The sequence below is a fragment of the Cervus elaphus genome, chromosome X (genome assembly GCF_910594005.1).
Source record: "Cervus elaphus chromosome X, mCerEla1.1, whole genome shotgun sequence".
Taxonomy (NCBI): domain Eukaryota; kingdom Metazoa; phylum Chordata; class Mammalia; order Artiodactyla; family Cervidae; genus Cervus; species Cervus elaphus.
The window spans coordinates 80,625,289-80,911,157 of NC_057848.1; the positions used below are offsets into that span (position 1 = coordinate 80,625,289).

Genomic DNA, 285,869 nt, shown 5'->3' on the forward strand with positions numbered 1-285,869 from the left:
ATGGATCAGTGATATGGAAGACAAAATAGTGAAAATCACCCAACTGGAACAGCAAAGAGAAAAAGAAAATGCTTAAAAATGAAGATAGTCTCATGCATCCAGCCTGGGCTGGTGATCTGTTTCACCCTAGAAAATATACATGTTTTGATGCTGTTCTCTCGAAACATCCCACCCTCGCCTTCTCCCACAGAGTCCAAAAGTCTGTTCTGTACATCTGTGTCTCTTTTTCTGTTTTGCATATAGGGTTATCGTTACCATCTTTCTAAATTCCATATATATGTGTTAGTATACTGTATTGGTCTTTATCTTTCTGGCTTACTTCACTCTGTATAATGGGCTCCAGTTTCATCCATCTCATTAGAACTGATTCAAATGAATTCTTTTTAATGGCTGAGTAATTGTCCATGGTGTATATGTACCACAGCTTCCTTATCCATTTGTCTGCTGATGGGCATCTAGGTTGCTTCCATGTCCTCGCTATTATAAACAGTGCTGCGATGAACATTGGGGTGCACGTGTCTCTTTCAGATCTGGTTTCCTTGGTGTGTATGCCCAGGAGTGGGATTGCTGGGTCATATGGCAGTTCTATTTCCAGTTTTTTGAGAAATCTCCACACTGTTTTCCATAGTGGCTGTACTAGTTTGCATTCCCACCAACAGTGTAAGAGGGTTCCCTTTTCTCCACACCCTCTCCAGCATTTATTGCTTGTAGACTTGGGCCTGGTGCACTGGGAAGACCCAGAGTAATCGGGTGGAGAGGGAGGTGGGAGGGGGGATCGGGATGGGGAATACATGTAAATCCATGGCTGATTCATGTCAATGTATGACAAAAACCACTACAATATTGTAAAGTAATTAGCCTCCAACTAATAAAACAAAAACAAAAAAAAATTCCCAGCCATTCCTATTCTCTAATATAAAATAAAAAGTTTAAATCAATAAATAAAATTCCAGCCATTTTGGTGGATGTGAAAAAAATATGAATATAGTTAAAGAGACCTCTAGAACAATATTGAGCATGCTAACATTCACATGGGATTCCATGGTGACTCAGGAGCAAAGAATCCGCCTGCCAATGCAGGAAATGCTTGTTCAATCCCTGGGTCAGGAAGATCCCCTGGAGGAGGAAATGGCAACCCAGACACAACTGAGCACACACAGACATATACACAATATTCACTAGTAAGGGTCCAGAAAGAAAAAGAGAGAAAAGGACAAAAAACTATTTGAAGAAGTAATGGCTGAAAGCTTCCCTAACATGGTGAAGGAAACAGACATCTAAGTCTAGGAAGCACAGAGAGTCCCAAACAAGATTAACTCAAAGAGACCCACATCAAGAAAAATTATAATTAAAATGTCAAAAGTTAAATATAATTATAGAATCTTAAAAACAGCAAGAGAAAAACAACTGGTTATATACAATGGAAGTAATAGAAGCTTGCCAGCTGATTTTTCAGCAGAAACTTTAGAGACAAGAAGGGACTGGCATGGTATATTCAAAGTGCTGAACATATACACAATGGAATATTACTCAGCCATTAAAAAGAATGCATTTGAATCAGTTCTAATGAGGTGGATGAAACTGGAGCCTATTATACAGAGTGAAGTAAGTCAGAAAGAAAAACACCAATACAGTATATTAACACATATATATGGAATTTAGAAAGATGGTAACGATGACCCTATATGCAAGACAGCAAGAGAGACAAAGATGTAAAGAACAGACTTCTGGACTCTGTGGGGGAAGGCAAGGGTGGGATGATTTGAGAGAATAGCATTGAAACATGTATATTATCATATGTGAAATAGATCACCAGTCCAGGTTCCATGCATGAGGCAGGGTGCTCAGGGCTGGTGCACTGGGATGACCCTGAGGGATGGGAAGGGGAGGGAGGTGGCAGGGAGGGTCAGGATGGGGAACACATGTACACCTATGGCTGATTCATGTGAATGTATGGAAAAAACCACCACAATATTGTAAAGTAATTAACCTCCAATTAAAACAAAAAATAAATAAATAAGTAAAAATAAAATGAAAATTTATGATAAAAAATACTCTACTCAGCAAAATTGTTCAGAATTGAAGGAGAGATCAGGGTTTTCCCAGATAAAGAAAAGCTAAAGGAGTTCATCACCACTAAACCGACCTTACAAAAAAACATTATAGGGACTTCTTTAAACAGAAAAAAAAAGAAAAGGCCATATCTAGAAATAAGAAATTATGAAAGAAAAACACTCACTGGTAAAGACAAATATATAATAAAAGTAGTGGATCAAATACATATAAAGCTAGCATGAAAGTTGAAACACAAAAAATAGTAAAAATCATATATATCTAAAATAGTTAATATATAGCATTAAAATATGCAAAGTATAATGTTTAAAACTTAAAACTTGAGGGGGAGAGGAAAAATGTAGTGCTTTTAAAGTGTTCTAGAATTTAAGCAACCATAAAATTATACTGCTATGTACATAGGTTTTTATATATAAAGCTCATGGCAACCACAAATCAAAAAAATTGTAACAGATACACAAACAATAAAAAGAAAGGAATACACATGTAACACTAAAGATAGTCATCAAATCACAGGGGAAAACATGAAAGAAGAAAAGACAGAACAGATTCACAGGCATAGAGAATGAACTTATGGTTGCCATGGGGGAAAATGGGGGAAAGAGATACTGAAGGAGTTTGGCATGGATATGTACACACTGCTGTGTTTGAAATGGATAGCCAACAAGGATTTGCTGTATAGCACAGGGAGCTCTGCTCAAGGTTATATGGCAGCCTGGTTGGGAGGGGAGTTTGGGGAGAATTAATACATGTGTATGTATAGTTGAGTCACTTTGCTGTCCATACAAAACTATCACAACATTACTAATTGGCTATATTCTAATACAAAATAAAAAGTGTTTAAAAATTGCAAAAAAATAAATAAGAAGAACTACTATATATATATATATATATATATATATACATATACATATATATATATATACATACATATAAACAAATAGGAAACAGTTAACGGCAATAAGTACCTAGGTATCAATGATCACTTTAAATGTAAATGGACTAAATGCTCCAATTAAAAGACATTAGGTGGCTTGAATGGACAAAAAATAACACTTATGTATATGCTGCCAACAAGAGACTCACTTCAGAGCTAGACACCATAGACTGAAAATGAGGGAATGGAGAAAGATATTCCATGCAAATAGAAACAAACAAAAAAGCTGGAGTAGTAATACTTATATCAGAAACAATAATGTTTGAAACAAAGACTACAACAAGAGACAAAGCCATTACATAATGATAACGGTATTAATGTAACAAGAGGCTATATCACTTGTAAATGTCTATAAACTCAACATAGGTGCACTGAAATACATAAGGCAAATATGTAAAGAGAGATATAGATAGTGATACAATCAGGCAATTTTAACACCTTACTTAAAAAAAATCAAGTCATGTCCAAGTCTTTGGGACCCCATGAACTGTAGCCCACCAGGCTCCTGTGTCCATGGGGATTTTCCAGGCAAAAATACTGGAGTGGATTTCCATGCCCATCTCCAGGAGATCTTCCCAAACCAGGGATCGAACCCAAATCTCCCACATTACAGGTGGATTCTTTACCATTTGAGCCACCAGGGAAGCCCAAGCATACTGGAGTGTGTAGCCTATCTCTTCTCCAGGGGATCTTCTCAACCCGAGAATCGAACCAGTGTCTCCTGCATTGCAGGGGGATTTTTTATCAACTGAGCTACCAGGGAAGCCCATAGGTTGTCCAGACCAAAAACATCAACAAGGAAACATTGGCCTTAAATGATATATTAGACTTGATAAACTTAATAGATACATATACAATGTTTCACACAAAAATGGAAGAGTACACATTTTGTTTCATGTGTACATGGAACATTCTTCAGGATAGATCACATGTGAAGCCATAAAACAAGTCTCAACAAGTTTGAGAAGACTGAATTCAAATCAACCATTTTTCTGATCAGAACAGTGTAAGATTAGAAATCAATCACAAGAAAAAAAAAACACTGCAAACAAACAAACAAACACTTGGAGTCTAAATAGCATGCTACTAAATGACCATTGTGTCATTGAAAAGATCAAAGAGGAAACCAATAAATATCTACAGACAAATGAAAATAGAAATGTTCCAAAAGCTATGAGACAGAGCAAAAGCAATTCTAAGAGGTAAGTTTACAGTGATACAGGCCTACCTCAGGAAAAATCTCAAATAAACAATCTAAGTTTACATTTAAAGGAACTAGAAAAAGAAGAACAAACAAAGCCCACAGTTCGTAGAAGGAAGGAAATGACAAAGATCATATTGTAAATAAAATAGTGTATTTTAAAAAGCAATAGAAAATTTAGGGCTGCTTCTTCAAAAAGGTAAGGAAATTTGATAAACCTTTAGCTGGACTTATTAAGAGAAAAAGAGAAACAGCCCAAGTAAATGAAATAAAAAATGAAAAAGGAGAAGTTACTACATATACCACAGGAAAACCAAGTGTCATAAGATAACTACAAACAACTATGCACCAACAAATTAACAAAGAATAAATGGATAAAGCCCTATAATCATAAAATCTTCCAAGACTGAATCAGGAAGAAGTAGAACATATGAATAAATAGATTACTCATAATGCAATTGAATCAGTAATCAAAAAATTCCTAACAAGCAGAAGTCCGGGGCCAGAAGGCATTACAGGTGAATTCTACCGGATATTTAAAGAGTTAATACCTGTCTTCAAATTATTTCAAAAAAATAAACAGGAATAAATGTTTCCAAACATATTCCATGAGGCTAGGATTACCCTGAAACAAAAGCCAGATAAAGACATTACAAAGAAGAAAATTACAGGCCAGTATCCCTGATGAACATAAATGCAAAAGTTCTCAACAAATTATTAGCAAACCAAATTTAACAATACATTAAAAGGATCACATACCAGTGGGATTTATTTTAGGGATACAAGAATGTTTCAACATTCGTAAATCAGTGAACATGATACACTATGTTAACACTGTGTAAAAATCATATGATTTTCTTAATAGATGTAGAAAAAGCATTTGACAAAATTCAACGTCCATTTATGTTCAAAAACTTCCAACAAAATGAGTATAGAGGGAACATCTCTCAGCATAATAAAGGCCATATATGGAAAATCCACAGTTCACATAATTCTCAACCATGAAAAGCTGAAAATTTTTCCTCTAAAATCAGCAAAAAGTCAAGGATTCACATTTTTGCCACTTTTATTCAATATTGTATAGGATGCCCTAATCACAGTAATCAGACAAGAAAAAGATATACGGCCATCCAAATCGGAAATGAAGAAGTAAAACTGTCATTACTTGTACAGACAAATACTATATAAGAAAACTCTAAAGACTCCACCAAAAACTATTAGATCCTATAAATAAATTCAGTAAAGTTGTAGTTACAGAGTCAATACACAGAAATCTTTTGCATTTCTATACACTAACAGCAAATTATTAGAAAAAAAGTAATAAAATAATCCCATTTACAATTGAATCAAAAAGAATAAAATACTTAGGAATAAATTTAATCTAGGAAGTGAAAGACCTGTACTCAGGAAACTATAAGGTACTGATGAAAGGAATAGAAGATGATACAAATAAACGGAAATATACACCATGTATGGGGCTCCTTCCCTGGTGTCTCAGACGGTAAAGCACCTGCCTGCAATGCAGGAGACCCGGGTTCAATCCCTGGGTCAGGAAGATCCCCTGGAGAAGGAAATGGCACCCCACTCCAGTACTCTTTCCTGGAAAATCCCATGGTTGGAGGATCCTGGTAGGCTACAGTCCATGGGGTTGCAAAGAGTCAGACACGACTGAGTGACTTCACTTTCTTTCTATACCCTGTGCTCATGGATTTTAAGAATTAATATTGTTTAAAATGTTCATACTATGCAAAGCAATCCACAGATTCAATGAAATCTCTATAAAAATCCCAGTGACAATTTTTTACAGAACTAGAACAGACAATCTTAAAATGTGTATGGAGCCATGGGGTGGGGGTGGACAAATAGTCAGTGCAACCTTAAAAAGAAGAACAAAGCTGGAGGTTTTACATTCCCTTATTTAAAACTTTACTACAAAGGTATAGTTATCAAAACTGTATGGTACTGGCATGAAAACAAAATCAAAAACACAAATCTATGGAACAGAATAGAGAGCCCAGAAACAAACCTATGCTTACATGGCCAATTAATTTATTATAAAGTGGCTATGAATATACAGTGGGGAAAAGAGAGTCTCTTCAATAAATGATGCTAGGAAAACTGGACATCTACATGCAGAAGAATGAAAATGGACCACTTTTTCAGGGGTGGGGGGACCACTTTCTTATTCCCTAAACAAGCAAGCAAAGAAAAAGCACCCAAAAAATGGATTAAAGATAAATATAAGACCTGAAACTGGACACATGTACACCCATGGCTGATTCATGTCAATATATGACAAAAACCACTACAATATTGTAAAGTAACTAGCCTCCAATTAAAATAAATAATTTTTTGTAAACTCCATAAATAAAACATAGGCAATATGCTCTTTGACATCCATCTTAGCAATAATTTTTTGAATCTGTCTCCTCAGACAAGGGAACAAAAACAAAAATAAAGAAACGGGGCTATATAAAACTAAAAATGGGACTAAATAAAACTACTTTGCATGGCAAAGTAAACAATCAACAAAATTTAAAGGCAACCTATGGCATGGGAGAAAATATTTGCAAATCATTTATCTGGTAAGGTGATAATATTCCAAATATATAAAGAACTCATACAACTCAATATAGAAAATTTGATTGAAAATTGGCAGAAGATCTATATTTTTCCAGAGAAGACATACAAATGGCCACCAGGTACATGAAAAGATGTTGAATATCACAAATCACTAGGAAAACACAAATCAAAACCACCATGAAATATCTATTACCTCACACCTGTCAGAATGGCTATTATCAAAAAGGCTAGAACTAACAAGTGTTGCTAAGAACGGGGGAATCCATGTGCACTCTTGGTAAGAATGAAAACTGGTGCAACCACTATGGAAAAGAGTATGAAGCTTCCTTGTAAAATTAAAAATATAACTACCAGCAATTCCACTTCTGGACAATTATCAGAAGAAAATGAAAATGCTAATTAGAAAATATATATATACACACCCCATGTTCATTTCAGCATTAATTACAATAGTCAAGATATGGTAGCAACTTAAATGACAATCAACAGATGAAAGGATAAAGAATATCTGATATATATGTGTACATATGTATATATATATATATTATATAGTGAAATATTTTTCAGCCATAAAGAGGATGAAATTGTGCCATTTACATACAACATGGATAGGACTAGAGAATGTTATGCTAAGTTAAATAAGTCAGTGAGAAAAGGAAAATACTAAAATGCTTCACTTATATGTGGAATCTAAAAAACAAATCAAATGAACAAACCAGAAATAGATCCATTGAAATAGAGGGAAAAACTGATGGTCCTTGAGGGGTTGGGTGAAATAGATGAAAAGATTAATAAGTACAAACTTCCAGTTATAAAATAAATAAGTCTCTGGGATGTAATGTACATCCCAGGAAATATAGTCAATAATATTGTAATAACTTTGTGTGGTGACAGTTATTAGACATTGTGGTGATCATTTTGTATTGTATATAAATGTCTAATTTCTATGTTGTACACATGAAACTGAAATAATATTTAGGTCAATTATTTAAAAAGTAAGGAAAAATAATGTAAAAGAATATCCTTTGTTATGGGTTTGCTTAGGCTTGTAAGAGCATGGTGAATTGTGTCGTAAATATAAATACTCTTAACTCATGGAAAGTGAGACTGCAAAGGTGAAGATGGAACTATTATGCTTTGCTCTTCAGTTCAGTTCAGTCACTCACTCATGTCCTACTCTTTTTGTGACCCCATGGACTGCAGCACACCAGGCTTCCCTGTCCATCACCAACCCCCAGAGCTTGCTCAAACTCATGTCCATCGAGTTGGTGATGCCATCCAACCATCTCTTACTCTGTTGTCCGATTCTCCTCCTGCCCTCAATCTTTCCCAGCATCAGGGTCTTTTCAAATGAGTCAGCTCTTCGCATCAGGTGGCCAAAGTATTGGAGTTTCAGCTTCAACATCAGTCCCTCCAATGAACACCCAGGACTGATCTCCTTTAGGATGGGCTTGTTGGATCTCCTTGCAGTCCAAGGGACTCTCAAGAGTCTTCTCCAACACCACAGTTCAAAAGCATCAATTCTTTGGTGCTCAGCTTTCTTTATAGTCTAACTCTCACATCCATACATGACTACTGGAAAAATCATAGCTTTGACTAAATGGACCATTTTCGGCAAGGTAATGTCTCTGCCTTTTAATATGCTGTCTAGGTTGGTCATAGATTTTCTTCCAAGGAGCAAGCATCTTTTTTTAATTTCACAGCTGCAGTCACCATGTGCAATGATTTAGAGCCCCCAAAATAAAGTTTCTCACTGTTTCCACTGTTTCCCCATCTATTTGCCATGAAGTGATGAGACCAGATGCCATGATCTTAGTATTCTGAATGTTGAATTTTAAGCCAACTTTTTCACTCTCCTCTTTCAATTTCATCAAGAGGCTCTTTAGTTCTTCTTCACTTTCTGCCATAAGGGTGGTGTTATCTACATATCAGAGGCCATTGATATTTCTCCTGGCAATCTTGATTCCAGCTTGTGTTTCATCCAGCCTGGCATTTCGCATGATGTACTCTGCAATATAAGTTAAATAAGCAGGGTGACAATATACAGCCTTGACGTATTCCTTTTCCTATTTGGAACCAGTCTGTTGTTCCATGTCCAGTTCTAATTGTTGCTTCTTGACCTGAATACAGATTTCTCAGGAGGCAGGTCAGGTGGTCTGGTATTCCCATCTCTTTAAGAATTTTCCAGAGTTTGTTGTGATCCACACAGCCAAAGGCTTTGGCGTAGTTAATAAAGTAGAAATAGATGTTTTTCTGGAACTCTCTTGCTTTTTTGATGATCCAATGGATGTTGGCAATGCTTTACTCTGTATACCACTATTTCATAGTTTTACTGTTACCCTCTTTTCACAATAAAGCTTTTAGTTTCATAATTTTAATGAAATATGTTTTTCTTCTAGATTTACATTTTACTGACTTCTATGAAGTTGAGCAAGTTTTTAAATATTTATTGGTTATTTATATTTCTTCTTCTGTGAATTGCCTATTCCTAACTTCTTCCCATTTTTCCATATGGGAGATTTTTTTCCTCTGTCAATTCTCAGTAGCTTCTTGTCTATTAGTGAAGTTAAGAATTTGTTGGTCATATATATTGCAAACATTTTTCCAGGTCCATTGACTTATTTTAGTTTTTATGTGGTCAAAGCTTTAAGTATTTTCCTGAAGCTCTTGAGATGGTAAGTTAGAACTATAAGCTTTGATGTATATAAAATATTAAGTGAAATAAAGCAAGGGGCTGAGTGATATGTACAGTATAATCTTCCCTTCTCATTTAAAAAACAAAGGAAAATATATTATGTTTGCATATACTTTTATGAGCAAAGATGAAAGCATGGAAATATAAAACCCAGACTGTTAACACTGCTTATCTCAGTGGTGTGAGATGGGAGGAGAAGTGATTATTAACTTCTCCTTTACATATTTCTATATGACTTGACTTGTTACAGCAAGTATGTATGGTTGTTGAAAAGGAAAAAAATACTAAAGAATACTATCATTGTGCTTTCAGTCCTTCTTGGATGAGAATGTATATCATGTAGGTCATGTACACTCTCACAGATTCCTCTTTGAAGCTCTACAAGAGGAATACTTGGTTGGATTTGTTCCCTAAATTATGGTTGGGAAAGTAGCATAGTCACAGATTTCCAAAGGTAACACATTACCCCTCCAAGACACACACACACATGCACACACACACACACACACACACACACACACACACCCTGACCTTAAAGACTCTCCTTGATGTTTGAACACCACAAAGAGAAAAACAGAAGAAATGGAAATAGATATTTGCAGATTGTGATGAGAGTGCACTTGGTGTGGTATCCCCTAGGATCAGAAGGATGCTAAAGGGAGAGGGAAGGAGTGGTGGCAATGTTTGCATTGCTTGGCACGTGTTCCACATATAAAAATAGCTAGTTATGTCTTTGCATTCTAACCAAGTGTAGCATTTGTTCTGGGACTTTATATAAAATGTAGTTTCATGGGTGTGACTTAAGGATAGTACATGTCCCTAAGTTGGAAACAGAATAGCAATGTCTTCTGAGTGAATAGCCAGAGACCACAACATATAGAGGAAAAGAACTGTAGTTGCAGTTTCTCCGAATTGAAAAGGATTCAGAGTTGCTTTAGTTCAATCTATCTTCTAATCCATGAGTTCTTTGTACAAATCCAGGGCCGATGATCATGTAGTCTCCACTTAAAATATTTCCAGTTAGAGAGATTACTTTCCTTTATAAAGCAGCTAATTCTTTACAGTGATAACTATTAGAATGTTCTTCTTTAAACTGCTATATGTTTTACCTTTTGGAACATATCCATTGATTCTCCTTTATTATGACTTCGCATTAAAAATATGTAAAGTTAGCTACTCCATCTCCCTGAGTCTTCTCAAAAGGCTGTACATCACCAGTCCCTCAACCTTTCCAAATGTCATAATTTCTAAATTATTCACCATTATTCACTTTCCCTAGCTTGGAGACTATTTAATTTGCTTAAATGTAATATTCTGAAATAATCAGCCTCCATCAAGTGCATTTACCTGGGTACAGTTAAGAAAACTGTCCTTGCTTTGGTTCTTACTGGTCTTTCTGGTATCACTGCAATACTAGATTAACAATACCTTTTAAAGTTTAGTTGCATTCATTCTTCTTATGGAATTATTTGCTTTTCAAACCAAGATATAAAAATTCACACTTATATCTGTAAAATGTCATCTTGTTGGTTTAGATTAATTCTAGACTCTTGAACAGTCTGATTCTCTTAAGAATTGATATGATGCTCTATCCCATGCCCAGAGGGAATGCCATAAGGAAAATCAAGAGAAACAAGGCAGCCAAAAGCCTGCAGGAACTGGCCTTCATTTGAGTGTATTCTTCGCTCCACTTCAGTTTACCCCCTGCCTCCCTTTCCTAACCCCCTGCTCATTCATCATTTTAGCTTCCTGGCAGCTCCAGTCTCATCTTTAGTTTTATCTTCTCAGCTTGTCTGCTTCATTGCCTCCCAAACCTATGCCCAATTTATTGCTTGTCTTCTCTACCCTGTTCTGGCCTTGGAACCCTTTCCTTTGAACTAAACCCAAAGACTACCTTATGTCTCAGCCCAGTCACGGCTTTACTCCCTCCTTACTCGACCTTGGAGTGGCAGGCCTAAGAAAAATGCTATCAACCTATAGATTAATAATTCTTTACAGTTTGGGTTCATCAACAAAAGTTACATGCATGTCTTTCATGTTGTCACCTACAGCATTGATAAATGAGTTGAGCACAAAGACAAGGACAGAAAATCTGTATCACATTCTTTTCAGAGTTTCTGTCCTTAAGATTCTATTTATTTTTCCACTAAATTTTAACAAACCTTATATCATAGACAGCTGCACTGTCCAGTATAGTGGCCTTTAGCAACTGTATGATTTTAGCTTATTCACTGTATAAATTATGCACTGTATAAACAAATTTAAAGTTACCTTAATTAAAACTAAGTAAAATTAAGAATCCCATTCCTAAGTTGTAACAGCCACATTTCAAGTAATTGGCCACACGTTTCTAGAAGCTATCATACTTAACAGTGCAAATATAGAACATTTTACCACCACAGAAGTTCTATGGGATAGTGCTACTCTGGAATGTATATTTCATTATGCTCAGCATAACCTTATATCAGTATCACAAGTTATCATTAGTTTGCTATTGATTCATCAGTCAACTGTTTTGTTCATCTAATCATGCCTTTCTGTGCTTTTTCCAGCCCACATTTGTCTATCTTGTGTAAGAGGATATTATAAGATTCTTTGCTGACATAAAGACACACTGACTGTAGGAGTAACCTTGTCTACTTGGTGAGCAACTCATTTGATCAGTTATTTACTGCTTTACAATAATTCATCCCCAAATTTAGTGGTGTAAAAATATAACCTTTTCTTATCTCTCATGTTTTCTATGGGTCATGAATTTAGGAGTGGCTTAGCTCAGGGTCTGTCATGAATTTGCAATCAGATGTTACCCATTTAGTGCTATCATCTTAAGGCTTGAATGGGGCTACAAAATTCACTTCCAAAGACACAAGTGGCAATATGGTATCAAATGTCGTCCTCAGTGTTTCTCCATGTAGGTCTCACCACAGAGCTGCTTCAATGTCTAAACCCTGGCAAATGGCTTCCACCAGAGCAAGAAATCTGAGAGACCTAGATAGAAGCTTCAATGTATATTATGACCTAGCTTTATAAAGCATATATTATCACCTCATCCATATTCTATTGGCCACACAGGCCAGCCCTCATCAACTGTGAGAGAACACCATATAAAGTCATGTCATGAATGACGAGGTGCCTGGTTCACTGAGGGGTACCTAGAAGGTTGATGTCACAGAATAGAATATGTTCAAAATAGAAAATGAGCTGGTTTGTCATGGAGGCTTATCAACATATCCCTGCTCCTGGGGACTACCTCTTAGGAGCCATTTATATAATATTCTGTGAGTATTCCCCTAGAACCAACATCAAGTTTTCTTGCCTGGGAAATCCCATGGACAGAGGAGCCTGGCAGGCTACAATCCATAAGGTCAAAAAGAGTTGGACACAACTTAGCGACTAAACAACAACAACAATTGTCTCTAAAACCTATTTTTTTGTTCTGTTTTTAAAATTGGAATTTTGCCTGTTTTCAAATTTGCAACACTTCTTTTATATTCCAAAGATCACCACAACCACATATGCAGGGTTTTTAAATTTTTTTTTTTAGTTTTTCATTTTTCTGAGCCTAGAGCTTTGTCCCTAAGTGCAACAGGTCAGTGCTTTCCATCAATTTTCTCTCTTATCCTACACTATTGTGTAGGGTATCACAATATTTTTTTGTTGAAGTAATATTCTCTCAGAACATTCTTGATTCTGTGTGTATTTGTACATGTATGTGTTGCTCTCTACAAGACAGAACCATGAACAAGAATCCCACTTCTCGAGATATAAATTAAAAAATAAAAGAACAAAAGAATAAGGAGAGAGAACCATGTATGCAAGTGTTTTCTTAAAGCTTATCATTATAGAAAATGGTGTACATCAAATTGTTAACAACTAGAGGGAGGGGATTGTGGTGGTAGAATGTGATGCGATAGAGAAGGTAGAGACTGTTATCTTTTTCTGCATTCAACTTTGAGTTGTTTGACATTCCAATGTGTTGATATTTTCTAATACAATACTATAAAACATTAAACATATGCTCACTATCATTATTATTTCTTTCCCTAGTGGCAGTGCTATGATCTAGATTCAGGAAAATAGTGCCCATTTATTTCCAGTCATTAGTTTGCAGCATATTCTCATAATGATACCATTTCCGCTTTCTCTTTTCTTTTAATCTTCAATCAAAAGGATATCCATTCTACTTAAATAATGTATTCCTTTTTATGTAGATGTTTAAATTCTTAAACTTCAGTATTATTTCTCTTTTCTTTCATTTTTCTCTTTTCAAAACACACACTCTGCTTGTTGACTGCTAGTTGCAACAACTCATCTTGTAAGTCTCAGTAATATTATGGAGATTTTCACACACACACACACACACACACACACACACATACACACGCATGAATATACTTCAGCTTTACTGTGCTCTCTATACATTATGCATTCAGGGCCAAATCCAAGTTCTGTTGGATCTGAAGCTTTTATAATTTGGGCGCCTACTTCAAAACAGAATATAAAATTGCCAATACAGAATTACTAGCACCACTCCCAGGTCCTTAGAAGTGCAAGTGAGGTGTCTTGAAGCATAAGCCTCACTACCATCACAGTAAATGTGTTCCTCTGTGTTTCTGCTGAGTGAGGCAAGCTGGCTAGCCTGAAGCTGCTGGGTTGGGAATTCCAAGACTAGAATGGTATGGCCTTCAAAGAGCAAAAAGAATGGGGGAAAAGGAAGCCCCATGGCTAACTTCAGAAATTCATCTGACTTTTGGTTTTAATTTCCCTGTTTTAGTTCTCTTTATAAAACAATTGTCTTTTTTTAGAGTAGCATTCCAGTTTTCAATAGCGACAAGACCCATGTTCAGCCAGGATCAGATTTCCAGGGCCCCATTTTAGAAACAAGCATAGCTCAAATCATGCCGAGCTTAAGAGCATTCCACGACAAGTAACAGAAGCTTTGCAAACTATGGTCAGAAGGCACATTTCATGACCTTTAGCCTGAGAAACATCAGGTTTGTGTGTGTTTTTTTTTTTTTTTTTTCTTTGTCCTCAGAGGAGTGAGACATAGGAAAAATCCAAAGAATCAGTGGCAAGATTGTTGAGGACTATAGCAGAAATCCTACAGTTTCAAAATTGTCTCCAAAGAAAAGAAAACCTTAAGCAGGTTCTTTAGCCCGATGGTTCCCAAAGGAGGTTCCTCCTTCAGAAAGGAATCCCTTAGAGTCTTAAAAGGTAGTCTGCCCCAGCTGGCTCACAGTATCCTGGGAAATATTGGACCTTGAGTATTTACAATCATAAATGTACAAAGTATCTTTTCAAGAAGATTGCTAGGTAACCTTATTTGTAAGCAGCAAACTTGTCCTAACAGAAGTTTATAAGATATATGTTTCCATACCCAAGGTGTCAAAGTAGAAGAAAAATAATAAATGGCAGACTGTTTTGTGTGCGTAAATGCTTAATAAATTTCATTTTTAAAGTGCCTATTAAGATATATATTGCCAATTATAAATGTATAAATGAAAAAAAAAAGAAGGAAAAGCAGCCTAGACTCTTTTGGATCTGTATTTTTCATAACACACACATGCACACATATGCTTGTCAGTATAATTTCTCCAGCTTATGGTAGTTAACAATTTACATGAAAAAAATGAATATGTGATTCTTTGTATACAAAGGTGAAAGCAATGACATTGGAGTTTTCTTTTTTTTCTAAAAAGGCATCGCTGGCTGCCCGGAAGTGAGGTGCTATCAAGGGACAAAGAGTAGAGAGGCCCTCTGGAGGATCAAACCCATACACTTGGCACCATGTCTGCAGTACTCTACCGAGCTAACTGGCTGTAACCTTGCCATTTAGCATCTCAGGTCAGCTAAGTATGATTGCTCACAAACACAGCCTCCTACAAGTCTCCACTGAATAAGGTTTGTTCTTGGCCAAAAAATCTCTCTGGAAGGAATAAGAATGGATTTTAATATTTTGCAAGCATTGAAAATTGCTGGATTTTTTTCCCTCTGGAAGTTTCTTAAGCTTGAAATCCATGGTTTTTCCCTATGAGGTGATCCACTTGGTAATCTCTGCTCAGGCAGGTCACTTGGGCTATAGCTGGGCTCCATTTCTTTTTATAAAGCCCTTGTTATTTCTGTTAGGAGGGCTTGAAGGCTGAAAAGGGGGAAAGGGGAACTGGATAGCTCAGGGGCCTAACTAATGTCATCTGATCTCACTTACCCTGAAGCTTTTTTGAATTTGGCTCCTCTTCACACAGTCTCAAAATATGCACTGACCCTTCAACAGTCATTGACAAGTGGGTTCTGGAGTCAGACGGCCTGAATTGGAAGCCAGATTCCTCCAATTACTAGCTGTGAGGCTTTAGGAAGTTACTCCATCTCTCTGTGCCTCAACTTCCCTGCCTATGAGACAGAGATGACTTAAAAGCTGGAAGAATTTTTGACAAAATTAAATGAGATAACATACACAAGACACTTATTCCAGAACACTTATTCCAGAACATTCCAGAATACTTATTCTAAAACACTTATTCCAGTATATAACATATACTCAATAAATTTTAGCTATTAAAAATCAACAACCAAAAGTTACAAAATGCACAGGGTTTTAAGATAACAGAATGGATTGGAGGAGAAAAGGATGGAATATATACAGGAAATAATGTATTGGCAGTGAAATTATTTCTGGGTAGAGGACAATCTGACAAGTTTCTAGACTCTGGATTGACGGAGGTTATTTTTATGCTGTTTGAGGTCAGGAAAGAAAGAGAGAGAAAAAAAAAAAACACTTTGGAAGGGGGAAGGGGCAGTGATGGTTGTGGGTGAGGGGAAAAGAAACCCTGAAGGTGGAAAACAAGTGCCCTATTTCAGGGTTTGTCTCAGCCTCATGCTCAGGGGCCATCTATTTGCCTTCTGGTCAGCTAGCCAGGCTGACCTTCCCCAAGCTGGCCACAAAAATCCCCATAATGCCAGCTTACAAGGCAAAGTTTCCAAGGTCTACCATGATTCCTTTTTCCTTGAAAATAATAATAACTTTAAAAAATGTGTAGATTCTCTGTCAAGTTCTGGTCAAACACCTAGCTTCCCCTCCCCCCACCACAGGGGTCCCACCAGGAGATGTGGCTAATCCCTATGGAGTCATGAAGCCGCTAGCCTCCCACGGAGCCCTGCAACTAGACAGCCCAATGATCTAGCCTGGATTCTTTTGCCTGGTCTGGACTTGTCCCCATAGACAGGCTAAAACAGTCTCTGCCATCAGGGGCTACAGGGCATTTCCCCACACCCTACCCTCAGCAAACCACGTTGTTAAAAAAAATTTAAAATGTCTCAACACTTTTTCCCTTTAGCAAAGATTCTCTTTAGATATCCTTTAAATGTTGTATTTCTGGACTCTGTGTCTTGATTTCTAAAAACTAGGTATGTATTAAAAAGTGTAACTTTCTATTAACTAGCTCACTTGCCCAGCTCTAGTTATGAAAGGTTATTTTCAGATTAATATTCAGAGAGATCTAGAAGAGTTTTACCGATCATACAGGAATACTAAAACTGTTAAAAAAGAGCAAGAGTTTGTGCGGCGGAGTTGTCAAGATTTGAATTCTTGGAAAATATAATTTGCTTGGTTTACATCATATTTGAATTAACACGAAAATTCGATCCAGAACAACCGAATCTCTTTTGGGGGGAAGGCAGTAGTTGGTTTTCCCCGTTCACAGAGAATTTTCTTTATTTAGCGAGACCGGGTTCCTCAGATAGACTGGCGATTACAGAACTCACTGAGGCTCGGAGGTTAAGGAATGTAAAGAGGTCAAACTTGGAAATTGAAACAGACACGAAATAAACAAAATCCACCAACATATAAAGAAAATAATAACAAAAGTGAAAGGCGTGAGTCAGAAATAGTGAGCTCCAGGTCTATGGGAAAAATCATTCCTTAAATCCTTCTAGAGGAGGTAGAATTTTTTCTTTCTTTCTTTCTTTCTTTTTTTTTTTTTTTTTTTTTTGCTTAAAAAAGAAACAAACCGGAAACAAACCCCCTACAATACGTTCGGAGCGAGGGTTCTCAACGTGGTCGATGAGCTCCAGGGGAAGTAAGCAGCTTTGGGACGTTTTCTAAAGTGTTCTTTGCAGTGCAAGAGCTTAGAATGCAGTTAGTTTTAGACACCGACTCCCTTTTCCCATAAACTCTTCAAGAGGTGTCTTCCTTCTCCAAGTTAAAGCGCCTTTGTCAGATTCTCTTAAACCGTGTATTGGACCTCCTGCGCTTTCTGGGGAAACGGAGGCGAACAGCCTGAGCGCCCGGAAATGTTTTGCAGAGAAGGAGCGAATGAATGAAACCCGGCCAAAGAGCTGAAGACAGGGAAGGACGCAGGAACTTTCTCTGAGCTTTGCGAACGCGGCGAACTGCAAACTTAAGACCCGGGTTAACCAAAGCTTCAGAGACTCAGACTCGTTTAACTCCCAGCACCTGTGAACAGGTGCGGTTCCAACTGAGCAGCCCGGGCCTGGTACCAAGTAGCCCAGGGCTAAAAGAGATGTAATCCTCCTCGAGGGGACTTCGCAGCGGCCAGTCCACGTTGCACTGCCTTCGGCTACTGGCCTCGAAGGCCAAGCTGCGGTAGCCCTGCGGCGCACTTGATGTTCTCTACCGGCCCCGCCCGCACCGGGGACTCGCCTAGGTCGGATCCTTAACCCAGTGGTAAGTTATTTCCTTATCTCGCTTGATGGGTCTTTGCAACAAAATGGAGCAATAGAATCAGAGCAGAAAGAGAAGGCAGACAACTAGAAAAGTCACAAGTGTTTCGTGGAGAGTTGAGGGCGCGGGCTGTTTGGACTGTGGTAGGGCGGTGGGGCCCAGACTGGGAGCGGCGCGGAGCGGGACCAGTTTTCCGGGGCTGGCAGCTGCCTCGAAAAAGTTTCCTGTGGAACACCCGCCGGCGGGGGCGGCGGGCGCAGCGGCGGACTTAGGAGAGGGTGGGAGGGGGCTGCAGGGCAGGGGACGGGCGCCGGGGCCGGCTAGCAAACCGTTAGTCCTTCAGCACCTCCCTCGGTCACTGGCCCCCTCGCCCGCCTCCCCGGCGCTCGGTTGCCCACCTGGCGACGTGACGCTGCACCAATCCCCTTCGAGCTGCTCCCCGGCCCCCTCCCTTTGCACCGCCCCCCTCCCCACCCTGAAAGAGGCGCACCCTGCCCCGGGCAGACGCTGCGCTCTCGCCGGCGGAGCACCCTTCTCGCTCCTTGGTCTCCGGGACGGACGCTCGGACTCTTCTCTCGCCTTAGCCAGACTCACTTTCCCGCCTCTCAAACTCTAGCTTCCCTCCACTCCTCGCTCTGTTCCCTCCACTTTCCCCTCCTCTCTCTCCCACGCCGCCAACCCTGATTCCCCGTTCCTTTCCCCGGCCCTCTCCCTTCCCCTCTCCTCGTTGGACTTCTGTACGCTTCCACCTCGGACTCCCGCGAGGGTGCCTGACCGAGTCGCCTGCTCTGGTTCCCCTTCGAAGCCATGGCGGGACCTGGCGGTTGGAGGGACAAGGAAGTCACGGATCTAGGCCACTTGCCGGTGAGTAGAGGACGCCCGTCGACCCCCTCCCCGCCAAGGGCTGTCTTCTGAGAGTTCTGAGCATCCAGGAAGGGGACCGATGTCCCGGAGCCTGGCTTGGCGAGAACTTCCAGGAGACCGCGAGTGCGGGTGGGAACCCCCAAGAACGGGCTTTGGGAAGGGCGTCCCTTTGGGCACCCGAGTCGCTCCAAACTCACGGAAAGGCGAAGGACCAGGCTTAGAGGGGGGTGGTGGAGAGAGGTGGCAGTGGGATGGTGCGAACCACAAACAGCGGGACCTTTTCCCATTGTGGCCTCTTTGGTTTAGAGGTGCTCGGGTACTTGTCCTAGCAGGGGCCCAAGGAGAGCGACGACGCGTGGCTTCCTGAGAGCACTCCTCTGTCACCTCGCTGCCCCGTCGTTTGCTGCTGCTTTTGCCAGAAGGGATGCCCACTCTCGGCTTGACCTTTCCTTCTGGGTGACAGCGGGCCAGAAAATCAAACCGTTGCCATCTCGCTTTCGAATAGCACTTTCCAAAACCTTATTCTGCCAGGGCACTAATTCCGTTTTAGTATTGCGGGAGCTAAAGAACTCGACGGCTTGGGGAAGAAGTGAATTCTTCACACCCCAATTTGTGTTTAAATGGTATTGCGCTCAGTTTCTAATCACTTGCTAACTTTTTCTCATAGTTTTCGTTTGTGGATTCTCCTTTTCCCAAATTGCCCAGCTTTCCTCCGGAGTTGTAATTGATTGGTGAGCCATTATCACTGTCGTTATTAGTAGACTTAATTTTTTTTTAGCAGCGCCGTTTATTTCATTGGCATCTGGTTTCTGGCAGATGTTGGATCCCACCCAAATCCGTTTTTCAAGTTCCTTTTTAGACTGGCATTTCACTCGCACCCTCTCTTGAATGTAAAGGGTCTCTGGACTCTCTGAAAGGGAATAAGCATGCACCCATGTTGGAAAGATGGCCAAGCAACTGTATAGTTCAGGGCAGTGGCCTGCTTGCTTTGGGAAAAGCTAAATATTAACCTTGAGGTTATAGGACTATTCCAAGTATCAGTGCCTTAATCGTATACATATTTACATTTAAATATTGTCTTATTGATGATGGCAGACTCCCATTCCCCTCAAACACTGGGCATTCACCAAGCCTCACCTATACAATTTGACACAAAAACAATGTGGAGGAGGAGATGATGCACATGGGTAACATTTTAGCAAATTGTTCTTAGCCTTTTTTAAAGGGAACCTCAATATAAATATGTGGAATTACAGGTAATCAGCATTGTGGTTATTGATGCAGCTTCATAAAATAAACTCACAGAATTTTTAAAAGTATTCTCCCACTTGGTGTATACATGAGATTTCTGGAATATGGAGGCCTCAATTGGTGGTTTCCTTTCTGAACAGCACTTTCATATTCTGACTAGATTTTCCCCCAAGTGTAAAACCAACAAATGAAACATTACCGTCCTCCAACATTATCTGTGTATTGTGGGGGAAAGCGGGGAAAAAAAGCGAACTAGGGTAAATAAGGAAACCACCCATAGATAGGCAAGCTGAAATAAACTCTTTTGAAAATTGACTAAAGGCAGGAATGGGAAAGACCTCCTGGAAATGACAGAGCAAGGAATCCCAAAAGCAAGGAGGAAAAGAAGGGGTTTGATTGCCGCAAAGAATGGGGGGAAATGGCTCAGACTAACTGACCCAGTTAGGGCCTGGGACATAAGAACTTGGTGAGAGCCAAGATGATAAAGGGAAAGGCTGCAGTTCAGTGAAATATTAGTTTTCTGGGTGTTGATGGAGTGGAGAAAGATGAGGGTAGTTTTTAATGCAGGAGTAGGGAGAAGATACAAAACCTCAGGACATCGATGTTTGGCTCATTTTACAGACTTTATGAAAATCTCATTAAGTCCTCAACTTCTAACAGTTTCTAAATTTCTGTTATGTAGGAGCCATTTTATATCATGGAGATCTTCACCATGTGAGCAAATTATGCCTAAATCTCCCTCTGAATATCCATCCAGGTCTAAACCCTAAGAAATCAAGTGGAAGAAGAGCACCCCCGTTAGAATTTCTTTTTTTTTTTTACATCAAATTTTTAGAGATGTCAAAAGTTCACTGTTGCTGTATAGATTAGTACAGTGCTGTAATCACTGTATAGATTAGTGATTTCTTTGCATTTGATTTATGTCCTAAAGTTGGTGAAGAAATAAGAGTAAATAAAGAGGTCAAGAGATACCTAAGTTACCTGTTTGGAAGTTTGCGTTTTGGTGCAAAATAGACATGATAAAGCAAGCAAAGAAACCTGCGTACACTGAGATCCCTTGTGATAATTATCCTCGATAGGATGTATATGAGATCAAAAAGTTGGCATTTGTCAACAGCCATTTAAATACAGCTGTAGTTTAAAATTGATATATTATGTCCATTTCATGGCTGGCCAGCTAAATGACCACAAGACAAGGACCTTTGAGAGAAGTCAGGCTCGCTGTGCAAATTGTGATTTAAAGAAAGTGGTAGAAGGTTATTTGACACTTTTGCTATTAGGTATTTTTTAAAACCTAAAATAGTAAGCAACAATGAAAGCTGTGGAAACAGGGAGAGAGGAGGGGAACTGTACATTTTTTGCATAATTCCCTAAAATGAGAGAGTGAACATAATAATCAGAGAACGAGAGGTGGGTAAACTACGTCTTCTTTGTTAATTAATGGGTTACTATCATTTTTCCATTTTCGCTGACTAACTGTTGAATAATTATTTCCTACAGGTGAAAAACAGAAAAGAAAATACAGAGACTTGTGGTTTATGCTTCGTTTTTTGAAAAAAGAATTGCGAAAGTCTTATGTTTTATATATATAAAACATTATACATAGGTGTGAGTTGTGTGTGTGTGTGTGTATATATATATGTGTGTGTGTGTGTGTGTGTGTGTAATCTGTGTGTTTCACATTGCCTGCAAACAGCAATACCTGGGGATATACATATATATATATATAAAAGCTTTTTCCCTAGTATACATATGTCACTCCATCCTTGGAACTGGAAACTATTTCTTCATCTCCAAATCTGGCATGTCTTTCACTATGATAGCCCCTTTGCCTTCTGTGCCCAGTATGGTAATGACATTCCTCACGACTGTGGCCTTGGTATTTGACACTACCATGTGTAGTCCTAATCTATATTGGGGTCAGGATTAGACAGGCCTGGAGGACAGTAGTGGCAGAGGTGATCTGAAATAGTACATGATCCAAAAATCTATATTTGAATTACATTAGGTTTATATTTAAATATAAACTGCCACCTCTCCCAGTCTTCCACCACCCTGGGTGGAAGACCAAGCCTACCTTCCACACTCAGTCATGAGAACCTTTCACTTTCTCAAATCCCTTACTTAGCCTCCTATTTGGAATCAGTTTTACCTTCTAGTCCACAAGGATTGAAATATTCAGCTTATCTTCTATTAGGTATTCTAGAACATCACCTCAACACAGCGTTGTACTTCAGCCAGTTTTCTCAGTCCCCTGCCCCAATATCAAGAGCAGTAGGTTTTGTGTTAGTGCACCAGAACAGTTCTCAAGAATGAGCTTGGGGCCCATCCACAGAAACGTTGTTTTCATATTTCCGTGGTTGGGACAAGGAATCTGTATTTGAAACAAGAATCCCCAGATGAGTCTCATGTTGGGAGAGTGTGCCGTCCACAGTTTGAGAAACACTGGTGTAGAGGAAGAGATGGTCCTTTTTAAATTTCCACACGAATTGTGAAGCCCACTCGTCCAAATATCTCTGAAACTTACTGACACTTATTTTGTTATATCTGCCATTTTAAGCTTCTCTATCCATAAACTATTTTCATAAAGTCACTACTTCTAATATTTGAAACAAAAGAACAATAGCCTCTGCTGTTCCTTCTAGGTATTTGCAATTTCTTTTCTTTCTTTAGCTAACTACTAGGATAATTTCTGTGATATTCTTTTACTGCCCTGAATCTGAAATGTATTGCTACCTATGTTGACCATTTATCATTTCCCCTTTGTTCTTAATTTCTGCTGTATTTGGTTCTGTAGATCTGTCTCTGCGTCTCTCCCATGACCAGCAAACACTGCCTTCTAGTGGTTCTTTTTCTTCCTGTTACCCTTAACCCCAGCCCTTAATAAAAGTATCCATCAATGTGATCATTTTCTTACCTCTTCTTGAATTCAGAAGACAGAAATATCTCCCTAAAATTCTAGAATTCAGGGGGCAAACAGACTAGGACTTTTAAATTGCAGGAGATTTTTAGACACATAGAAAAATATAACAGAGTATTTGCCCATCATTTTACGATTCAAAATGTTTTAAAAATTAGACTTTCAGTACTATCTTTTGAGGAAAACTTTCACAAATTAAGGTTTCTTGTTAACTTTTTTTAACCAAATGGAACACCGAAGTATGTACTGAACCATCAAATATTCTCTAAATTAATATAACAGTCATAAAGATCTTTCCTCTTCTAGTTTTCTTATCTGTAAATAGCAGGGCAGAGGAGAGGACCAAGTAATCATAAAGACCCTGCTAGTGAGAATCTTTGAATTTCACAGTCACCAAAAAAAATAAAATAAAATAAAGTTGACTTCTCAGTACTTCCTCCCTTGGGAGCCTGGAATAAACTTTCTCTGACTATAATTCAGTGGAAAATTTGATATAAGAAATTGTGTAATGTTATCCTAGTCATTAGCATAGACCCCTCCTCTTTTTGCCCAGTTTGACAGTCATTTAGTTTTGAAAGATTAATGTGGAGACAGAAATAAAAAATCTTGTATAAAACTAATGAAAAAAATACTCTTAGAATAAATGAATACTAGATTTAGCTGCCATTAAGAACAGAAGAAAAAGTTTTTAAAACCTTCTTTAATTAAGTATGAGCATGAGGAGAATGAACTTAAGATGTTTCAGTCATTTGTGAGCAGGAAGAAATTCCTAAACAATATGAATATAGATAAAATAAAGCCTCCAAGAATTGCACAGGCATTTTATTCTCCCGTTTGTTTCCTTGGTGTCTTTTTCGAGTAAATAGATACTTGAATTCAAGTATGAGTATGGTACTTACATTATTGAGGGCTAGAAAAGGAATTAAAAACTGTGTTCAAAGATTTGGAAATAAACATGTTCAGATAATGCAGTAATTATCTGATATATGGTATCTTTTCATTTTTTTAAGCTAAAATGCAGCCTCAACTATAAAAAGAATGGTTTACCAATAAGAACCAGCTAACATAGTTGATTCTTTTGACCAATGACTAGGAGGCTATTTCTCCAGAATTAATAATGTCTCATATAAATTCCACAAAGATCTCCTTTAAACAAATATGTTAAATTGATAAGCTCTTCAAGCCGAACCTTAGGAAATTCTTTGTTGGCTAACTTTTTCCCATAATTTTTTCAATGAATTATAACAACAATGATATGGTTATTATCAAAACCCACTATACCTCTCTTTTTACTTTTATTATATTCTCAAAATTATAATTTAAAAAACTTTGTATTTTCATTGGGAGTATTTCCCAGAACTGTTTTCCTACAATGATATTGTGCATATTGTGGCACTGATTTTAATGAAAATTTTAAGAAAGTAGCCTGCTAGCAATTGTCATATCAGTGCATTGGAAGCATCTGGATTTTCAAATGTCAGAATCTGATTTTTCCAAAGAATTTTAGAGCTAGGAAGTCACCTAACACAGCGCCTTTATTTTATATATGTGAAAACTGAGTCCCAGAGAGAGTAAGTAACTTACACAAAATCATATAGTTAATTAAAGGCAGAACTGGGACTAAACTTTCAGTCTCCTGACTCTGTCCAGGTGAATATTTGTTGATTAAAGTAATCCCAGAGCTGTGTCATTTTCCTATGACAGTTTTGCTAGGTTACACACATATCACACCAGTTTAAAGGAGTCTATAATTTCAGTCATATACATTGCATTTGCTCAGTAGTTTTTCTGTTTAGCTCATATTTGTCACAGTGATAAAAATATTTTCAAACAAGGTTACATGAAGTTTGTGAATATAAAATGTGCTTTCTATAAGGCATGTGAATTTCCAAGAATTTGCCAATGCTCCCATTGCTTTGTGTGTAAACCAGCATCTACTCATACCTCATACATGTTTTGCCAAAGTAGCATAATAAGCTGCAAGGATAAAAGTTTAAGTAGTGATAAAATTCAAGAAACCATGTTTTGTGGTGAACCGGAAATTAATATCAATATTTTAAGGTAAGAAAATAATGTTTAAGGATGAATGTGGAAACCTCAGGAATCTGTTGATAAACATGTTGTATTTTGTCTTCTATGATGTCACATTTAAGGTTAAGACACAGACTGTATCACCAGTGAATTTGTGCCATGAAAACATATTCAGCTGATGTAAAGATTAACTAAAAACAAACAAAAGCAACTCTTTCTTTTTTTTAAATGATACTCTTTTATTGCCATGATCTTGTTTCGTTATTCATATTTAGAAGCAATGTTCTTCTTAAGAGTTGTGTGTGTGTGTGTGTTAGTTGCCCACTCATGTCCATCTCTTTGCAACCCCATGAACTGTAGCCTGCCAGGCTCCTATGTCCATAGGAGTGGGTTGCCATTTTCTTTTCCAAGGGATCTTCCCGACCCAGGGGTCCAACCCAGGTCTTCTGCATTGCAGATAGATTCTTTACTGACTGAGTCACCAGGGAAATTGCTATTATATAAATAAACAACTTAGACTTTATAGCCAATATCTACTTATCGTTATATATCTATTCAATATTATCATTACTGTATGGTAAACTTTCTGCCTTTCTGGTTAGCACTCAAAAGATGGATATGAAAAAAGTTTTTCATTGCAAGTAAATGAATTTCTTTCTACTTCTAATAGTGTTTCAAATTAAATTATGAATATGCCTCACCTAGACATGATTGTACCAATTTCACAGTTTTATGATAATTAATTGTACAACTATTTAATGTTCACACAATTGCATTTTTTAAAAAATAGTACACCCAGTCCAGGGAGATTATGATAATTGTTTTCTTTTGGTAAATAACACTTAGGTTCTTCCCACGGAAATTCTAAGGGAACAAGGCAGACTGAAAATATCATTCTATATAGTTTAATGCTTAGCTGTTTTTCCAAGAAAATTCAGAAATTTTATTGTACATTTTTGTAGGATCCAACTGGAATATTCTCACTGGATAAAACCATTGGCCTTGGTACTTATGGCAGAATCTATTTGGTAAGTGGAGTTACATTATGTTTTCATTCTGCATTTTCTAATAACAACAATGATTTCAAGTCAAAACCCTACACTGCAAATCAAATAATGCCAAAGCATATTTCACTTTGAGAGAACAATCAAATTAAGATAGCTCAGTGACAACTGTGAGAATTATTATGAAAGGAATGGATTAGAAAGCTATAGTGAGCCAACCAACAAAACCTAAGATCTAAACATTATTAGCAGAAAGTTAATAAAATTGCCAAAGGAAAAGGGAACTAATTCAAATAATATGTACCCAAATAAAAATATCACTTGTCTTATATTGTATATCCATACTGTTCTAGCTACTCGCACTCAGCTTTTAAGCTGAATGTTGCAAAAGTTTCCATAGCATTCTATATCATCCTATGTACTTGAACGTGCACATGTATGTGATAGTTTCCCAAATAATCTAACAAGAAAATCTATGCATTTGTTCAATGATTTTTATATACCACAAAGTATATGACAGACACTGTGATAGACTTTGGAGATAAACTGGTGAACAAAGCAGATAGTTCCTGCTCTTCTAGAGTTTATAGACTAGAAATGTATAAGTGACTAAATGTGTGTATGTGTGTGTCTGGGGGGGCGGTTGGAGGAGGCAAATATATAAAAGTAAACACATAAATAATTATATAATTGCAATTGTAATATATCTCTGTAAGAAAATTCCTAGTGATATAAAAGTAAAGAAGAAGGGGGCTTATTTTAGATTGAAGGGTCAGCCTTCCTGGGGAAATCACTGGTAAACTGACAGCAGGAGAACAAATATAAGGTAACCAAGCAAATGTATGATTGTAGAGGATGATGCTGATTCATTCCAGGTAGAGCAGGAGCAGTGTAAAGGGCTGTATTGGAGATAACGGTGCTTTAGTGGCCCTATCATTTATCAGGTTCCCTTCCCCGACTCTAATATGGTGAATAGACATTTTCTCAATCCTGTATAATGATATGTACAAATGCAGGATTCCTCTTCCTTAGGCATATCCCTCAAATACCAAATCACTATCCCTGGACTGATCCTTACTGTCAGCTGATCACAGGTCCTCTCCTTATGGGTTGTGTAGAAGTATCCTGAAATGGGTCCAGTGAAAGGGGCTTCCTTCTAATTCAGACAAAGGTGCCCTTTGCTTGCCAGGCCTTGTACCCTTAGGGCTGCATCTGCCCAGGAGTTTGTTTTTAAAATTCATCTACCCAGGTAGGGTGGGGAGATCTTTAAAATTTGTACAAAGGTACTTATAGCACAGACACTGAGTAGTAGAAATAGAATTGTGGAGGAGTCCTAAAAGTAGAAAGAAACTTGGTGAGTATAAGGAACAGAGAATGTCAATATTCATGGTAAAAGTTTTCTTAAGTTATTTTGACCTAACCTATTAACAGAAACAATAAGCTTTAGACAGTGATGTGATACAGATGCAAATGTATTGTTTATGTTATCCCAGTTGCATCCAGACTGAATGATTAGTTAACATTTGTGTGATCTAAGCAAATTTTGCCACCTTGTGCATAGATTCCTATACCTTATGCATACAAGTTTCTCTTCTTTATGGCACGTTTGTCATATCCATGGCTCTACACATGTTTTAATTCCTCAGGGGTGTGTATTTAAGTGTGTGTGTATTTGGGTATTTTCTTTCATTTGAAGGTATATAGCTCTCTTCACCATCAGATATTAGGAATAAAACCCTCAGTTTTATAAGGCAAAACGCAAAGGTAAGGCTAGATAACACAAAAAGATGGTTTTTCATCAGCATTCATCAGAATTGTGATGCCATAAGAAGAAGAAAAGTCAAGAGGGTTAAAGGTGAGTTGTGCATAATAATTCTTTCTTTTAAACTAGGGTTTATTGAGGTATAGTTTACACTTGGAAAAATTCATCCTTGTAAGTGAACAATTTCATGAGTTTGGACAAATATGTCCAATCATGTAACTACTACCATAATCAAGATTTTTCAATATCCATCTTAAATTACACAGTATGCCTTCAAGTAATATTTTACCACTTCCCTGTGTGGTATCCCAGCTTGTATACTATGCTTATAGTTATTATATATTTTGTTCTTATATATGATATAAACCCATACTACTACTACTCTGTTCCCTCTACTCAATACTACTACTTTTTATTTAGTCAGTTGTCTTTTAGAGCAATTTAAAAGGAAGAAAAATTATATTTATACTCATTTGAGCTATTTCTGGTATCATCATTTATTTGGTTAAATCGAAGTTTCTGTGTATGATATCCTTAAGCCTGAAGAACTTCCTCTAACATTTCTTATAGTGCAGGGCTTCTGGTAATTAAGTCTCTGCCTTTATGTGAAAAGTCTCTCCATTTTCAAAAGATATTTACATTGGATATAGAATTTGGGGTTGACAGTTACTGTTTTTCCTTTCAGCACTTTAATGATAATACTCTATTGTCTTCTGGCTTGCATGTTTTCTGAAGTCTGCTGTCATTCTTGTCTTTGTTCCTTTGTGTTTTTCTTCCAGCTGCCTTTTAAAATTTTTCTTCTTTGTTTTTCAGCAGTTTAAATATGAAATGTATAGGGGGTTTGTTTTTATTTTTGTTTTGTGTGCACATGCATGTGCCTCTGTGTGTGTGTGTATTTTGTGGGGGTATTTACCATCTCAGGGGACTCTGAGTTTCTGGGATATGAGCTTTAGTTTTTCTTTGTGCTATGTTCTTCAAAGATACTCACTCAGTGCTCTCCTGCCTCCCCCAGAGGTATGTATATTGCTATCCCTTCTTACTAGGGTCAGGAAGATCCCCTGGAGAAGGGAATGGCAACCCACTCCAATATTCTTACCTGGAAAATCCCATGGATTGGCAAACTACTGTCCATGGGGTAGCAAAAAATCAGACATGACTGAGCAACTAAGCATCTAGTAGGGCAGGGAAGAGTTCTCTGTTTTCCTGATTCAACCCCTGTCTTAGGCAGATCCTGTGCCTCTAGGTCATGAGAGTGGGACCTTCTTACTTAACCTGCTCTTCTATTACTAGTAAGACACCTCTAAATGGCTTGGATCCAGGAATGATTCCTGTGCTTCCCCCAGAAGCAGAGGACTGGATATGTTTTTACATTTCCCCCAGCTATATCAGGTCTTCACCTGTACCCTGGAAGGAACAGCATTTGGTGCGCTTCCCCTAAAGCTTAGGGCTTTTACTGAATGGGTGAGAGGGAGAGAAATTGGATATGGTTTCACATTTTTCCTACTGCAAGGGCTTCTCTATACCAGGTCAGGACCATAAATGTGTGGAGAAAAGCTTTTGACTGTTTTAAGAGTACTGCTCTCTAAGGCTAGCCCATACTTGGCATTTAGCAGTTCATTAAAAATCTTTTTAAAAAATTTTTATTTTGTATTGGAGCACAGTTGATCAACATTGTTGTGTTTCAGATATACAACAAAATGACTCAGTTATACATATATCTATTCTTTTTCAAATTCTTTCCCATTTTGGTTGTTACATAATACTGAGCATAGTTCCCTGTGCTATACAGTAGGTCCTTGTTGTTTATCCATTTTAAATATAGCAGTGTGTACATGTCAATCTCAAATTCTCAATCTATCTCCCCGACCCTTTGTTGACCATTTATCATTTCCCCTTTGTAAATTATCTTAACTTAGTTAATATCTCATTGCTCTGAAAAGCAATGTTTATGAAGCTATCTAGCAGCACAGAACTATGTTTACAGTGTTACATATTGCATATTATTTTTATATTCTGATTACAGTTATGTTAAAAATTTGCACATTAAAATAGTGAATTAAATATTATTAATAGAGTAGTGAGATAGTGGATGTACTTTTCTATATTTTAAATTGCATATTTCTAATGATTGTAATGTTATTTGTTTTTTACCTAAATAATATATATGTGCATATGTATATATATGTGAATATATATATGTATATAAAATGATGTATAAATACCTTGTATAACAAAATGGAAGCATGATAACATTCGAAATTAATGTTGGAGTGACTCATAGAGTCCTTTGCTTTTTCAACTCTGCCAACCACATCCCCTGCTGGTGTTTGTTTTGGTTAAAGTCTCTCCAATGTCTTCCAGCTTGTTTCCAAGGCCTCGTTCTCTGGCAGGTTTCCAGCTGTCTGCTGAGGTCTGTGCATGTTGAAATGAAGGCTGAGTTGCACACTCCACATTGTAACCCTTTTCCTTTCCTTCTTTTTCTTCTAATTAAATACCTGTCTTTCTACCCTCTCCTGCCGCCTGCCAGTATAAACCTCATTTAAAATCGTGGGTTTTACTTTTCTCTTTTTAGGAGACAGTGCAGTTCTTTCTTTCTTTTACTCTGCTAGAGTTATAAAATGTAGTTTCCTTTTCACCTTTAGATTCTCATCTCATAGCTTAAGAATTGTCATTCAAATTGGAAGAATACTTAGAATTTGCCCATGTGAGACCATATTAACAAAAATTAATTACTTTGAAACTTTTTTTTAATGGTACTATTAAAAAATGAACAGTTTCCCAAAGATCATTATACCCAGAGAGGCTGTAGTTATTCTATGGAATATGGAATATTAAGAGAGAGACCAAGGCCTTTTAGGATAGCTCAGTGGGTGGCAACCTGACCCTGCTGTTGACTGACACAATATTTGTAGATTGACTTTTCTGGGCCTATTTCCTCAAGTATAAAATAAATCTATTTGACTAGATAACCTCCAGCAGTTTTTTTTTTTTTTTTTTTTTTTGGCTCTTCAACAATACACCTAGCACAGTGCCTGGAACTCAATAAAATGTAAACTTATTCTTAGTGTTATGAGCATAGTAAAAACTATCCTATAGTTCTTTCACCACCTTGCAAAACAGAAGCTGATTATTGGCTGTTAGGTGGAGAAGTTACTCATTGCACCAAATAAAATGATTATCATCATGTGCTTCCATTCTTTCCTCCACCTTACTACCTGATAGCAAGACCTAATATTTAGCTCAGTAACTACTATGATACCCAATGTATTCAGTCAGTTCAGTCACTCAGTTGTGTCTGACTCTTTGCGAACCCATGGACTGTAGCATGCCAGGTTTCCCTGTCCATCATCAACTCCTGGAGCTTACTCAAACTCATATCCATCGAGTTGGTGATGCCATCCAACTATCTCATCCTCTGTCATCCCTTTCTCCTCCCACTTTCAACTTTCCCAGCATCAGGGTCTTTTCCAGTGAGTCAGTTATTCTCATCAGGTGGCCAAAGTATTGGAGTTTCAGCTTCAACATCAGTCCTTCCAATGAACACCCAGGACTGATCTCCTTTAGGATGAACTGGTTGGATCTCCTTGCAGTCCAAGGGACTCTCAAGAGTCTTCTCCACCACCACAGTTCAAAAGCATCAATTCTTCAGTGCTCAGCTTTCTTTATAGTCCAACTCTCACACCCATACATGACTACTGGAAAAACCATCGCTTTGATTAGATGGACCTTTGTCAGCAAAGTAATGTCTCTGTTTTCTAATATGCTGTCTAGGTTGGTCATAACTTTTCTTCCAAGAAGCAAGTGTCTTTTAATTTCATAGCTGCTGTCACCATCTGCAATGATTTTGGAGCCCCCCCCCAAAATAAAGTCTGTCACTGTTTCCGTTGTTTCCCCAACTATTTGCCATGAAGTGATGGGACTGGATGCCGTGTTCTTCGTTTTTTGAATGTTGAGTTTTAAGACAGCTTTTTCACTCCCTTCTTTCACTTTCATCAAGAGGCTCTTTAGTTCTGTGTTACTGTTACCCAACAGCATTTTGTTACACAGAATACAGTTGGGGTAAGACAATGAACTGCATCGCCAGAGTGAACCAGTTTGCCTTGATCTTCATGAAGTCTTGACTATACTTCTAACCTTAATCATCTGTTCCCACATTGCCATTTGCAGGTGATGAGGGCAGGAAAAGGAGTGGGAATAGGTTTAAGGTAGTTATTTCAGGCAAAGGAATAATTCAGCTGAGATAGGGTGAAACTTTACAGTTCATTCTAAAGCGCTTAATTTTCACTTGTCCCTGATGCCTAGTTAGAACTCAGTTACTGTTGGTGGAAGGAATAGACTGTATCAAATATCTTATTGTTCTAAAACTTAAAAACATAATGGGCATAAGTAAGCATCTGTCCTTGAGAGATCTTACAGCAGTCACCTGTTCCTTGGTACTCAGTGGATTAAGTCAGATATAGAAGGTGTGGGTGGCATTACAGTGATGAGCAAATTCCCAAATCGCTTGCTCTCTGGAAGTGCACTGTTGAATATGGCAATTTCTTTTTAAAACACTGTCCAAGACATCCCTGTCAAATTTGATTTCTTAAAATCACTGCTTGACACAATGCTTTTACTTGGAAATATCACCAGACAGGTAATATTTAGGTTTACTAGTTACATTTTCTGGATGTGAAGTTGGGACAGGGAGTGGGAACAGAAAGGCAGGAAAGAAATGTCCTCAAAGTGGATGACATACAATTTATCATATTTTAAATTAAGTTTCAGAAACATGGTGCTGACATTTGGGTTGCCTTGCCACTAGACCTATTGGATAGGGGATTGAGTATTTTTCCTTTTAGGCTGAAATTATACTGTTTATTTGCCTACCAAATGTCTAGCACTGTGAATGCTTTCTTTTTAGGTAGGAAAGTTTTCTCACATCCTTGCCATTTTGCAAATATAGCTCAATTAAGTCAGCCAACAAATATTGCTTGAGCGGCCATAAAGTGCATAACACTGTGCATTTCATTATACATTGCAAGACTCATAAGCAGAAGCTGAAGCTGAGTTGAGGCTACAGGCTTACTAGACTGTTGTGCCTTCCTGGTGCAGTATCTTAAGTCCAGAGCCTTCTCTTTGTTCCTCCTTCTTCCTATGACATTGCCCCCTGGTGATTATACACCTCAAAAGTAGGGATTGGTCTTTAAGTAACCCTCAGGCTTCTCTCACATAGGAAACATAAATGTATCCATTAAATAAGTACATTGTTTTGAATGTTTAATTTTCCATAATACAATTAAAAATACTTATCGAATGTTCACTGTGTCCCAAGCACTGTGTTAGGTACTAGGTGCTGGTTAGAATTATCAGAAGAAAAAAAAATTATCAGAAGACATTTGGTGGGGAGAGATGGTCATTTTTATTGATTTAGTTTTAATGGACCTAAAGAAGGAGGTTATTTTCCCTATGATTGTAGCTCTATATTAAGGAGGGAGTCATGAAATAAAATAAGGAAAGGGAGTGCAAGTGTGAAAGTGGGCAAAAGGAGGAAGAAAATAGGGATCTCCATTTTTTTTTTCCTGGATGTGAAAAGTCTAATGAACCTTCTAACTCAGACTCCGGGACTACGTTTTTCCTCAATAAGAGAACTGAGGTTGAGTATTTGCAATGAGGGTGAATGAACCAACATACACTAAATAAATGGAGACTCAAGGGACCAAATTAGTGGAGAGTGCTGAGGCCTGAAGGCCTTGGAAAACATGGAGTATTTCTGTGTTGGCCAGGACATTTCTCCAACTGTGGAATATAACTCAGTCCCTGAGTTTTAGGTTTGTCTTTTTTCCTTTTGTGTTATACCTAAATTTACTCCTGCCTCCTGATAAAATTTGAGGGAGGAAAAAGCAATAGCATGAAAGGTGATAATAAAAGTCCCTAAAGAGACCACAATTAAAATTTTTGTGCCCTAAAGAGACCACAATTAAAAATTTTCACAACTGCTCCTAACTATTTAATGAGTTCATAGATATGTATGGAGAGAAAATGAAATTCTGTGTTTGGTGTGTTGGGGTAATGCCGAAAAGCATGGTCTCATGTCTTCATATACTTAATTCAGTTGATTTTCTAAATGAGTTCTACAAGCAGAGAAGACAAATTGAAATGAATGGAGACAAATATATATTTTTAAACAAAAGCTGAGACTAATAAACTATAGCATAGTGATTTTGTTCAATCAGATAAAAACATCCCAATTATAAAATGTAAATAAAATATAAATCTCTGTGTGCAGGGGGAAAATAGTACAGTTACTTAGAAACTGATGTACAAAATTTCATGACTGGTGGGAGTACTGCTAAAAACATTAATGTACTCTTCGTCAAATATATTGACAACCAAGTTTATTTTCCATATGTATGCATATATATTTATATATACTATAAATGTACATATATTTATAGGACTATACATTTAAACATATACATTTGTATATACATACATACATGAAATGCATATATATGAATATACATAGCATATGTTTATATATAATTATATAATTATATTTATATATTTATATATATATATAGGGGCTTCCCTTGTGGCTCAACTGGTAGAGAATCCGCCTGCAATGCGGGAGACCTGGGTTCAGTCCCTGAGTTGGGAAGATCCCTTGGAGAAGGGAAAGGCTACCCACTCCAGTATTCTGGCCTAGAGAATTCCATGGACTGTATAGTCCATGGGATTTCAAAGAGTTGGACACAACTGAGCGACTTTCACACACACACATGCTATATAGAATATTTTATATATATATGACATAGTGGTCAGATTCTCAGTAAATTCAGTGAAGGTGATTGAAGTATCAACAGTTCTTTCTTTTGTCATTGATCCTCTAACAGTTGGCCACTAGAAACTAGTTAACCAGGTCCTCACCACACTTCATGAAACAGATACTTTGGAAGATAGCATTTAGGCAGTTCTAACTCTTGAAAATAACAATGAACCCTAACTTGCTTTTAGGGCTTTTCAACATTCATGCCACATTTGTGTATCTGTAATTAAGGTAGTTTTGTGGGTGATGCAAAAGTAGCATTTAGAAATTAATGTGCCACTGTAGCTCTCTGGAGGTGACAAAGCAAAAGCTATTTAGTGACTCAGTTGTGTCCGACTCTTTAGTGACCCTATGGGGTCTACAGTCTATGGACTGTAGTCCTCCAGGGTCCTCTGTGCATGGGATTTCCCAGGCAAAAATACTGGAATGAGTTGCTATTTCCTTCTCCAGATGATCTTCCTGACCCAGGGATTGAACCCACATTGCTTGCATTGTAGGAGAATGCTGAGCTACCAGCAAAGCCCTCAAACTAAAAGTGGAAGCTCTCAAACTTTTACATTCCTGGGGCTACATTAAAAGCAGTCTCTTATAAAGAGGCCTGTGAGTAAAATAATACTAAAATATCAAAGAATGTCAGAATATTAAGTAGTTATTTAACCTGTACTCTTATTTTCTCTGCTCAGCTACACTCAGGAATTTGTATTCCTCCTCTACCAGAGCATGGAGAAAGAGAGGAACAATGAGGCATAAATTGTGTCTTTTCAATTGGAGAAATAATAACATTGAGGTGGTTTATGTGTAATTCATGCTGAAAAAATAATAAAGCTCCTTTTAGGTATGTTATTTGTAGACAGAGTTGCATTATCACTAGGAAAAGGAGTTTGGATTATTCAGGTTCCCCTAAGGGAAAAGAAGATTGATTATATTCTAAGTACTGCCACTAACGTTTTATATAAATCATTAACTCTGAAAAGAAACAAAAACACCACCTCAATCAAAAAGGGCACGTTTGAGAGTCCTTATAGAAGGACAGCTTTTCCTAACCCTGAAAAAAAATAAAATTAAAAAAAAATATTTGGTACACAAATTGAGTGAGTAAAAAAGATGGAGAATAAAATGTTAGTCAATTTAGAGATAGTGAGCTTGGTGTCCTAAAAATTGGTACCATTAAAAAAAGGTTACATTCACTGTGTTACATTGTGCCTAGTATTTAATTTACACTGTATTATTTATATCTCATAAGAGTGCTTTGAAGTAGGTACAATTGTTATCTTTAACCTCCCCCATCTCATAAAGAAGAAATTAAGGATCCAAAATTTGAGTTACTGAACAAAGCTAGTAAATTCAAAGCCAGCAGTCAACCCAAAATTTGCCTGGCCACTAAGTCTGTGTTCTTTACTATATTCTGTTCAGCTCAACAGGTACAAGCCAGAGTAAAAAGTAAAGTGGATCAGCCAATTGAAAAAAATATCTGCCCAAATATAAAAGTTTACAGGAAATTTGTGAGCTGAGGTCAGTAATGAAGATTATTTATGATACATCCCTCCAACATACCTGTTTGCATCATGATGGGCACTAAGGCATACTCTAGTCTGAGTGACTTAGTAGAATTCTGGAAGTAGACTGGGACAAGCAGATGGGATTTATAGGACACTTGAAGCTCGTGACTAAATCCCTACTCAAACCCTTAGAAGCCCTAGGAAGGCAAATAAGTGCTTGCTAATGCTTTACTCTCGTCCAGTGAGCAAGGCCAGAGGTATTTTGCTTCAGTTACTGCTCCTATTGGGAGCCTCAAGGAAGAGGGAGGCAGCAAATGATCATTTAAAATTAGTGTCTCCCAAAGATGAAACAGAACCTCAGGATCTCCTTTATGGATGATTGGTTTCTGATTGGTGGGGATTTTTTAAATAAAATAAATAAATAAATAAAAATTTATGTATTTTCTAATATATTAATTTCTAGGAATATTGATGAAATTATATATATGTATATATATGTGTGTATGTGTGTGTGTGTGTATGTGTGTATATATATATATATATATATATATATATATTTATGCTTCCCTGGTGGCTTAGTGATAAAGAATCCACCTGCAACACAGGAGCTGCAAGAAATAGAAGGGCATGGCAACCCACTCAAGTATTCTTGCCTGGAGAAACCCATGGACAGAGGAACTTGGCAGGCATGGCAACCCACTCAAGTATTCTTGCCTGGAGAAACCCATGGACAGAGGAACTTGGCAGGCATGGCAACCCACTCAAGTATTCTTGCCTGGAGAAACCCATGGACAGAGGAGCTTGGTAGGCTATAGTCCATAGGGTTTAAAAGTCAGACACAATTGAAGCGACTTAGGAGATATATATATATATATATATATATATATATATATATATATATATATATATATATATATAATTTGTTTCCTGCTCAAGAACACAACTTCTCCCAATCTGGCCTGGAATAAATTTCATGTAGTGGCTAAGTGGCTACAGCTTGGAAGGTTAGAGGCTGGCAGAGGAAGACAGTTGAACAGGTAGATGGAGTCAGATTTGGCATTGAGATGAGGTGAATACCAAGTGTACTGCTTAAGTAAAATTCTTACAATATCCCTTCAGATGGAGATGTGGGTTTCAATAGAACTTACAACTTGAGGCTTTCCTGGTGGTTGATTTCTACAAGAATTGTGCAGGCAGCCAATTCCTCCTTGTTCCTCCAAGTTCCACCTTGTCACAAAATAATGTGTTGTAATGACAGTGGAAAACCAGCTACGAAAGCTTGGAGTGGATGCCTAGGAATTCATTAGTCTTTAAAACTAGTTCACAGATTTCTTCAGGGGCAGAGACCAGGACATTTTCATTTTGGCTATACTTCCAGAGCACCTCGTAAAGTGCCTTGCAGATATTAGGCACAAAGAGCATCAGGGATATATGCCAAGCAAAAAATCCAATGTAAATGTCTCAGTATGTTTTCTATTGCCTACATTCATTTTCTCCTTTTATTATCATTGTTGTCATTCTACAAGTAGGTACTATGAGACAATTAGGTGTGTCCAGAAAATCTTTTTGAATCACCTTTATAATCTCTTTGAGACTAGCAGAATACCTTCTATACGTGGGTACTTGCCATGATTTTTTTGTGGGACTAAAAAGATGCATACAAAGTGACCCATTTTCAAATAACACGTTTTAATGGGGGCTCTCTGCAGATGTGCCTTGATGGAAAGGATTGTCTAATGACACCCTGTTAAGCCAGTGCTGGAGACAGGTTGGCCTTTAAAAATTATGCCACCTAAGTAACTTTCTACTCTGACTATACATATATTAAAAAAAAAAAGGTGACACTGTGTAGAGATAAATATTTCCAAAGGATGGAAATATTAACCTTACTTATTTTTTATTACTCTAGGCTGAATGAGTCATTTAGGAAGCCTGAAAGAGTATTTTTTTTCTTGGGGTACTGTAGTTTGCTGTAGTGTTTTTGGCACAGCCAAGTGTAAGGATGGTTTCAAGAGAGCCTCATACCTTCAGGAAGATGTCTAGAACATGTGCAAATATTTCCTGACTTGGAAGATTGGCAGCCATTAGAAAGAAAAACACATAAATAAGAGCTTACAAATGTCTTTGCTTCTCTCAGCCTTCTACCCATGCTTGCCAGTTGCTGTAATGGGGTTTTAAACTACCTTAAATTTTAGTGAGTTTCAAAAAATTACATGCCCCCAAAATATTAAACTCTAAAAATTTTAGTAATGTGGATTTTGCAAGGCCCTACACTGATATATGGGCTTTCCTGGTGGCTCAGTGGTAAAGAATCTGCCTTCCAATGCCGGAGACACGAGTTCAATCCCTGGATGGGGAAGATCTCCTGGAGAAGGAAATACAACCCACTCCAGTAGTTATGCCTGGGAAATCCCATGAACAGAGGAGCTTGGTGTGCTACAGTCCATAGGCTCACAAAAGAGTCGGACACAACTGAGTGAGCACACACACGCACACTGATATATGTGTATATGTATATATATACACATATACCTTTGTTGTTGGGTTATATTTCTAGTCCCTAGTCCCATGCCTTGGGAAGCTCCCATAAGTCAGGGACACCATACATATATGCTGAATTTATTCCTTTTTAACTTGAGCAACATATGGTACCAAATAAGAGGTAGTTGTATCCTCCCCTCAGTTGTACTCAGGGCAGAACTAACAAATGGGAATAGAAAGGTGCAAAGTAGTTTCAAAGAAGTGAAAAACAGAGTGGCGATATTTTTAGGGAGCAGAGTCTATGTTTACCCCAGCCAGCACAATGTGAAAATTGGTATGACTGATTTCTTCACCACCACCACCATTCCCCTCCAAAAATACACTGACAGAATTAGTTGACTGATTATTTAACAGAAATTACCAAAATGTTGTTGGCATCTAGTATGCATAACCTTACTAAAATTGAAAATAGATGTTTTACATTTTTTCCAAAATGGTGTTTAGAAGGGACTTCTCAGACAGATCTTGATGCTTGGACATCAAGGGACGTAAGTTGGAGAAGCATAACTTACTGTCAACCTACCTCCCTGAGGTCCTTCAGATAAGATGTTCCCATATGAGACCAGAACTTTCCAAATTAACCTCTCCCTGTTTCCTTTACTTTCTTGGATCTGGCAGTGGCATGAAAGGTGAGTTGGGTTGGGACAGGGTTTACATAAATAAATTAGAATATGACCAATTTATTTATAAAGGATAATTCATTTAAAGAAATAAATATCAAAGTAACCATTTACATGATTCCATTGAAATTGAATTGTAAAGCCTTCCTCACTCTCTACAAATCAAGAGAGTTTGTATTTTTTAAAAAAAGGCAAATGATCCGCCTTTCAACAATATTTGTAAATATAGTAATGTGCTCTCAACTCCTTTATACTTATTTCTTCTATATTTTCTGGTTTTCTTTATTCAAAGGTTATATTCCAGTGCCCTGGTGATCAGATAGGGGGCTGTGGGAAATGGAGAATAAAAATTAACATATACACAGTACTATATATAAAATATATAAAATCAACTAAAATATATAATCAACAGGGACCTGCTGTATAGCACAGGGAACTCAACTCAATACTCTGTAATAACCTACATGGGAAAAGAATCTGAAAAAGAATAGAAATATGTAGATGTATAACTAAATCACTTTGTTGTACGCCTGAAATAATATAGTAAATCAACTATACTCCAATATAAAATTTTTAAACATTATTAAAAATAGAAGGGTAAGACAGAACTTAGAATAAGGGCTGCCAGATTTTATGAATAAAAATATAGGATGCCCAGTTAAATTTGAACTTTGATAAGGAACAATTTTTTTTTTAGTGTCAATGTATCCCAAAAGTATATACTTATGCTAAAAATATTTATTTATTTGAAGGTCAAATTTTACTGGGCCTAACCTATAGTTTTATCTGCTAACCCTATCTAGAACAGCTTTTCCCTGGGTCACAGATTTACCACCCACCAACCCTGTGTTAAGAAATAAAAGAGAGATTGTCTTGCCCACCTGCTGTAGTATGGCAAAGAATGCCAGTTCAGCCTACCTAAGAAGCTGCCAAAGGTTGGATAGGAGTGGTCTTCTGGTCCCAAAACAGCTGCTAGTTCTCCCTGCTTCTTCTAGCAAATGTTGTTTGGTGCTGCCTTCAAGCTCCATAGCAAAGCTGCTTTGCTGGTTGCTGTAGGGGCTACAGAGTGCAAGTGTGTAATTTTCTCTTTACTGAGGGTCTGAGTAGAGGAAAGAAGAGATTTCTCTTTGACGTGCCGAGGAGAACATTTTGCCTGCTCAGTCCCCTGAGCTGGAAAAGAGAGTCAATATAACTTTTTTTTTTCCTTACTCTAAAAGTGGAAGGGCACCGGGCTGGTAACTTGATCAGTCACTCTCGAGTTTTATTGTGCCTAATATGGACCCAAGCACCTAGTGTTATTGCAGCCAATATCGGTCAGTGTTTGTTTTGTTTTTAGGTGAACAATCTTATGTTATTCTGTTTCACAGGCCAAGGTATTGCTGGCTCCAATTCAGAGTTGTTTCTTCATAGAAGGACCATTTGTGTTGTTTAGAGCCGCATTGCATCTGGTCCATTTCTTTTTAGAGTTGTGAGTTAAATCAAGGAGCCAAGATGGCGGAGGAGTAAATCATTTTGCCTGTGTAGTGAGAGGTTGACCTGAAAGAAGGATACATAGGGCATGACTGATTTACAGTGCAAAATAGAGAGAGATTGCCAGCAGAACTGTTTAAATCCAACCATCATATCTTGCTGTCCCTAATTCCCTCAGGATGGCCCAGAGAATGTTCTCAAGGACAACTGATACTTGCAAAGGAAGAATCTTTCTGTAGATCTTTTAAGATTCCAAAAGGGGCAGTGATATATGGGAAGTCTCTAGTTCATGTGGCATTGTTAATGATGCCCTCTCTGGATTTGCTGAGAGTTCACAGTAGACAGAGAAATAGAGCCTGAAGCAATGGCATCATCTCCCAGCTCTCTCAGTGACTTCATTTGTTGGAACTTCTGCCATCATCAACTTTTTCTAGTGCTTCAGGAAGATGTAGTTCCTAAATAGTAAGTGGGGAGTGCCATGCAGTGTAATGTATAGATATAGAGTAAAATCCATCTTGAACCCTAGCCCCAAACAGTTCAAGTTACCATTAAGTGCATAATGTATACCAGACACCATCCTATATTCCTTATAGACATTAACTGATTTGAGCTTTAGAGAAATCACATGAGGTAGATTTTATGAATCTTATTTTGCATGTGAAACTGAGGCATAGAGAAGTTAAATAACCTATCTAAAGTCATACAGTAAGTAGACAAGTCATGTTTGAAACCAGATCACTCTGGCCTGCAAAGCCCTCACTTTTAACTATGCTGTTGAAAACTACAAGAGAATTGGTAAGTACAAAAGTAACACCTTTCTACATGATGTAGTTGGATCAATGAGAACTTGGAAGGTGGTTCCACCAAGCCCTGAAGGAGTGTATAAGATGAGGTTCCAGTGACTCTAGTGTATACAGTTCTCCGTTTCAGGCATTATTGTTTTCCTCCATTCAATCTCAGAGAGACTTTCTAATAAAAACAGAGTCAATTAGAGAATAATCTTTTCAGTCAATTGACAAAGTCAAATTGCATGGTATATTTTATGGGGAATATTAGAAGCTACATGAGAAATTAATTAGCCATTCATGAAGTGCCTGTTCTGAATAGTAAATATTTAAGAAGGATTCAATTAAATTTTATCACTGAGAACTGGCTTTTATTTTTAAGGATAAATTTTATGTAAAATCTTTCAATAGCAAAGTATCTGGTGCACAATATAGATTTTGGAATCAACCAGAACAGAGACATTCTATCAATATTGTGCTATACCATTTCAAGAGGAAAAGCTCTTCGCTCAAAAAAAAAAAAAAAAAATCTAGACAGTAGACACATATTCCTTAAAAGGAGTACTCTTTAAAAGGAGTACACATACTCCTTTGATGAGAGCCCTGGTCAGAAAGGTTTCAGTATAGGTTCATAGAATAGATTCTAAGTAGTCAGCTAAAAATTCATGTAGGGGCTTATTTTGACACAAGCTTGAAGTATGCAGCTTCTATCCTTGGATAATCAAGTCTGTCTACTCCCCTGCCATGCCACAGTGGGAGCATGTGTTTTCATGTCACACAGATCTGAATTTAACTCCATGAGGTGAGTGACCAGGAGGTGGGTCACTTATCATCTCTAAGCTGCAGTTTCACAAAAATAATGGGGATAATAAACCCATTATGCAGTGCATCTGCTATTATCCCCAGGAAAGAATAGGCAAAAAGCCTTTCATCAAGACTGAAAGCTTTATAAAAATGGTATCATCACTGAGAATGCAGAAGTTAATGGAGGAATGCCTTTCTCATATAAAAGTTATTTTAATATTCTCTGGTTAGAAAGCAGAGGCAAGTGGGGAAGAATCAAACCTAACTGCAGGGACAGAGCTGGAAGGACTCCCTAGAGATCAGATTATTTACAGATGACAAAACTCAAGCCCTGAGAGGAGATGTGACTTGCTTAAGGTCAAATATCTAATGTGTAAAGCCTTGCTTTATTTTAGAAATACCATGTTCTATCCCTTGCTAACTTGTACTCAGTTGTTCAAGGCTTCTCAAATATTAGTTAATGCTCTAAGTCCCAGATGGTCATCCCCTGAGTATGCTACTTCTTCATAGGGAGCTGAGATGAAATGTCTCATTTTCTCTCATAGCAGATTATGACTAAAACTGTGATAATTCCACATTTTTAGTTATAACTCTTGTCCTATTATACCAGTGAAACTATAGTTTTTGAAATCAGAATGATTATTCAAATGTTCAAATGTATTCCTTCATACTCTTCTGAGTGACAGCTAGGAGTAAAGGATATTATTCAATTTACATTAAGGAGGCCCTTTGGTGTTTATCAAAATGCAAGGATAAAAAATATTTTTTAAATCAGGCTTTAGTTACTTAAGCCTCTGAAAAATGAATCCTCTACTCACACTAGCCCCACATTACATTTCTTTGTCTTGACGGGTTCTTTTATTTATTTTTTATATCCCCTCTTATTTTTTCTTTAGTTACTGACAATTCAAAGTGTGGTAAATAACCTTGACTGCTACAAGTCTCTTTAATTTTTATGGACAGAATCTGGAGGAATATAAAAGTAACTTATTAGTTGACTTTCCAGAGTCAATTTGCACCATGTTTATCTCCATATGGTTTGTATTATTATGTAAAATTTTGAGTAGTTTGTCCCAGATACATTTGATGGCAGTGAACACTTGAAAGCAGTGAATTCAAGTGAAGTCCTGGCCTGCCTCATCTTTAAAATGTCTCTGTGCTATTCCTTATGGCCCTGTAGCCAGTTGAATAACCACTGATAATAAATAATAGGGGTGAGAGGCAATGAGGGAAAGGGAATGAATGATTTCATGGATTTGTGTCACATTATTTCAAAAGCAATCCATAATTTGACATGAATTGAGAAATTCTGTTTAAGCAGCATTGTGAGCAAAGACAATATCAGGCCTGGGTTTGATGCCTTCTGATGGAGCAGAATGCCCTGACTTCTGTATTTCCATGGTTCTTAAGCAGTAGTGCATATTAAAATCCTTGTGAGGAATCACTTAAAAATGTGAATGTTCAAGACCCACTCTAAGAGATTCTGATTGGGAACCACTGCCTAGAGGAACTTGAGATTCTATGCGTAAACTAGAAATCTCAAGAGAGGGTTTATTATTTTTTTTCATAAGTATAAAAAATTAAGCATATGTGCTAGGAGGGCAAAGATTTAACTCAGTATGGTACGAGTTTCAGGAAAGCTATCCCAAACCAAATATATATCCCAAAGACAAACCTACCACATTCCTTGAAATCACCATTATTAAAAAGTCATTTCTTTAGACATCTTACCAGAAATGACCTGTGTACACACATATTCTAAATTAAGTAATGCATTAAACTACTAATTAACACTTTAGCGCAGATGAGATTAGCTCTCACCCTAATCCCAAGGGAAATGAGGCACAAGGCAGGTAAATTATTTCTGATGTCTGTGAGAGAGGGGAGAGGGAAAGTTTTGTAACATGGGGAGTTGTTCCCAAGGAAAGCAAAGCCAGATGTAGCACCTGTGTAAGAGAAAGCCTTAGAGCCACGTGGGAGGAGTCAGTGAATGGAGGGGGCTGGGGATGTTGGCAAAATACACTTTGCCAGAGGTTATCCATTTGCCCTTAATGGAGGGAGCCTGTTTCTCTCACTCTCACAAGCTCAAGTCTTCTTTGCTTAGAATGACCCTCCACTGACCCTTATTTAATGCAAAGGGTTCATTTAAATGCAAAGCCAGGAAAGGAGAAAGACTGGAGGGACTTAACCCTACCATTTAGCTTACATAGTATTTAACAGCTGGCTGATTTGGCCTGTTCAGTGAAGAGAAACACACACACACAGAGGCATGCATGCACACAGGCACACGCAGATGCATATTCGAAGCAACTTTAAGTTTGTCAGTTCAGGGAAATTAGTTAAACTACGTTAGATCAATGGAAAAACAACTTTCTCAATCATTTTGAAATGCCATTTTCTTCTTGCTCATATGAACCGCAGTCAGAGTTGTGGGTCCTACTACGTCCTCTGGCATAGAGGAGAACTGACTTGGGTGAAAAACCTTTCAGAAGACGTGTCAGAACCTTTTAGTATGCTAAAAATGCAAGCACAGGGGTCCTGGCTGAAGGCTAGATAGAAAGGATGGGGAAAATGGTCATGCAGATTTGACTGTTTTAAGTTGAATAAAAAAATAGTGAATTGGTGAAAGTTCTGGCTTGATTAAAAAGCAGTTCAGGCACATTGGTAATCTTGAATTCTACTATGATTTTATCTTTCTTTCCAGATACCAGTAAAGCCCATTTGTCCAGATGTCCTGAGCAGCATATAGTTAAAAGACTATGTTCCCTTAAAAATGTGGTTTTGATTCATCTGCTCTTGGATCATCCCTTTGCTCTTTGGTCAGATGACTTGAGACTTGGACTTTTTATTATTTTTTTTTCTTTTTAATATTTGGCCATGTAAAAGAGGGATTAAAGCACATATCAAATCTAAGCAGCAGGATTTAAACCAAGCCAAACACATGAACTCTTTTTTACTTCCCCTGCTCCCAAGTTAGCATCTATTCCCTAAAGCAGCACCAATGTTTTTAATTAAGGAAGCCAGCTGAAGTGGCATGATTGGGGACCACTTTCTAAAGAGGAGCCCAGAATCTGGTCCTAAAGTCTTGGCAGATCATATAGTGGAATTAAAATCTAGTCAATATGGATTTACTGGAAATATGCTCAACTGCTCCAAACCCTCAAGACCTTAACAGTCTTAGTAGCAAAGGAAGGTGGGATATAGTGTTTAAAATAATTTTTTGAATACCCTGTTACACCCTGATATTCACATCTATCAGTTGAGTAATGAAATTTTTTTTATTTTCCTCCTCTGGTTTACCAATTTCTTCCTGTAAGGTTCAGTGCAGTGTCTCAATGGTCCTTGGAATGACTCTTTAGTTGTTTTTTTTTATTTTATTTTTATGACATTTTAGAGCAGTTAATGCACTGATTCTACCCTTATACATGTTACGTGTATACACATGTTAATACCCTTATACAGTGGTTCCTAAAGTTTGGCATCTGGACTGGAAGCATTATTATCACTCAGGAACTTGTTAGAGGTACAAATTCTTGGTTGCCACAGACCATGAAGGTGCTCTTTTGTCCCTCTATGGCACATGCTATGATATATATCCCCATGTCAGGCACATGCATATATATAGGTTATCCTTCAGATTAGGTTCTCAGAGGATATAGGCTTGAGAAAGGTAATTAAGACTCTCTTCCACAGTAAAAATAAACTATAAACTATGAAAGCATGTCCTTGGGCATTGATAAAAGGAAATCTCCTGACTCCTCTACTCCCACACCACAAATCCCTAAAAGTTTAGAAATACATGTAGCCCTGGTTTTGATTATAGAATTAGTTACTTTTCCTTGCTTTGGGCATATGTATCCTGTTAGTGAATTGGAAACTTAAGCAATTTGTTCCTTACATCTTAATACACAGTCGAGTAGCATCTGTGGGCTGTCTTCGCAAAGTTCTTTCTTGGCAAGTCAGGTGTGGCAGCTTAGTGCCATGGTTTGGAGTACTATAACAGCATACTGCAGTAAATTTTCCTGTGATGATGGGCTAGAATTCACTAAATGTTTCTGCAGAACTTTCAGATCTGGAAACCTGGGCAAGATTCCTCAGAAAGGGCAGAAGTTAAGGATGGTAATGGAGAGAGCTGTATGATCCCCTCTCCTGGTAAGATTTATAGAATGAGCTACTTTGAAGGTGATTTTAGGACTTTTTTTTGTTTTGTTTTGCCACCAAAAGATTGTTCTATCCCAGCCTACTTAGTCAATCAATTTAATAATAAAAAAGAAACATTGTCAAACCAGTTGTTTGACCAAATTAATTCCTGATTAACTGTATGGCTGGCTATTTCATTCAAGACATAATAACCTCAAGACACAGCCTAAGTTTGGTACATTCCCAGAAATAAACTGAGGAAACACTAACATCTGCAAGCTACATGAATATAATTTTATATTTCATTAATGGGCTTCCCATGAAACTTAATCATTTGAGTCACAGGAAGCACCAAACCTTTTATGGTCAAGTACACTTCACCTGTGTTTGTTTTAACCTGCACCCAAGTTTACTAAACCCGGGTTCACTATGGTCTTGTACATAACATCCTAAGTGCACATGTCAGATGATAAATGTTCTTCTGCTCTCTCTGAGGTTGCGTTTCAGTATGCACAAGGGAATTCTCAGTTGTATCAGCTGTCTTCAGTCTTATTTTAAATAAATAAAACGTGGATTGCCTTCGGGAGCTGCTTAAGGTATTGCAGAAAGCATGTACTTTGAAGTCACTCGGACCTGGGTTTTAACCATAACTCTGCCACTTTCTGTGTGATCTTAGGAAAATTCCTTAACCTATCTGAGCCTCCTCATCTGTAAAATTAAGGATTATTATACTTACTTTACAGGATACAGTGCCTGATACTTAAAAAGTACTCAGTAAAGGTTAGTTACCACCATTCAGGACAAACGAGTCTACAAAACTAATCTTAATTAAGAGATATACACTGAGATGTCCTAGTGACCTGAAGGGAATATACCGTTTGTCTTCCTGACAGAATCATTCATGAACTGTGCACATTTTAATATATAAGCTATTGCACAGAGGGGAAAAGAAGAAGAAAGGGATTGAGGTTGGCACTGCTGTGCTTTGATTCAGTAACAAGGGTAAAAGATGAGTTTTGATTCCGTGGAAGAAGCAATATCAAATGGTAAAATGGAAGCACGGAATTCTCTGGAAAGAAGGAAAACCTAGAATTAGGGGAAGGGGGGAAAGTAATATCTTCATAATTGAATTAGGAGAAAATTCAGAAATAATTGTAATGCAGTGTTTATTGTAGTAAGTACTATAAAGGGAGCTATGAATGAGTGGGGGGTTGTGGGAGAGAAGGAAAAGACACTGAAAGTATTCTCATTGAGACTGTTGAAGGTGGGTCGAGTTTCTGGAAGCTTTCTCCTGAAGCCCCCTCACCTCCTCTAACTGAAAGACAAGTCTGCATTTGCAGCATACATAATTGTCTCCTCTGGTGACTGTCTCCTAAATTATGATCTTTATCTTATAAAACAAAAGAATGAAAGGAAAATTATTGGCAGTAGAGACCTTTAGATATTCATGCCTCACTTTTTATTGAGACAGTAATATTTTTTAATTGTGTTCTGATTCTGACAGAAGATAATATGAAATCCTGCTAAACCATGTTTTTTTGTGGAAGATAAAATGTATAATTAAGATATTAACTCAGGTCTCATATCTTTCTTCATGCCTCATTTTTTAACACCTCTGTAATGTACCTAACACTAAGGGAACAACAAATTTAATAAAAAAACTAAAGCATATTAGTATGAATAGTCATTCTATAACAGTCAATCAGCAGTCATTATTGCTTTTGATTATAGCCATTTGATTCATGAAAATAATTACTGTTTTTTTTTTTTTTACCATTTTTCTTCAAGTTTCATGTTTATCAACCGCACTCAAAAGGATAATTTGGGATAGTAACTTTTTTGTTGCTTCTATTGATCTATCTCCTGTAATCATTCCACCTTTAAAAAGGACTCTCTGGGGACAGCCTTGAATTTATATCTTAGGAGATATAGCTAGTTATTTTATGTTGATACATTAATAGTTGCTTACAAAATATTGAAAATCAATAAATTTATGAGGAAACTTTGCTGAGAAGATAACCTAGGTATCTAACAACTCTGCTCGAATTCTAGTTCTTAAAGGAATTCCAAATTCTATGACTCTGTTTATTTTCCATTTTTGCCATTTGATCTTCGATGGTATGTAAACAATCTGTAATAAAGTAACACTAATGCTCCTGGAATGCCATGAGAAATCCCATTGTAGTCCACTGTGTTACAGGGTTAGTGCTCATGTACATAAGATGCTAAACATCTGGATGTTTGATACAGCATCACATCAATATTGCCTATCTGCGTGCTCCTTATTTAAGACTCTTCATGGATGCAACAGCAGTAGAAGACAACATCAGTGCTTATTATGCTTGTAGGCAAATTGCAAGTAGAGAAAAATGATATAACAAACTAAGGATACTACCACCACAGGGTCACTGATTATTTAGGGACAGAAATAGGTACCTCAGGATAAAAGGGCCAGGTTTTCTTAGCTACATGTGTGCATGCTAATTCGCTTCAGTTGTGTCCAACTCTTTGCAACCCTATGGACTGTAGCCTGCCAGGGTCCTCTGTCCATGGGGATTTTCCAGGCAAGAATACTGGAGTGAGTTGCCATGACCTCCTCCAGGGGATCTTTCAGACCCAGGATCGAACCCAGGTCTCATGTCTCCTGCATTGGTGGGTGGTTTCTTTACCACTAGCTCTACCTGGGAAGCCCTTCTTAGCTACAGCAGTATCTAAACTATCCCTGCATGTGAAGCTGTTTCAAATAGATGCTGAATCAAGTAAGTTTGATCAGTAAGTGGGTTGTTGGGTTCAGTTAAGAAAATTATATGACTCAACAAATAGTGAAAGCAGTAGTGTACAATCATTCAAAACATAGGATCTGGATTTTTGAATTTGTGTCTTGGCTCTGCCACTTAAGTACCTATGTGATTTTGGGCATGTGACCTCTTAATTTTCTCATCTGCACAGTGGGTATAATACTACTACTTATCCCAGAAGGTAGTAGTAAATTAATTGAGTTTATGTATGTAACAATTGTTAGAACAGAACCTGGTACATAGAAAGCCATCTAAAATTTTATCATTGTCATTAGTTATTTGAGTCTAATGGTTCTTTGTCCTGCAGTAGTAGTGAAACAATAACCATCATACTGAAGGAATTGAGATTGATTTATTTCCTTTTAAAGCAATCCTTATTTTTTATTGCTCTAATCTACTACTAAGAAAATAGTACTGCTTTGTAATCTTTGATAGAATCACACTCCTCATAAAATATGGGCTATCAGTTAAGAAGCAAAAGGTTGGTACTGATTCAGATTCCTTATTACTCTTTTTAGCCAGTTACCAAGCAACTAGATGTAAATAATTTATAAATTAAACCTTGACTTTTTCAGATAATTTGAGGTAATATATAATATTAATATGCATTTGTTAAGATCAAGGTGAGAGATCAGAAACCAATTTGGAAAAAAATAAAGATAATTATCCTGGTAATCTAACATAAGATAATGCATACAGATGAATAATAAAGATCTAAATTTCTGGACATAGGAGGCACAAAGGGGGGAAAAATCCTTATGGCATTTATATCAATTTGTTGGAAAACTATATTTTTTAAAAGAAATAAAACTAATTTTTCTTAAAGTCCTTTGTTGATTGGTTAAATCCAACCTAAGGGAGCATTAATTTATTGGGGTTTTTTTACATAAATAACTTGTAGGACAAGGAGGAAAATAACAAGCATAAAAAGCTATTTCCAGGCATTTGCTGGCAAGCGAGCACAAATTCCCCAGAGTTTTACAAATCTTCTGTCCATATCAACCTTCAAGACTGACTGTCTGCAAAATATATTAAGCAAAATTTCCTTTGCCATCTCACCTTCCTCTTTTGTTGTTCCTTCCTTCCCTCTTGCCTTCCTCCCTTCCTCCCTTCCTTCCTCCCTCCCATTTGGTAGAATTCCTCCCAGGCTTGTCACCTGAGGAACCCTACTTGATCGAGTAAACTGGTCTATATCTCCTGCCTTTTCTCTTTTTACTTAATAAGGCAGCAAATTGACCCTGGCATTTTAGAAAGCTTTTCAGCAAAAGTGGAACCAAACACGTTTTTGATTACCTCACAGTTAAGCTAAACATTTAGTCAAACAGAACTTTCCAGTAACTGCTAAGTTCATTACCAGCACTGTCAATATATTAATAGTAAGAATAAAGTGCTCCCCACAAGGGAATTTTCCAGGATAGTGAGACTATTCTATATCTTGATTGTGATAATAGTTACATGACTGTGTTTGTCAAAACACATAGAAATATACTCCAAAACAGGTAAAGTTTACTAATATAAATTATACCTTGATAAACCCGACCTCCCAAAATGTGCTCCATCTCTAATTTTGTTTTGCTTCTTGAAATTTGAAAGGGAGGGATTTAAAAGATATGTGGCTGGATGAATGGATAGATTTCCAAAATGCTATAGAGATAAAATTATGTAGCTATAGAAGAGCATTGAGACTGAAACCCCAGAGGCATTATTTCAGGCTCAGTCACACCACTGGCTACACCCCTCCTCCAAGTGACACCACTGTTTACTTACACTTTCTGAAGGTTGTTTATGCCTCTTATAAGTTTGAGAGGTTGGACTAGAACCTCATTAAGTTCAGGCAGTTCTCTGTTGAGGTGACCTGATTTGGGGGGGATGGTGGGAGGAGGAGTTAGGAGATTTGTTTAAGTGTCAGAAAGTAAATCATCTGTCACAGAAACAGGTGGAATGGATAATGTCATGTGAAATTTGAGAAACATCTGTTAGCCTATAGCAGTGTCTGGGTCAAGATGGAGCCACCTGGGTCGAAGTGATGTATTAATATCGGGTTGCCGAAATCAGAATCTGGTTGACTCAAGACATTTTGGTCAGTGTGAAAAAAAGACTATTATCAGTTTAATAGTTTTTAGGATTGTTTTCACTTTCATTGGGAATTTTTTTTTTTTTTTGAGCTAGTGGCAGAAGAGGGGAAAGTGAATTAATGAACAGTTATTTTCAGTGTAAGAGAATTATACTCATCTTAGAAGAGTAAAGATTGCCTCTAAGAGGAGTGGGTATTATTTTAAGAATGTTTTACTGTCTTGCTTTCCTGTGATTGCTCGCTCAAAAAGACCTCTTTCAGTTAGAGAAATGAGAAAAACCTGTATCATTGATTGTATCAGTATTAAATGTGAAAGAGCAATACATTGAGCAGTATTGATATATGCTTTTAATATAACCTGATTATGTTTAGGAGGCATGATTTCTATTTCCAGGCACAAATAGATCCGTTAAAATAATAAACTTGATAAGATGATGATTTTGAAAAAGGCCAGGGCAAACTATGTTCTCTGGTTGAACTTGGTTATCTTCAACCTATAAAGAGCATCTATAAATGAAACCTGCCGGATAAGATTCTCTAGTGATAAATTAGAGTATTTTTATGTCAGTGACTTTTCAAACAATTATATATAGCCAGCATCAGCATGATTTTAGCTACTCATAACCCAGCAAGGGTGTGGTTAAGATAAAATGTGGCTTGAACTTAGAGAACAGCAGCAACTGAGAAGTCTTTATATATCTCAGAAACACACTGGAATGTGTTCCTCAACAGAGTGCATGAAAGTCAGGCTTCAATTAATTGTAAAATACTTAAAAACATATAATATAGATATCCCCAGTGAGAAGTAACTGCTTTATAGTGTTCACTTAATAACAACATGCACAAGGAGAATTCTTCACACTAGCTTACTTGATGTTTCCATAATCATATGTGTAATAGTGCGAGGGTACAGAAATCTTCTGAGGGGATAAGTGGGTAGCTGAGTTGCCCTTGCTACACAGAAAGCTTGGAAAGAATAACAAACCTGGTTAATGGTCATTTTTAATAGCCTAGTTGACCCTGAACTTCTTGAAGGTGAAGTCCTTGACTTAATTTGTTTTTAAAGCTCAAGCCCAGCACCTTGCATTGAATGAATTCGTTCTCTTTGGTTTCTTTCTTTCTTTCTTTTTTTTTTGGGGGGGTGCTTTCTTTGTGTCAGGAACTGTGCTACTTCTTCTATGTATGTTATTTCTTTTGATCTCCAAAACATTCCTGTGGGAAAGATATCATCATTCCAGCTTCACAGATGAGGAAACTGAGATTCAGAGTGGTCAAGTAGCTTGCCTAATAATTGGTCACATAATTATGTTATGGTAAACATCTGAGATTCAAAGACCAACGTACTCTATCATACCAGAGCTTGCTTCACTGTCCAACGAGATTAAACATATACGTGTGTGTACTCTAATATATTAGTGATTACTATTATTAAGCTGTTTCTTTTGACAAATTATTCTGTTAAGACTAGAGGAGATTCAAGGGACTTCACTGGTGGTCCAGTGGCTAAGACTACACGCTCCCAATGCAGGGGGCCTGGGTTCAATCCCTCATCAGGGAACTAGATCCCACATACTACAACTAGGGAGTTCATATGCTACAATTAAAAGATCACACATGCTGCAACTAAGACCTAGCACAGCCAAATAAAGAGTAGAGGAGATTCATGCTTAATGTTCCCACTGTCATTATTTAACTTTCATTTTTAAATAACAGCTTTATTGAGGTAAAGTTAACATAATTTTCACCTCTTAAAAGTATGTAATTCAGTGTTTTTTTTTTTTTTTTGTATATTCACCAATTGGTACAACCATGACTTTTATCTGATTTCACAATCTTTTCATCACCCACAAAAGAAACCCTGTACCCATTATGCAATTATTCCTTATTCCCTGTTTTCTCAGCCACTGGCAGTCACTAATATACTGTCTCAAAACATTTGTATATTCTAGAAATTTAACATAAATAGAATCCTACAATATGTGACCCTTTGTGACCAGATAACTTTCACTTAGCATACTATTTTCAGGGTTCATTATGTTATAGTGTGAATTAGTGCATCATTCTTTTTAAATAGCTGAATAATATTTTATTGTATGAATATAGCACACTTTATCCATTCTTCAGTTTTTATGGAGACTTGGGATGTTTCAACGTTTTTGACTATTATGATAATGTTGCTATGATGATTCATGTACAAGTTTTTGCATGGTTGTATGCCTTCTATCCTATTGGGTATACACCTTGGGATGGAATTGCTGAATCACATGATAAGAATGTGACTTTTTGAAGACCCATAAGAGTTTTCCACAATGCCTGGACCATTTTACATTCTCACTGAAAGTATATGAAATTTCTGACTTTTTCTATTCTCACCAACACTCTTTTTCATTAAAAAATTATAACCTTCCTTGTGGCTATAATATGGAGTGCTATATGGAGTGGTATCTCATTGTGGCTTTGATTTGCATTACCATAATAACTATTGGACTTCTCTGGTAGCTCAGATGGTAAAGTGTCTGCCTACAATGCAGAAGACCTGGGTTCAGTCCCTCGGTCGGGAAGATCCTCTGGAGAAGGAAATGGCAACCCACTCCAGTATTCTTGCCTGGAAAATCCCATGGACAGAGGAGCGTGGTAGGCTACAGTCCATGGGGTTGCAAAGAGTCAGATACGACTGAGCGACATCACAATAACTATTGGTGTTGAATATATTTTAATGTACTTATTGACTGCTTGTGCTTCTTCCTTGGGTAAATGTCTACTCAAATCTTTTGCTAATTTAAGTCCCTAATCAGGTATATGATTTGCAAATATTTTCTCCCATTCTTTGGGTTTTCTTTTCAATTTTCATGAAATCCAATTTATTTGTATTTTCTTTAGTTATTCTATGAAACCATTACCAGATTCATTGTCCCAAAGATTTACTCCCATGTTTTCTTCTAAGGGTTTTTTAGTTTTGACTCTTATATGTAGGTAACTGATCCATTTCAAGTTAATTTTTGTGTATAGTATAAGGGAAGGGCACAACTTTATTCATTTGCAGGTTATCCAAATACCATTTGTTGAAGAAAACTTATTCTCCACAAATGTCTTAACACTCTTGTCAACATCCATTTGATCATAAATGTAGATGTGAGTTTATTTAATTTGTTTTAATATTAATATATTATCAATTTTATGATGTCTGATATGAATTTAATTTAGGTATTTGAGCTTCACACAAAAAAGTCATAAGATACAAACTTACTTACTTTAAAGTAGTTATTAAAAGAATTTTGTCATCAAGGAAGAAAAAGTGAATGATTTCTAATTTTGAAAATAATTATATTTGGGTCTTTGTTATAGTAAATTATTCTCTACTGTAGTTTTGCCTTAACTGTGAAATGGATTACCTAAGAGCTAGTTTTGAATACAGATATATATATATTATTGACTGCCTTCTAGTCATTATTGACTGCCTTCTAGTAAATACAAAGAGAACATTTACTGGTTAGCCACTAAAATTACAAAGGTGATAAAAAAAAAAACAGCCAGATAATTATCCTATACAAATGAAATATAATCACAAGACACTAAATATGTCAGAATAAAAGGAAACTTGTTACACATCTCCAAAATGAAGAAATATATTTTATAGTTTCCAAATTGCTTTCCTTAGAACTTTCTTTGGCTGAGATTATTCATAGATTTATTTTAGAGAATAACAATGGATGACGGAATATTTTGGTATTATGATATGGATCATTTGCTGTACAAGCAAACTATACAGAGAAAAAGTTAGTTTTTTTAAAATGAGTCTGTTTCTGGCTATAGCTTTCCTAAGTCAGCATTTATGATGGATACAGTTAGTGGCAGATGCTAAAACCAGGGTAGAGGAGCTTGTGCTTTTTGTGCTTTTAATGTATTGCAGCAAATTGATTAAGTTTGTTTCCAGTGGCAATACATTTGTGTGAGAGAGGCCCTACATAGTACTAAACAAATTCATACTTTACCTGTCCTTAAACCTTCTAAATAGTTAGTGACTGATTTGAGAATTAAGAATTGTAATCACTAAAAAATTAGAAAGTAGCAGGAGAGTTTATATTCCATTTATCCTACATGATAGACCTGTAAAAAACAAAAGCAATAATGTATAAATGGAAGACAAGGAATAATAGTTAAGCTATGGGATGGTATGATACATGATTTTTATGAAACCTTAGTCCACTCTTGTGTGCTACATTGGTGATGTTTCCTGAAAGGCAAGAAGGAAGGTCACTATGAAAACACTAGGAATAATTCAAAGGATCCTGGAGTCACAAAAGGTAAGAAAGCAGTGTATTATTGAATACTATTAATATCAGGGAATAGTTAGTTTTGTTCCAACACTAACACTCTCCATTTAGACTGGCCATACTTCAAACTTTCAAGATAGTTACACACACACACACAGTTTTTAAAAGGCTCTGTGAGAAACAAGTAACGCATTCCCATTTGTTATCCTTATAATTGTCAAAGAATTCTTGCTGCTGTTTAGTCAAAATCTTTCCTGCTTTAATTAAAGCCTATTTCCTTTTTATCACTTTTCTGTAGTCACAGGATATGTGTGTGTGTGTGTGTGTGTGTCTGTATTTGAAGACAGTCTTCCAGCTTACCATTGAAACTTTTCTGTCAGCTTTACAACCTTAATACCTCTAAACTTTCCTGGAAAGATTCAGTTACCTTCACATCGGTGATTTCTGTTATTCTTTCTAAAAGAGTATCCTCCTTAAAAAATGATAATGCTCAAATTGGCTTAAGTAGAGTCTCTTTGTGGAAGTGGGGGGGGTCTATACTTTTTGTACCTTTTCAAATGAAAAAGGGAGCCTAATAATCTAAGAATTCTATTTAGAAGAGTTTCATTTCTCATCTTGACATTCTCAAACTGTTGTTTCTCACCAAAACATCTCTCAAAAGCTTCTGCTGCCATTGGAGTCAATTTGGTCATTAATGCAGGAGGAAAATGTGTTTAAACCAAATTGAGTCATTTTTTTGCAAAAGGATGATCTTCTAAGCTTTCCTTTTATCTATGGTCATTCAGTGTCATGCATAGCAATATAAAGTGGTAATTTGAACGGAAAGTTTTAAAAAGGGGTTTTGAAAGTTTTTCTCTGTTATTATAACTATATTTAGAATGTATACTGCAAGGACATGCTGAGTTTATATATCTGAAGTTGCAGTGCATGGAGTTATAAATCCCTATAGGAAAGATCCCATAGTTCTCAGCTCTGCTTAATTTCAAAAATCAAATTGGGACACAGACAAAAGACAGATATTTAGTCTGTAATATTATATAGTACATCTCATTACCTTGTAAGTATAGGGGAGATCCTAAAATATCTATGGGCCACTGCCCAGTTATACTTATTCAATGTTGCAAATTTATTCACCCTAAAAAAAAATCTCTCCATATTGTTTGAGCTGAAAGTTTCTGAAAACCTTTAAAGTTAAAAGGAATGAAATAAGTATTAGTTGAAAAACTCTGAAACCATCAAATGTCCCAGGTAGAGGAATATATCTGATTTTTATAGAAAATTATCATTTATTTTAACTGGTGGCAAATGTACCAAACCATCCAAATTTTAATGGATATATATCTATTAAGTGAAACACATATGCACATGCACCCATATGTATGTGTTCTCAATACCTAAATAATCTTATTGATATAATTTGGTAGTTAAACCTATCAGGGTAGGAAAAGTAGTTTCCATTTGACTTTCTATAAGGCAAGACTTGTTTGAAAGTGAAAGTTGCTCAGTCGTGTCTGACTCTTTGTGACCCCATGGGCTATACAGTCCATGGAATTCTCTAGGCCAAAATGCTAAGGTGGGTAGCCTTTCCCTGCTCCAGGGGATCTTCCCAACCCAGGGATCAAACCAAGGTCTCCTGCATTGCAGGCAGATTCTTTACCAGCTGAGCCACAAGGGAAGCCCAAGAACACTGGAGTGGGTAGCCTATCCCTTCTCCAGGGGATCTTCCCAACCCAGGAATCAAGTTGGGGGCTCCTGCATTGCAGGTGAATTCTTTACCAACTGAACTATCAGGGAAGACTTGGTTAGGGCAGAGTTAATTTGGGAGAATAAACCTAGCTCATTTAGAGTGTCTGAATTTTGTTGTGAGACTAGTAAACTTTACAGACACTAAGCAGAAAGGACTAGTAAAATGAATTGCTTTGGGTGCACACTTTGCCCACTCTCATAAAGTCAGTCTTTCTCATCCTCTTCCCTCTTTTCCTTACCCTCCCCTCCTCTTCCTCCTGCTTCAGAGGAGTCTTTCTCCTTCTGCACCTCTTTCTCTTCCTTCTTTCATCTTCTTCCTCCCCTCTTCCTCCTCCTCCCCCTCTCCTTCCCCCTTTCCTCCTCCTCCTGCTGCTGCTTCTCTCCTTCCTTCCTTCCTTCCTTCCTTCCCTTCCTCCCCTTCCTTGCTTCTCCCAGTCTCCAACTTCACCCAGTCAAAGTAGATTGGTCTACTCCATTCTACTACACAGCTCTTAACTTCAGGGTCATTTTCAGGAATGTTTTCCCCCTTCATGATTGCCTCTGATGTTTGTTTTAATTTGTGAATGTCCCCTGAACTTCAGTGTTGTTGCACTCCTTAACAGCTGCTGAAGCATATTACAAGGATTCCATTTCAGCCAGACAATTATAAAACAAACTCACTATTTTTCTAAGCTTATGCCTAGACTGGTAGGTTGGGGAGGATAGGAGGAGAGGTAGTGGAAGATAGCAATTTATTCCTTGGAGGGAACTTTCAGTTTTCACAAGTACAGTATCCTCCCTGAGGGGGCCCCTGAGTTCACATTTTTTCAGGTACTGCCCCACAAAGATAAGGAATTTTCTGACTTCTCATAGTTCACAGTCGAATAAATTGTAGTATAGGATAAATAAGAACAATAACTTCTGTATTACCTCCTGACAGTGACTCATGACCATACCACTATCAAAGACCCTTGAAACCAGAATACTTTGGCTTTGTGAAATCCTAGTTGTGGACATAGAGAGATAGTGGAATCTTTTGTTAAATAATTGTCTTGTGGAAACCCTGCAATATTTCAGCCTCTGTTGTGAGGTACAGCAAACATTTAAACCCACACAAGTGCTGAAGGCTATTGAGCTACTAGTTATGTAAATACTGTAATTTGGACCTGAAAGGAATTGGATTTGTGTATTCATAAAATTGGAATAAAGAAAAAAATCTGCCTTTGCTCCCTTTCTTTGCACTTATCTAATTCTATTTCTGTATCTGTTAAACACTTGTTTAGGAAAAAGATATTTATTTGTCTTACAGCTTTTTAGGCATTACTATGGCTAGATAATCTTTTCTTCTTTTAGATTCTGTCAACAGAGCCATTTGTATGTCAATTCAGGGGAAAACCAGTCAGTCAGTTATTTTGCTTTCAAAGTTTGGCCCAAGGAACACTGCTTAACCTGGGGAGTACTCTAGGTGGCATAGCTCTCAAAAAGTGTAAGTCAAGTGCTTAAAACAAAGGAAAACAAAAAGTAATAAAGAGAAGTTCATTCATGATAGGCTTTAATATGTGTTATGAACTCTAATAAATTTTTTCCTGGCTTATGTGTATTTTTATTAAAAGAAGCTTGTTGTATAATTATGAAATTTTAAATATATTGGTAAAATATTGAAGTATCAGAAGTGAAGAAAAACTGATAGAATAACAAGGTTAAATTGGTCTGTTCCCAATTACAATGGAAGACTTTGACACCTGTCTCAGAATTTTAAAGACCAAGTTGACAAAAATAAAATTAATGAAAATATAATTAGCAAGCTTGATTTCTTAGAAATGTAGAATTCTGCAACCAGCTATTATTAGGGAACAAACATTGTTTCCCAGCACATAAGTGACATTTTGAAAAATTGATTATGTTTGTCTATGAAGAAAATCTTAAAATATATCTTACAGAACATAGTCTCTGACCAAAATTCAGTACGATTTAGAAAGCAACAACAAAACGGTAACAAAACCTCATATATTTAAAAATAAAAAACTTACATATATAAATTAATTCCTAGAGAAATTGCTATTTTAATATACATTCAAAAATATTTATGCACTCAGATATTATCCAGTCCAGCAATAATTTTGATTAAATAGGAAAGGGCTGTTTTGAACTTTCCATGCTTATCAAATAATAGTAGTAAACACATAGCATAATAATTCTTTATACTTGGTTGATTGGGGAAGAGTGTTAAGCAAATTATAGATACTTACAAGATTATATAATCTGTTTAGAATAACAATTTTTTCAAATCCTTTGATAGCACTAGATTTTCACATACTTCCTAGAAAGATGCTTTGGAAACAGGCAGTCTGATCATTTTTGTTGGATTGTATGCAGTAAAAAATAGTGAAAAACTATCCTTGGTATAGTCTTTATGAGCTAATTAAAAATCATTCTTACCCAGTCATTAAAGTAGATTCACTAAGGTTGTCTATTTGACAACCTGGATCAATATTATGAAGTTAGATTTTGGAATAATTCAGATGGGCTTTTCTGAGTATTCTAAATTAATGAATCATAATATACATATTTAATCTCTTGAAAAGGCAAAATGACAACCAAAGCTACATCATACAGATAGATGCTCTTTTGCCCAAGACAGGTATGAGTGAAGTGTCTTCTCTGGAATCCATACTCTGATCGTAAGCCAGGTATGATATATACTTTTGAAAGATCTGATGATTAGCCAAACTGAGCTTGCTACGGTTATAGATAGACCAGCTAAACATAGTGGCCTAATTCCAGAATTAGGCCACAGTCCCTGAGTTACACAAGCCCACCCTGAAAATAAATTTCATCAAATGTATTTCTATTACTTAATAAGTCTCAGCATTGTCAGAGAAACACTTAGCTGGTTAAAATAATATTTAAGCAGCACATTTGTGCCTGCATTTGAATTCACAGAGCTGTTTACATATGAAACCCTTTCTTCCATTGTAAATAAAAATGGAAACATTAAAAGTCAAATAGTCTGTGATATTGGCTGTTTTCCTTATATGCTCTAAATATTAGCAGTTTACCTCATTGGATTTTATAATGAATCCATCCTGAAGCTTATAACAAAAATATGCGGAATTGCCATCAATATGAGACCACATAGAACCTATGGCCTAAGAAAATGTAACTGTTATGTAGGATTTCAGTTATATTCTAGGAATTTGAAAGAAGTCAGACACATAAGATCTAACAGATTTAGAGGAATGCTGGTCTGGATTTGTGAAATATTTTCAATAGGAAAATCTTAAATATAATTCTGATAGTATCAATGACTCATCTGCACCCTTATAATAGTTGCCACCTTGTCTCCTGCATTTTGGTAGTTTATGTACCTTTATTACTATTTATAAAATTCCTTAAAAGTAGAAACTGTAACTTATTTTTATGTCATGCCTGGTGTCCAGGATATAGGTAAGATTTAATAAATACTTCTTAAATATGGAGGTTGTGTGAAAGAAACACTAGATTGAGAAGGGAATCTAGGGCTTAATTGTGGCTCTGCTGCTAATGCTAGTGGTGGAGAAAAATAGCAGGGAAAAAGTGGCAAAAGTATTTGAAGGAGAAAAGAAAAAAGTTGAAAATGTGAAGAAGGCAAAGTTGATTTCCACATGCCCTCATGGTCCTTTGGATTTCACTTGTTTTTTCCTCCAAATCTGGAAACTGTCATTGATACATACACACACATCATCCCCCTACTAATGCTCCTCCCTCATATGTATGTGTGTGAACAAGCACAGAGATTTTATTGAAATAGCAAGGTATTTGATATAAATCTATGTTTTTAGCCTTATTATTGCCTTAGTCTCTTAGTCTTCCATTGCCTCCTTGCTAGATTTGACTTGCCTCAGTGACTTCCCTCTTTTGATTAGCTGTAACTAAGATCTTCCTGTACTTTTATTTCCCTGTGTACTAGCATCATTCTCCTTTTATCATGTTACAGTTTTCAACTTAGCAGTTTTGGGAGGCTATATCCCACTATCATTTCTCCCCACCCACTTCTGTCTGCTACGCAACTGTGAGGGATACACTGAGGGGTTTAACTTTGAGCCTTTTAGTTAATTTCACACTCTTCAGATTTCATTTCTGCAGACTTGATGTAAACAGCATGTTATTGGCAAATCCAGCACTATAGTTGCCAAGATGTGCTGAAATTCCCTTTACCTAGATAATTCCTTAGAATTTTTTTTTTTTTTAAATCCCTCCAATAAGCAGACAGCTCTAGTTAAAATGCATATGTAGTTCCTTGATGAGAAAGAAGTTCACTAAACAAGACCTTCCCAATACATCAGTAAGAGAAGATTAGCTATTGCTTTGACTTTGAAAAGGCCAGAGCAGGATCATGAAGGAATGCGGTAGCAGAGTGGAGTGTTAAGGGAGTAAACATTTAGGGCATGGGGCATTGCCCACAAAGGTCAATTCAAGGTCAGTTTAAGGGTTTAAGTCATCTTAGTCATTCTTAAGAATGAAGACTCCCAAAATTTTAAGGTTGGCAGAGACTGGGAGTTAGTGGTAAATTACCAAATTAATATTGGTGGAAAATGTCCTTTAATTTCTTCACACTTATACTTTGGAGCATTGATTAGACTCTGAAGGTTATTTCTTGGCCTCTCTTCTGTGGAAGCCAGTTTTTTCTCTCTTCATCTCCTTTCTCAATCTTTCCTATGCCCTGCCTGTCCTCTCACTTCCCCCATTACTCCTTCTTTTTCCACTTTCCCTTCTCCTTGGCATTTCCCTAAGCATTAGTGCCCATCCCGGTCAAATAGAGGTGCCTCAAAGGTGCCTTTGAGAACTGCTAATCACGCTGTATACCATGTATACCATGGAGACAATTTAGTTTTTTTTTTTTTTTTGTAAATCCATGGCTGATTCATGTCAATGTATGACAAAAACCACTACAATATTGTAAAGTAATTAGCCTCCAACTAATAAAAATAAATGGAAAAAAAAAGAAAAAGACAATTTAGTTTTTAAGGACTTTTCTCTTTAAGCCATCAACATCCTCTCCACCTTAGCTTCATACTGAAGGTGTTGTGTTTGTACCTCTGCCGACAAACCTGGGAAAGTTGAGGATTCTGTTTTGATTGGGTAGATTTTGAGCCAAAGCTGCTGTTTTTGGTTGAGTCTCTTTCCTTACCCATCTGTCTTTTTCTTTCAACTAGTTGTGCTATTTGATAGAATTGAAAACACTGCAGCTTACATCTGTCTGGGCAGATGGAATGCATTTTGCATGAGTGTTAACTGATTCATGCGTTGCATAAAGAAAGCAGTCTGTGTGTATGCTGAAGACTATTGGCTTATAGAGGGTTTGATTCTTTGCCTTTGCCCATGCCCTCACCAACTACCCCATGGTCAAGCCCAGACAAACCTTAAAGAAAAAGAAAAAAAAAGGATACTATCAATGACAATGGAAGAAAGTGGGAACTTAGAGGGAAAAAAGTCTGAGCACAAAAGTGTCTTTTGGTAGCTGAGTTCCTTTTTTATTTTTCTAGTATATGGACCTTCAGAGGGAGAAAACTCATTGTGGAGAAGCTTCACACATGAAGAAGTAATTCGTCATCTCTCACTTGATCATTATTTCACCATATATTATAGACAAAGCTGTTTGGGAATGTTTTCAGAGCATTTGGCATAGTGTGGTCCCTAGTCCCACAGAGTTCCTACACAGTTTCCTCAGCATGAACATAGTTACAGACTGTGACTTTAAACCTGAGTTTGTGATCAGCATCAAAGTTTTTTTGATGCCACCCATTTGTAGCACAAATACTCAATGGCTTTGTACTTTTGTCCCCTGTGGATGCTGATGTGCTTGTCACATAGCAGTGTGATGGAATCTCCCCTTAGTTGACTACTAGTAGCTATCCATGTATTTCCAGCAAATGTTGTGTGTATTCTGAAGCCAAGAACATTGAACTTTATTGTCCATTTTGTGCAGTTTGCTCTTTGAATGCTGTAGCGTGATAGGGAGCAGCTTCATTTGCAAATGATGTTACTACATATTTTGACCTAATTTTCCCGGCAGGAGTAATAACAAGGGTAATAAAACTCAGTTGAAGCTGCTGTATAAGCACACATAACTGCCTCAAATTACAGGGCAGTTTCTAAGCTACATAGCCACTGAAACCACGAAGGCCCTCTTCCGACTCTTTTCACAGTTCTAATAAGCATGACCATGACTGTCCCAAATTTCTGGATGAGGAAAAACATTATTCTGTTGGATTATGCTGGTGGTTAGAAGGTTTTTAGCTACAAAATGTGTGTTTCAGTGTATATTCTTTGGCTCCATCTAGCCAGGGTTTGGGTAATTTGGGGGTTTGCTAGGAAAAAAAAAAGAGGTGAGGAACTTGGAGTGCTCATCATCTCTTGTACTTGTAGTAGATATAACCACAAGAGGTGTAAATAGCATATCTTTAATGAAGAAACTTTGGAAGTAGTAGCCATGGGTTAAGGAAAGCAAGGCTAAGAATTAGGCAAATCAAATGTACCAACTGGGCAAGAGCCTTGGCACTTCCATGCCCTCTGAGTAGCACGTATTGTCTCCTGGATGGTCTCTGACTGAAGAGGATTTTGAGGAACTTCGAGTGGCTTCAGAATGGAACCCAAAAATGATTATAGAGTCAAAAATGAAATTCACCTATGGACAAATAATGATCTTTGAGTTCCTGGAGTACCATAGTGCAGTGCAGCATTTCAGTCTTTGTCAGAAAGCCCCAGTATATCATAGGCACATTGGACACTGAACTCCCTCCAAATCTTCCCACACATAACTTGGCATAAAAATTATCTTTGTACACCACCCTTCCACCATTACGTATGCACCTTTGCCCATGCATGTCCTCCCTTATTTAGAGCTCCATATGGAGATTGACTTGGTTTAGTTTAATGCATACTTGCAGAGTGATGGTGACATGCCAGGCTTTGTGCTAGACTATAAAGATATACAGAGAGGAAATCTGCCTTTAAAGAACTGCCAGTCTAATAGCAGAGATGGACAAGTAAATAGATTAATTAAGTAAAAGGAATTTATGAAGCCTCAGGAATATAAAGTACCAACTTAAAATATATTTCATTTATGTTGCTGAAATAACATGAATGCCACTTATATCTCCTAATATATTTATAAAGATATGATACTTCTTCAAAGGGACCTAAATGTGACAACTGTGTCATTAAAAAATATAAATCCAAGCAACAATCTCTTTGTTACTGTTCTTGAAGGAAGTGTAGCTCCTGTTTCTGCCCAATTGCAATTTCTGAAAGTTGTATCAACTTGATTGTAGAAGCCTGCAATCCTAAGGCGTCAAGGTTAAAATAGTATTTATTCAACTCCAAGCTCCATCTTCTCAAAGCCAGAAATACCTGATCCTGCTTATTCTGAATTCACTCCAAAAGGAGAAAGTCACACCCAAAAAGAATTTTTCAACTTTGGTACATTTTGTGGTGATGGGATGCTCATGTAAATATAAAATTAGAGACTCTCATTAGTGCCTCTTGTGAGTTATTCCCCTCAATAAATTTAATGAACACAATTTTTGTGGCCCTGTACTGTATATACTAGACTTTGAGGGAGTTATAAAAATTGTGTCTTAATAATCTTAATTATCAAATAACACTTATCAAACATGTACACATCTGTGAGTTCCTTACAGCATTTAAAAGCAAATCTAAAGTCTATGGAATTCCTTTAAGGAGCTCCCGAAACAGGCTGCATCTCTTCCTTGGGCAATTTTTAGAATAAATAAATCTTCCTGATGGATAACTGGTGGGGCGTAGAGTGGTTGACACGTTCCCTTATACGTTCCCCAACTCGGCCCATTCATCATCTGTGCTAGATCTTCTCCAGTCTTGGCCACACCTCTAAACTCTGACTGCTCCAAATTCATCTGTCCCTTTGGGGTTCTTGAGCTTGTTGGTAGTGATGAAGACTAAAAGGGGAAGCAAAGGAAAAGACTTTCAAATAACCAAACCACCATTACTTCCCATCTCAAACACTGGTTAAGGAAAGTCCCTGCATGGAAGCAAGATTATGGGCGTGCTAACCTTTGAAAGTTTTCTTGAACCCCATGTCCGTGTTTTTCTGCATAGACACAATCATGATGAAAATTATCCTGTTAGCCACGTTATCCAGAGCACAGCATGAAGTACGTGGTCGATGCCATTTAGGGCTGCACTCTTGGTGACCTTGAAGCATCACTTGGTTTGTTTGCTAGAAGAAAGCTGGAATACAAACAAATGACTAGAAGGACAAAACTGTGTGAATGAAAAGCAAGGTTACCAAATGGATATGAGTGCAGTGAGTACCTTGTGGCCTTCTGCCACCACAAAACCAAATGAAAAGAAAGAAAGAATGCCCTGGGGATTATGTGGTTTAGATTTGCCAACAGAAAGCAAAGCAAATAACTAGAAGGACTATGTAGGAGTTGCTGAATAGTTGGCAGTCTTTCCACAGCAGTTTCCTTTAACTGCATTATTAAAAATAAAGTTTTAAGCCTAATCAAAATTACAAGGCCATCAAGGACTGTCTTGTGTTCTTTCTGGGGAAAAAACATGGTAATTAACTGCTGCAAGATGATGGATTTTTCCAACACAGCTGTCACAACTGCTATTTTAAATCATTTGTTATGGTTTAAAATGTGTAATCCCCAAGAAATTGATCATTACTGCGATTCAGTGCTGGTGTTTCAGTGCCTTAACCACCCTGAGCTTTACATTAGACCGTTAACTAACAAAAGCCAGTCATGAAGTGCTAACTACTAATGACTGATTTCTCAATGATTACTTCTGTCTTCTTTTAAACAAGATTTTATTTTTTAAAAAAATTTACACCGAAATTTCTGGCAAGACAAAAACAGGTGCACTCTCATATTCTTTTTTTCTTTCCTCTCTGTATGGCCACTGCCACTTTTTTCTTTTCTTCTTCTCTGGCTGTGCCTTCCTAATCAGCATTACTTCATAGCCTTTGTTCATGGTGTGTCACTCACTGGGTCCACCCTGCCCTTCAGAATCTGTTCAAATGCTATGACATCTTCATGGTGCAATTGATATTGTACCTCTTCCAGGAAGCCTTCCCAGTTGCTGTATTCATCATTCCCTCAATTAGTATTCATTAAAAGGGTACCAGCCATGCTACTAGGTATTAGAGATACCAAAATGAAAGACATATATTCCCAAATTTCAAGAACTTTTTATATTTTCATCCAAGTTTATTGTTGGAGTGACTAAAGCCTTGATCTGATTATATGCTTGAGACCTAGACTTTATTGCCTTTATTTTTCCATTGTAATTGTCTGCATGTAATTAATTTACCCATATATCTTGCTTATCATCATCAAGACTCTTTGTGACACCATGGACGGTAGCCTACCAGTCTCCTCCGTCCATGAAATTTTCCAGGTAAGAATACTGGAGTGGGTAGCCATTCTCTTCTCCATGGGATCTTCCCAACCCAGAGATTGAATTCGGGTTTCCTGCATTGCAGGCAGATTCTTTACTGTCTCTGCTACCAGGGAAGCCCCAATGTGGTTCTGTATACTTATAAAGGATTTGAGAATATTGGGCCCTGCCTGGGGACATCACCTCTTCCCTGTTCTACTACTATCCTTCTCCCTACACTTCCTTCCACTTCTATATTAATATACTAGATTTCCTAACAGAAATCACAATGAGTAACTAGAATAGCTATTTATCTCCATCTGAATAGGTCCAAAGGCAGAGGACAGTCTATCAAACAAAAATGGAAATCTTGAGATGCTGTGACCAAAAGGAAATATGATGGACTGGCTGAAAAAAAGCCCAATGGACTGGCTGGTCCACTAGAAATAAGTAAGGCTAAGTTTCAAGTGACCAGGATACTGACAATTTGTAATTTGTTGTTGTTTAGTTGCTCAGTCATTCCCAGCTCTTTGTGACCCCATGGACTGTAGCCCCCCCAGCTCCTCTGTCCATGGGATTTCCCAGGCAAGAATACTGGAGTGGGTTGCCATTCCCTTCTCCAGGGATCTTCCCGACCCAGGGTTCAAACCCAGGTCTCTTGCATTGCAGATGGATTCTTAACCATCTGAGCCACAAGTGAAGCCACCAATTAACTTTTGTAATCATTGGCTAATCTGTAGTTTGATTCTGGATTACCAATCTGCAAATTGACCTTGCTTTATTACTCCTGATATATTTCCTCAATTTGGAAGTAATCTGAAATGTGGTAATTCCACTTTCCGAAAATAAATTTGAAAAGTTTGGTGCTTAATGAAAGCTAGTGTAAGTCGATTTGTAAACCAGAGTTCTTTCATGGTCATCCCTTCATTTATTTTGTTATGTATGTAAAGATTGTCCTGCAATTTTTGTTTGTTTGAAGCAGACACGTATACCTTTTAACAGTGGTTTATATGTAACTAGTGTCCTAAATTCAGAGACGTATCACACTTTCTGTTCAAAGGACAGATTCACAATGTTTAAATTCAGCTTGGAGCCATTGACGAGCAATAGTACAGTAGTAAAGTTTTGTTTTTCCTGTGAAGAAGACTAACACTGCTTATTTGATTATCTAAATTAATTAATAAGAACATGAATCATTGCCAAATTGAAATCAACACATTGAGGAATTTATGTTCTTTCCTGGATAATTTCAAATGGTCCTGGAAAAAGAATACATTTGTCCTAATTACTATATTTTAGAGTACAATCCTAGAAAATAGTTGTGAGATCATAAATTAGAGAAATTTCTTAGGACTTTATTTAAGACCTTCACGTGGTATCATATGTTTATTCTCTCAAACTCTTTAAACTGTATTTAGACTATATTTGGGACCTAAGAATTCATCTTATTAAGTAGTCTTTGTATTTGGTTTCATTCTGTAATTGTTTCAGATATATACATCTTAAACACTGTAAATTCCTTCAGTGAAATTGTGACTTGGCACATTTTATCTCTTTACCTCTCCACTCCACCCCCTCTTTTTTTTTCTCCCTCCATACTTTTAGAGTCTCTTCTCAGACACCTTTACCTTGCTCCCCATTCTAGACACTTGCTACCTTCATTATGGTTGAGGAGCAATCTCTCCTGGAACTCCTCAGACTCTAGCACTTTCCTTCCTCCGTCAACACTTAACTGTTTATTACCATTCCTGCAGTTATCTAAACTGATCCTCTAACTCATGCTAAAGTGTTAATGAAAATGAAGAATGATAAATCAGTTTTTTTCAGCTAACATTTGAATAGTATGAGAGTTTCATTTCTTTAATAAAATTGAGGCCATAATACTGATTTTTATACTTTGAAGTGAATTGTAGGGTGGAGTGGAAGGGAGATTTTTTGAGTAGTTGACCTTCTTTTGCCCCTAAAATTTGTATCATATGAGCTGCATCTATAAATAATGAAATTTAAGTTAAATGAGCTTGGTTACAAGACAGACAGTTGCCTAAGGTGAAAATATAGGTGATTTGACTCCAGATGTTAATAGGCCTGAGCTTAGAGTTGGGAAATTGCTACAAAACATTGTTACTACATATCTTCTATTACTCAAATATGAGAGGGCCTGTGAATGTATGCAAAAGATTTAAGCAGGAATTTCTTTTCTTATGGTAGGAATGAAAGCTAGTGGAATTTTCTTCTTCTTGCACTGTGATGCTTGAGAATGAAAAATTCTTAGTTTGCAAATCCTATTTAAGGGAGCATTGTACTCTAATGCAGTTAGTAGCTCCTATATGATAGTATTGAAATTACTGATGGTAGGAAACTCAGACCAAAAAACCCCACATTTATAATTTAAGGTTTTCTTTGTGATTTTCCTGTGTAATATTCACTAAGACCAGTGGGAAATGTGAGATTATTTAACGTTCAAACTAGAATTAAAAAACAAACTCCTTTCTTAGCATTCTCTATGTGTGTTTTCAACAAATGGTGTTTTAAATTAATTTTTCATAAAGCATATATTGTAACTGAAAAAAGGCACATCCTAGAAATAGAATTTGCTGGTCCTAGTTCAACATCTTATTTGATAGGCAATCTGCTTATGACAACATGACCTTCAGCTAAAATCAAGATCATATAACAACTTCAATAAACCACAAGATGGCACCACTAAACAAATAGTTTATCTCAAGATGACATCTAAGTTCTCTAGATAAATGCTCAAGAATAGTGTTATCCCTCTTCGAAACCAACATCAATCACTTCTGATTGATAGAATGAGTAGAATATGAGAGGGGGAAATAGGGAAAAAAGAAACCTAGCAGATATCACTTAAACCAAGTGATCTAGGTTAATATCACCAATGATCAGTTATGGTCATACCATGTACTTGTGACATGATGTGATGAGAAGGGCACTTCACTCCCATGGTGTTCTTTCCTCAAACCCGTGACCTCAGTCTAGTCATGAGAAAACATCAGACAAACCCAAAGTGAGGGACATTCTATAGAACACTTGACCAGTACTTCTGAAAAGTGTCAAGCTCATGAAAAACAGAAAAGACTGAGCACTATCACAGATTACAAAAGCCTAAGGAGACATGACAACTAAATAGAAGGCAGGATCCCATTTTGGGTCTGACAAAAAGGACGTTAGTGGGGAGACTGAGGAAATCCTAATAAGGATTATAATGTTGTTAAGAGTATTAGACCAATATTAATTTCTTAGTTTTGACAGTTGTGCCATGGTCATTAAGATGTTAACATTTAAAAGAAACAGTGTAAAGGATATAGAGAAGCACTCTGTACTATCTTTAAAACTTTTCTCTAAGTCTGAAATTACTATTTAAAATAAAAAAATATTTTAAAAGTCAAGATACAGAAAGTAGTCTCTGATATACTAAGTTAACAGGCAGCAATTTTCCATTTATTGCCTGGATATTCTAGACTTCTACAAAAACTTGCATAATGGTTAGGCATGTTAACCCTGGGCTTGGTTCCACAATCTGGGGTTTAATTCCTCTATAGACATAGTGAGCATGGTTTTTTAAGACTCCACATTAGCATACCTTGTCTCATCAGAAAAATAATTGTAGTTTTCAGTTGAGAGAATAAAACCCAGATAATAAAGATGGAGCCAAGTTGATTTTCTCTGTTCTATGGCAATTGGTGGCACTTTTTAAAGATGCTATCTCACTAATATATGCCATGAATATGGTGGCTGTGTGTTCCATATGTTTAAAAATTTTGTGGTTTATTCACTGTAGATCTTGCCACATGCCAGGATTCCCTGTCCTTCACTTTGCTAACAAGCCAAATATTTGTGTTGCACAGGATAGTAGTTTGGCTCACAAAAACCTCTTAGAATCAAGGGGTAAACATTTTAACTCCTCTAAAGGCTGTGTGAGAACCAGTTTCCAGCATGTTATATTTGTGCATACAGATGTGAGTAAACTTTGACTAGAAAGTGTTTATGTGAATAATTAGAAAAACAGTACTTTCTATGTCATGATAAGGGCTGCATAGATAAAAGTTTTAATATATATTTTTCCCAGATCTATAAATTAATGTGGGAGTTTCCAACATATTTAAATTTCCACATGCAAGAGATTAAAATTGGACCCTTATCTTACCCCAGTTCGAAAGTTAACACAAAATGGGTTAAAGACTTAACCTGAAGTTGTAAAGCTCCTGAGAAGAGAACATAGTGGGAAAAACTTCTTGACGTCGGTCTTCAAAAGGATTTTTTGGATATGACACCAAAAGCACAAGCAGCAAAAGCAAAAATAATTAAGTGGGACTACATCAAGGAAAAAACTTTCTGCATAGCGAAAGAAACCATCAGCACAATGAAAAGGCAACCTACAGAATGGGGGAACATATTTGCAAATCATCTATCTGATAAGGCATTAATATCTAAAATATTAATTACTTTTCTCTGATCAATCAATAACTTACAATATTTTCATTTCCTTTAAAAATTCTAGTCTTTGGTAGCTGTCATGTTCCACCCAAAACTGCTCACCTGATCCTAGATATTTCCTTATACTTTGATCATTAATTTCTGAACACTATCCCAAGTCCAGCCCCATTACCTTGCTTAGTTTCCATCAGGCTAGCCTTGTGTACTAGTTTTCAAGGTCTGCTATAACAAATTAACCACAAACTTGATGGCTTAAAAGAAAGGGAATTTATTCCCTCGCAATTCTAGAGGCTAGAATTCCAGAATCAAAGTGACTATAGGGCCATTCTCCCTCTGGAGGGACTAGGAAGGAAGATTCCTTGCCTCTTCTAGCTTTGGGTGATTGCCAACAATCCTTGTAGACATACCAGTCGAATCTCTGCCTCTGTCGTCATATGGCATTCTCCCTGGGTATCTGTGTCCAAAATTTCCCCTTATTATAAGGTCACTAGTTATTGGTTTCAGGGACATCCCTAAAGTTATGACCAACCTAGATAGCATATTAAAAAGCAGAGACATTACTTTGCCAACAAAGTCTGGTCAAGGCTATGGTTTTTCCAGTGGTCATGTATGGATGTGAGAGTTGGACTGTGAGGAAAGCTGAGCACTGAAAAATTGATGCTTTTGAACTGTGGTGTTGGAGAAAACTCTTTTTTATTTTTCACTTATTTTTTTTAGTTGAAAGCTAATTACCTTACAATATTGTAGTGGTTTTTGCCATACATTGACATGCATGGCTGATTTATGTCAATGGAGAAGACTCTTGAGAGTCCCTTGGACTGCAAGGAGATCCAACCAGTCCATCCTAAAGGAGATCAGTCCTGGGTGTTCATTGGAAGGACTGATGTTGAAGCTGAAACTCCAGTACTATGGCCACCTCATGTGAAGAGTTGACTCATTGGAAAAGACCCTGATGCTGGGAGGGATTGGGGGGCAGGAGGAGAAGGGGACGACAGAGGATGAGATGGCTGGATGGCATCACCAACTCGATGGGCATGAGTTTGAGTAAACTCTGGGAGTTGGTGATGGACAGGGAGGCCTGGCGTGCTGCAATTCATGGGGTCGCAAAGAGTCAGACACGACTGAGCAACTGAACTGAACTGAACTGAACTAATTCAGTATGACATTATCTTAAGTTGCTTATATCTGCAAAGGCCCTGTTTCCAAAAAAAAAAAAAAAGGTCATATTCAGAGGTACCAATAGTTAGTAACTTTAGCATTTTTTTTTGAGAACACAGTTGAATAAAAACCGCCTTGACCCAACTCACAGGCCTGACTCCATAAACTGAAACCAACAATCCATGCCACTTCTCATCAGTGCTTCAACCATTTAACCAGTATAGCTGCTTAATGCCTAGTTCAATTCAAAGTGCTGGTATTTCTAGTTACTTTATTTCTTTGAAAGCCTACTGATCTGTTTGTGACACGTCTTCATTTACAAACCTTCATTTACAAACAGTGGCTTGTTCAATAGAACTGAAGTAACCTTGAATGTACAGGATTAAATCCTATCAATCATATCATGGAAAAAACAGTTTTGACACTCATGGAACATTGATGGTAATGGTAGAGTGGGGTTCTTTTCTTTCAAGCTTCTTTGATCAGTTGGCTTTATTTTGATGAGAAAACTTGTAGGAGTCATCTAAAGTATATGAAAACTTCTACTTTGTTTTCATATACTTCAAAGCACATATTTTTATTAGAGAGGTGTGACAACAGATAAGCAATATATTTAAGGATCACTGTCCTGAATTCAAGGAATCTTGATCTCTTGCATAGCTACTCACTTGGCACATTACCCAAGATATTAAAAATACTGTCCAGAAACACCACACCCCCTCATCTGATCATTCTGTTACATTTAAAAATGTGGCTGTATTTCACCTGAGATCTGTGACTACTAACAGTTCTTTGTTTTGCCCCCATATTATTTTACTACATTTGCAGTGACAAATCCACAAATTAGGTGGCTTTAAACATCAGAAATTTATTCTTTCATAGTTCTCGAGGCTATAAGTCTGCAGAGCCATTCTCGCTTTAAAGGCTCTAGGGAAGAATACTTCCTTCCCTCTTCCTAGCTTCTAGTGGTTGCCAGCAATCCTTGACATCCTTTGGCTTATAGCTGCGTCACTCCACTTTCTTCCTGTCTTCATATGGCCATGTTCTGTTTCTGTGTGTGTCCAAATATCCCTCACCTTTCTCTTATAAACATACCAGTCATTGACCATGGTAATCTCATACAACCTCGTTTAACTTGATTACGTCTGCAAAGACCCTGTTTTTGAGAAAAGTCACAATCTGAAGTTATGGGTGAACCTCAATTCTGGGGAGATATTGTCTAACCCAGTCCAGCCAAAGAATGCAGTCTCCTAGGGGAAAAAAATCTGTTTCAAGTTCAAGCCTTACTCATGTCAATATCAGACTGATTTTTCTCTATGATTTCAGCTTGAAATATTTTAAAAGGCATTAGTTACAAAATAAGAAGTCTTATTCCCAACCTCTGTGCTCATTTTTGAAAATTATAAATCTGTAACTTGTACTTGCATTTTGTATAAATGCAAGTTCTTAGAACTCAGAGGGTTTTCAATAAGAAAGAATCTTTCAGAACTTCTGTTCATAAATATCTATGGTTCATATGATTGAGACATACTAAATGGTTTATAGGCCATTGAATTAATTATGTGTCACTCTTATCTGTGATAATTATGGAAAAAACTTTTTTTAGTATATGAAGAGGAGTTTGATAGAAATATCTGTCTGCATAGTACCACATAATCAGTTGAAAAATGTTCAGTAAAACATTTCCTTTTTCCCTATCTCCAGTCTGAAATTTTTACTTTTCATCAGGATGCTTTGGTTTATATAATACATTATAGTTCATCTCTCTATAATACTTTATATTTCTGTGTTGCTGGAGAATTTGCGTGGTATGTCTTGCTCTAAAACTTACTGGCTCTTGGGTGGTGGTTGGTTTCAGTGTAGGCATGGAGGCTTTTGGACGGTCACTTATTGCTTAAAGTTCCATGTAGTCAGGAGTTTTCTGGTGTTCTCAGGTTTTGGGCTTAAGTTTCCTGCCTCTGGATTTCAGTTTTATTCTTCCTGTAGTCTCAGGACTTCTCCAACTATACAGCACTGATAATAAAACTTCTAGGTTAATGGCGAAAAGATTCTCCCCTGTTAGGGACACCCAGAGAGGTTCACAGAGTTACATGAACAGGAGAAAAGGGAGGAGGGAGATAGAGATGAGCAGGAGGAGAAAAAGGGGGACTCAAGAGGAGAGAGACAGATCTACGCAGCTGTCTGTTCCCAGAGTGTTCTCCGTATCTCAGACACCTACAAGGATTCACAGAATTGGATTGGGAAGAGAAGGGGAAAGGAGGAAATAGAGGTGTTCTGAGGTAGAAAACAGAGAGTCAAGATTGGGAGAGAATAATCTTCGGTTTAAAGATAGGGCTTCTCTTTTTTTTTTTTGGTAAGGTTATAGTGTAGTGAAAATGAAAATGAAGAGTAGTAGAGGAGTACTAGAGGACTTTAAAAGAAATAAGAGAAAAAGAAAAATAGAAAATAAAAGAGAAAACGGAAAGGAAAAAAAAGAAGAAAAAAGAAAAAAAAGAAAAAAAAACAAAAAAAAAAAAAGAAAGAAAGAAAAAAAAAAAAATTTTTTTTCCCCTAATTAAAAAAATCGTAAAAATCTATGTAAATGAAAGTTAAGGAGTAATGGGGGAGTAATAGGGAATTTTAAAGGAAAATAAAAGAGAAAAAATAAAAAAGAAAAAATATAAAAAGAAAAATTTTTTTTCTTTTTATATTTTTTCTTTTTTATTTTTTCTCTTTTATTTAGACTACAGTGTTTAACCTTATTTAATTTTAATATTTTTTTACTTTGCTTCTTGATTGCTGGATTATATAGCCAGTATTCAATGTTTATTACTATCTTATGTTTCAGGGACTCCATGAAAAGACTGGTGCCTTTACAGCTGTGAAAGTGATGAATGCTCGTAAGGTAATATTACATCCTGTCTGTATTCTGTTGCTTAGTGGACTGTGGTCTTGGGATAAACAGCTCAGAAAATATTGTATTTGTTTTCTGCATCATTGTTATATATAATTATCTTAATTTGCATTTATTTGTAATTTAATATTATTTCTATCACTAGCATATTATTTTTATTATTGATTTATTACATTTACACATAAAATTGTAATCACAGCGAAAGTCCTATGTATTCTTGTATTTTATAAAAATGAAAAATCCATCTTCCTGTCTATTTCTGGTTGATTATCTATTCCCAGGCATAGTAAACAGTAAATTTCCTCTAATATTTCATTACTCCTCTGTTTTATCATATTTCTTTCCCTCCCCAATAATTCCTTTTGAAAACTCAGTCCGTTAGGTTTTCAGTAGAAGGAAAAGAACTTGTCTGAGATGTACTTTTTTTTCATGTATTTTTTTAACAGATGCACAAGAGAGAGTTTAATTGGCAGTGTTCTGACTAACATTCATAAAGCTGTGTCATGGGTCATAATATATTGTCATAGATTATGCTAAGCCCTGATTTCTGTCCTCTTTCTTTAGCATGAGTACCTCACTTTCTCAAGATAATATTAGCATGGGCATAACAAAGGTCAAAATATTTTCACTTCACTATAACCTAAAAGAAAATTCTAAAATATCATATTTGAAAAAGTGTACATAGTCACTGAATTGTTATCAACGCCATAAACCGTTCTTTTCCAATTTGTGCAGGAAATGAATTGCTGAAACTATTTAAAGAGTTGCATGTTTTTTGTTTCATCAGTAAATGTCAAATGAATTTTGAGGTTTTATGAATTTATTTTACCCTGTAAACTACAACTTCCAAATAATCAGCTTGGTACTCCTTGAGTGAGACCCTCTAAAATACATATTCCCTTTTTTTCATCTTAATAGACTTTGACCTACATTTAATCTATGTTTTAGATACTCTGACTTGAAACAGTTAAAAATTATGTTCAGCCCATAGATAGTGTCAATTACCTCGTTTGTTAGAAGAAATAGCACTTTACAATCATCAAATTGTACTATTCCATAAATGGCAGTTAAATCTGTTACTATGAATTTTTTGCCAAGTTTCTGTGTATATAAGAATCTGATTTTTTAAATTAAAACTATTAGTGAAAATTGAGAGAGGAATTATGTTACTCTTTCATTTAGTATTTAAGCACAAAGTACTCAAGAATAAATCATTTTCAGAGTGTACCAGTGCATTTAATAAAGTTTTGTTCTTGGCTTTGCAGACCCCTTTACCTGAAATAGGAAGGCGAGTGAGAGTGAATAAATATCAAAAGTCTGTCGGCTGGAGATACAGTGTGAGTACTGAAAGTCTTCATTAGCGTCCAAAGCCATCTTTCCTTTAATTTTCAACTTTAAACTAATCCCTTTGTATTATATCATTATCTGTAGAAGGCCACCACTGAACTCTTCTTGCCTGAAAGTGATATTTATGTTTTTAATGTACTGACACAGATTCATTCATCATATTTGAACACTAGCATCTTTTGGAAAGTAGGGCCTAGAAGAAATGGTACCCTGAACAGGTAAGTGTTGACTGCAGGTGAAGGACTAAGTAAATTCACAGCACATATAGCTCGCTAGCTGAAGAATAACAAAAGAGATGATGGGAACAAGAGTGAATTTTGTCTAAAATTGGCCTTATGTGCTTAGTCACTCCGTCGTGTCTGACTCTTTGCAACCCCATGGACTGTAGCCCACCAGGTTCCTCTGTCCCTGAGATTCTCCAGACAAGAATACTGGAGTGGGTTGCCATGCCATTCTCCAGGGGTTCTTCCTGACCGGGGGACCAAACCCAGGTCTCCTACATTATAGGCAGATTCCTTACCGACTGAGCCACCAGGGAAGTCTAAAATTGGCCTTGGCAAGATTCTTTTCATACCTTTTACATGATATTCTGGACTGACTGGCTTTTCCCCCATCAAGACTCTTAGAGACATTGCCATCATGTATGAGCCCAATGAAGACTACTCTCTTCATGTGTGAGAGAACAGTCATAGACAGAAAACCAACAGGCTGCCCAGCCTGAGTGTTCAGACATCTGACACAGTACTTGAATACATGAAGGAACGGGAAGGTGATTTCTACCTGAAGCTTTTTAACTGCCTTACAAAGCAGTCTCTATTACTCTGATAATTTGCTGGCTCTAGAATAAGCTCTGGCAAAGGATATTCTTTTTCAGTAGATCTTGATAATCTAGATGTTAGTGATCTATCAAAATATTCTGGGGGCCTAAATATAGAATTTTGTTCTAACAATATAACTGACATTTTTTCTTGATTTTCTCCCCTGCAGTTAGCTATCTAGTATTCAAATATTTTCAACCTTTTGTATCTTAATAAATATGCTTCCAGACTCATTTAAAAATAAGCTTTTCCATTAATAATCAGATCCAGAAGAACTTTCTAGTTATATTAAGACTGTATCGGTAAACAGTTTCATGATTAGTTTAAAAGTACCGGGCTCCTGTTTTGTTTACAGTGTCTCTTGGGAGACAAAGCATATCTAAATGTAAGAGGTAATGCTTATGTTAATCAAAAAGCTGTAAAAGGTAAGGTATGAAAATTATAATTTTTTCACTAATTCTGGTTTTATCAAATATTTGGGTTAATTCATTTGAAGATCATCTCCAAACTCTCTCTGAAGTCTTTCTATAGGGTAAAATACTTAGATTTTAGAATTGGGTGAAATTGCAATGCAAGTTTTGGCATCCTTGAGCTGCCTCTTCTTGACAAAAAGCAGGATATTCAGGCCACTTGGGATCAACTGGCCTTGAGCCAGGAAATGCTATAGCATCATATTACCGGGATATGTGTGAGAGTTTTAAATTACCCACTTGGCCTGATGGATATAATGTACTTATGTGTTTCTCACAAGCTCAACTTCCTGTTAATTGAGAATGGCAAACATACTAATGCTTTCCAAACATGTCTGATCTTGGTTTATTGGTTTTGGAGGAGTTTACATTTATGTGGGAGACCCACTCTTAGAAATTTTTCTAGTTGGGAGCTTTGAGTTCTCTGATTATATATTTTAGTAAGAAAAATAATTGATCAGCCAGTTAGCATCTCTAAATCATCCTGAATCCTTTGGGGTAAGAAGTTTGTGACTTGCACACACATCTCATTAATCAGGGGTTTACGAAAATAGCAGTAGTGTGGAAGTCAAGAAACATGAGTTCCAATGCCAAGTCTACTGCTAAATAGCTAAGAAGTACTTGGAAAAATGGTCTTACCTCTCTAGTCGTCAGGTTTCTCATAGGTAAAATGGCACCAGAATATTTAGCCTACCTATAACAAGAATAAAAGTATAGTTAAATACAACTACATAGTTGCCAGGAGCCCAGCTGTTCTCTTCCTGCTCAAGGACATGAGATTTCTAGCTCAGAAAGAAAAGTAAGTTCTTTGATATCAAACTACCAAACAAGTTGAAGGACTCAATCTGGGCTGCGCTTCTCTTTAACCTGTTCTTTGTGTTCTTATTCTCACATTATCATCTCATTCTTATTTATTGCAGTCTTTATGAGTACATATTTCTCTCAGCAGAACCTTGGTGCCTTGCTAGAAACTGAGAGTACCCCTCTATATTTAGAATTGCTAGTTTCTAAGGTTTATTTCTATATGATGGCAGATATTGTTATCATTTCAAAGGATAACAACATCACAAAGGAAGCAGAAAGTTTAAGGGTCCTATATGGCAAGAATGAAAGCCATGAGGATTAGCCTTTAACTAAACAGGTTAAGGGAATGTGAAGGCAACTTATCAACCAAGCTTCCTTGGGAGGCTAGGGTGAAACTGGAACCTGAACTTCTATATAATTCTCCTGCTACAGGTGATTGTTTTAATTTTCATGCTTTTATTACACAATAAATGCAAATCCTGATGTTAGAGCTTCCAAGTGAAGAAATAAGGCTCCATCCCCTCCCCCAAAGACATTCAGGTATCTAGATTTGTTTTATAATTGTTGAATGTTTATGAATAAATCCACTGGAAAATACTAGGGAAATGCTAAAAAATGTTCTACAGATGTATTTTCCACTACCTTAAGGTTGTCAAGTCAAGTTAATTGAGGGAAATGCTGGGGATAACTAAAGATAGTTAGAGGTTCACCCATTAATTACTTTTAATGCCAGTGGGCCATGTTCTAATTCATTGCCCAGAATAAGTCAAAGGTATCCTTTTTCACTGGATTTCAGAACAGGAGTTTAACTTTATCTTTAAAAGTCTTCTTTTCTTCACATACTACAAATATATCTCACTCTGTACAGTGAGAGTATTCCTGAAAAGGTTATATAAATTGAACTTTTATAGATGCTGTAGGAGAGCTTTTTATATTTGCAATGAAATGAAATTTAGAGCTACTAGGAATTCAGACCACTGGATTGATAGATAGCTTTTTAACATATTTACCACTGTAGTGATTAGGAAAATAATGAATTTAAGCATATCTTTTAAAATTATAGGACAAATCAAACTAGAAACTTTAAAATTCAATTAAGGTAACGTGATACAAGCATAAGGATAGACATATAGATCAGTTCAGTTCAGTTCAGTAGCTCAGTCGTGTCCGACTCTTTGCGACCCCATGAACTGCAGCACACCAGGCCTCCCTGTCCATCACCAACCCCGGGAGCCTACCCAAACTCATGTCCATTGAGTCGGTGATGCCATCCAACCATCTCATCCTCTGTCATCCCCTTCTCCTCCTGCTCTCAATCCCAGCATCAGGGTCTTTTCAGATGAGTCAGCTCTTCATATTAGGTGGCCAAAGTACTGGAGTTTCAGCTTCAACATCAGTCCTTCGAATGAACACCCAGGACTGGTCTCCTTTAGGATGGATCTCCTTGCAGTCCAAGGGACTCTCAAGAGTTTTCTCCAATACCACAGTTCAAAAGCATCAATTGTTCGGCACTCAGCTTTCTTTATAGTCCAATTCTCACATCCATACATGACTACTGAAAAAGCCATAGCCTTGACTAGACGGACCTTTGTTGACAAAGTAATGTCTCTGCTTTTTAATATGCTGTCTAGGTTGGTCATAACTTTCCTTCCAAGGAGTAAGCGTCTTTTAATTTCATGGCTGCAATCACCATCTGCAGTGATTTTGGAGCCCAAAATAATAAAGTCTGTCACTGTTTCCCCATCTATTTGCCATGAAGTGATGGGACCAGATGCCATGATCTTAGTTTTCTGAATGTTGAACTTTAAGCCAACTTTTTCACTCTCCTCTTTCACTTTCATCAAGAAGCTCTTCAGTTCTCTTCACTTTCTGCCGTAAGGGTGGTGTCATCTGCATATCTGAGGTTATTGACATTTCTCCTGGCAATCTTGATTCCAGCTTGTGCTTCTTCCAGCCCAGTGTTTCTCATGATGTACTTTGCATATAAGTTAAATAAGCAGGGTGACAATATACAGCCTTGACATACTCCTTTTCCTATTTGGAACCAGTCTGTTGTTCCATGTCCAGTTCTGACTGTTGCTTCCTGACCTGCAAACAAGTTTCTCAAAAGGCAGGTCAGGTGGTCTAGTATTCCCATCTCTTTCAGAATTTTCTACAGTTTATTGTGATCCACACAGTCAAAGGCTTTAGCATAGTCAATAAAGCAGAAATAGATGTTTTTCTGGAACTCTTTTGCTTTTTTGATATAGATCAGTTAAATAGAATTATTTCCATTTATCTGTGGTCAACTAATTTTCAACATGAATGAAAACACGATTTATAGGGAAAGACTAGACTTTTCAACAAATAATGCTGAGGTAACTAGATATCCACAGGTAAAAGAATGAAATTGGTTCCCTGCTTTCTATGAAAATTAACTCAAAATGTATAAAAAACCTAAATGTAAGATCTAAAACTATAAAATGTTTGGAAGAAAAGATTGGAGTTCATTTGGTGACCTTGGATTTGATAAGAGATCGTTAGATATGACACCAAAAGTACAAACAACAAAACAAGAAATCGATAAATTGGACTTCATCAAAATTTAAAATTTTGTGCCTCAAAAGACACTATCATGAAAGTAAAATGACTGCCCACAGAATGGGAGAAAATAATTGCAAATCATATATCTTATGAAGTACTTATATATAGAATATATAAATAAATCTTACAATTCAATCATAAAAAGACAAGTGACCCAACTTTAAAATAGGGGCAAAGATATTTTATTAGACACGCCTCTGATGATCATAAAATGGCTCATAAGTCCATGAAAAGATCCTTAACTCCATCAGTCTTCAGGGAGTTGCAAATCAAAACAATGAGATAATCACTTTACACCCACTATGGTGTTATAATAATTAAACAGAAAATAATGAGTGTGAAGTGAGGGTATAGAGAAATGAGAACCATCATTCATTTGGGAATGTAAAATTGTATAGCCACTATGGAAAACAGTTTGACATTTCATCAAAATGTTAAATATAGCATTACCATTTGACCCAACAATTTTACTCCTAGGTATATACCAAAGGGAAATGAAAATATATATCTACATTAAAGTTGAAATGAATGTTCATAGCAGCATTATTCATACTAGATAAAAGGTAGAAATAACTCATTCAGTTGATGAATGGTAAATAAAAAAGAATGAAATACTGATATGTATTACAACATGGATGAACCCTGGGGGGAAAACAAACTAGTCATAAAAGTTTATATACTATATTATTTTCATTTATATAAAATGTTAAGGATAGATAAACCTATAGAGATAGAAAAAATATTTGTGGTTGCTTGAAGCTGGGATGTGGTGGCAGAATTTGGGGGTGATAGCTAAAGAGTATGGGATTTCCTTTTGGGGCGATAAAAATGTTCAATGGTTGAATAATTTTTTTAATATACTAAAACCATTGACTTTTGCAGTTTAATTGTGTTATTCCATTTAGTGCAAACTTCATACAGTGGTCACTGCTGGTCCAGGGGTCATACTTTAAGAACCATTGAATTAAAAGATACTCAATTGACCTTTATTTTCTCCCAAATTCCCAGTTAACCCCACATCTCCATTCTGAGAGTTCCTGTTGAGATTTTATTATACATTGTTGTGGGGTATTTGATTCTCCTTCTTTGATCTACTATAGCTTAGGATACCATAGTCATTGAGTGGCATAGCTTAGGAATTTTACTATCCTTATTCTGTAGGATGAAGAAGAGGATCTCAGGACTGAACTCAACCTTTTGAAGAAGTACTCTTTCCACAAGAACATTGTGTCCTTCTATGGTGCATTTTTCAAGCTGAGTCCCCCTGGCCAGAGGCATCAACTTTGGGTGTGTATTTAGTTACCTTGATCTTATTGCATAAGACTGTCTCACTTCAGAACATATGCTTTCATAAATTGAGATGTCATTTTTGTGCACCTACAGAAGAACTTAAGCATGCAGCTGCTCAAAGTAGTATGAAAAAAATGTGCTCTAATTCCTGGAAATGAGAGTGATAAAATATGGAAAAGTAAATTAAGTAACTGGCAAGGGGTTCGGGGGTAGGATGTGAGAAGACTCAAATCAATACTGGAAATATCTAACATATTTCTTTTCAAATAGAGTTTTGCTGCTTTTAACTTTATGTAGCTAATACATTTGCTTATAAATTAAAGGTATAGCTAAGGAGATTACCTGATGGATTTGGGCCCAATGACTGAATAATAAATATCTATTCTAAGTCACACTTGGAATGAGTATATGAGTACAATTTAAGTGTTTGCTAAGTGCAATTATATTTAAACATAATTTCTAGAAACTGTTTTTCTAAATGGTTAGTTGACTTATCCTTTTCTTAGGCTTCATGCCTATAGTATCATGAATTACAAATCAATGAGCTATAAATTTTAAAAGCTAACTGAAACCCATGCTACAGTTACCAGAATTGTTGCTGCCCTCTCCTATAGGAGACATAATCAAACCATAAGAAAGTGAGCTTCAATCAAATATATCTTTATTTAAAAAGGAATATTTAGAACATCATCTGGGGTCTGTGAACATTCTCTTGCCTTTCTAGTCCACGTTAAGAGTGGTATCTTTTAAATAATACCTGAGACTTTTCAGAATTTTTAAGAGTCAGAGAAAGATTCTGTTACATTTTATATGTGAACTTTAAGAAGCAGGATAGTGGGCAATATAGGAAGGTTTCAACAAGGGATTGAATTGAAGCTGTGGTTCTCAAACTTTAGCCTGCAACAGAATTTCATGGAGATCCTAATAAAAACAGATTGCTGGCCCCACCCATGGAGTTATTAATTCAGTTAGTCTGGGGTAGGGAGTCCACAAATTTGCACTTTTTAATAAGTTTACAAGTTATGTTGATGATACTCATCTGGGTACCACATTTTGAGAACCCTCTAATTTAGAGATCTTCAGTTTAAACCTATTTTCTCCCAAATGTCCAGTTAACTAAATCCTCTATTCTCTGACAATGCCAGTTAAAATTTTGTTAAATACCACTGTGCATTTTTCATGGCTACTGTTTTTTTTTTTCCTTTTGGAGGGGCATACAACATTTGTCTTTAAATATATTTTTACAAGTTTTTTTTCTCTTGACAGTATGGCAGTCTACTTATTAGATATGTTTCTCAGTGCTCAATTAATTCAGTCATATAACATCTATTCATTCGAAAGCTATCTGCTTCCAGGCTTTCTCCTAGATGCTGAGGATACAATCGTAAGCTGAATTTCCATGGATCTGGCCCACTGGAGCTTATAGTCTATTTGTGAAGACAAATATCAATCAAATAATCACACAAATAAATGTATAATTGGTCAGAAGGGAAGTAACATGCTTTTTTTGTGGGCAAATAACAAAGGAATCTAAGTTAGGGAAAGGAAAACTCTTCCATGAGAAACTTTTTCTTACACTGATATCTGAAGGATAAATAGGCACTGCATGCAAAAGTTATTTGTTGAGGTAAGAGTTTTCCTGGGACCATTCACACTTTCTTAGCTATGTAAATCTGAACACCTAGGAAGCAAATAACAAAATAATTACCATTTATAAAGTATAGTCAGGCACTGTGCATACAAATTCGGGAAAAATGAGAACGTCTTGCATTCTTTTCATAGTAGAACTCCTCTGAGTCGGGTAATACTGGCAAAATTTTCCAGTGTTCACCTTAGTGAATGACTTTAATTCATGTTTGTCATGGTTCAAAATGAGCCCCTTTCTTCCAATACCACAGTGTATATGTTGTAACCATTCGATATAGTAGACATGAAAATTAACCTTTTTGTGCTTTATCTGTAGTATCTGGTTTGCTTTTCTTATCTTCGTTTATTGAAATAGTGTACTCAGGTAAAAGACTGTGTTATATCAGTTGTGAACAAATATAAAATAAGGAAGTAATTTTCTGAAAGGACAATCTTAGCATTCCAAAAGGAAATAAGGTATACCTTTTAAATATTCATGATTTGGGGCCTGTCCTTTTACTTCCTTTCATCTATGGCAATAATTAACTTACCTATAGTTTTTTTTAAAAAGGCATGTCTTGTTCTACTGACAAAGTAGTATTGACATTTGACATTGGCACTAGTGCAAAACCTGTACTTAAAGAAAAGTTTGTGAAATTGATTGTAATAGTCAGATTCTCCTTCACATTGGTCAGTCCTCTAGTTAGCTAATATATGAAAGCAAATTTACTAGTTGGGCACCTGATTCATTAGTGGCAAAATCAAATTTCCTGAGAAATTGCATTTGTTAATAAAGTAAAATCTGAATGAGACACTGTCAGAATATTAGCCTTAAAATAGACTTTCCTTAGTGGTTTATTTGGAAAAAATTTCCCTACAGTAGTGGAACTGACAGTTTCCCCCTTCAGGTTGTATTTTGCCAGTATCTTGGGGAAAATATTCTAAAACTTGAAAATAAACACATGTAAACCCATGGCTGATTCATATCAATGTATGGCAAAAACCACTACAATATTGTAAAGTAATTAGCCTCCAACTAATATAAATAAATGAAAAAAAAACAAACAAAAAAAAGAAAAGAAAACAGCAATAAAAACTAATCTAGTCAATGTTTAAGTGTAAATTGTTTTGAGATTCCCCTCCATATCCTGTTTTTCCACCCGCAAACTATTCCCTCAACTGTCTTTTTTGTTCTACTCCAGTCATCACTCAGGCTTAGCCCTGTGCAAGCTTTTTTCTAAAGGCATGTGCTCATTCTGTTCTCAATAAGCTGAATGTTCTTCTTTCTCAGCATATCCAAACAGAACCTATCCTTCAAGGCTTAGCTCAGATCCTACCTACTGGTTTAAAAATCCCTGGTGCGGTACCTCCTTTCTCTCCCTCCAGAGATCTTTGGATTTTTTTTTCAGTTCTTTCTCATTCTACTAGTTTCCTACCAGACAATTAAGCCAGTCTTTGCGCAGTATCTTAATGTCTAAACATAACATATACATGTAAGCCATATGAACTAAAACTCTCCAGATATTTTCAGAGAACTACTTTCTAAATCTTGATACTTTCTTTGCTGGCTTCCCTGCAGATGGTGATGGAGTTATGTGCAGCAGGCTCAGTCACTGATGTAGTGAGAATGACCAGAAATCAGAGTTTGAAGGAAGATTGGATTGCTTATATTTGCCGAGAAATCCTCCAGGTGAGCATTCATATAGTCATTTGCCCCTGACCTTGAAAAAACCTGGGGGTAATATATTCAGTGTGTCTTATACTTGCTCATATAGGATGGTTTAAAAATTCTAAACTTCTGGATCAGGATACTGAAAAAGACCAAAAGGCTTTAGAGAAAGCAGCTTTCACGTAATGTGAAATGCCAAATCATGGCTTTTTTTTTTTCCGTTTATTTTTATTAGTTGATTCATGTCAATGTATGACAAAAATCACTACAATATTGTAAAGTAATTAGCCTCCAACTAATAAAATCATGGCTTTCAATGGCCCTTTCAGAGTTAGACTACAGTGTTTGGTGGATCATGGGTATAATAACTTAGAGTGTTAAGTTGTTGTGATTTTTAGAGTTTTTTTTTTTTTTTTAAAGCATAGCACTGTCATTGGAGATTAAGATGGGTTGAGAAATCCGTGTTTTACTCAATGGCTTCAAATCATCTACAACTCTTTTGCAGACAGATATCCTCTCTGAATAATGTCTTAACTTAAAACATTCCTTATTTTGAACACCAAATTGGATGAAAATGACAGTGTTCTTGATCTACCAAAATCAGATTTTTCTTTGTGTCTTAAGTGCTTAGAGTCATCCAAGAAGGATGTTAACAGAACTGAACAGCATCACTGATAAAAATATTAGAATGCTGTCTTAACTGTATTCACTCATAATAATAGTGTACGTAGTTAAGAGTGCAAACTCTACCCCAATGTTCATCGCAGCACTTTTTATAATAGCCAGGACATGGAAGCAACCTAGATGCCCATCAGCAGACAAATGGATAAAGAAACTGTGGTACATATACACTATGGAATATTACTCAGCCATTAAAAAGAATTCATTCGAATCAGTTCTAATGAGATGGATGAAACTGGAGCCCATTATACAGAGTGAAGTAAGCCAGAAAGATAAAGACCAATACAGTATACTAACGCATAGACTGAGTTTAAATTCTGGTTCATCATGTATTAGCTGTGTGTCCCTGAGTCAATTACTTAATTTCTCCAAATCTCATTTTCATCACCTGTAATTTGGGGTGGAATTAGCATCTTCCTTAAAAGATTGCTGTAAGGATTTAAGAGTTGACTTCATGTAAAGTGCTTAGTGTAGTGCTTGGCAAAGAATAAGGACTCAATTGATATTAGCTGTTTTCACTGTTATTTCTATTATTAATCTCCTGTTAGTAAGTAGAGCAATCTCACTGAAGTCAGGGCATGGGTTAGTTTTAGTGGTGAATGGTCTGGAGACAGCATGGTAAACCAATACAAATGGCAAGTACTTTAAAGTGAATTTCCATATTCCTTCAAATTCTCAGCCTACAAGGTTGACTTGAAAATATTTTGGACTAAACAAATGGTTGGATAAGTAGAGTAAAACAATGGCTGAGCTACAATAGTTCAGATATCCAGGTCTTTACTCAAGTGGTTAGTTGGAAAAATGGAGACTAGAAAGGAAGGTAAATGGCCCAATATATACAAGTATTAATTTTTGGTGTTGTTTCTCTCTTTCATGGGTGTCCTCATTTATTTTCCTTTCCTTATAGCTGAAAGTACTATTTCTGGGAACTGGTTGTAGTAGTTCCAGCCTAAAGAAGAATTTTGTCTGAAAAATGCAAATCTGGGCCATTTTTCTTACCAAAAGTCTTTCCAAAAATGCTAAGAACAGTACCAGAAAAAGAGAAAAACTATGTATTGATCTTGCTTTTTTATATAAATGTATATATGTATGCATATGCAGGGCTTAGCGCATCTTCATTCACACCGTGTAATTCACCGGGACATCAAAGGTCAGAATGTGCTACTCACTCATAATGCTGAAGTAAAACTAGGTAAGTTTATTCTTGTAATACTTTAAATGAACCCCAAAATATCTTAACAGAGAAAAATCCTTCAAGATTACTGTTTTCTCTCATCATGTCACTAATATCCCCCTCTACTTGTTTAGGCTATGTCATCCCTGCCTGCAAAATAAATCAAAATTTGAAAATTTGTTTGGGAAGGGATGTGGGACAAGAGAAAGATGCACCTAACTGTTTCTCAGAAATCATTTTGGGAACAACAACTTTGAAATGGGAGTTTTACGTTTTGGTCATTGCTTTACCTTCTATTGGGCTTACCAGGCGGCTCAGTGGTAAAGATTCCGCCTGCCAATGCAGGAGATACAGGTGATGCGAGTTTGATCCCTGGGGTCAGGAAAATCCCCTGGAGGAGGGCATAGCAACCCACTCCAGTACTCTTGGTGGGATCTGCTATTGTATTTATTTCAACAATTTAATTGAGTGTTTACCATGTGCAAGTTTCTGTGTCATGGATAAGGATTAAACAAAAAGACAATTCTTCCACATCACAGAGCCATATTTTCCAAAGAATATCTAAGAACTTTTAAATTTACTTAAGCACAAATTGCTTCATTGGAATTTTCCCTCAAATATTTAAAGAACTGATATAAGTTAGAAATGATGCTCCAGTAATATCCAAATCAAATTCAGAATTAGAAATCTAAAATCCAGAGTTTCTAGCTTTCAGTTCCAGGGTTCAGAATGGCATACTTTATTGAAAATAATTGTTATATTGTCTCACAGGCACACAGGGAACAATATGTTGTGCTCTTTAATGTTTAAAATAAATATTGTTGGTTGATTTCTAAATAATATCATATAAATAATGTCAGTACTATGTAATGGCAGATGACCTCATTGATACAGAACATAAAATCATTGGCGTCAAATCCTGTATTTAGTCATATCAATTCTTGCCTACCATATCTGTGTGTGAGTATGTGTGTGTGTGTGTGTGTGTGTGTGTATTAGTCACTCAGCTGTGTCCAACTCTTTGCAACCCCATGGGGTGTAGCCCACCAAGTTCCTCTGTCCTTGGGGTTCTCTAGGCAAGAATACTGGAACAGGTTGCCATTTCCTTCTCCAGGGGGTTTGCCTGACCCAAGGATCAAAGCCGGGTCTTCTGCATTGCAGGCAGACTCTTTACCGTCTGAGCCACCAGGGGCTTCCCTACCATATCTCTAGCATGATCTTAAGATCATTCCCATTTTTCCTGCCAAATAAATATAACCAGAATAGAGATTTTGTTCATTCACTAAGAATGCTTTTCACTGAATATTTGTGGAAGAAGCATGTGGTAATAATTGTTCCTGCAGTAAGTTAAAAGTAATTTCAAGAAAATGTATTGTTCTTTTGTGTCTAAAAGCTACAAAGCTAGAAACAGAATTTTAAGACACTGTGTTAAAATACACAAGGGTCATTTGGATCTCACAGTGAAATGTGCAGCATGGATATAGTATGTCACATGGCTACACTCTGTGTTCACATGTGGCAGTGCTCCCATATATTTGGGTCAAGTTGCTAGCCAACCCTATCATCTGCATCACAGAAGAGAAATTGTAAGTAAGTGAAAAGCCTCTGAAAAATCTGTCACAAAGTCCCCACACTAGAGATCATGTACTTGACTCTGTAGGAGAGACCTTTTAGCACTGGATTAAAATTTATCCAGGCTTCTTATCTATATATAATCCTTATACATTGGTTTTTAGATTTCTTAGATCCCACAATATTTTTAAATGACAAGTTATAAGGAGAAGGTTGAAGAAGCCAACCCAAAGGGAGTAATAGAAAGGAGAGAGACTAGACAATGACTATATTGCAATTGCAACTGATCAATAATCCTCATATTCTGGTCCCTAAGTCAGTAAGGAAAAGGTGAATGATGCCACTGTTGGGATCTCATCCCTACTTTTAATTTCAGCTTTTCTTTTTTTCCTTTTTCTTCCATTTATCACTCTTTTCTTCCAGTCTTTTCTCATTTTCTTTTCTTCTTTGAATGTCATATATAAGCTTATGGCCTTCATAGATATTTCTTGGCCCTTAAAGTTGGCCCTCAGGGATAGTGAGAATGCTGAACTCTGATGTAACCTATTCTCAGAAAAAAGCATCTAGATAATGAAATTGTGCAACACCCAATGATTATTTTTCATGTATTATGGACATTGTGTTGATATTGTTCTTATTAGTCCTTCCTTTAACACTGCCTTAAGCTCTTAACTTTTTAATTTTTCTTTTCTTTTCCTAAGTTCTTTAAACTACTTTTCAGTGAAGGTTGCTAGCCATCCTCTAGATTCCTGGAAACCATTCTAAATTAGAAAATCTACTTCATTTTTCATCCATGTCTTATTTTTTCTGGACCAAATAACCCCAGTCTACTTTAGCCTTTTTTCTGTCTGTTTCTGAGGATACCATACTAAATATTTTCATATAATATATCCCACAGATGAATAGAAGACTGAACTTTAATAGTCTAAGCTGAGATATGGATACCACACTAAATATTTGCATCTGATTCAGAAGATCTGTAGAAGAACTTAAACTAAATTTTAGCATAAATTTATTTTTCTTTATTAGTGTAGTAGAACTTTCTAACATCATGAGTGAGACTTCCTAATAAAGTACTAATAAGTTTTTGATTTCTTAGATGTTGCTTATAGTGCTGGTCTTTTTCCAGCTTGGTGGCAGGTCCAAACACTACATATGTTATCACTTCAGAGGTTTAGAGTATACTGATTGAACTTTATTTTTAATATTCATGGTAAACATTCAGCCAAACCTACTGTAGATTTATAATAGCACTGCTGAATCTCTTTCCAACATAAATAGCAGCAAAAGCCTATTTCCCAGTGTTACGGGAGTAGACTTCATGGTAAAGTTTGCTGGGCTGGAATGAAAATCTGTTATCCATTGTGGCTTTTGTATTGGCTTTCCAAGTTAAAGCAATAACTTATTGAGCTTTTTGTTACTCATTAATTATTTTGACAAATGAATTTTGCAGTGGATTTTGGAGTGAGTGCCCAGGTGAGCAGAATTAATGGGAGGAGAAATAGCTTCATTGGGACACCATACTGGATGGCACCTGAGGTGATTGACTGTGATGAGGACCCCAGACGCTCCTATGATTACAGAGTAAGTGTAAGGATTCAAATAGTAGGAAACAAAATTTGTAAAGCACTTTTGACTTTTTATTTTAAATTATGAAATAAAAGAATAAAAACCACTACTTGAATAAGAAGTACTAGCCACTATTTCTATATGTGGTTTGATGATGTGTGTAAAAATAATATTTTCTAAGAATGTAGGCAAAGTAGACCATTGGGAGTTATCCATATTTGAGGAAGAATGTCTAGTTCATCTTGCTTACAACTTCTTGGTAAAGAATATTATATTATGTGGCTTTATATGGAAATTTAACTTCCAGGGACAGAGTGCTTTATAAACTTAAAACTGAATAAATGTAAAGCCAATTATTAATCCCCACAGTAACTTAGCTCCAAAGAGAAAAAAAAAATAATTTGATTACTCAGGGTAATGGAGAAAGTCCTTGGCATGGTTCAGCTCCAAACCACAGAAAATCAGTGGAATAGACAAATTAAGTAACAATTTATGCTATTTATTAAAATTTCCACTGAAGCTACAATTTGGACAATATACATCTATGTACACATTTCAAAAAGCTGATATGGAAAGAAAACACTCCATTTGCTATAGACTGGAAAAACCACACTCACTCTCCACATCATAACTCATCCAAACAATTCATTGTGGTTTCGTTGTGTGGAACCTAGGACTCAATACTCAAAGTTGATTAATTCAAATTTCATCTCTTTTCCTTTTCCCTTAAATGCCCTCTGCTTGATTTGCAAGCAGATCTGTTGAGAGCCAATACTATTAGGAGCTATGGAGACAATGGAAGCATAATGTTCTTTAAGTGACTTGCTGTAACAATAATGCTTTATAGTTGTAAGTTTTTGGCAGTCTTCCAAGGACTTTCACCCATATTAATTACACATTTTTAATTTTCAGTCCCACATAACTTAAAGAAAGCTTAAACTTATATCATTACAACAACTCTTTGAAGCTAAGACATCTATAATCAGGTATTTTAAGAATTCAGTTAACTTGTCTAGGAGTCATTAAGCCAAACAGTGCACTTCTAGCCCTGTGCCATTTCTACATTCTAAAAAACAAAGTACAGTTAACAGTAGTGAAGGTCATTTCCTAGAGCCTCCTAAAATGTATAATTTCCTAGAATTATAATAATTCTGTCCTCAGTTTCCTGTATTCAAGAAACTCCTGAAAGTGCTTATGTATATAGTATTTCATTTAATATTTATGCTACTTCTATAACATGGATCCTATTATTATCATCTCTATTTTGAAAGTGAAAAAAAGAAAGTGTTAGTCACTCAGTCATGTCTGACTCTTTGCGACCCCATGTACTGTAGCCCTCTAGGCTCCTCTGTCCATGGAATTCTCCAGGTAAGAATACTTGAGTAAGTAGCCATTCCCTTCTCCAGGGTATCTTCCTGACCCTGAGATCAAACCCATGTCACCTGTGTTTCCTGTATTGCAGGCAGATTCTTTACCGTTTGAGCCACCAGGGAAGCCCTAATTTACATAGAGTAAAATTGAGGTACAGAGTGTTAAATCATTTGCCTAAGATCTGACTTCTTTAGAACTAGTAGTATGTGATTGGACTTCTTTACAGCAAATTCCTTTTGGTATTCCAGTTAAGGTAACAATAGCAATACATCCAAGATGAATTTTCCTTTCACTGAATCCCCACCCATATCAACTTGTGTAGTACAATACTGGCTGGTCACAAGGCCAGATAACATCTCCCTCTAACATCAGTCAATAATGAAGAAAACCCATAAAATGGCTGTGGCATTGGTACCTCTCCTCAGTGAAAGATTGTTTAGAGATTCTAAATACTATCTGTTTCCCACTTGTAAGTGACATTTTTTTTTTTTTTGGTCTTTTCCCTTGCAGAGTGATGTGTGGTCCGTGGGAATCACTGCTATCGAAATGGCCGAAGGGGCTCCTCGTGAGTAATGATATTTGATGTTGGTTAAAAGTTATGGAAACATGCTGTAGAAGTCTGCACTTGTACCAGTCAGCTTGTACTGATCACACAGGTGCCATACCACATGCCAAACTATAAATGATGGTCTTTCCCAAATTATGAAATGCCGTAGTCAGAATGGCCAGACATGTCTGTAAGAAGAATTTGTATTTTTCTCTGTTAAGATATCTTATTTTAGGCTGATTGAGTATTGACTCAATTTAGCCTCAATAACATTTGGTCATGATAGTAATAACCAAACAGAATCTAAAGGTGTTCCAGTACATATTCACTGATGGCATATTTAGGTTTCTGAACACTTACACACTTCAGACTGTGCCAGTTAAGAAAATCCTCCAGTAGTTCCTTTTAATTGAGCCAATCCTCAGCAGTATTGAGAAGGAAGCTTTTTCCCCCCCTTTGGAGTCAGTCCAGCTATCATTGGTGCCTTCCGTGCTCCTGTCAGCCATTCCATTGCCCCTCATTGTTCAGTAGGCTCCATTTTCTCTTGTTTCCCCCTCCTCTTCATTGAAGTAACCTGTCAGCAGTCTATTCTCTCAGGTTACTGCTTTCTGGTAGGAAAGTAAAAGTGGAATGTGAACTTGAGTATAAATGATTAATAACCAGCAAATGTATAATCCCATAAACAGGGCATATTTGCTGTTCTCAATACCTAAATCCAAGAATATAAATGATAAACACATTCATAGTATTGATGAGAAGTGAGAGAAACGCCTGAAGTGTGTATTTCAGGGGGCAGGGCTTGCAACTGCTTTGCTTTTCCCTCTCCGAGCAGATCCTGTAGGTTCCCATGTTCCTACGTGCTTCATCTGTACAATGTCTACTGTTTTAGCACTGTGTTTCATGGCTAATGGGAGTAATTTCAAGGAGTAGAAATAATGGTAACATAATTGTTAAGAGTCTCAGGTGTCCCTTGGAATATCAAGAATTTCTGGTGTCCCTTGGAATATCACATATCACAGAATGGGCATGGATTAAAGCTGGGTCAGATATGGAGATCAGGCCACTGCACCTTCTATTAATTTATATAAAGCTTGATTTTTGAACAATTGCCTTTATATTACTCTAATGAAATTACCCTGGGGACTTTCTTTATACTACTATGAGAGGCCAATTTGGCACTGGAGTTTTTTGTGTTTTTTTTTTTTTTTTTGAGATGTATTTTGGGAGAGGAAAGATTCCTCTAAAGAGTTATTAATATCAAATTGTCCTCACATGAATGACACACTTTTAGTATTAGGTGAAATTTACACCATGGCTCTCCTTTGGGGAATTATTGCACTGCCAGTTTTCTTTAATCAAAACACAAGAGGAAATAAGTAAAGTGAGACACATATTTAAACACTTATTGAAAAGCCCAGAATTCCCAAGCCAATGAGGTAATGAATTTATATACCAAATATTGGAGTAGGCTTTTCTTTGTATGGTTGTGTTTCTGAAAAAGAGAATGAAAGTCTAGTAATTTTGCACAGAATTGAGGTGCCAGATAGTTAAAATCTTTCTTGTAATATCAATAGCTAATATTTATTAAGTGCTTACTCTGTGCCAGACAGTTTTATAGGTACGTTGCCATTTAATCCAAATAACAACTCTTTGAAGGAATTCTTGATGTATTTCCTGTTTTTAAGATGAATTAACCAAAGCACAGAGAGATAAGTAATATGCCCAAGGTCACAAAGGTAGAATTAGGATTTGAACACAGATGATCTTATCTAAAGGGTGTGTTCTTAATAGTTGTGCGTGTGTGCTAAGTTGCTTCAGTCATGTCCGACTCTGCAATGCTATGGACTGTAGCCCAATATGGTCCTCTGTCCGTGAGAATTCTCTAGGCAAGAATACTTGAGTGGGTTGCCATGCCCTCATCTAGGAGATGTTCCAGACCCAGGGATTGAACCCATGTCTCTTATGTCTCCTGCATTGGCAGACGGGTTCTTTACCACTAGTGCCACCTAGGAAGCCCCTTCTTAATAGTTACATTGTATCTACTTCTTTTCCTAGGACTGTTAGCTTCCAAAACAGATTATTCTCATCTTTTTAGACTACTAAATCATTGTTTGCATATTATTGTGCATAGTTACTAGTATGGTTGACTTTTCAGCCTATAATTACATATTCCAGCTTTACAACTGTGGAGGATAGTGTCAGTACACAAACACACAGAAGAGTACATGTCTCCACCTGTATTTTTGACTTCTCTAGATATAAACCATCAATCACACATTTCAAAAATTTGACCTAGTGTAATTTATTATTATTTGTCATACTTGGAAATAGTGAAGCTTTAGTATCTTATATAATGGACAGCTTGTATTAAAGTCAGCTTTTCCTCTAACTACCTTCTTTCATATCTGTTCTTCAGTGTCTATTCAACATGATACGTGGAAGAACACTGAGAATCCCCTCTGGAATTAGGAGTTTGTTCTGTAGTTACCTTTCTTACTCATTCTAAACTTATCTATTTTCCTTTGCAGCCCTGTGTAACCTTCAACCTTTGGAAGCCTTATTCGTTATTTTGCGAGAATCTGCTCCCAAAGTCAAATCCAGTGGATGGTAAAGATGAATGACTTAATCTTTTAAACACAGTAACTTGATATTTTTATATAGCAAAGAAGTTTTAATTCATTTGATCAGTCCTGTTTCAACATCCTTGTTGGACAATATTTCCTAAAAACAGATACCTTAAGGGGTCTAAATGAGTACTGTTCATTAAGAGCTAGCTAGCCAATTAGAAGTAATACTCTCCATGGTATATTATGATGACAATACTTCCCTGGCATTAGTGACATAGTCAGTTGTGTCTCCTGTAATGGGCTGGACCAATGGAAGTCATTTGTGAAGTTTCTCATTGAGCTTACATAGGCAGTCAGTGATTGACCCATAAAACTAAACATCCACAGAACCTAAAGAGGACTTGTACTCTCAGAGTGCTATAGCCCAACTAAACTTGGGAATCTTTTTTCCTGAAGTTTTTGGAATTAGTACATGAAGTTCTTTCTTATTCTCAGTATATATTACTTGCCCTGGTAAAAGTGGTTACTATGATTCAGTTGCTGACATTCTTCCTTGTGATTAAATTTAACCCTTCCCACAGATTCAGGCTTTCTGGTCACATCTGTTTCCATGGGCCATTTTATAAGATTAATCAGTCCTGGTGCTATTAACACCCTTTTCTGGATCATTACATTGACAGCTTTAGAGTTCAAAGTGCATATAGTCAAGCAAAACACTCAGGCTTCAAAATATGACTACTGTGGGATGACCAGTCTGGTCTCATGGTCTGCATAAATCACATCAACCACTTAATTGCCATCCCACCACTTGTCTATTTTACCACATACATTCTTCTGAACTCACTGAAGTTTCTACTATTATTTGGGTAGAAAGTATCATTGACTGTAGTCTCTTCTGAGGCTTCAATGGCATTGCTGTGTAATGTACATTGTCAAGCTATAGGATATCTGGTTATTGAAAAGACTATTACAGCTAAGACAACTCTCTCCAAAAATGTGACCTTCAGAGTGGCATGTGGGTGGAGGTGGGAGGTGTGGCATACCTGAGAATGCTCTTTTACCTCTTTGATTCATTTCTTTTAGGTCCCGCAAGTTCCATGATTTCATGGAAAAGTGCATGATAAAAAACTTCCTATTTCGTCCTACTTCTGCAAACATGCTTCATCACCCATTTGTTCAGAATATAAAAAATGAAGGACATGTTGTTGAGTCATTAAAGAAGCATCTTACTGGAATCATTAAAAAGAGACAGAAAAAAGGTAGGATATGTAAATCTCCATTTTACTGGAATAAATATTCAAATGAGAGAAAATTTTATTTTTTTTTAGGAAAAATAATGTTTAAGAATTAAGTTGAAATTAAAGTCTGAGGCCTTTTGACATTTAGCTTTTAATTCATTATCTCTTACTTGATCATATATATATATATATATACACACACACACATAGACACATAAGATTATAAATTTTTGCCAGTTCAATTAGCATGTGTTCATATTTACAAAGGCCTTTGAAAGCCTCAATAATAATTTTATGATGTGCTAATTTTATTTTAAGAAAACTAACTGGAGAAATAAACAGAAGATAACAAAATCTATATCTTATTGTTCTTTCTCATCTAATATGTTAACTCCAATTAGATAAATGGATTTATAATTAATCACTTATTGACTGCTACTTTTGATGTAGTATCAGTGAACTGCACATAGATGATTTTATGTATGAATCTCCAACTTTAAGATGTAATTAACAAAGCACATTTATGCAAATAAAATTAAGCTTCTAGATATTAATGCCAAAAATGACAGGATGGTTATTCATCAAATCCAGAGGAAACTACTTAGGAAATTCCGACTTTATAGGTTATATGCCATATTTTGTGTTTAATTTAGGGCACCATATGCAGAGTTGAGTGATAGAGGAATGGGAAGTGGGGAGCCTGAAAAAGATAGCAGGCATTCTCAGATGCACTATAGGATTGATTGCAGCCTATCTTCTTCTATCTGCATAACTATACATATCTTATTTTGGAGTGAGAAGCAGAAGGAATTATTGTATTTAACCATGGTAGAGAATTTATTGGGCAAACATCATCATAAAAGTTGACCAATCTCAAATGGGCACAGAAAGATACCACATCTAGTTGAGAATTCACTAACTTCCAGAGTTGCAAAATTTCCAAAATGTAATCTGCAGGAAAAGTCACATTTATATAGAAATTGATGGAAGATGTCAATATAGTTGTCCTAAACTTTCTAATGTAGGAAATTCAAAAGAAAACTCTTTTGTCTGTAAGTGTCTGTATTTCAGTACAGCACAGGTGATAGGAAAGATACCAAACATTTTCAGTGTGTTAGTTGTAAAAACCAGAATTTAGAGTTTTGCCTTCTCATTGAAAGGACCGAAGATCCTGATCCTCATTTTCAAGATCCTCATTGAAAGGACCAAAGATAGGTGTGGGCCCAAACCAAAAAGTCCTTCCATCCATAGTACACACCTGTAAGCCATGCTCACCAACCATCTAGAGTTTCTCTTTGTCCCTTTGTCCCTTTACGTTTTTCAATTTTTTTCTCTTTAGAATTGCAGCAATCAGATTGCTATTTTTTTTCCTATGCAGAGAGAAATTAGTATCTGTGGAATAACTGTGCTGCAAAAGGAGGCCTAGGAATAAGGATATTGTCTACACCACCAGTAGATGTGATGTGAAGGGTTACAGCCCTCTTGTCCTTGTAAATTCACTCAGCATCCTGAGCAGTAAAGGGTGCAAATTGACTAAGGTGGATTTATTAATCTCTGTTGATTATTATGCATTATTCTTTTCTATTTCATAAAAGGAATACCTCTGATCTTTGAAAGAGAAGAAGCTATTAAGGAGCAGTATACCATGAGAAGATTCAGGTGCGTTAGATAACTTACATATATAATTTGATGTTAGCAATTCATGTAAGACAGTTGATTCCATATTGTGCTTAACTCAAAGAAACTTAATCCTCTGATCAAATAAAACAGATCTCTATTTTCAAGAGATATTTGAATGGAAATGTTGAGGAAAAAATTTTATTACTACTCAAAGAGTCCTTAATTTCTGACAATAGAATGATCAAGTAGATTATCAGACCATTAATATTGACTATATTGCTAATGTAAAAACTTTCAGACATTACAGGAATGATTTAAGAAAGATGTAGTGGAAGTATCTTTATTGCAGAAAAATGTTCATCTTTAAAAATAAAAGCATCTCCCCTGAATGACATCACTCTACTGACAACACTAATTGTATGGCAACCATTTGTACATTTATTTCTAGGGGACCTTCTTGTACTCATGAACTTCTGAGACTGCCTACCAGCAGTAGATGCAGACCACTTAGAGTCCTGCATGGAGAACCCTCGCAACCAAGGTGGCTACCTGACCGAGAAGAGCCACAGGTTCAGGCCCTTCAGCATCTCCAGGGAGCTGCCAGGGTGTTCATGCCACTACAGGCTCAGAACGGTACACCTAGGCCTCTACAGGGGCAAGTCCAGGCACCTCAGCGACTACAAGGGGCTGCACGGATGTTCATGCCACTACAGGCTCAGGTGAAGGCTAAGGCATCTATGCCCCTTCAGATGCAGATGAAGGCACCTCCACAACCACAGAGGACAGCCTGTATGTTTATGCCACCACAGGCTCAGGTGAAGGCCCCTAGGCCTCAACAGGTACAGGCCCAGGTATCCAAAAAGCAGCAGGCTCAGGGCCAACCCCAGGCATCAGGAGAGCCCCAGGATCTGGATCAGGTACCAGAGGAATTTCAGAGGCAAGATCAGGTACCTGAACAACAGCAAAGACATGGCCGGGTCCCTGAACAACAGCAGAGGCAGAACTACATACCTGAACAGCCACTGCAGCAGAATGGGGCACCCGAACAGCCAGAGGTACAGGAAGAGGCTGCAGAGCCTACACAGGCAGAGGTGGAGGCAGAGGAACCTGAGTCATTACGAGTCCATGCCCAGGTATTCCTGCCCCTATTGTCCCAGAACCACCACGTGCTGTTGCCACTCCATTTGGATACTCAGGTGCTCGTTCCGGTAGAGGGGCAAACCGAAGGGTCACCTCAAGCACAAGCCTGGGCACTAGATCTTACACAGGCAGTTGGCTCGGTTCAAGCAGTCATAGAGGGACTATCAAGAGACTTACTTCGAGCACCAAACGCACATAACTCAAAGCCGCTTGGTCCACTGCAAACCCTGATGGAAAACCTGGCATCAGACGTGTTTTTCTCTCAACCAGAACAAGCACGGAAGAAAAAATCAAAAGTTTCTAGTCTAAGGCAGGCATTGGCAAAAAGACTGTCACCAAAGAGGTTTCGGGCAAAGTTGTCACGGAGACCTGAAGTGTTTGAGCTCTCAGATTTAGAAGCCCATAGGCAAAGGCGCCAATGCAGATGGGAGGATATCTTTAATCAGCATGAGGAAGAACTGAGACAAGTTGCAAAAGTAAGAGTTTCTGATATTTTTCCTAAGTCAAATATGCAGAGAAAATATGCTAGTTCATACTCAGGTGTTCCCTCTATAAAAACAAATGAAATAAATGTTCAGTGTGTCTCAGAGAAGATTAAATAATTTGGGCTTCAAGTAAATTATCCTGAAATTTCCAATTAATTGTGACTAAATTTAAGAAAGAAAGATTTGTTTGAATGATCCAGTTATTTGCTTAATATATCTTTATATATTAATGATATAGCTTTCATTATTAGTTAATTTTCTACCTATTATTTCCTTAACCAACATCATATGCACAATTAAAGTTACTATTTTGGATCTTTAAAGATTGCTTTCATAGGTCAAAATTAAAAATATATCTCATTAAAATAAGCACAAAAGTTAAGTTTTATTCTTCTAATCTCTAAGTTTATTTTGCTCTTTCCTCCCATAGAATGCTGAACATACTATTTAAGAGAATTGCGCTAGTTTTGTACTTTAGGATGTTAAAGGTTAAACTGAGAAGGGAAAACGTTTTCTAAAATATTTTGTACATGCTTACCATAAGTATGACTTGTCTCACTTATTTTCCACCCATTTTGCATCAATGAAGTACCTGCATAGAACATGGCACAAGTTACAAATTCAAGTTAATAAAACATCATTCTTCAAAATTCCCTAATATAAATAGATATGTAGATAATTTGACTGGAGTTGGTGGATTCAATCTGGCAAATCTAATCTGATACTGAAGGGTTTATGGGCTTCATAAGCAAATTAAAGAGGTCAAAAAGACCAGGAGAGCAGTCGTTTTCTAATACTTCACAGCATCTGTTTATATAGAAGGAATCATTGTGAAGATCCTAAATTAAACCCTGCTATCAACATCCATTTGTCTAATAATAATTAATGTAGTTATTACAAATCAACCTTGTCTGAATGTCTCAATAAGGGAGTGTTTGGTTTGTGGCCATTGAGTTAATTGAGCAAATGCTGTTTCCCAGACATGTTTAACATGAGAAAAGGTAAAAGCAACAAGAGAAGCAAGACCCAAAAGGGGAAATGATTGTCTAGTCCCCCAAATCTAACAGATAAGAAGCAAAATAAACCAAATAGAGAAGGAATTGCAAGAGTGCAAAGTGCTATATTTGCCAGACATTAAGCGATCTAAAATGCTAATGACTATTCCCAATGAACCCTAGTAACAATTGGATCTAATGCATTTTTTTTGCATTTTTTAAAAAGACTTTTATGCATTCCTGCAAGACTCATGGTATTAGTAGCATAACACATTACTTATTGTCTTTCAGTGTTTTAAATATTTATGTAAGAAGCCATTCTAAAATGGAAGAAAAAGTCACTAAATAATAGCTACTAATCCCATGAACCTAGGATCTTGTATAGGCATTCCTGCCTTTATGTGTAACTGTCAAGGGAAATACAAAGAAAAAGAAAATTCTTGATGTTGTAATCAAGTCATAGGTCTTTCAAAATACCTGAAAATTCATTAGAACTTAAAGATGTATGTGTGTATTTCAACTCACTAGAAAGAAAGAAAACACATTTCCATTATTCCCTTTGTGTTGAAGAAATGCCGATTGGCTTAAATGGGAAAACATAAACTTGCCTAAACTCCTAGGACTCAAAGAGAAATATTTGCACTGCTGTATTGTAGATCTTCCATTGCTCAGGAGGGCCAAACTTTGTAATTATAACCACTCATTAAATGTTAGAGTTTTGGGGTCATGAGTTAATCTTTAGACCAGAGATTTTTAACCTGGGTCTAATAAGTGAGCTGCACATGGTCAATGACCCCCTAAAATATATGAAGAGACATGTGTCTTTCTACATGCATTTTTCTACAGAGAATCTGTAGCATTACTTAAGGGATGCAGAACCAAAAACAACTAGAAACTACACTTAAATCAGTTTGAATATTGAATAGTTGTTTTTTAATTGAACAGTAAGATGAGTATAATTGCTTCTATAATTTACAGTTTAACAGCAAGTAAGATATTTATTTACCTTTTTGTTTCAAGGACAAAGAAGATGAATCATCAGATAATGATGAAGCATTTCATTCGATTCAGGCTGAAGTCCAAATAGAACCATTGCAGCCATACATTCCAGATCCTAAAGAAAATGAGGTAAGTCTCTCAATATGAGTTACTGTGACACTAATAAGTGCATGGGACAATGGTTCTTAACTTTTTTGTCTCAAAATCTCTTTATACTCTTAAATACTGAAGACCTAAAAAGCTTTTGTTTAGTCAGATCATGTCATTGAATATATAATGTATTATAAATTAAAACCAAATTTAAAATATCTATCACTTTATTTAAAAAGTAATAAAACTATTAAATGCTAATATAAGAAGCAAATTTTAGTGAAATAACAATTCCCCATCTTGCTTAATAGAAGACAGCTGGGTTCTCATATCTGCTTCTGCATTCAATCTGTTACCATATGTTGTTTGAAAAGAAAATGTGAAAGTGTTAGTCACTCAGTTGTGTCTGACTCTGCGGCTCCATGGACTGTAGCCTGCCAGGGATTCCCATGCTCTGTCCATGGGATTCTTCAGGCAAGAATGCTGGAGTGGGTAGCCGTTCCCTTCTCCAGGGGATCTTCCCAACCCAGGGATCAAACCCAGGTCTGCCACACTGCAGGCAGATTTTTTACATTCTGGGCCACCAGGGAAGCCCAAAAGATAGACTAACACCTGAATGAGGACATGAACCCTGGACCATCAGATTAAATGTCTGATGCTCTACTGACTTAGCCATCCAGGCCAACTGTTGAAGTATATGAGTAAAAGCTAGCTTCTCGCATATTTGTGGTTGAACAGGGAGAATTTCCATAGATTTTTCAGATAATTGTGGATATTCTTTGATAATACACCCCAGCTAGAGAAATGGAGTCTAAAACCATATCAGTGAGATTTTGGATATTCAGTAATATTAAAATCCATCTAATCAGCTATGAATAGATGTTTTGCTCATACACAATTTTATATCTTCATGCATTGATCAGTTGAAAAATATTGGTTCACTGTGTATGTGGATCTTTCCAAATATACATTTTATTTCACAACACCAAAAATGGCATTAGTTAATATCATCAATTTCATCATAAAATTGTTGAGTATTGATAAGCTGTCAAGTACACAGTGATAGATGAGTCTAAAATTTTGTTTTATCATTGTTTTATCAGTTTTATCATTGTTAACAAACAACATCAATTGTTTTTTCCTTGATTTGACAGGCTTACTTCATTGATTTTAAATAAACTGCCTGCCAGATACCCAAGTTGAATCAGTTTGTCTCCTCAGTCATTCTTTTAAGTAAAAATATTGCCCATGAAAAATTCAGTAGTTCAGCTTATATCTTTTCCTGAGATGTAGATTATGACAGGGTCTGGCTCATTTTAACCTATCATTTATTTTCTTAGATTTATGGGAATAATCATGTCAGTCCTGGTGTCCAGGTTGACCTTTGTTTTCACAAGTTTTTTTTTTTTTCATTTATTTTTATTAGTTGGAGGCTAATTACTTTATTAATAGCTATCTAAAACTTTTTTGGTCACTAAGTGCAGATAGGTGGATTGGTGAAGAACTCAGACATTCTTGTTTTATTAATAGTGAGTCATTGCTACTCTTAATCAGGACAAGCATCCAAGATCACTATCTACTTCTTTCAAGATACTTCACAGTAGTCTATTATGATGTATGCCATGGACAGTTATCCTTTTTAAATATGTTCTTTCTAGGACACTACATGATGAATGATAATAACAGTCTCTTGAAATGAATAACAGAGCACTGCTTTATCAATATTAGTTAGTGGCAAAAAGAACATATGCTGGATTGTATTATTTAATTACAAGAGACAATATGTCCCCCTCTCTGCCTTATTAAATGATGACTTTACTCTTACCCCAGATGATAATTATTACATAAGCATGATACATTAAGCCCAAAATATAACGAGCTGTATCTGATTGGCTTGGAATACATCATTTGCCTTAATATATGCTATTGTTACTAATCATTTTCTTCTCCCCAGTTTTCAGAAAAAATACAGTCTATTCATATTAGTCATTAACCTTTCTTATTATTGACCTTTATCTCTAATTTTGGCCTCTGGTTAACTAGTTTCAATAAACTTTCAAAGATTAGCTTCATGAACCAAGAGGCCTGGACTGAGTCAATATGATGCCAGTTATCTGAATCAAAAGTGGAAACAGTCAGTCAGATGCTTATCCTGCATACTGCCAAACATCTGGTTGTATTGGAAAACATTCATTAGCAAAACATGTGAACAATTGACAACATTTTTCATTTCTAATCTATCTGTTGGAGTATAAAGAAAACCTCGATAGGTCGCTACATAAAAGGAAAAAAATAGCATAGTAAGGTTAATATAGTTTCTAGAAACTAATGATTTTATCAGCATGAAAATACTAAATTTATTTTTCATTGTAACATTGAATTTTCCTTTCTAAAGAATCTAGTGTGACTGCCTTGTTGAATGTCACAATGACCTATTTGGGGGGGTAGTTAAAAACTATTTTGAGTAGAAACCTAGAGATATAAAATTAAATAAGGCAAGGCAACACTTCATGGCCCTATATACCAATGTTGGCAGAAAGTAAATCCGTACCACAGATGGAACGGATTATATGTGCTCTTTCTCAAGTCTTTTGCTGTGTTAGATGAATGAATAATTGATAAAATAAAATTAATTTATTTAGAATTGAAAAGTGTTTCAAACACTGATTATAATATGATAAAAGGACATACTTCCTTAAGGATTAAATACTTTAGACTCTTGAGACATTTGAATAGTGTATGTGCGTATGTTACAACTTTTGAAAATTTAGTATTAGCTTAGAAGGGTAAGTGAGTGCAAAGTTTGAATTTCAATTCTGGGCAAGAAGTTTGAACTTGATATAAAAAGTAATATGATAACATAAAGGGAACATTAAATTATCAGGCAGGAGGCCTACAGTCTAATTAAAGATATTCTTTGACTTTATGTAAATACTTAGAAAAGTCATTTTCCATCTCCAGGATATAGATTCCTCAATAATAAAATGAGGGTGTTTGATTATATGATCTCCAGAATCTGTTATTATACAAAAATTCAAGGCTATATTCAAAGATTTTGGTTAAGCAGTTCTAGTGTCATACTATAAGTAATTAGGAAAATATGATTTATTTATGAAAATCAGATTTTATAAGTTGGGTTTTTAAGAAAATATCTCTATGTGAAGAATGACAATTTCCCATAAATTAGTAACTCAAAAATTTATGATTGAGAATTCTACTGAAGTTTTGCATTTTATCTCAAGGTTCAAGAGAGATCTGCTTCTATGCCTTACAACCAGGATCGTGTACATCGTGTCAAGTTCTCCTCAAGGTATGTATTTCTGATTTCTATATTCAGATTACTCTGATTTACTATCATATGGAATTTTAATGCTTATTTATTTGACACTAAGTTCTATGTAAATTCAAAATTAAAATATTAGCGACAACATAGTCATCAATGATATCACTGGCCCAAAACTGCAACAATCCATTAACTAGATATTTCATATTTGGACATACTGCAATCTCAGTGTTATTTAGTTTGATGATTAGCTGGTAAGATTCACAATTTAACAGAATTCTTGAAAAGCTTTCAATTAGTAATTTACAATAAAAAGGCAATATTTTAGTGTATAAGGTATACTTCAATTACATATTTTATCATGTAGTACATCATGAACATCATGTACTACATGATAAAACACACATACAGTTGATAACCTCAGCAGCTAATGCCACAGAATGGGCAAACCTGAAATGAACTATAAAGAAAATCAAATCTAAAACTCAATATTATATCATTATTTTATACCAATCACTGTAATTTTTAACTCTATACAATTGATAATAATCACTAATTTTCAAAGATCTTGTCTCATATTTTAGATGTTGTATGCCATGTATTATGTTTGACTGCTAAATTTTAATATAGGTGTTTCTTGAAAATCATACCCCCTCCAACTCCCAACTCATACTAGAGAGAACTTAGCCTATATTCATTCACTCATCATTCAGTGAATACTTACTGTATTCAAGAATCTGCACAGTATGGTCAGATGGCATAGAGCTGATAGTATTTAGTATGTATATTCCTATCTTATTATTTTTTAAAACACCCATGAATTTATGTCATTTAGATTTAACTGATAGGCAGAAATCTTGGAAAATTTTAAAGCAAAATTGGGAACTTTCCCTTACTATGCATTCAGTGAATGAGTTGTCATGATCCTTCTGACAACAAAGGAGGAGAGATCAGTTTAGTTTTTGTGTATCTGTTTTGGTATCATGGGTATAATATAAAATCAGTATGACTATTAAATTGTTAAACATGGGGTATATAAAAATTCAATATTGCTTTTAAACTGGATTTGGTTGGTTTTTATCACAAAAAGGTTTTTGAATTTATTTATAGCAAATATATTTACTTTAGATATGGTTACATTTATGAAACAAATTTAACTGAACCTTGAGTCTTTTCTGAAATTCAAGGTCATAGAAAAGACTCTTGTCTGTTCCAGGCCTAAATCAGTAATCAAAGTATTTCCTATATAGAAATTTCAAAGCAACTGTAAAATTTAGCAGTTCTTGTCCAAAGAAACTTTCTAAATATTCCCTGATTTTGAATCCTGAAAACCAAAGTGTCCTATCTATTTATTCATGTATCTAATGCAGGATGACATTAAAAATCACAAATTCCAAGCATTTGAAATAAGAACGGTAATAGTAGAATATTTAAAATAACAATAACTTTGCTTTTTATCATGTTAAAATCCTCACATACACTATAAATGTATGATTATTGCTGTTTTACCTAGCTAATAATAATGTCTGAATATTAGTTTAAAGAAACTTTATAGAAATTTTTAGAAATAAACATGATATGTGAAGGAAACATATACTTGTATGGAGACAGTTTTTTTTATATTTTAGAAATTGTTTCTCTTTTCTAGATAAAATAATAGATTTGGAGAAATTGGAAAATATTACTTAAGCTCTACTTCTTTCAGTTTGATATATACCCATATACTTAAAACTTTGTTGGTCTTGATGTTGAGTTATACATTCCCTTTTTGAATGTTAGGACATGGCACATGTTTTTCTGTCTTTTCATTAGTGTTCCTCAGCGGTCTCTTTTGGAACAAGCTCAGAAGCCAATTGACATCAGACAAAGGAGTTCGCAAAATCCTCAAAATTGCCCAGCAGCATCAGGTGATTCAAAGCACAAAGTTTAAACAGTCAAAACGGAGTTAATGTTTAACAGTTTATTTTGCAGAAGTCAAGAAAGAATTTCAAGAAGGAATGAATCAATAGTGTCAGGGAGGACAAGTAGGATTAAGAACAGGAGGTCATTGGATTTGGCAGTCAGTGATGACCTTTGAGAAATGGAGAGTAATTTTTCTGAAGTTTCTTTTTTCAGTTGGGTAGTAGTTAAGAATGTGTCTAGGGAGGTGGAGGGTTGGAATTCAGCTTTAGTTTCTATACCATGTGCGAAAAATATGGGAAAGGAACTTGAGGGAGGCCTCTCCAACGGGCTAAAATTTATAGACAATCTTTAGAATATTGAAATATTAGATGGACTAGTTGTGGGCATGTGTTTTATTTATCAGTTTGTTATTTTACCTCCTCAAAGTAAAACATATACAGTATATCATAAATGTTAAAAATTAATATAGTTACTCAAAAAGAAAAAAAATTAACAAAATCATAGCAAATAGCTTCACAAACTGTGATATGAATTTCAAATAAGTATTTTATTTTATGGTGTACTTTTGAGAAAGTTTAAATGAATTATAGATTTATGAAATATCAGGATAAACAAAGTCAAAATTATGCCTTGGAACATAAAATCTGGCACTATCTACTTTTAAGCAATTCAACTATGTTAAGCATGGGGAAAATGCCTGACCGAGTTCCCAGGTCACCTGTAAAAATATAGCATATAGATTTTATTAAAATGTTAATACTTAAATGAAGATATAGGTGTACTGTATGAAAATCAGATACTCGAATACCTGAATTTTTAAAGGTCATTCTTCTTAGGAAACTCAGATAGTGATGTACTTCCTTTAAATAAGAGTGTCCCCTCGTGTAGAAATATTATCTTGTGAGAAATAAGGCAAGCCTATGTGAAGAGACAATTTAGCAATTTTTTCCCTCAGAATATTTCTGGTTTGACCAGGGTTAATTTGCTAATACTACAGAAGCAACTAAAAATTGAAGATTTATTCATATTGTATATTTTAAAATAAGGAAATTTTGGACTAGGCCCCAAAGCAGTTATGAACAGTGGTGGGAGAGAGAAAGGGAGAGTATCTATGTAGATAATAGCTAAAGTTCTTTTCAGCTCTAAAGTTCTATTATTTTATTATGTGTGCTACATAGATGATTTGAAGTTCCTATGATATTACATACCTCATGATATAGGAAATCAGAAAACCTTACTACAAATTTGCCTCCAAACCTCAAACATTCACCCAAACTTCTTACTTAGCCTAATGACATACCAAAACACTTGCAAGAAAATAGTTTTCTGCAGAAAGGTAATAAACTGCAAAGGTACAACAGTGTCAGAAGGCATGAACACAAATTGTAAGATGTGTTCATCTTGTGTTCATCATCGTTCAAGATGTGTTCATTGTGTAAGATGTGTTCTTCAAAAGATAGTAATATTTTCAAACACATGCTTTTTGGAGTTGTAGTGTCAATATTTTGGCTATATAAATATCAAGGCTGCAAAAAAAGAGAGAGAATACTATTTATCTTCAAAATCCAAGCACCCAAAAACAATAAATAGGGACTTGAAGGTCTCCTTAGTGAAGCTTTTTCTAAGTAAACTCACCCAGATCTACTGATCTTTGAACCTAAATATTCTCACCCTGTTTTAAGCACGGATGTTATTTACTATACCACAAACCTTAATATAAAAAATCCAGACTTCTAATCTGGACAGATTTGCATTTTAAATGGAAATATTTACACTATAAAATTGAACTCTGTCCTGTGATACAGCTAGCAAAATATGGCTGTTAAAACTAAAGTGAAAATGAAGTTAAATTTAAAATTCAACCCCCCAGATATACTGGCCATATTTCAAATGCTCAAAAGCTATGTGTGGATAGTGGCTAATGTATTGGACAGTGCAGATACTGAACATTTCTGTTACTGCAGAAAGTTGTATTGCAGAGTGCCTCTATAGAAAGGCTCACAGCTTTATAAAAAGGGCTAAGATTTGTCACTTTTCAGTTGTTCATGTCTCAACTGTATTGCAGTACTTGAGGATATTGGGGGATTAAGATTGAAGAGTCAACTCTCCTCTTGAAAATTTTGTTTAAACTATCATCTTCTATACACTGTTGGGCTCTTTTTCTACTGGTTATTAGGGGAGGCTAGAAATACCACCCAGCCCTTACTGTTCTTGATGTTCTTTTTCTCATGGGACTATCTGCATACCAGTCTTACTATGTACCTCTTTACACAAAAATATTCAGCAAGTATATATTTAATATTAAAAATAAAAAAGCCATGTAGATCTAACAGAACAAACTTTGAGTCTCTCTCTACCTGTGAAAATAGAACATAGGATCTTGGCCCCATAAGAATTTATCAAGTGATCTCTCCTGAATGGAAAGAGGCTACAAGAAAAATACCAAGAGATTTAAGTGGTTTGCTATAAAAATGAAGATAATGGCTGTGATTACCACTGTTACTAATGTCTTTTTGGCATTCTACAGAATCTTCTTCTGAGGAAGCAAGTCCTGTGATCAGGAGGAGGTCCCAGTCATCACCACCTTATTCTACCATTGATCAGAGTTTGCTGGTTGATATTCATGTAGGTTTCCATCTTAATGCCTAACATATTTATATTTGTTCTCTTTAATCTTCAATTTCTTTTGACTTACATATTTTCATCTTCATTTGAGGGAAAAGCTAAAGCATTCAGTTTTTAAATTAATCTTTCAAATATAGGTTTCTATTGTTATGTCAGCATGCAGAATATGAAATCTAGAAATGACATTTGACATATAAAGACATTTAATTGATCATAAAATATTTCATTTTCACATTCTAGTATCAGAATACACTTGAGAGAGGAGAGATAAAAAGCTGCTTGTAGAAGCATTAGCTCAAATTAAGAAGTACAGTTTAAATACTCATTTTTTGTCTAATCATTTCTTTGAAGATGAGGCAATGCATAAAGGTTAAAAAATAGTGAAAAATGAAGTGCCTTCTAATTTCATAAATAAAAAGACATTCTAATTATTTTATGCTTTAATGCTTTCAGATCATTCTGTTTTACTTTTGCAATTACCTCTACCCTACTATACATACACCCCTTTCAGATTGCTCAGAGATTGCTTACAAGACATTGTGTGTGTGTGTGTGTGTGTGTGTGTGTGTGTGTGTGTGTGTGTGTGTGTGTTAGTCGCTCAGCTGTGTCCAACTCTTTGTGACCACGTGGACTGTAGTCCATGGGATTTTACAGGCAAGAATATTGGAGTAGGTTGCCATTTCCTTCTCCAGAGGATCTTCCCAACCCAGGGATTGAACCTGGGTCTTCTTCATTGCAGGTAGTTTTTTTTTTAAGGTGAATTTATGTTGGTTTGCTTCTTAGAAGTGTTTGCATTACTTTAAGATAATCTATGTTGTATAAAACTAGAGTGGGGAAATTAACACATCAATTTTAAGAGCTGTGTGTTAATCCCAATATCAAAGGATAAAACAAAAGGAAAATAGTGACACTCTTCTGTAGAGTGTCAAATCATCTGTCTTCTTCTCCAACACCAAAACACTCTTCTCCAAAACAAAACTAGAATGTCTAGTTCTCAGCAGATAGTAGAGCTAATTAAAAACAAAGTGAGTGAATTTTGTCCTGTGTGATCTAGAAAGGCCATTAAGGATCACAGCCTGAGGTTTGGGTTTTGGCGGCTCATCCTTACAAAAATGTTGGCTCTACCTAATGAGTGAACATCTTCATTTCAGTTGAAAATATATTTTAAAATATTGTCAGCTTGGAATCTTTCCAATCTAGAAGAAAATGAAAGGCTACTAGAGGCTACATTAACCTTTCTTGTGCACACAGGTTCCAGATGGATTTAAAGTAGGAAAAATATCACCCCCTGTTTACTTGACAAATGAATGGGTAGGCTATAATGCACTATCTGAAATCTTCCGGAATGACTGGTTAACTCCTGCACCTGTTGTTCAACCACCTGAAGAGGATGGTGATTATGTTGAACTCTATACTGATGGTGATGATGATTCTAATGACACTTATGAAGATAGTTATGACCATGACAATGGCAGTGATGAATTGGATGACCAGGTTGATCAGGCTAATGATGTTGGTGAAGACCATGATGATGATGACAATGATGAGGTTATTGATGACAAAGGCAATAATCCTGATGATGCTCCTAGCTGGCCAAGGTTTGTTTTCTTGGATTACTTGTGTTGTCCACGTTTCATAATTTCAGAACAATTTCTATCTTTGGTTTACCTTTAAAATTTATCACCAGGAGGGTGACTGAATTACATTTGCATATTGGTAAGTGGTTGATTTTCAATAATAGATTTTTTAATTATTTTATTAAAATTATTTTAATGCAAAACACTTAATTTTGCATTTCTTGTAATATTATATTTTATTAGCATTCAACTCTTTATTAGGTTCTTTATAACTGGGATTGTCTGAGTGTTTCTCTTAAAATTAATGCTACTGAATCATTCTGCCCTGTAAAATACAATGAGTGTGATAAATGGGGTGACAAATTAAGTAGTGTGCTTCTTAATAATTTTAAGCTGAAGCCCTGATGTTTAGGGCTTTAGAGAACAAAATCTCTAAATTTACTGAGAAAAATGAAGTGCAAATATGATACTCACTTGATAGTTTTAAGCTCCAACTTACTAACATCCTTGAGACTCTGAAAACTGCTGTAACTAAATTCAATGCTCTTTCAGTTTTATCTTCTTATAGAGTAGCTACTCAAAGTGATAATATTTAGTGAAGTATTGTTTTTGGCATACCACCAGTTCTTTGCTGTATATATAGTTACTTGGTCCTGCTTTATAAACAGCCAGTGTGTTCTTATTTCACATTTGCTTATGGTTTGTATTTAAACTGCTCTTAAAGATGATTCATTAACATAGTATATTTTTGCATTTTTAGAAAAATAACAGTGGGAAAATTGCTTTATAATATTGAAATTCATATTTTGTTTTGTTAATTTTCAACTGTTACTGGGGCTTTATATGACAGAACAGACTACAGATTATTCAACATTTTTTCTTTTTTTGCCAACTAAGAAAACTACCAGGAATTCTGATCTCAAATTCATTCGCTTTTAGAATTATCATAGTTACTTATTTATGTTGTCTCTTATGCGAAAGTTTATTGAGACATTTTGCTAAGCTTGGTGGTCCTAGCAAGTAATTAAGTGACTATATTAACTAAATGAGATCTATATTACTGAACTTCCTGGTGATAGTAATAGAACAATCAATGAAAATCTGTTGCATAATGCATGATACACATGTTAGAAGATCAAGGCATGTGTTTAAATTAACATAAATAAATATAAGAAATATTCAAATATGTTGTGGTTGAGCCCAAAATATGGGCTTGATCATTCTTGTGGCTGTGAAGTTGCTAATGTATGAAATAATCTATGATTTAAGGAAAAAAAACATATTATTGCTGCTAACCTAATACATGTTCCTAATACAATATACAAGTCCTTTTCCATCTGTCATGCAAATGTAGCCAGGGAGTTGATGGTGACTATGATGTTAATTCAGTATTAAGATTGACAGGACATAGGGGTATTTTTCATATCTATATCATACCAGTAGTGTTCACATAGAGCAAAAACATTCCTGGAGATGATACATATGTGTTAGTCAACCTAATTTTGTTTCATTTGTTGACATTTATTTTCATTGGGTGACTATCATTAATTGAATCTTGTTATCAGGCCAAGCTGTGGCAGAGGCAGAAGCTACAAGCAAGATGGTAAAGATGGAAGTGATAGAGGAGAAGGATCTTTCAGCAGCTATGGAAGTCAGAGAGTTAATAGAAGCCATGGAGGAAGTGCAGCCCGTGGGGCCAGTGCAGCCATTGGAGACCATGAAGAACACAGCGTGAATGTAGGCAGTGGAAGAAGAGGCAAGGAGAGTAATGAAAATGAGGGAGTCAGTGGAACCAATGAAGAGAGTGAAGCCCAAGAACTAAATGGAAGAGAAAATTGCTCAGAGACAGATGATCCAATATTGGAGGAACCAGCATTCCAAGAATTTGAACATCAACTAGAGGTAATATACCATTTGAAAATGAGAATGAATTCATCTCCTTGTAAATGCATTTCTTCATGATATGTCATATTTCCAGCCATTACAAATATATTTTAAACTTCTATTCCAAAGTCTCTTAAACATTTTAAATTATATCTGTAGATACATCTTTATTTCTTCTAATTTGTATGCTTCCTATTTTCTTCCAAGAACAAAAATATCTTCTTTGTCCACCTTTATTACTTAGATCATATGCTCGGGATCAGTTCAGTTCAGTCATTCAGTCATGTCCAACTCTTTGTGACCCCATGGACTGTAGCACACCAGGCTTCCCTGTCCATTACCAACTCTCAGAGCTTACTCAAACTCTTATCCATTGAGTCGGTAATGCCATGCAACCTTTTCATCCTCTGTTGTTCCCTCCTCCTCTTGCCTTCAATCTTTCCTAGCATCAGGGTCTTTTCAAATGAGTCAATTCTTCACATCAGGTGACCAAAGTATTGGAGTTTCAGCTTCAGCATCAGTCCTTCCAATCAATATTCAGGACTGATTCCTTTAGGATTGACTGGTTTGAACTCATTGCAGTCCAAGGGACTCTCAAGAGTCTTCTCCAACAGCACAGTTCAAAACTATCAATTCTTCAGCATTCAGCTTTCTTTTGATCCAACTCTCATATCCATACATGACTACTGGTAAAACCATAACTTTGACTAGATGGACTTTTGTCAGCAAAGTAATGTCTGCTTTTCAATATGCTGTCTAGGTTGGTCATAGTTTTTCTTCCAAGGAGCAAGCATCTTTTAATTTCATTGCTGCAGTCACCATCTGCAGTGATTTTGGAGCCCAAGAAAATGGTCTGTCACTGTTTCCATTATTTCCCCATCTATTTGCCATGAAGTGATGGGACCAGATGCCATGATCTTAGTTTTTTGAATGTTGAGTTTTAAGCCAGATTTTTCACCCGACTCCTTCACTTTCATCAAGAGGAAATGGAAAATGGAGAAGGGAATGAGAAGGAAAAATGGAGAACCCCATGAACAGTATGCTTGGGATAGTGTCTCTTAATACATAGATTTTTTCTGGGAGATTTTTATTGTGATAGCATACATGTAACAGAAAGTTTCACAGTTTAACTATTTTTAAGTGTACAGTTCAATGGAGTTAAGTACATTCACAATGTTGTACATACTATTAATTTCTGGAGATTTTTTATCACCTCAAGCAATTAACTCCCCATTATCCTCCCAAGTTCCCAATAACCTCCATTCTACTTTTGTATAGGTACCTTATATGAGCAGAATCATACAATATTTGTCTTTTTCTGTCTGTCTCAGCATAATATTTTCAAGACTCATCCATTTAACATCATGTATCAGAATTTCCTTCCTTTTTAAGACTTAATAAATAGTATGAATATATCACATTTTGTTTATCCATTCATCTTTTGGTAGACACATGAGTCATTTTCATCTTTGGCTGCTGTGAACATTGCTGTACAAGTATCTGTTGTTGGACCTGCAGTTTTTAGTTATTTGATCTGTATACCTAGGAATGGAATTATTAGCTTGTATTTTAACTTTCTGAGGAACTGTTAACACAGACAATTTAAACAGAAGTACTGTGTTTAGACAATGATTTTGACATTCAAAAAACATTTACTGACTTTATAGATAAGCTTAAAAATACCCAAGTAGCTTCACAGATGGTAGATAAATAGGAATTATCACAGAGAAGATTTCTTGAAACAAGTGCTATTTGAAATAGTTCTTGACAAATGTGGAGTATTGGTTATCTGAAAACAGAGCTGAGATTCCAGACAGAAGAATTATCATTCCAATTTACTTCCCCAGCCCATTGTCCTATCATACAAACTAACTTAGAAGATGTCTTGCGCTTTCATGAATTAATGACCCTATGCCTGCAATTTCCTCTGTCTATATGGCTTCCCCTTACCTCCTCTCTGCTTTTGCACTACTCATCCTTCATGACTCAACTCATACTATGTTTAATCCACCCTTGACAACTGTTCTTCACCTACTCATCCAGTCCCAGGGTCCAACCTCAGGCTTGGTTTATAGTAGGCATACAATAATTATGGTAAGAAATCAAGGAAGAATCAACAAAACTAGAAATGAAAATGGAGAAATCACAACAGACAGCACAGAAATACAAAGGATAATAAAAGACTACTATCAGCAACTATATGACAATAAAATGAACAACTTGGAAGAAATGGATGAATTCTTAGAAAAGTATAACCTTCAAAAACTGAACCAGGAAAAATAGAAAATCTTAACAAACCCATCACAAGCACAGAAATTGAAACTATAATCAAAAATCTTCCAACAAACAAAAGCACAGGACCAGATGGCTTCACTCAAACTCTTCCAGAAAATTGCAGAGGAAGGTAAACTACCAAACTCATTCTATGAGGCCACCATCACCCTAATACCAAAACCAGACAAAGATGCCAAAAAAAGAAAACTACAGGCCAATATCACTGAAGTACAGAGATGCAAAAATCCTCAACAAAATTCTGGCAGACAAAATCCAACAACATATTAAAAAAATCATGCATCATGACCAAGTGGGCTTTATCCCAGGGATGCAAGGATTCTTCAATATTTGCAAATCAATCAATGTAATACACCACATTAACAAATTAAAAGATAAAAACCATATGATGGTCTCAATAGATGCAGAAAAAGCCTTTGACAAAATTCAACATCCATTTATGATTAAAAAAAAACACCCTTCAGAAAGCAGACACAGAAGGAACATACCTCAACATAATAAAAGCCATATATGATAAACCTACAGCAAACATTGTCCTCAGTGGTGAAAAATTGAAAACATTTCCTCTAAAGTCTGGAACAAAACAAGTGTGCCCACTCTCACCACTACCGTTGAACATAGTTTTGGAAGTTTTAGCCACAGCAATCAGAGAAAAAAAGAAATAAAAGGAATCCAGATTATAAAAGAAGAAGTAAAACTCTCACTGTTTGCAGATGACATGATCCTCTACATAGAAAACCCTAAAGACACCACCAGAAAATTACTAGAGCTAATCAATGAATATAGTAATGTTGTGGAATATAAAATTAACACACAGAAATCCCTTGCATTCCTATACACTAACAATGAGAAAACAGAAAGAGAAATTAAGGAATCAATTCCATTCACCATTGCAACGAAAAGAATAAAATACTTAGGAATAAATCTACCAAAAGAAACAAAAGACCTATATATAGAAAACTATAAAACACTGATGAAACAAATCAAAGAGGACACAAATAGATGGGGAAATATACCATCTTGATTGGTATATACCAGTATACCATCTCTTCTTGATTGGAAGAATCAATAAAGTGAAAATGAGTATACTATCCAAAGCAATCTATAGATTCAATACAATCCCTATCAAGCTACCAACGGTATTTTTCAGAGAACGAGAACAAATAATTTCACAATTTGTATGGAAATGCAAAAAACATCAAATAGCCAAAGCAATCTTGAGAAAGAAGAATGGAACTGGAGGACTCAACCTGCCTGACTTCAGGCTATACTACAAAGCTACAGTCATCAAGACAGTATGGTACTGGCACAAGGAAACATAGATCAATGGAACAAAATAGAAAGCCCAGAGATAAACCCACGCACCTATGGACACCTTATCTTTGACAAAGGAGGGAAGAATATACACTGGAAAAAAGACAATCTCTTTAACAAGTGGTGCTGGGAAAACTGGTCAACCACCTGTAAAAGAAAAAAACTAGAACACTTTCTAACACCATACACAAAAATAAACTCAAAATGGATTAAAGATCTAAATGTAAGGCCATAAACTATAAAACTCATAGAGTAAAATATAGGCAAAAAACTCTCTGACAAATCACAGCAGGATCCTCTAAGACCCACCTCCCAGAGTAATGGAAATAAAAGCAAAAATAAACAAATGGGACCCAATTAAACTTAAAAGCTTTTGCACAAAGAAGGGAACTATAAGCAAGATGAAAAGACAGCCTTCATAATGGGAGAAAATAATAGCAAATGAATCAAATGACAAAGAATTAATCTCCAAACTATACAAACAGCTCATGTAGAGCTCATTGAGCTCATGTAGCTCAATACCAGAAAAACGAACAACCCAATCCAAAAGTGGGCCAAATAACTAAACAGACATTTCTCCAAAGAAGATATACAGATGGCTAACAAACACATGAAAAGATGCTCAGCATCACTCATTATCAGAGAAATGGAAATCAAAACTGCAATGAATTACCATCTCATACCGGTCAGAATGGCTGCTATCAAAGTCTACAAACAATAAATGTTGGAGAGGGTACAGAGAAAAGGGAACCCTCTTACACTGTTGGTGGGAATGCAAATTAGTACAGCCACTATGGAGAACAGTGTGGAGATTCCTTAAAAAACTGGAAATAGAACTGCCATACAACCCAGCAATCCCACAGCTGGGCATACACACAGAGGAAACCAGAATTGAAAGCGACACGTGTACCCCAATGTTCATCACTGCACTGTTTAGCTTGGACAGGGAAGCAACCTAGATGTCCATCAGCCAACAAATGGATAAGAAAGCTGTGGTACATATACACAATGGAATTTTACTCAGCTATTAAAAACAGTGCATTTGAATCAGTTCTAATGAGGTGAATGAAACCATAGCCTATTATACAGAGTGATGTATGTAAGAAAGAAAAAACACCAATACAGTATACTAATGCATATATATGGAATTTAGAAAAGTGATAATGATGACCCTATATGTGAGACAGCAAAAGAGACACAGATATGAAGAACAGACTTTTGGACTCTGTGAGAGAAGGCAAGGGTGGGATGATTTGAGAGAATAGCATTGAAACATGTATATTACCATATGTGGAATAAATCACCAGTCCAAGTTTGCTGCATGAAACAGGGCACTCAAAGCCGGTGCACTGAGACAACACTGAGGGATGGTATGGGGAGGGAGATGGGAGGGGTTTCAGCATGGGGGACACATGTATACCCATGGCTTATTCATGTCAATGTATGTCAAAACCACCACAATATTGTAAAGTAGTTAGCCTCCAATTAAAATAAATTAATTAATTTAAAAAAGAAATCAAGGAAGGAAGGAAACGAACAAAACAAAACAAAAAAACAAGGAAGGAAGAAACTCCCTAGATGGTTTCCAATGGGAAAGAAATATCAGTAGAAAGGAACCTATGTCGGCCTGCCTGTCTGTCAGTCTATCTACTTGTCTTTCTATTCACCCATCTGTTCATCCATCCTAGAAGGTATGTATTACCTACCTACCTACCTACCTGCCTACCTGCCTACCTACTTATCTTAATTAAAGACATTAAAACAAGATATCCCAGCATGGTTTTAATAGCACCCCTGGGTATCTCCAGTTATCTTAAGAAATGTTTTAAACATTTGCAGAGAGAATGGATCTTCCTTTCATTTTCATTTTAAAAGGACATGTTGCCATATAACACTTTTGTGGTAGGAAAGGTCATAAAAACAAGTTTATGACAGGACAGGATAACTGTATCAATGCCAAGAATCACTGCTTACATAAATGCTTATTGGCAAACAGGATAACCAAAAAGAATTACTGTTTTTCCACCGGATATGGCATCCCACATAAATTCTGTCACATTTTGTGACTTTATCCTTGAATTTCTTGTCTGTAAGTTAATAGACTCTAACTAGATCTTCACTGAAGCATTTTCGCACTCTTGAAATTGTGTTGGTTGATTTTCTATCATTAGCTTTGTCCTTTGACAAAATGAACTTGAATCCAGCACAACAGTACTTTTTATTTTTTCATGAAGCTGTTTGACATAACGTAACTGAAAGCATAAGCTTTGGAATCAGACAGACTTTGGCTTCAAACTTTAATCCCCCTAATTATTTACATGACTTTGAATAGATTGTTTAACTTCAATAAGCTTTAGTTTCCTTATAAGTAAAAGGGAGATAATCAAACTTACTTTTGGTGTTGTTGCAAGGATTCACAACAATCTGTAAATAAGATGCCTAACAGGATATCTGATGCATAGTAAAAATTCCACACATTTTAAGTCCTCAAATTATATATCTGAGGATTTCATGCTCCATGAATTTCTGTTCTGACATCAGTTGTCTCAATATAAGTTAGTTCTTTCTTTTCTGCTAACATTATTGAGTTCTACTGGTAAATGTAGGTTTTATAAGGATCAAGAATTACAGATGTTACAAAATTTGCATTCCCTCTTTCAAGTAACCCCTAGGCATCTTACATTTCTCTCACTGTTAATTTCCTAATAAAGTCAAAATCAATTTTTGATCATCTTTTAGGAGTCAGGCAGTAGAAGTGAGGCCTCAAATGCCATTGCCCCAGGTGCTGCACCTGCAGTACTTGATGCTGAGAATGACACTGTGGATATATCAGAAGTATCAACAGAATCAGGTTTCTCTGCCAGCCACTCATCTCCCTCCAATGATTCTGAAAGGACTGCAAATGCTGACTTTGCCAGTGCCATCTGTAAGTATATTTAATATAATCTTCAATTGCTGCAGTCTGTTTCATATTAAATACAGTTTTTGACCACTGGTTCATTATCAGAAAAGAATCAAGTCATTCTGATACTCAGTTGACATAAATTCTGATGGATTTTTTTAAATCTACTCTTCACTAAATCCTTATAGCACCTAAATTCGAACTGTAATTGAGAAATTGGCTCCCTCATCTAGATTTTATTTGATATCTAATCACAGTAACTTGAAATGCATTCATATACAGAAATATATTCTGTCTTGATTTGTGTCATCTGATGATATATGAGTTATAGAAATGATAGCTCCATAAAAAATAAAATACAATAAAGTAAAATGAATTTTTCTAAACTGTGTCTCATTTGTAAAACACTCAAGTGCATATGGTGTACACAGTAGTAAGTTCTCTCAATATCTTCTCTTCACAGTATATGCTGGATTAGTGGAAGTACCTGAGAAATCATCTAAGCGACCCTCTGATGTTAACGTTAACCCATTATATGTCTCTTATGAATGTAAAAAACCACTAATCCACATGTATGAAAAGGAACTCACTTCTGAGATCTGCTGTGGTTCTTTGTGGGGTAAGTTTGATTTCTTAAAACTGAGTTGTTGTATTTTAAAGAGTACATTTTTATCTATATAAAAACTAGTGTGAAAGCACAGATATAAAATATTTATTTGCTATTGACAAACTGTTTTCAGGGCTTCCCTGGTGACTCAGATGGTAAAGAATCCACCTGCCATGCGGGAGACCTAGGTCCGATCCCTGGGTTGGAAAGATCCCCTGGAGAAGGGAATGCCAACCCGCTACAGTATTCTTGCCTGGATAATCCCCATGGACAGAGGAGCCTAGTGGGTTGCAAAGAGTAGGACACGACTGAGTTAACTGAGTACAACTGTTTTCAATTATGCACACATGCTAAGTCACTTCAATCCTATCTGACTCTGTGTGACCCTGTGGACCATAGCCCACCAGACTTCTCTGTCCAAGTGATTATCCTGGCAAGAATACTAGAGTGGGTTGCCATGCCCTCCTCATTTCCAAGTATGTGTGTGTGTGTGTGTATGTGTTTGTATATGTTATTAAACATACATATACACATGTATCTACACACAGAGAGTAGTTAACTTGCTTATTTATTTTCACTCAGTTCAGTTTGATGTTTGAATTACTCCCTCTCCTGTTCATTCTGTTTTTCTTTATAACCTGAATTAACTTTGCTAAAATATAAAATTGGACTGCTGCTACTGCTGCAAAGTCACGTCAGTTGTGTCCGACTCTGTGCGACCCCATAGACAGCAGCCCACCAGGCTCCCGTCCCTGGGATTCTCCAGGCAAGAACACTGGAGTGGGTTGCCACTTCCTTCTCCAGTGCCTGAAAGTGAAAAGTGAAAGTGAAGTCGCACAGTCGTGTCCGACTCTTTGCGACCCCATGGACTGCAGCCCATCAGGCTCCTCCATCCATGGGACCCTCCAGGCGAGAGTACTGGAGTGAGGTGCCATTGCCTTCTCCGAAAATTGGACTAGGTTATAATTATTTGAAGATATAGGTTATAATTATTCGAAGATTCAAGCTTAGTATTTTTAATTTGTGATAGAATGCAATGTATAGTACCTAATGAGATTATTGCAAGAAATTTCTTCAAGTTCTTGTTTTTAAAATATCTTGAGGATTTGTAGACAAAATTCCTTGTATAATATCTTAACTTTGATAGACTTCGTCAATCCTTTATTCCAGAAGAATTTTAGCCACTTGGTAATTCTGAGACAATTTTTTTACCTCAAGCCAGTCTGAATCATAAATGAAACAGAATAAATGAATGTAAGGAAGTGAAAAAGCCAAAATAAATGCTAACCTCCAACCTGCAGTTTCATAGATTTTGCTTAATGTATGATTGAACAGGAGACAGAATTTTAAATTAAAAATAGAGCACTATAGCAAATATTATAGTTTTGTGAGAGAAAAAAATAAGCCATCCTCAAAGTTCTACTAATGTAATGTGTCAGATAACAAAAAAGCAGTCTACTTCATTATCATTTCAACCAGGCAACTACCCAGGGATGAGCTTAATGTCTAGTAACCCATTTTAATAACTTGTGGTTTTATATTTTTCAATATAAAAGATTGTAATATGTGTCATCATGGTAAAATAAGATGCCCCAAATGGCCGCTGCCAGTGTCTCGGTCCCCAAAGGTGTCCCAGCTGCTTCGTGCCTCTCCAAGGGGATTCTCCAAGATCAACAACTGGGTCTGACCCAGGCACCTTTCAAACCACTGTGTCTGCCTTGAAACTTGAAGCATATGAGATTTTGTGCATGCCCTGTAAGAATGGAATTTCTTTTACTTATGGCCCTTCAGCTCTCCTGAACATAGAAAGTGAAGTCGCTCAGTCATGTCTGACTCTTTGCAACCCCGTGGACTATAGCCTACCAGGCTCCTCCATCCATGGAATTCTCCAGGCAAGAATACTGGAGTGGGTTGCCATTTCCTTCTCCAGGGGATCTTCCCGACCCAGGGATTGAACCTGGGTCTCCCGCATTGCAGGCAGACGTTTTAACCTCTGAGCCACCAGAGAAGCCACTTGATTTTCAAAACCAGTTGTTCTAGGAGCTCATCTTCCCAGTGCCAGACCCCCGGGCTGGAGAACCCAATGTGCATCTTGGATGCCAAACTCCTTGGGAAGAACCTCTTGTTTATGAGTCATCAGCTCTTGGATATGGGTCTTTACTAAACTGCATCTCTGTCATTCCTTCCCATCTTGTGGCTCCTTCTTTATGTCTTTAGTTGCAGAAAATCTTTCTGCTAGCCTTTAGGTCATTCTCATAGACAGTTGCTCTGTAAATAGTTGTAATTTTTGTGTACCCATGGAAAGAGGTGTGTTCAGGGTCTTTCTACTCCACTGTCTTGATCCTGACCCCCATTTGAAGTACATTTTAAATTTAGTTGAATCTGCTATTTTAGTCTTCTCATTCAGTCTTTAAACAGTGCTTCTATTTTAATGAATAGAGCCGGCACACAAATAACAGAGTATAGGAATGTAAATACATGAAATAGGAACTAATTTTATAGACATTCAGCAATATAAGTTTTTTAATATATGCATGAACACATAATCATTCAATTTTAAAATAATTTGCATATAATTATTTAAAAGTGTTAAATCCCTGTTAGGAATGAGAAACCAACAAGAGGGAAGGGATATATGTATACCTATGGCTGATTCATGTTGAGGTTTGACAGAAAACAACAAAATTCTGTAAAGAAATTATCCTTCAATTAAAAAATAATTAAATTTTTTTTAACATAGCCTTTATATATACTAGGCCTCATGAATGTTTTATAGTAACTTTCAAAAGAGTTAACTGATTTTTGTAAAGCTTGGGACATTACTAAAAGGTACTAAGATATACATAAAGTTCTATCTGTGTGATGGCATACCAGACTCCAGCCAGTAGAATATTACCAGAGGGTGTTATTTTCTATATTTTAATGAAAATAAATTTGTTCTGTTAGTAGAGAGTTCCCTGTTACACAGAATGAAGTCAACAGTAATTTAAAATGACAGACATCACCTTTACATAGATCAGCACACTGGAGGAGCAAAAATACTAATATAAATGCAATTATAAAAACATAATCTGAGCTAATATAGCACTTTTCTTTTTATATATGAACAGGAGTGAATTTGCTGTTGGGAACTCGATCGAATCTGTATCTGATGGACAGAAGTGGAAAGGCAGACATTACTAAACTTATAAAGAGAAGACCATTCCGTCAGATTCAAGTTGTAGAGCCACTCAACTTGCTGATTACCATCTCCGGTTTGTTTTAGAACTAAAATTAGCTGAGTCATTATGCAGATTAATTAGGTTGTAAACTGGGCTAAAGACTTTCTCAAGTGAAAGTGTTCCTAAGAAAGCACTGTAAATATAATCTTTAATTGGGACAGCAGGCTTTCCTATTTGTATTTTCTTAACTATTTACAATTTAAACTTCTGACTCTCCTTTGATGTCTGGATATTTGATTGCAATGTACCTCTACTAGGTCAGGGAAAGGAAAATACATGCTATTTGCATCCTATCAGGTCTTCTCTCAGTAACCATGCACAACTTCGGGAGTCACAGCTTCAGCCACCCACGCACTCACCACCACAGTAACCTCCACTATATACCTTTCCTGTGATGTGTTAGAAGCAAGGAGGAACAAAGAGGCCAGTAACTGGGTAAAAATGAAACTCTGTTGTACCTACCACAGCCCTATAAAAAGGGTCTACACATAAGGCTAGTAACAAGAATGGTTCCTCTATTCTTCCCACATAGTAGTTGAACTTTTTAGTTTGGGTCAGTCAGAGCCTGACCCTTGGAATATGAGAGATCAAGTATATGGATTTTAATAATTATTGTGATTACCAAATAGTACTTGGTATCAGGAAAGCACTAACATTAATGCTGACTTTAGGCAAAAAATTACTCTTGAAAGATTAGGAAAAAATGTTAAATGTTTTAACTGTAGAATAAAATGATGCTAATAACAGTAATTTTTATGTGCTTATATATTTCCTGTCTGTACCTAATAATGATATTGCACATTAATTAATGATTATGTATAGTCCTAAATATGATTAATGTTGCTTTAAGTTTTGGTTAGAGAAAATCCTCTAGAAATATATACCAAAGAATCATGATTTTCTAAATCATTTTTTATGGTCATTCATTTATAATTGTTTGAGGCACACGGAAGCAACATTTAGTTTTTGAATACATCTGGATGGCTTGCAGGCTGCACATCTGGATAACAGATTTATTTTTATCCAGCTTTCTCTAACCCAAATATTCTCTTTTTATTGCTGAAGTTTCTTTTAAATGTGGATTATTTTTGCATCAGATAGTACAGAGAATGTCAGTATAGAAAGATACCTGATAGTTTGGAGCTCAACTTCATTATTTGATAACAGATTGACAGTAGATATAGATACTTGAATTCTAACACTGCTCAAAAATGTATAAAAATACATTTAAGATTACATGAATAAGAATCTTATTGTTGGGTCTAGAAATCTTATAGTCATAAATCCTAAAAATGACTATAAAGTCACTATATATGAAGATAAATGTGTGATTTTAATGGCTTGTTTTTCTGAAAGAACTGTAAGAATTTGATGGGATTTACAATTAGCAAAATAACATTAAAGATAGATTGGGCTGAGAAAAAAATAATAAACTGTTTGATTTCTTTGTAAGTTTACTGGAATGAAAGAGTACAAAAAGAGAGATCTATCTCACTGGCTGAGGATGCCTAACAATACACCAGACATATCTTCTCATATATGCACACTACCGGAGATAGCTTCTAGGTCTCTGAGTCCCAAAAAAGTCATGGCTTAGATAAAAAGCTAAGGTACAAATGAATGGATGGTAATTCTGTTGCCCACACAGTAGCAGTCTTAACCTGTTCCAAAGAAGTGTTGTACACTCACTTCTACATCACTAGCTGGTAGACACTTCAGCTATCTCTTGGAAGTTAGAGACTACAAGAAACTTTGCTATCATATTTCCAAACTCTAAAGGGGAGACTCAATGCAGTATAGTTTTTCAAAAATGCTTTTTACTTTAATTAAAAGATTTGATTAAAAAGACAAAATACCTTTACCTTTTTTTGTTCTTCTAATATGTAAAAAAAAAAAAATAGACTGAATTAAAACATTGTGTTTTTTCTTATCTATCAGGCCGTAAGAACAGACTTCGAGTGTATCATTTGACCTGGCTGAGAAATAAGATTTTGAATGATGATCCAGAAAGTAAAAGAAGACAAGAGGAAATGCTCAAAACAGAAGAAGCCTGCAAAGCAATTGATAAGTTGACAGGCTGTGAACACTTCAGTGTCCGTAAGTCTCATTTCATGTTTGTTTTTGTTGTTTTTGTTTAGTCATTGCCATGTCCAACTCTTTTGCAACCCCTTGGACTGTAGCCTGCCAGGCTCCCTAGTCCTTCGGATTTCCCAGGCAAGAATACTGGAATATGTTGCCATTTACTTAAGCTATATAAATTTTGCCTCCCTTCATTTGGTGAAGTACATTCTTGTGGAAGGCAAAGTAGAGAAAGGAAAACATTTGCAACTTCAAATACAAAAATGAGTACATTTCTCTGAGACATCTTTCAAGTCTTTTATGTCACAATAATGGCTGTTATTGAAAAAATATTGATTGACTGAAATAGCTATTGAAGTTAAATTTAGTTTACTTTTTCTCCTTTCTTCCCTTCCCACTCACTCTAATTAGTTCACATTAACTGATGTCTCTTCCTGCTTCTATTTAACTTCAACTGTATAAATGTTAATGTGTCTTCAGTAACCTGCAAGTAGATTTATATGACATTGTCTTTCCTTGGAACAGCAATAAAATAGAATTCCATAATGATTCCTTTTTTAAAAATTGGAAAATCCCTCTTAATACTGACCAAGAAACTTTACCATGAGTCAAAAAGAAAATTCATCAATTATCTGCTGGCTCTCATTTCCACTGATGATATTCATAAGTATAATTGCAAAATATTTCCTGTCTGATTAGTGTGTTTTCATATCCCCTCTGTCTTCACAACCATCCACTGTGGAATGGAGTAGCAAACCCAGGGTCTCAGAGTCCTGCTGTCATCTCTCAACAACTTGGAAGTAATGTTTTCCCATTCTTTCTATTTCTGAAGCAAATCCCCTCTACTCTTAGCCTTTTTTTCTCTTCTTTCCTCTTTACTAATAGTCTATCAGTCAGAGCTAGTGGCATAGGTAAGAGGTAGTTAGAATCACATAATATGAGTTGTGGCAGGATATTTTTATCCTGACTGACCATTTCTGTTCTGCATGCTAAGAGGCTTTCCCAGGATAGGTTTCATATATGTATACATATGTGACCCCATGTACTGTAACCTACCAGGCTCTTCCATCCATGGAATTTTCCAGGCAAGAGTACTAGAGTGGGTTGCCATTTCCTTCTCCAGGGGATCTTCCCAATCCAAGGATCGAACCTGAGTCTCCCTCATTGCAGGCAGACGCTTTACCATCTGAGCCACCAGGGAAACCCGTATACATATGTACATACACACAAATAAAGGTAGAAATGAGTGCCCAGACAACTTAAGCATTAAATAAATATACTATTTTCTTCTAGTTTTGTGTATCACTACTTTAATATTCCCAGATGTCAACCCAGAAGTTGATATAGCAGAAGTACCTCTTACTAACTTAAAAATCAAGTTTTTAGTTCAATAAGAGAGAGTTTACAAAGAGAGTCAACCTTGCAAAGATAGTCCTGTGCGTTTGTGAAACAGATGGGCTAGTTTAGTCTAGTTTTCCTGGTTGATTGCATTCCAATCCATCCCAGCTCTCATAACAACCAATAACACTTGTCCTACTGATGAGTGGAACAGTAGCTCCTTCCCAAAGGAGAATAACAACATAACCATACTTGCATGGTATTTTCATAGCCTTCCAAGGTCCACAAAATAGTGGACTGATACCAATTATTGCCATATATTAAAATTATCACCAGTATTTGCTTAAAAGAGAATTTGTTTGCTTGTTGGGGAATTTATTAATAATTCTTTGACCTACTTCTGAACAGTTAAAAGAAAGAAAGAAAGAAGGTGAAGCTAGACTCAGAGAGGCAGAGACACAGAGTGAGAGAGAAGGAGAGAGGAAGGGAGAGGAAAGGAGAGAGAGAATTCTTATATATTAGTCTTAAATGAAGTCTGGCTAGAGAAGACAGCAGCAGTATCTCTGCCAAAGAAGAGGGATTTAGCACAAACATAAATCTAGAAGTATAACAACATATTTCATAAGAGCCAGAAGGTCTGGCCAAGGGCAAACATATACTTTTTATAAACTTTCGCTTTCTTTAATAAAAAGCTCTATTGAAATAATTTATATACCACAAAATACACCCAATTAAAGTGTACAGTTAAGTGAGTTGCAGTATGTTTATAGAGTTGTGTAACCATCACCATGATCTGATTTTCATCATTCTAACAAGAAACATCATGGCCATTAGCAATCACTGCACATTTAATTTCTCTTACCTTATTCCCTTCATAATCTGAAGAAGCTACTGATCTACTTTCTCTGCTATAGATTTGTCTTTTCTCCACGATTTACTTAAATGGAATTACACATTATATGATCTTTTGTGACAAGCTTCTTTCACATACCATAATGTTTTCAAGGTTCATCCATGCTATAACGAGTACAACATGTATCAGTATTCCTTTTTATTGCTAAATAGCATTGCATTGTATAAATATTTCATCTTTTGTTTATCCATTATAAGTTCACTGTTTAAAATGTCTTTCTTCTGGTTCTAACCATCCAAGTGGGTATGAAGTGACATCATATTATAGTTTTGATTTGCATTTCCCTCATGAGTAATGTTGTTGAGCATTCAAGTGTTTATTGGCCATTTGTATATCTCCCTTGGGTTATTTATCTTTTTGTTATTGAGTTGTATTTTTTATATATTCTGGATACTAGACCCTTACAGATATATGATTTGGAAATATTTATTCCTGTTCCATACTTTGTCTTTTCACTCTCTTGATAGTGTCCTTTGATACATAGAAGAGTGAATTTTAATGAAACCCAGTTTAGCTGTTTCTTTCTTTTGTTGTTTATGCTTTTGGTGTCAAATATGATAATCTATTACCATGAAGATTTATTTCTATATTTACTTTTAAGAGCTTCATAGTTTTAGCCCTTACATTTAGGTCTTTGATCCATTTCAAGTTAATTATCATATATATGGATTAAGGTAAGACATCCAGTTCATTTTTTTAAATTTTTTTATATGTAGATATTCAGTTGTCTCAGTACCATTTGATGAAGAAATTTTTTTTTTTTTTTTTTTTTTTTTTTTTTTTTTTTTCTGTTGGTGTTTTTTCATTGCCTACTAGAATTTTTATTTGTTTGCGTTTTCTTGTTCTTATTTTTGGTCCATTTGATGAAGAAATTTTTGTTTCTCTATTGAATATTCTTGGCACCATGACCATGAATGTACTTTATTTATAGACATTCAGTTCTACTCCATTGATCTATATGCCTATCCTTATGTCAGTACTATGCTGTTTTGATTACTATAGCTTATAATAAGTTTAGAAACTGGGAACTGTGAGTCCTCCAACTTTGTTTTTTATTTTCAAGAGCATTTTGGCCTCTTCCAATTCCATGTGAATTTTAATCAGCATTTCTGTTTATGCATAGGGGGCCATTGGAATTTTAGAGATTGCATTGAATCCATAAATCACTCTGGATGCTATTGCCTTCTTAATTGTCATTGTTATGACATTTTTAACAACAAATATAAATACTTGAGCATTCTTGTTAACCCTGTGGCATTGTTACTTCTTTGTATTTTATCACTGTAGTCCAACATGAAGAAACAACATATATTGCAATTGCTTTGAAATCATCGATTCACCTGTATGCATGGGCACCAAAGTCCTTTGATGAAAGCACTGCCATTAAAGTGAGTGCTCTCCATTTTCTTTGGGTTTTCTTTTGAGAAATTGTAAACAGAACAGTATTTGGAATATAGTAGGAGAAATATAGATGCTATTCTTCTACAGTTAATGTAATTTGAATATACCATGCCAATAATTATTATTTAACCCTTTTCTAGACAATTCACAGGCACCAAACCAAGGGAGAATGTGAGGGAAATCCCTGACCTCACAGGAACCTTACAGGACCTGTGAGGGAAATCCCTGACCTCACCTCCCCTTACAGGAACTCCCTACCAGCTCCACACTCCCAATTCCTGTAGTTAACATGAAGACCTCCTCTTCTAAAGCCACAAACACAAGCTTTGGGTGCCACCCTAATGACTTGAAGCTGAGAAAGTCCCTGTTCTCTCTTAGTGGGGGGTGGAGAGCAGAGGGAAGGTAAGGAAAGATGTGACAGTGGTAGAGTGGGGAACCCCCTGGTAGAGGAATGAAGGAAAAGAAAGCCTTTGCTCTCATGACCAGGACTATAATAGGTGGGAGTGGGGAGGAGAGGGTGGCTCTATATTCCTTCCAAGCTGGATCTCTAAACACATTTCTCTCTAGAACTATTACAAGGAATGCTGGTTAGGCTTATTTGGATTACAAGTACTGTTTCCACCCTTATTTTGGTTTAACTGAACTTCTATGGATCAGCCTCATAAGGTAACCATTTAGTGTCACAAACAATTAAGTTGCTGATGATTTTTAATCACATTTCCTAAACTGGAGACTACTTTTATCTTTATTATCTTTTTACAGTGCTTCAGAACTCAACATAAGTACAATTATTCTGTATTTATTATGTAATAATAAAGACTGATTAATGAACTGGTGGTATTACATAGAGTCCAGTAGCTCCTTAGAGTCATCTGAAGCATTTGTTAAAAGTTTAGATCTCAGACACAACTCCAGGCCAAATTAGTAGGTTTGGAGTGGGGCCTGGGGAATCTATATTTTTAACAAACATCCTAGGAGATTTTGAACTGGTTCGTTCGTGGAGTTTTTCAAAGCACTGATAAGGACACATCATGATAGACCCCAGCAAGTTATTCATGAAATACAATCATATCTTAGGTTAGGATCTGTTTACATATTATATTTTATAGGCTAAAACATCACATGTGTACAATATAGATGGGTTAATGTTTATGACTGCTCCTCAAATGTCTGAAAGTGAAAGTCGCTCAGTCGTGCCCGACTCTTTGCTACCCCATGGACTATATAGTCCATGGAGTTCTCTAGGCCAGACAAGTGGAGTGGGTAGCCTTTCCCTTCTCCAGGGGATCTTCCCAACCCAGGGATCGAACCCAGGTCTCCCACATTGTGGGCGGATTTTTTACCAGCCGAGCCATTTGTATGATAAATATGTTCTTTTATAAATAGCATAGACTACTATATAGATAGTCTGGGTCTGTCCTGACACAAATCACATCCCTGATCTGATCTCCCTAAATTGGGCATTGGGTCAGTTGTCAGTATTTGGATATGAGTTTGTTCCTGGGTGTCTGCTGATTGGTCAGAGCTGCCTGGTATGGAACTGGGAAGCAAAGAAGGTAAGTACCAACAGTCTGTCTGGCCTGATATACAGTTCCTTGTCTAAGTCCTCACTCCAGTTCTTGAATCCCACCACATGAGTTCAGTATGGTGAAACCTGTGATGCCCAGTCCTCTACTGTAACCTGAACTTGGCTTTTTGTTTCCTTGGACTAGGAACCATAAGAGCCTAGAGTCACCCAATCTATGGTAGGTTAACATGTCTGGCCTTTCTCATTCCCTACCAAGTGTGCATTGATCAATCAGCAGACTCCGAAGGAGACTACATGTCCTATGAAGCCTATATACGAATACTGGCAAAAATACAGGCAGCTGATCCTGCAAACCGGTTTAAGAGACCAGATGAGCTCCTTCATTTGCTGAAGCTCAAGGCAAGGAATTTAAAGACAGCACACAGAATACAAGGCCATATAAGACTCTTATGGTTTTTGGAGATTTGGCCTTTGAAGGAAAACTCAATATTTAGAAACTGAATATAATTGTTCTTGTTGAGTTAACAGATCTAAGAAAAGTTGTAATACATAGGTCTTTAAATATATTATGTAATTTAAAAAATAGTTCTGGGTTCTATACACCTGTTAAGCAAATGGGCGGGAGAATTTTCACCTTAGACAGAGTGTCATTTTTGGCCTTTTGGCCATATTTGGTTTTATACCTACAGGTGTTTCCAACACTTGGTCATAAGCCAGTGACAGTTGACCTGGCTATTGGTTCTGAAAAAAGACTAAAGATTTTCTTCAGCTCAGCAGATGGATATCACATCATTGATGCAGAATCTGAGGTTATGTCTGATGTGACCCTGCCAAGTAACGTAAGATCCTTAGAAATTATTGTATAACACAATTTGAGTATTTCCAACTGTGAAACTCTTAAAAGGTTTAAAAATACGAGCACCAATATCTATATTAGGACTGAGACCTAAAAGGTAAGTACTGAGTGCCAGAAGGTAGTAATGGATAAACAAAAATCACTGATGGTTTCTTAGTCCAGAGTGCTAAGTCTGGTCTGCGGATAGACTTTGTCTGGCACAGTGATGTTTTGTATTTGTTTTTAAATGAATATATCCCTAGTTTACACTTAAAGTCTGGATTTCTATTGAAAAACCAATGATCCAACATTACTATCTGGCCATAATCAACTGGAACCAATTGGTGCCTGCCCACTTTTAGATGGAACATATGCTATGCATTCTCTATCCATCCATGTTTATGTATTTATAATAACTGGCCCTCTTAGACATATGAGTTTACAACCCTTGCTTTTAGTTCTCTGCATCTCATTATGCATTATTATGTATATGCCCTTTTTTATCCAGGTTGTAGTACTTTAACTATGATATATAGCAAGTTATCATAAAGTATTCTCTTATAGTATACTTTATACTTAGAATTTCTGATCAAAGGATTCAACATTTTAAAAGCTAATGCATATCAACTCTCAACTCTTAAATAATTATAAACATGAAAATACGGCACAGCATCTAAAATATGGATAGTTGTAAAAAATTCTATACACATCATTTATATAAAGAGCTCAAACATAACATAATACCTCCACGTTCACACACACAATATACATTTAATAGCAGAAATGACATTTTTCCTGTTGAAGATTATATTAAAAAGGAAGAGATGATTCAACAAATCTTTTTAAATTCCCCATTTTGTCAAACACTAAAGTTTTAACAGTTTAGTGTTATACAAAAGTCCAGGAGAAAATGTTTTGTACTTCTGAGTCACTGTAGTAATGTGATATTTTGCACAGCTCTCAGAGTTATCTCATATATCTCTGATAGATTACACAGAACAATTGTCAGATCATTAATGGAGACTGTTTTTTCAAGTTTTGGTCGGATTTAACAATCTAATTAGATGATCATTCTGTTGTCACCTATGATTATATAGAAATCACTGTTTATAATGTCAAAAACACGGAACCAATCCCCAGCCAAAGCCACTTAAATATGAGTTCAGGTTAGTTTTAGTATAAGTATTATAGTACTCTTCACTTGGAATGTCTTCCATCACTTCCTGCATCTTATTTTTTTACATCACATCATGCATTATTGAAAACCGCAATATTGATCCAAGTTTATACTTATTTGAAAAGTCATTCAGTAAGATTGAATTCTGTGTTCAACTTGACTACTAAGCAAGAAGAATTACTTTCTTTTCAAGCAATCTGTTAATTATTATAGAAATAATGAGAGAAGAGGAGTTTTTTTTTTAAATCATTTTCTGGCCTAATTAGGGTACCTTAAGTGAATTCAAAAATAGAATTTTTAGCTAAATGCCCTGGTGTCTTGACCCATTAAAAGAGAAAGGACTCTAATATAAGGGAGGAGAGAGTGTCTTCTGAAACAGGATGTACTAAAAATAATTTTTCCAAAAGTGCTAGATTACAAAAGCTATAAAGCTACAAGGCAGTTTGTGTGCTAAAAGAATATGTGTGCTAAAAGAATATCTGATTACTTCAGGAATCATCTGAGAAGCAAGAGAATTACCTCTGAGGCTTTCTGGATTTACAGCAGCTCAGCTCTATTCTAAACAAAATTTTTGAGACAACCTTTTTTCTTGCAATTTCTTTTTCTCTCTTCCTTCACCTCTTTTCTGATTCAGTTGCTCATGCGAGTGCCCAGGGAACGCATTAAAATTGCCTTTCGCCTCTGGATCCCCATTTTAGTTTTAAGAATTGTTGTTGCTGAGACTGAGGCATGGCCACAAGCACTTGGCCTGAGTGCACTGGGTTTGGCAAGTATAGTTTCTGACATTTTTTTCCCTTAAATTGCTAAATTGGAGACATGATAAGAGGAATTGATTGTTCATTTTTAAGGGAAATATGATTAATGTGACAATATCTATAGTTTGGGCAAGTTTTGTCACATTTTTTATGCATCATGAAATTTGGAAATTAGATATTTCTTAATATTTCATCACCTAATACCTCTCTGAATTCAAGATATTTTAAGATTATGTAAATTGGATAATAAATTCTATACTTTTTTTGAAGGGAGGATGACTGTTACATTTCAAGCAGTGAAAAATATTATAAAGCTGTTCCTTGTAAATATTTAAGCTCAAGCTATTTTAATTTTCTATTTCTGATTTGAATGAATTGGTTGATAACCAGTGATTTTGTATTTGTTACTTGGTTCATTCCTTACTAAATTTAGTATTCATTAATGTGCTAAAATGAATCTGAAATCAAATAAGTGATGTTTCTTCTATCATTATACATAATACTTAGTGAAACTTCAACAGATTTCTGTTAGAAATATATTCTGCTTTTTACAGACAAGATTTTTCTCCTAAAAATATAGGAGAATATTAAAAAGTAACAGCCTTATGACATAGGGAAAGCTCTTCTCAAGTGTTGGATAGCATGCTGTTTAGTACTAAAACAGAAATTTCTCTCCTCTCTGTACTTTAAACCCCTCTTTGGTCTTTATTGTTCAGCCAAGCTGCTTCTATTAAAGTAGTAGTGATAAAATGTTGGGCATATAAATCCTTATGAAACATAATTCCAGCCCCTGGAAATCATTATACCACAGAATATCATCATTTTACCTGATTCCTTGGGAATTGGCATGATGCTCACCTTCAATGCTGAAGCCCTTTCCGTGGAAGCAAATGAACAACTCTTCAAGAAGATCCTTGACGTGTGGAAAGACATACCATCCTCCATAGGTATGTGAAAAATTTTTCTCCTTTCAGATGATCCCAGAAAAGCTTCTATTTCCTGAAGTGTCACTTTTTCTCAAGGCATCTAGGGTTAATTTGGAGTCCTGCATACTTATTCCCTTGTAAGATAATGTATATGTTTTTCTTATGCTTAATGATTTCACAAGGCTACCACAAAGAGACTGATTTGGGCTGTCTTAGTAGTTCATTTTCAATAATCATGTAATTAAAATAGGAAAGTGATTCTTTTCCATAATAATCTATCATTTTATTTTAACTCCTTTTGCTTGCAGATTTTACACAGATGTTGAAAATGCTTCATTCCATAACACTGATTTGGGGGGTTTACCTTTATCTTAGGAGAGTGCCAACTAGTATAAGAGAGGAGCAAAATATTTCCATTTTGTACAGTCAATAGTGTTCTGTTTAGCCAGTAATATTCCTGTGAAGAATCAAATACAAAACTGCATATGTGACTCATTGGTTGTCACTAAGAGTTCATCATCCTTCATTTACAAAAGAGATAAATATGACTGACTGAAATGCTCTTAGATACTACCCAGATGGCAACACAAAGAAAACTACATTTTCATCTTCATTAGACCAGGATTTTTTTTTTTTTCCTGACCAACACAGGACTACCAATCTGGGAAATCTGAATAACTTGAATCTCTCGTACATGTCTCTGAGGCTTGATGACTACAGAGATAATTCTAAATAGGAAACAGAATAATGCATATAAACAGCAAAAATACTAGAGTAGAATGATTTGGTTGAAATGTCCCTGAAAGGAGGATAAGTTTAATGAAGCAAATAAAGGAAAAGGGAGAAGGAGAGGGGGAGAGAGAGATGGAGGAAGGAAGGAAAGGAGGAAGACATAAAGATAAGAGAGACAGAGAGAAAAGTAGTTTATCAATAAAAAGTTAGAAGCTTCTGAAATCTCTATAAAACGGCTAAATGTGATCCACATGTGACTTTAAGGACCAATTTGAAAGAGCTTTTTTTTTTTATTTTTTTTTTATTAGTTGGAGGCTAATTACTTCACAACATTTCAGTGGGTTTTGTCATACATTGATATGAATCAGCCATAGATTTACACTTATTCCCCATCCCGATCCCCCCTCCCATCTCCCTCTCCACCCGATTCCTCTGGGTCTTCCCAGTGTACCAGGCCAGAGCACTTGTCTCATGCATCCCACCTGGGCTGGTGATCTGTTTCACCATAGATAGTATACATGCTGTTCTTTTGAAACATCCCACCCTCACCTTCTCCCACAGAGTTCAAAAGTCTGTTCTGTATTTCTGTGTCTCTTTTTCTGTTTTGCATATAGGGTTATCGTTACCATCTTTCTAAATTCCATATATATGTGTTAGTATGCTGTAATGTTCTTTATCTTTCTGGCTTACTTCACTCTGTATAAGGGGCTCCAGTTTCATCCATCTCATTAGGACTGGTTCAAATGAATTCTTTTTGACGGCTGAGTAAAATTCCATGGTGTATATGTACCAAAGCTTCCTTATCCATTCATCTGCTGATGGGCATCTAGGTTGCTTCCATGTCTTGGCTATTATAAACAGTGCTGCGATGAACATTGGGGTGCACGTGTCTCTTTCAGATCTGGTTTCCTCAGTGTGTATGCCCAGAAGTGGGATTGCTGGGTCATATGGCAGTTCTATTTCCAGTTTTTTAAGGAATCTCCACACTGTTTTCCATAGTGGCTGTACTAGTTTGCATTCCCACCAACAGTGTAAGAGGGTTCCCTTTTCTCCACACCCTCTCCAGCATTTATTGCTTGTAGACTTTTGGATAGCAGCCATCCTGACTGGCGTGTAATGGTACCTCATTGTGGTTTTGATTTGCATTTCTCTAATAATGAGTGATGTTGAGCACCTTTTCATGTGTTTGTTAGCCATCTGTATGTCTTCTTTGGAGAAATGTCTGTTTAGTTCTCTGGCCCATTTTTTGATTGGGTCATTTATTTTTCTGGAATTGAGCTGCAGGAGTTGCTTGTATATTTTTGAGATTAATCCTTTGTCTGTTGTTTCATTTGCTATTATTTTCTCCCAATCTGACGGCTGTCTTTTCACCTTACTTATAGTTTCCTTTGTAGTGCAAAAGCTTTTAAGTTTCATTAGATCCCATTTGTTTATTTTTGCTTTTATTTCCAATATTCTGGGAGGTGGGTCATAGAGGATCTTGCTGTGATTTATGTCGGAGAGTGTTTTGCCTATGTTCTCCTCTAGGAGTTTTATAGTTTCTGGTCTTACATTTAGATCTTTAATCCATTTTGAGTTTATTTTTGTGTATGGGGTTAGAAAGTGTTCTAGTTTCATTCTTTTGCAAGTGGTTGACCAGTTTTCCCAGCACCACTTGTTAAAGAGGTTGTCTTTTTTCCATTGTATATCCTTGCCTCCTTTGTCAAAGATAAGGTGTCCATAGGTTTGTGGATTTATCTCTGGGCTTTCTATTCTGTTCCATTGGTCTATATTTCTGTGAAAGAGCTTTTTTAATGGACATTTTTTCACTATGGATGATGGCACATTGCATTGCATCTGCAGAATCCTTTGTTTTTGCATACATAGTGTTAAGGAGTGTCCTGAAGACCTCCAATTCCTTCAAAAGGTAAGAACTCAACAGAGGGTTTAAAACTATTTTGTGAATGCTGTCAATATATTGACAGATCTGGGGCAAAAGAAACAGAAAATAATGCCTTGTTCTAACCTTTGCAGTGGTTGTGATCAATTTGTTAATCAGAAATTAGAATAAGGAAATTTAGCTCAAATGGGAAATGTAACCCCTATATTTATGCCACTAAACAATGATAGGAATCAAAAAGATCTTAAGTCATCTGCTACAGTTCTTGTCCTTAGGCAAGACAACTTCCAACCTAAAACAGAGCTATTTTAAGTAACTAAAATTGAAAAGCATCTCTCTATATGTAAAATAAATTAGAGTACTATGAGAAGATATTTTGGTCTGTGTATTAAGGGTAATTTGAGAGCATGTAAAGATTGCTTTATAACTCTAATATTAAGGAAATCAATTGCTCTCTTTTTTGTCTAAATGCAACTTCTTTTTTAATTTAAAACTAACCCAGATCCAGATTTCCCCAATCTAAATTTTACATTTCCTTTAGGTATAATGAATGTTTTCACTAATAAGATCATTGCTTTAGATTTTCAAACAAATATGTAGAAATGCAGCAATCATAGCAAGTATCATTAAGCATTCCCAACTAAATCACTGGATTCTATCTCATATATAAGCTAGCTCAGTAGCTAGGTTAAGTGGCAAATTAATGTGCTTTAGAATCAAGGTAGAAATTATTTAATGCCATATGAACTGTGTACTTGGACTCAGCAAGTAGACTGTGCATGAAGTTTATAAATTTTGCTGTATGCAGTTGTTGAAAAAAATACTGCTCACCATGTCAGAAAATACCTTACAGTGTCAGCTGACTATATGGCTCTTTACATAACTAGGTTTTCTGTTTTAAAGCAGTTGTCATAATTTTTATTGTCACTGAATAATATAAAGCAGGGCCCAAAAGTTTTAATCTTAATAAAAATTTCCTGAGCAAGAAAAGGCTTAACAGTGTCAAATTAGTTTTAGTTCTGTTTATAACATGGTACTTAATTGAATTACATTAGAGTTGCTAAAGTCATTATTTTAGCAAGTCATTTTTTAACAGTTTTAATTTTGAAGAGTTAGGTTTCCATGTATGTCACTTAAGCACAAGTACAAACCCATACAGGATGTTGTACCCCAACTAGATTATAAAATAAAGAATGACTGTGGCTAGATTTGATTTTCTACAAAGAGGTTAATATTAACCTTTAGCTTTTTCTGTGGTGTTGGAGAATGTAAATACAAAAATTAACTTAGATCTAGTTATTCACTATGGTGAATAGTTGATCACAATGATGAGAGTACATAGCTAGCTTGAACATTCTGTTGAGCAGCATAATGGCCAAACTACTGACTTAGAAGGAGGAAAATAAGAATGTATTAATCCAAACTGTAATAATGTCCCTCTTAATAATCAAACATTAGCTGTAGTTATAATTTTCCGTCACTGGCAGAAATATTTTGTGTTTTTCTCATTTTTAAATTTTTTATTGTAGCTTTTGAGTGTTCTCAGAGAACCACAGGGTGGGGCCAAAAGGCCATGGAAGTCCGCTCTTTGCAGTCAAGGGTTCTGGAAAGTGAACTGAAGCGCAGATCAATTAAGAAGCTGAGATTTCTGTGTACCCGAGGTGACAAGGTATAGTTTACATACCCCAGTTAGGGCAAAAGTAAAGCAAGCAATGAAAATTAACTGAGGAAATTTATATTGTTTTCTTTCTAGCTATAAATATATTTATGTTATATTTCCCAAATTGACATCCTAATATAATAAAAATAAATTTGCAATTTGCATTAGAAACATTGATTTGGTAAATGATGAAATTTGGTTTCAAGAGAAATCATTTTCAAAAATGTAAAAATTCTAATTGTGTTCAAAGCAAAACTTAGCCTCTATTTGTTACAAATTCCATTATTGCCTGTGATGTGTAGTTCTTTTCATGTTCATATTAATATGACATTTTGAAAGATAATGCTTGAGTAGATCTGCCTTTTATAGTTTTCAACATAATCCAATAACAGAAGAAGGAAAAAGTTAATTATGTATGTTGAACACCTAATCATATAGTAGAGTTTGTGCTAAATACTTTAGAGGCCATCATACTTAATCTTCGTAAATCATGTCCACTTTACAGAAAAGAAAAAGGAAATCAATATTTGGCAATTATTTCTGTAATGTGATCAATTTTAACCAATTCAGATAGTTTATATGGAAAAAATGAATTGTATGATATCAGAACAGTCCCTACATGTTGTGAGAAATAATAGCATGAAAAAATAATTTGAATAAGACTAGGAAGCATTCACATTTAGAAGAAATTTAAGAGGATTTGAATTATCAGAACCAACAGGGTAAAGCACTGGGCATCAATAAAAGGTACTGGTTTATAATATAAAGAGAGATAATGGCAAGAACCAATGATTGATATCAGGTACATCTAGGATGTAGTGCCAGCTCTAACTACATGTGAGAACCTGGAAGTTTGACTAGTTTTTCTGAACCTTAGTTTTTTCATCTAAAAAATGGGAATATTAATAACTTGGAACAATTCTGAAAATTATCAGTAATGTATACATAATAAGCATCTCACAGGTCAACAGCCTGGCACATAAAAGGTGTTAAGTCAAGGGTAGCTAGTGTTGTTTTCATCATTATGTCACACACCTTCCTAAGTATATCCACTGTGGATGTTGAAAACCTTGGTCCTAACAAGGATACTTCTGTTTGCTATTTATATTCTTGTACTGTCCTGATTTTCTTTATGGCACAGACCATATTTGCGCATGTTCCTCTTTAAGTCTCATAAACCTCTCTAAGGTTTAGCTGATAATATCAATGTATTGATGTCAGTCTATTACATTGAAATAGAAAATTATACCAAGTAGAAAATTTCAGTGGCCACTTAAGCACCAGCGACAGTGTGAACTGCATCTAAATAATGTGATATTTTCCATATATTAAAAGGAAAGCTAACTTGAGCAAAAGTAGATTTTTAAAAAATAGAAAAGGAAAATTGTTAATGAAACCAATCAAGAACTTTAGCAGATAAATGTCACCTACAAAAACTTAATTTTATTTAAACTATATGAAGTACAGTCATATAGAATATGGTAAAAAGTACTTTTTTAAATTATAATTTTGGCTCCATACTCATTTGAATTTGTATACTTTAAAGACATCTCTTTCTGAAATTGATTGATAACAGATAAATTGAAATTATAGTTGTACTATCAAATATCAGGTTGCAGTTTATTAAATATTTACTGATGTTGTCTCTTTCTCTCTTTTTAAAGCTGTTCTTTACCTCTATCCTGCGCAATCATCACAGCCGGGTTTACTTCATGACCCTTGGAACACTTGAAGAGCTCCAAAGCAGTTATGGTGTTTAAAAGTTTCCAATGATTTATTATACTGATTATAAGCATCACAAATATGCAATTTGCATTTTTAAATTTCTGAGATTAAATGAGCATTCACTTTTACTGGTAGCGAAAAATTAAATCAGATACTTTACTTTTAATGTAGCACAGAATAGTTTTAATGAGAAATGCAGCTTTATATATAAAATTAACTATAGCAAGCTCTATGTACTCCAATGGTGTACAATATCTTTTGCACAAACTTTGTAACTTTTGTTACTGTGAATTCAAATATTACTCTTTGGACAGTTTGGACAGTACCTGTATTCGGATTTTACAACATGGAGTTAAGAAACCTGTAATGAGTTAGATTCCAAACAGCTTTCAAAAGAGTTGCCCCTGAATGAGGGTTTTTTTTTTCCCCAGAAAAAAATCAAAATAGCAACAAACCATATACAGATTTGCCAAGTCCTAGAAAGAACCAAAGGTTAGATTATGAAATGAAAATAATAAGGACTAGGTATAAACCAGACCTAAGGCTGAACAACCTGCATACCTGGAGAAAATACAGTGATAAAGGGGGGAAGGCCACCCTTTTTCCTCATTGCTCCATGACAGTTAAGCCCACAGTTAGAGACCAGTTGTGTTCTTTTCATCCCATGTTAAGGGGGTTTTCTCCTGATAAGGAGAAAGGAAGAAAGCCTAAAATGGTTGATTTTCCTCAGAAACCCCAAAGATGTGCAATAGCTATTTTTAAGAACCACCAAATAATACACTTGCAAGCCTGATTACAGGACTGAACTCCTATACATATGTACTGTAGAATAAGTTGTATTTTTTTAATACTTTAAAGTAGGCGTCAAGTTCTATCCCAAAGACAGGTTGGTTGATTTATCAAAATTCTTATCTGGCCAACAATGTCTATATCAGACAGCTTTAAGTATTTTCCCGATCCCAGATTAAACTATAGAAAAACTTCCCTCCAGTTATTAAGCAAAAATAACAAAATAAAACAACAAAAAGTTTTGACCCTAATACTTGTGTTTTTCATGGTTCTTTTTCTGTAAAATCAGAAATTAATCTAAAAGTGGCAAGTACACATGTAGGGACTTAATGTAATAGATTAAAAGGAAAGATTTGGAAAAAAAATACAACTTTCATCAAATACCTAGGTCTTCAAATTTATAGCAGTGAAAAAAATCATGCTAGTCCATCACCCCTATATATTATAGACGCCATAGATAGGTGGCATTTGGTCACCTATGGTAATTGCTACCTGGTGAAAAGCATCATTTCTGCATATCCATCCTCAATACCATGGTTAGTTCTGGGGCAATAAAGAAGCAACAGAACTACCACAAAGTATACCTCACTATAATTCCTCTAGTTCTGCTTCTAAAATCTGAAGACAGTGCTAGTGGGATAATAATTTTCAAACTACCTGGTTAACCAAAATACAAAAGCAGCTGACTATGAGTGATTTCATAATAGCACACTATTTCTTGGCACCTAGGTGCCAGGAATGATGATTTGGATTTTCCTAATAACTTTTATCAAGAATGTAGTAGCTCAATAATGAGAATTTAGGAGAACCTGAATCCATGAATTAAAGATAAATGTGATTCGCATTTGTTACTGTGACACAATAATGTGATCTTAAAACTGGCTTATCCTTGAGTGTTTACAACTCAAATAACTTTTTAAATGCAGTAGTTTAAAGAGAAAACAAACTTTTATGTCAAATTATTTCCTTAGAATTAGTCTTCCTTTTTAATTTGTACACCAAAAAGGCCATGGGGAACTTTGTGCAAGTACCTCATTGCTGAGCAAATGGAGCTTGCTATGTTTGAATTTCAGAAAATTCTCTCATTTAAGTAGTGTGTAGAATCAAGTCTTTTAAAAATTCATTTTTTTCTTCATAATATTTACTCAGTTAAGGTTCAAAAATAAGTTTTATCTTAAATCATATTTTTAACACAGTAAGACAGTAAACTATTTTAGGAAGTCAACTCCCATTGTGTTCTGTGGCTGTCATTCTAGCAAATATACACAGTAGTGAACTGCATCTACAGAGGTGTCCCAAAGTAAATAAGCAAGAGAGATTGCAATTGTGTAATTGAGCATTAAATGATAAGGTGTTAATGAGGAAAGGAAGCTAGGCACATACTAAGAAGGAAGATTAGATGTTGGATAGCCAACTTAGGAAGGACTGAAAATAGTCATTTGCAGGTAATGAATATTTCCAATTTAGATGTTTAATCCATCTGGAATTTTTACATCCTTTGCCAGCTGAAATAAGAAAATGAAGAAGCAATTGCATTTCATAGTCAGTGCATAGTAAAGAAAAAATTGTAACTACACCTCACCTTGTAGCAGCAGCACCTAGAAGCCCTGGCCCATCACAGAAACATTGACAGGGATTCCTGGAAAGCCAAATTCCCAAGTCCTCTAAGTTGAAGCAGGAAAGTTCTGGCAGCTTGTGAATAGCATTGGGACAGAGTACAGTTAATTTTAGTGTACTTTAACTTTTACACCAAAGCCCTTGTCCAAAATAGAAGAAATCATTGAAAACTAGAAATGTGATATATGCAAAGAACTGACAAGAAAAGTTCAGTGTGATTAGGTCTTTTGAAGTAAGGTTAAGAACCTCAGGAAACAGAAAGGATAATCGTTAAGATAGTAGATTAGGCAAAGCACAAATCATTCATGCATACACACAAGCGCACACACAAACCATTTGAATGCATAAATTTTAATATTTTAGTGCTACCAGTTTCTAGATAATTAATCAATAAGTGTTTTCTGCCAGGACTTACTTAATTGAGACACTATAGATTAAACTAGGAATAATGCCACATGAATTCAATGGGATCTTTTAAGTACTCTTCATTTCTTTTCAAAACTGCCTATTTAAATCGATTTGTATTCAATCTGTGCTCTAATTTTAAATTTTATAGAAACAACCTTTGAGACTGCTAATTGTTTCATCAGGAAATCTACAATGAATCATTGTTCAATCTCTAAAAAATTTTTAAATGTATTGATTGATGTCATTGGATCTTTTAAGTACTCTTCAGTTATTTTCAAAATTGTGCATATTTAAAATCAATTTGTATGCAATCTGTGCTCTAATGTTAAAATTTATTGAAACAATCTTTGAGACTGCTAATTGTTTATTCAGAAAAATTGCAATGAATCATTGTTCAATCTCTAAAAATAAAAATTTTTAAATGTGCTGATTGATGTCATTATTTGAACTATACTCATCTCATACTTCAGAATTAAGACTCATTCAAGGATTATTCATTTCCTTAAAGTATGTAATAATGCACTGATTAGAAGGTGTTAGGGGTTCTACCCATTGTTCCATAGGAATTCTAGCGAAGGAAGGGTATATTAATTGGACTCAAATGTTTCTGGGTTGTGCAGTAGTGTAATTAAAAACTAATAATTTTCCTCTAAATGTGTGGAATTTTACACAGACTCATGGGGTATGAGCAAGGGTAAAACCTGAGCAAGTTTTAATGCTGACTTCCTTCCCATCCCAAAGAGTAAAAACTTTATCCAAAGAGAGTAGTAAATATTTATAGATCAGGGCTTCCCTGGTGGTTCAGTGGTTAAGAATCTGCCTTGCCACAGAGCAACTAAGCCCATGGGCCACAACTACTGAGCCAGCGCTATAGAGCTTGTGAGCCACATCTACTGAGCCCTGTGCCTAGAGCCCATGCCCTGTAACAAGAGAAGCCACCACGACGAGAAGCCCAAGTACCACAACTACATAAAGCCTGCGCACCGTAACGAAGATCCACCACAGTCAATAAATAAATAAATATTTTTAAAAATATTTATAGTTTATTGATATTCAAGAAAAGGTTTAGTGTGGAGTGACGGTAGAAAATGGAAGATAGAGAAAACATGAAAGATTTGAGTCCTTCAGCTGGGATCAGAAGAGGAATAGCACTTCTCTCAGCAGATCACAAAAGCACTAGAGGAATGGTTCTGTGAAGATGCTATTGTCTCAGAACATTTTGGAGAGATATTCATCAGACTTAACTGTTAGTGCCAGTTGGTATGGCCCTAATTTGTCAAGTATGTCCAGGCATTCTGAAGTTGTGTTACCTGTACACGGCATGCTTGCCCAGGCTTTTGTAGGCTAAATTTAAAGTACTTCATTATAATTAAATTGACTCATTCAGCTTGATACATAGGTCCCACAGACTTCTACTACTTTAAAAGACACTGTTATGAGCCAAGGAATAATAACATCAACACAGATTGGAATAAGAATGGTCAGGGTAACACCCCCAAGACTGAAAAATGGCATTATCCTGGGAACCCTTTACCAAAGGAGGGGATATGGTAGGTCGTGAAAAGAAACTGCTGTTAGTAACTTCATCATTCTCAAAGGGAGCAGTGGGTTTACAGACTCCAACACTGCAAGTCTACTAATCTTTTTCCAATATAATAACACTTTTTTCCTTATAGGTCCTTTAACCTTCTCCTAAGGATATTCAGGTTGGCTACTTTTTAGTAAACAGCTAATATAATAAAGGCCAAACATGTTTCAAAAAATATTGTAAATATCACATTTTATGTTATTAATAACCATGTCAACTGATATAAAAAAAATAGTTCCTAAGGGAATAAACTGGATTCTATCTTTTCAGAAGCTAGTATACAGCCTACTTTGTAGATAAATATAAAATCAGGTTCAGGATTAACTTTTTCCTATGTTGCCATCCCATATGTCCAAGTGGCTCATTTGGTACTTATATAGCAAAGACTCAATAAAAATATTAGTTGAAAAGAAAAATGAGCATTGTTTTTCTTTGTGTTTAGTGCTATTTAATTTACAACAGCCTAAAATTAAGACTGACAAATTCAGTTCTTTCATCAAAGTACCATCTGGGTTCTGGTGACCAAAGGGTAATGACCTGTGGGGTAACTTCACATGACTTTACCCTATAAACCTGAAGTGAAACAAAGGGTAGATTAAAATAGTGTCTGTTAAGGTTTTGTTTACCTTTAAAAGCAACACATAAGGGACCACTATGCCCCTTTAGTAATTAACCAAGGATCATGAGAAATGACAAAGGTCATTTAATAAAACAGCACAAAAAACAAGTCATCTAACTGTTTTGTACAAACATTTGGTTTGAATGTGATTCTTTTTTCACAAGAACAACTCAATGTTGCAGCATCCTGAGACATATTTAAGGATCACCAAAGCATGTCAATATACTTTTGATCCCAAAAGTTTAAATTATGTTCTCATAAACCGATATACCAAATTCTAGGCATTCCCCAAAGGTACTTTTATAGATGATGAAAGAATGTGTCTGATTTGCTCAGTTCAGTTCAGTTCAGTCGCTCAGTCGTGTCCTACGGTTTGTGACCCTATGAACCGCAGCACGCCAGGCCTCCTTGTCCATCACCAACTTCCAGAGTCTACCCAAACCCAGGTCCATTGAGTCGGTGATGCCATCCAACCATCGCATCCTATGTCGTCCCCTTCTCCTCCTGCCCTCAATCTTTCCCAGCATCAGGGTCTTTTCAAATGAGTCAGTTCTTCCCATCAGGTGGCCAAATTATTGGAGTTTCAGCTTCAACATCAATCCTTCCAATGAACACCCAGGACTGATCTCCTTTAGGATGGACTGGTTGGATCTCCTTGCAGTCCAAGTGACTCTCAAGAGTCTTCTCCAACACCACAGTTCAAAAGCATCAATTCTTCTGCGCTCAGCTTTCTTTATAGTCCAACTCTCACATTCATACATGAGCACTGGAAAAACCATAGCCTTGACTAGACAGACCTTTGTTGACAAAGTAATGTCTCTGCTTTTTAATATGCTGTCTAGGTTGGTCATAACTTTCCTTCCAAGGAGTAAGCGTCTTTTAATTTCATGGCTGCAATAACCATCTGCAGTGCCAAATGAAACACTATTTCCAAAATTCTAAACACAAACTTCCAACACCATGGAGTCTCACAAATCCACAGTGAGAAATGAATACAATGAAGTTCAAAGAAAATTAGACTACACAAAAATGAAAATCTTCTCCCTAGAAGTAAAATTAACATTATATGACAAGCTGGGGAAATAAACATTTCATTTGACAAGTAGAAAGTATCTATGAATTTTACTCCACAAACCTGTATGTGCAAAAACTAATTCAAAACAAGCAAAAATTGTTATTTGTACTTCAATTCCTATTCTATCAGTCTGAGAGGAAATTTAAACTTATTTGAACTGTCGTTATTTATCCATTAGGGTTCCATGAAAGTCTGAGGGATCAGAAAAAATGGGGTAACCCACTGGTCTATAGTCTACGTAAGTCAACACTGATACGCTGTGCACTGCTCACAACTTGAAACAATTTCCTCTCTCAGCCACTGGGATACCACTCTCTCTTGATTGGTCTCCTATATCACTAGGGTAGTTGACTATGGCTCTACAATCAGGTATAGGTAAAACTTTGTTTCTTTCTGGCTCCTTTCAAGATTTTTCCTTTGCCTTTTGTTTTTAGAAGATTTATTATTCTGGGTCTTGGAGTAGATATCTTTGAATTAATTCATTTGAGTACCAGCAAGGTCACTGGTAGGGTTTCCTGGATAGCTCAGCTAGTAAAAATCCACCTGCAATGCAGGAGACCCTGGTTCAATTCCTGGGTCAGGAAGATCCGCTGGAGAAGGGATAGGCTACCCACTCCAGTATTCTTGAGCTTCCCTGGTGGCTCAGCTGATAATCTGCCTGCAATGTGGGAAACCTGGGTTTGATCCCCGGGTTGGGAAGATTCCCTGGAGAAGGGAAGGGCTACCAACTCCAGTATTCTGGCCTGGAGAATTCCATGGACTCCATGGGGTCACAAAAAGTTGGACATGACTAAGCAACTTTCAGTTTCACTTTCAGCAAGGTCCCAGACACAGAGAAGAGAAAGAGAGGGTAGTGCAGAAAATAATATAAAGAAATAATGACAGAAAGCATCCCGAATACAGTTAAAGACAAAATTAACAATTCAATAATTTGATTAAACTCTTAGAACTATTTTTTACAGGATCTCATGTTTCAGCATGTTGTTTTTACATTTTCATATTTTAATATATTTTTATTTCCCTTTTGATTTCTTTTTTGACTCATTGGTTGTTCAGGACTGTGTAGTTTAATTTCTATATATTTGTAAATTTTCCAGTTTCTTGGTTTTGACTTCAAGTTGCTTACCACTGTGGTTGAAAGTGACACTTGGTATGATTTCAGTCTTCTTAAATTTGCTAAGACTTGTTTTGTAGCCTACTATATTATGTATCCTGGAGAATATTCCATGCATTCTTGATAATAAGGTATATTCTGCTGCTGTTGGTAGAAGGTCCTATATGTATCTTTTAGGTCTACCTGTTATACAGCATGGTTCAAGTCCAATAATTTCTTACTTATATTTTGTCTGGATGATCTATCCATTGCTGGAAATGGGATGTTAGAGTTCTATACTATTACTGTACTGTTGTCTATTTCTCCCTTCAGATCTGTTAGTATTTGTTTAATACATTTAGGTGCTCTAATGTTGAGTGTGTATATATTTCCAATTGTTATGTCTTCTTGTTTAGTTGACCTTTATATCAGTGTTATGACTTTCTTTGTCTCTTGTTACTGTTTTTGGCTTAAAGTCTATTTTACCTGATATAAGTATCACTACCCCTTTCCTCTTTTTGGTTTCCACTTGCATGGAATATCTTTTACCATTCCTTCACTTTGAGCCTAACTGTGTCCTTAAAGCTGAAACAATTCTCTTGTAATCAGCATGTACTTGGGTCTTTTTTTTTTTAAACCATCCAGCCATTCTGTACCTTTTTGGAGAATTCAATGCATTTATATTTAGAATAATTACTGATATGTAAGGACTAATTCCCCTGGAGAAGGAAATGGCAACCCACTCTAGTATTCTTACCTAGAGAATCTGATGGACAGAGGAACCTAGCAGGATACAGTCCATGGGGTCGCAAAGAGTCAGACACAACTGAGCAACTAACACTAGACTAAAAAGGCTAATTAATATTACAAATTTATTTCTGGTTGTTTTGTAGTTCCCTTGTTTCTTGCTATCTCTCTTACTGCCTTCCTTTTTAAACTGGTGATTTTCCATTACGGTATACTCTGATATCCTTATCTTTCTTTTTTATTTTTGTGAGTCTACTATAGAGTTTTGCTTGTGGATACTATGAGACTTACATAAAATACCTTATAATACTTTATGTTATGCTGGAAACAACTTCAATCACATAAAAAATATGTACCATTTTACTCCCTACTTTATGTTTTTAATGTCACAGTCTACCACTTTTTGTATTATGTATTCATTAACAAATTATACTGGCTATAGTTATTTTTGATACTCTTGTCCTGTAACCTTTATATGCAGTTAGCATACCATCATATTAACGAATTAGAGTCTTATTATAGTTGTGTATTTACCTTTACCACTGAATTTTATATCTCCATATGTTTTTCCTACTGAATAGTGGCCTTTCATTTCCTTTTAAAGAACTCCTTGCAACATTTCTTGTTAGGCATGTCGTGTGTGTGTGCATGCATGCCAAGTCACTTCAGTCATATCCGACTCTTTGCAACCCCATGGACTGTAACCCACCAGGCTCCTCTGTCCTTTGGATTCTCCAGGCAAGAATACTGGAGTGGATTGCCATGCCCTCTTCCAAGGGGTCTTCCTTGCAATGTCTCTTGCATTGGCAAGCAAGTTCTTTACCACTAGAGCCACCTGGGAAGCCCTAAGGCATGTCTAGAGGGGATAAATTCCCTGAGTTTTTTTTTTTTGGTCTGGGAAAGTATTTATTCTCTTTCATCGTTGAAGAATAACTTTGCCAGATAGAGCATTCTTGGTTAGCATTTTTTTTCCCCTTTCAGCACTTTGAATTTTTCATCCTACTCTCTCTTGGCCTGGAAGGGTTCTGCCGAGAAAGTCTAATGAGGGTTCTTTTGTAGATTACAATCTTTTTTTCACTTGTTGCCTTTAAAATTCTTTGTCTTTCATTTTGGCAGTTCTATCATAATGTGTCTTGGAAAAAATTGTTTTGGCTTAAAATAATGGGATGAACTATTTCATTTATTTGGGCATCTAAATCTCTCCCCAGTTGTGGAAAGTTCCCAGCCACTATTCATTAAATAAACTTTCTGACTCCTCTCTCAATTTGCCTTCTCGAATTTCAATGATTTGTGCTTTTTTTTTTTCCCATGGTCTCCCATAGATCACATAAGGCTTTATTTCACTCTTTTGTTGTTGTTGTTGTTGTTCTCTGACGGGGTTATTTCACAGTCCCTATCCTCTATCTCACTGATGCCATTGATTTTTTTTTTCTTCTATTTGATCTATTCTGCTGTTTATGTTATTTATTGCATTTTGTTTTGTGTTTGTTCATTTCATTTTTAAAACAGCTATTTTGAATTCTTTATTGTATAAAACATAGAACTCCATATCTTTGTGTTTGGTTACTGGAAGATTATTGTAATCTTTTAGTGCCACTGTATTTCTTTGGTTCTTCACATTCTGTAGAGTTTTGTGTTTCTGTTTTCACAGTTGAAATAACAATTACTACTTCCAACCATTATTAACTGCATTCCGGTTAGAAATATCTTTAATCAGTCCTGCTGTTAATCCTGAGACTCTCTCAGACATTGTATGGATACAACTGCTCCATGCTTCTTGTTCCTTCTTGTGGCAGAATTCTTAAGCTTATACGGCTTCTCATTATCCTACAGTGCATCAGGCCAGTTGTTGGTTGCCGTCCTTTTGTTTTCTTGAAGGAGATACTACAGCTCAACTTTATGCTTTCTCCATTGCCCATAGACCATGACCTACTTTCTGTGAATGTTCCCTAGTCTTCTTCCAAATCTCACTGTCATGGTCACCACAGGGAGCAGGCTGCAGAGTTGGGGGAGGTATGAATTTGGTATTCACTATACTGTGGGTGTCTGTGAACCAGTCCAGGGGATTTGCAGTTGAGATTTTCCTTGCAGCTTCTGAGTAGTTTTCCTAATGGAGTCCAGAATGCCATCATTAGAAATCATGTCCCTTTAATACCCTCTAGGAATCTTTTGGAGAAGGAAATGGCAACCCACTCCAATGTTCTTGCCTGGAGAATCCCAGGGATGGCAGAGCCTGGTGGGCTGCCATCTATGGGGTCGCACAGAGTCGGACACGACTGAAGCGACTTAGCATCAGCAGCAGCAGCAGCAGGAATCTTTTATGCTACTCCCCTGATCTTTCTTCCCCCCAGTCATGGAACTCAGGAGTTAATACTCTGGATGCTATGAGAGAGAAATGTCTCTTTGGCAGTGCCCCATACACCTGGGAAAGGCAGGTGTTTACCTACCCAGTCTCCCATTCTCCCCTGGGAGATATCACACATTTACTTCTTTGGCCCTAAGCTTTGTTTCCCTGGGGGAAGAGTGATGCTAGCAAAGTGAAGTTTTTTTTTTCTTTTACCCATTCCAATGTGTACAAATTTGTAAATATTTTGCTCCAAGGAAATGCTAAATTTTTTCTTCTGGAAATCTGAACTTATAAAAAGACTCACATCCATAGCTATCTGCCCAAGTCAGTGTTCTCCAGTTACTCTCAGCCAATAGCCAAGAGGGACTAGAACTGGTTCACACTTTCCTGCAGATTTCAAAACCAGTACCAAGATCTGTCTACTATTCAATGCACAAGTGGTGAGACTCCCCCCAGGTCCTTTGGCATATGGTGCTGGATCTCACAACTCCCGCAGAGGTGATTTCGTTCATGGATTGTTTTTGCTGTTGCAATTGGAGGACAAATACAAGGGGTGACTTATGGTACCATGATAATTGATTCCTAAATGATGCCAACATTTGATTCATCTTAATGTTTGGCATGTTAATTAACTTTTCTTTTTCAAGTTAAGATTTCTCTGATTCTTGATATGATTATTTCCTATACATTTTTATTTATTATGTTAGGAGACTCACATTTAAATCTTTTATCTAAGTAGGAAGCCACCATGCCTAGAGATAACACCAAAGTCTCGGTGTACTTTTGTGGTCTGTTGTTATAATGACAGTTTATTTATTTTTAGAGGTTTTGCAGTATTACTTTGTTCTGTTTGGTTTATCTAATGCAGGAGACCCAGGTTCAATCCCTGGGTTGGGAAGATCCCCTGGAGAAGGAAATGGCAAACCACTCCAGTATTCTTACCAGGAGAATTCTATGGACAGAAGAGCCTGGTGGGCTATAGTCCATTGGGCCACAAAGAGTCAGACGTGACTGAATGCTGTAGCTCCCACTGGTACCTGCTGCTGGGGTGGAAGATGTTTCCCTTGTCCTGGGTACCTGGTGTCTCTGGGTAGGGTAGAGGAGTCTCAGCCTATAGGCAAGAGTCTTTCCTGGCAGTAATGTTGTTACAGCATGGCTTCCTCTTTCTGTGGATGATGGAGTGTATATCTCTAGCTGGTCAGTTGTTGTAGGATCTCATCTACTGGTGAACTAATGTCTCTGGGTGGGGAAGGGGAGTCTTATGCTAGTGGAGACAAAGAAGCTTTCCAGACTGGGATGATTTTTGTGGTGGAACCCAACTTTCTGTTGTTACCAGGCTACCCACAGTATTTTCCAGTGTGGAATTGGAGTCTCCTGCCCAACTGGGTAAAAGACTGCATCCCTTGACCACTTAATCTTCATGAAGTTCCTGATAAATCTCCTTTTCTAGTAGTGTTGGGCTTTCTTGATGTTGTCAGAGGAACTCTCATTAAACCTGGGGGAGAAATGATTCTATGTGGGGGATTTGGAATATTTATGACAACTTGCCATTCTGTTGTTTCTCCAGTCTTGAGAGTCTCAAGCCACCATACCTTCCTATTACCACACTTTAGAATTTTCTCCTTTGGTTGCCAAATGCACTGTAAATTCAGAGTTTATAGTTGTATCTAGTGAGAAGGGACAGAAAGAAATGAGTCTCTTCCATCTTGTCCCTAAAACTTGCAGTGACCTAAATAATGCATCCATGCATCCTTTTATTCTCTTTCCTTCCTCTTTTTCTTACTCTACCAAATCTTCAACTCCTTCTTTCTGAGATCATCTCTCAAATAAACTATCTGAATTCAAATCCTTGTATGGAGTTCTCCATCAGTGGAAGCCAAACCCAATAGATTGAAATAGGCTAAAGACATGAACAAGGAGAGAACAAGATGATGGAGGAGTAGATGGATGTGGAGTACATCTCTCTCCACAGATGCATTAGGAATATTCCTTCAGACACAGAAGTGCATGCAGAACAAAAATTGAAAGCAGACAGGAGTACCTGACCAGCAGAAAAGAATGTATCAGATCAGTTGAGTTCAGTCGCTCAGTCGTGTCCGACTCTTTGTGACCCCATGAATCGCAGCACGCCAGGCCTCCCTGTCCATCACCAGCTCCTGGAGTCTACCCAAATCCATGCCCATCGAGTCAGTGATGCCATCCAGCCATCTCATCCTCTGTCGTCCCCTTCTCCTCCTGCCCCCAATCCCTCCCAGCATCAGGGACTTTTCCAATGAGTCAACTCTTCACATAAGGTGGCCAAAGTATGGGAGTTTCAGCTTCAGCATCAGTCCTTCCAATGAACACCCAGGACTGATCTCCTTTAGGATGGACTGGTTGGATCTCCTTGCAGTCCAAGGGACTCTCAAGAGTCTTCTCCAACACCATAGTTCAAAAGCATCAGCTGAGCATTGGCGCTCAGCTTTCTTCACAGTCCAACTCTCACATCCATACGACCACTGGAAAAACCATGCAACAAAAAGAATAAAATACTTAGGAGTATATCTACCTAAAGAAACAAAAGACCTATACATAGAAAACTATAAAACACTGATGAAAGAAATCAAAGAGGACACAAACAGATGGAGAAACATACCGTGTTCATGGATTGGAAGAATCAATATTGTCAAAATGGCTATTCTACCCAAAGCAATCTATAGATTCAACGCAATCCCTATCAAGCTACCAACGGTATTTTTCACAGAACTAGACCAAAGAATTTCACAATTTGTATGGAAATACAAAAAACCTCGAATAGCCAAAGTAATCTTGAAAAAGAAGAATGGAACTGGAAGAATCAACCTGCCTGACTTCAGACTCTACTACAAAGCCACAGTCATCAAGACAGTATGGTACTGGCACAAAGACAGAAATATAGACCAATGGAACAGAATAGAAAGCCCAGAGATAAATCCACGAACCTATGGACACCTTATCTTTGACAAAGGAGGCAAGGATATACAATGGAAAAAAGACAACCTCTTTAACAAGTGGTGCTGGGAAAACTGGTCAACCACTTGCAAAAGAATGAAACTAGAACACTTTCTAACCCCATACACAAAAATAAACTCAAAATGGATTAAAGATCTAAATGTAAGACCAGAAACTATAAAACTCCTAGAGGAGAACATAGGCAAAACACTCTCCGACATAAATCACAGCAAGATCCTCTATGACCCACCTCCCAGAATATTGGAAATAAAAGCAAAACTAAACAAATGGGATCTAATGAAACTTAAAAGCTTTTGCACTACAAAAGAAACTATAAGTAAGGTGAAAAGACAGCCGTCAGATTGGGAGAAAATAATAGCAAATGAAGAAACAAACAAAGGATTAATCTCAAAAATATACAAGCAACTCCTGCAGCTCAATTCCAGAAAAATAAATGACCCAATCAAAAAATGGGCCAGAGAACTAAACAGACATTTCTCCAAAGAAGACATACAGATGGCTAACAAACACATGAAAAGGTGCTCAACATCACTCATTATTAGAGAAATGCAAATCAAAACCACAATGAGGTACCATTACACACCAGTCAGGATGGCTGCTATCCAAAAGTCTACAAGCAATAAATGCTGGAGAGGGTGTGGAGAAAAGGGAACCCTCTTACACTGTTGGTGGGAATGCAAACTAGTACAGCCACTATGGAAAACAGTGTGGAGATTCCTTAAAAATCTGGAAATAGAACTGCCATATGACCCAGCAATCCCACTTCTGGGCATACACACTGAGGAAACCAGATCTGAAAGAGACACATGCACCCCACTGTTCATCGCAGCACTGTTTATAATAGCCAGGACATGGAAGCAACCTAGATGCGCATCAGCAGATGAATGGATAAGGAAGCTGTGGTACATATACACCATGGAATTTTACTCAGCCGTCAAAAAGAATTCATTTGAACCAGTCCTAATGAGATGGATGAAACTGGAGCCCCTTATACAGAGTGAAGTAAGCCAGAAAGATAAAGAACATTACAGCATACTAACACATATATATGGAATTTAGAAAGATGGTAACGATAACCCTATATGCAAAACAGAAAAAGAGACACAGAAATACAAAACAGACTTTTGAACTCTGTGGGAGAAGGTGAGGGTGGGATGTTTCAAAAGAACAGCATGTATACTATCTATGGTGAAACAGATCACCAGCCCAGGTGGGATGCATGAGACAAGTGCTCTGGCCTGGTGCACTGGGAAGACCCAGAGGAATCGGGTGGAGAGGGAGATGGGAGGGGGGATCGGGATGGGGAATAAGTGTAAATCTATGGCTGATTCATATCAATGTATGACAAAACCCACTGAAATGTTGTGAAGTAATTAGCCTCCAACTAATAAAAAAATTAAAAAAAAAAAAAAACAAACCATAGCCTTGACCAGACGGACCTTTGTTGGCAAAGTAATGTCTCTGCTTTTTAATATGCTATCTAGGTTGGTCAAAACTTTCCTTCCAAGGAGTAAGCGTCATTTAATTTCATGGCTGCAGTCACCATCTGCAGTGATTTTGGAGCCCAAAAAAATAAAGTCAGCCACTGTTTCCACTGTCCCCCCATCTATTTTCCATGAAGTGATGGGACCAGATGCCATGATCTTAGCTTTCTGAATGCTAAGCTTTAAGCTTTTTCACTCTCATCTTTCACTTTCATCAAGAGGCTCTTTAGTTCCTCTTCACTTTCTGCCATAAGGGTGGTGTCATCTGCATATCTGAGGTTATTGATATTTCTCTAGACAATCTTGATTCCAGCTTGTGCTTCATCCAGCCCAGTGTTTCTCATGATGTACTCTGCATATAAGTTAAATAAGCAGGGTGACAGTATACAGCCTTGACGTACTCCTTCCCCTATTTGGAACCAGTTTGTTGTTCCATGTCCAGTTCTAACTGTTGCTCCCTGACCTGCATAGGTTTCTCAAGAGACAGGTCAGGTGGTCTGGTATTCCCATCTCTTTCAGAATTTTCCACAGTTTATTGTGATCCACACAGTCGAAGGCTTTGGCATAGTCAATAATTAGACATAGATGTTTTTTCTGGAACACTCTTGCTTTTTCAATGAACAAATGGAATCATCAAATTGTTGGCAATTTGATCTCTGGTTCCTATGCCTTTTCTAAAACCAGCTTGAACATCTGGAAGTTCATTGTTCACGTATTGCTGAAGCCTGGCTTGGAGAATTTTGAGCATTACTTTACTAGTGTGTGAGATGAATGCAATTGTGCAGTAGTTTGAGCATTCTTTGGCATTGCCTTTCTTAGGGATTGGAATGAAAACTGACCTTTTCCAGTCCTGTGGCCACTGCTGAGTTTTCCAAATTTGCTGACATATTGAGTGCAGCACTTTCACAGCATCATCTTTCAGGATTTGAAATAGCTCAACTGGAATTCCATAACATCCACTAGCTTTGTTCATAGTGATCCTTTCTAAGGCCCACTTGAATTCACATTCCAGGATGTCTGGCTCTAGGTGAGTTATCACACCATCGTGATTATCTGGGTCATGAAGATCTTTATTGTACAGTTCTTCTGTGTATTCTTGCCACCTCTTCTTAATATCTTCTGCTTCTTTCTGGTCCATACCATTTCTGTCCTTTATCAAACCCATCTTTGCATGAAATGTTCCCTTGGTATCTCTAATTTTCTTGAAGTGATCTCTAGTCTTTCCCATTCTGTTGTTTGCCTCTATTTCTTTGCATTGATCACTGAGGAAGGCTTTCTTATCTCTCCTGGCTATTCTTTGGAACTCTGCATTCAAATAGGAATATCTTTCCTTTTCTCCTTTGCTTTTCACTTCTCTGCATTTCACAGCTACTTGTAAGGCCTCCTCAGACAACCATATTGCCTTTTTACATTTCTTTTCCATGGGGATGGTCTTGATCCCTGTCTCCTGTACAATGTCACGAACCTCCATCCATAGTTCATCAGGTTCTCTCTCTATCAGATCTAGTCCCTTCAATCTATTTCTCACTTTCATTGTATAGTCATAAGGGATTTGATTTAGGTCATACTTGAATGGTCTAGTGGTTTTCCCTACTTTCTTCAGTTTAAGTCATCAATATCACTGATGAACATAGATGCAAAAATCCTCAACAAAATTTTAGCAAACAGACTTCAGCAAAACATCAAAAAGCTCATACACCATGATTAAGTTGGGTTTATTTCAGGGATGCAAGGATTCTTCAATACATGCAAATCAATCAAGGTGTTTCACCATATTAACAAATTGAAAGATAAAAACCATAGTATAATCTTAATAGATGCAGAAAAAGCCTTTGACAAAATTGAGAGCCCATTTATGATTAAAACTTCAAAAAAATGAGCATAGAAGGAATCTACCTCAACATAGTAAAGGCCATATATGATAAGCCTACAGCAAACATTATTCTCAATGGTGAAAAACTCAAAGCATTCCCCCTAAGATCAGGAAGAAGACAAGGGTGTCCACTTTCACCACTATTATTCAACATAGTTTTGGAAGTCCTAGCTATAGCAATCAGAGAAGAAAAATAAATAAAAGGAATCCAGATCAGAAAAGAAGTAAAGCTCTCACTGTTTGCAGATGACATGATACTGGATATAGAAAACCTTAAAGATAGTATCAGAAAATTACTAGAGCTAATCAGTGAATTTAGCAAAGTTGCAGGATACGAAAGCAATACACAGAAATCACTTGCATTTCTATATACTAACACTGAAAAATCAGAAACAGAATTTAAGGAATCAATCCCATTCACCACTGCAACAAAAAGAATAAAATATCTAGGAATAAACTTACCTAAAGAGACAAAAGAACTGTACACAGAAAATTATAAGACACTAATGAAAAAATCAAAGATGGCGTAAACAGATGGAAAGTATGGGTAGGAAGAATCAATATTGTGAAAATGATTATACTACCAAACACAATCTACAGATTCAATGCAATCCCTATCAAACTACCAATGGCATTTTTCACAGAACTAGAATAAAAAATTTCACAACTCATATGGAAACACTAAAGACCCTGAATAGCCAAAGCAGTCTTGAGAAAGAAGAATGGAGCTGGAGGAATCAACCTGCCTGACTTCAGACTATACTACAAAGCTACAGTCATCAAGAGAGTATGGTACTGGCACAAAAAAACAGAAATATAGACAAATTGCTCAAGATAGAAAGCCCAGAAATAAACCCATGACCCAATGGGTACCTTATTTTTTGACAAATGAGGCAAGAATATACAATGGAGCAAAGACAGCCTCTTCAATACATGATGCTGAGAAAATTGGACAGCTACATGTAAAAGAGGACTTCCCTGGTGGCTCAGATGGTAAAGTGTCTGTCTACAATGCGGGAGACCTGGGTTAATTAGAGCACTTCATAACAGCAAACACAAAGATAAATTCAAAGTGGATTAAAGACCTAAATGTAAGACCAGAAGCTATAAAACTCTTAGAGAAAAACATAGGCAGAACACTCGCTGACATAAATCAAAGCAAGATCCTCTATGACCCACCTCCTAGAGTATGGAAATAAAACAAAAGTAAACAAGTGGGGCCTTGTTAGACTTAAAAGATTTTGCACAACAAAAGAAACTATAAGCAAGGTGAAAAGATAACCTTCAGTATGGGTGAAAATAATAGCAAATGAAACAGCTGACAAAGGATTAATTTCCAAAATATAAAAGCAGCTGATACAACTCAATACCAGAAAAACCAACAACCCAATCAAAAAGTGGGAAAAAGATTTAAACAGGCATTTCTCCAAAGAAGACATACAGATGACTAACAAGCACATGAAAAGATGCTCAACATCGCTCATAATTAGAGAAATGCAAATATAAACTACAGTGAGATATCACCTCACATGAGTCAGAATGCCATCATTAAAAAGTCTACAAACAATAAATGCTGGAGAGGGTGTGGAGAAGAGGGAAGGCTCTTGCCCTGTTGGTGGGAATGTAAATTGATACAGACACTATGGAAGATGGTATGGAGATTCCTTTAAAAAACTAGAAATAAAACCACTATATGAGCGCTGAAGAGTTGATGTTTTTGATCTGTGGTGTTGGAGGAGACTCTTGAGAGTCCCTTTGACTGAAAGGAGATCCAACCAGTCCATCCTAAAGGAGATCAGTCCTGGGTGTTCATTGGAAGGACTGATGCTGAAGCTGAAACTCCAATACTTTGGCCACCTGATGCGTAGAACTGACTCATTTGAAAAGACCCTGATGCTGGGAAAGATTGAAGGCAGAAAGAGAAGGGGACGACAGAGGAGGGGATGATTGGATGGCATCACCAACTCGATGGACATGAGTTTGAGGAAGCTCTGGGAGTTGGTGATGGACAAGGAGGCCTGGTGTGCTGCAGTCTATGGGGTTGCAAAGAGTCAGACATGACTGAGCAACTGAACTGACTGAACTGAACTGATGACCCAGTAATCCCACTCTTAGGCATACACACTGAGTAAACCAAAATTGAAAAAGACACATGTATCCCATTATTCATTGAAGCACTATTTACAATAGCTAGAACATAGAAGCAACCTAGATGAATGGATGAATGGATAAAGAAGTTGTGGTACATATACAAAAGGAATATTACTCAGTCATAAAAGGAACACATTTGAGTCAGTTCTAATGAGGTGGATCAACCTAGAGCCTATTTTACAGAGTGAAGTAAGTCAAAAAGTAAAAGATAAATATCGTACTCTAATACATATATACGGAATCTAGAAAAATGATACTGAAGTATTTATTTACAGGGCAGCAATGAAGAAACATACATAGAGAATAGACTTATGGACATAGGGAGAGGGGAGGAGAGGGTGAGATGTATGGAGAGAGTAACATGGAAACTTACCATATGTAAAATAAATAGCCAAAGGGAATTTGCTATATGTCTCAGGAAAGTCAAACAGGGGTTCTGTATCAACCTAGAGGGGGTGGGATGGGGAGGGAGATACGAGGGAGGTTCAAAAAGGAGGGGATATTATATATACCTATGGCTGAGTCTTGTTGAGGTTTGACAGAGAACAACAAAATTCTGTAAAGCAATTATCCTTCAATTAAAAAACAAATAAAAAAGACATGAACAATGAAATCATCAAAAAATATGAAATACTTATAAATTTATTTAAATATTTGGTTCACTCATAATGAAAAAACAAGAATGAGAACAAAGATAATCATTTTTTATCTGTCAGATTGGCAAAGGTTAAAGACTTTTGTATTATTCCACTTGTATGTTCTATTGTTACAGTCTCTGCAAAGGAATTTGACAATAGCATTCAGTACACACATTCCCTTTGAACCAGTAGTTTTGGTTCTAGAAATATATACTACAGATATACTCAGACATGTACACAGTTATATGCAAAAAAATGCTTGCTGCCTGATTGGTTGTAATAAAGTACTGGACTAGGAGAAAAAAAAAACTGAATTCCCATCAGTAGATGACTGGTTTAAAAAATATAGTAAACCTATACAGCAGAAAATATGCCATTAACAAAAATGGAACATATCTAGATAGGCCAATATGGTAGATCTCTCAGATTCATTAAAGGGATTATACAAGGTACAAAAAATACATAGCATAATTAAATATTATATCATTTATATTATCTACTGTATTACATAATAACTTTACACAATCAACATACAATGTCTCTGAGAAAGGAAAAAAATTCTGATTGGGTAAGACATCTATTTTTCTATCCTTTCATACCTGTAGAACTTTTAGTCATGTCTGAATATTACTTTTTCAGTTATAAAAAGTTTCACCAAATAATGGATGTTGTGTTCCTCAATTGTAATGGAAATTTGTCTTCAGTTTATTTTTATCTATTGGTTTAAGAAAGAAAAACAATTTTTTTCTATAGAACTTGTACATAGAACACACACACATACACACACACACACACACACCAAACATTTAAAAGTAATTATCTACATAGAGATAAGACTATATACATTATCTTATGTATCCTTCATAATTTTTGAATTGTTTTTATTACTTCCATAATAAAATAACAATGGCCTCTCCCCTGAAAAAGATACTTTCATAAATTCTGCATGACACGTCTGGACCACCAGCTATTCATTTCCCCTTGATTCCTCTACCTCGCTCTAATTGCTGTTTTTAGAGAAAAATCAAGCAGTACAAGAGAAAAGGGGTTCCTTCACCTGGACTTGAGCTTAGGCTTCTAACACAACATCTAACAAAGGGGAATATAAATTTTACCAGAAATTAGATGAAACTGCAACTTTTTGACATTTGTATTATAGTTCTGCTGCACTTGATTATTTTAAACAAGCATAACAAAATTAGAAGATAGGAATGACATCTATTTTCCTATCAGGAAAGTTAAATCTAATAGGAAAATATTAGAAAATATTTTAAAAACTACTTTTAAATTTGCTTTTCCTATTAGCTGTACTAGCCACTAAGTGGCGCTATAGGATCATGTATGAGAAAAGAGGGACATGAGAAATTATTTTATGAAAATAGATACAGCGATATTTTTGGACTCCTCCAAGAAAAAAAGACAAAAATTCAGGCCAGTCTTCCTCCGAAAATTTTACTCTTTTGCCCAAAATGAGTATTTAGAAACTGAGATGTTGAAGGACTGGATGAGTTCACTAGAAAGCCTAGGAGTAGGGTATATAGGTGACACTTGTTTCTATTCTACTTCATGCCAGATTATTTAAAACAATTGCAGTGTTATAGAATGCACAACAATTTTAGTATCATATAATTTTGTCTTTTTCATTTAAAAATCCAACTTCCTGCACGCAATTCTATGATGCACCAGTGATTACTGAAAGACTTATAAAAGTCTTATATAACTTTACATGCTAGGAGACCACAAAAGAAAAATGCTTTAAATTCATGTCATATTTAATACAATTTTTATTAAATGGTTAATAGGTAGCTCAGCTGGTAAAGAATCCACCAGCAATGCAAGAGACCCCGGTTCAATTTCTGGGTCTGGAAGATTCTCTGCAGAAGGGATAGGCTACCCACTCCAGCATTCTTGGGCTCCCTGGTGGCTCAGATGGTAAAGAATCTGAAATGCATGAGACCTGAGTTTGATCCCTGAGTTGGAAAGATCCCTGGAGGAGGGCATGGCAACCCATTCCAGTATTCTTGCCTGGATAATCCCCATGGACAGAGGAGCCTGGGACATGGTAGTCTATGGGGTTGCAAAGAGTCAGGCATGACTGAGCAACTAAGCAAACACACATTCTAAACTGGTAACACTTAGCATGTACTGTTTCAATATCTTATTGTCTAGAATAATGGCTCTGAACTGGGTGCAATTTTTCCCTCAGAGGTCATTTGGCAATGTCTGAAGACAATTTTCATTGTCACAAAAGAGTGAGGTGGGTGCTACTAGCATGTAGTATGTAGAGACCAAGGATGCCAAGGAGGATTTACTATATACTTTCCCTAAGGCATTTCTATTACCCTTTGTGATCCTTGATGCTATTAATACAATACAAAGAAGAAAAAAAGAAAGAAAGTGAGAGACAGAAAAAAAAGGAAGGAAATTTAAAATAAAAAATAGTAAATGAATTGCCCAAGGCCATCTGAGTTAAAACTCAGCTCTTTTGACTTTAGGGCCCTGTCAGAAAGTCACAGTATCTCTTTGAAAATTGACATGCAATGCTACAGTTTTTAAGTTATTGTTTGAATGGCTTCCATATAGATATATAGGTAAAATTTTATGTAAATAGTCATATATATATGAGCTATTTATTGAACTTACTATATATAAAATGCTGTTCTTAAGCATATATATGGAATTTAGAAAGGTGATAACGATAACCCTATATGCAAAACAGAAAAAGAGACACAGAAATACAGAACAGACTTTTGAACTTTGTGGGAGAATGTGAGGGTGGGATATTTCAAAAGAACAGCATGTATACTATCTATGGTGAAACAGATCACCAGCCCAGGTGGGATGCATGAGACAAGTGCTCCGGCCTGGTGCACTGGGAAGACCCAGAGGAATCGGGTGGAGAGGGAGGTGGGAGGGGGGATAGGGATTGGGAATACATGTAAATCTATGGCTGATTCATATCAATGTATGACAAAATCCACTGGAAAAAAAAATAATAATAAAAGAAAATTAAAAAAAAATGCTGGAATGAAAAAAAAAAGCAATTTATATATATTATTCATATTAAAATTTCAATAATCCCAGAATTGGTGTTTTGTCTGCTTCACATGTGGTAAATTGAGGTTCAAGGAGGTGAAATAACTTGTCAAAGTTCATACGACTTGTAAGTGGAAGAACTGGGGTTTAAATCTAAGGTCTGCTGTCTCAAGATCATGTTTGTTGTTCAGACGCTGAATTGTGTCCGACTCTTTGCAACCCCATGAACTCTTTGCAGTAAGACAGGCTTCCCTGTCCATCACCAACTCCCAGAGCTTGCTCAGATTCATGTCCATCAAGTCAGTGATGCTATCCAACCATTTCATCCTGTTGCTCCCTTCTCCTCCTGCCTTCAATTTTTCCCAACAGCAGGGCCTTTTCCAGTGGGCTGGCTTTTTGGATCAGATGGCCAAAGCATTGGAGCTTCAGCTTCAGCGTCAGTCCTTCCAATGAATATTCAGGGTTGACATCATTTGGGGTTTTCTTTAAGTTATTTTGATATATTTTTAGAGCAGTTTTAAGTTTACAGCCAAATTGAGTGGTATCAAGTCCACATTTTTAACCACTGTCTCATCTCACCACTTCTTCCATAAAGACTATTCCCACTGCACACATGAGCACCTGCATGCACATGCATATACCTATTGATGCTAAATGCACTACATATATATGTAATTGAGAAGGGTGGTGGCAGAGACTGCCTCTAATATCCATTTTTCTCAAACCTGCTGCAGGACCTTAGATTCAATGAGCCGATTAATAGTAATTTCAGTTGGAAATGTAGCTCCCTAGATAAATAATACATTTCTAAGCCTCCCTACATGTGACATGTGATAAGTTCTAGTCAATGAGATGAAAGTAGAAGTGTCATATGAAATCTTCCTACAATCTTCCTTATAAAAGTACTGAAAGTTGCATGTTGTGCCTTTTTCTTCATCTTTTCCTCTGTCCTGCTACCTGTAATGTGAGTGATGCTTCAGACCTAAGAATAAGGGCCCCACTCAGCAAAGGTGAAGAATGAACTGGAGGAGCTTAAGTCCTTTAAGATTTCAATAGTTAGAGCTACCATGTCACCCCTGTCACATACAACTTCAGATTTCCATGAGAGAAGTACTTTTCTAAGCTATTTAAGTAATGGCAATTTTGAATGTTTCAGTCACTGGCCACAGATTTTAATCCTAACCATCATACTGATAAAGTGTTTTTCAAAATGAGAGCTAAAGGCCAGGAATGACATAAGTCCTTAGGCCCTATTGATCATATCACAGCAATGCTTTCCCAGTCAGGACCCCCCTGTCTTCAAATCTATAGTGTCTTTTTCCCAATAATATTGCCCCAGATACAGCTGAAAAACTACACAATCTTCCTGAGACAAAAGCATCTTGACTCCATGAATCTAAATCTGATTTCATTTTATCATATAAACACCCTTCTAAACACATCTGAGGGGCTTCCCAGGCGGCTCAGTGGTAAAGAATCCTCCTGCCAATGCAGGAGACATAGGTTCAGTCCATGGGTCAGAAAGATCCCCTGGAGAAGGAAATGGCAAACCACTCCAGTATTCTTGCATGGAAAATCCCATAGACAGAGAAGCCTGGCGGGCTACACTCCATGGGGTCACAGAAGAGTTGGACACGACTGAACAACTAAAAAACAAGAACAAACACATCTGACTGATATGTGGAGGAGGTTATGTCTGTGTTGACCAGACCATAGAAGTGCCATCTTTGATGAAGGCCCTCATTAGATTCAGTTCACCTCCTAGGAAAGAACTTGACTTTGTACACTGAAGTGCATGTTTATATGCTCCACATAGAAACACATCTGACAAACTATATTTGGAGGGTATGATAGAAGAAACTACAGGGCCCTGCAAGTGAGCCCAGTCTAGCAATATTAGTCAAACATGTAACAGGGACAGAAGTTAGAGAACAGTAAGCACTGGAAAGTATATGGCCTTCTGACAACATTAAGGCATACTTGGTCCAAGATGATTGAACCCACCTTGACCCCACTCTCAAGAAGCACCTTTGTGTCTTAGAAGAAATAGCCGTGAGCATAAAACTAAACGTGTTATAGCATAAGAGTTATTGCATATGTACTGTCAGACCTTTCTAAACTAGCACAAAGATGTGATAAAAAGGCTTTTCCTTATAGTTCTGAGAAGTTTAAGTCTAGGAGATTATTATAGCAAATGATTATATAAAAAACACATTGTAATGGTGAAGATAATGACTCAGGCACACTCTTAAGTTGTGGTTTGGAGTATTGCAGTTACATAAATGACCAGTGGCACTTGAACAGACAAGAGATCCATGAAGCTGGGCATTGGTCAAGTTTGCCCCAAATGGTGGTAGCAGTAACTAGCACTTATACATGTAGAGGTGGATTCCCAGGTGGTGCTAGTTATAAAGAACCTGTCTGCCAGTGCAGGAGACATAAGAGACACAGTTTTGATCCCTGGATCAGGAAGATGTCCTGGAGGAGGGCATGCCAATCCATTCCAGTATACTTGCCTGAGAAATCTCATAGACACAGGAGCCTGGCGGCCTTCAGCCCATAGGGTCGTAAATAGTTGGACATAACTGAAACAACTTAGCACACAGCACACATAGGTGTAGAGCGTTGATCAGTAATAGCAATCACCTGCATCTGTGCAATTGGCAGCAAAATAGCAATGGTGATTATAGATGAATTCAGGGTGTAACATATGTCCAGGTAAGAATAGCCTTGAAAGCAGTCCAGGTAGAACTTGATTCAAAATTCACCAACCTTTCTTGAGTATCTAGTATTTTTGAGTCTCTCTTCTAGATGCTGGTGATATAACAGTAAACAAGAGGCAAAACCCTTCATCTTCATGGAACTTATTTTCTAGAAGAGTGAAACACTAAATAAGCAACATGAGTAAGTATAGAGTATAATGGAAGGTGAAATATTATGGAAAAACAAAGCATGCTAAAGGGGAGGAGTGCTAGAGTAGTTGACTGCAGTTTGAAAGAGGGTGGTCAGGGTAAGTCTCGCTGAATTCATATGTGAGCAAAGATTTGACATTGGTGAGGGAGCAAGTCATGTGTCTATTTCAACAAAGAGCCTTATAGGAAGAGAAAACAGCAAGTACAAAGGCTCTGAGATGGAAACATGCCAAGTAGGTTAAAGGAGCAAGAATGTTAGAGTTGCTGTAGTCAATGGAGATGATGAATAAGTTGTGGTTTGGAGTATTGCAGTTACATAAATGACCAGTGGCACTTGAACAGACAAGAGATCCATGAAGCTGGGCATTGGTCACTTTATGAAGTGGAATTCATAAAGTAAAGGTTTAGACCATTTAAAGGACTTTGGATTTTATTCTGAGAGAATGTCTTTAGATGATTTTATGCATAAGAAACATATGAGCTGACTTAGGTATCAAAAGGATTACTCTGACTTTTTGAAAATATACTGTAGGAGGGCAAGAGCTAAAACAGGTAAAAAAAAAAAACAACAAAACTATTAAAACAAACAAATTGGGAGATGCTGGTGACTTTGACCAGGGTAACAGCATTGGAGGGAATGAGAATTAGTTGGTTGACAATATTGTATGTTGCTAAGGCCAACAGAATCCCTAGATCAATTTTTTAAGGAGTACAAGAATGAGAGAAGTCAAGGATGATTCCAAGGTTTTTAATTCCATACAAGAAGGAACTGAAATGAATTGAGATGAAGAAAAACAAAAGTGTAGTAGAGTTTTTGATTGTCTGTTGTGTTCTGTATCCTTTTTTTTTTTTAAATAGGAATAGAAAACAAGATCTGGGTATTAGGTATACTCATTGCTACTGATCCTGTGTGAGCATTTCTAGTTTGTGTTTTTCAAGGAGCTGGTATATGTCATATGTTATCAAGTTGTGGGCACAGAATTGTTCCTAGTATTCTTTTATTATATTTAAATGTTCACAGGATCAGTAGTAATGATCCCTTTAGTTTCTGACATTGGCTATTTGTGTATTTTCTTTTTTTAAGGTTAGTCTAGCTAGACAATTATTCATTTTTCCCCTCTTTTCTAGGAGCCAGTTTTTGGTTTCATTGATTTCTCTATTGCTTTTTTGTTTTCTCTTTTTTTTCATTTCTGTTCAAATACTTATAATTTATTTTCTTTTGATTGCTTTAGGCTTAACTTGCCCTTCTTTTTCAGGTTTCTAAGGATCAGAAGATCCTAGGTTCGACTCCTGGCTGCCTTGAAACTCTTTAGGCTTCCCTGGTGGCTCAGACGGTAAAGAATCTGCCTGCAATGCAGGAAACCCAGGTTCAATCCTTGGGTTGGGAAGATCCCCTGGAGAATGGAATGGTTATCCACTATAGTATTTTTGCCTGGAGAATTCCGTAGACAGAGGAGCCTGATGGGCTGTAGTCCATGGGATCCCAAAGAGATGGACACAACTGAGTGACTAATACTTTCACTTTCACAAGGTAAATGCTTAGGATATTGATATTAGATCTTTCTTCTTTTATAATATATACATTTAATGCTATAAGTTCTCCATTAGCACTGCTTCTGCAACATGCCAGAACTTTGATAATTTTTATTTTCAATAAATTTAGTTCAAAATATTTTAAAATTTATCTTGAGACTTCTTCGTTGACCTGTGTTATACATAGAAGTGTTGTTTAATTCCCAAATATTTGGGGATGTCATGATTTCTTTCTGATGTTGATTACTAATTCAATTCCATTGTATTCTGAAAACACACTTTGTATGATTTCTATTGTTTTAAATTTACGAAAGTGTGTTTTAGAAGGTGTTCCATAGTGGTGAATACTCCATGTGAGGTTGAGAAGACGTGTATTCTACAGTTGTTTGAAGTTCTCCACTAATGTCAATTCAGTCAAGTTGACTATGCTGTTCTGGCCTACTGTATTCTTACTGATTTTCTGCATGCTTGATTTATAAATGATTGACAGTTTTTTCAATTCTTTAAACGTAAGAGTGGATATATCTGTTTTTCTTTTAGTTCTATCAGCTTTTGCATCACATATCTTTGATGCTTTGTCATTAAATGCACACATACTAGGACTGCTATGATTTATTGGGCAACTGGCCCTCTTATCCTATCCACTCGAACTTTTTTTTGTCATTAATCCTCTCCCTTATTCTGAAGTCTGCTTTGTATGAAATCAGCTCAACTTTCTTTTATTATATATCATTCTCTGTCACTTAACATTTAATCTATCTGAGTCTTTAAAGTGGGTTTCTGATAGACATTATTTGGCAATATTAGGTCAGGTCAATTTTTTAACCTATAACTATTTGTGTATTTTAACAGGCATATTTGGATTCTCACATTCATAGTGATTATTAGTTTAGATTTTTATCAAGCTTGGTGGGCTACAGTCCACAGGGTCACAAAGAGTTGGACACAACTGAAGTGACTGAGCACACACCCACAGTCTCCTCTGTCCATGAGATTTCTCAGGCAAGGACACTGGAGTGGGTTGCCGTTTCCTTCTGCAAGAGATCTTCCCAATCCAGTGATTGAACCTGTATCTCCTGCATTGATTGGCAAGTGAATTCTTTACCACTGAGACACCTGTGTTAGTAAAAGTGTTAGTTGCTCAGTCGTGTCCAACTCTATGTGACTCTATGGACTGTAGCCCACCAAGCTCCTCTGTCCATGGAATTCTCGAGGCAAGAATACCAGAGTGGGTAGCTGTTCCCTTCTCTAGGGGATCTTCCTGATCCAGGGATTGAACATGGATCTCCTGCATTGCAGGTGGACTCTTTATCACCTGAGCCACCAGGGAAATCAGTAAAGAGCCACCAGGGAAGCCCTTATTTTTTGGATATTAAATCCTTATCAGACATACCATTTACAAATATCTTCTCTCATTCAGATATTTTCTTTTTGTTTTGTTGATGGTTTCTTGGCTACACAAAAACTTTAATTAGATCTCACTTGTTTATTTTTGCTCTTGTTTCCCTTGGTAGGGGAGATAGGTCCAGATAATATTGCTAAGATTTTATGTCAAAGAGTGTACTTTGTGTACTTTATGTTTTATTTCAAGGATTATATAGGGGGTTATTTAGGTCTTAAATCTATTTTGAGTTTATTTTTGCATGTGGTGTGAAAAATCTTCTAATTTCATTCTTTTACATGTAGCTGTACAGTTTTCTCAGCACTAATTATTGAAGAGACTGTCTTTTCTCCATTGTATGTTTTTGCCCCCTTGTCATAGATTAACTTACCATATTGTGTTGGTTTATTTCTGAGTTCTCTATTCTGTTCCATTGATCTATGTGTCTGTTTTTGCACCAGTACTGTACTGTTTTGATTACAATAGTTTTGTAGTATAGTCTTAAGTTGAGGTACATGATACTTCCAACTTCATTATGTTTCCTCAAGATTGCTTTGCCTATTTGGGGTATTTTTGGTTCCATAAAATTTTTAGGATTATTTTTTCTAGTTCTGTGAAAATTTTCATAGTGTTTTATAGGCATTGCATTGAATCTTTAGATTGCTTTAGATAGAGTATGGACATTTTCACTATATTAATCCTTGCAGTTTATGAACACAAGATCTATTTCTATTTATTTTATTATCTTCAGTTTCTTTCATCAATATCTTACAGTTTTCAGAGTCTTTTACCTCCTTGATTAAATGTATTAATAGGTATTTTATTCTATTTGATGTTATTGTACATGTTATTGTTTTCTTGCTTTCTCTTTCTGATAGTTCATTTTTAGTGTATAGATGTTCAACAAATTTCTATATATTAATCTTTCATTTTGCAACTTCACTGAAATAATTTCTTAGTTCTAATAGATTTTTGGTGAAGATTTTATGATTTTCTATCTATAGTATCATGTCATATGCAAATAGTGACAGTTTTACCTCTTTCCTTCCAATTTGGATACTTTCTTTCTTTTTCTTGTCTACTTGCTGTGACTAGAACTTCCAACATTATATTAAATATGATGAGAGTGGGCATCCTTGTCTTGTTCATCATCTTAGAGGAAAAGCTTTCAGCTTTTTATTATTGAGTATGATATTAACTGTCTGTCATTTATGGCTTTTATTATGTGGAGGTACATTTCCTCTATAACCACTTTGTTGAGAGTTTCTATCATAAATTGATGTTGGATTTTGTGAAATGCTTTTCCTCATCTTTTGAGATGATCATGTGATTTTTACCCTTCATTTTGTTATTGAGATGTGTCACATTGATTGATTTGCAATTATTGATCATGCTTTCCTGTGTCCCTAGAATAAGTCCCACTTGATCACAGTGTATGATCCTTTTTACATATTCTTGAATTTAGTTTGTTTATATTTTGTTGAAGGTATTTGCAAATATATTCATTAAGTATATTGGCCTGCAATTTTTTTGTGTGTGTGTGCATGTAGTGTCTTTGTCTGGTTTTCATTTCAGGGTAATGGTACCCTTATAGAATGAATTTGAGTGTTCCCTCATGTTAGTTTTTTTTTTTTTTTTAATAGTTTGAGAAGAATAGGTATTAGCTCTTATTTATATGTTTGGTAGAATCTCCCTGTGAAGCTATGTCATCCTGGGCTTTTGTTTGTTGGAAATTTTTTGATTACTGATTCAATTTCAATATTACTCATCAACCTGTTCAGATTACCTATGTTAACTGATTAATTTTTGGAAAATTGTATAGTTCTATGAATTTATCTATTTCTTCTAGATTGTCCAGTTTGTCATTTATAACTGTTCAGTATTACCTTATGATTATTTGTAATTCTGTGATATCAATAGTAACTTCTCTTTCATTCCTTACTTTTTTTCTAGTGAGCCTGACTAAAGGTGTATCAATTTTCTTTATCTTTAAAAAGACAGCTCTTTGTTTCAATAATCTTTCAAATCGGGCTGGAGTCTCTATTTTATTTATCTCTTCTCTGATCTTTATTGTTTCCTTCCTTCTGATGACTTTGGGTTTTGTTTGTTCTTTTTCTGATTTCTTTAGATGGTAGGTTAGGTTGTTATTTGAGATTTTTTGTGTTGTTTTTCTTTTTTGGTTCCTTGAGGTATGCTTTTATGAACATAAACATCCCTCTTAGAACCATTTTGTTGAATCAAAAAGTTTGGAAAGTTGTGTTTTTATTTTTTGTCTCAAAGTATTTTCTGATTTCCTTTGATTTCTTCATTGATCTATTGGCTGTTTAATAACACATTGTTTAGTATTTACTTTTCTGTGTTTTTCCAATTTTTTCCTGTAATTAACTTCTAGTTTCATATCCTTGTGGTTGGAAAAGATACTTGGTATACTTTCTGTCCTTGTATTTGTTGAGACTTGTTTTTTGGCCTAGTATGTTATCTGTCCTAGAGGGCATTCCATGTGCACGTGAAAAGAATGTGTATTCTGCTGTTTTAGAATGGACTGTCCTGTAGATATCTATTAAGTACAACGAGTCTAATGTGTCATTTAAGGCCACTCTTTCCCTATTGATTTTCTGTCTGAATGAGTTATTCATTAACGTAAATGAGTGTTAAAGTCCCCTACTATTATTTTATTATTGTCAATTTCTCCTTTTATGTCTATTAATGTTTGCTTTATATAGGTGAGTTCTATATTAGGTGCATATATGTTTATTAAAGTTATATCCTCTTGTGCTGATCCTTTTATTATTGTATCATGCCCTCATTTGTGTTTTATTTTATTTTTTTTTTTAAATTTTATTTTATTTTATTTTATTTTATTTTTAATTTTTTTATTAGTTGGAGGCTAATTACTTCACAACATTTCAGTGGGTTTTGTCATACATTGATATGAATCAGCCATAGATTTACACTTATTCCCCATCCCGATCCCCCCTCCCATCTCCCTCTCCACCCGATTCCTCTGGGTCTTCCCAGTGCACCAGGCCGGAGCACTTGTCTCATGCATCCCACCTGGGCTGGTGATCTGTTTCACCATAGATAGTATACATGCGGTTCTTTTGAAACATCCCACCCTCACCTTCTCCCACAGAGTTCAAAAGTCTGTTCTGTATTTCTGTGTCTCTTTTTCTGTTTTGCATATAGGGTTATCGTTACCATCTTTCTAAATTCCATATATATGTGTTAGTATGCTGTAATGTTCTTTATCTTTCTGGCTTACTTCACTCTGTATAAGGGGCTCCAGTTTCATCCATCTCATTAGGACTGGTTCAAATGAATTCTTTTTGACGGCTGAGTAAAATTCCATGGTGTATATGTACCACAGCTTCCTTATCCATTCATCTGCTGATGGGCATCTAGGTTGCTTCCATGTCCTGGCTATTATAAACAGTGCTGCGATGAACATTGGGGTGCACGTGTCTCTTTCAGATCTGGTTTCCTCAGTGTGTATGCCCAGAAGTGGGATTGCTGGGTCATATGGCAGTTCTATTTCCAGTTTTTTAAGGAATCTCCACACTGTTTTCCATAGTGGCTGTACTAGTTTGCATTCCCACCAACAGTGTAAGAGGGTTCCCTTTTCTCCACAGCCTCTCCAGCATTTATTGCTTGTAGACTTTTGGATAGCAGCCATCCTGACTGGTGTGTAATGGTACCTCATTGTGGTTTTGATTTGCATTTCTCTAATAATGAGTGATGTTGAGCACCTTTTCATGTGTTTGTTAGCCATCTGTATGTCTTCTTTGGAGAAATGTCTGTTTAGTTCTCTGGCCCATTTTTTGATTGCGTCATTTATTTTTCTGGAATTGAGCTGCAGGAGTTGCTTGTATATTTTTGAGATTAATCCTTTGTCTGTTTCTTCATTTGCTATTATTTTCTCCCAATCTGACGGCTGTCTTTTCACCTTACTTATAGTTTCTTTTGTAGTGCAAAAGCTTTTAAGTTTCATTAGATCCCATTTGTTTATTTTTGCTTTTATTTCCAATATTCTGGGAGGTGGGTCATAGAGGATCTTGCTGTGATTTATGTTGGAGAGTGTTTTGCCTATGTTCTCCTCTAGGAGTTTTATAGTTTCTGGTCTTACATTTAGATCTTTAATCCATTTTGAGTTTATTTTTGTGTATGGGGTTAGAAAGTGTTCTAGTTTCATTCTTTTGCAAGTGGTTGACCAGTTTTCCCAGCACCACTTGTTAAAGAGGTTGTCTTTTTTCCATTGTATATCCTTGCCTCCTTTGTCAAAGATAAGGTGTCCATAGGTTCGTGGATTTATCTCTGGGCTTTCTATTCTGTTCCATTGGTCTATATTTCTGTCTTTGTGCCAGTACCACACTGTCTTGATGACTGTGGCTTTGTAGTAGAGTCTGAAGTCAGGCAGGTTGATTCCTCCAGTTCCATTCTTCTTTTTCAAGATTACTTTGGCTATTCGAGGTTTTTTGTATTTCCATACAAATTGTGAAATTCTCATTTGTGTTTTATTATAGACTTTGTTTTAAATTCTACTTAGTCTTATATGAGTATTGCTACCCCAGATTTCTTTCCAGTTACATTTGCATGGAATATCTGTTTCCATCCCTTAACTTTCAATCTGTATTGTTATTTTGTCCATTCAGCAACCTACGTCTTTTCATGGGAGCATATAGTCCATTGACATTTAAAGTGATTATTGACAAGTAAGTAATTTTTGCCATTTTTAAATTTGTTTCCTGGTTGCTTTTTGTAGTTCTTTCCTATTCTTTTCTTCTTTAAATCTCTTCCTTCATAGTTTGATGATTTTCTTTAGTATTGTGTTTTTTTTTGTTTATTTCTCTCTAGTTTGTTTATCTATTGTTGGATTTTGATATGTGATTACCACGGAATTCATATGTGTTGACCTATATCTACTTGTTTTCAACTATAGATATTTAAGTTCAAACATATTCTAAAAGCTCTACATTTTTTACTCCCCTGTCATGTTTATCATTTATGTCATATTTTATATCTTCATGTTTATCTCTAAAATGTTTATTGTAGCTATATTTAATTTTATAATTTTGTCTTTCAATCTTTGTACTAGTTTATTTGAGTAGTTGATCTGCACAGCCTTTACTATATATTTGCCTTGAAAAGCAAAGGAGAAAAGGAAAAATATTCCCATCTGAATGCAGAGTTCCAAAGAATAGTAAGGAGAGATAAGAAAGCCATCCTCAGAGATCAATGCAAAGAAATAGAGGCAAACAACAGAATGGGAAAGACTAGAGATCTCTTCAAGAAAATTAGAGATACCAAGGGAACATTTCTTCCAAAGATGGGTTCGATAAAGGACAGAAATGGTATGGGCCTGAAAGAAGCAGAAGACATTAAGAAGAGGTGGCAAGAATACACAGAAGAACTGTACAAGAAAGATCTTCATGACCCAGATAATCACAAGGGTGTGATCACTCACTTAGAGCCAGACATACTGGAATGTGAAGTTAAGCGGACCTTAGAAAGCATCACTATGAACAAAGCTAGTGGAGGTGATGGAATTCCAGTTGAGCTATTTCAAATCCTGAAAGACAATGCTGTGAAAGTGCTGCACTCAATATGCCAGCAAATTTGGAAAACTCAGCAGTGGCCACAGGACTGGAAAAGGTCAGTTTTCATTCCAATCCCAAAGAATCCTCAAACTACCGCACAATTGCACTCATCTCACACGCTAGTAAACTAATGCTCAAAATTCTCCAAGCCAGGCTTCAGCAATATGTGAACCGTGAATTTCCAGATGTAGAAGCTGGTTTTAGAAAAGGCAGAGGAACCAGAGATCAAATTGCCAACATCTGCTGGATCATCGAAAAACCAAGAGAGTTCCAGAAATCATCTATTTCTACTTTATTGACTATGCCAAAGCCTTTGACTGTGTGGATCACAAAATACAAGACCACCTGATCTGCCTCTTGAGAAACCTGTATGCAGGTCAGGAAGCAACAGTTAGAACTGGACATGGAACAACAGACTGGTTCCAAATAGGAAAAGGAATACGTCAAGGCTGTATATGGTCACCCTGCTTATTTAACGTATATGCAGAGTACATCATGAGAATCGCTGGGCTGGAAGAAGCACAAATTGGAATCAAGATTGCCAGGAGAAATATCAATAATCTCAGAAATGCAGACGACACCACTCTTATGGAATAAAGTGAAGAGGAACTAAAAAGTCTCTTGATGAAGTGAAGAAGAGTGAAAAAGTTGGCTTAAAGCTGAACATTCAGAAAACTAAGATCATGGCATCTAGTCCCATCACTTCATGGAAAATAAGTGGGGAAACAGTGTCAGACTTTATTTTTGGGGGCTCCAAAATCACTGCAGATGGTGATTGCAGCCATGAAATTACAAGACGCTTACTCCTTGGAAGGAAAGTTATGACCAACCCAGATAGCATATTTAAAAGCAGAGACATCACTTTGTCAACAAGGGTCCATCTAGTCGAGGCTATGGTTTTTCCAGTAGTCATGTATGGATGTGAGAGTTGGATGGTGAAGAAAGCTGAGCACCAAAGAATTGATGCTTTTGAACTGTGGTTTTGGAGAAGACTCTTGAGAGTCCCTTGGACTGCAAGGAGATTCAACCAGTCCATCCTAAAGGAGTGTCCTGGGTGTTCACTGGAAGGACTGATGTTGAAGCTGAAACTCCAATACTTTGGCCACCTGATGAGAAGAGTTGACTCATTGGAAAAGACCCTAATGCTGGGAAGGATTGAGGGCAGGAGAAGAAGGGGATGACATAGGATGAGATGGTTGAATGGCATCACCGACTCGATGGACATGGGTTTGGGTAGACTCCGGGAGTTGGTGATGGACAGGGAGGCCTGGCGTGCTGCGATTCATGGGGTCGCAAAGAGTCAGACACGACTGAGCGACTGAACTGAACTGAACTGCCTTTATCAGTAGAATTTTTCCCTTCCTATAATGTGTTTTTTGTTCTTGTAGCCTTATCTTTTTCACTTAAATAAAACCTTGTAACACTTCCCATAAGTTTAGTATTGACAAACGCTTTTAGTTTTTTGCTTTCTGAGAAAGAAGCTCCTTGCATTGTCTTCAATTCTGAATGATAACCCTGCTAGGTAGAGTATCCAAGTTTGTAGGCTTTTCCCTCTCAGCACTTTAAATATATTATGCCACTCCCCTCCAGTTTGCAAAGTTTCTGCTGAAAACTCGGCTGATAGATTTATGGGGGTTCCTTTATATGTTTATCTTTTGCTGTCTTCAGAAGTATCTTTTCATCTTTAAATTTTACCATTTTAATCATGATATGATTGTTGTGGGTTTCTTTGTCTTAATCTTATTTGAAACTCTCTGAAAAAAAAAAAAAAAAGAAAGAAAGAAACTCTCTGTATGTCCTGTACCTGGATATATGTTTCCCTCTTTGGGTTTGAAAATTTTCAGCCATAATTCCATCAAATAAATTTTCCACTCTTTTCTTTCTTCTCTCTCTTGGACTCCTATAATGTGAATGTTTATGCTTGATATTGTTCCAGTGGTCCCCTAAACTAGTCTCATTTTTAAAATTTACTTTATTTTTTACTGTTCTGATTGGGTGATTTCCATTAGCCTGTCTTCCAGATCACCTATGCACACTTCTGTATCACCTAATATACTGTACCCTCTAGAGTATCTTTCAATTATTGAATTCTTGAGCTCTGATTGGTCCTTTTTTATATGTTCTAGTTATTTGTTAAAATTCTCACTATGTTCATCTATTCCTTTCTTCACTTTAGTTAGGATTCTTACTAATACTGTTTTGAACTCTTTATCAGGTTTATCTGTTTCACTAGGGCTTTTTCCAGCATTTTTCTTCCTCTGTTCTTTAATTTGAAATATATCTGTTTGTCTTTTTATTTTGTTTAACTTCTTATCTCTTTGGAATTTGGTGAAACATTTACCTATTCCAGTCTTGAAGGTGTGTCCTTGTGTGAATTCTTGAGCTCTGATTGGTCCTTTTTCATATGTTCTAGTTATTTATTAAAATTCTTACTATGTTCATCTATTCTTTTCTTCACTTTAGTTAGGATTCTTACTAATATTGTTTTGAACTCTTTATCAGGTTTATCTGTTTCACTAGGGCTTTTTCCAGCATTTTCCTTCTTCTGTTCTTTAATTTGAAATATATCTGTTTGTCTTTTTATTTTGTTTAACTTCTTGTCTCTTTGGAATTTGGTGAAACATTTACCTATTCCAGTCTTGAAGGTGTGTCCCTGTGTGGGAGTGTCTCTATGCAGTCTGCTTGTGCCCAGTAACTTTGTTGACAGAGCTGGACCTGAAGTGAGCACAGGCTGCATCTTTTCCTGGGGTGTGCTGGCAGTCACTGCCTTGGTGGGAGGTAGGGCTGGAGTCAGAGGGTTTAGAACCAAAGCCAGGTGCAAGTCAGGACTTCTCTTGTACTCAGTGGCCATCACTGCTTTATCACGGATGGAGCTGGGGGCTAAGGGCTGGTTCAGGAGACCTGAGGCAACTGGGCTTCTCTTCCATATCCCAGACCAAGGCAGTTTCCATATTGGTCTGGTATATGCTGGGGCTTGAGGGCTTGAGGGCTTGGGGTTGCAACTCTTAGCTGGTTTCACTTTTCCCCTTGCATACATGCCTTGGTTAGAGGCTGGGTCCTGGTCAAATGGGTTGTGTACTACACCACTGAGCTGCTCCTCCCCTCTGTCAAATATGTACAAGGCTGTACGTTTTTGTAGTGGCTGCCTCTGCCCTGGGGTTAGTTTCACATTCTCTGGAGTGTGTATAGGAACATGCAAATTGGTAATGGCTGTGCTGCCCTGGTCAGAGGCAGAGGTGGGTCTGAGCCATGTTTATTCCCTTCAAGTATGTGCATTCTAACTGGCAATGGCACACTCCATGATAATGGGTAGCAACAATGGAACAAGAGGGGCTGTAGCAGGAGCTTGGTATGGGCAGGGGTGTGGTACTGGAGCAGTCCTGGCAAATAGCTAGATTTCCAGGCAGTTTCCAGTCTGTTGCCTCTGAGCTGTGACTGTGAGTGTGAAAGTCTATGCACTCTTCAAGAAGAGTGTCTTGGCTTCTTATAGCTATACACTAAGTGCTACTGTTTTTAAAATAGCTAAGGGGTCTTGTGTTCCCATTGTTAGATACTAGAGGTGAGGTGCATCATATGTGGCTCAAACTTCATATTAATTGACCTATCAATAGCATTTAACACAATAGATTATACCTTTTCTTTTTAAAATAGATAGATTTATTAACATTTATTTATTTGACTATGACCAGTGTGTTCTCTTGTCAAAAGTCTGTAAGCCTTTGACCTGCTTCATTTTGTACTCCAAGGCCAAACTTGCCTGTAACTCCAAGTAATGCTTGGATACCTACTTCCTACTTTTGCATTCCAGTGCCCTATGATGAAAATGACATATTTTGGGGGTGTTAGTTCTAGAAGGTCTTGTAGGTCTTCATAGAACCATTCAACTTCAGCTTCTTTGGAATTACTGGTTGGGACATAGTCTTGGATTACTATGATATTGAATGGCTTACCTTGGAAATGAACAGAGATCATTCTGTCGTGTTTGACATTGCACTGAAGTACTGCATTTTGGACTTTTTTGTTGACTATGAGGTCTACTTCATCTTGTCCAAGGGACTCTTGCCCACAGTAGTAGATATGATGGTCATCTTAGTTAAATTTGCCCACTCCAGTCCATTTTAGTTCACTGATTCCTAAAATGTGGATTTCAATCTGGCCAACTCCTGTTTGACCACTTCTAATTTACCTTGATTCATGGACCTAACATTCCAGGTTCTTATGCAATATTGTTCTTTACAGCATCTGGACTTTACTTCCATTACCAGTCATATCCACAACTGGGTGTTGTTTTTGCTTTGCCTCTGTCTCCTCATTCTTTTTGGAGTTATTTCTCCACCCTTCTACAATAGCATATTGGGCACCTATCGACCTGGCAAGTTCATCTTTCAGTGTCATATCTTTTTGCTTTTTCATACTGTTCATGCGGCTCTCAAGACAAGAATACAGAAATGGTTTGCCATGGACAAGTCCTCTACACATAGACATCACCAGATGGTCAATACCAAAATCGGATTGATTGATTATATTCCTTGCAGCCAAAGATGGATAAGCTCTATACAGTCAGCAAAAGCAAGACCAGGAGCTGACTGTGGCTCAGATCATGAACTTCTTATTACAAAACTCAGACTTAAGTTAAAGAAAGTAGGGATAATCACTAGACCATTCAGGTATGACCTAAATGACCCTTATGATTATACAGTGGAAGTGACAAATAGATTCAAGGAATTAAATCTGATAGACAGAGTGCCTGAAGAACTATGGACAGAGGTTCTTTACATTGTACAGGAGGCAATGATCAACACAATCCCCAAGAAAAAGAAATGCAAAAAGGCAAAATGGTTGTCTGAGGAGGCCTTACAAATAGCTGAGTAAAGAAGAGAAGCTAAAGGTAAAGAAGAACAAGAAAGATATACCCATTTGAATGCAGAATTCCAAAGAATAGCAAGGAAAGACAAAAAAAAGCCTTCCTCAGCGATCAATGCAAAGAAACAGAGGAAAACAATAGAATGGGAAAGACTAGAGATCTATTCAAGAAAGTGAGAGATACCAAGGGAACATTTCATGCAAAGATGGGCACAATGAAGGACAGAAATGGTATAGACCTAACAGAAGCAGAAGATATTAAGATAAGGTGGCAAGAATACACAGAAGAACTATATAAAAAAGATCTTCATGACCCAGATAACCATGATGGTGTGATCACTCACCTAGAACCAGACATCTTGGAGTGCAAAATCAAGCGGGCCTTAGGAAGCATCACTTTGAACAAAGCTAGTGGAAGTGATGGCATTCCAGCTGAGCTATTTCAAATCCTAAAAGATGATGCTGTGAAAGTGCTTCACTCAATATGCCAGCAAATTGGGAAAACTCAGCAGTGGCCACAGGACTGGAAAAGGTCAGTTTTCATTCCAATCCCAAAGAATGGCAATGCCAAATAATGTTCAAACTACCACAAAATTGCATTCATCTGACATGCTAACAAAGTAATGCTCAAAACTCTCCAATCCAGGCTTCAACAGCAAGAGAATGGTAAACTTCCAGATGTTCAAACTGGGTTTAGAAAAGGCAGGGGAACCAGAGATCAAATTGCCAACATCCGTTGGATCATCAAAAAAGCAAGATAATACCAGAAAAACATCTACTTCTGCTTTATTGATTACACAAAACTTTTGACTCTGTAGATCACAACAAATTGTGGAAAATTCTTCAAGAGATGGGAATACCAGACCACCAGATCTGCCTCCTGAAATATCTGTATGGAGGCCAAAAAGCAACAGAACTGAACTTGGAACAACAGACTGGTTCCACATTGGGAAAGGAGTACGTCAAGGCAATATATTGTCACCCTGCTTATTTAACTTCTATGCAGAATGCATCATGCAAAATGCCAGGCAGGATAAAGCCAAACTGGGATCAAGATTGCCAGGAGAAATATCAATAACCTCAGATATGCAGATGACACCACACTTATGGCAGAAAGCAAAGAAGGACTAAAGAGCCTCTTGATAAAAGTGAAAGAGGAGAGTGAAAAAACTGGCTTAAAACTCAAAATTCAGAAAACTAAGATCATGGCATCCGGTCCCATCACTTCATGGCAAATAGATGAGGAAACAATGGAAACAGAGAGACACCTTATTTTTCGGGGCTCCAAAATCACTGCAGATGGTGACTGCAGTCATGAAATGAAAAGACGCTTGCTCCTTGGAAGAAAAGCTATGGCCAACCTAGACAGCATATTAAAAAGCAGAGACATTACTTTGCTGGCAAAGGTCCATCTAGTCAAAGTTATGGTTTTTCCAGTAGTCATGTATGGATGTGAGAGTTGGACTATAAAGAAAGCTGAGCACTAAAGAAACGATGCTTTTGAATTGCGGTGTTGGAGAAAACTCTTGAGAGTCCCTTGGACTGGAAGGAGATCCAACCAGTTTATCCTAAAGGAAATCAATCCTGAATACTCATTTGAAGGACTGATGCTGAAGCTGAAATTCCAATTCTTTGGCCACCTGATGCGAAAAGCTGTCTCAGTGGAAAAAACCCTGATGCTGGAAAAGATTAAAGACAAGAGGAGAAGGGGACAAAAGAGGATGACATGGTTTGATGGCATCACCGACTCGATGGACATGAGTTTGAGCAAGCTCCAGGAGTTGGTGATGGATAGGGAAGCCTGGCATGCTGCAGTTTATGGGGTAACAAAGAGTTGGACATGACTGAACTGGCATTTATTTGACTTCACCAAATACTCATTGTAGCACATGGGATCTTTATGTGTGGCATGTGAACTCTTAGTTGCTGCATGTTCAATCTAGTTCCCTGACCAGGGCATGGAACCCAGTACCCCTGCATTGGGAACTCAGAGTCTTAGCCACTGAGACCACCAGGGCGGTCTCTACACCTTCTCTTTGATAAACATTTTTCTTTGATCTCCAAAACAGCATCCTCATGTTTTTTTCTCCAACTTCATTGACAGCTTCTTCTCACTGCCCTTTCTATTTTCCCCTATGGTAGATAACCTATTAACATTGGCACTCCCCAGAGTTCAGTCCTTATTTCTCTTCTCTGTCTATACTTACTCCCTTGCTTATATCAGTCTTGTGGCCTGGTTATACAAAGTAAACAAGATATTTTTACCCATAGTAGAAGTCTATAATTAATAGGCAGACAGACATCTACCCAAATCCCAGACTGCTACTATAAAATTATATAAATATTGTAGTGAAATATATTTTTTAAAAAAGAGTGTAAAAAGAGTACCTTTGAACAAACATGTAGTTTGTTTCAATAGTTTCACAGGATACCATGGAAGTAAAACCCCTTAGATTCAGGATCAGATTGGATGTAGCTAGACCCACCGATAAAGAGAATAGCTAGGTGGGAAGCTTTTGTGGCTGGATGTGGAGCATGCATGGTAAAACAAGAACTCACAGCTAACCATTTGGGGTTGTGTGAGTCTCAAATATGTCAAGGCAGCACATGAAACTTCAGACTTTACAAAACGGAGCTGAAGAAACTAGACATAAAGCCTCTGTCTACGGAATATTAAGAACATTTACATTTAAGAACAGATTAAACTAGCCTATAGTTATAGAAATGGAAACAATAAATGTTTGACATGGAGACTAATTGCAAAGGGACATGAAGAAATTTTATGCAAATATTTTATATTCTCGATTTGAGGATGAATTTTGAGGGTGTATACATTTGTGGAAACTCATTGAATAATACAATTTCAATATAGTTTTTTCACTACATGTGAACTATATTAAAGATGAATGTACATGCACATGTGTGAAAGAGGGGGCAGAGAGAGAATAGAGAATTGGATGAGAGAAATTGTATATATCAAATATTAATAAAAAACATTTGTTATATTCTGCAAGTGATTAAAAGAATTTGTTGCCAGATAACAGTGAAGTGATATCAGGGAACATTTCTTTTATGATGGAAGAAGTGATAAAAAAAAGTTATGTTTATTGGAATGGTCCTCTAGAGAGCAAAATATAAAGATGCTTTTACAGGAGAACGAAGAAAGAATTGCTGGGGCTTAAGCAAATGTGGTTAAAAGAATATGCGATTTAGTGCCAAAAAGATTGGTTTTAGAGAAAAGGAAGGAAAAGATCATCTTTGTACAAGCAAGAAGTTAGAGCATATAGGTATAGATGCTGCTAAGTGGATAGAAGTAATGATAACATATGTGGAAATTTCCCTTTAAATGCTCCAGTTTATATCCAAAGTGGGAAGCAAAGAAATCTGCTGAATGAGAGGATGGAGGGGGATGGTATTAGAGATTTGAAGAGGGAAGAAGCTGTGAACTAGTCACCTTGTGGATAGGAGATTTAATGTATGTAAAACAAATAACATATCTGGAAGGGTTAAAAAGATACTGTAGGTATGTGGTCATTAATTTATTGTTATGCACGTTTTTCTCCAGTCATGATCAGCTTTTCAGGTGCAGGCATGAAAGAAAGTTGGATTTAATTAAGGTTCCAGTTTCCCAAGTAAGTGTGCCAGAATGAAACAAGAGCAAGAGAGTCAAGGACATATATGAGAAAATGATTATCATGATTGAGCACAAATTTGAGCTGGATAAAATACCTAGATACAGAGACTATTATTATTATAGATTTCCTAAGAAAATTATTTTATAAGGAAGGATCGATAGTTTAGAAAAATGTATAAAAGCATCATATAAAAGCATTTATAAAAGCATTTATTTAAAAAATGCTTTATATTTATATAAAAGCATTTATAAAAGCATCATATGCTCCTTGTCTTTTTTAAAAAAGTAAAATATATAAAATAAAGAAATTTAATTCCCAACATCCACACCTCCAACCGTCATCAGAGGACCAACTACTATTAAATGCTTTGTATGTGTGCCTGAAAATTAAAGTCTGGTTGATTTTCAAATCTTCTCCCTACAAATTCAGCATTTTGGAGGAGTAAAAGGGTTGCAGTCCCAGAAAGAGGAAGATTCATGAATGAATGAACAAATAAATAAATCCAAGCTCCCCCATAATTAGCAAATTTGGGGAACATAATTTAGGATAAATAGGAAAAGACAGTTCCTCTAATAGTTAAAGTCCCTTTTATTAAAAGCAGAAATTTTTCTTAAGTGGTCTATTCTTGCAACAGGGAAAGAAACATTTGAACCCTGTATTTAGCAAAACGTATTGCTGCCAGATGGGAAAGGTAAAGTACTTAATGGGGAGAGTTTAAAGGTCCTCAGTGTTTTCAAAGTAAATACTAGTTAAATAATATTGACAAAGTGCTTAAGGACTCTGAGGCAGGCCATTGCGAATATCATGAACCATAGGGACTATTCAGGTCAAAAATTTCACTATATGCATGTTGGTAATGAAGACTTAATTACAGAAAACAATAGAGAAATGAGCACAGATATAGGAAGTATCTATTGACATTGCCTATAAAAATTATGTGGCAGAGTAGGCAAGATAGAATGCATCAGCTGAAACTCTCAGAAACATATCAAGGGAAGAACTCAGCATTCCATAACATCACACACACACCTAACTTATTTTCTTTAATCCAAAGTAAAACTTAATGTCTTTGATCAATTACATCACAATACTATATTCCAAAGACTCCAGTTCCATAACCAAAAATAATTGAAAATCAATTTGAAATAGTCACCTCTTCCTAGGAATGTCTCCTGACCCTTTCCAAGGTAAATTGAGCTAATCCTTTTAGGGCCTTCAGTTCTGCAGCTTTATTCATTATTCCAATCATCACAATAAAATATCATGTCAGAGAGCTGCCCACACAACAGGGGACTCCTCCTTATAATATGGTAATGAAGGACAAAACAGTAGCAATACTTAATGTAAGAAAATTTAGTCAGCTATATGATAGTAAAAGCTAGCATTTATTGGACACTTATCACAAAATAACTCTATGCTGTAGGTGCCATTTTTATCATCTCCTTTCTACAAATAATAAAACTGAGGCCTAGAAAGTTTCAGTAATTTGTGGGACCAGAATTTAAACCCATGCTCTGATGCTAGTACCCGTGTACATCATTAGATTAGAGAGATGGAAATTCTTTGAAATTTTTAATGTTAGAAAAGTGAATTTGCTATAATGATATTAAAAGCTCAGAGAATGAACAGGAAACTGGACAGTTGGGCTAAGAATAACCAAAAGTGATGACATAACATGATTGGTCTGATAGGGATACTAACACATGGTTTTCTTAGACCTCAGACATTTTCAGTCTTGTTTCCCAATGATTATGATCCAAAATCTAACCACAAAGCACTAGATTATTCTAACTTAGCTCAAGATATGCTTGCCTCTTTTTTAGAGGAGAAATCTCATGATTTAAATAGATTTCATATAAAGGGCAAGAATACTTCTTTAAAAAGAAATTGGACATTTCTCCAAAGAAGACATACAGATGGCTAACAAACACATGAAAAGATATTCAACATCACTCATTATCAGAGAAATGCAAATCAAAACCACAATGAGGTATCATTTCATGCCAGTCAGAATGGCTGCTATCAAAAAGTCTACAAACAATAAATGCTGGAGAGGATGTGGAGAAAAGGGAACCTTCTTACTGTTGGTGGGAATGCAAACTAGTACAACCACTATGGAGAACAGTGTGAAGATTCCTTAAAAAACTGGAAATAGAACTGCCATATGACCCAGCAATCCCACTGCTGGGCATACACACTGAGGAAACCAGAATTGAAAGAGACACATATACCCCAATGTTATCGCAGCACTGTTTACAATAGCCAAGACATGGAAGCAACCTAGATGTCCATCAGCAGATGAATAGATAAGAAAGTTGTGGCACATATACACAATGGAATATTACTCAGCTATTAAAAAGAATGCATTTGAATCAGTTCTAATGAGGTGGATGAAACTGGAGCCTATTATACAGAGTGAAGTAAGTCAGAAAGAAAAACACCAATACAGTATACTAATGCATATATATGGAATTTAGAAAGATGGTATAACGATGACCCTATATGCGAGACAGCAAAAGAGACACAGAACAGACTTTCGGACTGGGAAGTGGGACAAGGCGAGAGTGGGATGATTTGACAGAATAGCACTGAAACATGTATATTACCACACGTTAAATAGATCACCAGTCCAAGGTCGATGCATGAAACAGGGTGTTCAGGGCTGGTGCACTGGGACAACACTGAGGGATGGGATGGAGAGGGAGGTGGGAGGGGAATTCAGAATGGGGGATACATGTACACTCATGGCTGATTCATGTCAATATATGGAAAAAACCACCACAGTACTGTAAAGTAATTAGGCTCCAATTAAAATAAATAAATATATTTTTTTAAAAAAACAAAATAAGCTATAACCAAATCTTTCAGCTTAAAGCTAAACATTCAGAAAACTAAGATCATGGCATCTGGTCCCATCACTTCATGGCAGATAGATGGGGAAACAGTGGAAACAGTGGCTGACTTTATTTTTCTGGACTCCAAAATCACGGCAGATGGTGATTGCAGCCATGAAATTAAAAGATACTTACTCCTTGGAAAGAAAGTTATGACCAACTTAGACAGCATATTAAAAAGCAGAGACATTACCTTGTCAACAACGGTCCGTCTAGTCAAGGCTATGATTTTTCCAGTGTTCATGTATGGATGTGAGAGTTGGACTGTGAAGAAAGCTGAGCACCGAAAAATTGATGCTTTTGAACTGTGGTGTTGGAGAAGACTCTTGAGAGTCACTTGGACTGCAAGAAGATCCAACTGGTCCATCCTAAAGGAGATCAGTCCTGGGTGTTCATTGGAAAGACTGATGCTGAAGCTGAAACTCCAGTACTTTGGCCACCTGATGCGAAGAGCTGAGTCATTGGAAAAGACCCTGATGCTGGGAAAGACTGAGGGCAGGAGGAGAAGGGAACGACAAAGGATGCGATGGTTGGATGGCATCACTGACTCGATGGACATGGGTTTGGGTGGACTCTGGGAGTTGGTGATGGACAAGGAGGCCTGGCGTGCTGTGATTTATGGGGTCTCAAAGAGTCAGACATGACTGAGCGACTGAACTGAACTGAAATCTTTCAGTGGGTTCAAGAGAGAAGCTGCACTTACATCTTCATCTTCCTGCCATGGTCCAGGATTAGAGCTCAGAGGCCTCCTTGTCTGAAACAGTTCTCATGGTGACCTTTAAGCAAAGTCGTCCAGTCCGTGCTTGAAACAAACTCTGCAGAGACCTTGCATCCTAGCCTGAGTATTCAAATATAAATTAATTTGGAAACCATAACTGATTAAACATGAGTAGCATTATCTTGACTGACTAGTAGATATTTGGTGATGAGATACACCTCTATTTCTGGAAATTAAAATCCTCTCAGAAATAAAAAAAATAAATAAATAAATTGGAGCAAAATAAGGACTGGAAAAGTTGATACTGGGTTGTCCAGAAGCAATATATATCTATTAGAATCCATGCTTAGAGCTGCCCAACATCTACATACCCTTCTTCCAATATACTTTCTTCCAAAATTGTTCTTATCTAAAAAGATAGCATTATCTTATGAAATGAGGCTTCCCAGATGGCACTAGTGGTAATGAATCCACCTGCAATGCAGGAGACTCAGGTTCGATCCCTGGGTCAGGAAGATCCCTTGAAGAAGGAAATGGCAACCTACTCCAATATTCTTGCCCGGGGAATCTCATGGACAGAAGAGCCTAGTGGGTTACATTCCAAACAGGGTAGCAAAGTGTCAGAAACAGTTGAAACAACTTAGCACATACACAGCACATATCTTATGAAATATAATCCAAAATAAATTCTGTCACTTTCCAGTATTTCTTCAGTCACTTCACTGAGCTTCAATTCCAGGATCATGGGTAATGCTCATACTTTCTCTAGATCTATTATGACTATGTTTCAACATTCCTCAACCTGTGGACTAATTTTAGCCATTTTAAACACCATTTACTTATAGTTTTGGAAGAAATTGATTATATTAACTAGAATATATAGATGTAAATCCATGACCAAGAAGAAAGAACCTATTTGTAAAGACCAGAGCCCTCAGTTCTGTAGCTGGCATTGAGGTCATATTTAGCATTTATGACTTCCTTATTCCACTCTCCATTTAATATATTCTTTTCTTTTACCAGCACCTTAGTAGCTGGGCTTCATTGTTCAGTGGTATATGCAAACTTTAATTCTTGGCTTATCTGGGATGTACTTCCAGAGAAGAGATGCATTGATTTACATTCTGGTTCTAATTTTTCAATATAGATAACAAATTTACATTGTTTTTCTAGCATATATCCATATCATGCTATTCAGGCAACAAGTAATTGCAAAAGTCCCCTACCCAGTAAGTGATAGAACCAGGGTTTAATTTCAGGTTCCTCTGATTCCAAAATTCACACCTATAGTTCTAGTCTGGGTCCTTGAATGAATAAGAAGAGACTGAAATAAAAAGTAGAAAATAAGAAGAACAACATCAGCAGTAATAGACCCATAATCAGCAAAGAACAGAGGTTTGGATGGGCAGTAGAGATGGAAAATAGATAAGACAGCTGCCATAACAGGATATGGGAAGGGAGGTGCAGGCTGAGACAAACCCTTTCAAAATTGTACCTTGCAAAGTTAATAATTTGCAATGAAACAAAACAAATAGGTGATAGCAAGAGCAAAAATCAACTTAGACCTTGTGAGGGCATTTCATCTCAAGTTCTGGGAAGTGTGGTATATTAAATGGAAAGAGTAACCCTTGTTTCTCCAAGCTGAAGAAAGGCACCATTATATCCAATTTGTTTTACTTTTCCTTCCTCCTCACATTATTGTTCTCCATAATACTCATAGCCAAGTAAGACCTAGTGTATTTTACTTATTTATCAATAGTTTACTGTTTTTCCACACTTGGAATGTAATCTTCATGAATATTTTATTTTATTTTATTGTTGAGGCACATCCTGGCACAATATAGGCCCTCTACTTATGTCTGTTGACTGAAAGATTGAATGTATCATCAAAAGGGTTTGTGCCCCCTGCCACCTGCTTTTGAGGCTCTCAAAATTTGGAATGCAAATTCCAACATTCCAATTGACTTCTTACAAATGCATGGCTCCTTCTCAAAAACTGATGAAGCTTTCTGACTGCCTTTGTTCATTGCTTTCTATTTCCTACTGCAGCAGGAAGTGACTTTGGACAAATACCAGTACTGCTGGCAATGCCCCTATTTCTACTATTTCCCTGGAGACAGGTAATGTCCTAGCCAAGAGCTCCACAGTGAGATGGCAGTGAGAATCCTTGTCTCAACAAAAAAGCCATTTGATTTGGGGAACATTTCTTAAGACCCTGAGCCTTTATTTCCTCATTTGTTGCAGAGGTCCCCAACCATTTTTGCACCATGAAAGACAATTTTTCCACGGGTCCAAGGGAGTGGATTTCGGGATGATTCAAGTGCATTACATTTATTGTGCACTCTATTTCTATTATTATTGCATCGTCACCTCAGATCCATTAGATCCCAGGGGTTGGGGACTACTGATCTACAGTGTTTCCTTTATTTTATAAATATCTATCTATATCTATATATATCTGTATGCACCTTTCTTCTCACATCTAGAATATATTGACTCCATCTCCAAAGAAGATAAGCCAGTGTTCTGACCTTCAGCTCAAAATCCAGGATCTCTGGGTGGTGAGCAGTTCTATCAGGTCCACATGTAGATCCTTTTGAACTAAAAGTTATATCATCAATCTCTCCCACATCCCCAATAGACAATGGTGGCATAGGGACAGAATAAGGTGAATAAAAACTTCCATTATAAAAATGGAAGAACGAAAGATATACTGTGATCACTTATTCATTGCAATGATGGAATCCGATCACCATTCTGAAGACATTCTGTACTTTTAATGAAGGAAGTTCTCTGTTTAGATAGTAAATCTCTGTGTGAGAAACTCCCTTGTCCATTGCTAACCATAGACCTATCTCAAGTGGGTTTGGGGGATATTTCCTTCTTGGTGGATACACAATTATCCACACACCTCTCTCTGTAGGCCCAAGTTTGAGGACAAAGCCATATAGTCATAAACTCTTTTAAGACCAAGTTTGTGGTTTCTTTGTCGATGCAATTGCCTCAAAACTCAATAAGCTTTCAGTTTATTTGCAACCAACACTATATGACAGCAAACTTATCCAAATCTTTTTTCTAGACATAATTAAGTCTACCTTATTTCTTTCCTTCCTCACCCTCTGCCAACCTCTTTCCTTAATTGAGGCCATCTAAATCTGTTTGATTGGGTGAGGATGAAACAACCTTAATCTGATCTTGCTGAGGACATTTGTTTAAGTTCAGTTCAGTTCATTTCAGTCAGTCATGTTCAAATCTTTGTGACCCCATGGACTGGAGCACACCACACACAGTTCAAAAGCATTGTTTCTTTGGCACTCAGCTTTCTTTATAGTCCAACTCTCACATTCATACATGACTACTGGAAAAACCATAGCTTTGACTAGATTGACCTTTGTCGGCAAAGTAATGTCTCTGCTTTTTAATATGCTGTCTAGTTTGGTCATAGCTTTTCTTCCAAAGAGCAAATGTCTTTTAATTTCAAGGTGGCAGTCACCATGTGCAGTGATTTTGGAGCTCCCCAAAATAAAGTAAGCCAATGTTTCCATTGTTTCCCAATCTATTTGCCATGAAGTAATGGGACCTGGTGCCATGATCTTAGTTTTGTGAATGTTGAGTTTTAAGCCAACTTTTTCACTCTCCTCTTTCACATTCATCAAGAGGCTCTTTAGTTCTTCTTTGCTTTCTGCCATAAGTGTGGTGTCATCTGCATATCTGAGGTTATTGATATTTCTCCCAGCAATCTTGATTCCAGCTTGTGCTTCATCCAGCACAGCGTTTCACATGATATACTCTGCATAGAAGTTAAATAAGCAAGGTGGCAATATACAGCCTTAATGTACTCTTATTCTGATTTGAAACCAGTCTGATCTTCCATGTCCAGATCTAATTGTAGCTTCTTGACCTCCATACAGATTTGTCAGGAGGCAGGTCTGGTGGTCTGGTATTCCCATCTCTTGAAGAATTTTCCACAGTTTGTTGTGACCCACACAGTCACATAGTCAATAAAGCAGAAATAGGTGTTTTTCTGGAACTCTCTTGCTTTTTTGATGATCCAACAGCTGTTGGCAATTTGATCTCTGGTTCCTCTGCCTTTTTTGAATCCAACTTGAACATCTGGAAGTTTGCCATTCTTGTACTGTTGAAGCCTGGATTGGAGAGTTTTGAGCATTACTTTGCTAGCGTGTCAGATGAGTGCAATTTTGTGGTAGTTTGAACATTCTTTGCCATTTCCTTTCTTTGGGATTGGAATGAAAACTGACCTTTTCCAACCCTGTGGTCACTGCTGAGTTTTCCCAATTTGCTGGCATATTGAGTGTAGCACTTTCACAGCACCACCTCTTAGGATTTGAAATAGCTCAACTGGAATTCCATCACCTCCACTAGCTTTGTTGGCAGTAATGCTTCCTAAGGCCCACTTGGCTTCCCATTCCAGGATGTCTGGCTCTCGGTGAGTGATCACACCATCATGGTTATCTGGGTCACGAAGATCTATTTTGTATAGTTCTTCTGTGTATCCTTGCCACCTCTTCTTAAGATCTTCTGCTGTTATTAGGTCCATACCATCTCTGGTCCTATATTGTGCCCATTTTTGCATGAAATATTCCCTTGGTATCTCTAATTTTCTTGAAGATATCTCTGGTGTGAAAAGACATCTGTTTAAGGGAAGTCTTTATAAGTTTGTTTTTCTTCAAAGACATTTTTCTCTTTTAGTTAATTAAAACTTCTATTTGGAGTTAATTTTTGCATATAGTGTGAGGTAAGGGTCCAACTTCTTTCTTTTGCATCCAAATATCCAGTTGTCACAGCATCATGTATCAAACAGGCTCTAATTTCTCATTGAATGGTCTTGGGACTCTTGCCAAAAATCAAGTCACCATAGATGTATGGGTTCATTTCTAGACTCAAATACTATTCCACTGATCCACATGTCTATCAACACCAGTACCACACTACTTTGATTACTGTAGCTTGGCATAGGTTTATGTGTAATTTTTAAATCTCTGTTCTTTTTCAAGATGTTTTGGCTACTCAGGATCCCTTGTACTTCTTTATGAATTTTAGGATCAGTTTTTCCATTTCTACAACTAAAGGTGGTTGAATTTTGATTAGAATTACATTTAATCTGTGGATGCATAATGGATGAGTAATGCCAGCTTAATATTAAGTCTTCTAAACCATGAACCCAGGGTGACTTTCTATTAATTTATGTATTCTTTACTTTCTTTCAACAACATTGTATAGTTTCAATGTACAAGTCTTGCATTTTCTTAGTTAAGTTTATTCGTACATATTTTAATTTTTATAATGCTATTGTAAATGTAATTATTTTCTTAATTTTCTTTCAGATTGTTTATTGCTAGTAAATAGTGTATCTATACACCTGAATTTGTATGTTGCTTTATATCCTACTATATGGCTGACCTTCTTTATTAGTTCCAGTGTTATCCTGTGGATTCTTTAGGGTTTCATCTGCAAATAGAGATAGTTTATTTCTTCTTTTGAAATTTATTCATTTATTTCCTTTTCTCACCTAATCCCTTTGGCTGTAAATACCAGTAAAATACTGAATATAAGTGGTGAAATTAGGCATCCTTGTCTTTCTCCTGATTGGGGAGAAATGCTGCCAATTTCTCACTATTGACTATGGCATTAGCTCTGGGTTCTTAATAAATGTCCTTTGTTATGTTGAGGAAGTTTCCTTTTATCCCTACCTGGTTGGTTGCTTATATCATGAAAATGTATTTAATTTTTCAAACACTTTCAATTATTGAGATGATTTTGTGTTTTTATTCATTCTATTAATATACAGTATTATATTGATTGAATTTTATATGTTGAACCACCTTTGCTTTTTTGGGTTAAATCTCCCTTGGGTACAGTGTGTAATACTTTCTATATTTTCTGGATTCAGCTAACTAGAGTTTTGTTGAGAATATTTGCATCTACATAAATGATATTGGTATTTGTTTTCTTTTTTTGTGATGTCCTTTGGCCTTGGTATCAAGGTAATATTGGCCTAATAGGATAAGTTAGGAAGTGTTCTTTCTTCTATATTATTCCAAGAGTTCAAAAATAATTGATCTTAATTATTTTGTAGAAATTGATAAAATTTTACAGTGAAGTCATCTGGGCCTGCACATTTTGGAATTTTCTGTATGTACCTATTATGACCATCTGCTCTAGTGTTTCATTCAAGGTTGAAGTTTTTTTGTTGAATTTCTGTCTGGATGATCTATCCATTGATGTTAGTGAGGTGTAAAAGTCTGCTACTATCATTGTGTTATTGTCAATATCTCCCTTTAGTTCTACTAATAATTGTCTTATATATTTGATGCTCCAATGTTAGGTACGTATATATTTATAACTTTCCAGAGATTGGTAAAATTGATTTTGACAGGATTTGTCAGTTTGTTAGTTATTTTTATGGAAGAATGGGCTTTTAAGATTCTATTCTACCAGTTTCTATCTAAGGAGATTAAATGAGCCTTTTAAAAAATTTCTGTTGGAGTATAGCTGATTTAAAATGTTTAGCTCCTGCTGTATAGCAAAGTGAATCAGTTATACATATACATATATCCACTATTTTTTAGATCATTTTCCCATATAGGTCATTACAGAGTATTCAGACAGGTTCCCTGTGCTATACAGTAGGTCCTTATGAGTTATCTCTTTTATATATAATAGTATACATCTTTTTATATACTCCCCTTCCAATTTATCCTCCCCTTCCCCACTTCCCCCTAGTAACCATACATAAATTTGTTTTCTATATCTCTGACTCTATTTCTGTTTTTAAAATAAGTTCATTGATACCATTAGATAACACGTATAAGTGATGTATGGCATTTGTCTTTCTGACTTACTTTGCTTAGTATGAAAATCTCTAGATCCATCCGTGTTGCTGCAAATAACATTATTTCATTCTTTATTATGGATGAGTAATATTTCATTGTGTGTGTGTGTGTGTGTGTGTGTGTGTGTATGTATAACACTTTCTTTATTCATTCCTCTGTTGATAGACATTTAGGTAACGTCCATGTTCTGGCTATTGTAGATAGTAATGAGCTTTTTTTCTTAAAGACTTTTTCATCCTGAAGTCTTCTTATTTAAAATCCAGAAGCAATTAACATTTTAAATGCCACAAGATCACTGCTATGGACTGAATGTATCCCTCCAAACTTTATATGCTGAAACCCTAATCCACCATGTGACTATATATGGAGATAGAGCTTTTAGATTGTAATTAAGCAAAAAATGAACTATAAGGTTGAGGTCCTAATCACACAGAATTTGAGGCTTTACAAGAAGAAGAAGGAGATCTCTCTCTCTCTCTCTTTCTACACAAACACACACACACACACACACAGAGGCTGTGTCAGGACAGCGTGAGAAGGTGGCTATCTATAAGCCAGGAGGCTGATATTTACTAGTATTCATTCCTATTGTACTTTGATCTGGGATTTCTGGCCTCTAAAATTATGACAAAATTAATTTCTGCTGTGTAAGACACCCAATTGATGACATTTAGCATACTATGTTTTGTTAGTGAGAAATGGGGCTATAGCAAATACTTTAAAATGTGTTAGTGGCTTTGAAGCTGGGTAATGTGTAGAGGCTGGAAGAGTTGTATGATGAAATCTAGAAAGATGGACATTAAGCTGATTCTAGTGAGGCCTCAGCAGGAAATGAGCAACATATATAATGTATATGAGATTCACTGATTGATTTTATGGAAGTGGATCACATAATTGTGGAAGCTGGCAAGTTCAAAACTGGGGGACATGCTAGCAGAGTGGAGATCCAGGGAAGAGTTGATGTTGTAGTCTTGTGCCAAAGGCAGTCCAGAGGCAGAAATTTTTCTTCCTGTTCCTACAACTCTGGGCTCTCTAGGGTTGCTGACCATGATCTCCAAACAGAAAGCACTTCTCCCATGAAAACCAGCAAGAATCCCATTGCCTGGACACTTCAGGATTCTTTTGTTCAGTGTATAACAAGCAAGAAGAGGAATCACTATCTGTTGTGGCCATCCTGCAGACACAGAATGGACCCCTGCTCAAAATTTGTTTCAGATGTCAAGATTGGCAAACACACACACACAGTGTGAAAGTCTTGTTGCTTACATGGTAAGGATTTTTCAAGAGAGTCAGATTCTTTTGCTCACCCAAAATCACTTCAGAGATCAGAGAAATAAAACTGGCTTGAGGTTTTTATGGTAAAAGGGTATGGAGATTCTTTTGTGCATGCAGGGACCTATGTAATTTGAACCTCCCATCAGCACCAAAGGAATGAAGACCTAGGTTTCTTGTAAACTTGCCCAGATGTGGTACACAAGAGGAATAGCAAGAGATGAGACTTAAAAGATGCTAGCAGTCAAACATTAAAACATGGATTCAGGGGACTTCCTTGGTGGCCAAGTGGTTAAGGCTCTGCCTTCCAATGCAGGGGTCACAGGTTTGATCTCTGGTCAGGGAATTAAGATCCCACATGCTGTACAGGTGGCCAAAAAATAGATTCAGACTATCACACCATCTAGACAAGGGCAGTTGACCCTCTCTATCAGGAGGAGGAAGAAATGTTACACAGTAGAAGCAAGCTGAATATGCTTGGCCCTAAAGAAAAAATCCACATAGTGTCTTTTGATATTCCTTTGACCAATTTTGATGGGGAATGGACATATGCAATAACCTTGGCCAAAGAAGTGCTCAAGACTTGTCAGGGATGAGGGTCTCAATCATATTACCAAGTGAGGTACAGAGACCAGCTGAAGAGAGGAGAAATGTAGAATAGATAGTGGAGGACTCTGGAGGATCTCCTTCTTGGACTTAGTATGAAAAAGTAGATTTTGGCAGCATTAGAAGTAGATTGTGTTGGACATGGAAGTGTACCATACATATTCCTCTTCAAGAAAGGACTTCTTTTTTCAGATTCTAGTTGTCCAGTTAGTAGAAAGCCTTCCGCTTTCAGACATTTTAAAGATAGTCTTAGTTGTAGAGAGATGTCTGGCCCATATCCAATGACTGATTGAAGTGGTTGTGTGAAGGCCCATCCATTTCATTGCATCAGTTGCAAAGGCACTCCCTAATAAACATTGTGTATGTTGAAACTCAACATTCATAAAAAACTAAGATCATGGCATCTGGTCCCACCACTTCATGGCAAATAGATGGGGAAAAAAGGAAACAGTGACAGATTTTATTTTCTTGGGCTCCAAAAATCACTGCAGACAGTGACTGAAGCCATGAAATTAAAAGAAGCTTGCTCCTTGGAAGGAAAGCTATGGCAAACCTAAACAATGTATTAAAAAGCAGAGACATCACTTTGCCGACCAAGGTCCATATAGTCAAAGCTACGGTTTTTCCAGTAGTCATGTACAGAACTGAGAATTGGACTATAAAGAAGGCTAAGCACTGAAGAACTGATGCTTTTGAATTGGGGTGCTGGAGAAGACTCTTGAGAGTCCCTTGGACTTCAAGGGGATCAAACCTGCTGATACTAAAGGAAATCAACCCTGAATATTCATTGGAATATTGCTGTTGCTGAAGCTGAAGGTCCAATACCTTGGCCACCTAATGCAAAAAGCTGACTCATTGGAAAAGACCCTGATGCTGGGAAAGACTGAAGGCAAAAAGAGAAGGGGCCGGCAGAGGATGAGCTGGTTAGATGGCATCACCAACTCAATGGACATGAATTTGAGCAAACTGAGAGATAGTGAAGGACAGGAAAACCTGGTGTGCTCCAGTCCATGGGGTCTCAAAGAGTCAGACACAACTTAGTGACTGAACAACAGCAACAATGATGAACTCTGCCTCCTTCCTGGAGAATGTAACCTGCAGCATCCCAACTAGTGCTACCAATTTCTGTATGACTTGAAATAAGGCTAGTGTTATGAATAGGATATATGTATTCCTCCCATTCATATGATGAAGGCCTGTCTCGGCAGTGTGGCTATATATGGACTAAGGAAATAATTAAGGCTAAGTGAGGTGGCCGGAGTGGGGACCTTTTCTAATAAGATTAGTGTTCTTATAAGAAGAGATACCTAGGAGCTCAGTGGCTCTTCCCACACACAAGTATGCCTGAGAGAAAAAGGCATGAGAGCACATGGCACAAAGGCCTCAACTAAGAAGAAAGATTTCAACATAAATGTGATTTGCCAGCACCTTGATCACAGACCTCTAGCCTTCAAAACCATGAGAAAAAAAGTTTCTCTTGTTTAAGCCTATCAGTTTGTGGTGTTGTTATGGCAGTCTGATCAGACTAATACAGCCAGGCTGCTTAGTAAATATTCTCACAGTAAATCTAATTCTTAAAGAAGACAGAAATTTATTTCTAGTCTCTCAATCATCTGCAATAAGAATTTTAGGTCAGTGGCCACCTCTCTTCCATGTAGGTATTTAGATATTAAGGCCTTTTCCATTCTGTTTTATTGCAAAGGCAGAATTTTTAACCTGGAGTCCAGAAAAACTCCAAGGATGTTGAAGGATAAAATTCTGAGAACCTATACATTTGTTTATGAAAAAAATTATCTATAATTTTACCAGCCTCCAACCAAAATTTAGCATTTTGTTCATTTATAAATGTGGGTCACAAACCACAGTAGTGGCCACTGTACCTGTGATTTTTGTCACAAAGTTCACATAATTTCAAAGCACATTATTATTGTTGGAGATATCTTGAAATATCACATACTTCCTATTACTTCGGAAATAATGTTTTCATTATACCACGTTGAAGCATACATATTACCACATTAGTAATTTCAATTGTGCTATTTTTATAATTATATTTCAATATTACTGATGGCCTTTGTAATGTTAAATTTTTTGGCATTTAAATACTACCCTGAAAAGAGGCACATATATTGCACCATGCTAAAGAGCTCTTCATTTTCCTGGTAATCAAACTCTTAATACATCATAAGTAAGTCCACAATCCAGTTCAAATGAGATGGAAAAAGAATGAAAGAGGTACCTGACTTATTGTAATGCCCTGACTAGTAAACGTCACACCACACCTATACTCATATTCCATTGATGAGAACTTAGTCTCAGGGGCACCCTTAATTGTAAGAAAGGCTAAGAAATGTAATATATTAAGGAAGACTTGTGTCTATGATTCTATTACAATGGAGAAAGGAAAAAAGAGCTAATTAACTTCATACAATCTATGCCACTACTCTTTTGTACCTTGTCCCCCTGCAAGTTTTCTCCCTTTTGTTCTAAGAGTTTAATCATAGATTTTTATTGGGTTTTTCTGTGCAGAGAGATTTGTTTTCTCCTTTCTGCTCCATTTTTAATAATGTGTATTTATTTTTCTTATCTTGCCGTATTCACTGGGACCTCCAGGGTAACGTTTAATAGGAACAATGATAAAGTATTTGCCTTTTTTCCCAATTTAGTAAAAATTCTGCTGTGAACTTTTACTGATAAATGATATATTGGTATAGGTATTTTATGGCTAACATTTATGAAATTAAGGAATTTATATTTTAGTCCTGATTTGCTAGAATAAACTGAGAATTATAAGGTAAATAGTGACCATCCTTCATGATCCAGATACAGGAATAAGTGATTAAATGAAATTTATTCTCTAATAAGATACATGAACTGCTAGAAAGATAGTGTCTTCGTAATTCCCAACTTACAATTGGAGAAACTGATATTTCTCTCAGAACAATTTCTGATTGAACTCATTTGGGCAGGTTTAGAGAGGGAAATGTATGGCATTTACTCAGGTCTCTGGAGGTAGGGCCTGAGCTAGAAAGCATATCTGCAAATCAGGAGACCCTCACTATAACCTTGGCTCTGGCCCTAAGTTACTGGCTAATGTTGACCAACAGGAATAACAATTAATATTTATAAGGCTTTTTATCAAATATCTGGGCTTCCCAGGTGGCGCTAGTGGTAAAGAACCCACCTGCCAGTGCAGGAGATGTAAGAGACTCAGGTTCAATTTCTGGGTCAGGAAGAATCCCTGGAGGAGGGCATGGCAACCCACTCCAGTATTCTTGCCTGGAGAATTCCATGGACAGAGGAGCCTGGCAGGCTACAGTCCATGAAGTCACAAACAGTCGGACACGACTGAGCAGCTAACACTTTCCTTATCAGATGTCTGGCTCTGTGATGAGAACATTACATGCATTATAGCAGGAAGGTTCACAAAATCCTGATGACATGGATATCATTAGTGTTCCCATTTTAAAGATGAGGAAAACAAAGTGAAGGGTTTAAGTACCTTGTCCAAGATCACAAAGTACCTTGTCCAAGCAGCAAAGCCAGAATTGTAATGTAACCTCAATGAAACCAAACTGCATGTTAGCAATGATTTTTCTGTCCTATAAATCACCTTTCCTGTCTGGACTTCCAACTTATTATCCATAAAACCAAAATGTAAGCTATACCAGGAGTAAGCAAACCTCCATCCAAATTGTCTAATAAAACACTAGAATGTTTATGGGCTATATACTTTTCTAAACATATATATTTACTTCAACCTGAAAGTACAATATTCACGAAAGCACTTATGCACTTGTTATTATTTCCCTGCCACTGAAGAATTGCACCTTAGAGATAGAATTTCAGATAGTACATCATTGACAGTCACAGTACTATTTGTTGTACTGAATTCTAATACTGGGGCTTTGAATACATATTGTCTGAGATGAAGTTTAGTTTAGTAGATGAGGGTAGAACATGAACAGACAAGGGAAAGTTGCTGAAGCACCTGAGAACAGGGGGTATAAAACTTCAATAAAACTAACCAGGATATTTATACTTTAGCAAGTGGGACAGGGGTACAACTTTTGGAAAGGGGTCTGATTAGAATACAGAAAAGGAAGGGCTGTGAGTTATAATATGAATGAATCACTTTCCTTCTTCTCTCCCAGCTTATAAATTAGCAATAAGAAAACATTTTTTTAAGGGCAAGATGGGCTTGTACAGTGAAGTTCATCTTTGTCTCTCTCGCTGTTTTGTACCATGCTTGTCAGGTCAAAAAAGCTACATCCCTAACAGTAGCTCTCAGTCGGTGGCTCAGCCCTGTAGTGAAAACATCTTTTTACAAGCCACCAGTGGCAGTTCTGGCAAGAACGCAGAGAACAGTTTTGATTAGGTGGGAAGAAGGAGGTTGAGAAGTTCACATATAATCCACTGCATTTATGCTGCTTAATATTCACTGTACTTTTTATTGGAATCATGGGGTATGAGGACCTGACCTTCATTTCAACTATTTGCCAAGAGGGCAGAAGACAGGGCATTTGTCAGCCCAGTAAAATTCCTTGGAGCTAACTAACTGGGATGGGAGTGGATGTTCTGACAAAGAAGAACACATTGACATGGGGCATTCCTGGGCTTTGGATACTGAGCCACTCATTGACTATCTGAACACAAGAGTGGCCTCTTTCACACCCAGTGTAGTTCGTCTAGGGTCCAGCCTCCACCCCTGCACAAAGGAAATCATGTCCAAGCCTATATCGATCGCATCAGGCTATACTATTTATTTATTTCTCATTGCAATAAGCACATGAAATTAGCCAATAGCCTCTTTCCCAACTACACTTCCGTTGGGTCCACAACCTTCCCTAGAAAGAGAATACTCCTAGTGTTTTTCTCCAATATCAACAACAGGAAAGATCTATCAAATTGGATGATAGGAAGAAGAAGAGTTGTCTCAGGCTGATTCAGGAATCTGACTTCAGGAACGGCTTCAGTTCCCTTTTCACCAATGTAAAACATAGCCTTGTGGGCAACCTGTTGGGGGAGAACAAACACTGCTGATCCCCTGAAGAAACAGGAAATGACTTTGAAACAGTTTAGAAGTAGGGAAGTAGAAGGAAGGATGGGGCTACCCCTTTACTATACCATGTTGATGGTGCTTGAATATGAAAGACACTAGTCTAAGTGTAGTTAATGAATCTATGCTGATTTTAGAACTTGCTGTCAAGGGACCACCTTTTATTCACGGCTTTTGACTAGAAGTTATTTATTAAGCTTTCTCCTGCCCCTACCACCTCCTCAAGAACTGTATCCCATCAGAGTCAATTCTGATGATTATGTTCTTCCATCAGAATCACTTTAGAACATGAAAGTTGAGGATGGAAGTAAATGTTACAATGACTTGTTTTGGGGGTAATGAGAATGATCCTGGAGTAAATGTTGCCTAGGAAGAATTATTCTGCCTCTATAGGCTTCAGAATCATCACTGATAAAATGAAAGATCTGAATTAACTGCTTGTCAATGGCCCTTATATCTCATATATTAAAGGACTCTATCAACTTACATTGGAAATTTTAAGACCATTGTCTTTTGTGAGTCCAGAAAAATCAGCATTGTCAGCAAAAGCATCCTGGATGCCCATCTTCAGAAGGATGTCTCCAAGGTCATATGTGGCAGAAATGGAAAACTTTGGAACAAATAAGTCAACCCACCTGTCGGGAAAGGAAGAGGGAACATATGGCTATTAGAACACCAAGCTCATGATTCCCTCCCTTTCTGTCTCCTTGGTATGGTCTTGGACTCTGTTGCTTCCCTAGGTATTGATAACCACTACTATGCAGGTCAACACATGATACCAAAGCCTCAGAAGTTATCCTAGAAGGAATGCTCTCTGGTTCAGCCCATTTGGGACTGCGGTAATGGAAGCTGGAAGATGTTACCCACTTATAATAAAAAACAAACATCTCTAGGGATATTCACAAAGGTTGTGATGTCAATGGCATGAATGTCAATTGGTAGTACCAGGAGAATTTCATGGATTTCCATCTAACACTTCTAGCCCAGTGTGGAACATCTATCGATATCTTACCCATCCCCCAAGCTCCAGGTGGACTCTGGGAAAGCATCATTTTTACTAGCTGGCTGACTTTGCATAGTTCATTTCATTTTTCTAGTCCCAACTTCTTCATTTGAAAAATTCTTATAATATTATCTCCTTTGCAGGTTTATTGATGAGTTTAGATGAAATAATGTATGTAAAGTACCCAGCAAAGGGATTGGCAAAGAGGATCTCCTCACTATACTTTAGGGGTCATCACACAGCTCTTAAGTGGTCCAGAGTGTCTCTCCTGCCTCTGGATTTCTTCTGAACTTAGTCTTATGCCCACCCTCCACTTTTCACATCATCTAAGATGTTTACCCCTTCCGCAGTAAGCGGTTCCACTTCTTCAGTGTTTTAGATGACATGGCCCCTTCCACCCACTCCATCTGACCCTCCTTGGGAAGGACAAAGAGTGCCAGAGCATTCTTGCTGTAGTCCATTTGCAGCACTGTGCAGTTCAGCTCTGTATCCACCAGGTGATAGTATTGTTCCATCTGGTGCATCATGGGCACTTGCACTGTTGTGGTCTTGTCCACTAAGAAGCTGGAACCCTCTTCTGTCTTGGATGGATCAAAGGGATTTGCCCACTGGGCTTAAAATACAAAGAGGAGAGAGTTTGTTTTAAACCTGTATTAGTGCCAATGTGAACCTCTCCATCAGCCATCTAATCTAGTAATGAATACCACCACAGAGGTAGGTAACTCCTGTCAACCAGTTTTAAAAATGAGTGACTGAGGATCAGGGAGAGATAGTGACTTTACATGGTCTCCCAGGTAGCTGGTGGCAGAGCCAGGAGTCACACCCAGGGCTATTGGACTCCATGTTCAACAGATGTTCCGTCTGTGTTCAAAATCACTATACTTACACTAAACCCATCAGAGCCACAGTTTCCTCTTCCGTAAAAAGGTATAAGCACATCCAACACACAGGATGAAATGAGACAACGGATCTGTTCTGCCGTTTTATCCGTCTACAAGTGTGTGATTTGTGGCCAAGAATCGTTCACTCTTCCACCAAACATGGCTGACATGTGCTGTAGAACCAGGAGAAATCATTTGGGCACAGCACCTTCAGAAAAGAGTCACATGATTCTTGTTGTTACAAGAACCAGTTTTAGAATCAGACAAACCTGGGTGGGAATACCAGCTCTGAAATTCATTAACTGTGAAGATTAGATGAGACAATGTGTGTCAACTACACATGTAGCATGGAACTTAGTATATAGTGGGTACATAGTACATGATAGAAGTCTTTATGTAACATGCCCAAGAATGAACAGCAAGTGAGGATCACAATAAGGTTTTAAACTAATTCTGTTTACTGCCAAGTGCAAGCTTGTCTCACCTCACCAAATCTTTTGGAAACCATGATCCTTTAGCTAGATGTGAGCAAGGTGTTCAAACCATTGTAACTCCCCATCTCTCTGAGTGTTCCGTCTCCCTAGAGATTTCCTGGTTTCATCCACAGAGCTATGTGTCCCTCTGGGAATATTCAGAATTACACACAACTATATCCAGTGGAACAGGTCTCTGTGGTACGAGAGACACCCACTAATGCCAGTGAGAAGACACCATGAGCTCCCTCCAGTGCCCCATCAAATTACTGGAACATTGAACTAGAAATTGACATCTTAGAACCTTACCTTTAAAGCAAAGATAGTTCACCAGGACCGTGACGGTGTTTGGTTTGAGGTCTTGGATGAGGTCCACAATTTTCCCTTTGGTTTGCCTCTCCACATGACTATTGATCTCCTGCTGGGCTGCAGAAACATTGGAGAAGTCGGTAGAAAAGACTTCAGTCTCATAGAGGTTCTTGACATCATCCAAGAACTTTGCCAGTGGTTTCAGCTGCTTCCCAATGAAAAGGGCATTTCCCATCTGTAATTCCAGCTCCTTCTTTGGAAAATTCAGTGAACAGATCAGGTGTTGGAAGCCCTGCTGGATCTCTGCCATTGGGGTATCTGTAAGGTTGAACCCCAAACTTTCCAGGATTTGAGTTTGGGTGCTGGAGCAGGCCCCGAGGGAGAGCATGGCCAATCCTGCAGAGATGCTCACAGGGGAAAAGAAGATGTTCTGATCTGGAGTCTCCACAGTGAACCTCCGGTACAGGTTGAATGCAAAGTCAGCATTGATAGATGACATCTTATAGAGAGTGGCATTTTGTTGGGGGGAAAGGCAGGACGTTATTTTGCCTTCACAGCTGTTAGGTGGTGCACAATGAAGCCCAAGTATCAAGAGAACCAGAGAGAAGAACAGTGGCATTTTGGAAGGAAGGTAATCTATAAGAGATGAGGTGAGAAAACCATTGGGGAATCTTAGCTGGATGAAAACTCTGAATCAGAAACATGTAATAATCATGCATCGTGATTAGTAAAACAGTAGAAAATATTCAATGGTGAGGCTTTTCTCCCCTGAAAAACTAATGACACATCTAATAGGAGCAGAAAATAGGTTCTTGGGGCCACAGAAACAGTGGCAAGGATTTCATTCAGATGTAATAGTGACGTATGAAAATTCTGGGAGTAAACTGAATTTATGGAAATTGAAGTACTTCTTATTTGAACTAGAGGCAACCTTTTGGAGTGAAAAGAATCTTTAGATAATATTAGCACTCTTCTGCTTACATTGTTTTTTTATATATAAGAATTTTAGATTTTTTTTTATTTTGACATTTTTCCTAAGATAAAATCTATGAGAGGTGAGATGAGAGAAAGCTTGTATTTTTCTTTGAATAAAAGACTAAAGGAGGGATTTCCATCGTGGTTCAGTGGTTAGAACTCCATCCTTCCACTGCGAGGGGCACAGATTCGATCGCTGACAAGGGAACTAATATTCTACATGCCATGCTGTGTGGCCAGAAAAAAAGGGGGGAAATAATTTTCACAAGAAAAGTATGTTTAGTTGGAATGGAAGGGTGGTAATTTATGGAGCCATGTACATGATCATGAGCTGAAATTAATACATTCATGCAACATATGGAAAGTATAGGAATATTTCTAAATAACAGGAAAATGAAAGTGTAACTTTTTGCATTTCAGATCTCTGTCACCATCAGTATAATACAAAGTAATTTCTAAGTTGCAAGGCATCTAAACACTATTATTCTTATATTCATTCATGCTATATTTTTAATTATCAGAGCAATAATCAGAAAATATGATGTAAGATTCTCTGAGCCTGAAAGAGTACAAGACAGCAGAGTAAGGGAGTCAGCTGTGGAATCCAATGACCATGGACAGGAGTGATATGAAGAAAGAAATAGTCCTCTATTTTCTTCCTGCGTGATCTTATATCCACTTCCAGGAACTAAACTGCCATAGCACAAAACTACATACTGTATTACAGTGTTCTTCTATATTCTCAGTAATTTGTCCAGCTGTCTACTGCATGTATTCACTAGAATGTTCCACACATACCTCAGTTTCAATTTGGAAATCCGTTTCCTAATGTAAACACATGGATCGTCTCCTTGACCCTCAAGGCTGCTCCTTCATCTTCATTCCATATCACTATCTACTGAGGTTCCTATGCCAGAAACCTGGGAGTCATCTTCGGGGTTTCTTCATTCTCATCCCCCACATATAATGAGTTATGATGCCCTATGAGTGGTACCTTCTAAATACCTCTCAAAACTGTTCCTTTCTCTCCCTTTCTACTGCCACTGCCTCAGTTTATGGACTAAACTACCACTATGCCACCTGGGAAGCTTAAACTATTTCACCATCTCCTAGCAAGTCACATAGCCTTCAATCTCTCCCAATCCAACACCCCTGCTTCTACCCCTCTGTCCAATCTCCATGTTGTCATCAAAGTCCTTTTTCTGAAAAAGTCACAGAGGCTAGTAGGGGGTCAATTATCAGGTGATCACACTTAGACCTTGGCCTCTAGAATTAACAATCTGAAGCTCATGATTATTTGGAATCCTGACTTGCTGACAGAAATGCTCAAAGTTCCAAAAGAGGAAAAAAGTACTTACAGCACATGCCCAAGAAGCCACTTGCATATCTCAGAAAGCAAAATCTTTCCATTTTTATAATGTGCCCTCCTCTATTGCAAAAGTAGAGTGTTCTTAGTTACTCATTAACACCAGGCATTAGCCCTGGGATGATAGTTTCAAAGCTGATGTACAAAACCAAGGCCAAAAAGAGCAAAGTGAAAAATGATAAGGATGGAACTTTGAATGATTGCTTTGCTGTCACATCTTTCAGCTATAAGAGAGGAAAAGGATGGTCAGAGCTGGTAGGGTCTGGGTTTGTGCCTTTTCAGCAGGCAGAATGAGTACCAGAGGCAAAATTGCCAAGAGGCAGCAGGACAGACTGTTTTCTTTATCACGGCTGGGATCGGCAGCCTTTTAAAGGAAAGGTACACACAGGCAGAGACTGGGTGAACCTCTTTAATGGGTGCTGTAGAAATTATTTACACATTGGCTTGGAGGAGATGGTATCAAAAGTAGCTTCCAATTCCAGATTTCCGATGCTGGACACATCTACGTCTACTCAGGGGGAAATCAGTCCTGTCCTCTGGTCACTAAAATCTCCTGTTCCATCCCTTGGGCCACAGGACCTTAAAAAGGATGCAGAAGGAGCCAAGGAGAGTGGAATCAAAGGTTTCATTGTCCAATATTCACTATGTTACTGAAATGTGTGCTGCAAAGAAGCAGAGGGAGCTAAGAGCACTGGACTCGCTCAGGAGACCTGAGTTCAACCTTACCTCTGCCAATTTCTAGATCTAGTGGTAGAAGTAGTATTAGCAGTGGTCATAGTAGCAGCAGCAGCAACTCCAGAGTATTTAGCATGTGCAGGGTGTGATGTGAAGCATCTAATTTCAGAAACTAGCTGCTTCAGGACTATATTAAGGATGTGTATATGTTAAGATTGGGGTGATTGTTGGGGGAATGGGAGTTAGTTTGAGATAAGCTTAGATCACAGTCTATGGTGGGACTTTACAGCCAAGTTAAATAGTGCAAACTTTACCTATAGGGCATTAGAAAGCCACTGGGGGATTTTGACAAGGCAGTGACTAGACAGAGGGTGATAGTACGATGACATTGTTTCTTCTTAAGCAAACATCGATAGAGCTCCTACTGTGTGGAGATGACCACACTTAGCACTGGGATTTCAAAAAAGACTGCCAACTATCAGTTTTGAACCCAAGGGATCTTTCTAACTACCTGACACCCACTGCGCAAACTGAACAGAAGATGGTACACCTCACCCACGGATGCATTTGTCCTGCCACAAGGAATGGAAAGCTCAGAGCTCCCAACACTGAGGTCAGTCCATACCCACTCCTGGTATACAACATATAATCTACTCTCAGTTATAGGTATTTGCTTCCGACGAGACTGTCTAGAAAGAAAATTTCCAAAGTTGCACCCTCTAGCGTCCTAGTCAGGCAATAGCACGGCTTATTTTCTGTGATTCAGCTGAGCTTTGCTAGCAGGCAGGAACTTCAGGATCTGCTGACACGTGAGAAGGGCAACCCTCCCCCACCCCCACAGACTCCCCTATTCTGCCTTCTAGAGTCCTGTGTTCCTGTCATGGCTTTGCTATGTAAGCGTTGTGTAATTTGGGGAAAGTAACTTAACATCCCTGAACCTCAGTTTCCTCTCCTCTATAGTGAAATGATATGGGCTTCCCTGATAGCTCAGTTGGTAAAGAATCCGCCTGCAATGCCGGACACCCCGGTTCGATTCCTGGGTTGGGAAGACCAACTGGAGAAGGGATAGGCTACCCACTCCAGTATTCTGGCCTGGAGAATTCCATGGACTGAAGTTCATGGGTTCTGAAGAACCCACTGAAGAACATGGGTTAACAAAGAGTCGGATACAATTAAGCGACTTTCACTACTTTCACTACTACGTTTATAGTGGAATGATAACAATCCCCATATTATGTGGTTATCAGAAGTATTAAGTAAAATTTAGAGATGCTGTCTGGAAGCTCCTATATTGTACTTGGCACATAGGAGAGATCCAGAAACTGTTAATTCGCTTCCTCTTTATCTATTATCTTGATTCTCTTCCCCTACCCCAAGTCTCCACAGTTCTGTCCTCCACCTCCCTCTCATTCCTGACTATTGTTCAGTTCTGCATTCTGGAAATACATTCTCCCTAAGATGAAATTGCCTGACTGACTGTTAATGTGCAAGATCTTCTTTAAAACTTACATTTAAAACAATCGTTTCAGTCTTGTATAAAACTGCTGGAACTAGCACATTGAATACAGAATCTCTAGAAAGTGCAGCCATATCAATAAACTCAACTAAATCCAAAAATATGTCTCTCTTATAATTCAGAGAACCATTTAATTACTTTGTCATTTATTTTCATATTCTCTCTATAGAATACAAATTGGGTTTTCAGCTGCCTTTACCCCACTAGACCAGAAAATCAATTTCAAAGTGTCATACTTTCATTAAGATTTCAATATTGTTTTTCACAGAAATGGAACAAATAATCCTACATTTGTACAAACCACAAAAGACCCTGAGTAGTCGAAGCAATCTTGAGAAAGAAGAACAATGCTGGAGATATCACACTCCATGGTTTCAAACTATACTATGAAGTTATAATAATCAAAACTATACGGCACTGGCACAAAAACAGACATATAGGTATCAATGGAACAGAACAGACAGCCCAGAAATAAGCCTATTTTTATATGTCCAATTAGTTTATGACAGAGGAGCCAAGAATATACAGTGGGGAGAACACAGTGTCTCTAATAAATGGTGTTTTGAAAACTGAACAGCCACATGCCAATGAGTGAGCTCAAAGTTGTTTAAAAACATAAATGTAAAACCTGAAACCATAAAACTCCTAGAAAAAAACATAGGCAATATGTACTTTGACATCAGTCATAATGACAATTTTTTTTTTTTGATTCGTTTCCTCAGGTAAAGGAAACAAAAGCAAAAGTAACTAAACAGTACTATATAAAAATAAAAAGATTTTACACAGTGAAGGAAACTGATAGATTATAGTGAACAATATCAGATTCATGATCTCTGAAGAAGATTTAACTTCGGGATCAGGGACCAGGCTTAATCACTCAGAGCTTTTTTGTGTGGCAGAGGTTTCTATTACAGTGAAAAAAGATAGAGAAAGCTTCTGACATAGACATTGGAAGGGGGACAGAGTGTGCCCCCCTCACAAGTCTTAGCAAGGCCTTATATACTTTTGCCAGGCTCACTCCCACAACATACATCTTAAATTAATAAGATCAGAACTAACAATCAGTTCAGTTCGGTTCAGTCGCTCAGTCGTGTTCGACTCTTTGCAACCCCATGAATCGCAGCACGCCAGTCCTCCCTGTCCATCACCAACTCCCAGAGTCGACTCAAACTCATGTCCATCGAGTCAGTGATGCCATCCAGCTATCTCATCCTCCATCGTCCCCTTCTCCTACTGCCCCCAATCCCCCTCAGCATCAGGGTCTTTTCCAATGACTCAGCTCTTCGCATCAGGTGGCCAAAGTATTGGAGTTTCCACTTCAGCATCAGTGCTTGCAATGAACACCCAGGACTGATCTCCTTTAAGATGGCCTGGTTGGATCTCCTTGCAGTCCAAGGGACTCTCAAGAGTCTTCTCCAACACCACAGTTCAAAAGCATCAATTTTTCGGTGCTCAGCTTTCTTAACAGTCCAACTGTCACATCCATACATGACCACTGGAAAAACCATAGCCTTGACAAGACAGACCTTTGTTAGCAAAGTAATGTCTCTGCTTTTTAATATGCTGTCTAGGTTAGTCATAACTTTCCTTCCAAGGAGTAAGTATCTTTTAATTTCATGGCTGCACTCACCATCTGCAGTGATTTTGGAGCCCAAAAAAATAAAGTCTGACACTGTTTCCACTGTTTCCCCACTTATTTGCCGTGAAGTGATGGGACCAGATGCCATGATCTTAGTTTTCTGACTGTTGAGCTTTAAGCCAACGTTTTCACTCTCCTCTTTCACTTTCATCAAGAGGCTTTTTAGTTCCTCTTCACTTTCTGCCATAAGGGTGGTGTCATTTGCATATCTGATGTTATTGATATTTCTCCCAGCAATCTTGATTCCAGCTTGTGCTTCTTCCAGCACAGTGTTTCTCGTGATGTACTCTGCATATAAGTTAAATAATAAGCAGGATGACCATATACAGCCTTGATGTACTCCTTTTCCTATTGGAACCAGTCTGCTATTCTATGTCCAGTTCTAACTGTTGCTTCCTGACCTGCATATAGGTTTCTCAAGATGCAGGTCAGGTGGTCTGGTATTCCCATTTCTTTCAGAATTTTCCACAGTTTATTGTGATCCACACAGTCAAAGGCTTTGGCATAGTCAATAAAGCAGAAATAGATGTTTTTCTGGAACTCTCTTGCTTTTTTGATGATCCAGCAGATGTTGGCAATTTGATCTCTGGTTCCTCTGCTTTTTCTAAAACCAGCTTGAGCATCTGGAAGTTCACGGTTCACGTATTGCTAAAGCCTGGCTTGGAGAATTTTGAGCATTACTTTACTAGTGTGTGAGATGAGTGCAATTGTGCGATAGTTTGAGCATTCTTTGGGATTGCCTTTCTTAGGGATTGGAATGAAAACTGACCTTTTCCAGTCCTGTGGCCACTGCTGAGTTTTCCAAATTTGCTGGCATATTGAGTGCAGCACTTTCACAGCATCATCTTTCAGGATTTGAAATAGCTCAACTGGAATTCCATCAGCTCCACTAGCTTTGTTCATAGTGATGCTTCCTAAGGCCCACTTGACTTCACATTCCAGGATGTCTGGCTCTAGGTGAGTGATCACACAATCGTGATTATCTGGGTCATGAAGATTTTTTTGTACAGCTCTTCTCTGTATTCTTTCCACCTCTTCTGCTTCTTTCCGGTCCATACCATTTCTGTCCTTTATCAAACCCATCTTTGCATGAAATGTTCTGTTGGTATCTCTACTTTTCTTGAAGAGATCTCTAGTCTTTCCCATTCTGTTGTTTTTCTCTATTTCTTTGCATTGATCTCTGAGGATGGCTTTCTTATCTCTCCTTGCTATTCTTTGGAACTCTGCAGTCAGATGGGAATATCTTTCCTTTTCTCCTTTGCTTTTTGCTTCTCGTCTTTTCACAGCTATTTGTAAGGCCTCCTCAGACAGCCATTTTGCTTTTTTGGATTTCTTTTCCATGGGGATGGTCTTGATCCCTGTCTCCTGTACAATGTCATAAACCTCCGTCCATAGTTCTTCAGGCACTCTGTCTATCAGATCTAGCCCCTTAAATCTATTTCTCACTTCCACTGTATAGTCATAAGGGATTTGATTTAGGTCATACCTGAATGGTCTAGTGGTTTTCCCTACTTTCTTCAATTTCAGTCTGAATTTGGCAATAAGGAGTTCATGATCTGAGCCACAGTCAGCTCCCAGTCTTGTTTTTGCTGACTGTATAGAGCTTCTCCATCTTTGGCTGCAAAGAATATAGTCAATATGACTTCAGTGTTGACCATTTGGTGATGTCCATGTGTAGAGTCTTCTCTTGTGTTGTTGGAAGAGAGTGTTTGTTATGACCAGTGCATTTTCTTGGCAAAACTCTATTAGCCTTTGCCCTGCTTCATTCCATACTCCAAGGCCAAATTTTCTGTTACTACAGGTGTTTCTTGACTTCCTACTTTTGCATTCCAGTCCCCTATAATGAAAAGGACATCTTTTTTGTGTGTTAGTTCTAAAAGGTCTTGTAGGTCTTCATAGAACCATTCAACTTCAGCTTCTTCAGCATTACTGGTTGGGGCATAGGCTTGGATTACTGTGATAGTGAATGGTTTGCCTTGGAAATGGTTTGCCTGTCGTTTTGAGATTGCATCCAGGTACTGCCTTTCAGACTCTTTTGTTGACCATGATGGCTACTCCATTTCTTCTAAGGGATTCCTGCCCACAGTAGTAGATATAATGGTCATCTGAGTTAAATTCACCCATTCCTGTCCATTTTAGTTTGCTGATTCCTAGAATGTTGATGTTCACTCTTGCCATCTCCTGTTTGACCACTTCCAATTTCCTTGATTCATGGACCTAACATTCCAGGTTCCTATGCAATACTGCTCTTTTACAGCATCGGACCTTGCTTCTATCACCAGTCACATCCACAACTGGGTATTTTTTTTTTTTTTTTTTTGCTTTGGCTCCAACACTTCATTCTTTCTGAAGTTACTCTCCACTCTTCTCCAGTAGCATATTGGGTACCTACCGACCTGGGGAGTTCCTCTTTCAGTATCCTATCATTTTGCCTTCTTATACTGTTCATGGGGTTCTCAAGGCAAGAATACCAAAGTGGTTTGCCATTCCCTTCTCCAGTAGACCACATTCCATCAGACCTCTCCACCATGACCCATCCATCTTGGGTGGCCCCACATGCCATGGCTTAGTTTCATTGAGTTAGACAAGACTGTGGTCCATGTGATCAGATTGGCTAGTTTTCTGTGATTAGGATTTCAGTGTGTCTGCCCTCTGATGCCCTCTTGCAACACCTACCTTCTTTCTTGGGTTTCTCTTACCTGCAATAATACTATAAAATAGAGTAAAGGGAATAAAGCTATATGAAAATCATGTTTCTATATCTAACTGGAATTAAGTTACTAATAATATAAAAATCTGAAGTTGATATTGAAAAGTTAAGATGGAAGAGCTTTCCTAGAGGTCCAGTCGTTAAGACTTCACATTTCCACTACAGGGGGTACAGGTTCAATCCCTGATTGGGGAACTAAGATCCTGCATGCCTCGTGGCCAGGAAAAAAAGAAAGAAAGAAAAAAAGGAAGTAAGGAAGAAAAAGTTAAGATGTAGACCACTAGGCCAACCACTACAAAAATTATCAGTAAAAGTTTATAATGAAAAAGAGGCGTCTGACTCTTGGTTTAAAAACTTACATGTGATTTTCAGGCCATAGGCAATCACAAAGGGTTTAACCTGCACACTTTGAAGGTGAAAACTTCTCTCCCTACACCAGACGTGTTGTACATCCAACAGATTTGTTGAGGGAGTGTGTAATTTCCTCCGTTCTGTCTCGTTGCAACAAAAATTTGAAGCAATGGACCAGTGTTACAGCCCTCGAATGGACCAGTGTTACAGCTCTGTGTTACAGCTCAGTTTTATTTAGAAAGTAAAGGAAAGGTTGAAGGCAGGAGGAGAAGGGGATGACAGAGGATGAGATGGTTGGATGGCATCACTGACACAATGGACATGAGTTTGAGGAAGCTCCGGGAGTTAGTGATGGACAGGGAGGCCTGGTGTGCTGCGGTTCATGGGGTTGCAAAGAGTCGAACACGACTGAGCGACTGAACTGAACTGACAGGAAAATACATCCTCGAGGTTTGCAGGCATGCCAACCCAAAAGATGTGAAGAGAAGAGAGAGGCCCGCAGCCCAATTTTGGCTCTTCTTTTTATATGTTTTTTCTCCTCCCCCTGGGCCTGCCCTATGTAAATTGGACTAGCCAGGAGTGCTGTTTGTTTTACCTGATATACTCAGTCCGGTCCTCAGACCTTCCTTTGTTCTATTTTTAAGGGTTTCTCCCTTCCTTGTCTTTTAGCTGCCGCCGTTCTGAACTCCTTTTTCCTATTCTAACTCCCTAAGAGATTGAAGTCTCAGGAGGGTGTTGCTGTCAAGCAGTCAGCCTCCCCCTAGCTGGCCATGCTCTCACATGTAGCTGCATTCCTAGCCTAGGTGCCTCAGACCTTAAAACCTCAGGAGCATTTTGTTCAGCACTCTCTACAGTGAGACAACCTCCTTATCTATGTTCATCCATCTGATCTCATGCTGGTACTGGTCCATGGGCAAAACAGAAAAGAGTGGGGTCAGCACTTTCCCCCGTTTAGCCTTTTGCTTTTCTTATTGCAGTAAGTGATTTAAGTAAGGCTTGAGTGTTACTTTTACTTTGACATGTTGTCTTAAGCAGCTACTCTGACATCTGGCAGATCAGCTTTCTCTCCAGCTCAGCTGAGCTTCTGACAAACTTAGAGAGCCAAGAAGTCAATTAACCACAATGCTCTCCTGGAACTCAAAAAGCCTGAAGATCCCACACAGTACTTTTGGGAGTTATTAACAGAGTCTGCAGGGCATATTAGAAGGTTTCTAGTGGATTATTTGCAAGAGTCTAAATGTCCCATGGGGCACTTTGCTAGTCATACATATGGATCTTTGGGAACGCCAGAGGAAGCCATGAGGCATTCTTATGAGGATGTTAGCATATTTTTATATAAACTTTTCCATTCTGAGGGCAATTTCTGGTCCTCTTTAGTGCCTGACCATCACCAGATCATCCCCCAGCAGATCTCACCTGGCTGGTCAGATAAGTGACCCAACAGGAGGGTCAAAGAAAGGTAGGGAAGCAATATCCTAACCGCTGTTTAGAGCTCTCCAGCAATGATACGGGAGTGGGAGTCATCACACAAGCTGAGTAACTTGAACAATATGTCCCTGGTGCCAATAAACACCCTGGTGTCAGCAAGTTGTTGAAACTTCAAGAGAGAAAAAAAAAGTGTAGTACCCTTCAAGATTGCTTTGTTCAACAGCCCCAAAGACACCTTAGAAACTTAATTAGATCTCACCAGAGGTAATCTGACTAAAGTTAATAAAGAGAGAGTGGCACAGTGTAGGGTGCTTTACTACAAACCCTGTCCTTCATAGTGTCTTTATGGCAGCCGTCGCCAGGGTAACAGAATGCAAACAGCAGCAGCAACAGCAGCTGTGACCTTCTGGTTGCACCCCCGCCACCCGCTGCTCCCAGAAAGACTGGGCTCTGCTTGAACAGGCCCACCCTGCACGCCCCTAAGAGTCCCAGCCAGGAAGCAGCTGTCCACCCCAGTCAGTAGCCTCACCCGCTCTCTGCTCCTTCTCCCTCTCCTGCTTCAGAGAACTTGTGGCCAAATCCAGGGAAGTAGCCTTGCTGGGATCTCTATATTGTCAGCCGCTGTGACTGATGCAGGTCCACCCCTCTCTGTGAGTCTGGGAATAGAGGGAAAGGTCCAGAAGCTTTTTGTCTAACCTATCAGTTATTTTTTTCTTTTTCTTCTTTAAAACAAATACTTTTTGACCGCATTTATCTATTTTTTTAGACTTATTCTTTTATATTGGAGTATCACTGATTAACAATGTGTCAGTTTCAGGTGAATAAAAAGTGACTCAACTATCCATATATATGTATCTATTCTTTTTTAAATTATGTTCCCATTTAGGCTGTTACATAAAATTAAGATGTGTTCCCGGTACTACATAGTAGGTCCTTGTTGGTTATCCATTTTAAATACAGTAGTGTGTACATGTCCATCCCAGGTTTCCGAGGTGGTTCAGTCATAAAGAATCCACCTGCCAATGCAGGAGACATGGATTCGATCCCTGGGTCAGGAAGATCCCCTGGGGAAGGAAATGACAACTCACTCCAGTATTCTTGCCTGGGAAATCCCATGGACAGAGCAGTCTGGCAAGCTGCAGGCCAAGGGGTCACAAAAGAGTTGGACATGACTTAGGAACTAAACAGCAGCAACAACATGTCAATCCCAAACACCCTAACTATCCCTCCTCCCTGCCTCCCACCCCGATAATCATAAATTTGTTATCAAAGTCTGTGAGTCTGTTTCCTTTTGTAAATAAGTTAGTTTATGTCATTTTTTAGATTTTTCTAATAAGTGTTATCATATTTTCTCTGTCAGACTTACTTCACTCATTATGTCAGTGGCTAGGTCCGTCCATGATCATTTAATTCTTTTCAGTGGCTGAGTAATATTCCCTTGTATATATATATATATATATATACCACTTCTTCTTTATTCATTCTTCTGTTGATGGACATTTAGATTGCTTCCATGTCTTGACTCTTGTAAATAGTGCTGCTATGAACATCATAATGCATGTATCTTTTCAGATTGTGTTTTTCTCTGGATATATGCCTAGGAGTAGAATTGCAGGATCATGTGATAGCTCTAATTTTAGTTTCTTAAGGAAACTGCACACTCTTGTCCAGAGTGGCTTCACCAGTTTACATCCCTACCAATAGTGTAGGAGGGTTCCATTCTCTCCACACCCTTTCCAACATTTAATGTTTGTGAATTTTTTGATAGCCATTCTGACTGGTGTGAGGTGATATCTCATTGCAAGTTTTGATTTGTATTTCTCTAATAGTTAGCAATGTTGAACATCTTTTTATGTGCCTCTTGGCCATCTGTATATCTTCCTTGGAAAAATGGCTATTTAGGTCTTCTGCACTTTTTTCCATTGGGTGGTTTATTCAGCATAGTTTTGGAACTTCTAACTGGACATGGAACAACAGACTGGTTCCAAATAGGAAAAGGAGTACGTCAAGGCTGTATATTGTCATCCTGCTTATTTAACTTATATGCAGAGTACATCATGAGAAACGCTGGGCTGGAGGAAGCACAAGCTGGAATCAAGATTGCCAGGAGAAATAGCAATAACCTCAGATATGCAGATGACACCACCCTTATGGCAGAAAGTGAAGAACTAAAGAGCCTCTCGATGAAAATGAAAGAGGAGAGTGAAAAAGTTGGCTTAAAGCTCAACATTCAGAAAACTAAGATCATGGCATCTGGTCCCATCACTTCATGGCAAATAAGTGGAGAAACAGTGTCAGACTTTATTTTTGGGGGCTCCAAAATCACTGCAGATGGTGATTGCAGTCATGAAATTAAAAGATGCTTACTCCTTGGAAGGAAAGTTATGACCAACCTAGACAGCATATTAAAAAGCAGAGACATTACTTTGCCAACAAAGGTCCATCTGGTCAAGGCTATGGTTTTTCCAGTGGTCATGTATGGATGTGACAGTTGGACAGTGAAGAAAGCTGAGCACCGAAGAATTGATGCTTTTGAACTGTGGTGTTGGAGAAGACTCTTGAGAGTCCCTTGGACTGCAAGGAGATCCAACCAGTCCATCCTAAAGGAGATCAGTCCTGAGTGTTCATTGGAAGGACTGATGTTGATGATGAAACTCCAATACTTTGGCCACCTGATGCAAAGAGCTGACTCATTTGAAAAGACCCTGATGCTGGGAAAGATTGAGGGCAGGAGGAGAAGGGGACGACAGAAGATGAAATGGTTGGATGGCATCACCAACTCAATGGGTTTGGGTGGACTCCAGGAGTTGGTGATGGACAGGGAGGCCTGGCATGCTGCGGTTCATGGGGTCACAAAGAGTCAGACACGACTGAGCGAGTGAACTGAACTGAACTGAACTGAACAGTGGCAGTCAGAGAAGAAAAATAAAAGGAATCCAAACCAGAAAACTGTCACTGTTTGCAGATGATATGATACTATGAAAATCCTAAGGAGAATATCACTACAAAAATCCTAAGAAAATCACTACAGCTTGTCAATGAATTTGGTTTAGTTGTAGGTTACAAATTAATACACAGAAATCTATTGTATTTCTATACACTAACGATGAAAGATCAGAAAGAGAAATTCAGGAATCAATTCCATTTACCCTTTCATTGAAAATAATAACACACCTAGGAATAAGCCCACCTAAGGAAATAAAAGACCTGTACTCAAAAAACTATAAGATGCTGATGAAAGAAATCAAAACAAAACAAACAGATGGAAAGATATACCATGGTCTTGGATTCAAAGAATCAATATTGTGAAAATCACTCTACTATGCCAGGCAATCTGCAGATTTAATGCAATCGCCATCAAGTTACCAATGGCATTTTCCACAGAACTTAAACAAAAAAAAAAAAATCATTTACAATTCGTATAGAAACACAGAAGACCCCAAATAGCCAAAACAACCTTGAGAAAGAAAAGCAGAGTTGGAGGAATCAGGCTCCCTGACTTCAAGCTGTAATACAAAGCTACAGTCTTATGATTATAACAGTATGGTACTAGCACAAAAATAAAAATATAGATCAATGGAACAGGATAGAAAGCCCAGAAATAAACCCAAATGCCTATGATCAATTAATCTAGGACAAAAGAGGCAAGGCTATACAATGGAGGAAAGACAGTCTCTTCAATAAATGGTGCTGGGAAAACTGGACAGCTACATGCAAAAAAAAAGTGAAATTAGAACTTTAACGTCATTCACAAAAATAACCTCAAATGGATTAAAGACCTAAATATGAGACCGGATACTATAAAACTCATAGAGGAAAACACAGGCAGAACATTCTCTGACATAAATCACAGCAATATCTTTTTCAATCTGTCTCCCAGGATAATGGAAATTAAAAGCAAAACTAAACAATAGGACCTGATTAAACTCAAAAGCTTTTACATAGCAAAGGAAACCATAAACAAAACAAAAGGCAACCCATAGAAGAAAAGAAAATAATTGTAAATGATGTGGCCAACAAGGGATTAGTCTCCAAAGTTTACAAACAGCTCATGCAGCTTAATATCATCAAAAGAAATAGTTTTTCTTTTAATTGAGGTCTAAGTGGTATATAGCATTGTATTAGTTTCCCGTGTAAAATATAATGATTTGGTGTTTATATACCTTGTAAAATGATCACCACAATGTCTAGTTAACATCTATCACCTTAGGTAGTTACAATTTTTTTTTCTTGTGATAGCATTTACTTTCTTATCAACTTTAAAATATGAAATAGAGTATTAACTATAGTCACCATGACTATATTTATGCTGTATGTCCCCATGACTTATTTATTTTAAAACTTAAATTTATATTTTTTATATTTTAAAACTTAAATTTATATTTTTTGATCCCTTTTACCCATTGTTGGTTTTCTATTTCATATATAGTAGTGTGTATATGTTAATCTCAAACTCCTAACTTATCTTTCCTCCCCACCTTTCCTCTTTGGTAACCATAAATTTGTTTTCTAAGTCTGTGATTCTGTTTCTGCTTTGTTTTTTTCTTATTCCACATACAGGTGATATCATATGATACTTTTTTTTCTCTAACTGACTTCACTTAGCATGATAATCTCTAGGTCCACCATGTTGCTGCAAATGGTATTATTTCATTCTTTTTATAACTGCATAATATTCCATTGTATACATGTACCACATGTTCTTTATCCACCCCTCTGTCGATGGACATTTAGGTTGCTTCCATGACTTGCTTACTGTAAACAGTGGTGCAATTAACATTAGGGTGCATGTATCTTTTCGAATTATGGTCTTCTTCAGATATATGCCCACAAGTGGGATTGCTGGGTCATGTGGTATTTTTAAAGGAAGCTCCATACTGCTATACATAGTGACTATACCAATTTACATTCCCACCAACAGTGTAGGCGGATACCCTTTTCTCCATACCCTCTCCAGGATTTATTGTTTATAGACTTTTTGATGATGGTCATTCTGTTTGTATTTTTCTATCTGACTTTTTTCACTTAGCTTAATACCCTCAAGGATCATCTGTTTTCATCAAATGCAAGATTTCATTCTTTCCTATGGCTGAGTTATACTACATATGCCATATTTTTTGTCCATTCATTCATTAACGAACATGTAGATTTTTCCATACTGGGGCTAATGTATATTGTGAATAGAGCTGCTGTGAACACGGCCACATGTATCTTTTTGAATTAGTGTTTTTGTTTTCTTCAAATAAATACCCAGAAGTGGAATTGCTAGATAACATTGTAGTTTCATTTTTAATTTTGAGGAAACTTTATACTATTTTACATAGTGGCTATAACAATTTTACTCCCAGCAACAAGTCACAAGCATTCCCTTTTCTCTATGTACTCACAAACATGTTGTTTTCTTTTTGATAATAGTCGTTCTACCAGTGTGTGTGAGGTGGCATCTTGTTATGATTTTGATTTGTATTTCTCTGATGATTAGTGATGCTGAGCACTTTTTCATGTACATGTTGACTACCTGTATGTCTTCTTTGGAAAAATATCTATTCAGACCTTCTGCCCATTTTTTAATCACAATGTTTTGTTCTTGAGTTGCAAGAGTTATTTATATATCAATATTTTAGATATTAACCCTTGAATATATGATTTGCAAATATTTTCTCTCATTCATTAGGTTGTCTTTTCACTTTGTGAATGGCTTCCTTTGCTGTGCAGAAGCTTTTTAATTTTACATAGTCTCACTTGGCTTTGTTTGTTTCCTTTTTTTTGCATTTTCTTTTTATGTTGGATTCAAAACATTATTACCAAGATCTATATGAAGTAGTTTGCCATCTATGTTTCTTCAAGTTTATGGTCGCCCATCTTAAGTTTAAGACTTTAATATGATTTGAGTTAATATTTTTGTATGGTGTAAGATAATCACCTGGTTTCATTCTTTTGGCATGTAACCATACAGTTTTCCCAATACTATTTATTTAAATGATTGTCTTTTCCCTATTGTGTAGTCTTGGCTCCTTTGTTGTAGATTAATTGACCATTTATGTGTGGGTTTATTTCTGAGTGCTGTATACTATCCTAGTGATCTATGTGTCTGTTTTTGTGTCAGTACCATGCAGTTTTGATTTATACAGCCTTATAATATACTTTGAAATCTGGGAGCATGATGCCTTCACCTTGCTTCTTCTTTCTTAAGATTGCTTTGGCTGTTTGAAGTCTTTTACACTTCTTTACACATTTTAGGATTGTTTGTTCTATTTCTATGAAAAATGCCATTGGAATTTTTGTAGATTATTTTGGGTAGTATGGACATATTAACAATATTAATTTTTCTAATCCATGTGCGTGGTATAGTTTTTCATTTATTTGTGTCTTCTACAGTTTATTTGATCAATATCTTGTAGTTTTCATTATACAGGTCTTTCATCTTTTTAGTTAAATTTATTCCTAGGTATTTTATTCTTTTTGGTGCAAGTGTAAATGGATTTTCTGTTAATTTCTCTTTCTGATAACTTGTCATTAGTAAATAAAAGCACAACATATTTTTGTATATTAATTCTGTATCCTGCAAATTTACTAAATTCTTGTATTAGTTCTAACAATTTCTTAATGGAGTCTTTTGTTTTTTATATATATATATATATATATATATATATATATATATATATAACATCTTGTCATGTGCAAATAGTGAGGGTTTTCATTCCTCCTTTCCAATTTGGATGTCTTTTATTTCTTTTTCTTGCTTAATTGCTCTACCTAGGACTTATAATACTATGTTGAATAAAAGTGGTGAAAGTGAGTATCCTTGTCTTATATTTGCTCTTGGAGGAAAAGTTTTCAGCTCTTTATCATTGAGTATGATATTAGCTGTGGGATTGTCATATGCCCTTTATTATGTTGAGGTACATTCCCTCTATACTCTATTTGTTGAGATTTTTTTTGCCATAAATGGTGTTAATTTTGTCAAATGATTTCTGCATCTATTGAGATGATCATCTATTGAGGTAATTTTTATCATTCACTTTGTTAATGTGATATATTGCATTGATTGATTTTCAGATGTTGAACCACCCTTGCATCCCTGGAATAAATCCCACTTGATAATGGTATGTTATCTTTTTAATGTCTTTATTGTTGAATTTGGTTTGCTAATATTTTATTGAGGACTTTTACCTCTATGTTCATCAGAGATTTCAGCCTATAATTTTCTTTACTTTTAATGTCCTTGTGTAGTTATATCAGAGTAATGCTGACCTTCTGAAATGAGTTTGGAAGAATTCCCTCCTCTTCTATATTTTAGGAGTTTGGGAAAAATTATTATTAATTCTGTTTTTTTAATGTTTGGAAGAATTTATCAGTGCAACCTGGAGTTTTATTTGTTGAGAAGTGTTTTTATTATTATTATTATCATCATCATTATTATTATTATTACTAATTCAATCCCTTTACTAGCAATATGTCCAGATTTTCTATTTCAATCTTTGGTGGTTGTATGTTTCTAGGAATTTATCCATATCTTCTAGGCTTTTAGATTTGTTGATGTATAGTAAGACCATATGATCTTTTGTATTTCTGTAGTAGCAATTGTAATATCCCCTCTTTCCTTTCTGATTTTATTTACCTGAGCTTTTTTCTCTTCTTTTCTTGGTGAATCTAGCTAGGGGTTTGTCAATTTTGTTTATTTTTCCAAAGAACCAACTCTTATTTTCATTGATCTTCTCTATTTTCTTTTAGTCTCTATTTCATTTATTTTTGCTTGATTTTTGTAACTCTTCTCCTTCTACTAACTTTGGGTATATTTATTCTTTATTTGTAGTTCCTTTAAGTTTAATGTTAGGTTGTTAGCCAGAACATGGAAACAACCTAAATGTCCATCAACAGTATAACTTATCCACTTTGCTGTACAGCAGAAACTAACACAACATTGTAAAGCAACTATCCTCCAATTAAAAAATTAAGTTAGGTTGTTTATTTGACATTTTATTGTTTCTTGAAGTAGGCATTTATTTCTTCTCTCTTAGAACTGGTTTTGCTGCATCCCCTAAATTTCATTTCAATTCATTGCATTTCCAATTTTGTTTGTGTCAAGGTATTAGTAATTTTTTTCTTTGATTTCTTCTTCTATTTGGTAGTTCTTATATTTCCATTTCTTTGTTGAAGTTCACACTCTGTTCATCCATCCTCCTGACTTTGATGAACATCTTTACATTTTCTTTACCATTACTTTCAACTCTTTATCAGGTTTAAATTACTTATCTTTATTTCATTAAGATTTTTTCTGAGTCTTTATCTTTTTTTAAAAATTAGGAACACATTCTTCTGTTTCTTCATTTTGCTTGATCCTCTGTGTTGACTTCTATTCATTAGATGAACCAGGTACCTTTCTCAGCCTTGAGTAGTGGCCTTAGGTAGGGGATGAATCTTGTCATTCAACCCTTCCCTAGATCTTGGTTCTCTCTCAAACATTTGTGATTGTCCAAGCAAACTATTATAATTTTAATAGCTCCAAATAGTTGAGGCTGTACTGAGACCTGTCAGTGTCCCAATAGGTAGGATCTCTTTTGGGACCTAGATTCAGGCTGATTGGAATCTAGACCCTCAGGCAGCAAAATTTAAAGTATGCAAATAAATACAGTCTTCTGGCCACCAAAGCCAGGCAATTTTGAGGGGTCCCCTGGGCAGCAGTCTCAGAAATTGGGTCTCCAGATAAGTATAAGCTCTTTTCTGGGAGATACTGGCAAGCTTTAGCAAGGCAGAGGGAGAACACAAAGATGGCATCCACTGTCCTACATTCCCTGAGAGAAGCTCCATAAACTCCTAGGTATGAGTCAAAACTGAAGCTTACATCTCAGGCCAGTGCTCCAGAACAAGCAAGGAAGCTTCTTTCACAGAAAGACTGGAGGTGCATTTCAGTCCATTGTTTCTGCAGTCTTTTGGGGGACTAGCTTGTAAAGAAATGTCTCTCTGATTGCCACTCTCCCATGGGACCCAGGAACACAATTTTCCCAGGCCACAAAAACCAGGGCCCCAGACATGCATAAGAGTGCCCCTCTGGGAGATAGTGTTGCTCCTGAGCATGGCAGAGGGAGAGTGTAAAGATAGCACCCATTCTTTGAGATCTGTGCAAAGGATTACAGTCATGCCTCAGATATGTACTTAGTTAGGAGCTTGCCCCTCAGTCTGCATCTGTGATAATTAGCTAACAGGCTTCTTTCACAGAGACTGAGCTCCTGGCTCTGCTGCTTCTTGTTGTGCCCTGGAGATGCTAACTATCTAAGGACTATTTTTCTGTTGGTTAAAATCCTGTGGGACCCAGAGCCCAGCTGTGTTCAGGTGTTCCCTCATGGCAGTTGCAAGAATCTGGGCACCAGGCAACAATATAAGATCCTTCCTGGGAGATATCAGTGAGCTGTAACGAGGCAGAGGGAGAGTGAAAAGATTGTTTCCACTGGCCTCTGTTCCCTGAAATTACTTCTTAGGGCACTAAATGTGTGTTAAACCAGAAGTTTTCCCCTGAGACCAAAGTTCCTGGATAAGCAAATAAGCCTGTTTCAAATACCAGGGTATGTTTCAGCTACTGTCTGTGCAAAGCCTTATGGGAGGTAGACTGCTAAAAACTAAAAACTGTCTCTCTGATTGATACAGTCCCATGGTACCCATGAACACAATTTCTCTTGGCCTCAAGAACCAGGAAATAAAGGGGCATACTCTAGCTGCAAAAATCAGGACAGCAAATCTGTGTAAAACTCCATTCCTGAGTTACTGGTGCTCTAGAACATGGCAGAGGGAGAGTGTGAAACTGTTGTCCACCAGTTGTAATGAGGCAGAGAGGAAGCATAACGATGGTTCCCACCAGAAATAGAAAAAAATTTAAAAAATGGTACCTGCTGTCTAAGGTAAGGCAGAAAGTGAAAGTATTAGTCACTCAGTCGTGTCCAGCTCTTTGTGACCCTGTGAACTGTAGCCCATCAGGCTCCTCTGTAAGGCAGAGGGAGAGTACAAAGATGGCTCCCTACAGTCCTTGTTTCCAGTGAGTATTCCAGCAGACTCTTAGATATGTGAGTTAAATAAGATACCTGACCCTCAGGCCAATACTTCAGTACGCACAAACCTCTTTCACTTAGCCTCTGAATGCAACTGCCTACCTCTGAGCTAAGCCCTAGGGTAGTGAGTACAAGCACTTAAGCCCTTTTAGATCCATTTATCACATTGCTACAGTCTTGTAGGTCTCATGGATATGAGTCTCTAGCTCCATCATATCTCTGTTGGTTTTTAAAGCTGGATGTTTTGGGGTTCACCACTTAGGTGCACATCTTAAAAGTTTGGGTGCCCAATGTGGTGTTCAAATCATTTGCCACTCAGGGAGAAGCTCCAGGTTTTGAGTCCCATGCCAGTTATGGGTCACCATGTTTGCACATATGTGAGGGGTGACTTTTACGGCAAGATTGTATCCCAGTCTCTTCTACCCACTTTTATGTGGTTTCTTTCTTGCTTGCTTGATGTATAGTCATTACTTAGTCAGCCTTTAGGTTTTTTCCCAGAGGAAATTGTCCCATATGTAGCTACAGACTCATTGTGTCCATGTGAGAGGATAAGTTCAGAATCTTCCTGTATAGCTATCTTGAACCAGAATCTGACCTCTCGGCTTTCAAATACAAATAACACTCGGGTCAAGCCAATGGCCCTCTGTTACCAGGGGGATTAGAATTCCTACGCAAAAGTTAAAATTTAGTAGAGAGGTGAAAAATTAAACTCTTTGGCTTTCTAAGTATCATTTCAGAGATGACTGTTCTCCACACAATTACAGGCACCAAGGCGAGGGAAAAGTAGATAATACCCTCTGATTTGGAGCCTAAAGCCACCATCATTAAGACCCTTGCTTAAGTTTGACAATGACAGGATCCCTTAAAGCTTCTACAAATCTGTTTTTATGGTACCCATAAATGAATGTGTTATTGGTATTAACCTATTGTCTATGTGCATCTCTGCTAGCTTTTGCCCTCATGCCCTGATAGGAATTGCTACAGTTAGCGTCATTTAGTGGGACATATGGAAAACCACAAATTTATGTGACTCAGGTTATAGATAATGGTGTAGAAATTTGATCAGGCCACTATCAAGCCTCAGACTGGTATATAAAATAAGGCTTCTTGTGGGGTAGAAACATTTGAATAAAAATTAGTTCTGCTTCTAATAAACTTTGTGTTACCCATACAGATGCTCACTAGAAAGGCCTCTAATAATGGTGAGGGAAAGCATAATCAACTAGCAGACTATACTTGTTAGCTAAATCCTGAGAATGAAGTGTCTTCTACCCTAAAGCAGGTAGATTTACGATAGCTTGCCTCCTGGATGCCACTGCCATTTGAAAATGCTGAAACAGCACAGAAAAGCTGTTGCACCTGCCAAAGCCTAGCCAACACTAAAAGCATTGCCTAAGGACAGATTCTCCAAGCCATGGGCCAGGACATCCTTAGCAGGTTAATCACATTGAGCCTCTGGTCACATCTGGAGAGGTTCACTGGATCCTCCTGACTGCTGCAGAGACTTTCTCTGGGGTTTGGCCTAGCCATTTATAGATATTTCACTGACTTGGCCACATTATCCTAGACCTACAAAACCACATTAGTTTCCTGTTCAGGTTTCCTGAACACTATCCATCTAATAATGGCTTCAGATTTGTGACCCAAGTACACATCAGTGGACCCAATCATGGGGTATGTAAAGCAATCTCATGCTTCATATCACCCACAAACCACCGACTTAATTAGAAAATTTAAAGGATAGGCTCAAGCAGCTGACAAGATGGAACAAATAATGCCAGCTTGGATTACACATCTCAAGTGAGTAGTCTAGGCCATCAACACACCAATTCTGCCCCTTCCCCAAAGGCCCTTATGCCATATGTCTGATCATGCTATCTACCATCTTCCTTCAGTTATGTATCCTTCTTTTATAGCATTGACACTTTGATCTATGTAGTAGACATTGCAAGGGCCTTCCATATCGTCTTACATTTTTCTGAAGAACCAAATAGGTGGGAAATCAAGATAGCATTTGAACATTTACTGGTTTACTATAAATGATGCAACTCAGGAATAGTGAAGTAGAAGAAATGCATAAGCTAACATATGGAGTAGTTTAATGGAGCTTCTATGCCCTTCCCAGTATTTTGATGCTGGGAAACCTAGAGGCTTCCCATATTCTGTCATTTAGGGATTTTTCATGGAGACATAAGAGAAGTGGATTTGATCCCTGAGTCGAGAAGATCACCTGGAAGAGGGCATGACAACCTACTCCAGTATTCTTGTCTGGAGAATCCCATGGACAGAGGAACCTGGCAGGTTACAGTCCATAGGATTGCAAAGAGTAGGACATGACTGAGGTGACTTGGCACGCATGCACACATGGAGATTTAATTATGTGGACACCATTGATAAAGTCATTGGCCATTGGTGATTAAAATCAATCTCCAACCCCTCTCCCCTCCCTAGAGATTAGTACATGAGCCTGAAAGTTCCAAACCTCTAATAATGGTTTGGTGTTTCTGGTGACCAGCCCCAATCCTGAAGCTATCTAGGGTCTAGCCAAGAGTCATCTCATTAGCATAAACTCAGGTGTGGTTTAAAGTGGCTTGCTATGAATAACAAAAGAAGTTTCTATCACCACTATGACTCAGAAAATTCCTAGGGCTTTAGGAGTTCTGTGTCAGAAACTGGGGATATGCTTCCCATTTTTACCATATTTGTGTAAATTGCTTGCCCCTTCAGGACTTGCTCAAGGCAAATCTTCCACTTCCCAGCTATACCACTATCATTTGTTGATAAAATGCTATTGTTCACCTCCAACTTTATGGTTTAATGGGTTAAGCAACACTCAATTCATCAGGGTTATTTCCGATTACATGAGTGTTTGGTGACCCATGGTCAAGCATCAGTTTGTTCTAGAGTTCAAGATCAGAAAAGAAGTTGCTGTTAAAAGGATAGTGAAGAAGGGAAATCTCAGGAGCCAAGACTTCAAGCACTGTACCCAATTGCTTACTTTCCCTGAAATGAAACATGAAAAGAAATATACATCTACCCTAATTAATGGACAATGGTTAATGTTTTGCCTGGGAACATGGTAAGGACATGAATGCAAAACAGGTAATAAGGAGGTCTGAGGAAGGGGTATGTATGTAACTCTCTGCAAAGGATCATGGAGCATGATGATATTTCTGTCCCATATGAATCCTTACCAAAGAGCAATATTAGCAGAATGTAAATTTAATAATTAGGAGGATAAGATGATGCAAACTGTGGATGTCAATCAGTCACTTTTCCCAGATATTCCTGTCCTTGCCAGATGAGATCATGAAGAAAGTGGCTATATCAAATAATATAAAGTTTATGCATGGGCTCAGAAACATGGACCTCTATTCAAGTTCAATGTGACCACAAGTACAGCAGATACCAACACTGAGATTCAAATAAGGCGTTGCACCTCAGGTTAACTAGCAAGTTATTTGGTTTTACCTTGTTTACATTGGACCACATACATTATAGAAAGGGTATTGTTTTGTCCTCACAGGAATAGACATTGACTTTATGTGGCTTTGTCTTCCTTGTCCACAGTGCTTTTGCCAAAACTATCATCTGTGGACATAGACTGCCATAGCTACCATCATGATATCCTACATAACATCGATTCAGTTCAGTTCAGTTCAGTCATGTCTGATTTTTTGTTTCTGACCAAAAAACTAATTTCAAACCAAACTAAATATGGTGATAGGCTGATACTCATGAAACTCAGTGGTCTTAACCATATTTCTCATCAGTTTGAAATAGCTGGTCTAATAGCAAGTGAAAAGGCCTTTTGATGACTCAGTTTCAGAACCAGCTAGATGACAACACTTTGTAGAGTAGGACAGTGTCCTTTGTGATATGGTATATGCTCTGAATCAGCATCCAAAATGTGATGCAGTTTCTCCCATAGTCTGGATTCACAGGTTGGGGAATCAAGGAGTGAAAATGAGTGTGAATCCTCTCATTACTCCCCTACTAATTCACTGGCATAATTCTTGCATCTTGTCCCTATGAACTAGGCTCTCCTGGTTCAAATGAATGAACACTTCCACTGAGGGGATACAACAATGGTTCCACTGAACTTGTAGTTGAGATTGCCATCTGGCTACCTTGGTGCCACTGAATGAATAGGAGAAAAGAAGGGTTTGAGCACTGGTTGAGGTGGTAGATCCTGACCATCAAGAGGAAATGGCATTGCTACACAAAATGGGGATTTGTAATGCAGGAGTTTCCTGGGGATGCCTCTCAGTACTGCTATACCTGAGCAGGGCCCTATGGGGCCTTCCTAGGAAGACATCCCCAGGTCCTTTGCTAATCTCTTATCTGTAGAGAAGGCCTCCTATGCCTTCCCTGAGTTCCAGTCAAGCAAGACAAAATAATAGTACTTCAACCATTAAATGAAGTGAAGGACATTTAGTTCCTCTTCAAGGGCTATAGATAATATTCTGAGCCAAGTCCTTTGAGCTGTTTTACAGATACTGAAACCCCATCACAACCAGGTGGAAGAAGTTAACTGCCACTGCCCACAAGCACATAGACCTCAGAATGGTTGGAATCAGAAGATTGATGATGTGCACTCCCAATTATCTCAGTAGAGATCAATCAGAAGAATGCCCACAAGCTGATCACATACCCAACAACCCACCACCCCACTCCTTCACCCTGTCTTTAAAAACCTTTCCTTGAAAGCCATTGGGGATTTTGTACCTTTTGAGCACTAGCTACCTGGACTCCTTATTTGGTGCTCAGCAATAAATGCTGCACTGTCCTTCACCACAACCTGGTGTCAGTAAATTGGCTTTATTGCATACAGGCAAGCAGATTCAAGTGTGGTTCAGTAACATTCCTATGTCCTGTGAACAAAATCAATGGAAAACTATAACAGTCTATACAAACAGAACTGCTAATAGTCCAGACCCTCTAGAAAGGAAAAATTAGGTCATTCCACCAGGCAAGGAAATCAACCCAGCTAAGGGACTTGCTTACAGCAATGAGAATATGAAATGGGTAGTAGAAGAAGATTGGTGAAAACACCAGTTATGACCACCAGAGTTTTCCAGTTTCCCAGAAAACTCCAGGGCTGTAATAGTCATGAGTATTTTTGCTTATTTTGATACCAATATATCTGTCTTTTATTAGCTATTTTTCTTCCACCTTCCTTTTCCCTTATTCTTTCCTATTTATTAATATATATCATGTGCTAATAATGGTTAATTTTTATTTCAGTGTACAAGTTACCAGACTTCAAAGTGGTCTGAGAAGAAAAATGAGCATCTCACCCAAGATGGATGAAGGGAATTGTAGCTTCTTTTATGAAGGGAGTTAGCATGTTCTGATTTTTTACATGGGAGAGTTGCATCATGATAGGCTGAAGCATGGCTTTGCTCTTTTCTTTAGTTGAAGTGTGTACGGATGCCAAGTTGACAAGGGCTGGACTGTGAAAGCACTAAAATGTGTCAACTTGGCCAAGCCAAACTGCATTTCCCATAATTATTTACTTTGCATGTTGCAAGTTAGGGTTGATCACCATAAAACGAAAATCTGAGATGAAACAGTAGCCATGTTTTACTCTTGGAAGAATGATGTAGTCAGGCACCATGTTGTAGATCACACACTGCTGCTTCCCCTTGTTGACAATGGCAGTGGCCAGGCTCACAGCTCGAGCATTCAGGGTCATATTCCTCTAGCTTCTCTAATTTCTGGGCCAAGTTCAAGAGGGACTTTATAACAAGAGTTACATCTCTCCAGCAAATTTTTAGGGTTGATAATAGACAAATCCTGACATAGGGTCCAATGAAAGAAAGGAAGATGCAGGTTCCATTTTTTGTGTGTGTTTCAATTTTTCCCTATATTTCTTGAGTTCATATTCATTCTTCCTTCCTGGCCTTGTGTCCTGTGAGTTGAGAATCAGCACCAGATGTAACAATAATGGCTGAATCAAAATTGTTTTACCAGTTTTTACAATAGTGTGAGTCAAATTCCATTGTATTTCTCTTCTTCCTGAGAGAAAAAGTCAAGGACACTCTGAGAGGACAAGAGCATTTTGAAGGGGCAAAGTGAAAACTGTCCTTTCAAGTCAGGTGTCTGATGCCTTTCTTTTGGTGTATACCTTATGTCCTTCCTCTTCCTTTCTTGAGAAAAGCCCACCCAATGTGTCCTCTTCGGACGCTTTCAGCTACATAGTTTGTTCAGTTCCGTTCAGTTCAGTCGCTCAGTCATGTCTGACTCTTTGCAACCCCATGGACTGCAGCACCCCAGGCTTCCCTGTCCATCACTGACTCCCTGAACTTACTCTAACTCAGGTCCATCGAGTCAGTGATGTCATCCAACCATCGCATCCTCTGTCATCCCCTTCTCCTCTCGCCTTCAATCTTTCCCAGCATCAGGGTCTTTTTGAATGAGTTAGTTCTTCACATCAGGTGGCCAAAGTATTGGAGTTTCAGCTTCAGCATCAGTCCTTCCAATGAATATTCAGGACTGATTTCCTTTAGGATGTACTGGTTGGATCTCCTTTCAGTCCAAGGGACTGTCAAGAGTCTTCTCCAACAGCAGAGTTCAAAAGCATCGTTTCCTCAGGGCTCAGCTTTTATTTATTTTTTTTTCATTTATTTTTATTAGTCAGCTTTCTTTATAGTCCAACTCTCACACCCATACATAACTACTGGAAAAACCATAGCTTTGACTAGATGGACCTTTGTCAGCAAAGTAATGTCTCTGCTTTTTAATATGCTGTCTAGGTTGGTCATAGCTTTTCTTCCAAGGATCAAGCATCTTAATTTCATGGCTTGAGTCACCATCTGCAGTGATTTTGGAGACCCCCAAAATAGTATCTCACTGTTTCCATTGTTTCCCCATCTATTTGCCATGAAGTGATGAGACCAGATGCCATGATCTTCGTTTTTGAAGGCTGAGTTTTAAGCCAGGTTTTCACTCTCCTCTTTCACTTTCATCATGAGGCTCTTTAGTTCTTCTTCACTTTCTGCCACAAGGGTGATGCCATCTGTGTTTCTGATGTTATTGATATCTCTCCCTGCAATCTTGAAGCTTGTGCTTCATCCAGCCTGGCATTTTGCATGATGTATTCTGCATAGAAGTTAAATAAGCAGGGAGAGATGCTTATCATTACATGTATATGTAATGATATATATATATAATATATAATGTAATATATATATTGCATATATATAATATATGTATATATACAGCCTTGTCATACTCTTTTCCCAATTTGGAACCAGTCCTCTGTTCCATGTCTGGTTCTAACTGTTCCTTCCTGACCTGCATACATCGCTTCTCGGCCTTTTGGCTAAGATCAAGTGTAGTACCTGACCTGCATACATATTTGTCAGGGGGCAAATGGTATTCCCATCTCTTGAAGAATTTTTCCACAGTTTGCTGTGATCCACACAGTCAAAGGCTTTGGCATAGTCAATAAAGCAGAAGTAGGTGTTTTTCTGGACCCCTCTTGCTTTTTCGATGATACAACAGCTGTTGGCAATTTGATCTCTGGTTCCTCTGGCTTTTCTAAAACCAGCTTGAACATCTGGAAGTTCACAGTTCATGTACTGTTGAAACCTGGCTTGGAGAATTTTGAGCATTACGTTGCTAGCATGTGAGATGAGTACAATCGTGCGGTAGTTTGAACATTCTTTGGCATTGCCTTTCTTTGGAATTGGACTGAAAACTGGCCTTTTCCAGTCCTGTGGCCACTGCTGAGTTTTCCCAATTTGCTGGCATGTTGAGTACAGCAATTTCACAGCATCATCTTTCAGGATTTGAAATAGCTCAACTGGAATTCCATCACCTCCACTAGCTTTGTTCATAGTGATGCTTCCTAAGGCCCACTTGACTTCACATTCCAGGATGTCTGGCTGTAAGTGAGTGATCACACCATCGTGGTTATCTGGGTCATGAAGATCTTTTTTGTATAGTTCTTCTGTGTATTCTTGCCACCTATTCTTAATATTGTCTGTTTCTGTTAGGTCCATACCATTTCTGTCCTTCATTGTGCCCATCTTTGCATGAAATGTTCCCTTGGTATCTCTAATTTTCTTGAAGAGATCTCTAGTCTTTACCACTCTATTGCTTTCCTCTATTTCTTCGCATTGATCACTGAGGAAGTCTTTCTTATCTCTCCTTGCTATTTTTTGGAGCTCAACATTCAAATGGGTATATCTTTCCTTTTGTTTAGCTTCTCTTCTTTTCTCAACTCTTTCTAAGGCCTCCTCAGACAACCAGTTTGCCTTTTTGCCTTTCTTTTTCTTGGGGATAGTGTTGATCACTGCCTGTGTACAATGTCATAAACCTCCATCCATAGTTCTTCAGGCACTCTATCAGATCTAATCCCTTGAATCTATTTGTCACTTCCATGGTTTAATCATTAGGGATTTGATTTAGGTCATACCTGAATGGCCTAGTGGTTTCCTCTACTTTCTTCAATTTAAGTCTGAATTTTACAATAAGGGGTTCATGATCTGAGCCACAATCAGCTCCTGGGTTTGTTTTTTTTTTTTTTTTTTCTTCCCTGACTGTATAGAGCTTCTTGGTCTTTGGTTGCAAAGAATATAATCAATCTAATTTCAGTATGGACCATCTGGTGATATCCATGTGTAGAGTCTTCTCTTGTGTTGTTTGAAGAGGGTGTTTGCTATGACCAGTGTGTTCTCTTGGCAAAACTCTGTTAGCCTTTGCCCTGCTTCATTTTGTACTCCAAGGGTAAATTTGCCTGTTACTCCAGGTATCTCTTGACTTTCTTCTTTTGCATTCCAGTCCCCTATGATGAAAAGGCCATCTTTTGGGGGCAAGTTACTACATAGATGGCAGTAAATGTGTTACATGTAATGATAGTTTAGTTATAGATCCACTTCACATTTGGCCTTTTCTCCCAGAAAAGACTTTGAGCTTCTCATTTTGGGGGATTGTGGCACTTATTTCTCAGTCCCTGTCAATGCTTCTGGTCAAAGGTGGAGGAATAGTGGTGGAGACAGCTTAGTCTGGTCTTCCGATTCCCTTACTTGGGGCCATTGACCTTCTCTGTGGCTAATTAACTTTCAGATGTCATGTTGCCCCCCAAGCTGGATAGAAAAGAAGTAATCTCTTCTTTTAATGCCAATTAGACATCAGGAAACCTTGGGTGGAGACTTGACTCTGCCACTAATTTTCATGACCTTTGGCAAGCCAATTAGGTGCTCTGGGACATTGATTTTCTCTGTGTCTGGTTAGTTACCTTGCTACATTCCCTTCAAATTTAAATCAACTTTTTTTGACAATGCCATGCTCCCTTCTTGAGGTGAGACCAGAGACAAAATTAACTACCATATGATCCAGTTATCCCTCTTCTGAGTATTCATACAAAAAAATATGAAAACACTAATTTGAAAAGATATATGTAGCCCTTTGTTCATGGCAACATTATTTACAATAGCAAAGATATGGAAACAACCTTAGTGGTGACAATCAATAGATGAATGGATAAAGAAGATGCAGTGTGTGTGTGTGTGTGTGTGTGTGTGTGTGTGTGTGTGTATACTGTGTGTGTGTGTATGTGTGTATATATATATATATATATATATATATATATATATATATATATATATACTAGCCATTAAAAAGAGAAAGACATGTGTCATACAGTTTCACTCATTACTGGATTTTAAAAACCAAACAAACAAACATAATAAATAAAGAAACAAACCAAAAGCAAACACCTAGATACAGAGAGCAGACTAGTGGTCACCAGAGGGTAACCACTGAGGGGGAGGAGAAAATGGGTAAAGAGGATCAACTACACTGTTACCAAAACTCAGGTTTGCTGCTCACTTCTCGAAAGCCAATACTCAAGAGGTAAGGTTGGTGGAAAGGAAGTTTGCTTTATTCCAGTCTGCAGCTGGGGGAGAAGGCAGACTCATGTCCAAAGGCCACCTCCCCCCTGACAATCTGTAGGCAGTAGCTTTTAAGAGGGAGTTTCAAGGTGTATAGTGAGAGGGAGGGGGACATGTAGAAATAGCCCAGTCGGCTCTGACAGTCATCTTGAAATTGATCATGCAGTGGTCTATCAATATAATCTTGGTTGTTCTAAGTACAGTTAATCTTCAGTTCCAGAGTTGGTTTGTCCCATTTTCTTGAGGCCAGTTCTCAGAATTGTGGCAGCTTATGTCATGGCTACAGTCTGGACATCATGCAGTTAACTCCTTTCACCTGGTGGGGGATTCAGTATCTACAAAACAGTTCAAAGGAGATGTCTCAGGATATTATCTATAGATTTTGAAGAGGAATAAAGGTCCTTGACTTTGTTTATTGACTATTATTACTCAGTCTGGCTTGACTGCTTTCCTTTACTTCCACGTTTTCTCACTTCTCTGATTAAATTTATTCTTTGACTAAAGGATTTCTATAGACAAAAAGCAGGCAGAGGACATGGGTGTGTGTGTGCGCACGTGTGTACGGTGAGGGGGCGGTGGGGAGTGTGGGGAGTTCTGGCCTGGGAAGGCCTGATTGGCTCCTGCTCTGTTTCAATATGGTGATAAATGGAAGGTAAATTTTTGGTGCTGAGCATGTTACTGTGTATTCAGAAGTGGAAATTCCATGTCATACACTTTAAACTTATATAATGTTATGAACTAATATTACTTCAACAAAAAAAATACATTAGTTTTTTTTTAATTCATTGAAATTTGGTTGAAATAATGAAAGGGATTTATCAGTATTATTTTTCTGGTATGTGATATTTCATATTCATTTCCTATGGCTCTCTATTTTTCAGTCACAAAATGCTTTAATTTTCAGAATAAATACAAAAAAGTGACCTATCTTTTTAAAAATTTGCTTTTTACACATGGTTTCTTGGTTTAGTGGGTCTGAATGCAGCAGAAAGCCTTAGTTTACTCAGATCATCCTAGGAAGCTTGCCCTTTTAAAGTCTTTTATGGTTGCCTTAAATAAGCATTTTCTTTTCTGTATTCATTCTTTAGAGGCTTGGTGTGTTTTTGGCAGCATTTATTAAACTTCCAGCTCCTGTTTCTAACATTTCTGCAATCCTTTGTCCTGACTGATGCCATTTTAACTTTATATGTTCTTTATTATTAAGGAATTTTAATAATGTTAGGAAGTCTAAAATCTTTTCTCTCTCTCTCTTCTTGGAAGTTATTGCCACTGCTGAGATCTGAGCTATACAGTTTTTAATGACTCTGTCCCTACTGACATGAGCTGGCCTTTGATGAAATGGGGAGAGGGGATTACAGTTCTTGTGCTACAGAGTGCAGTCATATTGGAATACTACAGTTTTGCTGACAATTATGAAATTAACAGGACTTGTGGACTTGTGTGGGCCTAAAGGCCAAACAAGGGCTTTAACGTCTCAAAGACAAAGGAGATTCCGAGTAACCCAGAACCTAGGGACCTTGATCACTCACTGGACACCAGGTATGTCAATCCTCACTTCTCAGCAAATGAGCTTAGGGCTCGCTGATGACGAAAGCACTCCTTTGTTGACCCTTCAAGGTTCAGCTCCCATCACCCGCCCCTCTGATTCTTTCATAACTTGTCCGCCGCCACCTTGGCCCCAGTCTCTGTGAGCTCTACCTGTCGCGGAGCCCCCTCAGGCACCTTTTTATACTTCTGTTACCTGCTCAACCGACTTCTCTGTCACCTCACCACCTCCCTGTAGCCCCTGCTGCCAACGGCGTCCAGTCAGTGGCAGTCACGGTTGGTGGCCGCCATCTTCACCACAGTCCTTTCTGCACTTGATCACAATTTGGGTCCAAGCAGGGACAAGTGGGTTCTTCCCGCCATGTCAACCACGCAGGAGCAAGACCCAGCTCATAGTAGCCAGAATGTAGTTGATGGTGGAGAGGACCGTGATCCTGGACTCATTGGCATCCCTGTGATTCCCCTTGCCGAAGGGCCAGATGGGGTCGCAGAGACTGCTGCCTTTCTGGCTTCACAGGCAGTCGCCAGAGCTGTTCTGGAGGAGGGTGCTAGGCAGCAGGCCACTCAGCCCACAATCCAGGAGAACAGGCACATCCCCTCAGCAGAGCAAGAGGAGGACCTGGAGGAGGGTGAAGAGGAGGAGGAGGAAGAGGAAGAGGAGCTGGACTATGACGGCATGGAGAAAGATGAATACGAGGAGAAAGACCATGATGATGAGGTACAGGAGGAGGGCACAGAAAGCATCGTAGGGGCCCATGAGTTACCCGTGGCAGGGTTTTGATCCCTGTTCCAGGATCTGGTTCATTCCCTTCTATGCAGTATCATTATAATAACCACGTCTTGGTTCACTCTCATTCAGACCGCATAATGGTCAAGTGTGGCTCTCAAGAGCTTGAGGATCCGGGAGAGGGACCCATACCTCAGTAGGGCAAGGGTCCGGCAGAGGGAGCAGAGAACTAGGGTGGGAGGGGTAAGTAAGTACCTGATAGAGGGAACTGCCCCCTAAATGCCCGAGGAACTTGCAGATGGGACAGCATGCTAGAAGGTAGAGGAACCTGAGAAGCCCAAGGCCCAGGAGGGCAATTCCCTGACTTATGCAGATGTACTGTGTGCACTGGAGGGGCCTATGAACCGAGGAGACTGAAACCCGCAGGAGGCAGTCCATTCCTGAGGCCCTTGTGGCCCCTGTTGGGGCATCGGGCTCAAAGGCAGGCCACACTCAGCACTGGCCTCTAGCGGTTAAGCAGAGGGTCAAAGCTCTCAAAAACCTCCAGGCACAATTTGCACAAGTGGAATCCCAATTATATGAAGACCTTTATGGTTTCGACCAAAAGTCTTCTACCAACCTCTGTTTGATAAGAGAGCTGACATCATCAATGCAATTCATGAGCCCACAGAAGGTGAATGTCAGTGGCAAGTACCTGTTCCAGAAGGAGCTTGGGAGGAGATGGAAAGAGAGCCTGAAAGGAAGGGGCAAACAAAAGCCATCCCTTGCTTTTGGTTGATGGCCTTTAAAGATTTTCCGCAGCATGACCCAGGGAAATGATGAACTTGTACCAGAACACCTGAAAGATGTAAAAGTAAAGTTCTCAGGGGTCTGGAAACCAATGAGCTTCACCCTAAGAATTCCTCTTTAAGTCAAACGAATACTTTTTCAACAAAGTTCTGATGAACACATACCAAATGCGGTCAGACCCAGATGATTCTGATCCCTTCTTCTCCAAAGGGCCAGAAATAATCAGCAGCACAGGGTGTGAGATCTACTGGAAAGATGGTGAAGACCTCACCATGAAAACCCTGAAGCTGCAGAAATGTGAGGGCCCTGGAGGTGTCACACCAACCACTAGGAAGGTGCCTAGTTAGTTTTTCTTCACCTACTTCTCTCCTCCTGAGAGTAGAATGCTTGATGTGATTGTATCACTACTGATTGTAAATTGGGTTCTTTTTTCCACGAAATCTGGTCCCAAAGTCCATATTATTCTTCATGAAAGAAGCTAGTAATTATCAATATGAAAACTCTAATGAAGAGGTTGAAGGCAGGGAGGGAAAAAAGATGAAAATGAAGAACCAGAAAAAGAACCTGGAAAGGATCCAAATCCAATAGAGTGCAGCCTGGGAGAGTCCAGGTTGAGTGTGATCCAACCATTTCTGCCATACACATGTTATATTCTTAAATTTTCTTATCAAGAAACAATAATAAATTGTTTAAAAATTATTTTTATAAATCAGTTTTAGGGTTAATAATTTGAATATTCACTAGGTAGTATAGAATGCAGCATATTTTGAATTATACATCTTTCATAGGTACACATTCTTTGAGCTGTAATGATAAGACTTAACATAGCTGAGGAATTTATCAGACCTGGTAACTGAGACTGTATTTTTTAGAACACAGTTGCCAGAACTAAGTAGCAAAAGTGACCGGAATATGCATTAGAGATGGGACTTTGTCATTTGGTGGCCACTAAGTACTTTCTCTTATACTAACAAGGACACAATGCCTTTGATAATGTGAGTACCTAAAAATTGCAAAAAGATAAGAATTTCAAGTAAGATCTCGTTTAATGACTTATACCTAAGTGTTTATTTAAACTTTTGTATTTCATGTGTCAGGCAAAAGAACATTAGTTATATTAAGATTTTGCTTATCATTGAATTATTAATTTAACTTACATCTCTTCTATCATTTTTCTTCCTTCTTTTTTTTTCTTTCTCCTTTTATAGATATGGACTATGAGGGTCTGGGAGATTAAGAGATTATGGTTTATGGAAAGAGCACACTATTCTAAGGTGGAATGACATATTTATATCTGTGACTGATGTCCTCCTTTCCCCCACCTCACCAGCCAAAAAAAATTTTTTTAGCATTTGACAAGTCAAAGATGAGATTGGTGTGATCAGTTGAATGAACACATGTTCAGTTGATGGACAAACACCCTGATACCCAAGGGTGTGGTTTACAAGAGGAAAGTTGTGTTTTCTCTTGTTGAGACAACAAATATATACAGGATTGACTATTATTAGATTTATAAAGTCACTGGTGCATTTTAATTGTGTTCAATTGTTCTTTTATTTCTTCCTACAGTTTGAAGGCATAGAAAGACTTGGATGAAAGAGAAACAGTGGATTTATTCATCACAGATTTGAGATTTTCTGATTTTTAGTAGTCCATGGGAAATTTATCAAGGCTGATTGGTTCCAAAATTCTTCACCCAAAGAGTAACATCGCTGATATCTAATTTTTCTGTTTTCTCTGATATGTCTGACAGAATTTGTTCAAGTTGAAAGTAAAAGGCTTTTTAAAAATGAATAAGCTTCAAGATTTTTTATATAAATAACCCTGATTCAAATCTATCTTTGTATCTTTCTATTCTGGCAACCGTGTTTTAAGTTCTTTTATTGTGTCCTCTAAGAAATGGGCTTTCTAGATGGCACTAGTGGTAAAGAACCCGCCTACCAATGCAGGAGACAGGAGAGACACGGGTTCAATTTCTGAGTCAGGAACATTCATGGAGAAGGAAATGGCAACCCACTCCAGTATTCTTGCCTGGAAAATTCCACAGAGGAGACTGGCGGGCTACAGTCCATGGAGAAGCAAAGAGTTGAGCATGACTGAGCTCACACACACACACACACATGGCCAATTGAAACATCAAGTTAAAAACAACTTATGTAAAGAGAGATACAGGTCCAGGCCCTACTGTATTTTATTGAAAGAACCTGATAAATGACTTAGCTTATCTTAAGACCAGATAGTACTGGGCTGTTAGTGGGCTGATGTAGTATAGTAGCATCAGCATCATTTGGGAACTTGTTAGAAATACAAATTCTCTGGCCCCATTCCAGACATATTGAATTGGAAATTTGAAGGTAGTCCAGCAACCAGAGTTTTACAAGCCCTTTAGGTGATTCTGAAGCACACTAAAGTTTGAAAAACACTGGTTTAGGCTTTATCTATGTTATGACCAGTCTTACTTCACTGACTTGAGACTGTTTCAAGTAAATTGAATAGGACGATAAAGGATGAACTGGGAAAGAGACTAGAATTCTCAGGGCTGCAGACCCAAGGAAAGATCAGGTTCAAAGACTGGGTAGTAGCAGTGAAAAAAATGGATAAGGGAAAATTCCAGTCTCAGAAGTATACAAATGTTAAGATGCCTTGTATTCAAGATCTAGAGACATTCAAAACAATCACCATAAATTGATCATGGGTGAATATACATATGGGCTTCCCTTGTGGCTGAGGTGGTAAAGAATCTGCCTGCAATGCAGGAGAGATCCAAGTTCGATCCCTGGGTGGGCAAGATCACCTGGAAAAGGGAATGGCCACCAACTCCAGTATTCTTGCCTGGAGAATCCCATGGACAGAGGAGCCTGGTGGGCTACAGTCCATGAGGTCTCAAAGAGTCAGACATAACTGAGCGACTCACACACACACACAAACATACATGTAATCAAAGAATGCATAAGAATTATGCACACATATGTAGCAGACAATAAGTCATGAGAATTATAAACAACTTATTTAGGATAGTGGCTACATCTAGTGGAGAGTGAATAAAGTTTAATTGGGGGGGGCAACATGGTGGGCTTCAACTCTGCAAACAGCCGAGAATCCCATGTGTGTGGTTAAGTGTATGTGCGTACTCAGGACATTTGCCTCTCAACCTCAAACCATGCTCCGTGTATCAGGGGCCCTGAATTTGCTCCTCATGTAGACCTAAGTCCTAAGCCCCAAGAGGCCTACATAGTCCTCTTCAGAGGGCCTGTGCTTCTGAGACTTCAGATCCCGGCCAAAATATATACCCCCAGGACTGAGAGGTAGCTTAGAAATAAGGGCTATAGGCAGGGAACAGAGGACAAGCTAGTTACATTATCTACAAATAGGCAAGTGAAGCCTCTTGAGGTGAGGAAGGGCACTCAGTGAGTGTAGAGAAGGGGTAGAGGAGAGACTGGGGCCTGGGAAGAGGATCATGGGTCTAGGGTGGTGGATTCATTCTTCCCACATCACTGGCAAAGAACTTAGAGGAGTCCAAGTATGGTGGACAGACTAAAAGCTGGCCCCCAATAATCCCCACCTTCTGGTGTTCACACTCTTGTGTAATCCCTTGTCCTGGACTTTGACAGGACTAATGACTTCCTTCTAACCAATGGAATATAGAAAGGTGAAGATATACATGACTATAGATGAGAGATCTTTTGTGTGGCAATTTGTTATGTAACAATAGAAAGTTAATACACTGGATTTAGCACAGGGCAGCCCTGGAGACAGGTATCTAGATGTGTGATCTTGAGTATCACCAAACCATTCCTGATATATGCCTGTTACTGACAGATTTGTGTTTTTTTTAATTTTTAGTTGGAGTATAGTTGATTCACAATGTAGTGTTAGTCTCTGCTGTTCAGCAAAGTGAATCAGATATGCATATACATGTATCCACATTTTTTTTAGATTCTTTTCTTGTATAGGTCATTACAGAATATTGAGTAGAGTACCCTATGCTGTACAGTAGGTTCTTATTAATTATATTTTATAACTAGTGGAGTTGTGTGTATATGTCAACCTCAATCTCCCATTTATCCCTCCCCCACTTCCTGGTAACCTTCCTGATTGTTTTCTATGTCTACACCTCTATTTCTGACAAGTTTGTTTTTAAATTTCTTCAATCAATTATACAAGGAAAAACATCAAAATAGACCAACTATTCAAATGCAAATGTAACCATTCAGGTTAATGTGAAGATACTTTATTTAACACTCTATTAGTTGATTTAAACCTTTTACATATTTTACATGCCTTTCACATGTGGCATATGTATGTGTGTGTGTTTGTGTGTGTGTGTGTGTGTATGTGTACTCAGTTGCTTAGTCATGTCTGGCTCTTTGTGGTCCCATGAACTGTAGCCCGCCAGGCTCCTCTGTTCTTGGGATATCCCAGACAAGAATACTGGAGTGGGTTGCCACTTCCTTCTCCAGGGGATCTTTCTGACCCAGGGATTGAACCCACATCTCCTGCAAGGTAGGCAGATTCTTTACCACTATGCCGCCTTGGAAGCCCCCATAGAATATAGACCCCCCAACTAAACTCTTGACCTAAGCCTAACATATTTCATATGTTGCAGGTGGTCCAGTTTAAATATTTGATCTGTTACCCATTCGCCATCCTCACTCCCTGTCATGCTTTGTTACCTAGGCACAGTAACAGTGTTGACCTTGCTTTGGAAATAGTCTCTGCAGCTGGATAGTCCATCATTCACAGTGCTGGATGGATCTATGGATCTGGTCCCTGGGCAAGGCTAAAGTATAACCACCAACCATCTTGCCCACCCCCATTCCCACACCCAACCACATACACCATGTCTCCCATTCATATCTCACTTTCTTCAAACATATTCCATGCACAAATCCTCTTAGTCAGAACCAAATAGTCACCTTGAGGCTACAGTCATCAGCTTGTTCATACATACCTATATGGAGTCCATTTAGGATCATACAGAACAATCCTTCTTAAGAATATTTTGCTTCTCTGACAACCTTCCATTCTGACCTGTCAATATCCTATTTGATTTCTCTCTGTTACTGATAGATTGCAATAAGCTACAAAATAGCTGAGAGTCTTCACTCCCTGAATATTTTCTATTTTTGTAGTGTAGTTTTTCACAGAGCAAAATACCAAGAAAGCTACAAAGAGCCTGGAAACTTGTCAAAATGTGCCTCTGTGAATTTAGAAATTCTTAACCTCTTCTTTCTGCAAAAGTTATACTATTCATTTTGCAAAATAAAATATTAATGCAGGAATTGTCAGAGTGAGAATAACTTTATCTTGGTCCCCTCTGAGAAAAAAAACAAAGGGGTAAGAGGAATAGCAGCTAGCATGTTACAATTATCTTGGGGAAGGGTGTCAACCCAAATAAACTATTTGTTATGGACATTTGAAGAAAATATAAGCAAACTGCCAGTTTGGGCTTCCCTGATAGTGCAGTTGGTAAAGAATCTGCCTGCAATGCAGGAGACCCGGGTTCGATTCCTGGGTCAGGAAGATCCGCTGGAGAAGGGATAGGCTACCCACTCCAGTATTCTTGGGCTTCCCTTGTGGCTCAGTTGGTAAAGAGTCTGCCTGCAATGTGGAAGACCTGGGTTCAATCCCTGAGTTGGGAAGATCCCCTGGAGAAGAGAAAGTCTACCCACTCTAATATTCTGGCCTGGAGAATTCCATGGACTATACAGTTGCAAAGTCAGACATGACTGGGAGACTTTCACTTTCACTTTCATCACTTATAAAAGAATGAAAAGTGTTCCACACAGCATCCTGACATGCCACAGTCACAGCAAATTCCACTAGATCTGCTTGACTGTACTGACCAAGTGGAAGAGCACCTTGCATGGCAGCCTGGGTATACTGCAAAGCTTTTCCTCATTCTGGACCCTACTCAAACATGATAGCCTTTTAGTGTACTCAGTAAATGGGTAGAATTATTAATAGTGCTCCCAAGTAAGATATACGATACCTTCAAAATAAGTTCATTAGTAGGGGCGAGATGCATCAACGTGTCCTTCCTCTTGATAGAATATTTCAATGTTCTGTAGACCACTAACCCCCTAGAAAATTCACCAAGGAAGCCAGTCCCTGAATTTTTATGGGGTTCATTTCCCATTCTCTGGAATACATTCATCTCAACCAGGTGTCTAGGATTGCTGTTATAACCTGCTCATCCAGTTCAATTAGCATGGGCTTCCCAGGTGGCTCAGTGGTAAAGAATCTGCCTGCAATGCAGAAGATCCAGGTTCCATTCCTGAGTCAGAAAGATTCCCCTGAAGTCAGAAATGGCACCATACTCCAGTATTCTTGCCTGAAAAATTCCCTGGACAGAGGAGATTGGTGGCCTACAGGCCTTGGGGCTGCAAAGATTTGGACACTACTGAGCACACACATCCATGTAATGGGATGGTGTAATTTCCCATAGTATGGAGAGATGATCAAGATCCCCAAGAATTAATTTTTGACACAAGTCTAGAGAATTGATACAGCCTGGTGAAGGTAACTTGCTGGCCCTGACAGCTATAATCAAACTGCTGCATACGGTCTTTATTTCCAAATACAGGGGAGAAAATACTTCACACCAGATGCCAAGGGATATGTTGCTTTTCTGCAGCAAAGAAATGACATCTTAAATAGTATCTACAATTGAGTTCATCATTTGACTGCTTTTATAATAATCCAGTTATTCTTGAAAATCCATCTTTCTCCTGTACAGGCCAAATAAGAATGTTGAATGGGCATGTGATGAGAATCTTCACTCCATGAATATTTAAATTCCTAGATGGTGGAGCTAATCTCAAGTTTCCTTCAGGAATACAACATTGCTTTTGGTTTTCTATATTGGTAGGTACAGACAGTTTTAGTGCCTTTCACTTGGCCTTCCCTGCAGTAATAGTCCATATTCTATGGATCAGGAAACCAGCATGGGGATTCTTTCAGTTTCTGAGTATGTCAATTTCACTTATACATTCTGTACTGGGGATAACAACAGCATAGCAGGAGATGTGTTACTCACTTGAGTCAAAACTCCACAGTGGCATTTTTGAGTCTCTGGGAATTAGGATTACTTTAGAGTCAGTGTCTAGTAATCTTTGAAAAAAATATGATTATTTACCTCTTTATTCAATGCAGTTACCCTGATAAATGGAGACAAGTCCCTTTAGGGGAGACTTCCCTGATGGTCCAGTGATTATGGGCTTGCCTGGTGGCTCAGATGTTGAGGAATCTGCCTACAATGTGAGAGACCAGGGTTCTATCCCTGGGTTGGGAAGATACCCTGGAGAAGGAAGTGGCCACCCACTCTAATATTCTTGCCTGGAGAATTCCATGGACAGAGGAGCTTGGTGGGCTACAGTCCAGGGACTCGCAGAGTCTGACACAACTGAGCAACTATCACTTTCACTTTTTTCAAATGTAGATTTACAATATTTCATTTGACTGGGTAGCAGAGTCCTTTTTAAAGAAGATCTGGCCTCCTCTTTGTTCACAGGGCATTGAATTTTTGAAGTGACTCAAGTATGGGAGTTGAGTTCAAGAGGACCTGTGAATTTTTACCATAGTCATTGAAGTCAGAATTCTATTCATTAGATATAGAGCTGTCTAATTTATACAGATGAAGTACAACTTAGTGAGCTGCTAATCTAATTTAGTTCTAGAAACACCACAATCAATCAACTTGTCAACACTAAAGCTCATTTTGAGTAAGAAAACTCTTATTTCTACTTAACCTATTATAGTAACCATACCCATCTTGTCTCTGGCAAATACATGTCACCACTTGGCTCCTTCCAAACCAGGAATACAATGTCCCCCTTCAATGCAGGAAGTTTAATTTGAAGGCAGCAGTTCCCAATCATTTATGGCCTACAAAGGTTATATATCACAGAGTCTTCAGTGATGCTGGGGCTCCCCTCATGAATGTTTCTGACAGCTTCGTTAAAGACAGAGTCTCCTGGACTTTTCTGGATGTCACAGTGCGGTGTTGAGAGTAGGTTTTAAGTGATAAATCTGCTCTATCCTTTCAAACTCTCTAAACATTTAGATACCTTCATCTCCAGTGTTCTAAGGAAGTGCTGGCATTTTGACTTCACTTCCTGTAGAGTACCTTTGGGTCCATATTCGTTCCAACCAACAGCAAATTGTTATAGTCACTCTCTCCATTCAAACTGTTATATTAAATATGGAATCTCTACCTAGTGAGACTATATCAGTAAATTTGGGCCAATCTAGCATATCTTTTAACATCCTGATCCAAAAACTTCAGAATCTATTTTCACACTTTTACCTCAAATTTCATTAATGTAAGTGGACAAAACCATACAACTCTTTTGATGTGTATAACACCTCCTTGAAGGCTATACTTTTTTCTCATGCTCTGAAAGCTGCTAGGATTTGAAAATGAAAGTGTTAGTCACTCAGTCCTGTCTGACTCTTTGTGACCCCATGGACTGTAGCCCACCAGGCTCCTCTGTCCATGGACTTCCACAGGCAAGAATACTGGAGCGGGTAGCTATTTCATTCTCTAGGGGATCTTCCTGACCCAGGGATCAAATCAAGGTCCCCTGAACTTCAGGCAGATTCTTTACTGTCTGAGCCACCAGGGAAGCCTTCTAGGGCTTGAGTCTGGTTATAGTTTTTTTTTTTCTCTTTTAATAGAGAATAAACTTTATTTTTTATAGCACAGATTATTATTTCTCCTGTCTCCACAATCTTTACTTCAGTTAAAACCAAATGTGCTTTTGGCTAACATAGGAGAGGAAATATTTTCAAGTTGGTAGCCTTAAGGTTTTTTAATTTTATTTTAATTGGAGGACAATTGCCCCTCAACGTTGCATTGGCTTCATGCCATACAACAATGCAAATCAGTCATAGCATGTGTATATCCCCTCCCTCTTGATCCCCTCCTCACCCCCCACCCCACCCCTCCAAGCTGCCACAGAGTGCCAGGCTGGGCTCCTTGGACTACACAGCAGCTTCTAACCAGCTATTTATTCTAAATGTGGCAGTGCATACATGTCAATACCATTTCCCCAATTCATCCCACCCTCTCCTTCCCCCACCACATCCATGAGTCTGCTCTCCATGTTCTCGTCTCCATTCCTGCCCTGCAAATAGGTTCATCAGTACCATTTTTCTAGATTCCATGCTGCTGCTGCTGCTGCAGCTGATAATTTGCTTTGGTCATGTTCAACTCTGTGTGACCCCATAGACGGCAACCCACCAGGCTCCGCCATCCCTGGGATTCTCCAGGCAAGAACGTTGGAGTGGGTTGCCATTTCCTCCTCCAATGCATGAAAGTGAAAAGTGAAAGTGGAGTCACTCAGTCGTGTCTGACTCTTCATGACGCCATGGACTGCAGCCCACCAGGCTCCTCCAGCTATGGGATTTTCCAGGCAAGAGTACTGGAGTGGGTTGCCATTGCCTTCCCCACTAAATTGCATACATATACATTAGTATATGGGTCTAGGGGACTTCCGTGGTGCTGCTGTTGCTGCTGCTAAATCGCTTCAGTCGTGTCCGATTCTGTGTGACCCCATAGACGGCAGCTCACCAAGCTCCTCCATCCCTGGGATTCTCCACGCAAGAATACTTGGTGGTCCAGTGCTTAAGACTACGCACTCCCAATGCAGGGGGGCCAGGTTCAGTTTCTGGTCAGGAAACTAGAGTCCTCATATAATTTTTTTAGTCATTATTAGTATTAGTCAACTCTTTGCGACTCCATGGACTATACAGTCCTTGGAATTCTCTAGGCAAGAATACTGGAGTGGGTAACCTTTCCCTTCTCCAGGGGATCTTCCCAACCCAGGGGTTGAACCCAGGTCTCCCACATTGCAGGCAGATTCTTTACCAGCTGAGCCACAAGGGAAGCCTAGAGTCCTCACGCCACATGCCACAACTAAAGATCCCACATGCTGCAACTAAGACCCGGTACAGCCAAAAAACAATAAAAACAAACAAAAAAGTACAAGTCTGGTTATAGATCCAAAAGCAATGGTAATTATGTAATATGATGGAGGTGCTAGCTAACACTGTGGTAGGGATCATTTTGTCATGACACATTGTATACCTTAAACTTACATAATATTATATGGCAATTGTATCTTCATAAAGATAGGAAAATAAAAATAAAAACAATGATACATGGTGTGGGTAGATCTTGATGAGAATCTATAGTCTCTTGCAGGTCAGTTTCCTCAGGTTAGGCCATTATAGGTTTTTAATACTAGGAAAGATTGATCTTTTCACACACATGTAAAGGCTGCTACTAATAGTAAAGGTAGATTGGCAGAATTTATGGTTTCAAGGATTTCAGTTTCATCATGTTCTTCCTGAATGTCCCTATCTAAATTTTCATTGTTCATTTACTTTTGCATCAACGTTCTTACTTTAACATAAAAGAATTCATGAGGCTGGAAAATAAATTTTCACTGTACTTCAGTCCCTCACAAGATTATACTTTAGTTTTGCTTTTCAGAAATCTCAGTCTTATGACTACATGAGATAACGATTATTGTTTAGAGCAGTCAGAGATGTGATTTGCTTCCCTACCGGGAACTTGATCTGGGAATTTAAAACCCTGAACTCATCATTTTCTTTCTTAAGTTCTCTGAAACATGTAAAAGGAAACAGTCAACATCATTATAATCCTTATTTTCAATAAAGTGTTTTATGGCTGCAAGTGTTTTTCAGTCACTCAAACTCTTGCCATGTATACGCATTTGCTTCAAGGTGTCTCAGCTCAGTCGCTCAGTCTTGTCTGACTCTTTGCGACCCTATGGACTGCAGCACGCCAGGCCTCCCTCTCCATCACCAACTCCCGAAGTTTACTCAAACTCATGTCCATTGAGTCGGTGATGCCATCCAAACGTGTCTTCCTCTGTCGTCCCCTTCTTCTCCTGCCTTCAATCTTTCCCAGCATCATGGTCTTTTCAAATGAGTCAGTTCTTCACATAAGGTGGCCAAAGGTGTCTACAGGTGATGACATAGGAAACTGTACTGCTGCTGTATACCGTAAACTGTCACTGTGCCCTTTGCCAATGGAAAAAGTTATTAAGGTCTTGAAATATAATCAGATCAGAGAACTAATTCAGGGGACCCATCCTTAAAGCAGTATCTCTGAAACTACGTCTGATATCTGTTCTGGCTATTATGCATAACAAATTATCTCTAAAATAGTGGTATAGTACAAAAATTTTGTTTAGTCATCATGTTTTGTAGATCAAGAATTCTTAAATGGCATATCAGAAAAGATTTTTCTCTGCTCCATTATACCGTGGGCCTCAGCTAGATAAACCTGAAATCGAGGAGTCTTTCATTAGCTGGGGAATGCAGTAATATGAAGGTACATTCACTCATGCATAAGATGCCTGGTTTGAAAGGACACAAAAACTAGGATTGCCAGTTAGAACATATGCATGCATATGAACTCTCTAGATGTATTGGCTTCCTTAGAGCATAGTGGCCTTAGGATAGTTAGACATATGGCAGCTCAAAAATTCAAAGACAAGTGTTACAGAATACCACATGAAAGTTGCATTGAATTTCATGATCTGTCCTTGGAAGTCAAATAGTATCACCTTCAACAAATCTATTAAATGAAACATTCCCTCCAAACCTGCCCAGTTAAAAAGTCTAGGGACATAGACCCCAGTTCTCAATGGGATATAGCAATATTCTCAAACAGCATGTGAGATGGAAGATGAAGTCACAGATTACTTTGGAAAAAAAAAATCTTTTACAACCGAAGATACAAAGTAGGAACCGTGAGATAAGTAGGAGCATTAGAGTCACAGTGTAGCTAATACCCACACCCCTGGGTAAAGGTCTGGCAAACAGCAAGATAATCACAACTGCAGAGGTTCTCCCCAAGGAGAGGTCTGAGTGCCAAATCGGGCTCCCCAGCTCAGTGTCCTATACCAGGAAGATGATCTCCCAGAATGTTTGGCTTCGAAAGTCAGTGTGGCTTGCTTTCATAGGATCCAGAGGGCTTCCCTGGATCAGACAGTAAAGAATCCACCTGCAATGCAGGAGACCTGGGTTCGATCCCTGGGTTGGGAAGATACCCTGGAGGAGGGCACGGCAACCCACTCCAGTATGGAGAATCCCCATGGACAGAGAAACCTGGCTGGCTACAGTCCATGGGGTTGCACAGAGTCAGACATGACTGAGCAACTAAGCACAGAGGACTTAGGAAACAGAGACTCAGCTTTTAAAGGGTGGACACAAAACCTAACTAACACACTCTAAGACCAAGGGAAGATGTAGTAATATGAAAGGAGCCTAGATCGAACCAACTTGCTGATCTTGGAGAGCCTTCTAGAGAGTCAGAAGGCAACTGGGACTCACCTGGAGACACAGACACTGGTAGCAGCCATTTGAGGAAGCTTATTCTACTATGAGGGCTTCCTAGTGGCTCAGACGGTAAAGAATCAGAGGAGCCTGGCTGGCAACAGTCCATAGGGTTGCAAAGAGTTGGACACGACTGAGCGACTAAAACTTTCACTTCAACTATTCTACTATGAGGACATTTTGTAATCCTTCCTCTAGCTTATTGGCACCTGGTTCCAGCCATGCCTGCCAGCCAGTCAATCCCAATTCTGGGACTCATCAGGCCAAGATGTTAGCCATGCGAGGACATAGTTCCACCCATCAGAAGGCAGCAGCAGCTGCAGTTTCTCCCTAACACTCCAGCCACCTCAAGATCCCAGGGTCCCTGCCGCCAGCTGGGTTCAGACCCAGCCCCACCTACCCACAGGCTGATATCATCTTAGGGACCCCTGGGCTTCACATCCATCCACCCCAGAACCTTAATCCACCCATCCGTGGGCTGGCACTGCCCTGGGATTCCCCAGGGCTCTGAGGCTAGCTACCTCAAGACCCAGCCCTGCCCACCAGTGGCTAGCAGCTCCCACATCAGGCAGGACTTGACAACCAATGAGGCTGGGGACTAGCCACACTTAGCAGAACACCCACAGTAGTTGGTCTCACTACAGAAGAAGAGTCCATGTAGTGCACATAGGGAGATAGGAAGTACCTCTAGAGCATATAGCTCTGGTGAACAGAGGGAAGTGTGCTTTTGGAACCCATAGAACATCTACTGTAGTTCCTTTCTCCAATATCAGGAAGCATGTCTGACCTACCTCATAAATACATACATAGAAATGAAAACAAAGAATCAGGCAAAATGAAGTGACACAGGAACATTTTTGAAGCAACAAAACAAGATAAAACCCCAGAAGAAGAGCTATGCAAAGTGGAGATAAGCAATCTACCCAAAAGAGTTTAAGGTAATAATCATTAAAATGCTCAATAAACTTTGGAGAAGACTGAATGAACACAGTGAGAAGTTTAACAAAGAGTTAGAAAATATAAAAAAGAACCAAATAGAGTTTAAAAGTCCAGTAACTGGAATTTAAAATATACTATCAATAGAAGGAGTTAACAATATATTAGGTGATACAGAGGAATAAATTGGTGAACTGAAAGAGTAGTGGAAATCATTCAAGCTGAACAGAGAAAAAAAAAAGAATTTTTAAAAAACGAGGGTCATTTAAGAGACCTCTGAGACAACATCAAGCATCACAGCAGATTTAGACACACACACAAAGTGAAGAAATAGAAAAAGGTGCTCCATATAAATGGAATAAAAAAGAAAGCCAGGGTAATAACACCTATTAAACAAAGTAGAATTTAAAGCAAAGACTATCACAAAAGAGACAAAAAAAGGATATTACATAACACTGTGTGTATGTGTGTGTTTAGTCGCTTAGTTGTGTCCAGCTCTGTGACCCCATGGACTGCAGCCCACCTGGCTTCTCTGTCCATGGAATTCTCCAGGCAAGAATACTGGAGTGGATAGCCATTCCCTTCTCCAGGAGATCTTCCTGACTCAGGGATTGAACCTGTATCTCCTGCATTGCAGGCAAACTATTTACCCGCTGAGCGGAAGCCATTGCATACCACTTCCCCAGTGGGGAAGCCATTACATACTACTGCAGGGTATTTATCCAAAGAGAACAAAAACACTAATTAGAAAAGATATGTACCCCTATGTTCATCACAGCATTATTTACAATAATCACGATATGAAAGAAACCTAGATGCCCACCATTCAGTTCAGTTTAGTTCAGTTCAGTAGCTCAGTCTTGTCTGACTCTTTGCAACCCCATGAACCGCAGCACGCCAGGCCTCCCTGTCCATCACCAACTCCTGGAGTCCACCCAAACCCATGTCCATTGAGTCGGTGATGCCATCCAACCATCTCATCCTCTGTTGTCCCCTTCTCCTCCTGCCCTCAATCTTTCCCAGCATCAGGATGAATGGATAAAGAAATTGTGGCATGCATATTCAATAGAGTATTATACAGCCATAGGAAATGAAATCTGCCATTTGAAACATGATGGACACAGAGGTTACTATGCTAAGTGAAATAAGTCTGACAGAGAAAGGCAAATACTGTATGACTTCACCTATATGTGGAATCAAAAACACCAAATAAATGAATAAACCTAACAAAACAGAAAGAGAGTAATAGATACCGAGGACAAACAAGTGATCACCGGAGTGGAAGGGAATGAGAGGATGACAGAAATAGGTGAGTGATATTAAGACAAAATAAATAAATAGATAGTGGATAGGTAGATAAATAGTATGTAAATATCTGTGAGTGAAATGTGAAAGTTTAAGAATGTGGAAGTTTGGAAATAAAAGTCTAGGATTGAATATGTGAGTATGACAATGACAGTATGAAAGTATGAGAGTGTGAAGGAGGGTGAAAAAATAAGGATAAAGTCTACTGAAAACAGCCAGAATTTTCCAAAACCTTCCACTAGGGGCATAGAATTAAATAAAACATGCTGGTATTATAAACACCAGTTTTATCATTCTGTGTATGAGCATCACCCTGGTTGCTAAAACAAAGCCTGATTCCTCAATAGGATGTGAGCAAGAGTGGTGGTGAGAGTAAAATTTTCTGCCATGGAGGACACAGACCTGAGTGCAATAAAGGCTCCTCTGCTTCCCATCTGTGTGACTCTGGGCACATGCCTGAGAGTGACCATTTCCTCACATATTGCTAATGGTCTAGTAGGCCACACAAAACAGGTTTAAAATGTGGAATCACATTTCTATTTATTCTCTCAGTATTTTATTTCTGAAGATGGCTCTCTTTTTATTTACCTTTTCTCTCTGAGAGCAATGAAAACAATCTGGTTTGGCTACATGTATAATCTCGTCCTAGATGGTTCCTCTCTTTTGAGTCCCAGAGGTATGAGATAGCTTCATCTTGTTTAGACTATTGAGGCCTAAACAGACAGGGCTTTTTATTATTAATATATTAATAAAAATTAAAAGCAATTTTATTATTAATCTCCCCAGATCAATCAAGACCATATTACAATTCTGTCTCTCTAACTGGAATAACATGAATTTGTGTGAGTGTCTTTCCTTGTATACTTTGATGATGATGTTGTGAAGTCTCTGCCAAGCTACTTACTTTTTTGTCTCCTTGTTTCATCATAGGATTATAAAAAGTTCCTTAACTCCAACCATCCTTATACATTTTGTTGTTGTTATTTAGGGCCTAAGTCATGTCCAACTCTTTTATGACCCCATGGACTGTAGCCCACCAGGCTCTTCTGTTCATGGGATTCCCCAGGCAAGAATACTTGTTGCTATTCTCTTCCCTAAGGGGTATTCCAGTCCCAGGGATCGAACGCAGGTCTCCTGCATTGCAGGTGGATTTTTAACTGACTGAGCCACCAGAGAAGCCCCCTTACACATTTACAAGGTGTCAATTTTAGCATTTCCTGGGGAATGCAATTTCCCAAATATGACAGGCTCGGTTTCTCCCCCTGTGGTCATAAGAACATAGGATTCTTTTCAGTGTTTGCTTATCCACTCTGGAAGTTTGATTTTTCTTCAATATCATTGTACATATTTGTTCAATGATTATTTACATGGTTGGCCCTGAAATTGCCTCAATGTGGGTTTTTTTCTCTGAACCTGTGGAGGTTATCTTCATTAAATTCTCTCCTCCTTATTAGAATCCTGTTAACTGTTACAATTGGTCAATTTGCACTCTTTTTTAAAAAGACTTTTTGATGTCTTTATTGAATTTGTTGTAATATTGTTTCTGTTTTATGTTTTGGGTTTTTTTTGGCTGAGAGGCATGTGGGATCTTAGCTTCCCAACCAGGGATTGAACCTGCATCCCCCTGTATTGGAAGGCAAAGTCTTAATCACTGGACCAGCAGGGAAGTCCCAATTTTCACTCTTTATATGGATCTCTATCAAGAAACTTAGATATATTATTTAGGGTCTCCTTTCTAACCTGAGTCTTCTCCATCTGAGGTTCTAACTTTTTCACTTTTGCTTCATCCATCCATTCATTTCTAGCTTTGGGGGGAATGTGTGATCATTGAAAAGTATTTTAAGCCACTGTTTGTGAATGCACCGCAGAAATTATATGTTAATCTTGTGACCCATGTCAAGCTGAAACTCCAATACTTTGGCCACCTGATGGGAAGAGCTGACTCATTTGAAAAGACCCTGATGAAAGATTGAGGGCAGGGGGAGAAGGGAACGGCAGAGGATGAGATGGTTGGATGACATCACCGACTCAATGGACATGGGTTTGGGTGGACCCCGGGAGTTGGTGATGGACAGGGAGGCCTGGCGTGTTGCGGTTCACGGGGTCGCAAAGAGTCGGACACGACTGAGCGACTGAACTGAACTGTGACCCATGTATACATTAATGTTGTGACCCATCATATTTTAGTTTTTATGTTGCCTTGGATGAAGTAATTTATGCCTGAAGGTCCAGTTATTAAGTACAGTTATGCACTGAAATTATATGCTGTATGAAAGTGAAAGTGTAGTCGCTCAGTCATGTCTGACTCTTTGCAACCCCATGGACTGTAGCCCACCAGGCTCCTCTGTCCATGAAATTCTCCAGGCATGAATACTGAAGTTGGTAGCCATTCCTTTCTCCAGGGGATCTTCTCGACCCAGGGATCAAACCTAGGTCTCCTGCATTGCAGGCAGATTCTTTACCATCTGAGCCAGTAGGGAAGCCTTACCAGGATATATCTGGAATCCTTAATGATCAAATCTTTGCAGATTTTAATGTGTATGTTTGCCTAGGGATTGAGACTAAGGGCCTATGGCCCCTTGGCAAGTGACTCAAACCCAAGGTCTTTAGGGAAGGTCATCAGATATATCTCAGGCATGCCTCCATTCTCTCCATCTCTCCATTTGAGTCTCGGGATCAATCACAGCAACTGAATGTTGGGATTGAATTTGGGGCTTTGTGGTCTTTGAGATCTGTTCCACTTTATGTATCAGTTATGGCAGCCCTTAAAAGTAACTGTAACCTATGTCTATGTTTGCTGGAAAAGATAAACCTCTTCCTTTTTGTCTTCTATAACTCACTATCTGAAAAGATGTTTTCCCTCAATGCCTTTTTTGAGGGTTGTTTATATTACCTTTAATATTTTATGTACTAATTCATTAGTTGGATTAAGATGAGGATAAATGGCTGATGTCTAGTCTAAGGGGGTACCTCTGGTCAGAAATTTGTATTTTCCAGTTTCCATAGAAACCTAGCAATAATCAGAACTTTATAATGGCATACTGCTTTCTATGACACCAGGGTTATGCCCATATATCCTGTAAGAAAAAATATTTAGAAGCATATTTACTCTAGATGGAAGAATACTTCCATCAGCAACAGGCCTATTGATTGTTTGCCATTAATATGAGCTTTTGCATTTTTTGAGGGGGAGAATGTAATTCGAGATAAGTGCCATCTGATATATCCTCTTGTGTGGGAGAAGCTGGTTGCTTCTGCCAAAAGAGACTGACATTCCAACTGTGCCCTATAGACCTCTTGTTCTGTCATTTAAGATGACAGACACCTGTGACTAGAGGGTCCTGTGACTTTTGAGTTCTAGAAACAGAGGTTCTCAAACATATCTGAATAGTCCCAACCTCTTCCCCAATTTTCAACCTGTATCAAAAGATGGTAATTTCTTCTCACTGTTACTTCCTCTATGCTATCTCAATGTTTCCTTCCCATTTTTATCCTTTCAATATTCCAGTTTTTTAAAAAATATTAATCACTTAACCTATTTAAATGACTGATGTGTGTTATTTTTCCTTTGCATTTGATTTTCAGTACTTTCACCATAATATGGTTAATTGTGATGCTATTTGCATTCCCTCTGATGTTTGTGGCATTTCTTGAATGTATATTTTGATGACTTTCAATATTTTAAAAATTCCTAGCTATATTATTTACAATATTTCTTTCATTAATTCCGTATCCACTCTCATTCTGAGATTGCAATACACATCCCTTAGTCCTTTGCATCAAGGCACTTATGTCTGTTAAGGCAGAGGACCTTCATTCATACAGGTGACTCAATGCTGAGATTCAGTGTTTGGGAGAGCTGATCAATTTCCAGTTTACTTTTATTCTTAGCTCTTTTTAATTCCTAACTGAAATCCTCCAGCATGCAAAGGACTTTTTCTCAGTATCAGAGAAAAATCCAGTTTTTGTTCCTCAAACCCCAAGATGCTGTTGAAAGACCTGCTCAGTTCTAAAACATCAGCTGCTACTTTCAAAATCAAAAAATGCCTCGGGATGGGGAATACGTGTAACTCTATGGCTGATTCATATCAATGTATGACAAAACCCACTGAAATGTTATGAAGTAATTAGCCTCCAACTAATAAAAAAAAATCAAAAAATGCCTTATGGGAAAACATATAGTCCAATTTTGATCTTACCCTTTTGTTTTCTTTCTTTGGGAATTCCCTTCGCTTCAAATTTGGATGTCTTTTTTTTTTTCCTGTCTGATTTCTGTAGTTAGGGTTTCCTATACTATGTCAAATAGCAGTGGTGAGAGTGGGCATCCTTGTTTTTAATTTTAGAGGAAAAGCTTTCAGATTTTCACCATTGAGCGTGATGCTAGCTGTGGGTTTGTCATAAATGGCCTTTATTATGTTGAAAGTATGTAACCTCTATATCAATTTTGATTAAAAGATTTCTCCTGAATAGATGTTGAATTTTGTCAGTTATTTGTAAATTTTCAACTTTCTTCTTATTGTTATTTTCCAGTTTTAGTCAGGAAAGTCACTTGACATAGTTTCTAACTTCTTAAATATGGTCAGGCTTGTTTTTCACCTAGTGTATGCCTATCCTAGAACAATGTTCCATGTGTGATTGAAAAGAATGTATATTCTGTTACTATTGAATGGAATGTTCTGTATATCTGTTAGATTCATTTGATTTATCATGTTCAAATTCACTGTTTCCTCACTGATTCTCTATCTGTTTTTGAGAGTGGGATACCAAAGATCCCAACTATCAACTGTGCTGCTGTTTACTTCTTATTTTACTTCCGTTTTTTGCTGTTGTTCAGTTGCTCAGTCATGTATGACTCTTTGCAACCCCATGGACTGTAGCACACCAGGCTACAGGACAGGCTACCCTGTCCCTCACTATCTCCCAGAATTTGCTCAAACTCAGGTCCATTGAGTCGGTGATGCCATCCAACCATCTCATCTTCTGTTGTCCCCTTCTCCTTCCGCCTTCAATCTTTCCCAGCACCAGGGTCCTTTCCAATGAGTCAGCTCTTCTCATCAGGTGGCCAAAGTATTGAAGCTTCAGCTTCAGCATCAGTCCTTCCAATGAATATTCAGGGTTGATTCCCTTTAGGATTGACTGGTTTGATTTCCTTGCAGTCCAAAGGACTCTCAGGAGTCTTCTCCAGCACCACATTTCAAAGGTGTCAATTCTTCGGCGCTCAACCTTTTTTATTGCACAGCTCTCACATCTGAACATGACTACTGAAAAACCATAGATTTGATTATAAAGACCTTTGTTAGCAAAGTAATGTCTCTGATTTTTAATATGCTGTTTAGGTTGGTCATAGCTTTTCTTCCAAGCATCTTTTAATTTCATGGCTGCAATCACTGGCCCACAGTGACTTTGGAGCCCAGGAAAATAAAGTCTTTCACTGTTTCCATTGTTCTCTGTCTATTTGCCATGAAGTGGTGGGACCGAATGCCATGATCTTCATTTTATGAATGTTGAGTTTTAGGCCAGCTTTTTCACTCTCCTCTTCCACTTTCATCAAGAGGCTCTTTAGTTCCTCTTTGCTTTCTGCCATATGGATAGTGCCATCTGCATATCTGAGGTTATTGATATTTCTCCCCACAATCTTGACTCCTGCTTGTGATTCATCCAGCTGGGCAATTCACACTATGTACTCTGCATATAAGTTAAATAAGCAGGGTGGCAATATAGAGCCTCGATGTATTCCTTTTCCAATTTGGAACCAGTCTGTTGTTCTATATCCAGTTCTAACTGTTGCTTCTTGACCTGCATACAGATTTCTCAGGAGGCAGGTAAGATGGTCTGGTATTCTCATCTCTTTAAGGATTTTCCAGTTTGTTGTGATCCACACAGTCAAAGGCTTTGGCCTAGTCACTAAAGCAGTCTTATCTATGGATAGTTTCTAAATGATCCTCTTGTAAGGGGGACTGAGTTGGGAATGACCTATGTTGCCGTCTTGATGAAGTCACTCCCTAAATTCTCTTAAGGTATATGTGAAATTTACACAATGAGATACCATGCAATAATAAAAAAGAAGGAATTATCAATAAATTCAATATAGATGAATCTAACATATGTGTTTATCGAAAAAGATCATACACAAAATGACACATGCTATATGATTCATTTATATGAAACTCAAGATCAGAATAAAACTAATCCACATTGATACAGGTCAGAAAAACTATTGGCTTAAGAAGTCTGGTTACTGCTTAGAAAAGGGCACAAGATCAATATTACGTGGCAGCCTGGATGGGAGAGGGGTTCAGGAAAGAATGGATACATGTATGTGTATGGCTGAGTCCCTTCACTGTTCACCTGAAACTAACAAAACATTGTTAATAGGCTATATCCCAATATAAAATAAAAAGTTTAACGTTTGGGGAAGAAAAGAAAAGGCACAAGAGACCTTTCTACAATGGGAAGAGTATTCTGTATTTTGAACTGTGTCATGATTATAGGAGTGTTTATATTTATAAAATGACATTGAGTTGCAAAATTAATATTTGTTATTTTAATTTGTGAAAAGTATGCCTCAACTGCAAAAAATGAAAAACAATGGGGAAAAAAGTCAGAAAAATAAAACTGCTGATTTTAAATTCAGTACATTTCTCTTTTTTTTATTTATCTTTATTAGTTGGAGGCTAATTACTTTACAATATTGTAGTGGTTTTTGTCATACATTGACATGAATCAGCCATGGATTTACATGTATTCCCCATCCTGATCTCCCCTCCCACCTCCCTCTCTACCCGATCCCTCTGGGTCTTCCCAGTGCACCAGGCCCGAGCACTTGTCTCATGCATCCAGCCTGGACTGGTGATCTGTTTCACCCTAGATAATATACATGTTTCGATGCTGTTCTCTCAAAACATCCCACCTTCACCTTCTCCCACAGAGTCCAAAAGTCTGTTCTGTATGTAGAATTCAGTACATTTCATGTATGAAAATGAATCAACCATTAGATATACATATCTTAATTTTTTCTCTTTAAACAAGTTTAAAGAGTAGAATCAAAAAGAATATATAAATACATCAATTGTAATGAAATTAAAACTATTATAATAGCGATAGCTGTGAGAGATGCTTTTAAATTTTTAAAGATTCTTACTCCAAAATCATTGTAGCAGTGTATAATACTGCAAACAGTGTACCTTTTTCTTGCATACTTTAAATCAGGGTATTAAGATTACTTTTAAAGTTAGCAAAAGTGATAAACACATATTGATTTTATATCATTTTTGCACATGCATTTTTAGAGATTTAGTGAGGATGATCATTCCCCTCTATACCTACAACTAAAAAAACCTAAGACATAACATAGCAAACAAGCAAAGAAAACTCTGAAAACTGGAAACAAGAAGATAGATTGGCTAGGGAGTTGGGATTTAAAGAACACAGCAAGTAAAGTACTTTGGTTTCCTTATTGCTTTCCATATGACCCAGACAGTGCATTGCAGAATCCTCCAACTTGTAAACACCAACAAGCATAGACAAAGTAAATAAATAAAAGTTCCAATGAAAGTCTATTCCCCTTGGCCAGATTCTGGATGAGTGGCTTAAAAACAGAAAAACTTTTTGATAATACTCAACCATACTCCAGTGAAACATCAACAATAAAACCCCCCTTCTTTCCCAGTTTCAATGGGGGTGAGCAGAAAGTAGATTATCCATCTTATACACCCACTCCATGGAATCATCTGCACTCTAATTTCCCTACCTGGTAGTTTCAGTGGGGCTGGCCAGGAGGCTAATCCATGCCCCACTTGGAAGAAGCAGGCAGCACTGTGATTCTTCAGCCAGGTGATGGAGGGGCTAGCAGGCAGCTGATGTAGAGAAAAGGGAGCCCTCGTGCACTGTTGGTGGGATTGTAAATGGTGTAAACACTATGAAAAAGAGCAGAATATGGAGGCTTCTAAAAAATTAAAAATAGAACTACCATATGATCAAGCAATTCCACTTCTGGGATATATCTGAAGGAAACAAAAACATTTCTGCACCCCAAGTTCATAGCAGCAGTATTTACAACAGCCAAGACGTGGAAATAGCATAAAAATCCATCAATGGATGAATGAATAAAGAAGTTGTGATATTTATATAATGGTGTATTACTCAGCCATATTAAAAAAAAGAAGGAAATCCTACCATTTCCAACAATATGATCAGATCTTGAGGCCATTATGTCAAGTCAGATACAGAAAGACATTCACTGTATTATTTCCCTGATACATGAAATCAAAAACAAAAATAAAACCAAAATCAAGCTCACAGAAAAAAGAGACCGTAATTGTGGTTAACAGACAAGGGAGTAGGTGGGTACAAGGGATTTGGTTGAAAATGGTCAAAAGTTATAAAATAACTTGCAGTTATAAAACAAATAAGTCCTGGGAATGTAATATACAAGATGGTGACTATAATTAACAGTGAGTGAAGTGAAGTCGCTCAGTCGTGTCCGACTCTTTGTGACACCGTGGACTGTAGCCCACCAGGATCCTCCATCCATGGGCTTCTCCAGGCAAGTATACTGGAGTGGGTTGCCATTTCCTTCTCCAGGGGACCTTCCCGACCCAGGGATTAAACCCAGGTCTCCCGCATTGCAGGCAGACGCTTTAACCTCTGAGCTACTAGGGAAGCCCATAATTAACAGTGCTGTATGTTATATAAGAAAATAATAAACATCATAGAGTTCTCATCACAAGAAAAACATTTTTTTTATTTATGTGAGATGATGGATGTTAACTAAACTTATTGTGGTAATCATTTCATGATGTATGTAACTCATGATGGTCTGTACCTTAAACTTATACAGTGTTGTATGTCAGTTATATCTCAATAAAACTGGGAAAAAATTGGCTGAGTTGAATTTTCTATAACTTGACATAGACTTCCAATATACTCATTCCAATATATGCTTGTTTTGTAAATGGAAGTATCAAAATAAAGGGGATTTTAATATTTAAACAAACAAAAACAAACAAGCAAAACCTCATGAGCCAATAATATGCTGTCAACAAGAAACTCACTTCAACTACAATTACATAGATATGTTGAATGTAATGAGATGGAAATAATATACCATACAATCGCTAACTGACAAAACCAAGAATGATTATATTAATATTAGCTGTAGTAGACTTTGGAGCAAAGAAAATTAGTAGAGCCAAAGAGGGATACTACATTATGATAAAAGGATGAATCCACTTGGAATATATGCCAATCTTTAATAGATATACACCAAACTGCAGACTGTTACAATACATGAAGCAAAAACTGATATAGCTGAAAGTACAAATAAATGAATACATAATTACACCTTTATACTTCAATACTCTGCTCTCAGAAACTAGTAGAAATATTGCACAGAAAATGAGCAAAGATATACAAGAACAAAAGAGTACAACATTGATAGGATATAATTGACATTTAAACAACACTCCACCTAACAACAACAGAAAACATTATTTTTCAAGTGTCAATGGAACATTTGCCATGACAGATCATATCCTTGACTATAAAACAAATCCTAAACAGTTTAAAAGAATTTTAGCTATACACAGTATGTTCTCTGACCATAATAGAATCAAAGCAGAAATCAACAACAGAAAGACGTTGGGAAAACTCCTGAACCTTTAAGTGTAAGCAAAAATACATCTATATAGTCTATGGATCAAGTAAGAAGTTCAAAAGGAAATAAAAGTGTAACTAAATAAAAATTAAAATGCAGCATATAAAATATGTCAGCCACAGCTAAAGCAGAGATGAAATGCAAATTTATAGCAATAAAATGCTGATGTATTGCAGAAACTGACACAATATTATAAAGCAATTACCCTCCAATAAAAAAATCACTAAAAAAAGAAAAAAGTGTATCAAATTAATAACCATATTTCCTACCTAGGGAAATTTCAAAAAGAGAATGCAAACCCAAAACAAGTAGAAGAAAGGAAATAAATAATAAAGATGAGAGCAGGAATCCTTGAAAACAAAAAAACAATAAAGAAAAGCAATGAAACAAAAGCAAATTATTTATAAAAAATCAACAAAATCAATAAACCTAGTAAAAAGCACAAAGATAAAAAGAAAGAAAAAATCACCAATATTAGAAAAAAAATATGGAACATGATTATAGACCTTTTAGTCATTTCAAGGATAGTAAGGGAATACTATGAAAAATTTTATGTTCATGAGTTCCACTTCTTAAAAGAAAAGACCAACTTCTCAAAAACCACGAAATAACAAAACTCAATCAATATGAAATATATACTCATAATACTCCCATAAATGTTAAATAAACTATTTAAAACTTTTAAAAACACAGGAAAAATAAATCTCCATATGGTTTTGTTGAAAAATTCTGTCAAACATTTACAGAAGAATTAAAACCAGTGTATATATAATCTTTCCCAGAAAATAGGAAAGGAGAGAATACTTCCTAACTCATTTATAAGGCTAGTATTATCCTGCTATTGAAACAAGAAAATGGCAGTAAAAACAAAAAACAAAAAGCAATATCTCTTATGATCTAAGACACAAAAGATCCTCCACACTGTACTAGCAAACTAAATGCAACCATATATAAAAGTGTTTATGCAACAAGACCAAGTGGGATTTATTTAAATTATGCAAAACTGGTTCAATGTTTGAAAATTTGATTGATGTATTATACCATATAAAAAAGCTAAAGAAGAAAAATTATATAATCATATCAATTGATGCAGAAAACATAATTGATAAAACCCAATACTCAGTCATGAGAAAAACTTTCAGAAAACTAGGAATCCAAAGGAATTATTTCAATTTGATAAAGAGCATCTATGTCATATTTCATGGAGAAATACAATACTCTCCCTCTGCAATAGACTGAATGCTTGTGTCCCCACAAAATTCATATGCTGAAATCCAATTCCCAATGAAAGTGGAGTCTTTGGGAAACGACTAGGTCAAGAGAATGGAACCATCATAAAGGGATTAGTGTGGCTATAAAAGACACCGAGGAAACCAGATCTGAAAGAGACACGTGCACCCCAATGTTCATCACAGCACTGTTTATAATAGGCAGGACATGGAAGCAACCTAGATGCCCATCAGCAGATGAATGGATAAGGAAGCTGTGGTACATATACATCGTGGAATATTACTCAGCCATTAAAAAGAATTCATTTGAATCAGTTCTAATGAGATGGATGAAACTGGAGCCCATTATACAGAGTGAAGTAAGCCAGAAAGATAAAGAACATTACAGTATACTAACACATATATATGGAATTTAGAAAGATGGTAATGATAACCCTATATGCAAAACAAAAAAAGAGACACAGATGTACAGAACAGACTTTTGGACTCTGTGGGAGAAGGCGAGGGTGGGATGTTTCGAGAGAACAGCATCAAAGCATGTATATTATCTATAGTGAAACAGATCACCAGCCCAGGTTGGATGCATGAGACAAGTGCTCGGGCCTGGTGCACTGGGAAGACACAGAGGAATCGGGTGGAGAGGGAGGTGGGAGGGGGGATCGGGATGCGGAATACATGTAAATCAATGGCTGATTCATGTCAATGTATGACAAAACCCACTACAATATTGTAAAGTAATTAGCCTCCAACTAATAAAAATAAATGGGAAAAAAAAAAAAAGAAACGCCAGAGACCCCTTTGCAGTTTTTGTCATGCAAGGTCCCAGTGAGAAGATAGCCAACTATAAACCAAGAAGCAAGCCTCACCAGATTCTGAATTGTCTCGACTTTCAAGCCCACAGAACTATGAGAAATAAATTTCTGTTGTATATAAACCACCCAATCTATGATATTATGTTACAGCAGCTTGAATATACTGAGACACCAGACTGGAAACAAGACAAGATTGTTCGCTGTCACCACTCTTATTCCACATGAAGCAAGGAAAATATATAAAAAGCTTACAGATTGGCAAAGAAAAAAGAAAACTAGACTTGTTTACAGGTGACATAATTATTTATGGGAAAATTCCCAATGAATTTACCAAAAAACTTCTATAACTAATCAGTGAGTTTAGCAATGTTTCAGGATAAAAGATCAATATGCAAAGTCAATCATATTTCTACATACTAACAATAAACATGTGTAGACCAAAACTTTTAATATATATATTTTAAATATATCTATAAACATTATATATACATATATACACACACACATACACACACACACACACACACACACACATATAGGCTTCCCTGTTGGCTCAGACAGTAAAGAATCTCGCTGCAATACAGAAGACCTGGATTTGATCCTTGGGTCGGGAAGATCCCCTGGAGAAGGGAATGGCTACCCACTCCAATATTCTTGCCTAGAGAATTCCATAAACTAAGGAGCCTGGCGAGCTACAGCCCATGGGGTCACAAAGAGTCAGATATGACTGAGCGACTAACACATTCATATATATTTAATAAATATTTCATATATATATTCCATATATATATATATATAGAGAGAGAGAGAGAGAGAAAGAGAGAGAGAGAGAGAATTTGCATTCCCTCCAAAGTAAATTAAATATTCGGGTATATATGTAACAAAACAGATTCTGTATGTTGAAAGTTACAAAATGCTGATCAAAGAAATTAAAGAAGACCTAAATACTTGGACAGTCATTGTGTGTAAATGGACTAGAAGTCTCAACACAATAAAAATGTCAATTCTCCCCAGACTAATCTATAAGTTTAATCAATTTTCTATCAAAATCCCAGCATATTTTACAGACATAGGCAAGCTTACTCTAAAATTAAAATGAAAAGGCAAAGAAATTAAAATACCTAAGTCACTCTACTGAGAGTAATACCTAATACATAATTAGAGTAATCTAGACAGTGTGATAATGGCAATGAGACAGACATGTAGATCAATAGAATAGAATGAGGAACCCAGGAGTACACCCACAAACATATACTCAACTGAGTGATGACAAGCAAAGGCAATCCAAAGGTTGAAGGATAATCTTTTTCAACAAACAGTGCTGGATCACTTGAACAGTCATAGGCAAAGAGATGAAAATCACCCTAAACCTTACACTTCATACAAAAATTAACTCAAAATGGACATCCCAGTTCAGTTCAGTTCAGTCACTCAGTCGTGTCTGACTCTTTGTGACCCCATGGACTGCAGCACGCCAGGGAGCTTGTTCAGATTCATATACATCGAGTCGGTGATGCCATCCAACCATCTCATCCTCTGTCGTCCCCTTTTCCTCATGCTTTCAATCTTTCCCAGCATCAGGGTCTTTTCCAATGAGTCAGTTCTTTGTATCAGGTAGCCAAAGTATTGGAATTTTAACTTCAGCATCAGTCTTTCCAATGAATATTCAGAAATGATTTCCTTTAGGACTGACTGGTTTGATCTCCTTGGGACTCTCAAGAGTTCTCTCCAAGGGACTCTCAAGAGTTTTCTCCAACATGACATTTCAAAGACATCTACTTAAATATAAAATTTAAAACTATAAAACTTTCAGGAAAGATAAAGAAAAAAGTCTTCAGAATCTAGGACTAAGCAAAGGTGTTAAACTTGAAACCAACTGCACAATCCATAAAAGATAAAAGTGAAAAAATTGTAACATCAATATTTAAAACTTTTATTCTGATGGACAAAATTAAGAGGATGAAATTGTAAGTTATACACTGGGAGAAAATATTTGAACACCACATATCTGATAAAGGAGTAATATCTAGAATATATAAATACTGAAAAGTCAAGAGTAACAAGGAAACAATCTGATTAGAAATGGGCAGATATTTCACTGAATAGGATTAGAGATGGCAATTAAGCACATGAAAAATAGAAATACTCAGAATATTTTGCCTCTCTAGAGGAGCAAAATTAGCTTTAGATTACAGGCTACTTTGATTCCAACTGTGTGTGTGTTAGTCACTCAGTCATGTCCTACTCTATGCGACCTGATGGACTGTAGCCCTCCAGGCTCCTCTGCCCATGGAGTTCTGCAGGCAAGAATACTGGAGTAAGTTGCCATTCTCTTCTCCAGGGGATCTTTCTGACCAGGGATCAAACCTGGGTTTCCTGCATTGGCAGGTGGATTCTTTACCATCTGAGCCACCAGGCAAACCCTTGATTCCAATTAGAAAAACTTAAAAACAGAACCCGAAAGGATCTAGCTACTTTCAAGAATCATATCATATTCTAGGATAAGGCACAAAAATAGTCATAGGAATACAAAAATATGGAGCACTTAACAAGATAAACTTATCAGTGTTCAGTGTCCAGGGAAAATTTTCAGTCTTGTGAAGAAGGAGAGAAATATAAACAGAATGAGGAGAGAAACAAAATTAACCCTGAAATATTAGTGATAATAGGAATGATAGACAAGCATATTAAAATAATTTTTATAACTGCACTCTACATATGCCAAAAACTGGAAGAATAATTGAATGCATTATGTAGAGCTGTGAATGATATGAAAAAAGGCCAAAATCCATACTCCATAGATTAAAAACTACAGCTTCTGAGATGGAAAATACACTGGATGAGATTAACACCAGGTTAGATACTATAGGAGAAATACTGGTGACATTGAAGACAGAGCAGTAGAACAATGAAAGAAATCTAGGGAAAAGGAGGGTTCATGAGACATGAAATAATTTTCAGTGGCCTAATTAACACAGGTTTAATTGTAGTCCTTTAAAGATAGGGCAGGGATGAAAATATTTGAAGTTGTAGTTGAAATAGTTGGCTCAAAATTTTCCAAATCTGATGAAAATAGTAAATCCACAAGTATAATAAATCCCAAGGATATGAACCATAAAAAAAATACATCAAGTCATATCATAACCAAATTGCTTAAAATGAATGATAGAGAACATTTTAAAGTTTGAAAGGAAAAAGGAATATTATATGCAGACTAGTAAGAAAGTAATGATGCCAAATTTCTCATTGGAGACAATATAAATTAGATGACAATAGGGCTACATGTTTAAATTAATAAAGGGAAAAATTTAGCTAGACATATAATTCAGTGAAGATATCTTTTAAAAGCAAATGTGAAATAAATATGCTTTCAGATATACAAAGCTGAAGGTGGTCACTACAAGCAGAATTCTGCTACAAGATACATTACAGGAAGTCCTTCAGATGATTCTGAATAGAAATCTGGATATAAACAAAGTAATAAAGTGTACCAGCAATAGTATCTACATTAGTAAATAACTTTCCTATTATTTAAGTATCCTTGAATTGTTTCAAAAATAAGATATTTTGAGTTTTACATAAAATATAGAAGTAAAATGTGTGATAAAAATAGCACAAGGACTGAGATTGGAGAAATAAAATCATACCATGGTAAGATTCTTAATCCATATATGAAGTTGAATAATATAACTTGGAAATACACTATGTGGGTGCTGTGTGCTTAGCCGTGACCAACTCTTTGCTACCCTATGGAATGTAACCCACCAGGCTCCTCTGTCCATGGGATTCTCCAGGCAAGAATACTGGAGTATGTTACCATTTTCTACTCCAGGGGATCTTCCCAACCCAGGGATGGAACCCACATCTCTTGCACTGGCAGGCAGATTCTTTACCACTAGTGCCACCTGGGCAAGTTAAACATGTCTATTTAAAACCCTAAGCAATCAATAGATACTATAACAAAGGGTAACAGATAATAGAGTTACAAAGAATATAAAATGGAGGGAGAGAACAAAATGGTGGAGGAGTAGGTGGACATGGAGTACATCCCTCTCCACGGATACATCAGGAATACACCTTGAGACACAGAAGTACATGCAGAACACCAGCTGATAGTGGACAGGAGTACCTGACCAGCGGAAAAAAAATATATAGAACCACACAAAACTTGGTAAGACAAAGGAACTAGGGGGGGAAACAGAAGTGTTACTAGGACTGGACCTGCCTTCGGCGGGTTGGGGAACTGAAGCAGGGGCTTGATCCCCACATCAGGGCAATTGTATGAGTCAGAGGAGAAACATTTAAGCCTGAGAGTGAAACAGCTGATCTGTGGCAGCCTAAATGGAATGAGAATCAGACAGTCCCTTCCACAGCCATATGTACCCTGGACAAGGATGCAGGTCCCCTAGAAGTGGCAGGGAGCTGGAGCTTAGGGATTGTGGAGCAATCCCAGGGCAAGGGCTACTGATGACTGTGGAGAGACAGACCAAGGGGATGTGAGGGAGGAGACTGTGGTGGGAAATGCCTGTGGAGGAGAGCCAGGCAGCCATGAAAGCAAGGCATTACTGCTGGGTCACATGTAGGGGGTGGAGCCATCACCATAGCCTCTCTCTCCACACATGCCAGCAGCTGAACAATAGAGAGGCTGGCCCATCAAGTGCTTGACGCACCGAAGCCTTTAAGTGACTAATGGCCAAACTACAGTGTAGGACCCACACACAGGGTGCCCCTTTAAGTGCCTGATGCACTGATCTACTGAGTAGGGCCACAGCGAGGGTAGGCCCTCTATGTGCCTGACATGCCAAACAAAAGAGAAGGACCCCAGGCAAGGGAGCCCTCTAAATGCGTGAACAGGTAGAGATACAAAGACTAGCCTAAGAGGCCTTCTGATCGCCAGCTACCAGAGGCTAAAAAAAGGCTCTGATAGGCCATAGCTCCTGAGGTGTGGCTGTCTGTGTCCCTGCCCAGTTGGCACTACCAGGGCCACTGCAACCCAAGCAGCTGTGCCACCTTTACAGTCAGCCCTCACTGAGGCAGAGCTACCACAGGCAAAAAAGAAGTCTTGTGCCTATGCCCACTGGGTTGCTTTGATCATGTCTGACTCTTGGTGACCCTGTGGTCTGTCAGTCTTCTCTTTCAGGGGGTTCTCTAGGCAAGAATACTGGAGTGTATTGATCAATAGTGGTTGCTATACCCTTCTGAAGAAGTGAAGTGAAGTTGCTCAGTCGTGTTCAACTCTTTGCGACCCCATGGACTGTAGCCTACCAGGCTCCTCTGCCCATGGGATTTTCCAGGCAAGAATACTGGAGTGTGTTGCCATTTCCTTCTCCAGGAGATCTTCTCGACCACGGGATCGAACCCGGGTCACCCGCATTGTAGGCAGACGCTTTACCATCTGAGCCACCAGGGAAGTCTCTAATACATACTGGATTGGGTAGCCATTCCTTTCTCCAGGGGATCTTCATGACCCAGGGGTCGAACCCGGGTCCCTTGCATTGCAGGCAGATTCTTTATCATCTGCGCTACTTGGGAAACCAAAAAGTTAAAGTCACTCAGTCGTCCAACTCTTTGCGACCCCATGGAATTCTCCAGGCCAGAATACTGGAGTGGGTAGCTGTTCCCTTCCCTGGGGGATCTTCCCAACCCAGGGATTGAACCCAGGTCTCCCACATTTCAAGCATATTCTTTACCAGCTGAGCCACAAGGGAAGCCCAAGAGCACTGGAGTGGGTAGCCCATCCTGTCTCCAGAGGATTTTTCTGACCCAGGAATCGAACCAGGGTTTCCTGCATTGCAGGCAGATTCTTTACCGACTGAGCTATCAGAGAGCCTAGAGCACTGTATTTCCTGCTGCTCTAGCTGCCAACTCCCCTGAGTACCTGGTGCTGCCAGAACCTCTGTGACCCTGGCAGCTGCACCACCTCTGCACCTGCCCCTCACTGGGGCAGACCCAAGTCCTCCAGGGAAGCCTCAGGAGCAAACCCCAGTGGATGACCCACATGCAGAGGTGGAAATAAAACCACAGTTGAAACCCAGGGGCAGTGTGGCTAAGGAAGAAGACCCAAAACCTTCCCACCAGCTGTACAAGCTGCAGGTTAAATGCACATGATCAATTAGGCAGACTCTGTGCCTACAGAATATATAAAAGGACATTGAGTGCGCCCACAAAAGAAAATGCACTAGTTCTGATAGCTGTGAACATTCGGGGCAAGAAAACACAGGAGTAGGACCATATTAGAGCTGCCCCCACAAAAGATCCAGAGACCAGCCCAGTGTTGGAAGGCATCCTAGGGAGGTGAGGTGGACTGTGACTCCCAGCAAGGGAAAGAACTCTGACAGCAGTAACTCAAGGAAAAAAAACATTTATTATTCTTATGTTTTGACTTGTTCTATAGTTTCTTTTGGATTTTTTTTTCTTTTTCTTCCCCCCACCCCATTATTGTAGATGTCAACATTATTGTCACTATGAAATCTAAGAAAGCTTTTGAATTCTTTTTTTCAATCGCGCTTTTTATTGTTGTTATAAACCTCTCCCTATGTTGGGTTTTTGAAGTTCTGTGGACCTTTCTGTTTGTTTTTCTTTCATCTTCTTTTTGTTTTCCAGTTTTTTAATTTTAATTTTTTAAACCAGGGAGGCCTGACATGCTGCGGTTCATGGGGTCGCAAAGAGTTGGACACAACTGAGCGACTAAACAGAAAACCCATTATTATCGTTTCTACATTTATTGCTTTGTTTTCTTTTCCTACTGTTCTTTTCCCCTTCCAGTTAATCTTTCATGTGTGTAAATCTTCTTTACCTACCTCTATTTAACTTTGCATATCTATTCTTCCTTTCTTTTCTTTCATTCCTTTCCTCTCAACATATTTGTTAGTTTTGTTTTCATTGCTTTATTCCCCATTTGGCACCTTGCTTTAGTTCTGCTTTCCAGTTTGTGCTTCAGTTAGTTTTGTTCTTAACTGGTAGATATAATTTTTGGTTTACTTTGTTCACTAGGTCAGTCTATTGCACTTAATTTTTGTTGGACTGCTTTGATTTTGCTTATGGGTATATATGTATATGTGTATACTCAATTATTTTAATTATTATTTGTCTGATTTAGTAACTGCCATTTGTTTGGGGTTTATCTTTGGTTTCTCATTTTGGGGCATTTGCTTTAATCTCACTTAGTACCATAACAAACTATTGTGGAATCATCTTTCCTCACCAGAGATCAAGTCGTGAGCCTTAGGAGTGGTAGCAGTGACTCCAAGACCCTAGACTACGAGAGAACTAACCCTAGGGAGTATTATATAGTGAGAACTACCACCAAGGAAACCACTTGAATACAAGATCCAGCATCAACTAATCACCAGTAGCACCCTGTGCAGGACGCCTCACCCAAACAACAAACAAAACAAAAACACAAACCCAATCATCAGCAGGCAGGATTGCCTCCTCATTTAGCCTTGCCCATATGAAGATAAACAAAAAAAGCTCAGCACAAATATCACCCTATATGAAGCTTACACAAACTACTGCTCCAACCTTAGGAGGGCAGAAACCAAAAGAAAGAAAGAAATCAACCTTGAAGCCTGAGAAAAAGAGACCTCAAACACAGTAAGTTTTTAAAAAAAATAATGAAAAGGCAGACAAATATTGCACAAATGAAGGAACAAACTATCAACACAGAAGTCCAAAGAAATGAGAGGAAATAGGCAAACTACCTGAAAAAGAATTCAGAATAATGATAGTAAAGATGATTTTAAAAAAAAACCTTGAAAACAGAATGGAGAAAATGCAAAAATCAATTAACAAAGACCTAGAAGAATTAAAGAATAACAATACAAACAACACAATTATTGAAATTAAAAATACTCAAGAAGGAATCAATAGCAGAATATCTGAAGCAGAAGAACGAATCAGTGAGCTGGAAGATAAAATGGTGGAAATAACTTCTGAAGAGCAGAATAAAGTAAAAAGAATGAAAAGAACTGAGGATAGTCTCAGAGACCTCTGGGACCATATCAAATGCACCAGCATTTGAATTATAGGGGTCCCAGAAGAAAAAAAAGAGAGAAAAAGAAAAAGAAAAAAGAAAAAAAAGAGAGAAAAAGAAGGGGTATGAGAACATTTTTGAAGAGATTATAGTTGAAAATTTCCCCAACATGGAAAAGGAAGCAGTCAATCAACTTCAAGAGGCACAAAAAGTCCACACAGGATAAACCCAAGGAGAAACACACCAAGACACATACTAATCAAACTAACAAAGATTAAATACAAAGAAAGAATATTAAAAGCAGCAAAGAAAAAGCAACAAATAACTTACAAGGGAAACCCCATATGTTTAACAGCTGATCTTTCAGCAAAAACTCTGCAGGCCAGAAGGGAATGGCAGGATATATTTGAAGTACTGAAACGGAAAAATCTACAACCAGGATTACTGTACCTGGCAAGATTCTCATTCAAAATTGATGGAGAAATCAAAAGCTTTTCAGACAAGCAAAAGTTAAGAGAATTCAGTACCACCAAACCAGCTTTACAACAAACGTTAAAGGCACTTATAGAGTTAAGAAATAGTCAAGACACTATATAGTCAAGAGAAGAAAAAGATCTACATAATGAACCCCAAACAATTAAGAAAATGGCAATAGAAACATATATATCAATAATTACTTTAAGTGGAAATGGATTAAATGCACCAATCAATAGAAACATACTGGCTGAATGAATACAAAAACAAGACCCATATATATACTGTCTACAAGAAACACACCACAGGCCTAAAGACACATATAGACTGAAAGTGAGAGGATGGGAAAATGTATTCCATGCAAATGGGAAACAAAAGAAAACGGAGTAGCAATCCTCATATCAGACAAAATAGACCTTAAAATAAAAAAGATTACAAGAGATAAGGTAGGACACTACATAATGATCAAGGGATCAATCCAAGAGGAAGACATAACAATTGTAAATATCTATGCACCCAACATAGGAGCACCTCAAAATATAAGACGAACACTAACAGACATAAAAGGAGAAATTGACAGTAACACAATAATAGTAGGAGACTTTAACACTCCACTCACACCAATGGACAGATCATCAAAACAGAAAATTAATAAGGAAACATAAGTCTTAATGATACATTAGATGAGGTGGCTCTCATTGATATCTTCAGGACATTCCATTCAAATGCAGAAGAATTCACATTCTTCTCAAGTGCACATGGAACATTCCCCAGGATAGAGCACATCTTGGGTCACAGATCAAACCTCAGTAAATTTAAGAAAATTGAAATCATATCAAGCATCTTCTCCGACCACAGTGCAATGAGACTAGATATCAATTACAAGAAAAAAGACTGTAAAAAAAACAAACATGTGGAGAATAAACAATGCTCTTCTAAATAACCAACAGGTTGCTGAAGAAATAAAAATATTTCTAGAAACAAATGACAATAAAAACATGACAGCTCAAAACCTATGGGATGAAGCAAAAGCAGTTCTAAGAGGGAAGTTTATAGCAATACAATCCTACCTCAAGAAACAAGAAAAACATTGAATAGACAACCTAACTTTACACCTAAAACAACTGGAAAATGAAGAACAACAGAACCCCAAAATTAGAAGAAGGAAAGCAATCATAAAGATCCAAGCAGAACTAATTGAAAAAGAAATGAGAGAAACAATAGTAAAGATTAATAAAACTAAAATCGGGTTCTTTGAGAAGATAAACAAATGACAAACATTTAGCCAGAGTCATTAAGAAAAAAAGGAGAAAAATCAAATCAACAAAATTAGAAATGAATAAGGAGAGGTTAGAAGAGACAATGCAGAAATACAAAGGATTGTAAGAGACTATTATGAACAACTAAATGGCAACAAAATGGATAACCTGGAAGAAATGAACAGATTCTTAGAAAAGTTCAATCTTCCAAGACTGAACCAGGAAGAAATAGAAATTATGAACAACCCAATTACAAGCACTGAAATGGAAAAAAATCTCCCCCAAAACAAAAGCCCAGAACCAGACAGCTTCACAGGAGAATTCTATCAACATTTAGAGATGAACTAATGCCTATCCTTCTAAAACTCAAAAAATTGCAGAGTAAGGAACACTTCCAAACTCATTCTACAAGGCCACCATCACCCTGATATCAAAACCAGACAAAGACAATACAAAAAAGGAAAAATACAGGCCAATATCACTGATGCAAAAGTCCTCAACAAAATTTTAGCAAACAGAATTCAACAACACATCAAAAAGCTCATACACCATGATCAAGCTGGGTTTATTCCAAGGATGCAAGTTTTCTTCAATGTGATACACCATATTACCACATTGAAAGATAAAAACCATATGATAATCTCAATAGATGCAGAAAAAGCTTTTGACAAAATTCAGCACCCATTTGTGATTAAAACTCTTCAAAATATGGGCATAGAAGGAACCTATTTCTACATAGTAAAAGCCATATATGATAAGCTTACAGGAAACATTATTCTCAATGGTGAGAAACTGAAAGCATTCCCCGTAAGATCAGGAACAAGAGAAGGGTGTCCACTTTCACCACTATTATTCAACATAGTTCTACAAGTCCTAGCTACAGCAATCAGAGAAGAAAAATAAATAAAAGGAGTCCAGATTGGAAAGAAGTAAAGCTCTCACTGTTTGCAGATGACATGATACTGCACATAGAAAACCCTAAAGATACTATCAGAAAATTCCTAGAGCTAATCAGTGAGTTTAGCAATGACATAGGACACAAAATCAACACACAGAAATCACTTGCATTTCTATATACTAACAATGAAAAATCAAAAAGAGAAATTAAGGAATCAATATCATTCACCACTGCAACAAAAAGAATTAAATATCTAGGAATAAACTTACCTAAGGAGACAAAAGAACTATACACAGAAAATTATAAGACACTGATGAAAGAAATCAAAGATGACATAAACAGATGGAGAGATATTCCATGTTCCTGGGTAGGAAGAATAAAGATTGTGAAAATGACTATACTACCAAACACAATCTACAGATTCAATGTGATCCCTCTCATACTACCAATGGCATTTTTCACAGAACAAGAACAAAAAATTTCACAGTTTGTATGGAAACACAAAAGACCCTGATAGCCAAAGCAGTCTTGAGAAAGAAGAATAGAGCTGGAGGAATAAACCTTCCTGACTTCAGATTATACTACAAAGCTACAGTCATCAAGACAGTATGGTACTGGCACAAAAAAACAGAAATATAGACCAATGGACCAAGATAGAAACCCCAGAAATAAACCCATGTCCTTATAGCTACCTTATTTTTTACAAAGGAGGCAAGAATATACAATGGGGCAAAGACAGCCTCTTCAATAAATGGTTCTGGGAAAACTGGACAGCTCCATGTAAAAGAATGAAATTAGAACACTTAGTTACACCAAACACAAAGATAAACTCAAAATGGATTAAAGACCTAAATGTAAGATCAGAAGCTATAAAACTCTTAGGGAAAAACGTAGGCATAACACTCGATGACATAAATCAAAGCAAGATCCTCTATGACCCACCTCCTAGAGTAATGGAAATGAAAACAAAAGTAAATAAATGGGATCTGAATAACTTAAAAGCTTTTACACAGCAAGGGAAACTACAAGCAAGGTGAAAAGACAACCCCCAGAATGGGAGAAAATAATAACAAATGAAGCAACTGACAAAGGATTAATTTCCAAAATATACAAGCAGCTCGTACAACTCTATGCCGGAAAAATAAACAACCCAATCAAAAAGATCTAGACATACGTTTATCTAAAGAAGACGTACAGATGGCTAACAAACACATGAAAAGATTCCCAACATTGCTCATTATTAGAGAAATGCAAATCAAAAGTACAATGTGGTATCACCTCATACCAGTCAGAATGGCCATCATCAAAAAGTCTACAAACAATAAATGCTAGAGAGGTTGTGGAGAAAAGGGAATGCTCTTGCACTGTTGGTGGAAATGTAAATTGATACAGCCACTATGGAAGACAGTATGGGGATTCCTTAGAAAACTAGGAATAAAAGCACCATATGACTCAGCAATTCCACTCCTAGGCATATACCCTTAGGAAACCAAAATTGAAAAAGACACATGTATCCCATTGTTCATTGCAGCACTATTTACAATAGCTAGAACATGGAAACAACCTAGATGTCCATCGGCAGATGAGTGGATAAAGAAGTTGTGGTACATATACACAATGAAACATTACTCAGTCATTAAAAGGAACACATTTGAGTCAGTTCTAATGAGGTGGATGAACCTAGAGCCTATTACACAGAGTGAAGTAAGTCAGAAAGAGAAAGATAAATATTGTATACTAACGCAAATATAAAGAATCTAGAAAAATGGTATTGAGGAATTTATCTGCAGGACAGCAATGGAGAAACAGACATAGAGAATAGACTTATGGACATGGGGAGAGTGAAGGAGATGGTGAGATATATGGAGAGAGTAACATGGAAACTTACATTACCATATGTAAAATAGATAGCCAACAGGAATTTTCTATATGGCTCAGGAAACTCATACAGGAGCTCTGTATCAACCTAGAGGGGTGGGATGGGGTGGGGAGGTGGGAGGGAGTTTCAAAAGGGAAGGGATATATGTATACCTATGGCTGATTCCTGTTGAGGTTTGACAGAAAACAAAATTCTGTAAAGCAATTATCCTTCAATTATAAAATGGAATCACAAAACGTATCTAATTAATTCAAAAGAAGGCAGAAGAATAAAAGAGTAATAAAGAGCTGCTGCTGCTGCCAAGTCGCTTCAGTTGTGTCTGACTCTGTGCGACCCCATAGACTGCAGCCCACCAGGCTCCGCCGTCCCTGGGATTCTCCAGGCAAGAACACTGGAGTGGGTTGCCATTGCCTTCTCCAAGGCATGAAAGTGAAAAGTGAAAGTGAAGTCGCTCAGTCGTGTTCAACTTTTCGTGACCCCATGGACTGCAGCCTACCAGGCTCTTCTGTCCATAGGATTTTCCAGGCAAGAGTACTGGAGTGGGTTGCCATTGCCTTCTCCAAATAAAGAGCAGGAGGGTTAAATATTAATAGCAAGATGGTAGATTTAAACCAAATCACATTCATAACCACATCAAATATAAATGGTCTCAACACTCCTTAGCTAGAGACTGAAAGATTGAATAAAAAAGCAAGACTCAACCATATACTGTCTATAAGAAACCCACTGTAAAAATAAAGGTACACCAAAAAAGTGAAAGGAAGGAAACAATATGCCATGCTAACATTAATCAAGAGAAAGATGGAACGGCTGTATGGATATCAGACAGTACAGATTTTAAGTAGATAACTGGTGTCCATCAATTAGGACACTCAATATTGTTAAGGTCTCAATTTTCCCCAAATTGATTAACTACAATCCAAGTAAGCATCTTAACAGTCTTTTTTTGTAGAAATTAAGGAGTATATTCTAAAATTTACAGGGGTATGGAGAGAAATTTGAATGGTCAAAACAATTTTGATAAATACAAAGTTGGAAGACATACTTCTAAACTTGTTATAAAGATGTGTTAAACAAGATAGTGGTGTGCTACCATAAAGATAAACAGAACAATGGAATAGAAGAGAGAATCCAGGAGCAGATTACACTTACTTGGGCAATTGATACTTTACAAAGGCGATTCTTTAGAGAAAGCTTACTCTTATGAACAAATGTGGCTGGAGCAATTGAATATCCATGTTAAAAAATTAAATTGGAATCTAGGACACACTATGTACAAAAATTGACTTAAGATAGATCATACAACTACATTTAAAACCTAAAACTACACAAAATTTAAAAGAAAACATAGAAGAAAACTTTTCTTACCTTCAGTTAGATGAAAATCACTTAGATATGACACCAAAGCAAACTCCATATGTTGTCAGCCATATCAGAAAAAAAGAGAAGAACCAGATATCAGTGGATGTTATTTTTTAGGTGAAGAATTTTGGAGCAAACCAGCCTTGATAAAATTTCCCACAGACTACTAAAAATCAGAAAATCTCAAATCCATGAGGAATAAATCCATTGTTTCTCCTTCATCCAAATCTTTCTATGCCTTTGAACTTTAGGAAGAAATAAAAGAACAATTGAACACAATTAAAATACGCCAGTGACTTTCTAAACCTAGTAATAGTCAACCCTAATATATTTGTTGTCTCAACAAGAGAAAAAACAACTTTCTTCTTGTAAACCAGACTCTTGGGTATCAGGCTGTTTGTCCATCATTTGATGCCTTTAATCATCTGATCTCACCAATCTCATCTTTCCCTTGCCAAACACCAAAAATGCTTGTAATTTTTTTTTTAGTGGGTCAGGGGAGGGGAGGAGGACACCATTCAAGGATATAAACACTTTCCACTTTAAAAGATTGTGCTGTTTCTGTAAAACATAATCTCTTAATCTCCCAGGACCTCAATGTTCATTTCTGTAAGAGGAGAAAGGAAAAATGGCCTTGTTTTTAAAGTAAAATATATGTGTGTAGATAATATGTAAAAAACCTGGAAAATATCTAACAATAATTAACAGAGTACCTCAGGGTAGACAGTCAGGAGGTGGGAATCCATGAGATACAGGATCATACCAACTTCTATATTATACAATTCTGTACTGTCCACATTTTCTTTAAAAACATGCATTATATTGCTCTCAGAAAAAAATGAGATAGCATTTTAGAAACATAGGGAATATCTTGTTAAGACTATCTTTTAAATGATGAAAGAATATTTTAATGTGTGCGTGCTCAATTGTGTCAAGCTCTTTGTGACTCCATGGACTGTAGCCCACGAGGCTTTTCTGTCCATGGAATTTCCCAGGCAAGAATACTGGAGAAGGTTGCCATTTCCTCCTCCAGGGGATCTTCCTAACCCAGGGACTGAACACTCATCTCCTGCACTGCAGGCAGATTCTTTACCACTGAGCCACCTGGGAAGCCCAAATATTTTGATATGAATATTCAAGTAAATTGTTAGATAAAATAATTCCCATTTCAATTAGCATTCATATGTGTGAAAATTTAGGAAAGATAAAACTACAGCCAGTAACAGTGAGTATCTCTGGTGTGTTGTAGTAGGCTATATATATATATATATATGCATATATATATATATATATATCTTCTTGTATTTCTACATTTTCTATAACATGTGTAATTATTCTACAGAAAAATATTGGCAATAAAGACAGTATACTCTTACTGTACCTATTGTACCTTTCTCATCCTTCTGTATTATAGGTGATAAAAACCCATAGACTACTTTTCCCAGATGCCATTTTCAGCTTTGTGTCTATTAGGTTATATCAGTGGGAGGTACTATCAGGAAACTGGAAAGTGAGAGAAAGAAAGAAGCCATTTTTCTGTTTTGTTTTTTCTTTTCTTTTTCTCTTTCTTTTCTTCTCTCTCTTTTCTTTCCCTCCTTTCTCATTCCTTCCCTTCCCTTTTCTTTTCTTGATTCCTGGTTAGGCAGAAAGGGCCTAGTTGTGCAGTTAAGTCATGGATGCTCTGGCAGCCTAGGCAGCAGTGTGCTCCAGACTCTAGCTCTAACTGTAGCCATGAGAATTCCAGAAGCTGACACAGCAGTTGTCTGCTCTGATCCCCATAGTTTCAGGGCACTCATGTCCTTTGGCTCCAATGACAAAACTAGCAGGTGACTTCAAGCATGCGGATTTCTACAACATCAGTGTTGCTTTCTCTCACACACATGAATACAGGCAGACATACTTACATTGCAAAATAAATTAACAATATGTTGGTCTTGAGGTATTATGATACTACTCGTATAGTTCTTTTCTTTCAACTAGAGGCCCCCTCTACTTTTCATGCATGAGGCCCCCTGTCTGATCCCCACCCTTTTCATTCTTATATCTCTATTGCATTCTCATTAACAAGATTCATTTTTTGACATAAGACATTCCTTTGCTGATTATTCTTCTCTGTCTTGTCCTTAATCCAGTATGTTCAAATATTGCCCATTCAAAACAAGTTTTCAAGCCCCCTTGGAGTTTGAGGAGGAAAAGACAAGGGCCTCAAAGGTGAGAATAACTAGTAATCCTAAAACAAAAGAGTCTGATTAAAAGAGAACCAGGAATTAAATGCACACCAATACCCCAAGGACTTTTCTGGAGCATAGAAAATCTACGCTAAATTTCTTGTCCATATTCACATGCATTAATGGGCCATGTGTATCTTCAAATACTCTATGGTTCATTTTGGGCTTCTTTTTTCCTTTCTCCTCTTCTTGCTATGCCTTCTTTATATGGTAGTGTTAGTTCCATACTTGCAGTTCTTCTCCATAAGTTTCCTGAAAATTCCCAGATATTTTCTTTTCAATTGAACTACAGTATTGTTTTGATTACTTCTATTGACTCCAGAGATAGATATTAAGATTACTCTAATTTTATACTTATATACTCAAAAAACTGAGGCATACAGAAGTTAAAAAATTTACATGAGATCACACAACTAATAAATGGCAATCTGGGGAATAAATTCATATTTATCAGATTGTGTGTCTTATTGAGAATATCAAATACATAACAATCCTGCACGCACTTCCCTGACAACTTCTACAGACTAAATAGCAAGCCTTGTGAACAACTATCCATCTGTCTACCTATCTATCATCTCTAGATGATATCTATCATCTCGTTTTCTAGATTTTCTCATCTAGAAAATGAAGATAACCTCTATTCAAAGTACATACAGGAATAATTCTGGTCCAGCTTGGTCTTTCTTTTATGGGTCCCCTAGAGAGTAAGATAATTCCTTCTTACTTTAGAGTCCTCAGGAAAGACCAGAAAGGGACCAGCTTTGGGATGTTAATTCTAAGAAGAGTTGTATCACACTGCAGCTCTCACCTGTGATCTCAGAGTGTGGTAAGAATTGGTTGTTTTTCAAATTACCTATGTACTGTGATTGGGGCTTCCCTGGTGGCTCAGACAGTAAAGAATCTGCCAGCAATGTGGAAGACTCAGTTTCAATCCCTGGGTTGGGAAGATTCCCTGGAGAAGGGAATGGCAACCCACTCCCGTATTCTAGCCTGGAGAATTCCATGAATAGAGGAGCCAGGTGGGCTACAGTCCATCAGGTCATAAACAGTTGGTCACGACTGAGTGACTAACACACACCCACACACACACACACACACGCGCGCGCGCACACACACACTGTGATAATGTAATTGTCAAGTCTTCATCACCTTTACTTAAATTTTTTTTTTTAATTTACTGTAGCATCACCCTAAGTGGTCTAACTCACAGGATCATTAGCTATTGGCAGTATGTAAGTTTTAGTATTGACTAAGCAAAACAAAATCTCCAAATAGGACAACTCAAAGTTGTATTCTTGGAGGTCATAGGTCAGAGGGTTCTCTGTAGGAGTTCATTTCTCTGCACTAGAAGCACTTTTTCCTTCACTGCCATGTTCCCCCACATTTGACCAGGGATTTCTCAGCCCACTTTGGCCCTGGCAGTGACACTGACTAGCTTGCATTTCTCTGTAAGTGAAGACTCAACTCCAGTAAATTCTTTTATCCTGCTCTTGCACTTAAGATGTGCCAACATTTAGGCAGTATACTTGCCTATGATCATGCTGTTTGTTCATAGCCAGTCTTGGATATTGGTCAAGGTCAATGACTTAGGGACTGTTATATACTTTGTATATAGTCTGATAAAGATTCTTTAGATAAAGTTATCTCTAATATGTGTCAAAATTTATTAAATTGCTAGTGAGGGAAAGAGCAAGATAACAAAAGCATTTAGAAGAGAATGTGCTTCTTCCAAAAGGACATTGAAATGGAATGTTACAAAGTTGGAGACTATGAATACTTACATAAATATGAGTCGCTTTTTTATACTAATTCAAGTTTCCTTTTAGGAAGTCTTAAACACATAATGTCCTTGCCAGTTGTTACTAAACAAGCTTGTAGCAATTGGGTACATGCTGACCATCAGTCATAAGATTTTAAAAAAGCAGTGCATTTATGCAGCAAATGTTCTGAATATATCTACCTGAGATTGGGATTAACTTTACATCCTCCAGCAATAGTAAATAAGAGGACCATCTATCAGGAAAGCATGAAACAGTCAATAGAGATTGGAAACAGAATACCAAATAATAATTTAGCATCAGCAATTTTTTTTCAAACTGAAATGAAGATGGAAAATATAAAGTTTGTCCATTTCTTAGTTTGGGGATTTTTTTTTTCTTTAGATATTACTCCTCTTGGTTTCCCCCTCCAAAAAACAATTCATTCCCATTTTGACTTACTGTTTGATTAATTAGCTTTTTACAATTTTGAATTTAGCAAAAATTGAACATAGGTGTATTTTATACACTGTTATTACAATCATGATAATCAGTAAAGTTTGTACTTATATTGATATTATTCCTTTAATTCAACCTCCAACATCTAGGAAGAATTTCCAAATAAAATTCCAAAGTAAATCCATCTTAATGGTAACAAACTAATTTATCTATGAATCTGGGCTTTTAAACTATGTTCTTTTTCTATATACCTTGATATATTTACATAAATGCATCAAGAGTGTTACCAAAACTGAATTCCCCCTAAAGCTAAGTTTGTGATTAACCTCTCTATTCACAACTTTATTCCCTTTCTTCTCCTGTGCCTGTTCTCTTCAAGACTGAAGAGTATGGGGGCTTCTCTGGTGGCTCAGTGGTCTTCTTCAATCTGCCTACCAATGCAGGGGACATGGATTCGATTCCTGATCTGGGAGGATCTCACATGATGAGGATCAACTAAGCCCAGGTGCCACAACTATTAAACCTGTGCTCTAGAGCCTGGGAGTGCAACTATTGAGTCCATATGCCCTAGAGTCCATGTTCTGCAATGGGAAAAGCCACCACAATGAGAAGCCCATGCACTGCAACAAGAGAGTAGCTCCTGCTTGCCACAACTAGAGAAAAGCCTGAGCAGCAATGAAGACAAAGCAATCAATAAATAAAAGTTATTTTTTAAAAAAGATTGAGGAGTATCAAAGTAAAGCAGGTATTGAAACCATATACAAAACCCAGAGTCCCTGTCTTCTGAAACAAAAGATTGGCTTTAGTCTCTCAGGCCTCCCTTGAGTCTTGAAAGGCCAGCTCAAAAGTTAATGATTAGAAAACGTGAAGATGTAGAAACAAAGAGTAGCTCTTGATCACAGAAACTGGTAACAATTTAGACTGTAAATCTACCACAAAGCAGAATCACCAAACTCCCTGTTCCCTGAAAGATATAGATAAAGGTCTGTCACACATTCCTAAGTTGTTTTTACAGGAAGCAGACCCCTACCAGATGAAAATGCTTGATATTCTCTATTCTTTCTTGAGAGTCCCTTGGACAGTGAGGAGATCAAACCAGTCAATCCTAAAGGAAATCAACCCTGAATATTCATTGGAAGGACTGATGCTGAAGCTGAAACTCCAACTCTTTGGCCACCTGATGCGAAGAGCTGACTCACTGGAAAAGACCCTGATGCTGGGAAAGATTGAGGGCAGAAGGAGAAGGGAATGACAGAGTATGAGAAGGCTGGATGGCATTGCCAACTCAATGGACATGAATTTGAGCAAACTCTGGGAGATAGTGAAGGACAGGGAAGACTGGTGTGCTGCAGTCCATGGAGTGGCAAAGAGTAGGACACAACTTAGTGACTGAACAACAACAACAAATGAAAGGAGTATGGGCATCTCATGTTCAAAAGACCTGAACTCCTCAATGGCTTTCAGGAAAGGAGTTTTAAAGGCAGTGTTAAGGAAGGGGCTATAGGGTGCTTGATCAGCTTAAGCATAATTCTCAGATTTGGTGGCAAGGTTAAGTTTAAAGTGTCACCAACCTTCTGCTTTCAACCTGTCTGAGATCTACATGCTTGCAGTCAGCAGTTTTCTCATTATTATCTTAAAAAAGCAGAGACATTACTTTGCCAACAAAGGTCTGTCTAGTCAAGGCTATGGTTTTTCCAGTGGTCATGTATGGATGTGAGAGTTGGACTGTTAAGAAAGCTGAGCACCAAAAATTGATGCTTTTGAACTGTGGTGTTAGAGAAGACTCTTGAGAGTCCCTTGGACTGCAAGGAGATCCAATCAGTCCATCCTAAAGGAGATCAGTCCTAGTGTTCATTGGAAGGACTGATGCTGAAGCTGAAACTCCAGTACTTTGGCTACCTCATGCGAAGAGTTGACTCATTGGAAAAGACCCTGATGCTGGGAGGGACTGGGGGCAGGAAGAGAAGGGGATGACAGAGGATGAGATGGCTGGATGGCATCACCAACTTGATGGAGATGAGTTTGAGTAAACTCTGGGAGTTGGTGATGGACAGGGAGGCCTGGCGTGCTGTGATTCATAGGGTCGCAAAGAGTCAGACACGACTGAGTGACTGAACTGAACTGAACTGAATGAACAGTCGCTTTTCTGAGAAGTGAAATCAGTATATAGGCGATCTAGGAAGTTCAGGGTAGTCTTTTTATGAGATTATAACCCAAAAATATGCAAATCAGAGAGAAGACAAAGGGGAATACTACTTGGGCTATGAGACTATAAAGCAGAGATGCCCACATAATTTTTTTTGTCATCACAACTGTAAAAGATTTGTTGATACCTCTCATAGTTCAATATTTTATAAAGTATGTGATTCTTCAATACAAATAATTTTAAGAATATTTTAAAATACTTATAAATAAAGTTCTTGAAACAAAAATAAAAATAAATTAATTTCAATTATATACTTCATATAACCACTGGATAGTCTTCTATGTGCTCTGGAATATGCATAGCTTTCTGTGGGGATCATTTCTCTACTACCAGTTTAGACATGTAACTCTGCTGTTTGAAAGCCTGAAATGTTCTCTGTTAACCTCTACAACATACAACTTTAGGAGATAGATCAAACACTTCCCAAAATATTGGTTCCGATTTACATTCCAGTAGTGTATGCAGCTTCAAGTTGTTCTTCATCCCTTACCAACAACTGACATATTTGATATTTTATATTTTGATATATCTTTTTTCTATATCCCACTAATTTCTCTTAAAACCATTTTAATACCAAAGAAAATTAAAATAACAGCAATAAAAGAGCAACCCTCAGAATAAAATCTTTTCATTCTAAATATCAAAGTTTCTCAAGGTCTTACAATTTTAAAGAACAACGTTTGTCCATTCTCTGTTCTCAATACTATTATGTTACAATGAACAATGTTTCTTAGTATTATGTCCTTGATAAAGAGCAGAAATGATTCCACAATTTTGCAGAAATTCTCATGAAAAGAAAGCTGCTTTGATAGAGTGGCAGTATCGAGAAGCCTTGGTTTTTGAAACTGTATCAGAGCGCTTGAGAGAATGTGCTGTTAGAAATCATATTTGACACCGAGAGCCCAAATACATAGACTTTAATCTGGGAGAGATTAAAATGCTTTGTATGCCATAAGAGCCTCAAGAAGAGTTGGCCACGCTTAATCTCACTTCTGTTAAACCTAAACAAAAATTTCTTACTTGAGCAGTCATGTATTTCTATACATTTCTGCAGTATTACACATTCCGAGGTTATTTAGTGGGTACACAAAAGTCTACAAAATTGTCATATCTTGAAAATGATGAACAGATAAAAATAAAACAAATGGAATAGCAAATGAAAACCAAATGTCAGCTTTATTAAGAGGGGAAAATAAATTGCACGATATTGCTTATTATGGGGTTTTCCCAAGTGGCTGCTAGTGGTAAAGAAGCTGCTAGTGGTAAAGAACCCATCTGCCAATGTAGGAGACGTAAGAGACACAGATTTGATCCCTGGGTTGGGAAGATCCCCTGAAAGAGGGCATGGCAACCATTCCAGTATTCTTGCCTGGAGAATCCCATGGACAAAGGAGCCTAGCAAGCTACAGTCCCATGGGGTCACAAAGAATCAGACATAACTGAAGCTACTTAGCATGCATGCACTCTCATTATGAGAATAAATGAGTAATAGAAACACAAATTTAAGCAACTTATTCATCACCTAGAGGCCTTTCTAGTCTAGAAGAAGCAGAGAGAACCTAGGAGTTTCACTGCTTGAACTTCTTAACAGGGAAGTAATAGGACATTCCCAGGTGGCACAGTGGTAAAGAAACCACCTGTCAAAGCTGGATTCGATCCCTGGGGTCAGGAAGATCCCCTGGAGTAAGAAATGGTAACCAATTCCAGTACTCTTGCCTGGAAAAGTCCATGGACAGAGGTGTCTGGCAGGCTACAGTCCATGGGGTCAAAAAGAGTCAGACAAGACTGGGCACACAAATATCAGAAGTAGGAAGGAACATTGTGCATTGTCTGCTAGTGTCCTTTGCCTGATTCTACTATGTTGATCATTTCTTTCTTATTGAAATATAACAGCTAGTTTAAGGATATTTTTGTTTATCCAGTCACATACATTAAAAGCATCTCCGTTTGTGGTTGATATTTGACTGTGGCTTATTGTGATTTTACCATTGATTTCTTTTTTTTTTTCAATTTCAGTATAGTCAGATTTTGTTTGAGGATTTTTCTTCAGAAACGGCCGAAGTAAGGAAGTATTAGTAGACGTGAATGAAAGAAGAGACATACTGTAATGTGGTCCAGGTTCAGAATCAAAATTGTAAAGAATTAATTCTATCTAATTAGTCCACTACAATCCCAGTCAAGACACTTAGCATGATTTTAGTGAAGCTTGATTAGCAGGTCTTAAATTTACCAGAGATAAAGTACAAGAGAAAGCCTGAAAAAATATGTAAGGAATATATTAACTGTATCTTTATTAT

The 285,869-nt window shown here is 37.3% G+C and overlaps 3 protein-coding genes and 1 pseudogene across 5 annotated transcripts; 3 read left to right on the forward strand and 1 right to left on the reverse strand.

The window, feature by feature from the left end:
- The first annotated feature begins 18,623 nt into the window (after nt 1-18,623).
- Nucleotides 18,624-143,896, forward strand: NRK (Nik related kinase). Of its 2 annotated transcripts, XM_043895901.1 has the most exons (29): nt 18,624-19,030; nt 26,195-26,260; nt 75,382-75,438; nt 76,713-76,784; nt 82,631-82,756; nt 85,965-86,075; nt 87,837-87,927; nt 90,935-91,065; nt 92,932-92,986; nt 95,497-95,575; nt 96,619-96,794; nt 98,369-98,432; nt 98,842-100,009; nt 102,034-102,141; nt 105,345-105,412; nt 107,198-107,292; nt 109,815-109,912; nt 111,164-111,510; nt 113,055-113,391; nt 119,719-119,905; nt 120,345-120,500; nt 123,599-123,742; nt 125,648-125,806; nt 129,327-129,427; nt 131,224-131,367; nt 131,658-131,807; nt 134,547-134,682; nt 138,802-138,941; nt 140,597-143,896. In XM_043895901.1, the coding sequence occupies exons 1-29, from the start codon at nt 18,974-18,976 to the stop codon at nt 140,690-140,692; spliced, it is 4,719 nt and encodes a 1,572-aa protein (XP_043751836.1). In that variant the 5' UTR covers nt 18,624-18,973; the 3' UTR covers nt 140,693-143,896. The 2 variants fall into 2 exon arrangements, with proteins under 2 accessions (XP_043751836.1, XP_043751837.1); XM_043895902.1 differs by lacking the exon at nt 131,224-131,367 and having other exon boundaries at nt 18,626-19,030.
- A 56,218-nt stretch (nt 143,897-200,114) lies between these two features.
- On the reverse strand, nt 200,115-205,482 carry SERPINA7 (serpin family A member 7). Of its 2 annotated transcripts, none has more exons than XM_043896245.1 (5): nt 205,434-205,482; nt 203,101-203,736; nt 201,777-202,050; nt 200,922-201,069; nt 200,115-200,391 (listed from the first exon to the last, which is right to left on the reverse strand). In XM_043896245.1, exons 1-5 carry the CDS (start codon nt 205,438-205,440, stop codon nt 200,194-200,196), a joined length of 1,263 nt encoding a protein of 420 aa, XP_043752180.1. In that variant the 5' UTR covers nt 205,441-205,482; the 3' UTR covers nt 200,115-200,193. The 2 variants fall into 2 exon arrangements, with proteins under 2 accessions (XP_043752180.1, XP_043752181.1); XM_043896246.1 differs by lacking the exon at nt 205,434-205,482 and adding an exon at nt 204,874-205,114.
- A 15,331-nt stretch (nt 205,483-220,813) lies between these two features.
- Nucleotides 220,814-238,538, forward strand: LOC122689125 (nucleoplasmin-like protein NO29). Its single transcript, XM_043895286.1, has 3 exons — nt 220,814-220,866; nt 235,768-235,968; nt 238,336-238,538. The coding sequence occupies exons 1-3, from the start codon at nt 220,864-220,866 to the stop codon at nt 238,360-238,362; spliced, it is 231 nt and encodes a 76-aa protein (XP_043751221.1). The 5' UTR covers nt 220,814-220,863; the 3' UTR covers nt 238,363-238,538.
- LOC122690912 lies at nt 231,111-231,244 on the forward strand (annotated as a pseudogene).
- Nucleotides 238,539-285,869: the final 47,331 nt, after the last annotated feature.

Coding starts and splice junctions, on each gene's coding strand:
- NRK (XM_043895901.1), top strand. CDS start 18,974: ATGGCGGGACCTGGCGGTTGGAGGGACAAGGAAGTCACGGATCTAGGC. Junction 91,066..92,931: donor GACGCTCCTATGATTACAGA/GTAAGTGTAAGG, acceptor TTTCCCTTGCAG/AGTGATGTGTGGTCCGTGGG. Junction 134,683..138,801: donor AGACATACCATCCTCCATAG/GTATGTGAAAAA, acceptor TTTTTATTGTAG/CTTTTGAGTGTTCTCAGAGA.
- SERPINA7 (XM_043896245.1), bottom strand. Junction 202,051..203,100: donor GAACTATCTTTGCTTTAAAG/GTAAGGTTCTAA, acceptor TTGTATTTTAAG/CCCAGTGGGCAAATCCCTTT. Junction 201,070..201,776: donor AACCGCTTACTGCGGAAGGG/GTAAACATCTTA, acceptor CTTTCCCGACAG/GTGGGTTGACTTATTTGTTC.
- LOC122689125 (XM_043895286.1), top strand. Junction 235,969..238,335: donor AGAAAGACCATGATGATGAG/GTACAGGAGGAG, acceptor TTCTTCCTACAG/TTTGAAGGCATAGAAAGACT.